At 37.8% G+C, this 288,358-nt stretch overlaps 1 protein-coding gene across 2 annotated transcripts; it reads left to right on the top strand.

Annotated features, from left to right (window-relative positions):
* Positions 1-81,728: 81,728 nt before the first annotated feature.
* CDH12 (cadherin 12) lies at positions 81,729-252,212 on the top strand. Of its 2 annotated transcripts, XM_074146585.1 has the most exons (11): positions 81,729-81,959; positions 121,172-121,466; positions 178,499-178,618; positions 182,668-182,835; positions 201,080-201,267; positions 209,486-209,739; positions 232,563-232,699; positions 240,106-240,227; positions 241,778-241,895; positions 246,836-247,087; positions 251,713-252,212. In XM_074146585.1, the coding sequence occupies exons 1-11, from the start codon at positions 81,729-81,731 to the stop codon at positions 252,210-252,212; spliced, it is 2,385 nt and encodes a 794-aa protein (XP_074002686.1). The 2 variants fall into 2 exon arrangements, with proteins under 2 accessions (XP_074002686.1, XP_074002687.1); XM_074146586.1 differs by lacking the exon at positions 178,499-178,618.
* Positions 252,213-288,358: the final 36,146 nt, after the last annotated feature.

The raw sequence follows: 288,358 nt of genomic DNA, 5'->3' as shown, positions 1-288,358 counted from the left end.
CAATGTTAATATTACCCAATTTCACATCAATCACGAATCACAAGTTGCAACCATGAGAGAAAATATAACTCTCTGAAGTTCAGAAGCAAGGCCTGTACCTTCCAGCTTCAAAATTCTTCTACTCTCATTCCATACACGTGAGTGTCTTTTAAACATGTTACTTATTACAGATGCAAAGAAAACTGAGACAGTAACTGAGAATAAATATTTTAAGGTAATGTCCTGCAGTCTCAACTTTGTATTGTGATTATACAACCATCTTCTCCACCCCTCCTCCAAAAGTGACTTAACTTCCTAGTGCTATAATTAAGCCATCTTTCATTCCTCCATATTCATAAAAAGGGGAAAGAGAGGCTAATGGCCCAAAATGAGTATGATCACATAATGATACTTCCTGTCCAGAAAAGATACAATTATTAACCTGAACACTTATTTTTTTTTAAGGTAACATGATTCATCTGTCTTCTGTGGCTAGAGAATTCTATTCAGTTTAACCACTGGAGGCCAAATTGTATTACTTAGCCAACTGCCTCAAACCATGTCATCTTAAAAAGAGATAAAAGGTGTCTGTGCTTTGTGGAAGCATATTCTCTTCCAACATGTTCCAACAGAAAGACTTTACTAAGGAAACTCTATTCCAGAATGCTCCAAACTGGTTTTTGGCAGGAAGCTGCAGAGTAGTGGAGTTTGAGATGCTACTTCTTTATTCCCTCTGTGGGATGTGATGCCCAAATTTATGTGGCTGGACCATTGCCTCTGCTTCCCTGAGTGAAGGGGCTGCAGCAGAGACATGGCTTTTGCTTAGGCTGCCTGAGCTAAGGAGGCTGGTTTTTTTCTTGATTCTCCTCCTGCCCCCCCCCCCCAGTTTCCTGCTGGCTAGAACTGAGTGTTGCATTTCATATCATGATCTGATTCTACATCTTCTGAGCTTTTAAAATCTTGGCATTGATAGATCCCATTGGAAGTAATGACTACAGGATGGAACGATTAAGAAGATAGTTTTGTATATTATCGGTTTTTCATTCTTCTATCTCTGCTGAGCATCTAAGGGAAATCTTAGAAAATCTGATAATCACAAAGGCCCATGAGACTGATGTTTTTGAAATGTAGCATAGAATCAAAAACTGGCAGATGAGCAGAGACATGCAGCTCTGCAGAGGGAAACAATAGTTTTGTACAGAATTTTGTTACAGACTATAGAAAAGCAAACTAATGGGGTAGTAACATGTAGCATGCTGCCTGTAATAGGAGGGCTGTGGAAGGGTTAATTATGTGAGTGATACAAACAAGAAGAAAACTCTACAGCGGTAGGCCCTGCTAATTAGTGTCAGCGTCTGTGTACTTTGTTGAAATCTTCATGTTCTTTGGTATCCAAAAATAAGATCTATATACATTATGCAGTTCAGCTTCTTTACGTCATGAAATCCACTTAACTTATTAGACACTTGGATGCAGTACAATGCTTTCGGGAGTAATGGTCCTGCCATTAGCCAGGAGTTTAGAAGCACCTAAATTCCTGAAAGGCTCTGAAAGTTCTACTTTGCTCAGAAGACAGGGATGAGGGACTGCCTTGCCCCCCTGTCTGCTGTCAGCTTGGCGTGGTGTAGCTGGAGCATTCGCACAGCAGAATCTAGCCTAAGAGCTAACCAGCGTGGTCACACATGGAGGGAGAGCGCTGACCCTGAATGAGAGCTTGTCTTACAGGCCACTGTTCCCATCAGCCTACTCTTTCAGAGCTTGGCATCAAAATAATGTTACAGGTACTCTCTATAGTATAGTCTAGCCTTCTTCCCTGTTTGCTGTACTGAAGGAAGTCATCCTTTATAGCTGAGGGGCTGGTGTCTGTTATCTTAGAAAAAACTTGCTTGAGAACATGAAAAATGAGAGAGAACTAGCAATTATAAACTTTCCAGTCACGATTGTTACAGCATTTCCAGCTCCTCCTGAACAGTATTTGAGAGAATGTGATGCTAAAAGCAATTTTATCAGCACTTCATTCCTTTTCCTAGGTATTTTTTATATATATATGGAAAAAATGCAGCTGGTTTTTCCCTCTGTTTTCACCTTCTATACCATATATCCTTTCTAACACTACCAGAAAAGGCAGAAGGATACCTTTCCTTCTAAGACTGCCAAAAAAAGACAGCAAGAGAACAAGGAAGGAAGAACATTAGGAGACATGGAGAAAATAATCCTTGGAGAAAAAAGATAGGAAGTGCTTGTGGTACTGGAAATGGGCAGGAAGAAACCTTAATAAGTAAGTGGAGAGAGAGCAGATTAAGGTAAGAAACAGGTTGTTTAACATGCCTTGAGAACAAGTCCATTACAATAACTTGAAGAGAACAAGCAGATTTTTTAAAGAATTTAAAGGTAACTCTGAAATGGGCAAACTGAAAAAGAGAAGGGCAACATCATGTAAGGAAAAATGGTCAAGGGTAAAATTAAAATAGAACAACAAAAAAAAAAACAAAACCAAATTCCCCAAAGTCAGAAGACTAAAAACTAGTCAGAGATGTGCAAGTTAAGATTGCTGGAAAGTTTGTTTTAATTGATGTTTATATATGTTACTATATTTTTCTGAGCTTTTCCAGAAACCAATAATGTCTGAACAATCTCAGGCAGAGATGTTGTCACCTCCTAAGATCTGATTTTCCCTAGGTATTATACAAGCCCCATGGTTCCCCTGAAAAATGGACAGATATGATGGTTTATGACGCTGAAAATGTGGCCCTTAAAGTGTGTTAGATTTATAGTATTAGTCTGAGTAAGTAGCAGAGCTGGCTTCAGCTATAAAAATGCCAGGGAGAATCCCAAGACTAAATTGCAGTTCAGTTTTGTCCCCTTCAAGGGGACAAGCAACACCTCCTTATTCAGACAGATGGGAACACAGTAGCTAATGGATAGGTATAAGATATTTATGTGATTACAAGCAGTATATTGCATCCCTGCGCACTACTTTCTGCCGTATCCTCTCTCCCCATCCCTGCATGCTAAAGTAAGTGCATGGCAAAAGGGAGTGAACAGACAGAGATTTTACCGGGAAGTTGTTGTAAATTGCTGCTGAGACAGGTCATACCACAAATCACACTGTTCCCTTCACCTGAACAAGAAGGATGTGAGGGAGGAATTGTACTCTGGAAAGGATGTCCCTGAGTCATTCTGTCTCCCACACTGCTTCTGCGGTCCAACTTGGAAGGCTCTCCTGGTTTTGCTGTTATGTCCAAAGGAGGTCTATAGCCCCCAGCAAAAAGGAGACCCAGACCAGAAATTAGATGTCACACTTCGCTACAAAACCATGCCCTTGGTCACAGCTGTGTAACTTGGTTTTAGTTGAACTGTATACATGTATTGCTGACAGAAATTTTCAGCAGACATAAACTAACTTCAGATATAAAATTTTCTCTGTAGAGTACATTCTAGTAGCCCTGAGGTTCCTAATTTATACAGAAGGACATACCAAACAGACTGAACTGAATTTTGATTCCATGTTTTAACACATCTGCCTTTATATTACATATCTGTAAATAAATAGTATTGCAAGCATGTATCATATTCAAATAATTTTTCATTCTGTTTCTTTCTTTGTGATTATGGACGGCCATAATTCATTTGATGCTTGAACATGAACTGTATTCCTCTGTGATATAAAGTATATTTTTCTAAGATGGTAGTAAAACTGAAGAGGCATAATCAAAACAGTGGTGGTCACTTCACATATTCTTTCTACCTTTATTTCCCTTTTCTGTTTACTAGACCTGAATACACTCTTAAAAACATTGTCCTTCCATGTTTCTTTTCACTCTCGGGGCTCTGTACCTTCTCTATCTGTAAGTTCCCTGCTCTTGGGAAGAGCAGTGTTCTTTAATACCTTCCAGAACTGAATTGTGGAGTACTTAGTCACCACTGGCCTTCCCACTGTCATTATGTTTTTGGAACAGTTCAACTGTGGTATTAGGATGCTCCAAAATGTTCGTTTCCTTATACATTTTTTGGACCTTTACTTAAATCCAGGGTTACCTCTGCCTCCTAAATATCTCCAACGTTTTGGGGATGCCTCCAAGGAAATAGAGAGCACCAACATTGAAATGTCTCAGTCTGCCACTTTAGCTTAATAAAAGTATACAACGAAGCTCAAACTGTACATTGCATAACTTAATCAGAAATGTCTTAAAGCAATATGCTGTACTACTTTCCTTATCTTTGGAAGTTTGGCCTAAGTAAAAAGAATGGTACTGAATGATAAGTAAATGGCCTAAGTAAAAAGAATGGTACTATTGCTAAACTGGGAGTGAGGATGGTGGTCACATAAGAGCAAGAGCACCTTGGATTTGTCTAAGCCCCTAGAGCTATCACAAGGAGAAGCCTGATGAAGTGAGCAGTTTTCCACTAGCATGGCTAGGATTCAGCTGTTTCCTTTCAGCCAGATCACATCTTTACCTTAACATCAAGAACAAGGCATTGAATTAAACCACTGAATGTTCAAGATTACACTTTTTGTTAGATGCAAACAAGTGTCCTGTGTTTTCTGTACTCACTGTGGCCAGAAAGTTTGGAAAAAAATGATCCATATATAAAAAAAAAAAAGCACGATGTTGTGGGAAGATTGATCTTTGAAATCTGCTATAATATTCATTGATGATAAATTGTATTGCTTCTACATGAGATCTCACTAATTTATAAATCTTCTGTACAGTTCCACTTAAATCAATGCAGCTATGCTGGTGTAAGCCAGATGAGAATTTGGAGTTGAATCTGCCCAGCTTGTGCTTTTGAAATTAATGGGGATGAGAATAAAATTTTCAGTGCTAAAATGAATGGCAATTGTTAGGTACTGTGGAGAGTTATCTAAGTCCCTGGCTGCCATGGGGATAAAATATTTGCCAAAATGCAGAAAATCTGATGCTTGTGAAACTTCAAGTGGTTCAAATGGTTTTCTTTTTCTTCAAAGCATTTTTAATGTGTTTGTTTTATTATTTATATATTTTTCTCCTGAGAGATGAGGGCTAAAGATGGTTTTACCCAATCTCTTCTATGAAGTCTTTTATTCAGCTGGTTTTGCTACTATCCTAGAATGTTCTCACACCTGATTTCTAGTTACTGCTTTTCCAGGCAATTGAAGCATACAATACCTCTTTTTGTTAATTATTTATAAAAAAAAAGAAGAAAAGACTCACCAAATTGACACTTTTAGTATGTCTTGTATAGTATATATTTTTCATAGCAAATAATCTTTTTAACTGTAGAAAAAACATAATTCTCTATGTTGAAGCTATGGGTATAGACACGATTCACTTCTAGTTGATCGAGTTCCTGAGCATCAGCAGAGCTGAGGCAAACAACTGTGTGTGTGAGTTGGGCCAGCAGAAAAGCTGTGAATATATTAGTATATAGGCAATTCTGTCCCTTTTCTTACTGTTCTTCTACGGTCTTTTATTCTGTATTGAATTTACACTGATGCATGGTGAAGTATTGTGCTACAGTAGTTCCTGTCTCTGAACTGAAGATCTTTACATGAAAATTAAAAAGCAGTAGTATAGTTTTCTTTATTTATTTTGGCATTCAGTCTATTCAAATGACTGATTTGGGAATTACAGCTCCTTTAAAAAATGCTTTTCGTCTGTTTAAATATACCCCAAACCAACTAAATTATTCTTTTAGTGAAGCATGAGTATCTAATGATCTTTGACAGTAAAAGTACAGTGGTTTATGCAATACTGTAAAGGTCTTCTAAATTTTACTATTAAATGGTATTAGTTGGTAGAGGGTATTTTCCCACAATTGGATTCTTGTCTTGCCCATGAGGTAATACTTCTGTTTCTCATTGAGGAACAGTCCTGAAACAAGGAAGTTTTTCTTGTGTATATATTTTAAATCCTGTTGTGATTTTAAAATTTTCTCACACGTATATTTTAATTCTTTGCTACATTCATGGCTTGTGGTAGTGAATTCCAAAGGTTAATTATGGTTTGCATAGAAAATTACTCCTTTTTTTTTCTAGTTTAATGTACTGTCCCCTTTGTGTAAGAATGATGAGCCGAGAAGGGGGTTTTTTTTTAGAATTTTAGAATTTTTTATCTAAGTGCTTCTCCTTTATCATATTGAAGACATATTACTTTTCTGATCTCCTTGCTCTTAACAACCTCACAACCTCTGTCCATTTTTTAGATGACTGACAGGAACTGAATTCAAAATTTTTAGTTATATTTAGGATTGGGAATAGGACCGAGGACAGCTGGCTTTGCTTCTGTTATTTAGACTACAGCAAGATTTATGAGTGATTCAAATTATTGTTTCCTTTTGTTAACACGGAATTTAAAATGCCAGTTTTATTGGAACAGTAATTTAAAAGAAATGTTGAAAATTCCAGGGCTGATGAGAATTAGGACTCAACCAAGCAAATTGTCAAGAAACCTGAAATTGGAAGCTTTCAGGAATGGCAAATAAATTGTCTTCATAAGGTCTTTTTTGTATTTAATTTCTTTCATGGTATTTGAAATCGTAAATAATCCAGTGTGTGTCTGTGGATTACCTGTTTCATGAGAGATGCCATGTCAGAAGAGATAAGTATTGGGATGACTTGCTGCCCATTCTGTGGTACAAATTTATGGGTAAGGAAAGCAACCTCTTCTTAAGTGACGATTGTAGCAACAAATCACTGGGGTCTTGACACATGAAACCCATTTAGTCAAGCTCAAGAATGTGTTTATGTTTCATATTAATGTGTATAAAAGCCTTCTGATTTGATTAATTGTTATTTTGTTACCATTAGTCCCAGGTGAAACAAGAATCCCTGGGTGACAGGCGTTCTGTAAATCATGTTAAAAGATAACCTTTGTTCTCAAAAATTTGCTGTCTGAATATGGAATGTTGCCAAAGACAATCTTATTATCCAGATTTTTCACATGGAGGAGTGACGTGGTTTAACCCCAGCTGACAGCTAGGACCATGCAGCCGCTTGTGCGATTCTCCCCCTTCCCCTGGAAGGGCAGGGAGAAGAGGGAGAAAAAGAGGGGAAAGGGAAAGGAAAAGAAAACCCTCATGGGTTGAGATAAAGACAGTTTTGTTTAATAGAAACAAAACAGAAAAGGAAAATAACAATAATAATAACAATAATAACATAGTCATAATGACAGAAGTCACTCTCACCACTCACTGAATTGGTATCCTCTGGAACAGTGACAGTGGATTCCTGCCCCCCGGCCAACCCCCATTTATATACTGAACATGACGTCTATGGTTCAAAATATTCCATTGTTCTGAAGCTGCTTCTCAGCTTCTATGGGAAGCTGAAAAGAGTCCTTGAAAAGTATAAACATTGCTTAGCAACAACTTAAACAATATGCTTTGTTGACATTCCTTTCATGGCGATCACTAGAAAGAAAATTAACTCTTTTCCAGCTGAAACCAGGACAAGGAGCTTTTGATTGGTGTGAAGAGAGAGGCACTTCCAGAGGAAGATAATGAAAATGATATATCTACCACTATTAGCGTAGAAAAGTTGGTCTCTTCCTACTGCCTTTGTAGTACTGCGTGTACTTCCAAGGGTAGTACATGCCCTGGGAACATGGGGCACTTAGATTTATTGCCTGTTTCTCAGGCATTACAGTTAGGATGACTGCAGTTACAGTAAGAAATTGTTGTCATCTGTGCCATGCTAAATAAATTGGAGATTCAAACTTTTTTTGGTTGCTTCTGAATGATCTGTCACACGATACTGTTTTCTCTGTGATAATGAGATATCTGATGTGAATGCCTTCAGAAAGTATGTATGAAATACATTTCCTCTGCCATTTGCCTAACAACTTAAAAATTGTTTTCTTGACTGCTTATCCTACTAAAATACAATTATACTAATTTACCTGAAAAAAGGATAAAACCAGACCCAATGTAAATAAATGTGACTAAGATTTTCAGTGTATGTTTATGATAATCTTTGTTTCAGCATTCATAGAGTAGCTTATGAACTATGAACCTGTGAACTAACATTGCTTTTATAGGTCCCAAATCTTCTTCTTTAGTTGCTATCAAAAAAAATTGTATCCATTTTATATTGATGCATCAGACCACCATTACTAAATATGTTATTCTGTGAACACCTCTCTTAGCCACAAACTGGTATTTCCATGGATAAGTCTTGGATGTAAAATTGAGTCAACTGGCTAGTGCCATTATTGTTCTCCAAGAACCAGGAAAATAGCAGATGAGGATAGTCATAAAAGTTGACATACTTTGCCTGAACTTATTTGACCACATAAGCCTGAATACTTGGTACACAAAAATCTAGTTTCCATAATACCCTAGAACCAAAAATGGGCAACAAACACAACTCATTCTTCTTTCACTCTGCTTTTTTTTTTCCATCTAAATTTAAACTGTCATCTTTAATAGATTTATTTGTCTCAGTATAAGTGAAAGACAAATTAGGTCTTTTAAATGCATTCCTTGTTGGTTTTTTTCCCTCTACTGCAAGCATAGAAGAGAACTTGCTTTGTTGTGCTTTGCTACTGATCTTATCTCTATGTTGAAGACTCTTTTCTGTAGCAATTTAACATTCTTTCTCTACATTTAATTTAAATTGCCACATACACTTGTTAAATAATTCTAGTCTGTTTGGGTTTTGTTGTTCTTTTTTTTTTTCTTTCCATGGTGATTGATTGCCATCTGGGGGCTAACATGAACCCACCATGCTAATTTCACTTATTCTGCCCATTAACTGCTGTTGTCTCCAGGGTCAGAGACAAATGTATGTATCCACTTTATCTCTCAGTTTACAGAACATCTCATACAGCGAGCCTTGTATTACGAAACGGCTACATCAGCCTCTAATTACTCAGCCCTACCCTGTATAGAACGCTGGTGCACCTTGAGAAACAGCATGCAAAGGCACATTTGTTTAAGTCCTCAGATGGTTAACGTTGTGCACAACCTCCTCACAAATTACAGCCTCAGCTGCAGCACATCCATTAGTCTGGAAGAATGAAGATTCCCAAGCGGCCCTGGTGCCTTTCCCAATTCCCTCGCGACCCACCAATCCTCTCAGTGCTTTCTCTGCATGTAGGGAGTGTTCAGAGCTAATCAGGTCAATGATCATCTCACGGCTCAGGGGACATGACAGGAGCCTATCACAGCAGTTACACGATCTTCCAGACCTGAGCACGCTTGCTGAGAATCTCATGTTAAGAAACATTGCTTTGGTGCCTCTTCTCTCACTCCCTGGGAGCCTCTGAGGATTTCAGCTCATCTTTCTCTCTCTCTCCTTTAGACAGTGAAGAGTTCAACATCAACGAAAGAAAGGCAGAGCAGTATGCAGCTACCCGGAGGGTGTTGATTGAAACTTAGATTACCCCCAAATCACTGTTGATTTGACTGATGCTCCAGCTTTACCAGAGAAAAGATTTCAATTAAGGTAAGTGCTGCTTTATCTGGCTGACTGCATCTCGCCGAATTTCTGCATTGAAAGTTCAAACGGAGCAAGCTGAGAGCCTGCACTGCAGCAAGGGAGCCGCGCCGGGGGTCAGGAGCGGGCTGGGGGCAGAGGCGAGTGTCCCAGCCTGGAACTCCTCTCCGAAGGGATTCAGGTTTTAAGCGGCTTCTTATGAATGGCTGCAGTTGTTGCCGATTCGGTGGTTCTCTGAAGCTTGGGAAAAAGAAACAAACAACGTCTTAGAAACGTGCAGGGGTGTGAGAAGGGAGGAGGAAAGGCAAGCGCACTCTTCCCCTTTGTGCTTAGTACATTTCCGTGAGGAAGCACAGCAGCCGGAGAGCAAAAGTACATGATGGTAAAACTTCATTCCGAATAAGGAGCGTCATTCCTTCACAAGCAGGAACTCGTAGACGCGAGGCTTCAAAGTCCCATGGCGTTTAAACGAGGCAGAAAGGGATTTTTTTGAAATGTGAGTCAAGAATCTGCATGCAGCTTTCCAGGCTACCCTCAGACTGAGGTCTGTGACTGGCATGTGTAATGTTAAACCCGGAGGCTGGTGGGGTTTGGATAGTTACTTTCGCGGGATTAGCAGTGCTGTGGAGGAATAAGGATGATTGGGGGTGCTGGTTCAGTACGAGTTACTAGAAAATCAAATTGGTAGTTGCTGGGGGGGGGAGGAAGGGAGGAAATGAGGAATGGTGAAGTAGTGTTTGATTGAAAGGGAAAGGACATATTTTTCACGAGGTGGCAGATCTTTATCTGGAAAGAAAAAAAAAAAGTAGATGAGGGAGGCTGTCTTGAAAGATTAAATGATTAATAAGAAATAGTCAGGGATGCTTATGCAGCCTGGAGTTATTTAGATGAGCTGGTGTGTCTATGGTGTATCCACTCTAAAATGTCTAAAGTGAACTGAATTTGACAGTCTCAGTCAAATCCACACTTAACAGCTGTGCTGTCAGGGGACAATTAAGGAGCGAGTAAACAGCCCAAACTTTTTCATACTGTAAGGGACCAAATTAAGATATGTTGTATTAAACATGTCCATGTTCTTTCTGTTGCCCACAAAAATTAACACATTGTGTTTAAAAATCTGTCATAATAGGGAGAAAAGATCAATGGATAGTTAAGTGATTTCAAATCTTGCTGTCTTAAACAGATGTATAACTCCTAGGCAGTTTATAAAAGTATGAATTAATTGTGTTGCTTTTTTCAGCCAATACTGTTTGCTATCATCCAATGTTGGTAATACAATTCATAGCACCTACATCTTACGTTAAAAGCTCATCTACTCAATATGGAGATACTTTTTTTTCATCCTAAAATACCTCCCAAGCCCCTGCCACACTCCATTCCTCGCCCCCCCCCAAAAAAGAACAGTTCGGGAGAATGTTGGTTACCTGCAGGTTTGTTACTTATTCCATTAGCTTTTTCAGTGATAAATGCCAAGTTCTCTTTCTTATAAAAACATAAGCATATGGGAAAATGACCTGAGGTTTTGGAGGAATGTACTAAGAATACTGACAGTTATAACCGTCTACCAGTTCTCCTTCTTGAAAACTATTTCTGAAAGTATTTTTTGGTAATGGTGACTCAATATATCCAATGTTTTCTTGGAAAGGAAGCAGGTTTCTTAGTTTTTGGAAGTAGTTACAGGCACTGATCCTCATTTTGGTGTAGCATATGGCTCACTTCTTTTTTCATGTTACATTAATATGCCTTTTACTAAGTTTTGCGCCTCTTCCACCGAAGATGGAAGTCTTAACCAGGGTAGAAATATTTGAATTCCATTATACCTTTTTTCACTTTTTTTTTTCATTAATAATCAATGGTTTATCAGCATAATTAGTATTCATTAAAAAAATCAAAAGACAATAACTTAATGCGCTGCATGGAAAAATTTCTAGTGTAAACAATTCCTATGCAGTCACAGACATCCAGGTTACACACAAATAGCAAAAACTTCTGTTCCAGTCTTTCAGAAGGACTGACTGCAAACATTGTTTGACATAATGGCTCTGTTCCCCTTTTGTCTCACGAAGCTGTTGCTGTAAGTAAAAAATAAATAAAACACGTTTTCATGGCAGCGTGTCTGTGGATTTCTAAACAAGTCTTACAAATGCACTTACATCTCTATTATTATTTTACAAGGTATGATGTTCTGTCTGCTTCTAAGTGAAGAGCACTTAACTTTCGGTATGCTAGTCTCAGAGATTGTATGAGATGACAGCTCACCAAACATGAGGAAATGCTGTTTTTCCTCATGTTTTGATAAAAATAGACAATAACACCATAATTATTTTCTGATCTCTTCCATTGGTGGATTGTGGGCTTCTTCATACGTAGTAACAGTCCAAAAGTGACCTCAGCAATATGGAAAATATCAGTCCTCATTAAACAAATAATTTGGGGCATCTGATTCACTGAAGCTTTTCGGACTTGGTAAACATAGGAACACAGGTTACACAGGAAGGCAGGGGAAGACATGTCAGTATAGCCTAGTTCCCTCTCTTGGACCTTTTTTTTTAATTTTTTTTTTTTTAACTCCAAGGCCACATCAAATATTATTAAATATATAGCTGTATGTGGAGTTCAGCTTTATTTCAGATATTTCAAGTTCTTTGAATGAGGCCAGTGTTAAATTTTTTTTGCCTCAAGCTACGTCTCCTTATTACTGACAGAGGAGTGCGATTGCTATCTGGCCGACTCCATTGAAAATTAGCATTTGATGCTAATTCTTTAATGTTTTAGGAGCTTTTTAAAGAAATTTATTAAAGTGAGCTTTGGAAAGGGATAAAGCAAAGGGAACTCTCTAAAAGCTGACATAAAACCAGACACAGAGCAGCAAGGAACAGTCCTGCTAAAACAGTGATAGTGATACATGAAAAAGAAAACAACTGTTAACGACTGTAGTTAATAATCCAGATAACGTCATGTAAAGAGATATATTCATTTCAAGAAGATAGGCTGAGAGTGAGATAGAATAAGCTTCAGGGGTTAATGAGTTTCCCTAGTTTCCTTTCTAAAAGTTATATGGGAATTTGCTTTACCAGAAAGGGAGGCTTTTCAACCTTATGTTGTTAACATGCATTGGAGAACTAACATCAGCTTTCCTAGCAAGACCATTGTGTCCCACTAGACTCTTGTTATCCCTGCTCCTTCTGTTATTTTCATAGTCTGTTTCCTGGGTGCTTATTCTTGCACCTCTTTGTAGCACCTTCCTCTTCATATAGCTTCTTTTTCCTCCTGATGCTTTGTGTTTCTTTTCATTCTGTTCCTCTTAGCATTCTCCTTCTTTCTTTCCTTTCATTTTCTTCACCTGCCACGATTTAACGCTTCATCACTTTCACATCCATTCTCTTCCTTCCTTTGATGCTGTGAGGACATTGCTTTTCTCACTTGATCCACCTGTGTAAATTTTTCTTTTTAATTGAAATGGAAAACCCCTCTGAAAACACTCCAGAATTCACATGAATGGGATATGTGCTCCAACACTCTACTTTATCCCCTTTTTCTGTATTTTTAATTGTTTTAGCTTGTGCGCTCTTTGCGTCAGGGGCTGTATCTCCGTGTACAGTAAGTTGCTGGCACAGTAAGAGACAGTTCTGTTTCCAGCTTTGGAGTCTCTGTGTGTGTCTGCACAGAAGTGGCGGGCTCTTAACTGGTTCATGGAAACAAAGCTCTACAAGGCTTAACTCGGATACCTCAGGTTGTCATTGCTCTTGCAAAAGCATACCTTACAGTTAAACAGAAATGTCTATTGCAGTGTGTACATTTATAGATATGTGTGCAAATATGTAAGCTTTCAGCATATTTTCAGGTGTTATTATTTTCAAGTCATTATGAAAGTCGCACTTTGAGTCACTTCTCAGACTCATAATTAGTTGATCTCGAGGCAAATGTAGTGTTTGCTACTACTTTTTCCTGTTTTCTCTTTATATTGCTTTTAGTCATAAATGTACCATAGTAAAGAATGAGTTTCAAACCTTATCTTCCTTTGTACTAATAGAAGCTTTCACTAAGTTTCTTGTTTTGCACGTTTTTTGCAGAGTTTTAACTCATTGAAGGCATTGAGTTTGGCATGTGTCACTGGATGAATATTTGTTGAGGCAATAATTTTGTAGCAAAGCTTTGAAGCTTCTGTGGTGATTTGAGAGGGAGGAAGCTTCAGTCCCCTTCCTTCAGTGGAACCTTCAAGCCTGGTAGTTTGAGGGGTGAGAAAAAAATCTTTCATGTAGATAATTTCTCTATCAAAGTAAAATACAAACCTACATTGCCATATTTATTCCTGGACTTAGTATTTAGCAGAAGTCAAAGACAAGTTTTACAATGCTAATTTTGCAATGGATCATTTTAAGAGGCTTCCTTTTCTCCCAACCAGATGGGAGCTAAAATATTGCATCATGAGACTTGGTTAGATTACTGTAGGAGCAGCTGTGGTTCAGTTTCTGTCAAATATATCACTTGGGAGAGTCTTCCTGTAAAGATCAGACTCGTTGATGTACACCAGACAGTTGTGGGGCTGGAGGGGCATCTTTCTCCTGCAGATGTCTCAACTGTCAATATTTTTTAAGGCAATGACTGCATTGGTTGACATATGTATAATGCAAGCTATGTTTACAGTCCTGTGTCCCAAGAGAGTGTGATTTGGGGTCTGTGGGTGCTGAAGTCCATCTCTGTGGTGGTGTGCTGAATGGCCCAAACCTGTAATCACAGCTCAGACTGGAAACCTTTATCGAGACATTCATAAGAAACATATAGGTCTGAGATTCAAAATAAGAAAGTATCTAAGCATCTAACTCATAATAAAGGGCTGTCTTTCACTTAAGTTTAAAAGTTGTATTTTTAGGTACCAGAATTTTGTTGTCCTTCAACTTCTAGAGTACGGTATATTCAGAACAGTCTCCAAAGCAGATGATAAATACTCAGTTAAATGACTTGGATGAGAAGGTTTGTTTCCAAATTTAGATTGGATTTATTATTGTTTTCATGCATGCATTTACTTACTGACCGCATTAATACCATGTCCAGCACACCAGATACACTTACGAAGTACAGTTGTGGCTAACTCGGTTGGAAAAACATTTGAAATTATTTTTCTTTTTCTGGTGAAGTTAAATAGGATGCAAACCCAGTCCTTTTCCAGAAACCAGACAAGACTTTTGACCTTTCTTGATCAACAATGTACTCCAGCGCTAATCCCAAAGTCCAGCTTTTTGACCTAGGTCATTCAGAGTCTATAAGCATTAGGTAGATTCTTAGCTGCTGTTTTCTGAAGGCTGCCAGCAAGTGCTAAATGTAATTGTAAATGCAGACACACATTTGCTAAAGAGTTGTCTGTGTCCATTTATTAATTTCACAAAGTTTTTGGTTTGTTTATGCAGTTCAGCCACTATCCGCAGGGCTTGGTTTGAACTGGTGACTTAGGTTCTGAGTTCCCTTATAGTCTCTTATGTTCTTCAGTCCCCTTGGACCCTTTATATATATACTTATATTACAATGTTTCTGTATATAGATTTGAGAAGGCAGTTAAAGCAACTCTCTTAAAAGCCTATATGAAGATCACAAAGTATATTTCTTAAGAATAACTTTCTTGGCATTCTGTCCTCAGGCATACTGACTCTGTGTGTGTGTTACACACTTTCATATATCTGTTTTATATTTAGCTCAATATAAAAGGAAAAAAAAAGGCTCCATCACATGGCTCATTTTTCCTATTTAAGAACAGACTGAAAATTAAGACAATATTATTAAACGGAACAAATATACTAGATAGTCTAATTTAATGACAGTTTTCTAAGAATACTTGTAGCATGAAGAAAAGCTAAAACCTATTATTTCCTGAACAGATTTCCATTGTCTTGAAGAGTCTGAGCAGGCTTTAACTCAATACTTTTGCTAGAGATTTGATGATGAAGCCATTCTGCCGAGTCTGAATTCACTAAAATTTAGTTGCAACAAGCTTTCTGTAAAAACTCTTCAAGTAATATTTCAGTCATTAAGATGGAGTATTAATTATACAACAAAATGAAAAGCCATTTCATTTTCATTTAGGGAACTTGTATCTTTGCTTGTTAACAGTCTTTCATTTATCCCTAAAATATTAATAATAATCTTGGTACTTGTTTACCCTAATTTTAAATATGTAACTAGATCTCTTGAAAATGGTAAATGGAATATAAATCCATTGCATTCCCTGTCACAAGTAACACTTCTTATCCCTTTTCTGGGTAAAATAGTATATCTACCTCACTGTAACTCTTAAACAGATGTTACAGAAGTCCTGATTTACACTGGTAAAAGAAGAAACAAAAATGCCCTGTGCCTTTCAATAAAGATGCCCTTTTCTTTATCACTATGTGATGAGCAATCCTCTCATAATACTGCTGTATCATCTTTGATAGTTTTTTTTTAATCTGACCACCTATACAGTGGGACAGACTTTCTGTGAAACAAATCTTTTGGTAATTTGGCCCTTCTACCTTGAAGGAGCACATATGTCAAAATAAATAAAGAGATAAAATGTGATATACCTGACTCCTCCTTGAAAGAGTGAGTATGTCAAAATAAATACAGAGATTAAGAGGTGATGTTGAGAAGGTTAGTGCTGATAAATAAAAAAACACTCAAATGAACTTGCTAATTAAAATGCTTTTTGAAAAGTATCACTTCTCTCGGATGGTTTGTGATTCAGTGTAAAGACTTCTATCCCATTTTTTGGTCCTTGCTGTATATAAATTGATTGACGTTTTCAGGCACCATCACTTCCTTCTGCATTTGTCCTCATGCTTCCTCATCTTCTTTTCCGCTTCCTCTCATTTATTATTATTTGGAATGGAAATGCCCATTTTTTGGTGCACAGAATATGTAAGCAACTAAATTCAGGTTCATCAATGGACTTTGTTCCCTCTCTGAAGTACCTGTCAGATGTAGCACATAGCAATTCCCGGCACTCTTTCTTGGGCCTGAGAGCCGAAATGTATCAGTTAAGGCCGTATTTGAACTCCAGCAGCCAAGAATGTGTATAATCCTAGGTTAAGTGTAGAGGAGATACTATGTATGGCAGAACGGAGCAGAGCCATCAGGGCAAGCATCTGAACATTTTTAATAGGTAAGGTTAAAAAAATAAAATCCTGTAGAATTATTTTTCTCTAAGCTTGTTATTTAAACTGTGTGGGTTTGTTTATTCATTTGGTTAGATTTTTTTTGACTTTTCGTGGAACTCCCTGGGGCATTATCTTCCAACAAACAATGGGCATTTTTGTGAGTGTTTTTTAAAGGTCATTCTTTTTTAATCAACTCGCTTTTTCTGTAATAACTGTGTGACTTTTTTTTGCCCTATTTGTGATCAATGAGCATGAATATTTTAAATAGAAAACTCACACACTTAACTATCTTTCTAAATGTTGCTGTTACAGTTTTGTGGAGGGATTGGAAGGGGGGATGCTGAACATCCAGAATTACCCTTCATTTCTCATTGCCTGGTAGCTATACAGCCCTTTCTGTGATTACATGCCTAGAGATGCTAGTTCAGGTATAAATGGCAGGATGCTATGTTTTAATTTTCTCTTGAATGGAAGTTCTCACAACTATTTCTAAATATATGCATGTCTTCTGCCTAGTCTAGGTAAGAACTGGTTTTATGTTGTTCAGATACCTGGTGATAGATGATGATTTTAACTAAGAGCTGAGATTTCATAAATCTGACTTGATATAATCATACTTATTTGATAGGTAACAGGTGGAGCTGGTTAGCATGCACTCTAACTCAGTTGCTTCTATCAGTACAGGCTGTACCAGGCAAAACACAAACTGATCTGCCTAAAAAATTTTGAATGCGACATTTAGGTACATCAGGTGTTTCTCTTTTTACCAGTTGTTCTTTAGGTTTTCTTTGGGCAGATACCATGGTAAAGAAATAGTTTCTTTTCCTTTCCAAGCATACTTCAACATATATAATTCTTTGACTCTCTGCCTCTGAATTTGTGTCTGTAACTTGTGCCAAAATTATTAATTAAGGAAACAGAACTAGAGGTCTTGTGCCATCTAAAACTATAAAACATACACGTGCTGAAGGTTATGTCTGTTGGTGTTGTATGGTTTTCCTGTCCTTGTTTTCAGATTTCACTTTTGAACAATAATAGTCTGATATTACTGATGTCCATAGTCAAACTAGCCATTTTACGAATCATTCTTCTAAATTTTCTGATAGGATATTTTCCCCGTCCCCAGTAAAAGTAACCATTTGTATTTGTACTGGAAAATGTCTACTTCATACCTCTTTAGCAATAATGTCCACAAATAGAAATTGCACTTCTTGCAAAGAAACGAACTTGGGTCAGATGGGTCTAGTTTTCATGGGATATATAGATATATTTTTTAAAGTGCAATTCATAAGGCATAAATGTGATGTTTTAAATAGCTTGTCAGGAAAAAGAAGTGATTTTTAATGCAGATCTACCAAATATAATGTTTTTTAGTAGCATCAGTACCCTGAAGGCAAACATTTGAAAAGGCAGAGTGCCATAATGCCAAGACAAATGTTGTGAGTAGGATATAAGGCAAAACACAATACAAGGAAATAGAGAAATATCTTCCATCAAAAGGAAAAGTGCTAGTAATCAAAATTATTGTTCTAGTTTTCAATTTCTTTGCAAATATCTAATGAGGTGTTTGGCTTTTCCAATATTAAGGTTTTTCCCAGTAATTACATTTAAAACATAGTTAAGTCTTTATTTTTATTCTGAAAATAATTGGGAATACAAAGGGAAATGTTAATACTTATTTATTATGAAAAAATGTATAGCTGAGATACTGAAGCAAAACACAGCCACAGGAAGGGAAACTAATTCTAAGTAATCATTTGAAGTATGGCTTCATATTTCTAAATGAGAATATAATAACATGTATGTTGGAATTTGATATTCTAAATTTATGAAAATTCTCAAGCTTTCTGTGAAACCAAATGTTATTTATAACTATTGACAAGAGACTTATAGTCAGGTAATCTTATTCATCCCTCTTTGAGACAATACACTGTTTTATGGAAGGTATAGTGAAAGCAGCCCTCCTGCAGTAAAGCTATAACCTACCTTTAATTTCATTAAAATAGATTTACCAACTACACAATAGAAGTTGTGGAGTCTGCTCAGTATATTGCCTCACAGTTAAAAAACCTACAGCAACAGAAGTAACTGACAAAATTGTTTTACAGAAAGAGTGAAAAAGGATTGAGATCAGTCAAACCTAGATGAAGAATCAATTTTTCCTTCTCTGACTTCAACAGGAGCTGGATCAGGGTATGGCTATGAGGTACACTGGATACATTTGATAGAATTAGAAAATCTAACTGAGCAAGTAGGTTTTATAAGATCTTTTAAGTTTTATGGATTGCCTAAACAAAGCCAAAGGCTCAGAGCTATTACATCTTGACTTCTGCTGTTCTGTTGTGCCTGGTGTTGAAGTGTCATTCAGTGGCCAGGATGTTGAGTAATGGACAATCTACTTTAAGCAGTCATTAAGTCACGTGCTGAACAGTAAAGCAGCTCTGACCATTTGAGACTAAGTGAGGATGTGATTACTTGTGTGATGCCATCAGCACTTGTTGAGCTTTTTCTCTCGGACAAACTGAAGTTTATCAGTATTGAAATTATTTTTGTTCTTTGCTGATATTCCTTTGCCATTTAATATTTAACTTGGTTTGTTCCCCCGCCCTTCCCCCCCCATCCCCATGTTGCCCACAGAGAGGCTTCTCATTCCCAACATTTGGGAAGTGCTCCATCTGCCCAACATGAAGGTTAAGAGGATGTTTCCTTCTTTCGTTTTGTCCCCACTTAGCAGACCAAAGGTATTGTGCTAGTATAACTGCTTTCTGGGAGTCATGTTTCCTTCCACAGCTTCTTATCATCATGTTCCCTTTTCTGTGCCCAAGGAAATAATGAGTCACTGCCTCGACAACACCTAATTCAAACTTTTACAAGAGACTGGCTTGTGATCACAAATTGCCCTAATGTCAGATATTAACTCCGGGGACTATCCTAGCCATAAACAGAAGCATTTGTAGTTTGGATTAAGGAATTGGTGAAGGAAGAGGGATTAAGGCTGAGTTTCTTCTTGAATACGGAAGCAGTATATTTATTTTTACTAACAATGGCAGCCAGTAATTACAGCCTTTTCTCATTCTCCTGCCTCAGGGGAACTGAACTGCTGCTGTCTCAGGGGAGGCTGAGCTGCTACTGGCTGCTGCCATTTAACATTTACTATTCTCCTTTGAACCTGTTTGTGAACAACTTCACCTTCCCTGTTCCTATTTCTTTGCTTTCTCTGATAAATATGTTCCTGAAATGCCCTTTAAAGCAAGTTTAGATATCTGTGCAAATAATATGGTTTAAACACCTAGAGGCCTAACAAACATAAATCTTTGGTTCAAGAATCTGTCTGCAGCAACTTCTCCCGCCTCTTCATAGTTTGATGCACTTTATTACAATTGCAGATAATACGTACTTAATTTTTTTCCTTTTTTTTTTCTAACGCACAATTGAGATTACAGCTGTCTAATTGTTAAGTATATCATATGAAGCAATATTCTTACTTCTAAGAGTGATCTCTTTAACTCAAAAATACCAGGCTTCCTTCACTGTGCCAAGAACTGGGTAGATTATCTAGAATGCCAAAAAAAAAAAGATTTAGCTTTTACTTTCTATAAACAGAATATACATTTTCTAAATTATGCTTCTTATTAATATTCCTGTACAGCTGTAATATTTCTTCTCTATTGTTCTCAGTCTCTCTAATGCCAAATAATGAAAATTTAACTAGTGGTAATTTTTACTGGCAGATAAGAGAGTTCCTATTGTGTGTATATGTTAGTAAATGCATCTGGGAAAAAAAACAAGTGACGTTTCTGTGAGCATACACATACACGAACCCCTTAATTTTGCATGTTACTGGCAGGTAAATCTCGATTATTGTTTAAAATTAGTTTAATACCCAAAGCATGAGTTGTTTACATATTCATCCAATCCTTTTATGCTTTGGATAATGAAAGCAATACATTCCTCATGCCACAAATGGACATTTTCTAATCACATTCAATTTTTAATTGTTTATTTCTTACTATTTCTTAATTATGTCCTCTCTAAAATCAGCCTGTCTGTTATTCTTTGCAAGTACTACAGTTGCCATTTCCCCAGGACAGACTTCCCACTTAAAAGAGACTTTTCCTTTCCCCTCAGTTATATTCCTTTCTTAAAAGTTACTCCCCAGCACCTACCATTTTAACACAGATGCCAAGTAAAAGGAATAAAACAGCATGTGTCATATCAGCTCATCTTAAAGATCTTTTGTATTACATTGGATCCACGTGTATTCACGTACTGCTTTTAAAAATCTTTGTTCATTCTTATGTACTGTTTTTCTTCCTCTGTGGTTATTGTAAAGGGATCCATATAATGGGCAAATGGAATGAAAGGAAATATCAATCCAATCATACATTGTAAGTCTTTAAAATCAGAGTGAAACAAGCCCTTTAAAATGTCATTAATATTATCTGCAAAATATTTTTTTATTCCACTGTTTAGAAGGCTGGTGTATTTACAGGACCCAAAGAAATTAGAGCTACGCAAAATACTCCAAAAGAGAATGTAATGATACAATATAAGGATTAATGGTGAAAGTAATCATGTTAGTTTTCTAATTATTCAAATCTTAATTACAACTGTGTTGGCCCAATTAGTTCAAAACACAAGGCTAATGTTAGGGTTGGTCGGATACTCGGCATCTGTGCATAAGTAAGAGGCATCTGTTGCCAAGTGGTGGAGTGATGGAAAGTGTCAACGCACCAGCTGTGAAGTCAACAAAGCTCTTAAAAAACAAATTTGAGCCAACACAATGATTTAGAACACTTGGGGGAGTGTAAAGCTTATTGCACATGTATACTTTAGCTAGCTGTTGTCACCTAGTGGGACTGAAATCTAGAGCAACTGTGCACATTTAAGTCTTTGCCTGCTTTTTTTAACAATGCCCTGCCTGACAGGGATCTGCAGTAGGGAATCTGGCAGTGACATTTCTGCCTGTCAGTGCTGCAGAGGGTTGATTTAGGTGGTTTTTTTCTTGAGCAAGCAAGAGAACAAAATATTATCAAGCTGTTCAGAGTATGCAATGTCTTAAGGTGGTTACAGCACTTTGTAAGTATATACAAACAGTGTGTATATATATATATATATATACACACAGACAAAAGGATAGAAAATAGTGAAATCTAAAGAAGGGATAGAAAATAGTGAAATCTTAAGAGAAATGTCTTATTTAAAAGGTGTCGGCTTATCTTTTCTAACACCAGTTTCCCCATTCTCTACAGTTCTGTAAGGAGAGATGGTTGTATTAAATATCAGTGGTACCTTGTCCATCGTTTATTGCTATCAATTCTAGAAAGACAGGATTTTTATGATTCTGACTGATCTCAGTAATTTCTAGTATCGCCTACAGAAACTGAGGATATTAATAGTGTTGCTAACTTTACAATGGTGTGTTTAATATTTATGCATTATTAACATTTAATGGTAACGTGTAAACTTTAGTGAAAGATAATCAATTGGCAGAAAGAACAAAAGAAGGTGGTGAACATTAAAACCTAAGATGGAATTATATTGAACACTAATGCATTCACTTTTGACCTAGTTCTGAATTTTATGGATCTTTTGTCAGTGACTTCATTTGCATTACTTTCAAGTTTTTATTTATTCACATTTCACAAAGTACTGATGGAGGAGTGCTTAGATTCATTGTAGTCTGATAATGTTGTTAATTTACATGAAATACATAGAGTTTTGTACTGTACCGCAGTGTAATAGAAAATGAGCTCAATTTTCAAGATTGCCTTCACAAGATTTTGCAATTACATTAAAATAAAATTAAACGTAGTTACAAGGCATTTCTAGCATTCTGGATCCAGGTTTCCTTATTTGTAAATTGCAAGAGAAAAACCTTTGATTTCCTTGCTGTTTGAGCAAATAGCCCTTTTTAGGTATGGTTTGCACTTTAATATAGAGCTTTTTGCTTTAAAAAATATGTCTATGCCTGTACGACAATACTTGATCTATCCTATTAAAGCAGCACCCTGACTGGGCAGAAGAAGCTAAGGAACTCAATCTGCCTCTATAAAAATATCTATAAATAAACACAACTACTCCTGAGCAGGTATAATGAAGTGTAAACCTTAATGGTTGTAAACTGAGGACTTTGGTGACTTTGAAAGCACTTTTTTATAGCCACAATTTATTTAGGTGTTTCAACATCTGCACATTTCATACTTGCAAGGCACATTCAGTGTTTCTCCACATTACATTGCAGTTTGTGTATAAATGTGTGTGTAATGATACAGACAGTAGTAGTACATTAAGTTTAGCTAAGATTACCTGACCAGTTATGTTTACTGGTGTGAGAATTCAGCAGAAGCTCCTGGAGATCTAAAGCTGTCACCTCCACGGATGTCATATAGCATGTCTGTAAATGGGAAAGAGAGGGAGCATAGTGGAACACACAGCAATTAGTTATATGTGCTTTAGTGTTTTGGATTTCAACTTCCTGTCACAGTTGCAGCTGTATTTCACCTGTAAAACGTTCTTTCCTTTTAAATCGTACTGACAATGTGAATAGTATGTGTATACTTTAACTAAACAACTTACCATTTCAAGTGGGCTGCCTCAGCTGTAAGACATGAACTCAGAAGTGATAAAGCATGGCACTGCTTCAGTAAAATGGAATAAGAAATCATTTTGACAGAGCTTAGATCTTGGTCTGGGCTGTTGAATGGGTTTGGTTGCGGGATTTATTATTCCCCCCCCCTTCCTTTCAAGGTCGATGTTCCTTATTTTATATAGAGTACATCTTACATGACAGTACAGGAAGAAATGCAAGCTGGCTGGGTTAATGCTTTTGGGGTCAAAATGGACTCCTGAATGCAGGGAAACAGCACCTGAGAAATAGTGTTCACTATCACCCTGTAAAGGCAAACAGTGACTGAACGTCAGAGGATCAGACTACAGATCTTTACTAGGGGCTTGTTATGAATGGTTTTGAAAGTAAATATTTCAGTCTATCAGTAAGTAAAAGAAATACTTCCCCTTTCTTTTGTTTAACTCTTAGCTGCTTGGAATTAAGGGAGAGTGGAAGCTGTTGCTGTGATGTTAAAATCATAATTATAACTTTTGTCTGAGAACTGATTCTTATATATTGGATCTGCAGATACCTTTAAAATACCAGAAGTATTCAGGCAATTAGCACTAGAAATAATACCATTTTTTGTTCATTTCCCATCCTGTCCTTTGGTAATGCAGGAAGCTCGATTAAGGTGAGTAGCAATAATTTTTTTTTTTTTGAAGATAACTTGACATTTGCCTATGATAAGAACAAATTTTTTAAATGCCTAATCCATAATCATGCAGATGACTGGCTATAGAGTGTCTGTAAGACCAGTTCATCTTTTTTGAAGATCTCTCACAGCCTGAAAGAAGCAAATCTGTGCTCCTCAGATCACAAAGGGATGTGTTTCATTTGCTGCTCTTCCATTCTACAAGCTAGAACAATGGTAAAGGCTCAATCACATGTAAACCAGGCTAGATTAATTCTTTATCTAACCCCCTGCCTTGTACAACTTCCTGTGACATATATGTGTACATAAATAACACTACCACATTTGTGGGTAAAAATTGTGCCAAGATAGAGCTTGTCTCAAAATCAAACATCTTATGATCAATATGTATCAGCTATTTGACATTTTTCTTTGCAATAAAAGCCTGATGTTCACCTAAAACTAATGAAGTAAAACAGAGTAAACAGAACATTGACTGCCTCATGTATGTAAGATGAATTTATTTTAAATAATTTGTTTCAAAAAAAAATGATTGCTCTCTCATCATTTTACTCTCTTATGTTTAAGTTGTAATTTCTTCCAAGACTTTCTCTATGAAGACCACCTAGGTCACATTAGCAGTTACAGTTTGAAAATGCAACTTGAAACTGCATGCAGCCTGAAACTCTTCTCTCAAATAAATACAGTATATCAAGCCTCAAACATACCAACTAAATCAAGTGACTTCAGTGAGGTTATTCCAGAATGTTATTAGTTTCCATAAGAACAGGTACTGGTGGTATCTATCTGATAGAATCACACTGGCATTTTCTGCTACTTCAGGTTGAATTGCTACTGTCTTTTAAATGAACGAAATTATAAAAGGTCATATGCTAGGTATCTAGACATGTTGTTGTTTATCTCATCACTAAAAGCTATTCACACTGAGGTCAATTACGCATTTGCTGGGACAATTCCTTAAATAAGTTTAATCAACTCTACTGACTTTAAAGTATCTATTCAATTTTACGGTATACCAAAAAAAAAAGAATATCAGTTCTTGACCCAGTGAAACATCTGTTATATTGATTTCAGTGGTACTGGATCAAGATCCGATACTCTGTTTTTCAAAAGGGAAAGAAAACAACTGATTCTTAAGAACACAGGAAGAGCTGTCTGCAGTATACCTTGACAGCATCTCACTCAATATTGTGTTCATCAATGTCGCAATCCCTCCTTTGAAGCAAAAGCAATCATAACAAAACAGCTATGGATTCTTGAAAACATAAAGGTATCAGGAGGCTGTGTGCTCTTTGTTTATGACAATTGTCTTCTTGTATTGCTCTGTAGTTGAATCTTTCCATTAATAACCTTGAGTCATCAGCACGCTGATGCAGAAAGCATAGGGTGTTACAGCGTGAAACTTTTAATGTAAAATACCGTTTTCCAGGGGAAAAAAAAATATGCTAACCATGGCAGAGAATATGCTGCTATGTTTATCAGTGTAGACTCTTTTATGTCAATTAACTACAACTTCTACAATGTGTGATCACAAAGAAGGAACTGATTCTATAGTGTCCTGCTCTAAAGTTCAGTCGCCATATAATTTTTATGTAACTTGTATTAAAATATAGAAGGTGAACAGAAAACTGAGAGTAGAGGTCGGGTAGTGATTTACCCAGTAGGGTAGGACCAGTCACCCTGTATGCCATTTCCCAGCAAAGATTCTCTTTCGAGTTCTGCTTTGGTGAGTTGATTTTTTTTCTTCAGTCTCCTTTAGGACAGGAACAAGTCAGACATGAGATAGCATCAGTTCAGTTTTGCAGAGGAAGAAAATTACGATGCTTATTTTCTCTGAGGCACGTTATATTCCAGAAGACACGAGGAAGCGGGTAATATTCTTGCTGGTACAAAAGTCAAGGAAATCATTGTTCTGAACATAGTATGAAGGATGGTTCTTTTTATAATCCTATAACTTTCTATACATGAAGTCAGGACTTTCCATCCTACCTGCACTACTATAGCTGCACTAAGTTTAATAGCTTTATTTGATTTCATTATTTGAGACCTTCTTTCAAGGAGTCTTATTAAAATAACATACTGGACATAAATCTGTTTATCCCACAGTTCCTATAAACACTCATTTTTGTAACTTAATTTAAAGAAATAATTTACTGATGTTGCAAATCAAATGGTGTATATAATGCTTGTGGTAATAGCTAGCCATAACTTTCTCTGTGTTATTATTAATAAAAGTCCTCATTATTCATAGTATCTCTTCAGTTTCTAGCTTCTCCTCCTACATGCTTAGAGGAACTTTAAAATAAATAACAGAGAATTTCTATTGCTAGTTCTGACTTGCTGCTGCTCATAAGGATTATTTGAATTGTAAACTAATAAGAACTATACAACTTCTGTGTATTTAGAACTAATTCAAGTCCCAGTGGTGTGAATCAGTTTTCTTTGTGAATTACCTGTGATGTGGATTGAGCTTTTAGACAGTCCTTCTAACTTTGGTTCTCTAACTGCTAATTCAGCAACTAGGAAGAACTAAAGTATATCTCAGCTATTAACCACTTTAACAACATGGAGTGGGAGTAACTGCAAATGTATCATTGAAAAGGGAGGAGATAGTAATTACAACTCATGGTTCCCCCTTTCATAATGAAAAAGAAACAAATTCTGTATGTATAAAACTGGAAAATAATCTAACATTATTCCTCCACAAATTTTATATGAAATTCTATAAATGAATTAGCAGACATCATAATAGATAAATAGGAGTAATCAAGATAAAAAGCCATACTTTTTTATAGTACCCACCTTAAGTCTTTTTCTAAATTTTAGACCTGCTAAACTTGAAATCCTACACTGTTCCCTTATTTTGATATAACAGAAAATTTCTGTCATTCTAATAATTCCTGTAAGTACTAATTTTCTTTCCTCCTTATGGTACTGAGAAAGAGAGAAAGAGATAAGTAAGGTTCTTAATGAAATGATTGTGTATGTCACTTACATACATGCTGCTCAGACTCTGTCTTGCAGATGGCCACAAAATTATTTCCACTTAACCACAAGAGCAGAATACCGTGAGAAATACATAGTTGAAAAAAAAAAGGGGGAAGAGTAGGATAATATGCTTATTGTCATTTTTAGCAGCAGATTCATGGAATCATAGAACAGTTTGGGTTGGAAGGGACCTTTAAAAGTCATCTAGTCCAACCCCCCTGCAAAGAGCAGAGACATCTTCAACTAGATCAGGTGGCTCAAAGCGCTGTCCAACCTGACCTTGACTGTTTCCAGGAATAGGGCATCTACTGTCTCTCTGGGCAACTTGTTCCAGTGTTTCACTACCTTCAGTGTAAAAAATTTCTTCCTTATATATAGTCTAAATATACTGTCTTTTAGTTTAAAACCATTACCCCTTGTTCTGTCACAACAGGTCCTGCTAAAAAGTTTGTCCCCTCTATCTCATAAGCCCTCTTTAAGTACTGAAAGTCTGCTTTAAGGTCTCCCTGGAGCCTTTTCTTCTCCAGGCTGAACTACCCCAGCTCTCTCAGCCTGTCCTCATAGGAGACTTTTTCAATTCCTGTGATCATCTTTGTGGCCCTCCTCCGGACGTGTTCCAACAAGTCCATGTCCTTATGTTGGGTGCCCCAGAGCTGGATGCAGTACTCCAGGTGGGGTCTCACCAGAGCAGAATAGAGGGGCATAATCACCTCCCTTGACCTGCTGGCCACACTTCTGTTGATGCAGCCCAGGATGCAGTTGGCTTTCTGGGCTGCAAGCACACATTGTTGGCTCATGTCCAGCTTTTCATCCACCAGTACTCCTAAGTCCTTCTTGGCAGGGTTGCTCTTGATTCCTTTGTTCCCCAGCCTGTATTGATACAGGGTGTTTCCCCAACACAGGTATAGGACCCTGTGCTTGGCCTCGTTGAACCTCATGAGATTCACATGGGCCCACTTCTTGAGCTGGTCCAGGTCCCTCTGGATGGCATCCCATCCCTCAGGTGTGTCAACTGCACCACTCAGCTTGGTGTAATCTGCAAACTTGCTGATGGTGCACTTGATCCCACTGTCTATGTCATTGATGAAGATAGTGAACAGTACTGGTCCTTGTACAGACCCCTGACGGGCACCACTTGTCACCAACCTCCATCTGGACGTTGAGCTGTTGACCACTAACCTCTGGATGTCACTATCCAACCAATTCCTCATCCACTGAACAGTCCACCCATCAAATCTGTACCTCTCCAGTTTAGAGAGGAGGATGCTGTGGAAGACCATGTCAAAGGCCTTACGGAAGTCCAGAGAGACGACATCTGTAGCTCTTCCCTTGTCCACTGACGTAGTCACTCCATGCACTTGCATCCAGTAAGCAAACATGGATTTCCTTAGTGCATTTTAACTAAGTCACCACCTTGGATCACCCATCCTTAAGGAATATAAAATAAAAAACTGTGTGAAGCAACAATAGCAATGCAGTTTATGTGATCTTTGAAGAGGTGTATTTGAAGTGTAGTATGACAGTATTTTGGGGGGAGGCCTGACTCTCTTACTCTGATAATAGAATTCACTGCTTGCATTGCACTTATATTTGCAAAGCCGTCACCAAAATTCAGAATACTGAAAAAAGAAGCTTACCCTATGAAAGCGGTGATAATTCCATTCAGATTTAAAAAGGCAAACAAAAAAGTTGTATGAATAGAACTTGTGATACTTCTGTGACTTTATTCAGCACATCTACTGTATTCTGATATCTTCCTTCTTCAAGGAATATGCAAAGGAAAACAAAAATCCTTGTGGTTTTTTTTATTCACCAGTTAGGTGTTATGATAAGCTTGATGCCTTAATCAGTTTCCCACATGATCTTAAAGGAGTAGAAGAAGGATCAAACCTGCATCCCAACATTTGTTTGGAGAATTATAGGTTTCATAAGCAAAAAGTTGAGAGGAAAAAATTAAGACTCCATTTCTGAAATAGGTTGTACCAATTGCCCATACAGTTTTGGAACATGATCTGAAATAGAGACTAGAAATGAAAGAAAAAGTTTGTCCTGCATGAGAAATGTCATATCATTTCTTCCAAGTGCCTTTAAGATTGATATTTCAGAAACTTGGAGAGTTAACAGGGGGTTACTGTTAGAGGTATCTCAAAATGGGAAAGACAGGACTGTTACTTGGAAGAAGAGACTGACACCTACCTCCCTACAACCTCCTTTCAGATAGTTGTAAGAGAGCAATAAGGTCTCCCCTCAGTTTCCTTTTCTCTGTTGTTGGTGTGAGATAGTTAAGATCTTTAACCCCCCAAAATTTCCAAACATATTTAAGCGGGTGAGTAATGTTGATGCGTACACTAAGGCTACTGAAATGCTTGACTTAAAGCTACACAGAAGTAATTTGGTAGTAAGAAGCCACCAGAGAGTATGGAACTAGGTAGTTTTCCAGTTCACTATTTTGAATTGAAGCAGCTCTCAAAAAAGCATGTCCTCTATGCAAGAGAAAGAAAAGGTCTAAATGGATTTCCTTTTTTTGTCTTGTGCCATCATGATGTGACTACAATAGGTGGTGAGCAGCTGCACCTTTCTCTAAAGGCTGTTTCATAACTCTGGGAACTAAGTACCTCTTCGCAACAGCGGTTTTATATTTGCTAGTTTTGTCGTCTTTTTTTTCCCCCACAAAGTTATAAAGAAATTATCCTGTAAAATTCGAACAAAAATGACCGAAGTTGATATTTTACATTATTTGCTATCTAAAGGAGCAAATGGAAAAGACAACGAATATACAGAATATCAAGGCGAAATTTTTGGCTAAGAATTCAGTCAGTCATTGTTCACCAGTCTGACTGAATTTAACTCAATTTTCTTAAGACCACTGTAAATTTATGTACCCAATTTCATTTCGAAGCTGTGTGAACAACTGCGATTTTCCCTATACACTGGGGGCATGAATTCATGTGTCTGTAGTTTTTGAGGGGCCCATTACTTACTCAGTAATAGTTTTCTGGAGAGAGTGGAAAACGATCCAGAACTCAGAAGGTTTTCACCTCTTTTTTTTTTTTTTTTTTTTTTTTTTTTTCCCATTAGCATTGGCAGATGCTATTGTGGCTTTGTGTCACGTGTTAGCATCTCTGTGACCCCGAAGTCTTTCCCAGGCCCTCATGCCCTGCTTCAAACTGAACTAGACATTGATTTTGTAGAGGTTCTTCCAGCTTCCTGAAGGCAAAGTCCTTAATTTTAACTTAGTTTACAAGTGCATATAAAGTTTTTCAAATGGTGATAGATAGGCAGGCAGGCACGCAGATAGAAAGGTAGGTAGGTAGACAGATAAATAGATAGATAGATAGTTGTTAGTTGTGTGGGACATGTTTCCTTTGCGTCAAGTATGAGAGCTGCTCAGTGGATTCTTTCTGTGTGAGAATATTTAATTGATCTACTTAAGCCATGGTGATTAAGGCATTTATAGAAACTGGTGGGAAAGGAGTAAATCTCTTCACAGAATTTACAAAAATATAATCATTAGTTTTTCTCTGATGTGAATTCTCTGTGGAGAGTTTGCAATGTTTATGAACTTTTTTGTTGTTGAGTGTTTTCCTCTCAGTAAATGCTTTTTTCTCTTAAAGTGTCTGCCGTTGGTTTGTTTGTTAATTTTAAGATATATCTGTATATATGGATTGTGACCAAACTAACTTTTTCACTTTTTTGATTGAATTTTCTAAGTATTATTTTTATTTTCACCAGGCAACCATTCTACTTCTATTGTCTTAATAATTTTTATGCATGTATGGCTAGATTAAAGTTCAGAGGGATGGTCACAAACCTAAATCATTTACAGAGTAGTGTAAGTAAAACAGATGGAAACAATCTGTAAATTGTTTACTTATTGTGTACATTAATTAAAATTCCATGTATTATTATCCATGTGTATTTTTGTAAAAATATTTTTAAAGTCTTTGCTACAATACAAATTCACAAAAAAGTGAATGCACCCTGGAAAAGTTCTTAAAGATTTAGAAAAAATAATTTTCTGACCAGATGAAGACCTTCTTGACAGTAGCTTTCTAAAGGTGTAAAAAGGAAAAATACTTTGTACTCTTTGATGCAATAGAGCACAATCCAAACCAGCTTGTTCAGAAAGGAAAAACAATTTTTCTTTTTGTTGGTAGCAATTGATTCAATTCCATGCAAATTTCCCCCTCTACAATACAGCACGATCTTTTAGATTTATTCTTTACCAAATATACAGTGCTGGGGAAGGGATTTTTAGTGACATCTCTCTCTCTTAACAGTTCTACCTAACACAGGAGCACACTGGAAAGAAAACACACAGTTCTGTGTGTAAAATTTTCTGCTTAACAGGTCTGTGATTACATACCTGGTCAGTAAACATTGAAAGTTCTTTTGGTTGTTTTTCTCTGCCTCTATTTCTGCAGAACAGAAGAGGAACTTATTTTTTACCTTTCAGTAGTGCGAAATGGCCCAATAACTCAACCAGAAGATGATAAAGTCCATCCCTGTGAATTACTGAGGCACTAGAAAGATTAGGTTACTTAATTTAGGAGTTGTTGCTGGCAGTGAGCTTTTCACCCCAAAAAAGTTTAATCTTGATGTGTTTTATTAGAGCTCTGTTTTAATTGTCTAGAGAACTAAACATGATGAGATTCCTCTCTTTGAGTCCGGAGGTACTTTGTAAAGAAATACAATTTTAAGATACAGCTTGGATACAACAGTGTGTATCTTGGGTACTGCACTTCTAGCTTGGGAAGGTTGCTGGGATGTTTTGCAAATATGCTGATTTAGACGTGGAACACAGATTGGCCTTGGAAAGGGACTAAGATCTTATTAGAAATTACTTTGAGGTCATGAGATTAATTTATTTATGCATAGATTTTATTTGGGGATTATCAGAGACAGTTTATTTAAATTCCCAAATATATAGCATGATATTCAACAGGGATCAGTTTGTTAGGATTTGACAATTTGAGTTCTTTTTCCCCAGTTCAGATAAGCTTTGGAGTCAATTTAGTAACTACACACTACAGCTTGTTTGTCCCTCAGACTCATGCAAATATGTTCTTATCTTATAAATATTACATTAATTTAGGTAGCAGTAAAATACGATTTCCCTAGAAAACTCCTTTAACAATCTTTTATTGTAACACTTTTACAAATTGTGGAAAATATCTGTAATAATAAGAATGTGCCAATAATTCACTAAGTGTAATCTCTGATGTAAATACTTAACTCCACTATCCAGTTGTTCTTTTCTTTATCCACACTCTGCACACTTTTAAACAAGTTAGTCCAAACAGATATCTCAGAGGAATTTCTCTTATTACTTGTATTTAAGCTTTAATGTGAATCCTATATTGGCTTTACATAAAATATTTTCACATGAAGAAATCAGTGGTACAATAAGATCTGCCTTAAAAAACATTCAGATTTTGCAAGGATGAAAAAGACATCTCAGTACTGTACTTCTCTTTCTCATCTCACTTATTATGATTTTGGTGGAATAGTATATTTGGAATGAATAAATAAATAAATACGTACATACATAAATAAAACTGCATATATATGAGGGAGATGCACCCTCCTGTGAAATTGGTGTGATAAATTGCCTTTGTGATGTGGCTTTTGTCACATGCTCGTGATTTCTTTCATAAATTCTCCTAAGAATGCATCTTAAACTGCAAATCTCCAAGTGTGTGGCATTTAATATGTACATAGCATAGACCATATACCTACATGTGTGTTTATACCATTTATTTCTCTCCCCTTTCCCACTGACACATTAAGAGTGATGCAACGTAATGCAGTGGAAGAATCCAGATTTCCGGGCGGACCACTCACTTTTCCATCACTTGATGGGCTAAAAATATCATGTCTTGAAACTGAAGCATTGTGTGTCTGTGTCAGCTACTGCTTAGATCCTGCTGGCCTCGTGTAGAATTCAGTAGGAAAAGCTTTTTGTACTTTGTGGGAATAAGGCAGAAAAACTGTAACACGAGGATATTTTTAGAACTCTTTTTAAAATTTTTATACAGTTTTAGTTGCCTGTGTAGGTTTCAGGCTGGATAATTGTGGGGCGTAATACAAGGTAATATAGACCTTTATTTAAGATAATCTGGACAAGTTACTCATGGCTTCACATAGAACCTTGGGAAGCACAAGAGAATAGCTGAAAGCTGTTTTAAAAACTAAAAGTTACATTTGTCAAATAGATGGTTTGAGTATCCAATGATGTGAAACTTTGAAGGAAGGATTAAGAAAAAGGCCTGATCGCAGCTATGGATCATCATCTTCCAAATGGGTTTGTACTACTGGTCTCTTTTATGGATATATTTTTGCAAGTGCAAATTCTTGTCCTTTACCCACAGATATGTGTCTTCACTTTTGGCAGATGTCTTGAGTATTTCCAGTAGAAAAAAAAGTTTCTACATCTGTCTGCCTGTATGTTCTTTTTATTTGTGGAAACAGGCAATGTATCTCGTGTACTGAACAGCTGGCTGAATATGAGCCAGCAGTGTGCCCAGGTGGCCAAGAGGACCAATAGCATCCTGGTTTGTATCAGAAATAGTGTGGCCAGTAGGATTAGGGAAGTGATCATCCCCTTGTACTTGGCACTGGTGAGAGCACACCTTGAGTACAGTGTTCAATTTTTGGCCCTTCATTACAAGAAAGATACTGAGGTGCTGGAGCAGGTCCAAAGAAGAGCACCGAAGCTGGTGAAGGATCTACAGAACAAGCCTTATGAGCAGCGGCTGAGGGAACTGGGGTTGTTTAGCCTGGGGAAAAGGAGGCTGAGGGGAGATCTTATTGCTCTCTACAACTACCTGAAAGGAGGTGTCGTGGTTTTGGCTGAATTTACCAAAACCGGACCGGCAGATGGCCCTTCCCCCCCCTTCCCCCCCCCTAAAAGAGGAGAGAGGAGGAGAAAGAGATAAGGAGATTCAGAAGTTTAGAATGAACTAAACTACTTTAATGAAAAATTAATATTAAAATAAAAATAAAGAAGAAAATAATGAAATAGATACAATATATACAAAACCGTATCAAGCTCCCAGGATGACAGTCACATCACCGGCAGGCACTGGGGAAGTCCCAGACTGGACTCAGTGACGAATGGGAACTGGATTCCAGCTCTGGAGTCAGGAACACACGGATCGGGATCAAAGGCAGATGAACAGACAGAGTCCTCTCTGGACGTCGGCCATCGCAGGAAGGGGGCTGACCCTTTGATCCCTCAGCCTTTATACTGAGCATGGGGCAGATGGGATGGAATACCCCAGTTGGTCAGGTTTGGGTCACCTGTCCTGTTCACTCCTCCCCACCGATGTGACCCCTCTACGTTTTTTCCGTTTCCGACCCTCTAAGGGGGCAAATAACGAAATTGGCTGACCTTGGTTGTTATAGCAATAAGTATAAGCAAGGGCCTCCCTGCATACCATTCCTTGGCATGGAGCACAAACATTGGTCTTATCACTCTGAGAACGAGCAGTTTTCTCCACAATATGCCGTTAATTTCAGAGAGTTAGAGGAGGCCTAGCTAGGATGTAGAGTTACAGAACAGAAAATTGGTTCGGTTTTACTTCAAACCGGGACAGGAGGTTGTAGTGAGGTGGGGGTTGGTCTCTTTTCACAAGTAACAAGTGATAGGACGAGGAAATGGCCTTAAGTTGCACCAGGGCAGGTTTAGATTAGATATTCAGAAAAATGTATTTAGTGAAAGGGTTGTCAAGCTTTGGAACAAGCTGCCTGGGCCAGTAGTTGAGTCTCCATCTCTGAAGGTATTTAAAAGATGTGTAGACATGGTGCTTAGGGACATGGTTTAGTGGTGGAATTTGGAGTGTTAGGTATATGGTTGGACTTCATGATCTTAAAGGTCTTTTCCAACCTAAATGATTCTACAGTTTTGTGATTCTATGTTTTCACAGTTAGGCATCTCAAAAGAACTCTGATCTCTCTGGAGAGGGACTGATGGAAGTGAGTGAGGAAAGTGATTACCAGGAAAAGATGGAGCAGTGGAAGGTAGTGTATCTGACATAAAAGTGGGGTTTTGTTTTTGAGACTGAAACTCATTTTCAAATAGAGGTCAGAGTAGTATAAGTTTTTTCTTCAGCAGGTCTTTGGTCTCACCTTGTATGGTGTGTTTTTGTGTTATTTGTGTAATGCATTTAAATAATTTTTCTTGATGATTGTTTTGTTTGAGTAAACATGTTTACTGATTTTAGTATGAGGTTGCTGTGAGGTTAGGAGGTAATGCAAATTTTGAAGCTTCACTAGGAATATAAGTTTACTGACCTGTGTTTAACAAACAAGAGCAATGATTTATTACAACAGACCTCAGTGACGGCTGTAGGACTTTTTTTTAATGATAGGGATTCAATGCAAAATCATGCTTCTGGCATTCAGTAGTCACTCTCTGTCCTGGTTTGCTTTTGCGAGGTCAGTCAATGTCAGTATGGCTCGTCTTCTCCTCACCAGCAGACAAGTACCCTGAGAATAATATTCCTGACTAATATTTTGACATTCTTCTGTTTCAAAATTCTCAGCCTACACAGGCACTCCTCAAACATGTTGATGTACCAACCACACCACTGTGCAACAAAATTATGCATTAGCTCATACTGATTACAATTGGTCTCATCTAAACAAATTAAGGGGTCTGATCTCTCATCCATATGCGTGGATAATTCTCATTAATGCTAATAGAAGGTATGTGCATACATGGATGGGAGAACAGACGTCTGAGGCTGACTGTTCAGTTTCATTTTCTACAACAACAGCAAAACATTCAGTGTTAAGTGTTTCAGTAATTTAGAGAAAGATCAAAGGGGAGAAAGGTCAATAATTTACCTTTTCTTGTGTCTTACCGTGGTAAATAGATAAAGCAATATATCCTATCTCTTGTAAGCTGGGAGGCAAGTAGTATTTTTTACCTGCTGCTGACTTTTTATAGTATCTAATAACAAATTCAGATTTATATGCCTGTGTTTTCAGAAAGAAGTAAGGAAAACACCAAAAGCAATAATGCTACGAAGTTTCATCCTCCCAAAACAGTGAAACATTGTTTTCTATTGAATATCTTAATGCGATCTTCATAATTTTACAAACTATAAATACCTTTTACTGTATTTGAGCATGTGACTGTGCTACATGCAGCATATCAGCTGTAATGTCATCTAAAGAACTCCTGTGATTTAGTCATTTGATATTCAGTTACATGTTCACAGAACGCAGCCTGTCAAAACATTTTAAATATTTCTATAATACTGTAAAAATAGTGTCGTGCATATGCTATCAGACAGTAGGAGCTTAATAAGCATTCTTAACAGCCTGAGCTACACTGGGATAGGGAAAGAGGTGCACAGTACAAGGGCTGATGCCTCAAGGGAGTTTGTTCTTCAGGTACAAGGTCTTTAAACCAAGCCCCACTGGGAGAAGCTTGTCTGGATTGTTTGAACTGTAGGAATTCCTAAGTACAAATTGATTCATTCATGAGTACTGAAACACACCAATCACAGATTTTTGGCAATTCTGGTACCTAGGTGACTGCTCTAGGTACAGTGGAAACCTTGAAAAGCTCAGGATCTGTTCTGGACTAGATGTTCCTTGGTGGAAGGCTGCAAAACATGACCATGTGCATCTCTGTTCTCCTAGGTGCAACGTGGAAGGTCTTTGGGTAATCTCCTGGCCACCTAAGCCTAGGGTCCTAATGGAAAACTAAACCACAGCTTATGACGGGGGCTTCCAGAGATGAATATTTTAGATTAGTTATCAAGGGTGAGGTAGACACATGAACAGAATCACACCTGTCCATGGCATATAATGTAAAACGTATTTATAAGTCGAATGGGATCTCTGTGCAAGGATGTTCTCCATGAAGGGCTATTGGTTTTGCTCTTTATTGCTTTATAACAGAGCTGTTTGGTATAAGCCACCAATGGCTTCATTGGTGTCTTATAACCTTACCCCAGGCCAGTCTCTGCTACTTTCTCCATAGCTATGCCATCTGGCTATTATTGCCTGGGTTACTCTTGCCTGCTGGCTCCTGCTCCAAATGTGTTACCTGGGCACAATGTTTGAGTTCATCTGTGCTTCTCTGTTTCTTTTCTGTGCATACCTCATCATTAGACCAGTTCAGGTATAGGCCAGAGCTTTTGCGTAAGGCCCTACAGAACAATTATCTGTGCTTGGTTTGTTTTCATATCACATACTACAGTGATGTAAAAGTTCAGGCTGGGCATTGGGCAAATGCAGTCAAGGTCTCAAGCATGTCAGTGGTGCTTTCAGGTAGGCTTTATCCTTTGGCAGTTTCCATACTTTGGGAACATACTGTGAACTTGCCAACGAGAGAGTGAGGCCTTTCACGTGTTTCTGGTTAGAAAGATGTATGGTGCAGTGATTCTTCTTCACATCCCTGCTTCCTTTAACTTCTCCTTGTAACTTGAAAAGGTATAATTTGTTACACAGCATCACCAGAGTCATCTAGATAATTTTTGAAAGGCTTGGGATCTTGAGTTCTTCTTTAGAGTTAAGGTTAAAGACAGAGTTTGTCTTTTTGTCTTGCATTATTATTCAAAAGGCACCAACTCCCACAAATAAAAAAATAATAACAAAAGTATTAGTATAATAACTATAATAATAATCGTAATAATAAAATGAATAAAGAAGCCAATTTCTTCTGGTAGTGTATTAGAAGACAGCTCTGGAGGTACATACATAAGAAAAGTGGAGCTCCTTAAAAAACTCAGTATTTTGAAAAGTGCTCATGTGATGGGATGTGAATACCATCTTGGGGGAATTTATCTTTAGTTAGAAAAAAACACTGATTAAAATTGCAGGTTTTGTAGTGTGTATTTCCTGGAAATGTGTCAGACCTGGATGTGGGTTAGAGCATAGATCTTTAAAGTAATCCAAGCTTACCAAGAACCAGAATGACCATGTGAAAGAGGGGTGACAGAGTTTTGTTGTATGAATATGAGGTCAGCTGCCCCCTGGCTTTTGGGGCAAAGGAAGGAGGTTGCCAATGTAATTAAGACATAAAAGTCAAAAAAGCAGAGGAATTATGTAAGATGAAAAAGAGATATGAGGTACTTCCATTTGCTTTGTGAATGAGACATGTTCTGTGCCGCTGAACCCACAGGCATGGCACACGACACCTCCTGCCCCAGGGACATCTCAGGAGCATTTCCTCTGATTAAACATACATGCTGGACTGGTGGGCTGTCACCATCTTCCCACACTTCCTTCTTTAGGACTGCTTTTAAGTAGTTCCAGCTCTGTGCTATTGTATTCCTGAAGGCTGCCTGTAGCCAGCTTCTGCAAATTTCCATTTATGATTACAGAAAGGCTATGATCAAGCTGGTTTTGTCTGGGAATTATACAGGGCAGAGGAGAGTTAAAGCTAAATTAGACTGTAAAGACACATATGAGTCATTTTTCTGCTGCCTTGCTGAAAAATAAAAAAGCCCAAAACCAAAACTTCTCTCCATGCATTTAGAGTATAGCATTTTATTTTTCCTTTTGATTGTATAGTCTCTTTCTCATGTTCTAATTCTCTTCTCAAACAATTGTCTTTATACTGTGGAAACCTGTTTTCTTCTATGACTTTAAGTCAGGCAAAACTGTGACTGTGCTGTAGATTCTGGAGAACTACAATTCCTATCCAACTAGTCATATGATTTATTAAAACTACATCCCTTAATCTTATCTCTTAAAAAAAATATGCATGCTTCATTAATTGACCGAAATAAATCAGTGGCAAAAATGTAACTTTTGCAATTTTCCTTTAATGAGGAGAAAACAAGGACAAACACAAACAGAATCAGAGAGTTTTATGTGGAAGATTGTAAATTGATTTTTTTTTTGAGATAGGATGAGGGTTGCATTTCTGTTCACTGGCTCATTTGAGACTTTGTGCTGGTACAAGAAGAACAAGCTGCTAACAAGATGAGTTTCAGAATGTTTTGTAGTCATTCTTATGCATCCTTAGTAATATGAGATGTCATTGAAGATTATGAAAAATTCAAGAATACAACATTTATGGTTGATTGTGTTAAAATGAAGATGGGTATTTAGATCAATATGAAGAATTGTGACGGGCTTAATAATTGCTTATACTTCTAAATGAGAGTAAGCCCTTAGAAAGACAGGAGAGAGGGGTTTTAGAATTTATATTTTTCTGGAGTATATAGTATATACTGTTTCAGATTAAATGAAAATTTTATCACTTACAGTAGTGCTTTAATTACCATTCTGTAATTAGATCCATGAATCCCTTCACATAGAAGCAGATAAGCTTTAGTCTCCTTATAGGTACTACAAAAAATATGTTCATACAAACTTCTTTTGTGAAATTAGATCATTTGGTTATAATATTTTTGAAGATGTCACTTATACTGTAAGCCTTCTTTTTCCTCTCGGTTATATTTAGTGAGGCAAAGCAAATTTTTCATGGATGTAGTTAAGGTTAGAGGTGTTCATTAGCAGCTGAATTTCCTACTGCTTCAGTGCTGGCAGTAGGATGATCTTTTAAAATGGGTTTTTTTCCATTCAGCATTATTCTTTTAGTTCTTTATATATAAAAATAATCCCACAAAAATAGCACTGAAAAGGATAATTCAGCTTGTCATTGGCACACAGTCTAGGACCCAATATATCTTTTTCTCAGTCTAAAAGGTAATTCATTGTAAGGATGCCATTTTTAATACCCAGTTCTCTTTAAGTGATATAATATGGACTGCATACATTTACGTACTTAAGTATTTAAAAATGAGATTCTTAATAATTTTATTCTTTGGTATGCCATTTTAAAAAAGTGGACAAGACAACTTTTGTATACCAAAATGTTATTTAAAGTTTGAAAGGAAATGTGAAGTCTTTGGACAAAGTTCGAGGCTATATTGGGATATAATGAACATGAATTCATGGAAGAGATAATACAAAACCTTCACAATAATATTATGGGTGATTTCTTATCTTGAAACTAGGTTTATAATTGACTCTGTGGTTCAAATGGCTAAATTCTTGCACTGATTTCACTTGCTTGGATGGGTGATGAGAAAAATAGAGCAATTGTTGCCAGTGTCTGGAAATTTCCACTTACAGGGGAATTTTCTTGAGTGTTTTTCCTAGTTTTAGAAAGACAGAGAAAGTAAGAAAACTGCTTTTACTTCCTACCAACTATTCTGTTGAATTGCTTTGGTTTCTGAGAAAAAAAACCATGGAACTAGATGATCTGTAAGGTTCCTTCCAATCCAAACCATTCTATGATTCCATAAGCAAAAAGTTGGACTTTAGCTTTTTTAATTTGTTGGTGTTGTTTTGATTTAATAGATTTTGTGATTTATTTGAAGTACTGTGATGCTTGAAGGACTTTTTTTTTAATGATTCTTCATGGGCTAAGCTAAATTGTTTTGCTGTATGAGAATTCAGGAGTGTCCCGGTGGTATAGTGAGTTATAGTCTTACATATATCAGGCAGGGATGGAGACCAGATATATGAAAAGTAAATTAAAGGAGGCTGCTTTATTCTAAAATAATATTGTGTTGGAAACAGTGGAAGTCTAGTAATTTTAGCAAAGACTTCATGGGGCTTTTTTAAAGGACTAGGAGTACATAAAATTATCTCAAAAGTCTTGCTGCAGGCATTAGTTGAGGGCCATGAGACAAAATGTCATTTCCTGTTCTGCTGGGAGCTTCAAACTCCATTGCTTTGGGATGCGGTGGGGGACCTTCCTGCCTGCCTGCCTTCCTCCCTGCCTTTCCTTCCTCTCTTCTTTCTCTTCCTTTCACTCTCCTTCTCTTTCTCCCCCTCTTTCTCCCACTTTTTTTCCATTTTTGTAATATAATTCCCTGTACCCCACTCCCTTATTCATATGCTGAGAGTTAATTTTGATTCCTTATTTAGCTGCATCTTTCCTTATTTGTGTATATCTAAAATACAGGAGCCTTGCATTCAATGCCCCAGAACTGGATATCACCACATAAAACTTTGTTTCTTTGTTTTCTCTTTTATAACTCCAGCTACCCCATTGATTTGCTTCATAGTCTTTGTAGAATTTAATACATGAACAACTATGAGCTGAGCAACAGATCCAATAGCTATGCATGTGATGAACTCATCAACGTACCTGCACGTTTCTAAAGTTGCCTTTTATGGGCACAGCAAAAACAACAAAAAAAGCACCAAACAAACAAAACCCTGTGAGATTTGAATAGAGAAGAGTGGTGAGGGAGGGTGGCCATTTAAGTCCACAGGATATACACAAGGGCAAGGTCTCTGTGGGTTTGAAAGCATCATCCTGGTCATCACCCCCTGCAAGCCCCTGCTCTCCAGGCCAGCCGCACCCTGGTCATCTGCTGCTGCTACTGCTACCACATAGATCTAACTTGTCCCTCATGGGAACAAAGGAACAAAGCTGTGGCAGGTGCCTGTTTTTGGAGCAGTGCTCTGCTCCCCGCAGTGCACCCCGCTATGCCAGGTCGGAGGATGGCTCAGATCAACAGGACTTCTCACATGCTTGAAGTTAGGGTTGGGACAGAAGCACTTTGCTGAATTGGAGGCTTAGCACACTGATTGATGTCTGTTCATCATATCTGCATTCTTCAAAGCATTCTCTGTCACTTTCAGTTTATTAATTCATTATTGTAGTCCTGTACCAGTGATCCAAATGCCCCTTATACCTTATATTTCAGTGATGGAAGCATGTGTCTGAAGCGTGATAACATTAAGAAAGGCCAGTTTGTTGGGACATAGATGTCATAGATCAAAGCTGAGCTTTCACTGTAAATCTAGGGGAAATTAAATTTTGAATGACTTATGGCTTTGTTTTCAAGTCCAAATACTCCAGCAGGATTTCAAGTTAGACTGTGCCAACATTCATGCAGTCAAATGGTTACATAATACAAGGGCACAAATCTAATCCCTGGAAAAATGGTGTGTGTGTGGTGTTTTTTATTTTTAATTCATTTAGATTTTGGAAGTTTAAGACAGAAGACTTTTATTTGTTTTTTTATAATGAAGCAATAGAAAAAGGCACGCAAACGTTTGGTTAAAAGCAAGGTATGTTTTGCCAGCAAAGCTTAGTAAAAAGGGGAGGTAGAGTATTTGAATGGTATTCTGACACAGAAAAAATAAATTGTCATTTCCTTTTAAAATGAGCACTGGTAATTAATTAGAGTTGAACTAATCCAATAATAATAAATGTAATAAAATTTTTAAAATTGATCTTGAAAGTTAATATATTGTGAAAATATCAAGTTAATAATAGTTATGAAACATATAATTACAGAAGGGACTGAATTTGTTTGACACAACAATGTACAAAGAAAATCAGATGCGAAGGAAAAAAATGTCAGAAAACTATGCAACTGCTTTTGCGCTTAACTTTCTGGGAGAGACTATTATAGTATGTGGGATATGAAGGTGAATAGGCAGTCTCATGACTGTAAACCAGTTTTTATTGATGCTAAGGTGATAAGTTTGAAATCTGAAGTCCATATTGTCTCCTTTGGTTAGTGTTGGATGAATTGTTTTGCGTGGTGAGTCTTTTTCTGTCTCTGATAATGAAGTCTTTTCTCTTTCTCAGAAGGTTCTTTTATGATATGCTGAAGAGTGGGTGTTCCATCAGGGCAACATTTTCTTATGAAATAAAAAGTGATCAGCACTTTTCTTATCAATAATGACAGCCTCGACACAGAACTATGTGTCAGGTAAAATCCAGAAATCCATGGCTCTGGGAAGAATGAATGACAGTTGACTTTAGGTTTTAAGACTGGCTAGACAGTTCTCTGTAGTTCATCTGAGAGAGCTGTATACAGCCAGAAAGAGCAGCAGTGATGACATGAACTGACATGAAGCCTAATTAAAGCCACTGCTGTCAACAATTCCACTCCACCAGGACATTTTCTCTTTTCTTCTCTTGAACTTAGAGGTCTCACTTGAGTGAAGCTAACCATTAGGCTACATAAAGAAAAAAAGACAGGTCATTGTCATAAGAGTCTCTCTTCTGAGGGGAACACAAGGTCCCGTATGCAGACCAGACCCACTTCTTAGGGAAGTCTGCTGCCTCCCGGGGGCTTGGTTTAAAGATGGGAGGAGAAAGCTTCTTACCCTGGTATAGCCCTCAGATTACTATCCATTATTGATTTTTCAGGTAGACACCGGTGAAGTTGCAACAAGAAGTCCGAGGGCAATCAAGAGACACCTCAGGGCCTTGGGATGACTGGTTGAGGGATCAGGAGCACAAGTTCTCTTTTATCCTTACAGTTGCAGGGACTGATGAGGGAAAAAACAGGAAGAGCAAGAAGATCAATACCTGGCTCTCAGACTGGTGTCACCAACAGAATTTTAGGTTTTCTGATCATGGGTCATTTTACACGACACCAGGCCTGCTGGTGACAGACAGGGTACACCTGCTTCGAAGGGGAAAAAGGATCTTTGCACAGGAGTTAGCAGGGCTCATAGCTTTAAACTAGATTTGAAGGGGGAAAGGGATAAAACCAGGCTTGCTGCAGATAAGCATGGGGGCAGCACACCTATGTTTGAGGGGCAGTGTGCTAGTGAGATCCTACAGTCTGCTCCACAATGTGCTGAGTACACTGGAGCACATGAAATGTCCCTCTACTAATGCAAGCAGCACCCTAGCCTTCTCAGTGGAGGTAGGGGATGGAGATCCATGTGGTAGCAAGGATGCAACAGGTTGTTAGAAATCACAGAAGTGCCTGAGAACAGTCACATAGGAATTAGGGCTTCTCCCCACAAAAAGGTGGCAGGATCAATAGTCCAACTACAGTGCATTTACACCAATGCACGCAGCATGGGCAACAAACAGGAGGAGCTGGAAGCCATGGTGCAGCAGGAAAACTATGATATAGTTGCCATCACATAAACATAGCGGGATAACTTACACAACTGGAGCAATGCAGTGAATGGCTATGAACTTTTGAGAAGGGATAGGCAAAGAAAGATGTGGTGGGGTAGCCCTGTATGTTAGGGAGTGTTTTGACTGGCTAGAGCTGGTGATGATAGGGTCAAGTGTTTATGGGTAAGAATCAGGGAGAAGGCCAACAAGGTAGACATCATGGTGGGAATCTGTTACAGCCCACCCAACCAGGAGGAAGAGGCAGACAAAACGTTCTATAAGCAGCTGGGAGAAGTTTCACAATCGCTAGCCCTTGTTCTAGTGGTGGAATTCAACTTGCCAGATGTCTGCTGGACAATACAGCAGACAGGAAAAAGCCCAGGAGCTTCCTGGATTGTGTCAAAGATACCTTGGTTGGTGAGTGAGTCAACTGGGGAAGGCGCCCCACTGGACCTGTTGTTTGTGAACAGAGAAGGACTTGTGGGTGATGTGACGGTTGGAGGTCGTCTTGGGCACAGTGATCAAAAATGATAGATTTTTCAATGCTCAGTAAAGGAGGGGGGTCCGCAGAACCCCAGTCTTTGAAGTCTTTTTCCCATTGGGAAGTTGAACCCAGTCAACTTCCAGTCTTTGGCTTGTTGAGCCCGGTTGACAGAGTCCCTTGGAAGGCAGTCCTGAAGGGTGAAGAAGTCCAGGAAGGCTGGACATTCTTCAAAAAGAAAGTCTTAAAGGTGCAGGAGCAGGCTGTCCCCATGTGCAGAAAGTTGAGCCAGCAGGGAGGAAAGGTCTGACTGAACTGAGAGCTTTGGTGAGAATTCAGAAAACAAAAAGAGTTTATGAACTTTGGAAGAAGGGGCAGGAAGCTCAGGAGGACTACAAAGATGTCGTGGTGTTATGCATGGAGAAAATTAGAAGGGCCAAAGCGCAACTAGAACTTAATTTGGCTACTGCAGTAAAAGACAATAAAAAATGTTTTTGAAGATACATGCACAACAAAAGGAGGACTAAGGAGAATCTCCGTCCTTTATTGGATGTGGAGGAAAACATAGTGACAAAGGATGAGGAAAAGGCTGAGGTACTTAATGCCTTTTTTGCCTCAGTCTTTAACAGCAAGACCAGCTGTTCTCTGGGTACACAGCCCCCTGAGCTGGATGACAGGGATGGGGAGCAGAATGAAGCCCTCATAATCCAAGGGGAAATGGTTAATGACCCCCTACACCACCTAGACACACACGATTCTATGGGGCCAGATGGGATCCACCCAAGGGTACTGAGGGAGCTGGCAGAAGTAATCACCAAGCTGTTTTCCATCATTTATCAGCAGTCCTGGCTAACTGGGAAGGTCTCAGTTGACTGGAGGATAGCAAATGTGATGCCCATCTACAAGAAGTGCCCTAATGAGGATCTGGGGAACTACAGGCCTGTCAGTCAGACCTTGGTGCCAGGGAATGTTATGGAGCAGATCATCCTGAGTGTTATCACACAACAGGTACAGGACAAGCAGGCAATCAGACCCAGTCAGCATGGGTTTATGAAAGGCAAGTCCTGCTTGACAAACCTGATCTCCTTCTATGACGAGGTGACCCGCTTGGTGGATGAGGGAAAGGCTGTGCATGTTGCTTACCTGGACTTCAGTAAAGATTTTGACAATGTTTCCTATAGCACTCTCCTGGAGAAACTGGCTGCTCTTGGCTTGGATGGGAGTACTGTTGCCTGGGTTAGAAACTGTCTGGATGGCCAGACCCAAAGAGTTGTGGTGAATGGAGTTAAATCCGGTTGGTGGCTGGTCACAAGTGGTGATCACCACAAGTGGTTTTCCCCAGGGCTCAGTATTGGGGACAGTTCTCTTTAATATCTTTATGAGTGATCTGGATGAGGGGATTGAGTGCACCCTCAGTAAGTTTGCAGACAACACCAAGTTGGATGGGAGTGATGATCTGCTGGAGGGTAGGATGGCTCTACAGAGGGATCTGGACAGGCTGAATCAATGGGCTGAGGCCAGTGGTATGATGTTCAACAAAGCCAACTGTCGGGTCCTGCATTTGCGTCACAACAACCCCATGCAGCGCTACAGGCTTAGGGAGGAGTGGCTGGAGAGCTGCCCAGCAGAAAAGGACTTGGGGGTCTTGGTTGACAGCTGGCTGAATATGAGCCATCAGTGTGCCCAGGTGGCCAAGAAGGCCAATCCAGTAGCACCCTGGCTTGTATCAGAGATAGTGTGGCCAGAAGAACTAAGGAAGTATTTGGCAGTGGTGAGGGTGTACCTGAAGTACTGTGTTCAGTTTTGAGCCCTTCACTACAAGAAAGACATTGAGATGCTGGAGTGTGTCTAAAGAAGAGCACCAAAGCTGGTGAGTGGTCTAGAGGGCAAGTCTTATGAGAAGTGGCTGAGGGAACTGGTGTTGTTTAGCCTGGAGAAAAGAAGGCTGAGGGGAGACCTCATCGCTCTCTTAAAACTGCCTGAAAGGAGGTTGTAGTGAGGTGGGGGTTGGTCTCTTTTCCTAAGTAACAAGTGATAGAAGGAGGAAAATGGTCTCAAGTTGTGCCAGGGGCGGTTTAGATTGGATATTAGGAAAAATTCCTTCACCAAAAGGGTTGTGAAGCATTGGAACAGGGTGCCCAGGGAAGTGTTGGAATCACCATCCCTGGAGTATATAAAAGACATGTAGATGTGGCGCTTAAGGACACGGTTTAGTGGTATACTTGGCAGTGCTAGGTTTACTGTTGGACTTGATGATTTTAAAGCTCCTTTCCAACCTAAATGATTCTATGGTTCTATGATTCTATATGTTAGGTATAACATTAAATACATACTCAGTCTCTCAAAATGAGGTTTAGATTGTGGTTTTCCTCAACTTCAAAACATTACAAAATAAGTTACCCCATATATGTGAATCAGAGCAGTTACAGAGCAGCAGATCCAGGCTTCTTCGAATCCTCCAAGTGTGCTCCCACCCCCTGCCTTTCCAAAATGCAACAAGGTTGATGGAAACTTACTTTATTTCAAGAGCTGTATGTACGTATTTGAAGCTTCTGGTAGAAGAGGTGAATCAAATTGTGTGTAAACTGATTCCCTTCTCAGTCACTAAAACATTAAATCTCATATTTTGGTTTTTTTCTATTGTTTATTTCATCAGCAAGGGGAGTGTGTTGAGAGAATATCAGAATCTGCTAGTACTCCTTTTCAAAAAAATAAAAATTGAAGTGGCCATGATTCTGGCAATTACAACTAAGTAAGCAAAAAAATCTTCGAAGATTATTCTTTTCCTTTCAATGGTATTTTTATGGGGTCTTGTGATACAAGCACAGATTCACAAAAATTTTAAATAGATATTTAAATTGTTTGCGTATTCTTTCTGATCTGAGCTCACTGTCCATCACACAGCCAGGGTCCAAAGTGTAGAAGAAGGGAGATGCGTAGCACTGTGATTAAGAACACTGGAAATGTAATTCTGACTAAATTAAGTACTGCACATTTTTAGACTTAATTTAATAAGCTCTGTCTCTGAAGGTGAAAGGAATAAATGACCATGAATATATAAAAAAAATATATAGGTCCAGGATCAGATATTCAGTAGCTTTCTGTCCTTCTCATCCCTTTTCAGTGTTTCCTTTTTGTTGTATTTGCTTTGGAGGGAAATTCCAGGTCTTAAAGGAGGTGTGCAGCTCAAAGAGGATGAGTTTTATGTACTGAATTAGCTTTTTGCTGCATATCTAATTAACTAGAAATTAGCTACATACTGTGACTTGTTGATATCAGAAGTGGACTACTAGAGTTTTATCTTTAGTGTCTTAATAGTGCAACTGTGCCATACATGCATACATACATTCATTCAACATTGCTGTTAAAAGAGAATATTTGTTAGAACAGACCTTAAATCCTTTTGTGTGCATGAGAGGAAACAGTGAAAACTGAGCTGTTGATGTACACCAGTTATGTTGGCAAACAGTTATGTTTTTGTGTAATGCTGGGCATAGTTTACAATTTATAGACTACAGCCTATGAGCAGTGTTGATTTCATTGTCATTATGGTTTGCTCTTTATCGCCTTTTCTCCTATATCTTCTCTGGCCTGTTGCCTCACATATGACTAGCAGCAAGTCTGTCACATATCAGCTTCACACTGGTTGTGTGATGGCATCACATAGTTGTAATTACATCATGTCATATTCTGCAATTTCTGTGCATCCAGTCACATAAGTATATACATTATCTGTATGTCCATCATGGAGGGACAGGGCAACCTGATTTGTGGTCTTATGAAGTTGGTATTCTGGTCAAATAAAAGGTCAGGAAATAGTTCCTTGAATATTAGCATAAGAGGCTGTGTGGCTTCCTAAGCCATATGAAGGTCTGTTCATGAGGAATTTTGCAGATGTAATTCTCAGACAGATGCTGTGAAAAACATCAGAAGACATGAAAAAAAATGGCTGAAAGAATAATCCAACTTATGGCTGTATATTTCAGTAGTGTATATCAAAGAAATCATACTCCTTGAATTGAAATTTGAACCACCTTATTGTTTTAATGCCACCTTCCTATCAATGTGCATTCACAAACATTCTCAGGCATAGTCATATCAGAAATAGCTAGTCATAAATCATCTGATTTATGATCTGTAACTTTATGGACTGATACAAAACTAGGTCACTTTTCAATATGTATAGCATTGTGTGCAAAACTGAAAGAATAGAGTTTGAGAGAGATGCAGCATTATGATACTGACTGCTCAAAAACCCCAAAGTAGATCCTTACCACAGAGAAATGGCACAAAAAAGGAACATATGGAAATCTGTCCACTCTGTCTGCATCTGGCTTTGGGCTGGTAGCTTTAACTAGAAATTTAAAACAGAATGAAAAGTAGAAACTACTTATAGCAGTTCTTTGAATTAGTGTCATTGCTGCATCTCAATACAGAAAAGGTAGCTAGAAGCATTAATGGCCTGAGCTTTTCTGAGGCAGAAAAGCACTCTTACCGGAAGTTGCTTTTAAGTGTCCTTGTGTCAGTGTGACGTGACCAGATCTACTGCAGAACTCGAAAATTGCTATGTTTAGTTCTGTCCTCAAATACATGACTTCAAGGCACAAGGGGTTGGAAAGGATTAATGCCAATTTAAATTAATCCATAAATGTATGGAAGAGATACAAATGAATAAGTAAGACACTTTGAGACACAATCTAGACTTCTTAAATACATGTGCCAGAGTGCTCATTTCAAAAACATTCCTATCACTGGTTCCTTGCTTGTTCCTACAGGCTATTTTGCATGTAATCATATTATATGCACCTGGACATGACATTTGTTATATTTTTCTCAAAAGGTGAAAATGCTGGCTAGGAAATCAGCAAACAGAACCAGAACACTACCAACAACCCCAGACAAAATACTTGAGGCAGAAGTGCGCACTCGGTTCAGAACTGGAAACCATAAACCCCTAGCATTTAGTCTACAAACATGAATAAATACAAGCCTATCTGGAAAAAGATGGAAGCACTGTAATAGGCAAGTGGTAGTGATGTTTAGAGGCTGGAAAAAAAGGATACTCTTTGACAAGAGAAAAATTCTGCTGAGCTGCAACTCAGATAATATTACAGACAAAAAGGAATAGATTATCTGCATAGGAAAAATACGAATTTCAGATTAAGCATTTCTATATCAGAAAGCGTGAAGTAGTTACCAAACAGGCAACAAGGGAGTAAGAAGGTAAAATTCATCATATAAGGTGATAATTTTACCCATATTATTAAAGTTTCTGAACTACATGTGTAAGTTAATAAACTGGAGAAAGAGTGACAGCTTGTAATAATGTCTTGGTAAAAGACCTGGAATTGGCAGGAGATTGATTTTATTATGTTTTAGGAAATGTGAAGTACTTCAGAGTTCAGAGTCAAAGCAAGACTCCAGCCCTACCAACAATTCATGTAACTAGGGCATTCCCTTTTCCCTGGAGAAAAGTGAAATTCCATTATTAAGATTTTTTAAGAATGAGCAGATGACATGTAGTAAGTCTATATTTTTAAACTGTTCTAAAAAAATTCCCAACAAACAAAATCAACCACCAAATCAGCTGTACCTCCAAAACAAGATTATGATGGAATTCTTTCCACCTATATAGACCCAAATAATTAAAGAAACAGGAAAAAGGAAGACTTTTTTTTTCTACAAAAAAAAAAAAAAGGAAGAAATTCTACGAGAAATGCTTTTTCAATGCTTTTATTATAAAAAAAAAAAGCTTAGATCACTTTTTGGGTTGTCTTTGGCATCTAGGATATCTTCAGGGAAAATATACTTTTTTGAGATAATAGAGAACAGAACAGACATTTAATCTGAGGGGAAGAAACAAATGGAGCAAGATGACCAGACATTCTGAACAGCACTGGGAAAAGCTAAAAATTCCATGAAACACAAACCAGGAAAATATGGAAAACAGTAAATAGGGAAATAATAAGTAGGAAAAGTAGAGAAAAAAGTAATAAGGAAAATAGTAAATAAACAAAAATGTACAAATACATCTCAAGATACTTAAGTCCATTTCTGGAATTCCTATTTTAGCAATATATGGGTACATGACATCCATGGATTGGTAAATGCAGGAGAATAAACATTTTTTTTTTTATTTATTCTGGAAGATACATGGGACATAAAATGTAACTTTTAGTAAGGATTTTGATAAACCGAAGGAGTTTCTATTAGAGACATGAAGTCTATTTTTATAGGAAGCAAACGTTCAGGTTGTCTGCCGTTTCTTCCAAGTAGGATATCAGCACAGATATTGGGTCTGGTATTTTGCACTAATAACATCAAAGAGAAGCCTCTGCTTTGGAAATTAAAATATCAACAAAAGCTGAAGAGAAACATTTTCAAAATGAGAAAGGAATTTCAGCTACAATCCATGAGAATGTATAAATATATATATATTATAAAAGGATATTAAAGATTGCTGAAGCTGACTGATACTGATCTTTCCACTAGTAGCTTGCTGAAAAGATCTTTAGGATTGTGAGATTTTGCACAAATTGTACAGACCACTCTTTACAACATCTTAGGTGTTGGACCAAAGACGAGAGCTTGCTTATAGACCTGTCATTCAGTATAGTGCAGTCCAGCAGCAACTGAGCATGAGGCACTGCAGGCTGTAGTTCAGTCATTAGAGCCTGAGACTTTATATATATTCCCTTTCAAAGTTACCCCATATGTTGCTGTTACTACAAACTAGGATTTTAAACAAAGACAGCCAACTTGTAACTGTGTCACTGCGGAAAAACATATGTTCATAACGGTGCATGAATTACAGGAAAAAGAATACCTATTTTATGAACCTGGGGTGCACAAGGAAATAGAATAAGCTGTGAAAGCCCAGTGCATAGGCCAACAGTGCGAGCTATAGATTGCAGAGAGCCTAAACTGGTTGTTAGTAAACCAAATAATACCTCTGACTCAGCAATTGTAATACTCCTCACTTTCAAAGGAACAGTGACCATCTTAAATTTGTGAAAAATCACTTTCATTCAGAGTACAAAAGAATCACTCTGAAATGAGATCTCATAAAAGACAAGATACAGTTTTTTGCTTTATCCCATTCAGGAGCAGAGAATCACAGACGTGTAAAAAGAAATCCAGCAACCTGCAAGGAAGGAGAGTCATGTGTAGTTTTAAGCTGCTGTCCTGTGCTGTCATATACTGAATTTGCAAAATTACAGATTGCCAATAAAACTGAAATAATCACATTCTAGGACAGCATGAGCAATATGAGAAAAGATGTAATCCATTTGTTGGGCTGTGTCTTCTGCTGGTAATGGAGTGTAGCTAGCTGACTCCTAATTAAAAAAAAAAAAAGCTAGCTAGCTACATTTTATGATAATATGACCTTATTTTAGCATCTGTGCTGGGCATGCCCAGTTAGCTAAGAATATATTATACAAACCTGAGTCCTTTGAAAGGCTGATGGAAAGCAAACAAGAAAAGTCATGCTCAAAACGTACGATTTTAATCACCACCTTCTTCATCTGAAAAAAAAAATTACTCTCACACTCATATATTGCTATGATCTTTTCCAGTTAGTAATATGGGAATGAAAAAATTGTTTTGACGCTTATGTTTGAAAGTGAAAGATCCAGGTCTGTTTATCATTGCAGAAGTAAACCCAGGTTGAGTCATGGGAAGAAGTGGACACTGGCTTAGAAAAAGACATTGAAAATCAGTCACCTAAGAATGACTAATTACTACCACATTTGATCTTAATAATAATTAAAATGAGCTGCATATCTGTGTAACAATGAAATATTTTTCAGGTGTTTCTGTTAATATATAAGAAAGAAGATATAAAATCAGCAGTGTTGTATATCACAATGAAATATATCAATAGTTCACCAAGGGAAGAGAGAGGATGAAATTTCTCTCCGACTGAGCGAAAAGTTGTTAACTGGTCAGTCAAGCACAGGATATAAACCACACATATCTAAGGAAGCAGAAAAGTACTTATTTTATTCAAAAAGCACAGTCAGCTTATTTCCTGTGCAGGTAGCAAGATAGTAATTTTCCAGGAGAAAGGCTGAATCTGCCCGTGTGCTTTGGAAGACTTGATGGAGAAGCATGGCTACAGGAATGTAACATTTCACCAAAATGTCATGATTTTTGATGGAGGTGGTAAAGCAGAGGTTCTCTCCAAGATTGTTGTCTGGGGTATAAAGTAAGGAAAAGATTGTGAATGCCTTACTGCCATCTTTCCTGCAAGAGCATAGCAGATACAGCTGGTTTTGAGAGGGGGAAAAGAACATTCTGGTTTAACCTTAGTTGAATAGACCAAAAGTCTCCCTTTTGAACACATTTATAAGTAGTAGAGATTAAGAGAGGGGAAAATAAAAAGGGTTATTTTGAAAGCTGGGGGGAAGTATGCATTTTACTTTGACTTCGATTCTGTTAAAGTGATTTTTAAATGTTTTGGTAAGTGCTTACCACTAAGACATTATGAACATAAGGGTAGGATGAACCTAAACCTTATCTCTCCATCACAGCATCTGGGACATCTAGAAGATAATAGAGCAAGTCCCCGTTTCATCTGCATAGATCAGGCACCATAAAGACCAGAAGAGCCAGAAAGGTTTCCAATTACTACTCATGATAGCCTGCAACACACTGTAGGTAACACACTACTGTGATGCATATGTGAATTCTGAGGATTTTCAGGGAGCATGTAATTTTTACAAAGTGAATAGGATTTGTGTCTATTCTCCTATGAACTAAATCATGATTTATCCACACACCAGTCACATATAATATTATGGGTTTGGTTTTGGTTTTTTTGTTCTAGAAAACTAAAGCAGGGATAGTGAAAATAAAAGTACTTAAGCAGAAGTAATTTTTAGACACTTGGCATCACCTGAGTAAGAAGAGGCTGAATGATCTGGTAGTATTAGACAGTCCCTCTGGTAAGCAGTGAGGTTTTAGAGTAAGTATATGAACTGCAGTGGTCCCCATGGAGTGTGATGCAACTACGTATAAGTGAGTGAGTGGTAGGGTATATAAATTTCCATAGTCAGTCATAGGTCCTTATCTGAATTGTGAAAATTGCATATATTTAAAAAATCATCCTTATTTTAATAACAGTGTAGATATTACAAGGTAACAGTTCCTTACATTGGTACAACACTACTTCTGTTTGCCAAAACCAATCAGTGAGTTGATTTAATCAGTGTGTCAGTAATGTTTATAGCAATAACTATCTTAAGGGGAAGAGAAATATGCTGTATAAGACATTGCTTGAGTACACTGTTTTATGACAGTTTCAATTTTTTAGTCCCTTAACATGTGCCATAAAGAGAGTTTCATTAACTCATTTTTGTTTCTTCTTGATCGGCTGTCAAAAGCAGACATTTGTATCTCATTGAAGGCCACTTATGGTTCTTCTAGGGTGAAATGGGCTTTAAATACACTAGTTGTGAGATGAATTGTGAAGTATAATGTAGCATTTTACATATTTCTATTTTATAAATCCAACAACACCATCATGCCAAGATACTTGGGAGCAGAAACCTTGACAAACATTTATCATCTCACATGAAATCATTAACACCCAATTTGAGAGGTTGGTTTGGATAAGTAGACATATCTTTCTATGAATATGTGGAAGTTTTCTCATCTTCTGCAAGCCCAGTGCAGGTTTTGAGAATGAGAAATACCTAAAGAGCTGGTTTTCTCTTTGAGAGTTCCAGGAGGTAGTTTGTGCAACAGCATCTTGAGCTAAGGGTCAGGAGAGTTGAAATCAAATTCTGCCCCTTTGTTCTTGATCCCATCTAAGCCTTTGAGCTCTGACATGAGCACAACAGTTACTCTCTGTGAAGATTAAGACAATCGCCTCTTTGGTTACATACACAATTTAAAACTGAAAGGGTAGACAAAGATGTAGATTGACTAAATTTTAAAAAATATTTTTGTTTCTGATCACTAAATACTCTTTGATTGCTTAAAGAGAGAAACTGGATTTGCAGTACAGAAAGAAAAATAGAAATATCACAGGGTTTGGAGTGCGAATGACATAATACGTTCCTGCTCACCAGTGGACTTTAGTTCCTATGTGATTTTATTGTCAATTTACTTTACCCGCTTCAGGGACATTGAGATTCCCTGAATCCATTTCATTTTCTTCAAGGGTGTTTGATGAAGAAAGATGTAAAATAATGGATGAGATATTTGCTACTTTGAAAATTTAGTGGAATTTTAGGCTTGCAAAAACTAAAAAATCCCATGTAAATTGTTCAGAGTCCTACTAAGGTCTTTTGTGATGCATGTTACCACCTCTATGAGAAAATGAATCCATATTGTCTATAAATGAACCAGGTTAATAAATCACTTACATTTTAGGTAAAATGTTTCCATTTTTCTGCTGCTGATGTGATACAAGCAGATTTCACTGTTGGGACTATAAAAACATTTTTGTTTCTGTATTTTACTAAAGGAGAATGAAATCTTTTTGCTCCATGGATTGAGGTAAGGGAGGAAATGATGAAGAATGATAGGTTCCTAAGCAGGAATGAAATCTTTTTGCTCCATGGTTTGGGGTAAAGGAGCGTATGATGAAGGATGGTAGTTTCCTAAGCAGGAAGCTGGAGTGGGAACAAACAGAAAGTGGAAGGGAAACAGCCACTTTCACTCATTAGGGTAAAAAGGTCAAATAAGGCCTTCAATAAGGAGAGCTTATTGGGTAACAGAAGCATGGAACAAACTAGATAAGGTTTCATCTGAAGTTTTTTTTGGTCTTTCTGAGATCTTCTTCAGGTATGAACTTATGTGAGAGATTTACTTTAACGCCGACCAACCATTTGTTTGTTCTTTGAGCTGTATATACTTCCTAGTGATTATCATGTTATCAGTAGTTAAAATATGCAGAGATTAAGATCAGCTTAAGCATCTTAAATGTGTAGATAGTTTGTGAATTGAATAAGAAAACCAATTTTTGATCAATGTGTAGAAATCAAATTCAAGACAATGCTGTATTATCATGAATAAGTAGTATTAAAAAATATAACCAATTCACTGTGCAAATAACTGCATTTCAGCAAGCTTCTGTGAGATACAAGAGAGTAGCATATATTAAACAAAAGCAGCAAATTACACACAGTGCTATTAAAATGCAGTTGTTATAAACAGAGGCTTTATAGAGGATAGTCATCCACTCTCTGCAGGGGGGAGAAGAGTTCAATAGTATTCATTACATAATGCACCTGAATAATAAAATTTCTTATTCTTTTCTATGCAGAATAACTTCCCTTTGAACACAATACACAATTTAGAATAGCCACAAATTATAACTCAACAAATAAATCACTGTGCATTTTCTATAGATTGCAATCAGCCTAGAAAATTGAAAGGAAGTATAGCTTTCTCTTTCTCTTTCTCTTTCTCTTTCTCTTTCTCTTTCTCTTTCTCTTTTCTCTTTTCTCTTTCTCTTTTTCTCCCCTGGATGGCTTTCCTTCACCAAAAAACTCACTAGTTGTGCTCTCATGGAGCTTCTAAGCTATTAAAGAAACTGGTGGTGTTTAGGGTGCTTTTTCTTTTTTTTTTCTTTTTTTTTTCTTTTTTTTTTTTTTAATTAAGTATGAGTATTTCAAGGTTACATGCATGATAGATCATAAAACCAAATGCCTGTTCCATGCTCTGTGCATGTGACTTCCTGCAACATGAAGACATCAACAAGACAATCTTAGAAGTGAAATCTTAGAAGCTGGGGAAAGCACTTTCTGTGCCATGTAGTTTTTAAGTAGCACTGTCAACTGTTAATCCAATTTTGTATTCTCAGGATGCAGTTTTTAAAAATGACATAACCTTTTAGATATGAACCTTTTGGTTTTTTAATCTATCATTTAAAGTCAAGAAGGACCAAGTAAATGTTAAAGATACAGGGTTGGATTTAGTTCAGTTCTTCACTCTGGTATATTCTGTTGCTTGCCCCGATGGATTTTTTCAGATCACTTCTCTCTACCTTCAATTCTCTCTTTATGAAACATAGTTGCTGTTATTCATATTCTGTGAGGATCTGTCCAGATGTTTTATTCATTAATGCTTAGAAATTCACGTGCTACACTCTGAAGCATTTATTAATATGGTCTATATGGGGATATATATGAACTGTCCTACTATATACACTGCTTAGTATTATTTGTATCACTGTTTAGTTTTTTGGTCTTTGAAAGATTATGAAAGCTACTTTTTCTGTAGCAAATATATTTTTTCTTTTCTCTTTAAAAAGTTTGATTGCTTCATGTTCACCACCATCAAATTATGCTGTAAATAACTGTACTGCTATATTACAAATCTCTTTCATTTGTGTTTTCTTTACATTAGTTATTAATTCCACAAAACTGTTTGTCGTTGTTTGTGGAATTGTATGTTTGTTGGTTTGGTTGTTTTTTTTCCTTCCTAAGCAGGACATAAAACATTGAAAACCAATTTTTGTTTTGTTTTAATGTGTATTTTCTTTCTTTGCCTGCATTAGTGTTACCATGCTGTGTTGGATTTTTTTGTCCTAAGAAGTTCAGGAATAGAATACAGGATAACAGTGGTAAGGTATCTATTAACATCATAGCTGTAAAGCTTAGAGTAGAATTTCACTCATGTCAGTATTTTCAGAAGGTGCAAAAATTCTCCTTTAGTGTATTATTATTTGTGGTGGATGCAAAAGACAATAGTATGAAGGACAAAGAATGAAGTTTTACTTGCCTTGTGATTTACAAATTTTTTTATAAGAAGAATATTTTTTACTTTTTTTTCTCTCTTCCCATTTTTACTTGTCTTTCTCCTGGTTGACTCTGAAAAAAAGCTGTTTCCAGTGTTTCAGCTTCTGAGCTGAGAAATGGCTTTGTTTAAACCCATTAAGCCCTGTTTAAAAGTGAGCACACACTTTCAAACAGAGAAATGAGCAGAGCCAAAAGCACCATCAGGAAAAATGGTCCATAGTGACCAAAGGAACATCATGCTGTCTACCCAGGGTACTGCATACTCACATCCCTAGCTGTTCTGAATAGAAATAGTGGGTGTCCTAGAACGTGTTATCTGCAGTGCATGTGCAGAGTAAGGAGCCATAGGAAATTTATAGGACTTATAAGAAGCATTCGCAGAATCGCAATTGCACTACATCCTTGAAGTAGATTTGTCCCAAATCCTTGATTAAATTACTGAAATTTGCAGCACCGAGTGTGTATAATGTTTTTCAATCTTTTTAGGATAAGAATGAGAAAACTCAAGTATCAGTTTTTCAGGATATTAGGGACTTGAGGAGTTCATTTCAGGTGAAACTGATGTATACTGATTCTTTTTTTTTTTTTTTCCTGCAAGCTACTTTTTCTTCTTCTGAAATGCCATTTAAAATGTCTCCAAATCCTGTGATCACAAAGGCTTGTTTTGTCATTCATGTCATTGCTCTAAAATGCATTCAAGAAAAGTGGAAAGAAAAGTGGTAAATTATTTGTTGGGCTTTTTTCAGCATCATTTTCACAAATGTTTCCTCTCTCTTCTCCTTTTCCTTTTTCTGGATCAACTTGAGCAAAACAAAAGGGAACCAATAAACTCACAGAGATGAATTATAAATGACCGACATGCTCTTGACTTCATGATTTATGTGAATGCAAAAGAAATTAAGATTTTTCACTAGCACACAGTCCTCCCTGTGCTTCTTTTTCCTGATGTCTGTGTATCCTCTTTCTTTGTTATTCATAAGAAAAAATGGGGGTAGGAGCTAAGGTTACAGTTTAGCCTGTGATTCTTCTTCTTCTTCTTTCGTTTCCCCCCCTTTTTTTTGGTGGTTGTTTCAGGCCATGTGAATGCTATTCTTTTCAGCTGTATGTTTCTAGAATCTTTAATGAGCCTAAGCAGATTTTTGTGTCAGTTACATTGATAAAAATCTGTAACAATACTTTGCTTGTCCTCGGTGCTTGTCTAGATGTCTATCCGGTACCTGAAATCCAGAAAATCTTTTATCTTTTATTTTTAAGCTCAGGAGAAAATCACTTGTTGACTCCTGCAGGCAAGTTTGCTAGATCTTAAATTCAGTTTGCTTAGTGTCTGCGTAACAATGAGTGTCAGATCTGTTGCTGTTTATTGAGTTAAATGGTGTTACAAAAGAAAAAAAAAAAAAGGAAGAAGAAAAAAGCAGCAAAACAGAAAAAAAAAGGCATCATTGACTTTTAAGTGGCTAAAAATTTAGTAACAAAATAAATGCACAAATTAGTAGTTTACTGAAATATATTTCCTGGAGAAGGCGGGACTATAAGAAAATTATCTGAGATCAGAAACATTTTCTATCAGTTTGTCCCATTCCCCACATTAATTTTCCTCTGAGGTCCAAAGTGCCTGTGAACAGGCAAAAAGCACATTTGTTTTCTTGAGAGGATTCTGCTTCAAGCAATGTCATAACCCACCAAGGCTCTCAAAGTGACATGCAAGACTTTCCTTACCCTTCTTCCTCCTCTATGAAATATTTCACGATGGAAGAGAAGTGTTAGGCTCCTCTGAGTGATTTCTGCTCAGCTAACCTAATTCCATTATCCGTTAGTCATGTTTACATCAGGCTAACAACTAATAACTCATGTGGAACTCTGTAACCATCTTTAATCTTGTTCTTCATCCAAGCCAGTGCTCCATGGGCCCAGCTTTCTCTGATTATTAATGGTGATGGGTAAGTGTCCTGTCAGGCTTCTGCTCACAGAATCGGAAAGGGTGCACAAGGTCTGCCCTTTCAGACCAGCTCTCTGGAGTGACATATGATAATCATAGGTACCTGTCCTCCTAAGGGAAGGAGCTGGCTATCTCATATGGAGTCCCAAAATAGTAATGTAGAGCTTGTTCGCACACAACCCATTAAATAGTGGAATTTTCACTTCTGAAAATGTTGGAGATAGAGGTAGACAGAATTGTGACTGATGAAAAGTCTGCTGTCAGCTCGATGGCAGGCTGTTTATATCCAAGTGAGTCTTTTTTGTAGTAAAATGATCCTACAGAAGATTTCTGAATCCCAGTAGGCATACAGATGCCAAAGAAGGCTCTCAGAATGAAGTAAAGCATGGATGACACATTGTGAAAAAATTACTTTTTAATACTTTTCTGGCTGATTCAGAGTACCAGCAGTATTACAGAGCAATACTTATTTTCTATTAAATTGGTAAAATGTTTATGTATGAGTACTTGAAGGCATGAAGGCATAAACATGAATGCATGTTTATGTAGACAGCAAAAAATTATTAGTCTCAATACAGCAATGTCAAGTCACAGCTTTAACTTTAAACAATATTGAATAAGAGAGACTGAAGTAGGGGGAAGAACTTACTTAAGCAGTTTCTTTTCAATGAGGTAAATCTGCTCTATTGTTACAATCAGAATGAATGGAGTGTAAGCAACTGCAGGGTAACTGATCATGCTTTTTATCCTAGGCAGTGCTCAAGAAGCCTGTCTTTTTCTACTGAATAGAGATGATGTGCAGGTATCCTGCCAAGCTTCAGTTTGTGGAATCTGAATGAGGCCAAGAGCAGACCTTGCTAAGGAATCTGTAATTTATGCAGCCCCGAAATGCTGAACCTACTTGTAGGGATGTTACTACTTTTGTGATTTATGCATTTTTTGTATAAAAAAACAACAACAACAAACTATGAAACACACCCCCCACACCCCCCAATTATTTGGTCATGTAAATCTGTCAGGAAGAAAAGAGAAAAAGTTTAGGATCGAAATCATCCTTATACTCCGTACATGGACTGTGTTCTGCAACAGTCTCTTTTATCCATTCCCATGTAAAATCTTTAAGCCTGAAACAGGAAACCAGATCCTTGTTTTAAGATATATCCTATTTGCAAACAGATAATGGTTGCCTGAATAAAAAGGAAAACTAAGGGACATAATGGGATCTGTGAACTTGTGGTTTGTCTCTTGGTGGAAGTGGAAAGCAATCTGCTATCTCAGTTAATGTTTAAAACTTGACTGCATCACCATATTGTAAAGATAAATTACAAAAGTACATAAATAGGCATAATGGACTTTAAAATCTTTTCAGCCATTTGAGTTGATAATTTAAATACAAAATCTCTTTTTTCCCGTTTTCTTTCAAAATTATTAATAGTTTATTCACAAGAATATAGTTCATTATAAAATTGATAGCTGGTAAATAGACATTTGGGGGAAAATTAAGAATTTATTTAACATTTTAAGAAGCCAAAGTAATTTTGTACAACTCTACAAGTACTTGAACTAAATATTTTTGATATATGAAATTCAAAATGTATTCATTATTCTTCGAAGTTGTTGGTTAGTAGTTGTGGGACTGTGGAGGCATTATTTAAGCGCCTAAAGTTTTGTGAATGTCTACAGAATATAATTAAAATACAGAATAAGGATGTAGAGCCAGATTAAGATCTCCACTAAGGCTATATTAAATAACATGACTGACTTTCCTTGCATCACAAAACTGACATTGGAAACTGACACTTTTCAGCTCTTTAAAATTTTTAATTAATGTAAGCAGTTCTTACCTTAGTGGATAAAGAATGAAATATGGAGTGATGTTCCTAATTCAGACAATGGAAAAAAAATAAATCATATGGGTAAAATATTTATTTTTCAAACAACCAAGGTCAAATGCAATAAAGATTAAAATCTATTAAGCATTTTTCACTATTTTTTTGGTATGGAATGAAGTGTAATCTGTTTAACTCAATTATCTTTATTGTTTCTCTTTCTTAAATCAGAATCACCAGGTTTTGGGTGGCAGTGATTCTGTAAGACGGAAATCTTAAGTGGCTTATTGGCCTTTGACTCAAAGCAAGGGCTTTCTGATAGTGTATGTAACTGTATGTAATTGGAAAAGATGAGAGAACACAAGTGACAAAAGTGGATGAAGAAAGCAAAGCCAAGCTTATGGGCCCCATGAAGGTTGGTTTGCTAACCTCGATAGCTAGAGCAGGTGCAGATACAGGTCTCCCAAGAAACTTTGTGTTGACAGCATGATGGAAATTCATGCAAATAAGTGTTTCATTGCACAACTCAGCATTTGGTACATGAAAATTATGCTGATTTTATAAAATTAAACTGTCATCTTATGGAGAGAAATATTTAGAGCTGTTGTGTTATAGTATTCAATCATGTGAACATAAGTACAGGCTGACTTCAAAATCTTTCCCTCATAAGTCCTTGCTCTTCCTGCTGGGCTCCAGGAATGCTGTAGCCTCCTTTGCGTAACTCTTTCTGCAGCTGAGGCTTTTGTGCATGAAGATGCTGAATTTCTGGAGTCTCCAACTCGTAAGGCCACTGCCCATCATGGGGACATAGATTTTACCTCTTTGCTAATATGACGTGTTAAACCATCTGGACAGGCTTCCGGATTGTGTTCTATATTGAAAATTGCTTTTATGGTTTTCTGCCTTTGCTTTGTTGGAAGGCATCTTGTAATCTTCTCTCTTCCTCATTTTCTTTTACCTCCCACAACTGATAACTCCAATTAACTGTACTCCATTTAATTTATGATAGCAGTGACTCCAGGATACAGGGCTACTGCTGTGCTTGGTTTTATTTCAATTTTTTTGCTGGTATTTTTGTTCATAAAGGTTTGCAGAGTTTCTGCTATTAAAAAAGAATGGAAAACATTTTTTGTTTTTTGTGGTTTTTTAATTTTTTTTTTCAGGAATAAAGCATGCTTTACAAAGAAAAGATGAAATTTCAAACTACTAGATGAAATGAGAACGTAGAAATTTTTGTAGGTTTTGAGTTTTGAGGTCAATAGACATATTTTTTCAATGTTGACTATTGTAATTTCATTTTTTTTATTTAAAAGGTATTTTATGTCTGAAAAAATCTATGTTGAAAAATTCTGAAAGGGAACAGCATTTTAAAAAATACTTCTTCATTTTGTTTCTAAAATATTTTTTCTTTAGTTTTATGTGGTTTAACTTAGTTTAACCAACAATACTATTTCTGATAGGAAGCTTTTCATGTAAATTGTCAGTCATATTTGGTTTTCAACAAACAGTTGAAGGACAGTTCAGATCTCAAAGGCCAAAAAGAGAGAGCTTTCCACCTTAAGAAGTTTCTAATCCTAGTAGAGTATATTTTACATTAAATCTAATTTTAGTATTTTTGCTAGTGTATGAATGCCTCTTTTCTTTCTTTGCCTCTATTTTCTACAAACTAAAAAGGAAGAACTTTAAGTTACATTTGGGGATTTTCCTGTGAAGACTTGTCAGATTAACTCTTCCAGTGAGTCTCAGAATCCCACAGTACGGACATAGACTCTCCACTCTACACTATCAATATGATGCAGTGTTGCATGGGAGGCATATTCCCCCCGACTCCCCCCAAAATCCTGATGCTAGTGATTACGTGGAAGAGGACTTCCATTGAGTTAACTGAGAGTCCACCACTGTCGTTAGTCTGAGCTTATCTGCTGTGACAGAAATCAAAGCAGTAATTCTACTGCTAAAATTTCCCTGGGAATAACCGTCGTCTGTAATCCATGCTGACATGACCATAGCTCCTGATGAGTACTTGTTCAGGGCTGAGATTTTTTTATGGGTAAAAAGTTTCTGACTCCAGGAGGCACGTCAGCTTGTTACAGCTTTTTGGCTTTCTGGCCAGCTCCTGTTTGCAGAAACAGCAGATGTGCATCTCCTGGCGTGCAGCAGCAGCAGCTACCGAACACATCTGTATTGCTAACAAAACTAATATTTTCTACTGCCGCACCACTGAATGATACATCACCACTTGGGTATTTAAAGACAAATTTCATCTTGTTCTTGTACAATGAAGGAGATATGCCAAGCTTGCCTTTAAAAGGTAGACTTCTTATTTTATTTTTCATTGAAGTATTATAATAGCCTTCCTAAAGCAGTACCAGAAGAAAAGAGAAAAATATCACAGAAGAGTGTATGAGAAGATTGGCCATTTAAAATTATAACTCTTCTACTTCTGTCATGTTTTCTTTTGAAATTTCTCTTCTTTAAATCTCAGTAAGCATCCAATTCTACTCTTCACAGATTTAAATTTTTCTGGCCTTATTTTTGCTGTACTTTTTTAGTACCACAGTAAGAATTTGATAAGCAAGGACTATTTCTTCCACTAATAACTTACTTTGTAATAATGCAAAATGTGTATTAGCATCACATTATTCTTCCTGGACTGCCCTCTATAACCTCAAGAATCTTCTGGGCCGCATTAGGATTCATTTTATTTCTTTTCTGTGTCAAAATTAAATCTATAGTTCCAGTTTTGACAAGAAAAAAATTAAAAATGAAGAATGGAATGTGAAAGTGCTACAGTAAGTGCTTTAAATTTCAAAATAAATGTTACTGGCACACAGTCAAAAGACTAGGAAGTGCATGTAGGTTTTGGACAATGATTATATTCTTTGGGATAAAGCATTATTTTCAGGGTTTTTTTTTCAGCGGAACAATACACTTCATATACTTCAAATACTTCATTTTCTTATTTTCACATCTAGGTGCTGGACCACTGCACTATATGGGAAGTGGAAGATCATAGAATCATAGAATGTGTTGGGTTGGAAGGGACCTTTGAAGGTCATTTATTCTAACCCCCTGGCAGTAAGCAGAGACATCTTTAACTAGATGAGATTGCTCAGGGCCTCATCAAGCCTGCTCTTGAATGTCTCCAGGGATGGGGCCTCCACGCCCTCTCTGGGCAACCTCTCCCAGTGTCTCACCACCCTCATTATAAAGAACTTCTTCCTAATGTCTAATCTAAACCTACCCTGCTCTAGTTTAAAACCATTGCCCCTCGTCCTATCGCTGCATGCCCTTGCAAACAGTCCCTCCCCAGCTTTCTTGTAGGCCCCCTTCAGGTTCTGGAAGACCGCCATAAGGTCTCCCCAGAGCTTTTTCTTCTCCAGGCTGAACAACCCCAACTCTCTCAGCCTGTCTTTGTAGGAGAGGTGCTCCAGCCTTCTGATCATCCTCATGGCCCTCCTGTGGACCCACACCAACAGGTCGCTGTCCTTCTTAGAATCACAGAATCATAGAATGGTTAGAGTTGGAAGGGACTTTAAAGATCATCTAGTTCCAACCCTCCCTGCCATGGACAGGGACACCTCCCACTAGAGCAGGTTGCTTAAAACCCCATCCAGCCTGGCCCTGAACACTTCCAGGGATGGGGCATCCACAACTTCCCTGAGCAACCTGTTCCAGTGTTTCACCACCTTCGCAGAATGTCTTCCTAGTATCTAATCTAAATCTCCCCTCTTTCAGTTTAAAACCCTTACTTCATCCAATCGCTACACTGCCTGATAAAGAGTCCCTCCCCATCTCTCGTGTAGGCCCCCCTTGTGCTGAGGGCTCCAGAGCTGGACACAGTACTCCAGGTGGGATCTCACAAGAGCAGAGTAGAAGGGGAGAATCATCTCTCTCAATCTGTTGGCCACGCTTCTGTTGATGCAACCCAGGATACAATTGGCTTTCTGGTCTACAAGTGTGCATTGTTCGCTCATGTCCAGCTTAAGTACTAGATGTACTACAGTGGCTACTTTGGGGTTCTGGAGAATCCCACTGGAGAACAGCAACTCTATTGTTAAACTTTTTAGGAGTCTGTATGGTATGGGAAGGGAAAGTTGCACCTTAAAGTCTGAGGAAGTCGTATCACTGGTGATGTCTTTCAGAAATGCTTGCTCTTTATATAAATTTGGAAGTGGAAAGGATTTTTACACTCCATTGGGTAAGTTAATTTATGTTAGTCTGCAGTCAAGATATCTGGTGGTTTTTGTGACGATTTACCACTCCTAGGCATGCCTGTAAGGAATGCACTTTTGTTTTTCTTGAGAGGCATATACACAAGTATTTGTGTGTGTGTGTATAGATATATGTATTGTGTTATTATTTATGTATAAATATACAGACAGAAACAACACAAAATCAAGGAAAATTTGTTGTCCGGATATTTACGGCCTAAAGACCAAAGCAAATGTAGTTGTCATGAAATCTTTGTCCCACTTAATGAGGAGATTGTATCACATGAATGATTGAGAATTATTTGATTTTTGAAATAATGAAGAAAATGAGATGAAGAAAATTAGGGACCTGAGGGTTTTGCCTTGATTTCCTAGGAGAATATATAATATATATATATATATATATATATATCTATCTCAGTAAGAGCTGGTAGAGGAATTTGTAATACTTGGCTTTGGATTTATTTGGAAAATAAACATTTTCTTTTTTTTTTCTTTGGGAGATGGAATACCTAATCTTTGCAGAACTAAAGGGACATTTAAGAGGTGAAATTTTTCTACCTCCCTTAGGCTGAAAGGGACGTCAACTCTGAAAGTCAGTTAAAAAAAGAAGTCTTAGTTTTGCTGCAAATACTTGAAAAAACTCTAGTGTTCTTCAGAATCAGATTGGTCATGGTTTTGTCTCTGTTTCGAAGACCATTCAGAGAGCAAGAGTGTCAACTAAAGCATTATTGAAGATGCTGCAATTTTTTCCAGTTCTTTCACAAGTAAACAAACCCTAAATTTTAACATGGCATATAGTCCAGCCTCCTATACAAACTGATCATTATCAGTCATTAAATATATTATGAAATATATAATGAAAAAGATATATTATACCCTATGGTAATACGTATCTAAAAACTTGTCCTGTCCAAAGTACTCTGCACAAGCAACCTCTGAGTGAGAGCATCTTTAAGAAACAGACCTCTTTAATGCAGGTGTCTAACTATAAACTTAATGTCTTGTGTTAGCTGTTGCATTTTAATAAACAAGACAGTCCCTTTTCCTCTCTCTTGCCTTTCTCCTCCTCCGAGTTCTAAAATTTGCTATGGCAGATAAGAGAGAGAGATAGGGAAGGCAATTAATAAGTGAGCAGTAAAGGGATGAGTTGATCAATGTGCTGACAATCTGGCACTCTGGTGGTGTATTTTGTTCTTAATTTATGTAACTTGAGCCAGTTAGACAACTGCGATGCTGCACGGTTGCTGTCACTCATCTGTGTGTTTATGGGGCAAATAGCAATTCCCTGCACCTTGTCTGCAGGTTCACTTGTATAATTGTGATGTGGTTATTTCTCAGTAGTAGTAAAATATGGAAGTCTCTGTAATCTGGCTGAGAGTCTTATTTGCGTAACTATTATTGTTGTTTCTGAACAAGGGAATGACTAGGTAAGTCTTTTTCATTGATTAGCTGAGAGTCATTTTAGCCACCTCATTAAGAAAAAATCACAATAATTATTTCTGCTCTGATTGTCTGCTGCTCACAGGAGCTACTGCCCAGTCAGGCTACCAGCTATTGCCCCAGATGCTAACTAGTTAAATATTTAATTATCATTAGTGATACTTGAATACCATAATTATGGCTAACACAGGTAGCAGAGAAGTAGAGCCTTTTTTACTGAGCTGGGAAGGGCCTTCAGAAGGCATCATACTTTCTGTATTTGGAGGGACAGCAACCTGGAGGATGAATCGCTTATTCCATGCTAATGACAGACCTGAATCTTGGAACCTTGTTTTTCCTTTTTGTTTCCTTTGGTGACAGTAGATTTATTTCTGAGCTTTCCGTCATTACACAAACAAGTATTGCAGAAACATCATGATAAATACTCTCATACGTGAAAATACGAGATTTCAGTCATTCTAAGGTGGAAAATGGGACTTTCCAAACATTTAGCAAAACAGAGGGTAAAAATACAGGAAAGCCCCCTTCTCCAGTCTTATCAAAGCATAAGGCTCTTAAGTTAGGGCTCTCAAGTGGGTGACCTTAGTGCCAGTCCAGGTTTTGAACTGCTTACAGGGATTCTGTTTCATATATGTTTGGTGAGAGATGTGTCTGCTGGGCTCCTGTCTCTGGTTTCTTTCTTGCTTTGGTCCTCAACAGAAATTCCTTTCTGTCTCTGTGTCTGAATGAAGCTACCAGGTAAATAGGTGGAAACACATCTGAGAGTTTAGCGGATGCCAAGGTATACAGGGTTGCAGGTGGTGAATCAATGAAAAATTCTCGTTGATCACATGAGTTTGTTTCATTTTGTTTTATCTGCAAAACCAAAGGAGTAGTAAAGCCAATAATGGTCGACATTGTCTCAAAAGTAAAACTTTATTCAATTTCTAAGTTGTAAGGTTTGGGTTTTAATGCTTTTTAATGCCACAAACCATATAAAAATATGTATGTGTATCAAAAGGAGTAAAAACAAAGAATTGTTTTAGTTCTTTTTTAAATGGAAAATAAGATTCTTCCTGGGGATAAAGCCTCCCAGGAATTTCAAAAGCTCTAACATCAGAGAAAATTTTAGCTAAAGTGAGGCAAAGTCATAAAAGCAGTTCAGCTGGAATTTCTCTAAGCAATAAGCTTCTACTGTCTTTCATATCAATTGCTTTTAACACCTTACTAACGCACAGCAAAGCAAATACTTGATTTTATATTGAATTTAGTGTCCACTTTTTTTTTTGTGAATAATCTGTCATAAAATGATAGGAAATAATTTTACTGTCTCTGTTAGTGAAAGCTAAGAAGCTGAGTACATTTTTAAAGAATATTAGAGAGAGAAATTAATTAATTTACAGATATATTTTATAAATTTCACTGTGCAAACTGAGCTTTCTTTACTTACATATGAAGATTATCCAGATAAAAATTGTGTCACCAAAGTTTGATTATTATGTTTATCATAAAGTATGTCCCAAAAGCATTAACATTTGGAGCTTTATATGAAAAACAAAAAATCTTTTCATATAAATATTTTAGGTGTCATAGGTGAGCTAATCTTTTTGTTCACTATCTTCCAAATAGCATTTATTTGGTGCATTTAGTATCTGTTAAGTATCTGCATGTTTATTCCTGTTAATTTGTAAGTCTTTAGAGTACAGAGCTTATCTTGTTCCCTGAAAGCATTCTCAGAATTTCACCAGGAACTTGAAGTCTATAGTGGCTCTGAAAAATCAAACTGCTTTTAATTAGAAGCAGAGAACATAAACCTATATTTTGGGCTCCCATATTAACTAATGCAATTACTAGTAATAATAAACAGAGGCTAATGCATTTATAAAGAAGAAATTGGGAAATTAATTGAAAAGTGAACTGTAACTGTCTCTAAAATTCCTTGGCACTTTCAAAGACTCCTTTCCTAGGAGGAAGAGAAGAGAGTTTGACAAATGAGAGAGTTTGTTTTGGCTCATCTACTGGCTTGGCATGAACAACAGAAGCCACCTTCATGAAGAGCATAGTGCTTGTGAGTGAGGCTTTGAAACTCCAGAAAATCAGGAAGCTGCTAATGAACAGAGCAAGGAAGATTTACCCTCGGTGGAGGAGGACCAGGTTGGGAGCACTTTAACAATCTGGACATACAGGTCCATGGGGCCTGATGGGTTGCATCTATGAATGCTGTGGGAGCTGGCTGATGTCATTGCAAGGCCACTCTCAGTTATCTATGAAAGGTCACGACATCAGGAGAGGTTCCCAAGGGCTGGAAGACAGCAAATGTCACCCGTATTTTCAAGAAGGGCAAGAAGGAAGATTTGGGGAACTACAGGCGGTTCAGCCTCACCTAAGTTCCTGGGAAAGTAATGGAGGCCTGAAAACCTGGTAGCCATTTCCAAACACACGAAGGATAAGAAAGTGGCTGAGAGTAGTCATTATAGATTTACAAAGGAGAAATCATGCTTAACCAACCTGGTAGCCGCCTATAATAAGATGACTAGCTTGGTGGATGAGGGGAGAGTAGAAGATATTGTTTATCTTGACTTTAAATTGGCTTTTCACACTGTCTGGCAAACGTCCTCATAGAGAAGCTGATGAAGTACTGATTGCATAAGCGTACACTGAAGTGGATCAAAAACTTGCAGAATGGCCAGGCCACTGGAATAGATTGCCCAGAGAGGTTGTGGAGTCTCCCTCTGTGGAGAAATTCAAAACCTGACTTGTTCTGGGCAACCTGCAGTAGCTGACCCCGATTAAGCTGGGAGGTTGTACTAGATGGACTTGAGAAGTCCCTTCTGTTCCTCAAGAAGTCCCTCAAAAAGTCAACCATTCTATGTTTCTGTGATGAGCAGAACTACAGAGCAGGTCACACTTGACCACACATCAGAAATTATGTCAGGGAAAATTTTTATTTCCACCAAAGCAATAGCTCCCTCTGCGGTTTTTCAGTGCATTAGCCTTCCTTCTAGCCTAGTCTTTGGCCTAGTACTCCATTTCTACCTGGACAAAATGTGTGTGACTCTTTGGGCTGTGTCCTCTAGGAAGGTTAATTCACTCATTTTAGGGAAGTATTTGATTTAGGTTGCTCCAGACTAAATGTGTCAATCTTTCTACCTTGAGGCCTGAAGGTATTTTTTTAGTACAATAAGACCGTGCTTTTAGAAATTACAATATATCTGATTGATTGGCTTCAATCTATAATACTGCAGGTATGACATTATCCTCTCTCCATAATGCTGTTCTTCGTGAGTTCAAGCTGAGGTGCAATTTCATCAGGGACTGTTTCAGCACTTTGTTTCACTGAGCCTAACCTTAAAAAGGCATTATTGATTTCCTATCTAAACCACAGTTTTGCAAACTGCAGTAACTAGACAAATTTATGCTTATTATAAAAAATAAAAGAAATATATGCAATAAACAAGCTGCTCATGACATGTCTTGAACTAAGTTATATAAATCATAAACCACCTATCCACAATACAGTTGCATTTTTACTGTAGCATGGAGGGAGCTCAGACAAAAGTAAGGGAAAAACTTTGCTTAGATTGCAAACACAAAAGAAAAAGAAACCACTGCCTTTTATGAAGACTGAGGATATTGGGTGTATTAGTTTTTGAAAATCTGTGCTTTGTTTTAATTAATACTGATTTATCTGAGTATTAGAATAATTCAAATCAGGATGTTAGAGGAAAAGCATAATAAGATGATATGGTTTCTATTCTAAGTTAAAGCAGTGCTAAATGAAAATAGCTTATGACTCTTTATGGACGTTCTCATTTCCAAATTTTTTTTTGAAGTTGTAAATAAGCTTTCAAAGAATGATGAGATTTTTCATTTCCCATTTAAAGTTGTCTATTTCCTGTACTTTTGTAATGCTGGGAGGTGGGGCATGTATATATGAAAAACAAAATGGAGACAAAAGAATATATGCCTTTAGTTTGTTAAATTAAAACCGGCACTTGCGTGATGGAAATTATGAAAACATGCTCACACCAGTTAGTGGAGGCCCACTTGTGTACCATATGGGGAAAAGAGGGGTCATTGAGAGGAAGCCTCCAATAATTTATGTTACTGGGTGTAAGTGTTATGCAGATGACATACCTGCCTCTCTTAATATATTATTTTCTTGTCCTTTTAACTTAGATTTTGAAGGGTAGGAAAGAATCTGAAAGGAAAATTATTTTCACAAATAAGATTTGCATTTATTTCTCTGGACAAGACAGATATGCTGCAGTAGTAAGTGGCACCGAAATGAGCCCTCAATTTGCTGCTGCACCACCTCATCTGTTGTCTGCCTTGGGCCTTAATTGCCAAAATTCACAGCAAGCATCTGTTATAAAATTACTCAATTCATTAGACTTGAATTTGGGAAATGAACAGTTGCACACAAAAGACATAAGGTTTTATAAAGATGAAAGTCAGGCAAGAATATTGTTTTGTCTTTTCTAGAGACTGTACACAAAATGCCTCGTGGTTGCTTTTAACATCTCCGAGTTTACTTGCTTAGGTAAGTAAGGAACACTTCCACATTGACTTGAGGCTGGAAGGTTTTACTTAAGTGAAAGGTTTCTTGAGGAGAGGCTAGCTATTCACAGACACCTCCGATAGTTGGTCAGCGTTCATGAAACACATCTGATTCTGAGCAACAAAAAACAAATTAGGATTACTTTGGCCGAAGTTATTTATACATAGTTGTACTCTAGCTAGAATAGGTGCTGTCAGCCTAACTAGAGCATGCCTGAATTGCTGTGATGACCTTATATTGCCTTGCAGTAATGGTGGGCAAAACAAAGAAAACTGTTTTAAAGATCAGAAATAGAAGCCCTAGAGTTACTAGTTCTGATGTTTTAAAACCCATGAAGGTTTTTTGGGTTTTTTTTTTATTTCATCAGTGATCAGAAAAGAGTCATAGGCTCATTACAACTGCCGGTCCGAACACAGCATACGTAGGTAGGTTGAGAACAAGTCAAAACAAGTTGTGAAAAAAAAAAAAAAATTACTAAGCATAAGAGTTATTTATTATTGAGCATTGGAGTAAGCCCATTGTAAACTAGGTGATTCCAGAATACTGAGACCTTAGCTGAATGTTCTCACAGTTAAGAAAATTGATAGGTTATCTCTCAGTCCTGTTGTTTCTGGCACTACCTGTTAATATTCAGAAGATTAATGGCTTGAAACTTGTTGGGCAAAACTGCTGTCTGTCATTTTTTTCTGAGGAGGGTACCATCCTCTGAAATTACATAATTCACTACTGTTAGCACAAATTTATTAACCTTTCAGAAGACTGAAAATGTAAGAGTTGGGCTGAAAGTACAAGTCAAGCAATGGATTTCCATAATCTGCTATGTAAAGCAATAGTAAGGATTAAGTACTTCTTAATACTATGGTGAGAGTGACAGAGACATTTAAATATATTTTATCCAAATCACAATAATTGGCAACAGGAGACCCATATTTTCAATTTTAAGTGTCTAAGCTTATACACCAGTTTGTATTAAGCAATAATTGTGCCATTATATACACAATGCACAAACAAATGCCTGCATGGACTCATTTTAGAATATCCATCCTTGAATTAGTTATGTATTTTAGTATATTTATGTAGTCCTTCTAACACAATGCATTGCATCAAATTTATTATAATCAGAGCCTGACCAATAGCAGAAAGCCTTTTAATAATGAGTTCTTAACTAAAGTATGTTTGCGATCCAATGTAATTGATAGAATACTTGACAAGTTGGGAAAAAAAGAAATACCCTAAGGAATAACAAAATGGTACCTTACAGAGCACATTAAAATGTGTTCACATTCATTTCAGTATCCCATGTTACCCAAAAAATTATAAATAAGTTTGATTTGCAGCCTGAGATTTGTCAGTTCTTCTCTTATGTGTATTGCATATGTGTTGGAAGGTTTTGATTTGTTTGCCTTTTTCTCCTTTCTCTCATCTTATGTATTCATTCAAAAAAACATAGGACAGTAGAATGAAGGATGGTTTCCTGATTGTCCATTCTTTGACATTGACAAATTTCTACCAGAAATGAAAATGTTTGCAATTTATCAAAAATAAAGATTCTAGAACATTGACAAAGTAGGCATAGATTCACATAGTACTTTTCTGAGACAAGACCAACATAACATGATACAAGACAATAAAAATAAAATTGATGATGTTACTTCATCATCTGACTATCTTCCTAAAGTAAAGGAAACTTTGTGCTATTTTGAGGCATTTTGTTTCTTAATTTTAACTGATGATTAAACTGTAGAACTGTGTTACATATTTACAGAGTAGTACTGGCCTGGATTTGAAACTCACTGAAATAAACATTCCTTTTTAACCTGTAGTGAAAATTTCATTTTACCTGAATAAAATCCCAAGAGTTCAATGAATTGTGGAGCCTTGTGCATTGACTGAAGTATTTTAAGTATTTACATTTTTATAATGAAAGTTTCGGTCTTTTTTTTTTTTTAAACAATTATCTCCCTGCTATTCTTACTCATGTTTTGAGTTAGATGTGATAATTTCCCATGTAGAGCATGATGTCTTATATTTAAATCATAAATGATCTCCTGTAAGTATTGCTAATGATGACAAAGCTGATACAACATGTATAAATAGTTGTATATAGAACCAGTTTATTGTTTTCCACTCACACACAATATTTTTATATTGCTTTTTTTCATTACATTTTCTATAACCCTCATTGTACAGCTACACTTTTTTGGAAGTATGTATCATTTGATTTTGTTATGTTAACAAATTCTCGTAAGTAATCACTTTTTTTATATGCTAGAAAGCCAATTATTAAAGACTGTCTGTGGAACTATAATACTTTTATTATTGTAGTGCTTAGAAATGCCAAACCTAATTAGACCCCTCTTCAACATTAGGCACTTCATAAATATGTTTACTGGATGCTGGTATAGTATATCACAGGTTTTTCTTGCTGTAATATATCTTTGTGGTAACCTTCCTATGAATGTGCTACAAGGACACTCATACAAGGGTATCAGGTACATCATTCTTATCTCACTTTGGTTTTATGCCAGTAAAAACTCAATAGAGTGTTCCAGATTCATATTAGTATCACTTCTGATACCTATAGGCATAACCAACATTAGAATTGAACTCTTAACTCAGTGTAGAAAGTACAGCTCTGCAAATAACCATTGAATAGAGAGAGGGGGTGGCGTTGGCAGTCAAATCCAAAAATCATAGCATTAGTAACTTTACATCAAGCAAAAAAAATTGCTATAAAATATTAGGATGTGGGGGGATTTTGTAATAGAATTTAGCAAAAGGAGAGCTAAAGTCACCACCTTATTGCAGGAGAAAAGCCATGATCTGCTTGCTGTCCAGTAGTTCAGTCAGTACAGTTCTCCTCCAGATGATGTCTTATATCTTCCAGAAATACCAAGATTTATCTTACATTTGTGCATTTTCTGTCCATATTTCTCACATTTTGTCAGAGTGCTCTCATTACTAAGCTACAGAATATTTGGTCTTGGCATAAGTTATTGGGTTTCTGTTCCTCCTGTTCATCATCAGCTTCATATAAACAATCACTGAAGTAGGGACTGAGATTAAGGTGTTCAGCTTCATGAGGGGTCAGTCTATATAGCTAGAGAGCCATTGTAGGTTTCTACAGTTTATTGTGTCCCACACAAAGGGAGATAAAGGCGTAACTGTTTGGATCATGTTAAGTTGGATGTTTTCTTAGCAGTAGAAACACTGATCGTTTTTTTCCATTCCATGAGAGTTACCTGGCATAGATTCCAGATGTTACACTTGCCAAATGGGGTTTGTGGGTGCAGAGGTGGGACTTGCTCAATCATTCTGTTGAATCTCTTCTAACTTGTAGGATGGAGATATTGAGAATTACTCTCCTTGGTAGTTTGAGGTTTCTAATCTGTTCACTTGTTATGTCCCTCCTAACCCCCTAATATGTTGATGTTATCAAGCAGTTCCTACCCTAACTAAAAAAAAGGCAACGTGGAAAAAAGGTGGAAGAAAAGAAAAATTACCATTGTTACCAAGATGTCTAGATAGGTTGTGAAGCTCAAGAAAGATAAACTGACAAAGTTATATGGACACCTAGAATCTAATTAAGCAGGAATTCTTTAACTAAATACCCTTGACAATATCAGCCTAACCGATTTGCCTAAGGTCAGGGATGGAAAACATCAAGGTGAGAGATGAAATGAGGTTTTCCATATCATTTTACCATTCCTTTAACTGCAAGATAGATCATCTCAAATGCTCTAGCAGTTAATTTTAATAGCTACTGAGAGCATAGACTTTTTTTTCTGTTGTATTTTCTTATTTCAAGATGTTGCAGAGAAGCAAGGTTAGATGGTCAGCTATTACAGTATATCCTCAGTTATAGATCTTAGCTGGCTTTCCATCTGGCATGGATCAACAATTTTGCAGTACTGCCAAGTTTTTTTCAAACCTCTCTATGGGTAGGAAGATGGTTGCTTTACATTAGCTTTGTTTCACATAGGTGAAAACATTCTCTATACTGATAGGTTATGATTAAGGTGGCTGCAGAAATGTTCCCACTATCAGTGCGTAATGGATACTTTGTCAGTAAGCAATTTGCCTCCATTCACAGAGGTGCAATTATCAGTTTTGCCGGACTGAAGACGGGTTTGAGTGCTTCATGGAGTTTTAGTGTTTCTTTCTTGTCTGCATGTGACAGTAGCGCATCTGCAGCCAAGTAGATCCAAGTAGATACTTCATACATATCTGCGCTGGTTTTGGCTGGGATAGAGTTAATTTTCTTCTTGTATGGTGCTGTGTTTTGGATTTGTGATTGAAACAGTGTTGATAACAGAGGTATATTTTAGGTATTGCTGAGCAGTGCTTACACAGAGTCAAGGCCTTTTCTGCTCCTCGCACCGCCCTGCCAACAAGCAGGCTGGGGGTGCACAAGAAGCTGGGAGGAGACACAGCCAGGACAGCTGACCCCAACCAACCAAAGGTATATCACATACCATATGACATCGTGCTCAGCAATAGAAGTGGGGAGAGGGAGAACGAGGAAAGGGGAAACCTTTGGAGTTATGGCATTTGTCTTCCCAAGTAACTGTTAACGCATGATGGAGCCCTGCTTCCCTGGGGATGGCTGAACACCTGCCTGCCAATAGGAAGTAGTGAATGAACTTCTTATTTTGCTTTGCTTGCACATGCAGCTTTTGCTTTCCCTATTAAACTGTCTTTATCTCAACCGATGAGTTTTCTCACTTCTACCCTTCTGATCCTCTTCCCCATTCCACTGCAGAGGGAGTGAGTGAGCAGCTGGTGGGGCTGAGCTGCCTGGTGGGATTAAACCATGACAAGGTCAAAGATCATTTAGAGTTTCCTTTCCACAGCTTCTCTCAATCAGGCCTTATGTGCATACTAGTGACTGCAGAAGATGTATGGCTGTCCACTCTAGAAGGGATAACCTTAGCCAAGTTTGGTGAGGTGATTTGTGTCTGCAGTGCCATGGCTTTCTTTGATTAAGGGTTATTGCAGCAGTAATGGCATGCATCAGTTTTGCTATTCTGAAAACATTCCTTTGCTCAGGCTGTTTAGACTAATGGCAGCATAATCCATGTCAGTATCAAAATTCCTGCAGGAGCACCATTTATACTGTATTTTGTTATTCTCAATAAATAATCTTAGTAGTGATATTTAATTCATCATTTGCATTTCATGAGTTTCTAAGCCTGCAGTTTTGGGGACACAGTAAATAGGATCAAGATTTCTTAATTATCATGTTTTAACAGATTTTCCATGCTTGCTGCTGGGTCACTTCATTTTTCAAACTGGGGAAACGAATAAATGTAATTTCAGTGTGTAAAAGCATATGTGGGGGTAAGTTCATACAGGCACTCCCTCTGTAGCTCTCTTTAACGGTTAATTAAGTCATGCATAATAACTTAAATCCATATAAGATAGTTTGAAGAAATGACTAACAACAATCTTGGAAAAAAACCAAGATCTAAGAAAAGTCTGCCCTTCTGTACTTTCATGTTGTATGAGGAAGAGATGCATTGAGAGTGCATGTCTGTGCACAACTCTTTTACTAGATAAATGTCTCTATGAGCATCAGGTGAAATAATTCCTTAAAAAAATTAGGAAATATATAACCTTCCTTACGGCTAAATGTTCTGATTTGATTTCTAAATCCTTATCTCCTAGTCCTCATAGCAGCTTTCTGGGCAGAGGCAAATGAGGGTGCTAGATTTAAATGTCTGAAGAGCATATGATAACATAAAAGCACCAAGACAGTTTAAGGCATCCTGGCTGAAAGACTAACACATAGCTTTAAAAGAAAATGAATCACAGAATTGTAGAATCATATAATCATAGAACACCAGGTTGGAAGGGACCTCGAGGGTCATCTGGTCCAACCTTTCTTAGCAAAAGCATGGTTCAGACAAGATGGCCCAGCATCCTGTCCAGATGAATCTTAAAAGTGTCCAGTGATGGGGAATCCACCATTTCCCTGGGGAGATTATTCCAATGGCCATTTGTTCTCGTGAAAAATTTTCCTCTTTTGTCTAGTTGGAATCTCCCCAGGAGTAACTTGTACCCATTACCCCTCCTCTTTTCCACATGTCTCCTTGTAAAAAGGGAGTCTCCGTCTTCTTTGTAGCCACCCTTTAAATACTGGAACATGGTGATAAGGTCTCCTTCAAGCCTTCTTTTCTCAAGGCTGAGCAAACCCAGTTCTCTCAGCCTTTCCTCATACTGCAGGCTTCCCAGTCCTTTGATTATCTTTGTGGCCTTTCTCTGGACCCTCTCCAGCCTGTCCACTTCTTTCTTGTATAGCAGGAACCAAAACTGAACACAGTATTCCAGGTGTGGCCTGACTGAGTAGAGTGGGATAATGACTTCTTTATCTCTGCTGGTGATGCCCTTGTTGATGCAGCCCAGCATCCTGTTGGCTTTCTTTGCTGCAGCAGCACACTGTTCACTCATATTGGCTTGTTGTTCTCCAGGACCCCTGGGTCCCTTTCCACAGAGCTGCACCCTAGGCAGGTAGATCCCAGCCTGCACTGCACTCACGAATTATGTTTTCCCAGGTGCAAGACCTTACACTTGTCCTTCATAAGGTTCTTGTTAGCCTGCTCTTCCAGCCTGTCCAGCTCTTCCTGCAGGGTGGCTCTCCCTTCCAATCAGTCCACTTCCCCATTCAGTTTGGTGTCATCAGCAAACTTCATCAGGGTGCACTTGATCTCATCATCCAGATCACTTATGAAGATACTAAACAGCACTGGACCCAATATCAATCCCTGGGGGACCCCACTTGTGACAGGTTGTCAGTTTGAAAAAGAGCTATTTACGACCAGGTTCTTGGTGCAGCCATCAGCCAGTTCCCTACCCACCACACAGAAAACTTGTCTAGACTGAAATTCATCAGTTTCTCTAGCAGGAGGCTGTGGGGGACCATGTGGAAAGCCTTGGAGAAATACAGGTAGCAAATGCAAATCAATAAACACAGACTAAAAGAAATATCTGTCTTAGCCTTTGAATTGCTGTACAAGTTCCAGCGGTGTTATTAAATATATTTTATCAGGCCACTTCCACCAGACTTCCTCCAAAGACAGCAATGAAGAGGGGAAGAAGCGGTGGCAGGGAGAGACCCTCTACCTCAGTTTTGTACTGCTCGAGGTTTACCTAGCAGCAAGGTAGAGTGGTTCTCTTGAGTGCTGAAGCACTGGATTCTCAATTATTTGCCTTCTAACTGCTGAGTTTTAAATTAAAAACCCAAATTCTCCATGGTGAACTCTTTTGCAGCTGATAGGAGTATCTGTGCTGCAACCCTGTACTGCAACACCTATTAGCCACCCATTTTTCTCTGACACTCCCATTCATCACCTTTTTGAAGCTGTAGGGAATGAAGCAAGTGCTGGCATTGCTCTTTCCTGACTCTGCAGCACGCGTTCTGGAAGGCAGTCCGGGAGACCGACAGAGAAGGGGTTGAAGTGCTCTGCGTTTTGCACTTGGTTACTAACCTTCCAGCCAAGGGGGAATTGTTCTCCTTTCATTGAAGTCCTTCAATCTCTTTGCATTACTTTTGGTGCTGTATAACATTTTAAAAGCTCCCTGGCTGACAGACATGGCTGGAGGCAGAACTCTGCTGGGAGAACTGTAACGTACAGAGCTTCCTCGGCAAAAAGCAGTGGTATAGAGTTAAATTGAATACAGCCTGATTTGGGGGTTTGTGAAGCAGTGCAGACTATCCCACCACTTTTTTCTGGTTTTGGTTTTTGGTTTTTGTTTTCTTTTTTTTTTTTTTCCCCAGCTTCCATCTATGTCTGGGCAATTCAAAAGGATACTTTCAGTTCTTTGGGGTTTTTTTTGCTGTGTTTCATGGTTATTATGATTTTGCCATAAAAACTAGGCATGCAGCCTGCAACCGTGGATCAAGAGAAGCAAAGGAGTTTGGAAACCTTGGAACTGAATTATGGATGAATACAGTCTGAACCTGATGTTATATACCGTTGAATGCACTGAAGAGAGAAGCACAAAAAGTCATGTGAACTGTTAAATAAAAAAGCTGCTAACAGAAATACGCACCAAATATATAAATATTGACTACAGTTCTCTAGTGGTGGGGTCCTGTCTTAACGTTTCTTTGCTGGAATAAAATCCACAGAATACAAATGATAATGCAAGTGGGAAGTTTGTACCCGATATACCCAAGAAAATTTTGCTCTAGATGAAAAAAATTGAAATGTCTTGAGCACAACTTAGAAAAAAATTTTATTTTTAAAAAGGATTGTGAGTAGATTTCTTCATTCATTTTTAATCCTTTCTGAAGGTGGAATTAAAACATTCACTTGCACTAGACAACTTTTCACCATATTTTTTTTGCTTTCTTTTTTATTAAGACCTAAAACATAGCCTTTCTAATCAGAACAGAAAATCTTGCCCTAAATTTAGAATAGGAAGTGCAGTTATTGTTGTAGGGTGAGTTTTTTTGTTCTTCAAAACTTGTTATGTTTTCCAGGTTCCCAACTATAAATCCTTTCTATTTAGGTACTTCAGCATGTACCTAACAAATAAGAATTTCTATGTTATTTATTTTTATGGATAGTAATATTATTATTCATAAGGAAAATATAACCTTTGGCAGTGTTTGAAAATGAAAAATATATATGGTTAGATATTTCACTGTTTCTTCTTTTCTGAGGTCCGTATTGTGACATTGATTTTTAAGCAGAACTCTTTATTGATTTGGTAGAAACTTCTGCTTAAAAATCAATGGCAGAATATGGCCCTAACAAAGTGGTGAATTTCATAGTGATATAAATTGTATTTTTGTTTTTAAAATGCAAAAGGCATCCATCTTAAATCCTATAAGCAGTATTTCATGTACCTGACAACCAGCAGAGCGTAGAGTAGGTTGGCACTTCATTCATAGGTTGTACATCTTAATGAGAAAAGATTATTAATTTATTCTTAAGTCTTCAATCCATGGTGGGATTTAAAATTTGTTAGCATAGAACTGTGGTTTACGGAAATGTTAGTTGTCAGAAAACAACTTCAATCCCCTTCTATTCAAGTTAGTGCAACACGCAGCTGACAGTCATCCACCCCTAATGAAGAAGAGCCATGGAAGGAAAAGTGTATTCGTTAAACAGATGTCCTGGGTCTTATGAAAGTGTGAAGGTTCGGTTTTAACACCTACATCAGGGCCAGCATAGGCAAGGATAGCTTCAAGAAAGCCATTCAACCATTCTTTCTATTAAAAGGAAGATCAATAGCTTGGAAGAGTGGGGAAAAAAACCCACTAAAATCTTCATGTTGCCTCAGTACTTACTGCTGCCCACCTGAAAATGAATGTAGATATTGTGTTACTGTTTATTGTCTAATTCTAAATTCTAGAATAGATACATTTGTTTCAGCATAGATTCCATAGGTTTAGCAGTCTTCAGGGTGTCTTTACTGGGGCCTGGGTCACAGTATTTTTAGATGGTGTGAGTGTTCATTTTCACCAGTTTTTATTGCTGCTGAATTTGGCGCAAAGTTGCAAATGACAGAGCTATATTTTATTGAACTTGTTTCATACTCCATAATATTTAAATATTTACATTCCTAGTATTTAAATATTTACATCCTTTAGCACTGTCATTTTATTAATTGCAGACAATGAATCAGGACATTTCATAAATACAAAAAGAAAGCACCTCTGTTAATTATACTGTGGCTAGAATACACAGTATATTTTCCTATCTGTCTTTCTGTTAAAATGGTCTGTGCTGGTATAAACAGAGCAATGTGAGAGCATAACAGTTCCTTTAGATTTTGTGGTGTTTGGTTTTTTTTTTTTACCTTCTTTGCTGATAGCATTTGGCTTCTACAAGGATCACCACAGTTTTAATTGTCACTTTGATGTGATAGTTCTGTCTCAGCCCTGTAGTTAGTTAGCACTGATTTATTTTTAATCTGTGTACCTGGCATTTGTCAGTATAAATGAGTATCACTGTCTTATCTTACTGGCTTCTGTGTGTTTTATTTTCTACGCTGACTGCAGTTCTATCATTTTCTCCATTTATCAGGACTGCATTTTTAATATACTTTACAGTAGTCCTGAAGAACAACACAGCTGTCATTTTGATATAGGGCTTGTCGTGAGAAGAGAATGTCAGTCATCGACTTCATATTGTGTGTTGGCAGCTTTGTGGTATTTAGCTGTATGGGCACTATTTCCCACTTTTTTTATTTCCCATGGAATTCATACAGATCTATCCTCCAGAGTCCAAAGTTCAGTATAAACTTTGTCCAAGTCCACCCACAGATGGAAGGCAATGCTTCCAAGATGCTTTTCTGGCAGAGACAACAAGCAAAGCATTCCTGCTCTGGACAGCAGGATGGAAGAGTGGGTTCCCTCTTCCCCAGTATTTTCTATGTAAATCCAGAGTAAATATTTTTGACATCACTGATGCATAACAGTTTTGTCTGATAACTGGGTCATAAGCAAAGGCTAGGGGCCTGTCCTCAGACAGACGCAACGGTAATGCTAAACAGAGCAAGAATGAGATATTCCTGTAATAACTGTACAATGTTCTAGAGCAGCTCAGTTCTACAATCAAAATAGCAATCTCTTTTAAAACTGTGATTCCTAATCTTTTTCTCTGTCTCTAGAAACTAACTAGGTGTGAGAATTTTGATGAACGCTTCAATGTAATTTTATGTAATTTGATGTTGCCATGTAAATCTCTTTTATAGGTCCCTTTAGATGGAATTTAATGCAGCAAAAGCCTTGTCATCAGAAGGATTAATGCCTGCATTAGCATTTCCGCAATAAAATCAGAAGCTAAGTGGTGGAGGCCACAGACACCTCAAACCTGGATTCCTCTGCTTTGCATTAAGTGCTGGAGTTTTTATTACTTGCTGCGGGGAAGCCATTGCCAATGCTTACACGGAACTGCTTATCCCTGCTTCTCTGGGTCCTGTTTGATGGAGGTCTCCTAACGCCACTGCATCCAGAACCACAAGAAACTGTAGAAGCAGAGCCAAGAGAAAATGTTGCCCCAGTGCCAGGGAGGAGGTCATCTGCCCAGAGAGTCAAACGAGGCTGGGTGTGGAATCAATTTTTTGTGCTGGAGGAATACATGGGCTCCGAACCTCAATATGTGGGAAAGGTAATTTTTTACTCTTTCTTTAAAAATTGAAATGACACAGACAAATAGTAAAATGTGCTAAAATGTGTACCTGTTTCTGCTGTGGCAAATCTTCTTCAACTGACAGTAGATCCCTCTATTCATCCCCTTCACCATTCAGGCTCCACAGACATTGTTATTACTTTTAGTGCACAGGTTTATAACATTTACTTTATATATTTGTACCTTTGTCTTATTTCCTTGTCCTTGATTTTGGAATTAAACAAAAGAACGAGTGTTCTGAAATATGTTTGTGGTGCACAACTAACTTTAGTTGAATCTACTGTAATAGCATACTTGATTTTTAGCAACGAATATCAGACTGATAGCAGAGAAGATTTAAAACAGAAATCTTCAGCCCAGAATGCGGTTGTTTCTGTGATCGGTATGGTTATTCCAAGTTAGTTTTCAGCTAATGAAGATACCTGCTTTTTGCTCTGTTATCTTATGCCTCAGTATCATTTGCTTTTATTTTTGATTGTTCAGATTGTTTTCAAGTATTCCTAATATGTTTTATTGCGTCATAATTCAGACTCTTGCATTATAGTTTTTATATTCTGTGTGCAGACGTGCACATTCAGATATGCAGAGAATTTATGCAATTCTCTCTCTCTCTTTATATGAGCACTGTTTCTGTAATAGGGCATAAGTAATTTGATAGCCAACCGTTCAAGGGGTGTGGGGAGTGAATTTAGATAATAGAGTTTTCAGAAATGAAAGCTGAAAACAAGACCTGGAAAAAAATAGTAGCACAGTATATAATTGCATGCTATGTATAATGTTCAGTTTAACTAAAAGCTCTTACTCAATGAAAATAAGAGGTCAAGAATTCCTTTCCTGGGTTCCCAAATGCCACTTCCCTTGATAGTGAGGTTCAAATTCACCTACCATAAAAATGAGGCATCATTTTTTCAGTGTAAAACCTGGGCATGTGGGTTTTTTTTCTAAATATAAATAAATTTCAGAGAAAATTAATTTTCCCTTCTACCCTTCCAGAAAACTATTCTCAGGATGTATAAATAAAAGACAAAAAATCTACATGGGATTCACTAGATTATTTGACGAACCAACCAAAAATGTACTTGGATATTACACATGTAGGCATTAGTGTTAAGCAGTAAAACATGTTAGTCGAAACAATTTACCAAGCAGTGTGTTTATATCACAAAGATAATATAATAAGTTTGGTTTACAGTCTGAAGAGAGGAGGAAAACATAATGAAAAGTTACATCTTTGTGACTTCTGGTTGATACAAATTACACTTTCGCTAACACATATTTTTGTTCTGGCCACTCACTAAAGATGCAAAGGAGGACTCTAATTACATTTGATGCTGTAGCACGGGCAATGTGATTGTTGTGCTTTGCTTTTTACCTCAGAAGACAGGGATGTTATTGCTGCACCACTGTAGTTCATTAGTCTTTACTCCTTTGTGAAAGAGAATCTGAGTAGTCATTTAGGGGCAGTTCTAAACTGCCAAAATAACATTAATTTTGCACAAAATTAACTATTATCAATAGATTTGAATTTGAGCTTGTAAGCAACTTAAGAACTAGTGGAATATTTTCATTAAGAGTAACATTTATCACATCACAGATTTACCTGGCATGATTTTAACTCTTAAGACTTTTTTGAACTGTTACAAGTTGCTGAAAACACACTTTTCAAATACGGGGAAAGATCTAATTGCAGAGTGGCACACACGATATTGATATTCCTTGGCAGGTTAACATATACCACTGTTACGCAATAAATAAAATAAAATATGAAAGGATCTTGGTGGTGAAACACAAAATAAATTAGGATGTTTAATAAATACATCAGTAACATTACTTAAAAAAAATATGCTTCCAGAATAATGCAATTCATTTCAGATTATAACTATTTTCAACAATGTTTATTACCTGTTAAGCATCCTTTGGATATTATTATTATATTATAACTTATTTTCTCTATATGAATTATTTTCTTCAATATACCTGAAAAAAGAACCTGCCAGTTTTTGAATGTCTTCTTTGCCTAATGTCTTTTTAAAAAAAACAACCACAAACAAATAAACAAACAACAACAAAAAAAAAAACCAAAAAAAAACCCAAAAACCCCAATAATCAAAAAACAAGATGGAGAAGTTAGTGTTTTCTCCTTATTTTCCACAAAGCTCTCAAAGAAGGTAGTGCACTGAATGGGAGAAGTTCTTTAGAGAAATTGTGCTTTTAAATCCACATAGTGAAAGCCATGCTTAATATAAATTCAAACCATTGCCAAGATACTGAAATACACTCAACAGTGGCTAATCGATATCTTTAGATCTTATGTAATTTTTTTTAAATCACAGAAATTTTTTAAAGTATGAAATGCAATCAAGTTCTTGATTGATCACAGAAATAAATTTGGTTTATATTTACCATAATTCAGCTTTATTACAAAAACATATATCTTCAAAGTAATTATTTTAATAATACTACTGTGCAATTTATTTAAAGTGATATTAAGTATATGATTAAGTGCAGGATATTTCATGTGACCTGAAGTCACAGGGTTTTCATCTTCTTCCTCCAGCCATCACAGTCAGACACAATATAGTGACAAGTGCATTGGCGTTTATATTACATATTATAGAACTGCTGCACTAATAATGTCAAAGTAATTTACAAATTACAGTTTAATGTGTCTATTAAATCAGCTGACAATTTCACTAAACAGTTAAGGGTGACTAGGTAATTTTGGAAGGCACCTGTAGGAGAACACAGATTTACAGCAATAATGTCAGCTGCTATCGGCCAACGGACTTAATTCCATTTATGTCTGTTTTTAGAAGACTATCTCAAGAAGTGTCCAGTTACAAATCAAAATACAGTGTAGAAACTGATGGGGATTAGTCTAGTTCACAGTTAGAGATCTTGAAATAGTGCTTCATGTTGACACATTAAAAGCTATTTAACCTGAATATGGTATCAAAGTTTGGAAATCCTCTGCTTATGTAATATGGAAGGGCTGTAAAAATCAATCAGATTACCAAAGAAAAGATAGCCCCCTTTAGCAGAGATCCATGTCAACAGACCCAGGCTAAAAAGCAAAATTGGAATACGGTGTTGCCACGTGACCCGTGAAAATTGAAGGGATGCTGAAAGACTTGCTGTAAAACAGGGCTTGCTCATGTACGTACTTTGCTGTGCTTTGTGTGCTTTCCTGGTACTGTGAAGCTGCAGAGGGCTATGCATGTGTGGATTAAGATGCAAAAGTTCTTGATTCTTTTTTTGTGCCAAAACTCATTTCTCACTGAATGGTGATAGAAGTCGTCAGAGTATCAGATCCTCAAGCAAGGCCATGTCCCAACAAGTTTATAACCACTAACAAGGTAGCAGTTTTAATTGCCCTTATCCAAGGGTAGCTCAAGGGGGTGGAACCCCACCAGAACATCATAAAACTTTGTTGTTCTGTTTCAATAGTGACGTACAGAAGCAGCATAATGAAATGAAAGTTCAAGAGAACAAAATAGATGAGAACACTATAGATTCATCAAGATAATAACAACATTTTTTAGTTGTTTATATGTGTAACATGCTTCTGTTTATATGTCTTTGCATTCCTAGTGTGTAAAAGCGTTACATCTTTCTTATGTTGTACGCCTGCATAGTTGCTCTTAGCAAGGTTTTTTGCTGGCTGCCCTAAAGCTTGCAGAGACAGGCTTATGACAACTTGTACTGAACACAGACTGGGTGCACAGGAAAAGATTGCAAAGTCCTCTTCGATGTTATGGCCATTTTTCTTCTGTTTTCCAGTGTGCAACTACTAAATATTCTCAGCTTGCCAGATATTATCTTGCTAATGAATAGCCTATATGTTTTGCAACATTTTGTTCTTTAAACCTCCATTACATTATACATGCTCACGTACAAACTACTACAGATTTTTTTGCTCTTGTTATGATCCCCACCATCTGAAAAATGTATTAATCCCGACTGGCCTATGGAACTACAAGGTGCACGTAACAATATGGTATTTTTCATCTGACTCAGTCCTGAGAAAGCCTCATCATCTTCAGACGTTTCACCATATATCAAAGTAGAAACAGTGCTGATTTGGAGAAAGCAGAGATCTATATCTGTGACCAGAAGAGAGTCCTTTTCTGAAACCTAATAATTTATCCTCTTCATCTGAAGTACAAGCATAGAACTTATTTATGCATTTTATTGTGGATAGATTTTAATATAATGAAATTAATGTTGACCACCTTCCATCAAGCTTAAATCAACACCTCTTTCTGAATGCCCACTCAGATTTAACAATTATTTTCCCTCTTGGGTGAGTGTCTGGATGACAAGGCAGTCTGTAAAGGAAATTTTGCAGTGCTTGTGCAGAATCTGTTCTCAGAAAAACAAATTTACAGTGCGGTGGCTATCATTCTGGTGTTATTCACAAACACTGAGTTAGCTTGAAAGAAAAAATAAAATTAAAGGCAAATAAATACATGCAGTGAATTTGAAAGCTACTGTCCTTTGAAGAAAAAAAAAGCTTAAATCTCTGTTCATAAGTATACCCTGATTAACCTGATTTTTTTAAAATTGTATCTCTACTAGATTTCTGCTAAGAGGGTCATAATAATATTTCATTTAAAGCTGTCATAATGGGTTTTCCTAGCTTATCAGATTCTATGCTTGCAACTGAAGTAACAATACTAGAGAGACCTGTATATCATTTCCATTAGACATTTGCACAGTGTCATCTTCAAGGAGATGAGAGTTGTTTCAGGGACTGCTGCTGGTAATTGACTCCCATGATGGAGGACATCACAGTTACTAATTTCTAGATAATTTTAATATGAAAGATTTTCCAAATAGTATTTATAAGAATGATCTTATTCAGTACATCTTTAACCCACAGGAATTCATATACCCACCTCTCTCTGCAGACATCACAGTGAAATTCTTGTTGGGCCTTAGTGGTCCTTAGATAATCATTTAAAGCATGATCAGGCACAATTGCGTTATCCTGGCTTACTAAACTGACTGACTGAGTTTATACCATGAACATTTTCAAGTAAAAGCATTGTCAGAATTTATTACAGATAAGAAAATTGATGAGGTGAAATGAAACAGTAAAAAAAGTGTAAGAGGAATCAGAACAGGGGGCAGAACTCGACTTCTCATCTTGCTGTGTTGAGCTGAGACCTTTGTCTCTCACTTATGTCTGGGTGGTGAAAAAAGTGATGACTTTAAAAGCTTTGCATCCTGTATATTGCATAAAGTATGTTGAAACACAAAGCAATTTTGACAGCTGCACGTGAAAGTGTAAGAAGGGGGTAGAACCACGGAAATTCAAAACTCCCATGAGCAAGTTGGATTTGCTTACTTTTGCAAGCTTATCTTTTTACAAGATGTATAAAGACCTAGTTTTATTGTCATATGTAGTAGGGATGGGCAACTTAAAACAAATTTCTCATTGACCTAGTGGCTTCACTTATTTATTGATTTTCTTAGGTAGTACATGTTAGGAAAATTAGAAGTAAAAAACTGATCGTAGCAACATCTTTAGCCTGTGGTCCTTGCATTCATGAAAATTCTATGAGGTATTTGGAGATGAAATGAAGATGAGAACTATGATTTCATTAATTCCATGAGAGAGGAGAAAGAGTGAGTTTAGAACGAAAAGAGATCAAAATAAAAAGGAGAGATCAACTTCTTGAGCTGTAACCCACATTTTAGGGGATGTAAAAGGTTGTGGCCATTGTTCTGAACTGCTAAGGAGGTCACAAACAGAAATAGTTAAAACTCTAAAACTCAGCAGGCTGCATTGGCCGAGAATTCAGAGATCAGCGTAGGAGACTGAAAGCCTGCCGAGATGGCTGTGTTAGTATGAAGTCACCAGCTCTCACAAGTCCTCTGAACACAGCTGAGTGGATGGTTCTGTTCTATTATTCTATGAAGGAGAAATTAGCTGACATTGCAAGATCTCCTTTCTGGAAAAGCATTAGAACTCCAGGTAGGAAATGAAATAGAATTAGCCGAACAGCAAAATACGGAAAATTACTAAATACCAATAGACATTCCTGTATCTGGATAATGGTGTGTAAACCAAAGTAACGAGGAGGTTCAGAAATGTAATAAAATTTATGATCGCTGCAACATGTAAGGTGTTAAAAATGAAGGGGATAGCATAATATCACACTCATACTACAAAAATACAAATTCTCAAGAAGTCAAATTATAGAAATATTAATGAAATAATTGCTAGATAATAGGAGACTAGTTTAAAGCTTTGGATTTCATATCTATGAGACTTTTTTTTCCAAATGTGGACTTTTTTGTTTCTTTTTCTCATTTTAAGGGATGCTAATTTGGTATAAAATACCATTTGCAAAAAAGAAATTAGGACAGAAATCTTCAGAAATTTAGATTTAGGAAGTTTATTCATAATTCCACTTAAGTTTAAAAAAAAAAGTCAAAATGTGAATATTTATATCATTTTAATTAATTGGGTTTTTTTCAGCCACCGCAGCTAATATCCTTGTATGTAAGTTATAAACAGAAATGAAGATAATTAGAGTTGGCAGACTTGTCAGGTGCTGCAGTTACATCTAGCACAGTTTGTGAGTCAGGGCTCTGAGAGTCTTTTCACAGTAGATGTCCTGGGGTGTGAAAATCCCTGTACTTCTGAAGTATGTCTCTTAAACCACACTCTATCTGATACAGCAAGCAATGAACTCAGAGCAGGTATTGGTTTTATGGCACGTACCGTTTCCCTCTCCCTCACCCACCTCTGTGTCCCACAGGCTGTAAATGACCTGTCTCTCTTCTCCCTCTAGAGATAACCATCCTCTAATCCTTCTGTCTCCCTGTACCTGACATCCACTCTGCTGCAACAGCTACAATTGCTTTACTCCTTACAGAGGGTCTGTTATATATCCAATTAAATTCTGAACAATGAATCCAACTTATAATTATTTGGACTCTGCAGTTTCTGTTGATTTGAAGTACGCCTTGTCTACCCAAAAGCTTGATTACATTTTCCACATATGATGGTGGAAGTCTAATGAAGGGATCATAAATGATCCTTGTATTCGCTAAAAATATTTTATATGTGAAAGAGATTAGGTTACATTTTATCCACCTGGAAAAAAACCTGCAAAAAACCCAACATGAATGAAACATCAAAAAAGGTCTTAACAAAGAAGGAAAGTAGAAGGTGACAAGACTAAAACTGAGGAAAGAATACATAAAAATAAACAAATATTATCCTGGGGTCCCAGTAGTAGAAAATATTTTTGTTATAGGAACACTCTTGTGTAGTTTTGTATCTATTGCCACTTGTTGCTGAACATTTACTCAATCTAAATATAGATTATAAAATTCCAAGTAATCCAATAATGTTGCAGAGTCATTTACAAACCAGAGATTATGCTGCTTCTAAGGGTAGAAGATAACTCAACCATAAGAACAATCTGGTTGAAAATTGCCCTTGTCTTTCAAGGATTATTTTACAACTCTGATAAATTCCTTGGTGTCATTCACTGTGTGGTACCAGAAGCACGTGTGCTTCAACCACTGCACTGCAGGGATATATATGTTATAGTGCTACATAGGTAAGAGAGGATCACTAAGGAGAAAGGTGCTTAAGTTACCACAGCTGGATGGCATTTCCCTCCCCCACCCAGCCTGGGGGCTGAATCTCACAGAAGGTGAAAAAGGGAGGAGAAAACCTGGAAGACATAATAATGAATGAAGAAAATGTCCACCAGCATTGACGCAGGCTTCAAGTAAACCTGATATAGTTTTATTTACTAATTAATAGCTTAAATTTAATTTTCTTCTGTTGAAGGTTTTGTTTCATAAATACACGTAAGAAAAAAAAACCCACTCTTCTGAGTCTTGCTGCATGACAAACTAAAAAAAGGGTAGGAAAAAAAAAGGTTAGAATAAAATACATCAAATAAGATTTAAAGAAATACTCAAGAAATAAGGTGGCAAGAGAGAGCAGTTTTATACAAATTCAGAAATTGTAGCAATACAGGTATAGATTGACAGTAATGGAGGCAGTCAAGATCCTGGTCCTTTAAAGTTGGTGGGACACCTGCCACTGCAGCAGGAAAGCGGGATTGCAAAGGATGCCCCATACATGACACCGCAGTATGCAAGCTCTTCTCTCACTGCACTAACATTTTCTATCAGCTAGTTAAACAATGACATTTTTCATCCTCCAGGTTCACATACCTGTACTTCATTGTATTCTGAAATGATTGGTTCCAGTGATGGTAGCCAAAATGTTACGGATTGAGCCAAGGCATTCTTAGCTTAAATAGTAAAAAATGCTTCAGAAGTACAATGGGTTTTGTCTAAACAGCTGTGTGCAGAAGTTCTTGTATTTACAAGAGAAAAAGGTGTGTGTAGAGGACAAAGTCAAGCTTGGAAAAAAACTCCTGTGTTCTCACACCAGCTTTAATTACAGAGATTATTTTCTTGTATACGTTGTATTTATTTTAACTGTCAGTCCTTGAACATGTAAGCTAGAGTTATTACCGATACTGTTGAACTAGTGCCATTATGACCTTGCTGTTGCTGACTAAAAATAGATTTTCACTAAAAGATGGATTATTCACTCCTACTGTCATGAAAATACTAAATTGATCACTGAAAAAAAATTTACTGTGTTTCATCCTGGACACTCTTGTGCTATCTTAGTATAAGTAAGGATTTAGGCTGGGGCTTGTGTTGTTTAACATGATCATAAACGATCTGGGAAAGGGTGTGAGTATCCAGGTGACAGCATTTGCTGCACATATGAAGCTATTTGCATTAGTAAAAGCAAAGGCTGAATGGCAAGAATGGGAAGAGGATCTTGCGAAACAGGATTAAAATACTAGATGAGATTTTAGATAAAGTGGTAGATACTGGAGGGAGGGGAGGATAATTCTAACTTCATTAATAAAATGCTGTGCTCTGAGTCAACTATAATCTCTCTGAAATGAGATATTGTTTTATATAGTAGTTGTATGCACATTTGCTTAGCATGCAGTGAGTGCCAAAAAAACAAAAGGGGTGTTAAAAATTCTCAGTAGCAGCAGAAGAAAATAAATGTCATTAATACAGCTTTGTATCTAAATTTCTGGTGATCCTTATCTTCAAGACTATATGAATTATTTATCCCTGGTCTCAAATGAGGGCATGTGTCCCACAGAACTGGGAAAAGTACAGAGAAGGGTACAAAGGGAATCAGTACCTTTGGACTGACTCCTCAGTAAGGAATGTCTGAGTAAGATGGGATTCCTTAGCCTAGAAAAGAGAATAAAAGGAGGAGATATGATAGGTCTCCATAACATCTGGAACAGAGTGGTGAGGCTAACGGAGGAGGAATCTCTCCTTTACCAATGCAAGCTGGGGAGCATGAAATGAAGCTAACAGGTAGCACATTCAGAGCAAAGAAAAGAAAGTAATTCTTCCCAAAACGTATAAATGCAAAATAGGTAGTTCCCTGCCACAGGGTGCTGGGGATATTAGAATTTTTCATGTGTGTGAGAAGAGCTCGAAGAAGTACATGAAAAATCAATCTATTGAGGGCTTATAACTACAGAGTCACCACTAATATCTCTACAAATTACTGAAGGCTTGGAAATTATGTACTGAACTGTGCTTTCTCTAACCTTGTGCTTTTCTCCTGGTATCTGTGTTTGGCCTTTGCCAGAGACAGAGTTCTGGGTTGGAGGCCACTTGCACGCAGTGCAGCACACCATTCTTCTGTGGGGATCACTGGTATAGACATTCTCCTTCAGCTAGGACAAAGTATAAATGAGAGATCTTAAGCGTGAGGTGTTTATTTTGGTCTTGTCCCCAAAAGTGACTCATTTAACTGTTGAAAGTCATTTCAACAGTTTGATGGGCAGGAATATGATCAAAGAACACTTCAGTTCTAAATAGAAAAATATATTTACTTAAATATTATTTTTCGTAGTGGAAATATAAACATTACTCCGTATATGGAAAATGTAAATATCTGCAGTACTTCATGTGGCAATGTACTAATTTAGTGAATGTGGCTATATTAGTAATAATATGAATTTAGAAAGCTTTAAGACAGTAGTGCAGATCAGCATCTTAATATGATGTTGAGAAAAATGTTAGCAAAAGTTTTGTGATACTGTTGCAAATATTCATGCATTACAAACTCTCTCACTACTTAGCATTTCACACTTTCATTAGTTTTCTAGTCCACGTAGCTGGCAGAGGATCTTCCTTTAAAACATTCTTAAAAAGAGTTAAGCCCGTTCAGGCCCCCTGCAAGCACCTCAGAAGATCCCTTCACTTCAAAGTTGGTCTAAGGGCTGAACACCTACTCCATGCACAGCTGTACTTACTGTCCTGATAGCTGAGGGACTGAGCTTGTGCTTCAGCCCGCACACCCAGTTGTCCATGCTGCCTGTGGGTTTCTCTGTCTGCCTTCAGGCAAGACGGAACCAGCTCAATCTGTGCTCAGACCAACTTGAGCATCGGAGGGGACTTGACCAGGTGCAATGAAGTGTCCCAAGCAAGCTCACCATCTACATGTAACACAAATGTGAAAACACGTGATCTGCAGTGGTATCTGCAGATCCAGAGAGGTGATTCTGCCACTTTACTCTGCTCTGGTGAGACCTCACCTGGAGTACTGTGTGCAGGTCTGGAGCCCTCAATATAGAAAGGACATGGACCTGATGGAGCGGGTCCAGAGGAGGGCCACCAAAATGATCAGGGGGCTGGAGCACCTCTCCTATGAGGACAGACTGAGGGAGCTGGGGTTGTTTAGCTTGGAGAAAAGGAGGCTCCGGGGAGACCTCATAGCGGCCTTCCAGTACCTGAGGGGGGCCTACAGGAAGGCTGGGGAGAGTCTGTTTACAAAGGCCTGCAGTGACAGGACGAGGGGCAATGGTTTTAAGTTGGAGAAGGGGAGATTTAGATTGGATATTAGGAAAAAATTCTTTACCATGAGGGTGGTGGAACACTGGAACAGGTTGCCCATGGAGGTGGTTGAGGCCCCTTCCCTTGAGATATTCAAGGTGAAGCTCGATGAGGCCCTGGACAACCTGGTCTAGTTGGGGGTGTCCCTGCTGACTGCGGGGAGGTCGGACTAGATGACCTTTGGAGGTCCCTTCCGGCCTGGACCAATCTATGAATCTATGAATCTGCACTCAAGCCCAAACTCAAATATGTCCGCAAAACACAGTTATGAAGCAGAAATCTTCCCATATGTCTTCTTGCTGTGTTTTTATCTTTTTATACAAATCTTACACCATTCTTAGAAAATGCAATAGGTCATTCAAATCATACTTTGCAATCTGCTTAATGAAACTAAAATGACCTGTTAAAGCGGATAAGAGTCGAAATCATGTCATGCTAGTCTGGCTGCCTGATAAGCTGAGAAGCAAAAAAGTAAATGAAAGGAAGCTTTTGTTACACTTTCTGCTTTATTTCTGTGGAAGAAGTCCATGTTTATCTTGCAAATTCAAAAAACCTTCAGAGTTCTTTATATGTTTGCATACAGTCTTTATATACAAAATTAATACCACATAAATTGAAGGAGAGTAGATGTTTTATGTGCAGGTTGAATAAGAAGTTAGGCCTGTCAGGAGTGTGTACACCAGCCTTTTGATTTTTCTTTACTTCTCAGGATCTTTGAAAGTGTTTTTCTGGTTTTCAGTTCCACTTGCCCTTTAAAGAAGCTTAAGGTGAAGCAAGATGAGAGAGAATTTTCTGTTCCAATATCTTAGAGGATAATGTCAGTAAAAGTGTTTTAATTGGTAAAAACTTTTCTTCCTGTGACTATGGCAGTGAGTAAACCATAGTCCCTGGCGATGGCACTTTGTCATTCAGCAGAGATTGTTCTATTCAGTTTTTTTTCTGGTATTGCTGCTTTTCAGCAGTAATGCCTGAGTAAGATGTTGATCACAGCTGATTATGAGTATTGTTTTTCTTATATCTTGGTGTTGGTGTAGAATTACTCTGTTGAAGAGAGTACAGTTTTTTAGTATTTCATAACAGAGAAACCAAAGACATTTTCTGTTGTGTGTCAAAATACAGATTTGGTTCGTTAACAAGAGTCATTGTGTCAAAAAACATTAGCCTGTAGGTATTTATTTATTGTATCTTACATGAATTAAGGATTGCAATTTATAAAGTGGTGAAGAGTAGTCTAGTTCTAACAATATGTTTTTCTTATTGAGAGAAGTTAAGCACAAACTGTCAAAGAGCAAGGTAAGAAAAAAAATCTCATTGAAGTTATTTGTGCAATTTATGTCTTCTAGAATTTCTGAGCACTTTTTCAGCACTATCATATAACCCAGTTAATAGCTCCTGCTTGTCAAATCCAGCTGTATGAGCCCAACAGAGGGTAACTGCTTCTAGTTTAACCCTAATGGATGCCAGTAGTAGAGTCCAAGAAAAAAATTGATGAATGTTTGTGGAATCATGAGATTCCCGCATAAGTCTAATTAATTTGGGCAGACAACATTTGTGCAGTTTAAGAACTGTAATAAAAATGCTGGAAACTTGAAGCACTGACCGGTTTTAGTAAGAATTTCCTTTCAGTAAAGGTATGTGTTACTGTGGCGTTTTAAAAAAGTACAGAATTTACTCCTTTTGAGTAATTTCTATGCTGATAGACTAATTTGGTATTATCAAAAAGTTAAAGGGAAACAACACACTTGTTATCCATGTTAGGAACAATAATTCTGGCTTTTTTGTATAGAAAAACATAGAACCAAATTGAAGTTATTCTGTCATGTGGGATACAAACAAGATTGGCTTACTTTATTTACCATTTTGATGTATTCATTGCAATGCTTCATTTGCTATGTCTGAAAGCTATTGTAAGGCCTGCTTCTGAATTGCTCTTACTACATCATTCCTTTTTCAGCAACCTGAGTGTAATATTCCGCCAGATGAGTCTGGTAGCAACTGTAGAATAATTTTATTACCTGGGGTAGTAAAGTTTGATATATTGTCAATTAAAAAATAAATTAATGTGTAACCTATTATTTTGTTTTGGAGGAACTTTTTGTTGTTGATAAGATATCTTAATTGATCCTACACAAAATGAACTGTTCTGTCCTCTACACTTATTACCATCTCTATAAAGTACTGTGATTCAGAGAGGTGCTTTTATGGCCCTCGTCACTATGGCATCTGAGCATTGCAATGATTATCCTTGCAAAGCAAGCATTAGCTGTCTTCCATAAGTAAGGAGTTGCAGCACAGGAAAGACTGAATTACTTGTCAGAGTAATTATCAAAATTATATTGAAACCCTAGAGACTAGGAAGTCCAACCTTCTGATTTTTTTTATTATTTTTACATGTAGGTGTTTTTTTGTATAAATAATGGCCTACAGATTGGTATTGTCTGAATTGATAAGTAGAGAATTCTGTCTACACTGAACAACACGGTAACTGAGAGCTAGGCAGATCTGCCTACCGGGAAATGAAACAAAGGATTACTGATTAAATTTCTCTACATCCACCCACTGCAATGCTCTTTGGATTAAATAGTTGGCTTCTAAGTCCATTCCTAGTCTTGACATTAATAATGTCAAATTTGTAACTGCAAGGTGAAGTAAGCTCAAGGGAAAGAGGGAAGGGGAGAAAAGGGCAATGTTGTCAATTCCTCGATAGCCTGCTGTATTCATAGATCATCAGACTAGATGATAAAATTATTAAAATAACAGAGAAAACAGGCAATCAAAAGTATTGTGCTGTTAAACTCAGAAAAATCTTTCTGCATTATGCTTTATGCTTCTTCACTTGTGTTCCTTGGAATAGATTGTTAACTTGTTTCTTTGGGGAGCCCAGCCCCAGAGACTGATTCTGAAGTAATGGCTTCCTCCGTGTATTAAATAATTCTGACAGGCTGCTCACTTTCTTTAATTATCTCGAAGTATCAGTAGTTAAAAACTTGTAAAAAATAATGGTATAAGTAATTAGCCTATTGGCATTACTTTTCCTACAGACTATACAAGATCATAAGAAATGTGTACTCAATTTGATCACATTTTATGCATTATACAGATAATTTTGCATTATTGAGGAAGATACCAAATCTTATTACTTGGGGGAAAAAAAGCCTGCAGCCACTCCACCCAATATTCACAAGATAGGAACCAAAGATTCTTTCATTCTGTGTTTGTGTGGGCTCTGTTGCACTGTTTGTTAATGATGGCCAGTTGGTATGCTGTGAGTTAGATAAATATGCAGAAGTTATTTGCTTCCATAGTTTATCTCCAGTAAAGTAGCTCAAACTGCAAGAAAAAAGTTAGTTACAAAGATAAATATAGGTAAAATTATGCAAGGACTTTGCAAAGCCTTGCATTGACATCCTATCATGATCGTGTATTTAAATAGTTGAAAGTCATATATAGTTTTAATATTCATGGCTCTAATAAAACAAAGGACAAGAACAACAAGGGCCTAAAACAATACCTACAAAGAAAGATAATTCTGACATTTATCTAAATGCTGCCAATACCCCACACATTTTGATGGACTTTATTACAACCCTTTTCAGAAAATTGATCTTCAGATTCAGGGATTTTAAAGTAAATTATCATTTTTTTCCTGTCAAATACCAGTGCGTGTTATGCCACCATTAATTTTTAAGCAGCTGGTGAGAGCTGTATATCTTTGCTTCAAGAGAAATTCCCTTTCTTTGCAATAAAAACATAAACTAAATCCCACTTGCATTTTGAGCTATGTCCAAAACATAAATTGGGCCTTTTCTAACGAATTCTTGTTGATTCTTTCAAAATAAAGAAGTGGATGTTATCCTTCTTAAATAATGAAATCTTGACTGTGTTTCAGAATCGTGGCATTTGTGCGTTACCTGATAGCTGGCTCCATGAGCGTTTTCGTTCTGATCTAAAGTGCACTTTTGAGGCAAATCTTTTGATCATTCAGGCTTACTGTACTTTTCTTTGCATCAAGAAGTCTTGAAGGGTACAAACTAGATCACTTCTGGATAAAAGTAAGCCAAGAGGACGCATTACATAAATTGGCACTTAGTCCGTTGAACCAGATGAGATCTTGTCCGCAGCAAAAAAAACCCTGAGGTGCATTTGTTGTGGGCATCGCTCCTCAGCTGCTCTGTTCTACAGATCCACTCTTACTGGTTCATGTTACTTGCTAACATAGGTACAGCTCGTGTCTAATAAAAAATAGATACGGAGAAACTACCCAAGGCTAGTTGAGTGCTGGCATGTTTAATCAGCCCTCTTTCCCTAAATTCTGGTTAAATTTTCTAATCTTTCTCAGAAGAGCTACTGAACAGAAGTGCTTTATACAGTCAAGTGTCTGCTGGGGAGGAAGAAATTATGCAGAATAGTAGAATAAAGTAGGAGAGTATGATCTCAGTTTTGGAGTAGCTCTTTGTGATACTTATATTAAGATTTATATTTATACAATTTACGTGCACAAATATATCATATTTTCATGCTTGTAATGTCCACCTTTCATAGTCTACAATTCCTGAAAAGTCTAGGTACTAGAAAATAAGTCTTTACATGCTTTGCATGAAATCAGAGCAGAGACAGGCTATTGAGCTAGAAGAAATGAGCTTCCGAGGTACAGAAGCAAGAGGGGTGTCTGAGCAAAAATTTCCATTGCTTACTCATGTCTATATCCTGCTGTGCTGTTGAATCACTTTTTAAACAAATACCCCCCCAAATTATATTCATGGATTCTAGTATATATATAAATGTTTGTGTATACATGTGTACATGTATATGTTCACAAAAATGGCTGTGACCTGCATGTGAGGACTACAGGTGGAATACAAGTACAAAGTAAAGCCTCAGTAAAAGTCGCATCTACCCATACACCTTCTTTTCTAGTTAATTCTGTCTTATTTGTGTTATAACATGTTCAGCTATTACTTTTTGCAATGTGAAAAAAAAAAAAACATACAAAGAACAGTATAAATAATGAGACAGATCAAATATATGTTGACTTCACCAAGAGATTTCCATTTTAATAAATTTTGACTTATAGAATCATAGATTCATAGAATGGTTAGAGTTGGAAGGGACCTTAAAGATCATCGAGTTCCAACCACCCTGCCATGGACAGGGACACCTCCCACTAGAGCAGGTTGCTCAAAGCCTCATCTAGCCTGGCCTTAAACACTTCCAGGGATGGGGCATCCACAACTTCCCTGGGCAACCTGTTCCAGTGCCTCACCACCCTCACAGTAAAGAATTTCTTCCTAATATCTAATCTAAATCTCCCCTCTTCCAATTTAAAACCATTACCCCTTGTCCTGTCACTACATCTCCTGACAAAGAGTCCCTCTCCGGCTCTCCTGTAGGCTCCCTTCAGATATTGGAAGGCTGCTATGAGGTCTCCCCGGAGCCTTCTCTTCTCCAGGCTGAACAACCCCAGCTCTCTCAGCCTGTCTTCATAGGGGAGGTGCTCCATCCCTCTGATCATCTTCGTGGCCCTCCGCTGGACCCGTTCCAACAGGTCCATGTCCTTCCTGTGTTGAGGACTCCAAAGCTGGACACAGTATTCCAGGTGGGGTCTCATGAGCGCAGAGTAGAGGGGCAGAATCACCTCCCGCGACCTGCTGGCCACACTTCTCTTGATGCAGCCCGGGATGCGGTTGGCTTTCTGGGCTGCCAGTGCACATTGCCGGCTCATGTTGAGCTTGTCATCCACCAACACCCCCAAGTCCTTCTCTTCAGGGCTGCTCTCCAGCCATTCTCCGCCCAACCTGTATTTGTGCCTGGGATTGCCACGCCCCAGGTGCAGGACCCTGCACTTGGCCTGATTGAACTTCATGAGATTTGCACGAGCCCACCTCTCAAGCCTGTCCAGGTCCCTCTGGACGGCATCCCTTCCCTCCAGCGTGTCGACCGTGCCACCGAGCTTGGTGTTGTCAGCAAACTTGCTGAGGGTGCACTCTATCCCACTGTCCGTGTCTCCGACAAAGATGCTGAACAGCACTGGTCCCAGTACCAACCCCTGAGGAACTCCACTCATCACTGGCCGCCAATTGGACATTGAACCATTGACCACAACCCTTTGAGTGCGGCCATTCAGCCAGTTCCTTATCCACCGAGTGGTCCATCCATCGAACCTATGACTTTCCAATTTTGAGACCAGAATGTCGTGCGGGACAGTGTCAAACGCTTTGCATAAGTCCAGGCAGATGACGTCTGTTGCTCTGCCCTTGTCCACCAAGCCTGTGGCAGTATTGTAAAAGGCCACCAAATTTGTCAGGCACGATTTGCCCTTGGTGAAGCCATGTTGGCTGTCTCAAATCACCTCTTTATTTTCCATGTGCCTTAGCAGAGATTCCAGGAGGATCTGCTCCATGATCTTGCCAGGCACAGAGGTGAGGCTGACTGGCCTATAGTTCCCTGGGTCTTCCTTTTTTCCTTTTTTGAAATCCTGGGAAAAATAATTTACAAGAGTAAAATCTCTTCAAGCTCCAGGGAAGCCTAATTGTGTCCATAAAGCTTAAATCCTGGCATCAACAATGTCAATGGCAAAACTCCCATAGTCTCCAATTTTATTCACTAATAATTAGGGCCTTATGCAGAGTGTTAGTAGTGTACTCTCCTTCAGAGTGAGAGTAAACATTTTTTTTTTTTTCAATTCAGACACTAAGGTAAATTTTCTATCCACTTTTAAGTTTTAACAAACTGAAGATCTCAAAACGGAAACAACAAGAGTCTTGCCTTGTGTGGAAATCATTCACCATCTCTCTCTTTCTCTGATATTCCAGAACCTCAAATAATACTGTTTGATTGCCTCAAGATTCAAGAGATGGTATAAACTTGATCAAATAATGCTTTTTCCAGTTTTAACAATAGCCTTCAGTTAGATAGAAATTACTGTGAAATCCTTCCCCTGGTGCAGGACTTTTATTATGTGGCAAGGGTTTTATTCATTTATTAATGTTCACAGAAGGAAGGCTTCTTTCACTGACAAATATTGCAGCTATTGATAGCTAAAGTCACCTGGATTTGCAGTGGCTGCTAATTATGATCATACTCACAAAGCAAAGCATTTTTTATCAATTTTCCTAAAAAATATTTCTTTGGTGTGATAGATGATTTGCATGTGCCCTATTTGAATGTAAGGACAGACTTAGCTATTAAATAATAATAAATTAATTGGCTTCATCCTTCTAAGCATCAAACATCATCTATTTCCTTTGCTGTCTGCCTTTAAGTTTTCATGGATTTGCAACACAGTTCTCAAGTTCATCATCTTGTGATACTTGCCCTAAATACAGAAACCAGGATTGAGAAACGTATTTGTGCCTCTCTACATAGACAATGTAAACATGACTTATGATAAAGAAAAAATTTCTACTTTGTTCTGACATAATTTTACTCAATCATAGAGAATCTCTACTCTGAATAAGGCATTTTAAGAAAATGTACAATCTAGAGAGAAATTAATTTTAACTATACTGGAAAGACATGTATAGAAACTACATATTTGTTAATGCAATCACAGAATACTGGTACCTATTTACAATTTGATGAGATAATCCTAAACTAATTAGCATCTGTTAATGAAACTCTAACAATATTTGCACCATAAATTGAACTGAATTTAACAATAAAGAATAATGTAGTCTAATTTACATAGGACAAGTCAATTACTGCAAGAATCCAATTCATGCAGGACAGTAATATATAAACCAAATGCTTTTTGCTTAAACCAAACCAAAGAATAAACAAGCAACTACACTTATTGACTAATGAATTTGCCAAAAATTAGTAATCCAGAAAATAGTAGTTATTTCCCCCTTTTTTTGAGGGGAAAATACTGAATCTGTGGAAAGCGAGTGTTTCTAGTTCCATTAACAAACTGATTATTAAAATATTTCTTTTCAGTGCAAAGTTATTTCTTAGAAAATCTCATTTCTTTCAAGGATATCTGATGGTGATTTATCTTCTGCAGAATTGTACTGAGTAGATTCAGAGCAGTGAAAACTGCTGTACAAGAGTATTCTCTTGTAAGTATTGCTAACAGTAATCACAGTATTAGCATTGTATTGTCACTGTATATCACTGTATAGCATTGAGGCAAGCTACATTTTCCTATCTCGTTCAGAAGGCAAGTTCTGCCTCCTGGACAATGATCATAATGTGTGACTACATGAACATAGCAGGTGCAGCTTCTGAAAACACAGTGTGCAAGCCACCCATGGAAAGACATGCAAGGCTGTACTCTGCGGTATTGCACTTTATTTACTTATAGGGGATAACATGGAACTGCCAAAACCCATATCCACAGCAGGGCACAAGTCTATTTGGACCAGCCATGTGCCACATAGAGCTTGTTCTATTAAAGGAACAATGGGGAGTTTGACTCAATAAGAACAGAAAAAGAAAAAGGCTTTATGCACAGAGCTTCCCACTCCTACCCTCACCTTCCACACCTGCACGGGGAAATAGCCATTCTTGTTGAGCTGCTATGAGATCCAATTTAGAGCTACATCCTTTAATCTAAAACTAAGTCTTTTGAGAGGCTGGCTTAAGGGTATAAAAAGAATACAGCATTCACTTGTAGTGGGCCTTTTTAAGCTTTCAGAATAGATTCATCCCTTGCTGCCATCCAGCTGGCCTTGTTTTGAGTGCTGCAAAATATGCTTTGAAAAATCATCTAGCACAGGCAAAAGAAAATATTTAAGCAAAAAACAAGCTTTTGATTTATTATATGTGTGCCTTAAAAGTGCGTATTTTTCAATTTAATGATACATTTACAGGAAGCAAGAACTGGTGTTGTGGGATGCCAAACACCTGTCACAATAAAATTTCATGCTATGAAATCATGAATAAACTATGTCCCAGCACACTTACAGCCTTATCAGGATGATGTTCCTCTCTAAGAAGTCGACTGCATAGCAAATTTTGTATAAATATTCTTTTAAAATGGATAAAATTTGTGACACACCCCTGTTAAAGATTTTGACATTCATAAATATATTAAGATTTCTTTGGTAATTTGTTCATTACCTTAATGGCCTAGTTAGACTCGCCTTAGCCAACCTGATTAACAAGCCATTAGAACACTGATGTCCCATAAGATAAAAATAATCTTAAAATTGGTTTGTTTTAAACAGTACTTCAGAGTAGTGGAGTTTTCATTACCGGAACAGCTGTTACCTGGAGCAACACTAATTTACTTTCTTCCTAATTTGATATACCAGCTGCAGCTAGTAGCAGTGTAGGATTTCTGACTTCCTGAAGCATCTATTTTTTTGTCAACTGTGTTAGTACTGTGGACCCCTGGCGACAATTTTGGAGCTTGCGTGACTCCTTTATTATCAGCACCATCAAACTTACCATGGAACACAGGATTCCTTAGATTTTTCATTAAAACTCTAATATTTACCCTTTTAAAGATAAACCTACACAAATTCATTCTTAAGCATGAGATGAATGTGAAATGGAAACTGTATTTTAGAAGAGAAAACAATAGGAGAAGAGAATGGGGGAAGAGAGGGAAGACCTCTCTTCATTCCACAAACAAAAAATTGTTTTGTTCATACACGGGAAAAAACCTCAGAAATGCTGATTAACCTCCCCCTCAAAAAAGTCCTGATACATGCCCTCTCTACTGAAGCAAGTTTGCCCTCGAAAGGCACTGTTTTCATTTTTAAGAAAGGGCAGCAAGAAACATTTTTGGAAGACAGAAAAAAATGATATAGGGCGGCTCTCCAGCTTTCCCATGATCTGTGAATGTCATGACTTTGATCGGCAGATGAATAGGTGTTTCAGCCAGGCTGGGCTGTACAAAGCACAGCCAAGAAGAGATACATGCCTATCTATAAAGAGGTTATAAAGGAGCAGTTACATATCTCAGCTGGAGGATATTTCTCCCTGTGGCTGTAGTGCAGCATTCTAACATACATCCCTCCTCAGCACAGTAGCACGGAAGCACCAGAACCACTGAGGGACAGTTGTAAGATGCTTCCAGATGACTTTGCAAGACTGCAAATAACCTTTGTTCTCCCAGTATTACTGACTATGTTTTGTGGGCTGATCCTGCTGCTACAGCTACCTCTTTCCCATGGGAGAAATATCTGTGTCATGCTACACCAGGTCAGCAGATACCAGCTGTCTACTTTGTCCACAAGAACTCCTACATTTCCTTGCTAAGCAGTACTGCCTGCTGTGAAAGGGATGGAAAAGCACTTTTCCCTGTGGACAGGCAAAGTAATAAACTAGTCATGACAACAGCAAATTAGCAGCACATATCAACACTGTGGGGTGTATATAGGATTTGAGTAGCAACACACTGTCAGAAGTCCTGGAGTTATTATGGACTTTGACACAGGAAAGTTAATGATCTTCAGGTTCTACAAACCCACAGTCATGTAAGAGCTATAGATGATAACTGTACATCAATTTACAGAGGCCATTATCAACCCTACTTAGAGGAAGGGAAACAGACAATGAAATAAAATGGTACAAAGTGACCCAATGGTACAATTTGTAAACAGAATTCAGTGAAAATATAGTGACTCTAATGGCAGTACTCTACCTTTTAGCTGCCTTTCAGCACAATAGCAGCTATAGATGAGCATTAAGTTTGCTTTTCATTCAAGCCACAGAACCCCAAATAAAGATCAGAGAAGTGAAGCAGAATAATCTAACTTTATACAACTTCAGCTGGGAACACCTAAGAAATGATCAATCCTAGTAACTCCAGCTGATTCTGAAGAAGAGCAGAGATTATCACCTTGACAGAGAACACCAACTAAAGCAAACTTGTCCTCCTTCCATATGAAACTGCGCCAGTTCAATGTAGGTTTAAGGATGAAAACACTAAAGGTCAACTCAGTGAAACTGGAGGGCCTATGAAAAGAAAGTTTGGATCATTTATCAGCACAAAAGCAAATAAGCAAATGAAGTTTCCCCAGCTGCTGGTTTTACACACACAAACATATACCCACATGTTTTCCATATGCTTATTTTAGTGCACTTCTTTTCCTGGTGAGACATAGAAGAGAAAAAAGAAAAAAAGAGAAAAGAAGAAAAAAAAATATGATCAAACATGTGTAAATGATATGCATTACTAATGGATGTTGCAAAACAGCTAGCAAATGTTTCCAAAAGAAAGGGCAAATGAATTTTACATACCCAAGTATTTTAAAAATACGCATTTTATGAGAATCTTAAAGGAAAAAACAGATGGCATTTTAGACTGAGTTCTACATACAAGATTTCTCTATCACAGATTGTGAATAATGTATGCATCCTTTCTCATCTCTTTCATATATAAAAAGTTTTGAAATATTAATTTTTGTAGTTTAGAAAAAATTACAGTGAATATTTTCATGAGCAAATATTCAGGAGAAAGTACTGGCCTTCACAGCAATAAATATACTGTTATATATACTAAACAATATTTAGAAAGTTACTTCTGTTCTTCATAACTCCTTTTACCCTTTTTTACCACAAAATCTTTCTCTTTAAAAACTTTTTTGAGTTGGACAATTCTAACTTTCCATTAAAAAAAAAATAACTAGACTTCATGTCGTCTTTTGTTATTGCAGTGAAATAATCTATTTAAAGAGAACATACTTCTTAAACCAAATACATCAACAAATAATTTTCCATTTCTCTGTCACGATTCTTATAACTTTGCATTGTGTGTTTCCTGCTTTGTCTTATCAATCAATTAGCCAGCAGGCCTGTGTGGATGAACAAGGAACTGCTGGACAAGCTCAGGACCAAAAAGGAGGCCTATAGAGGGTGGAAGCAGGGACGGGTAGAATGGGCAGAATATAGAGAAACTGTCCGAGTGGCCAGGAACCAGATCAGGCAAGCGAAAGCCCAGGCAGAACTAAATCTAGCCAGGGACATCAAAAACAGTAAGAAAAAAGTCTATAGATATGTCCGGGATAAAGGCAAGACTAGGGAAGTTGTGGGCCCTCTCCAGAAGGAAACGGGAGACCTGGCCTCCCAGGATATGGATAAGGCTGAGCTACTGAACAACTTTTTTGCCTCAGTCTTCACCGGCAAGGGCTCTAACCACACCGCCCAAGTCACGGAAGGCAAAAACAGGGGCTCTGCGAATGAAGAACTGCCCACAGCAGGAGAAGATCAGGTTTGAGACCTCTTAAGGAACATGAAGGTGCATAAGTCCATGGGATCTGATGAAATCCACCCACGGGTCTTGAGGGAGCTGGCGGATGAAGTTGCTAAGCTGCTTTCCATCATATTTGAGAAATCGTGGCAATCTGGCGAAGTTCCTGCTGACTGGAAAAAGGGGAACATAACCCTGATATTCAAAAAAGGAAAAAAGGAAGACCCAGGGAACTATAGGCCAGTCAGCCTCACCTCTGTGCCTGGCAAGATCATGGAGCAGATCCTCCTGGAATCTCTGCTAAGGCACATGGAAAATAAAGAGGTGATTTGAGACAGCCAACATGGCTTCACCAAGGGCAAATCGTGCCTGACAAATTTGGTGGCCTTTTACAATACTGCCACAGGCTTGGTGGACAAGGGCAGAGCAACAGACGTCATCTGCCTGGACTTATGCAAAGCGTTTGACACTGTCCCGCACGACATTCTGGTCTCAAAATTGGAAAGTCATAGGTTCGATGGATGGACCACTCAGTGGATAAGGAACTGGCTGAATGGCCGCACTCAAAGGGTTGTGGTCAATGGTTCAATGTCCAATTGGCGGCCAGTGATGAGTGGAGTTCCTCAGGGGTTGGTACTGGGACCAGTGCTGTTCAGCATCTTTGTCGGAGACACGGACAGTGGGATAGAGTGCACCCTCAGCAAGTTTGCTGACAACACCAAGCTCGGTGGCACGGTCGACACGCTGGAGGGAAGGGATGCCGTCCAGAGGGACCTGGACAGGCTTGAGAGGTGGGCTCGTGCAAATCTCATGAAGTTCAACCAGGCCAAGTGCAGGGTCCTGCACCTGGGGCGTGGCAATCCCAGGCACAAATACAGGTTGGGCGGAGAATGGCTGGAGAGCAGCCCTGAAGAGAAGGACTTGGGGGTGTTGGTGGATGACAAGCTCAACATGAGCCGGCAATGTGCACTGGCAGCCCAGAAAGCCAACCGCATCCCGGGCTGCATCAAGAGAAGTGTGGCCAGCAGGTCGCGGGAGGTGATTCTGCCCCTCTACTCTGCGCTCATGAGACCCCACCTGGAATACTGTGTCCAGCTTTGGAGTCCTCAACACAGGAAGGACATGGACCTGTTGGAACGGGTCCAGCGGAGGGCCACGAAGATGATCAGAGGGATGGAGCACCTCCCCTATGAAGACAGGCTGAGAGAGCTGGGGTTGTTCAGCCTGGAGAAGAGAAGGCTCCGGGGAGACCTCATAGCAGCCTTCCAATATCTGAAGGGAGCCTACAGGAGAGCCGGAGAGGGACTCTTTGTCAGGAGATGTAGTGACAGGACAAGGGGTAATGGTTTTAAATTGGAAGAGGGGAGATTTAGATTAGATATTAGGAAGAAATTCTTTACTGTGAGGGTGGTGAGGCACTGGAACAGGTTGCCCAGGGAAGTTGTGGATGCCCCATCCCTGGAAGTGTTTAAGGCCAGGCTAGATGAGGCTTTGAGCAACCTGCTCTAGTGGGAGGTGTCCCTGTCCATGGCAGGGTGGTTGGAACTCGATGATCTTTAAGGTCCCTTCCAACTCTAACCATTCTATGAATCTATGATTCTATAAGTCAAAATTTATTAAAATGGAAATCTCTTGGTGAAGTCAACATATATTTGATCTGTCTCATTATTTATACTGTTCTTTGTATGTTTTTTTTTTTTTCACATTGCAAAAAGTAATAGCTGAACATGTTATAACACAAATAAGACAGAATTAACTAGAAAAGAAGGTGTATGGGTAGATGCGACTTTTACTGAGGCTTTACTTTGTACTTGTATTCCACCTGTAGTCCTCACATGCAGGTCACAGCCATTTTTGTGAACATATACATGTACACATGTATACACAAACATTTATATATATACTAGAATCCATGAATATAATTTGGGGGGGTATTTGTTTAAAAAGTGATTCAACAGCACAGCAGGATATAGACATGAGTAAGCAATGGAAATTTTTGCTCAGACACCCCTCTTGCTTCTAACCATTCTGTGATTCTGTGATTCTATGATTCTGGAAGAACCATATGCATAAGGATTTAGGAAGAAATTAACACCTCTATTATTTCATTGAGCAGCTCTATCCGAAAAAAGATGGAATATAAACTCACCCAGACACAGCTCTTATACCTCTCTTCCTGCTTATTCCCTCTTCCAAGGTCTCTGTAGCAATAACCTTGTCACCCTCTGTCTCTGGGGTAAAATGACTCTATGCTCTTCACTTCCTTCTCCATTCCCAATAGCAGCAGCAGAGGTGGCTGTTCTTTCATCTCATCAAAGTAGAACCCAAGTACACCCACAGCTACAGAAAACAGAGATCTTACCATAGCCATATAATAATTTCTGTTCCAAATTATGAAACTCTTTAATTTCCTTGTCTATTATACTGTATTCTCTGCTGATTCTTAAGAGTATTTTTTTTATCCATTAAAGAAAATAAGTAAATCTTGCAAGTAAATGCTATAGCTAGAATATAACTTCATGTAAACTCAACACATTTTTTAGAAAATTGCATTGGGACAATCCAGCAGAGACAATTGCCATTCAGATTTATAACTAAACTGCTCCATTAGAACAGAAATTATTTGGGCTTGAGCTGTGGAAGATATTATATTTTTGCTGGTTAGTACATAGGTGTGACGTTTTTATTAAAAAGGAGGCATACCAGTATTCTTACACAGTGCAACTTAATGAGAAGTGAAATATGAGTGTATCCTTAACTCACAATAAATATAGGATTTCTATGATTTGATTCAGTTCTGCATAGTGCCATACAAACACTTCTTGTTTTAAATAATCCAAGCCTGAAGAACAAAGTCTATCTGACACTTTACCTGTATCCTAAGAACCTACTTTTATCCCATCCACAGGTCAATTAATTTAAAGACCCCACTGAAAGAGAAATTTTCTTGTTTTTGCAGAACTGCCAAAATTTTTTATGTAAGTCAAGCTAAAGAAAATGCAAACTATGCAGCATGTCACTTATCTGTTGTACCAATTTACTTGTTTTATTTATTGTATTCATAGAATCATAGAATCATAGAATGGCTAGAGTTGGAAAGGACCTTAAAGATCATCTAGTTCCAACCCCCCTGCCATGGGCAGGGACACCTCCCACTAGAGCAGGTTGCTTAAAGCCCCATCCAGCCTGGCCTTGAACACTTCCAGGGATGGGGCATCCACAACATCCCTGGGCAACCTGTTCCAGTGCCTCACCACCCTCACTGTAAAGAATTTCTTCCTTATATCTAATCTAAATCTCTTCTCTTCCAATTTAAAACCATTGCCCCTTGTCCTGTCACCACTCTTCCTGACAAAGAGTCCCTCTTCAGCTCTTCTGTAGGCTCCCTTCAGGTATTGATAGGCTGTTATAAGGTCTCCCCGGAGCCTTCTCTTCTCCAGGCTGAACAACCCCAGCTCTCTCAGTCTGTCTTCATAGGAGAGGTGCTCCATCCCTCTGATCATCCTCGTGGCCCTCCGCTGGACCCGTTCCAACAGGTCCATGTCCTTTCTGTGTTGAGGACTCCAAAGCTGGACACAGTACTCCAGGAGGGGTCTCACGAGCGCAGAGTAGAGGGGCAGAATCACCTCGCGAGACCTGCTGGCCACACTTCTCCTGATGCAGCCCAGGACACGGTTGGCTTTCTGGGCTGCCAGTGCACACTGCCTGCTCATGTTGAGCTTCTCATCCATAAGCACTCCCAAGTCCTTCTCCTCGGGGCTGCTCTCCAGCCATTCTCCACCCAACTTGTATTTGTGCCTGGGGTTGCCACGTCCCAGGTGCAGGACCCTGCACTTGGCTTGGTTGAACTTCATGCAATTTGCATGAGCCCACCTCTCCAGCCTGTCTAGGTCCCTCTGGATGGCATCCCTTCCCTCCAGCGTGTCAACTGCGCCACCGAGCTTGGTGTCATCAGCAAACTTGCTGAGGGTGCACTCTATCCCACTGTCCATGTCACCGACAAAGATGTTAAACAGTACTGGTCCCAGTACCGACCCCTGCGGAACACCACTCGTTACTGGCCGCCACCTGGACATTGAGCCATTGATTGTAACCCTTTGGATGCGGCCATCCAGCCAGTTCCCTATCCACCGAGTGGTCCATCCATCGAATCCATGAGTTTCCAACTCATGGATTACCTAACTTATTGTCATGGTTTCAGCTGGGATGGAGTTGACTTTCTTCCTGGCAGCTGTTTTAGTGCTATGCTTTGGGTTTGGGATGGGAATACCGTTGATAGCGCACTGATGGTTTTGGTTATTGCTGAGCAGTCAAGGCCTTTTCTGCTCCTCACACCGTCCCGACAGCAAGCAGGCTGGGAGCGCGCAAAAAATTGGGAGGAGACACAGCCAGGACAGCTGACCATAAGTGACCAAAGGGATATTCCATGCCATGTGACATGCTCAGCATATGAAGCTGATGGAAGAAGTCAGGGGGGACATTTGGAGTTATGGCAATTGTCTTCCCAAGTAACCATACACATGATGGAGCCCTTCTTTCCTGGAGACGGCTGAACACCTGCCTGCCTATGGGAATGGGTGAATGAATTCCTTGTTTTGCTTTGCTTGCATGCACAGCTTTTGCTTTACTTATAAACTGTCTTTATCTCAACCTGCAAGTTTTCTCACTTTTACTGTTTTGATTCTCTCCCCCATCCCACCAGCAGGAAAGTGAGCGAGCAGCTGCATAGTCTCAGCTGCTGGGTGGGGTTAAACCACGACACTTATTAATATCGTGAATACCACCTTATATACATTCTATTGAAATGACTGGCACTATTCCTGAAGACACTAATTATATTCGATTGAGTAAAAAATTGTAGATTGAGTAAAAAATTGTAGATATGACCACTTTGTTTTTATTTCTAAAACTCTGAAATTTGAAATAAAGTTAATATCCCTGCCAGCTATATTGGTAAAGTTTTTCTATTTCTAAGAGAGCTTTAAAGTAATACAACCTTTTTCTCAAGTAGGCCTTCTCCCTCTGCAGAGGCTTCCACCACTGATGTTTAGTTGTCCTTCTGAATATGATATGTGTCATGTTGCAGTACGGACATCATGATGCAGGTGACGGGCAAGCAGGTCTGCTAGGTGCACCCTCCTTAAGCACTTTCATTCCTCTTCCTCCAGAGCGATCACATTAACTCAGCCACCTCAAAAACATGTTTCTGCTCCTTTTTCTGTAGTAGCTCCTCAATAAGCTCGTTCTTTTTTTAATTTGTTGAACCTCCTTACGTTGAGGCCACAAAATTTCCTAAGTTGCTACTCTGCTATTAAGTAATCACTGCTTGTATTTTACCAATTTCTTGTTGGCCCTTGAGACAAAGAATGTAAGTTGATCAGACCAGAAACCAGCTTCAGCAAGTAGCTTTAAAAAGTGGAGGGACTGCTGTTTATTGCATTATTGCTTGAATTATACCTAGACCTCAATCAGTGTTGCAGGAAGTTTACCTCAACGCTGTACCAAATGCACAGCAAGCTACAATTTCATGGCCAAAGAATATTTATCCTGAAACCATTTTCAGTGTTTCAGCAAAATGAAATAAATACGTACAACAAAACCATTTCCTATGCTTCTTCTGAAACCTGAGGAAAATAAACAATTGCTGTGTGAAAAGGCAATTTCATTAATACAGCCTTTAAAAATATGGTTCTGAGGAAATCTTGCAACTGGGACATGATTCATGTGATTGCACTTTCTTGAGGTTTAAGGCATCTGGGCACAGAAGAAGTCTTTCACTTTCTCTGCTGTACCTTCCATTGCTATATCTCATACACATTAAGTATTATTGATTCATGACTGCTGGATTATTTTGTATTTATTGTGGTGTGGTGTGCTGGTTTGCATATGTTTTGGGGGCCTACTTAAGACAAGGAGATTAAAAATTCAGAAGATACTCTGTTTTGCTCATAAAATTCTGTGCATCTAAATGCTTTAAAGTTACCCCTCTACTGTATGTCTTAAAATTAATATTTTTCACCTCTGTGATGAAAACTAAGACTTTTTTAAAATTTATTTTCCTATTTAGAAAATAGAAGAGGTCAAATAGTTTATAATAGTATGCCTTGTCACAGTGATAGACAGGTTGAGGCAGAATCTTTCTACTCTGTCATTCCCTATCTGTTTTAGTGTGTCATTATCAAACAAAAAGAGACACTTTAACTGACAGTGCTTTACAGCAAGTGTGATTTACAGAGCGAGTTTTTTGTATTTAACATAACATTAAATTTAAATACATGAGGAAGAGAGTTTTATATTCATTTGCAATACAGTCAGTGAAGAAAAATATTTGAAATAATGAAAAAAATGTATTAAGGGAGAGATCAAAAAGAAGAAAGTTTAATAAGCACCAACAGAATTTAATAGGCCTTTTCTCTAAAATCCCCCAAGATCAGACTTGAATTGCAGAGCATACTGGTATAAATAAAAAATGAAACAGTGGAAGATTTATTGGCTACTTAAAGTTCCAATCTGTCAAATTAAGCATAAGGTTTTCTAATCGGTTTAGAATCTTTGACCTCTCCAAATGCAATGGACTTAAACTGATATTCTTTCAGAATATGTTTCCAACAATGCTTTCACTCAAAAACGAGGAGACCCTACAGTCCCAGTCTTTCTGTTTGTGTTCTAACTACAGGAACCTCTTCTTTTTAGTTTATGACAGAGATCCTACTAAAAGTACTTAAAAGTTATGTATTTATCAGTGACTTTTAAAAATTATTATTATCGTCATCTTTGGGATATACAAACAGAAAAGATTTCAGCATAGGTATACAACTGGGTATACACACTGTGTATACAACAGGAGTCTGTGTGGTGATCTGTGTCCTTTCATGTCTCTGTGTGTCAGAGAATTGTGGCTTCCTAAAGCAGGTTAAATCTAGTTTAGGGAATCTTACGGAGGGTATGCTTCTAGGAACTATACTGAGCCTTTGACTTTCCGGAGGAGCTCTCTCTGGATATTTTGCAGAGCTAAGTCAGGGAGCCAGAGTCAGGCTTGGGATTCACTTTGGTGTGTTCAGCTGCACCATTACTAAGACTATGGAAGTCAGCTAACCCCTAACCACAGTTTTCTGTGTTAGAGACTGATTAACAGTAGGAGAGAACTGGGTTCATGACTATGTTTATGACTATATAGTTGGAGATATTTCTTCTCCTAGTTGTAGTTGTGGTGTGGAAATGCATGCTGCCCCACAGCTACTGTCCCTCATACAAGTTGCTGCCTTCTACTCAGAACAACACCAGCAGCAATTTTGAGTTTTCCATGATTAATTTCAGAAGAGTCAGGCCTACAAAGGTCAGCTATTCGACTGCTTTAACTAGATGGAATATAAATGATATAATGAAGTTCAAGGGAATTCAACTAACTCCAGAAATTTGGGGTGGAGAAGTGAATGCCACCAAGGGAAGGAGTGGGAGGCTGCTCAGAGCTATGACCTCTTCTAGCAGTGGATGTCATTCTATAGCCCCTCTTTTCTGTGGCAGTCGTCAGCAGGCAACTGTCTTTTTGTCTGTCACTTCAGAAGCAGAATGACATATAGTACGCTGTCTTCCCTATGACATATTTATAGCTAATCCTACAGCCTGCACAAAGGTATTCCCACTGGCATCAATAGGGCAACTCCTGTGAGAGAAAAAAAAGGTCGTACAACAGAGCAGCTGTAGCTACAGCTTCCATAGGAAACTGAATCTCAAGAAAAAAAAAAAAGTCCATAATCTCATGGTCCATTATTAGATGAGATGATGAATCTCATATATTCATCATGTTGGATTTGGTAGTCAAGCATGTATCCTCTGACGCTAACAGTATTTTCCCTGTAAAGCCAAAGTAGTTAGGGTATAAGGAATAAGGAAAATAAACCATGATTTTATACCTTGTAGTTTAAGACATCTGTAGAGTATAATTCCACAGAAAACGGATCACATTCACACACCCTTGAAAGCAAATAATTTTGTCACTTCACAAGCATAAACACCTCATTTTAGACTGAAAATATCTAACCTTGCCAACAGCTTAATTTCAGTGACATTATGCAATATGAAGTCCTGCTTCTCAGCTTTTCGAACAGTGGTTATCTGGTGATCTTCAGAGAGACTATCTTCATAAATATAATTAGGCAGTTATTAGAAGTTATGAACTCTATTAGGTGTCTTACAAATTTTGTTATAGTATATTTCATGTAAAGTCTTCCTATGTCTCTAGTATCTATGTTTATTATATTTATTCATACAGCATAATTCATATTTTCATTCATTGCTCTTTTATATATGTTGTAGAAGGGATAGAGCAGGGAACATAATGCAAAATAATATGTTACTGTCCATATGTGGCATCCAGAGAGATGCAGGTCTTTTTGATATTCTTACAGTAGTTCCTATTTCAAAAAGGAAATACTACAATCCTATATACTACCTAAGAAGAGCACCACCTCTTTACAGTTAGCATTTTCATTAATTACAGCAATGCCATTGGGTGTTTTGCAGATCTTGTGCAATTAATTAGCAACGATGTAGAATTTCATTGTAATGTTGTGTTTTCTTAATTTAGTTTTCGAAATTAAAAAATAAGTATTGCTTTGAAAAGGAATACAAGTATCTGCTGCTGAAAGAGGTGATGGTTTTTCCCCAGACCCCTGCTTGTGGCAAATTCCCTTCCCTCATTTCTCAGTTTCAGTTTCATTATGCTCCCACTCAGCCACTGGGATTCCAGCCAGGCACTGGTACAGAGGGAGCACCAGTGCTTTCACAGGTGTAAATCAAACCAGCTCCACTGATGCCAACAGAAATGCATTCGTTTGTAACAGGTGATGTCTTGCACAGACTGCTTTGAACCAGAAGACAGTTTATCATAGATTTCAAGTGGACAATAGTAAAAAGAAAGGAAAAGGCCACATCTGTTTATGAGGATACATGGCACAACCTCACCTTTCCCATCTGATGGATTAAGGCATTTGGGCTGCAAGGGTTTTAGATTCAATCCTCTGCTCTGTTCCGGTTAAATACTTTGAAAAAATTCTGGAATTGTAAACATTTAATGAGATGGTGAAATCATTTTCCACTGAGCTGTCATCATTGTAGCTAATATTACTTCAGCAAGATTTATAAAATTATGTTGGAGAAATAAGTTGAAAGTTGATAAATTTCCTCACATTTTGTCTTCTGTTGTTGTCTAATGGCCGATACTGGAATTTGTTGTTGGAACCTGTGATTATGTTGTTACTTTACAATGGTAATACCTAGAGACTTCAACAGATTCATGGTCCCATCAGCTGTTACCACTTTGCAGAACATTTCTCTCAAATGGATTCAACTTAACTGTGGACTTAGGCCTATCAACACGCATACAGAGAGCACATTGTAACGTGTAGTTATATAAGTTCAGTACAAATAATTTACTAAAAAATTACTTCTGACATTAATGTTTAAGAGAGGACACAGTGTTTCTGTATGCATCAACTCCAGATGAAATGGTGATGTAGAAGTCAGTCAGAAATATATGCAACTTGTAACTTACATATATAATTATTTGTATAAGTAATTTATAATGAGATATTATTGATAGATTTTTATTCTTTCAATATTTTACTAGTGGTTGGCTTTTGTTTTTTTTCATTTGGCAATATTTTTTTCTATCTATGGGCAATTGCATGTCATGAAAGAAAAAGAATATTTGCTTTGGAATGTGCTTTTGCAAGTGTTATTATTGAATTACACATAACGAAACAAAAATATTCTTGTACAGTGGAATTAGAAAAATAGCAATCCCTGACCCCTCAAGTCAGTGATGTTGATAGGGATGAGGATTCCTGACCAGGTCAGGTACTGTTTTTATTCCTTGCTAATGACTTTTTTGCCATCATATTACTAACTGGCAACCACACTCATTATTGGAAAAGACTGGTCGGTCTTAGTATGCTTAAACTACGTCCCCATGACAAAAGGAGATAATGTTTTATTTAATTGGATAATCGTTTTTTTAATTTAAATAAAGCTCAGCTTTATTTGCCAAACAGGACTAATCAGAAAAAGAGCAGAAAACCTTTTTATTTAATTCCTCTTGAATAATATATTCTAATCTAATTTGGACAGCATACAAAAGATACTTCAAAATGCAGAACTGTGTGGTATATTACCATTTTTATAAAAATTAGGCAGAAGAATGCCAATTCTTGGAAGCAGGTATTTTACTAAACATAGGAAAAGAAGCCGTAGCAATACATCCCTAAGAAAATTAGTCATGGTGATATGATATACACAGCTTGCTAGTTCAAATAATTATTTATCCTTGGTACATTTTTATATCTATATTTATATTTTTTTATATATACACATTCTTTTATTAATTTTTTTTATTATTATTTAAATTCTCATAGCACTAAGAAACCCTAGTCATGGATGTGGGTCTCTTGTAAAAGCCCTTTACAAAGCTAGTACAAAGACACCCCTTCCTATTGCAAATAATATTCAGTCTTAATAGGAAACAAAACCATCTTTTCCAAATGACCTTTAGAAAACTGCACTTTTCTTTTTTTGTTCATCTTTCTTTTACATCATCGTTTTGTGCTTGGACTCAATGATCTTAAAGGTCTTTTCCAAGTTAGATGATTCTATTTTAGTTGCTACTTCTTTCCATACACCTATTTTGCAGATTGTTGTTCATCTGGCCCGTTTTCTAGTAGTGTCCTGCGTCCTCCCAACACAAGCTTTAGTCTGCAGTCTTGCCTTATTAATGTATGTTAACTGAGTATTCAGAAGATGTTTTAGCTAATCCTAATTTTTAGGGTCAAGAAACTTTTGCACTGAGTGTATTGTGAGCGGATTTTACCTTGTCCCTAAATGTCCTCTGGTGGGGAGTGTTTGTGTCTCTCTTTGTGATGGAGAGGGGAGGAAAGAAAAAAATTGATTTGATTTGGTTAGCACCAATTGCACTGTTGATTTCCTGAATTAAAGTATGTGATACCACCACCCTCTTTTATCTCAGGAAAATGTTCGACTTCTATGCATTTTTAGAGGGAAAAAAATATGTATTTGTGTAAAAGCAGTATATTAAAATCTAATTATCAGTTTTCAAAAGGAACTATGCAATCTGTGTAGACCACAGAGTTCTTGCCAGTAGAAAATATGTGTAGAATAAGTATCTTTTAAAAGGGCAATGTTCCAACTAGAAAGTCATCTTACATGGTTAGTATCAAAAGTTTCTCTAGGCTCATTTACACCCTTCTTTCCTGTAGTGGGCATCCCTGTTCCAACACACAGACTTTGCAGTAGAGGATTGCCAAAATAGCTCTGCTAGCATCTGTTTTCCATACAACAATCACTTTTTTTTGCATTTCCTCAGTTTAGGAAGTCATTCCGTGTTTACAGACTTAGGTAACAGTCGAGTTAATTGTCTATTTTGACTTCTCAAACAATTTTCATTGTGTATCTTACCCAGGAAAGGGCATGGAGAGGAGCTGGTGGCTACAGAGCAAATGGTGATGCTTGGACGTAGATACAAGCAGAGGAAATAATGCAATAAAGTCCTAAAGTACATTGCATAATGAAAAATGTTGTAAAGATACAGATATGGGATGGATAACTAGTACTGTTGTGCATGCAAGGAAGGGTTAATATCTTGGAACATTTAACAATTTTTTCAGTCCAGATATGCACTGCAATATAGCATTTAAATTGATCTACTAGCAATAAATAAATTGAACAGCAAATTTTTCTTCAGCCTGTGAAGCTGGCAATGGAATGAAACTTAGAGTCATAAAATATATCACAGGGTGAATATATCAATTTAGGGATGTTAAACATTACTTGACATTTAAAACTTTTTTATTTCCTCCTCTTTTTTTTCCCTACCTTTTTTTTTCTTCGTAATTGTGGATGGATGGGAAATCCAGAACGGGAACCAGTCTATTCAGAAAACAACTTTTCGGTGTCTTTATTGCTGTGATACTAAGATCACAGCAATCCTAGTGGATGTCATAGCCCTTGTTTTTGCATATTCTGTGAGGGTATAGCAATTGCTTCATTTTGAGGCCAGACTGTCTTGCAATTTGTTAAACTTTTTCTGTTTCTAATTTATTTACCTATGGCTGTGAATTTACAAATTCAACTTTCCAAATCATTGTAAGTTCATTAATGCAAACATTGAAGTGTTTATAAAAGAGAAGATGTATAGTTGAGGATCAGATGCATAGGTTACTGAGGAGCAAATCAGCACCAAGGAACAAACACTTCTGATCCATACTACTGCCTTGTTGAATTTAGCTAGGAGTATACAGCAGTTCTTGAAGTACGTTACCTAATGCATTTCTTGATCTTTCAGGTGGTTTCATATGTAATATCAAATAGTTTGTGCAGGTGTATGAATTCTTGGAGCGACACGGAGTTAATAACACTGAGTTATTGAAGCAGTAAGGTCTTGATTTATTGCTAAAATGCGAATAATCATACCATTTGTTAGGAATTGGACTTAACTACCTGAAGAACTGAATAAATAATTTCTCCCAGATGTTTTTGTAATGAGTTGTTACAAACTTTTTCATCGTCTCTGAAGCAAACTAGCTTTCAGCTAGTTACAGGCTGAAGCAGATTGCTAGATCACATGGACTTGCAGACTGACTCAGTCTGGCATCTGGTCTTGGATACAACTCAAGAACAGTGTCATAGTTTCTGCATAGATTTACACAATTTATTTTACAATAGTATCCATCTTGTTATTCATACTTGATTTTTTTTTATCAGTCATTTTCTTTGCCATATGTGTAATTGTTTGCACACATTAGCAAGAATCATGGGATGATGTGTCTTTATCTGCCATAACAAAAAAATATTCATAATTTTCTGCACTAACAGAATTTGCTGCAAGAAATCATTAATTTTACACTTGGGGCAGATTTGCCCAAAGATCTGACACTAAACTGTGTGTTACTTAGGTAGTCAGAATAACAGTGCAGATTTGAGCAAAAGTAAAAATGAATCCCTCACATTTCCAAACCTTTGTGTCACTTTTAATATTCAGGATTTACACATAAAACATAACAGTAAGAAAAATCCATGTGAATACAATCATTTGTACCACCCTGTTGTGGTAAATTCAAGTAATTCTAAAATGTAAACACATTGAGGGGGTTTTGGTAAGATTTAAGCACTTGTTCTTTTGCCCTGGAGTTTTGCTCAAATAGCAGAAGAGCAAGAATTAAAAAATAAGTAAAAGCAAGAAGGAGAAATGGGATACAAAACCAAAACTACTGCTGGACACAGTGTCAGAAAAACTAGTCTTTCATAAATCTTCTGTAAGTTTTTCAGCACAAAAAAATAAATGTCTTTTCTTCCAGTGCAATACAACTTGTAACACATAAATCAGAGACACACTAGCAAGCACTTATTCTTTAGCCTAAACTGCTTTCTGAAAAATTTCAGGCATTGAAAGTCAGGATTATTTTCTAGTGCTGTGCAAGTCTCTCTGTCCTTGCATCTGAACCTCAGCATTTCATGCCTTTTATTGTTGGAGAATTTAGTTCATTTTAAATTAAATCAAACAGCTATTCCTCTACAGTAATTAGACACTTCGTAATGTTGAATTGCCCCAGAAATTGCTAGCTCAATGTGGGTTACAAATAAGCATGCATTTGCACATTGTCCAGCAATGACATCTAAGAAGCCTATATCAAAATCAGCAGATTAGCATGATTTGATGAACAAATACAATGTGACAATGTCCCAGCTAATGCAAAGCAATACAAGTCTGCTTAAATCAGTGGAATAGTTCCTAGGTTATACTAGCTGAGTGATATTTGTGAAGCACAGTAAACACATCTATAACTGTATAATTGCTAATGCTGCCAGTTATAAAGCTTTTTTTGCTCTGATACAGTTGAAAGAAAGCTATGTTTATGCTTGTCTTTGTATTTCACTCTTTCTTTCTCTTAAGAGCCCTTGTTTTGCTTTTTCCTTGTTATATATTTTAACTTCTTCCCCTGATAAGGAAAGCAACAATAATTATTTCTCTCTGGTATAATCCAGGCACTTGGATAATGCTTGCAATTCAGCCTGATTTGTTACTAGTTGAACATAAACCCTTCAGCTGGCAATCAGAAAGACACTCAACCATCTAAGCTTTAGTGCCAAACCTGATGACAGGAGATGGGAATAGAGACAATATTCTTGGCATGCTTCCCTGTTTACAAATCCCTGCTTGAAACCACATTCTTTTGCCCTGTGATATTCTTGCTTCCAGGACTATGGGATAAGGTAGACTTCACAATAAAGCCCAGACATATTTTATTTAATACAGGGACACAAGTAAGAAAACGGTGTGATTCCCTCTGTAAAGTTCTAACATTTTTTTCTTTGAGATTTGTCATCATCATTTTGATATTTTTTTCACTCCATGTGTGTCTGTAAGCCTCTATATGATAATGGAAGGAACATACCAAGTTTTAACTGAGCAAAGTATAATGGAACAGCAGGAAGCTTGTGAGCCACTTAAATTAAAATGATGAGGAAGAAATAGTCATTAATTACCTCAGGCTGCATTATCTTTTCATTTTGCAAGCAAGGAAATATTTAACACCCCAGGAGGAAAAGAATTAACTTCCTTTGAATCTTTCAACGGTGAACCAGTGCTCAAGAAGCAAAATGCTTTACTTCGGACTGTAGAGATAATTTTAAATCACAGGCAGGGGGCAGCTAGATGAAAGATCAGAATCTAGTATATTCACTGAGCAGGAATGATGAGATGAAAAAGCAGACAAAGAAGAGAGAATGTTCATGTTCTCTCTATCCCACAAACCATGACCTCTTCCACAGTCACAAGGACCTATTTTCAATTTCAAGGCAATAGCTATAAATGTTAATAATTGCCTTTACCTCTTTCTTTGTAGCTTAGCTTCTTGCCCCATTACCAAAACCATTTAGTTTCTCAGTAATTCATTTTCTACATAATCTCCTTTCATGTCCCGTGTTTCCTCTATTGTGTTTCACCTTGGGCAGTACATCATGTAAATAAAGCCTATATCCATAATCACTTTACTGTACTGCTTAAGGGAATTCACTCTTGAAAACTCCATTCCAAACCATGTCCATTATAGCAGATCTCTTTAGTCCTCATTAGATGGGACAAGCAGGTGAATATTTTAAAAGCTATTTCAGCATCAGTGATGTAACCTTGAGTATCTATTCAGAACTTTTAGATGTATTTAAAGGATGAGTATGAAACAGATAAAGGCATCTGAGAAAGAAGTTCATCATACTGTATTTCGATTTCAAAAATTCTTGCATTTGAAATCGTGTTTAATGCCACATCATAATAGTATAGACACAGATCAAATGGACAAAAACTTGTATTCAAGTATTTTTTCAAATTAGAAGTAGAGATTTAACATGCTAACAGCCTAGAAAATGTGTGCATTGGTATTTAAGGCAGAATCAATTGAGTTAAGGCAGAAATGACCGAATTTCATATTCTTCCAATGAGCAAGAGAACTCCTAGCTTCACACTGTCTGCAATGTGACTGTCTCAGAAAGGACAGAAACAAACGATCAAATATTTGTGTAGAAGAGGTAGTATTTTTAGTTCTGTTTAGCATTTACTGTAATTAAGAGGTATATATTGTGGTTTTTTAACCATGTTTGTCGGAGTTTGAGTTTAGGATTCTGTAAAGCTTTTGTGTGTGAAATGAAAATTAGATAGTTCCCTTCTACTTCTCTGAAATCCAAATGCCTGTGAAAGCTTTTGTCACTCTCTCATGTCATCTCACGTTTGTTTGATGTGGTTATTGCTGGTTTTCCATCCTTCGTCTTAATTTATAACAAATCCAAAGCCCTGCTTTATTGCATTTTTAGTAGTGAATATATTAATGGGAAAAAGCAGGTAGATTTTTAAATGCTGTTTGTGCTGGGTACTAGATGGGGGTAAAAATACTCTATAACAATGCTACCCACATTTTTTGCGTGCATTTAGAGACAGTTACAGACTTATGAAATTGGCTCCTCTAACACCCTAAGAGAAAAAAATAAAAATAATTGCCTTCAAGCTTAGAAAAAGCCATTAATGTTCTTTTCCTCCTTTTTTTTTTCCGTTTTTATTCTCAAGCTCCATTCTGACTTGGACAAGGGAGTGGGCACTGTTAAATATACACTTTCAGGAGATGGCGCTGGCACAGTTTTTACCATTGATGAAACCACAGGAGACATTCATGCCATAAGGAGCCTAGATCGAGAAGAAAAGCCTTTCTACACGCTCCGGGCTCAGGCTGTGGATGTTGACACCAAGAAACCACTAGAACCTGAATCAGAGTTCATCATCAAAGTGCAGGACATTAATGATAATGAGCCAAAGTTCTTGGATGGGCCTTATGTTGCCAGTGTCCCAGAAATGTCTCCAGTGGGTGAGTAAGAAGCTTTAAACACTTGTTAACTAATTGTATATTGCTTAATTGTCTCAATGTGCATTTCCTGCTGAGGAAAGAAAGAGAAGGCTGAAATGAAAACATAACTTCTAAAACTTATTATTAGAAATGTCTTGCTCTGTGTTTAGAAATATACAGATTACAGTTTTGGTTTAGCTTTATTTGCTTATTTAGAAACCCATTCTCCTGCAAAATCAATGCTTGTGACTTTAAGACTCTGAGGACAGGAGGAGAAAAAAAAAAATATTCAAGGCAGGTATACTGAGGTCCAGGGGTTCTGTGGATCCCCAAAGCTGTTACTTCACATGATGAAGTGTGTTCCCCTTGCTTCATAGTTAACGTTGGCTGTTCACTGTATAGAATTAGGTGGTACAACAGCGTCTTGCCAATTACTGTTCTTGTCTTTGGGTCTGTTAAACAGCACTTGTGTGATCCCCTAATTATGAATTAGGGGACAATTCTTTATCCAAGTCCTTCTACACTGTGGTGCTGAAAGTAGGAATTGATCTCACCTGGCTCTCCACAATGCAAGAATGGGAGGCTCAGCAAGATTGGCTTAAGATCTGAAAAACCTAATGCCCAAGAAAATACTGAGTGCATTGGATTCTTAAGTCAAAAAAAAAAAAAAAAAAAAAAAAAAAAAAAAAAAAGAGAAGACTGACTGGAAACACTATAAGTTTTCAAAGAGCTAGTGTACAAGGGAGAGAATAGTTTTCTCTCCAAAGAAGGTGGACTGTAGCAATATACTGAAGAACTGGAAGAGGTTTTTGTTTGAAGAATTTTCACAACACAATAGACATTTGCCAGGAAAGGCATAAAGAGCATTGATCCTGCTTTGCAGCAGGAGAATAGACTAAATGGGCCCTTCGGGTCTCTGCCTGATGGCTGATTCTGCAGTGGTTCTAAGCAGTGTGTTTGCAACACAAGTACTCTGCTTGTGTCCTGCTGCCAGATGGTGCTTCGGGCTTCCCTGCAGGCACCAGAAATTAATTTGTACTGGGCTGGGAGGCCTTTAACTTCCCAGTGCTAGTTTCAGCTTATTGCCATTTTCTCTCCTAAGTTGTCATTTCCCAGTACTTCACAGGCCAGTACTAGTAATTTAATATTCCCTATAGTTGCTAACAGTTTGGGAAGTTTTCTGACTCTGAAATGTGCAGAGGGATCCTGTTGCCCCTTCAGCTGTGCCAGTCAGATGGCGATGTTTTGAAAGACAATCCAGGAGGCAACTCGGTATTTACACAAATTGCTATATGGAATTAATGAGGTAGTACTTTAAATTTTGTGATAAAGAGTGATAGAATGTAGTAAAATGTGATATGAGTAGACAGGTAGAGATGATCACACTAATCTCATACATGTGTAGAGATGAGTTTACTGTAGTCACCTATAGAGGCACAGTTATAGATTCACTATATAGGTGCACTATTGTTGTTGAGATGTAACTGAGTATGCTGTGTCATTGAATTTCACTGATGTGAAAATTTCACATCATTTCACTGATTTCAAATTTCACTGATTTCACTGTATGCAATTTCATGCATACAGCATTTTAAAATAAATGCTTTTCAATTCATTCTCCTTTGGAAAAACAGCAGTAGATTCCATGGCAAAAATGCACTCTCCTGGTCGTCACTTTATTCAGTCACATTCACTACCTCTAGAAGATTTATTCCTAACAGTTTTTATTTTCCTCTATAAGAAAAAAAAAAAAATGAGGGATTAAAATTGATCACAAAAGGCAAGGAAATAGTGCCCTAAATGGAGGCCTAAACTCCAATTAGTGGTTACTAAACCAGATAACAATTTTTGCTGTTGGGTTGTCTTGCAGCAAAAATATCCAAAAATACCTTCTGTTGCCTTTAATGTGCCAGGAGATTGTGCCTTCTCCGGTGTAGATCTCTCCACTCTCTTGCTCTCTCTTATCCATGCTTTTGCTACCTTATGCAAGCATAGATTTCTCAGACGATCTAAAATTACTGCTCCCTATCATCACTACCATTTAGTTGCACATACAGAGATGCCTAGACCTTCTACTGCCTGAACCTGACACTGAAAATCACTTTGAATTTTTAGCTGGTGTGGCATATGGTTGTCTTGGCTTAGGCAAAAACCCTGATAAACTCTCCTCTTACCTACTTTTTTACACTTTCATTTCCTAGTTGCCAGTTTTCAATTCCCAAATGTCCTAAACTTCACTTACTATATTTTTGCAACAGCATTTATTATGAACTGCACTCATGCATACTGTGTCCATTGTGGGAAATGTGCTACAACATGACTTTTATTCTCCCTTACTAGTCATTTCTATGAGCCTGACAAGGCTGTTGCATGACACTCGCATCCAAAGGTTCACTCAGTTTGGTAGTTTATCCTAAGGTTATTGGTAATAAGGAGCAAAATATGGATGTCAGAGTTCATGTTGAAAGGGGAATAGAGGGGTAGAGAAGTAGCTAATAAAATCCTCAAAACTTTAAATTCAATATAAACACAGAGTATATATTCCATTCTGAGAGTGAAATAAAGTGAATTGTGTAAGACTCCCTTGAGGTACCACAGTCTGCAGCCGTTGGAGAGGATTGCATGGGGCTGGGAAGTCTCGGGAAGAAAAGTGTCCTTCAGATCGCTTGCACACATTTTAGAAATTTTCATGGCTGCACTGTTCTGTTTTGTAACATCTCTGACCTTTGTATTAACTGCTGTCACTGAAGCTTTGTTGGCTGAAAAAATGCAGTAACATTCATCCCCAGATTCAGAGTTCCAGTGACAGAGCTATAATAAAATTCCATGTCAACTTGATCATGGACCTTGGTAATTTTTTACTGGAAAAGGTAAAAAAAGATGGAAATTCATAGGATCCTCACTATCTGGTTTTATAAGCATACATGTGATTTAGACATATCTGTCATATCCAAGTTTTTCATGGTAGATTTTCTAGGAACTTCGTTATTTGCCATGCATGTTTTAGGTGGAAATTTATTTTTTTTCCCTTCAAATTCACTTTCAGGTTATATTAAAGTTTCTTCTACATTTTCTGTACACTGGGGTTTGTTTGGTTTTCCCTCTAATCAATACTACTCCTTAAAAAGATTATGGTAATGCATATCTTTTAACTTTTTCTGAAGAAGAGATAATTTTAGGTTTGTCATTTTTACTTAGTAGTGCATTCTTTACTGGGAGCCAAATTCTTTCATATGCTTTTTGCTAAGAAAAAAAATTTAGCAGGATGTTTACTGTGTTCTAAAGCTCTAATTTAAGTCCACTATAAACTAGGATGCCTACCTGTTTTATGCCAAAGTCTTGAATGGCCAGCTAGCCTCTCTCCTTTTATGCATGCACTATATTCTGCTCATGTATGCTGAAGAGGACAGTCAATCACAAAAAAGATCCTCTCTTGAAAAGCCCCTTGGTTATTGACAGGTGTTACATGCAGGCTACAGTACCCATCTATGACTTCCATTATTTCTGATACTTTCTAAGTGTGCATAGTTTCTGTATTGCTGTGGAAGGATATTGATAACTCCAAAGTTGACAGTGTATTGCTCACATAATAAACAGGGTGCAGAAAACTTTATAGTGAAGAATTTATTTTGGAAAGGACAATGATGTGAAATTCCCTGCAGAGAAACTCAGGAGATGGAGTCAGACTACAACACAGAACTAGGATTTTAAGAACAGAGATTGCTATGCTGTTATCCTAATAAGAGATTTATTAAAGCTTAAGGGCTGGACTCCTAACATATTTTTTCTGATATTGCATTGGTTTTATCAATATTTTTATTTGAAAATACTGTCTTCATTTAATAAGAGGTCCAAAACGTAGAACAAACCAGAAATGGAAATTTATGTATGAGGACTGAAAATGGGGCTGTAATTTTGCCATTTGTAAATTAGGATTAGCAAAATATGTTGTCCTTAAGTATAGTTTAATCAACTGTGTTGTTGCTTCTGGCAGCTATGCCAGCTTTTGTTGCAATATAGCTCACGTAAACATGCAAATATACGGTGAGTTTAAACGAAGGTTATCCCCTTATTAAAGATACTAGTCCGAATGACTAAGTAGGGGGATACCAGAATTAAGCACACATTCAAGGAAAGATCTTATTATGTATTTTTATATATTTATACATAAAAATGTGCACAGAACTGCATCTGCATTTCTCATACATTTCTTTCACTGTCTATGCTGATTTTAACTGATCATATTTATTACATGTGACAAATTTGTAACTTGTACTGTCATACTTTCCAAATTGTTTTCTAAGGTCTTTCTATTATTCCTCTATGCTTCTACACAGACCAGCTAGGGCTGTACTAAACCCATCAATTCCATAACATATAGATTCCATATGTTCTTTCCCAGGCAATTTCCTTTCATACCTTTCCACTAAATTAACTCTTTATTGCTTAGGGGGGCTCTACAAACTCCAGGTCACTGTGGCAATTATTCTGCCTTTTTGGTTATTAATTAGCAAGTAATGGAATACGCTCACATTAAATAGCTGCATTACTGATTAGGTTTGAATATTCTATTTGAAACTGCCTCAATTGTAACACTATGTTGTAACACTAAAATGCTCAATGATACTGGAAAGTTGATATCAGGTTATTTTTACTGCGTATCCTCCATGGTGCAAAGCAGCTACTTGAAGAGTGTTACGTATTTGCTTCCTATGGTACCGACAACCTAAAATAGTCTCTACAAATTTTCTGGCAGTTTTCCTTCTGAAGTGAATACTTAATTGGCTTATATTTATCATTGGCTTGTATTTAAACATTGACAAAGGTTTATATATATACATTCATAAATGGAACATGTGCTTAATATATCCATATATGTAGTTTCGTGTGAAAGGATTACAATGTGTAGAAAGCTAACGTGATGAACTGCTGGGTAGGAACCTGCACTCTGATTGGGCATAATTTAGTATCATGTGCCAGAGTTTAGCCTGAAGTTTACACCGAGCAGAGGCTGGGAAGGAAGGACTATAAAGCATTGGAGCAAATATTGAGCAATCCTTCCGTTGATATAGATTTCTAACTTCTGGCAATATATTTTTAACGACTTCCAAAAGTGTACGCAGGCTGTTGCAGAAGATATTACTTTGGGAATCTGTAGAGGCCAGAGAGATTTTTGAATGGGATTACACATGGTCATGGAGAGATAACTGGCAATATAATCTCTCAGCCCCTGTCTGCAGCCCCTCCATCTCTGCGCTGGTCTCCGTACTTTTTTCTGGTGTTATCAAGTCCTTAGAGACAATGATGGGAATTGGATGTCATATTTAAGATGCAAATATCTTGAATATTCTTGTTTATTCTCTTTTTCTTATCTAATAATTCCTATCAGTCATTTTCCCTTTTTTGTCAACTGTTGATCATTGAGATTAAAACTTCGGAGGATTTTCCACAGTGATCCCAAGGTCAAGAGTTAATAGGTAACTGAGCTACAACTTGCCTGTGTGAAAATACTGATAGGGTATTTTTTCACATGCCTCTTACTTTGTATTTCTTGGTGTGAAATCCCCTATCCCTGGTTACTTGTTAAGATTCTCCTGTAACACTTTGCAGTCAAGCTTTCATTTTGTCAAGCTGTCACTTGCTTAGATATTCTCTTTTACTGGCAACATACGAGTTCAGATCCAAGTGAGATGCCAGTGGAAACCCACTTCTTATATAAAGACTAGCAATTTATTCCTACCATTTGATTTCTATTTTTATTTGGATGTTACCTTAGAAAAGGCTGTTCTCTCTTAATCTATCTTTGTTGAGGTTTTTTTAAGAACCTTTGCTTAGGAACCTTGATGAAAGCTCTTTTGAAATTTAGATACTGCTTATCCATGCAAGTAGTCTAGAGCTATATACTCACTGATTCACCCAATGTTTTTAACAGTTTTTTGAAGGGTGTCTTCCCTTCACAAAGCTGTACTGACCCCCCCTTACAGGGTCATAGCCAAATGTCCTCTAATTTGGTACTTTATTACAGAGTGTACAAATTCATCCATAGCCTGGGTCAGACCTAGTGCCCTAGGTCATACTGACCACTTTTCAGAAAAATTCACGTCCCATCACTGCTTTTCAGTTCTCTATCCTGGTGCTACGTCAAATGGCAGTTTAACCATCATAGTTGATGTTTCAGCAGTTTCTCACTTAGAAATGCTTTGTTAATTATGAATCTTTGGGTTTGATTCATATTTTTAATTTTGAAAAGAAATAGGAACCGCACTGATCATCAGAATAAGGTTTATAGCCACTGGAGAGAAAAGTGAGTTTTAGGTAAGGAGACAAGGGAAAGGCAGGTCATGTCTGCTTAGCATTTTGTCAGAGTTTTTTCCCATGTATAAGGAGCACTGCACAAAATGCCACCACAACCCCCAGTAATTTTAAACGACCACTTAACGTGCCAAATGGTCATTGCCACGGAGACCGGCTTCAGGGCAGGTAAGACTGCGCTGGGGAGGGATCTGCAGCAAAAAAGGCTGACGAGAAGCTCTTTTTGGGGCTTTTTGAAGCCGGGACAAGCCCCTGCTTGTGCTGGGGCTGACAGCTGGTGGGAGGTGCTGCTGAGGGAGCCTGGGCGGAGCCACCACCACCCCCGGTTCACCGAGCCTCCAGGTTATAAGAAGCCTCGGGGAGGGCAGGGACTAGTCCCCGGCCACAGGGCACAGAGCGAGCGCCCGGTGCTTGTCTGCGTGCCCCGGCGGGTGCCTCAGCCGGCTGCAGTCTGTACGGCAGGGTGCTGAGCCTCTGCCAGCGTACGAGGTGAGTTCAGTCCCTCTAAGTGGCCAGGGGACTAGGGGGCTCATCCCAACTGACCCTCGAGTCGCAAGGTGTCGGTTGCTTGTAGAGATCCAGCCATGGTTGCTACCCGGTCAAAGACTGTTGTTAGAAAAGCTGTGGGCACCCAGACAGAGGCCCCACACAAACATGTGGGCGTCCAGGCCTCTGGCTGCAGAGAGTGCCAGGGCCTGGCACGTGTGATGGAGGGTAGGGGAGACAACACCTGTATCAGATATGAACAGGTGAATGATCTGCTCAGCCTGGTGGCTGAGCTGAAGGATGAAGTGGAGAGGCTGAGGAGTATCGGGGAGTGTGAGAGAGAGATTGACTGGTGGGCCCGCTCCCTGAGAGTGAGGGAACAGGTTGAGACCCCACATAAATCAGAGGACCCCCTCCCCTCTTGTCACCAAGCAGTAGGAGGAGATCTCAGAGAAGAGGGGGAATGGAAACAGGTCCCTGCTCGGGGAAGCAGGCGAGCCCCCTCCCGGCCCCTCCCACCTCTCCAGTTACCCTTGTGGAACAGGTATGGAGTCCTGCAGGGGGAACTGGCTGTTGGAGAGGAGGACGGTACACCCAGGCTGGAGAAGTCAGATAGAACAAGTCACCATAGACCCGGCATCACTACTAGCTCCCAAAGGAAAAGCAGATGGGTCATTATTGTGGGTGACTCTCTACGGAGGGGGGCAGAGGGACCAATATGCCGCCCTGACCCACTTCACAGGGAAGTCTGCTGCCTCCCTGGGGCACGGGTTAGGGACATGTTGGAAAAACTTCCTGCCCTGGTAAACCACTGTGATTATTACCCCCTGTTAGTATTTCAGGTGGGTAGTGAGGAAGTGGGTAGAAGGAGGCCAAAATCAATTAAAAGAGATTTTAAAGCCTTGGGACGGCTGCTTAAGGGACCAGGAACGCAAGTTGTGTTCTCCTCTATCCCTTCAGTGGCAACCATGAATGAGGAAATTAATAGGGAGAGGCAACAGGTCAACTCGTGGCTCCAGGACTGGTGTTATCAGCAGGGTTTTGGGCTTTTTGAGCATAGGCAGCTATACGAGACACCTGGCCTGCTGGTGGCAGGTGGGATGCACCTGTCCCAGAGGGGGAAAAGAATTTTGGGGCAGGAGTTAGCAGGGCTCATTGGTAGGGCTTTAAACTAGATATGAGGGGGGATGGGGAACTAACTGGGCCTGTCAGGATTAAACCCAAGGGAAGCGTGCCAAGGCTTGAAGGTTGCTGGGTTAGTGAGGACTCTCGCTCTGTCATTTCATTTAAGAAAAGCGACAGACATTTAGAAATTTCTGATTACGAACAATGGGAAAACCCTATCCCGAAAGGGGAAAAGGGTAGTAGGCCAGGAGTTAACAAAACTCATGGACAGAGCTTTAAACTAGAGGTGGAGGGGGAAGGGGATAAAACCAGGCCTACTGATAATGAGCCTGGGGGTAAAGAGCCAAGGATGGGGGTGAAATCAGGAGCCCAGCTCAAGTGCATCTATGCTAATGCACGTAGTATGGGTAACAAACAGGATGAGCTGGAAGCCATGGTGCAGCAGGACAGCTATGACATAGTCGCCATCATGGAAACGTGGTGGGATGACGGTCACGACTGGAATACTGCAATGAGTGGCTATAAGCTCTTCAGAAGGAATAGGCAAGGAAGGAGAGGCGGGGGTGTGGCTCTGTACATTTGGGAGTGTTTTGACTGTATAGAGCTAGATTCCAGTGACAGTGAAGTTGAGTGTTTATGGGTAAGGATGAAGGGGAAGGCTAACAAGGGGGATTTTGTGCTGGAAGTCTGCTATAGACCACCCAACCAGGATGAGCAGGTTGATGAAGTATTCTGTAAGCGGCTGGCTGAAGTCTCGCAATTGCCAGCCCTTGTTCTTGTTGGGGACTTCAACTTACCGGATATCTGCTGGAAATATAACACAGCAGAGAGCAGGCAGTCTAGGAGGTTCCTTGAGTGTCTGGAAGATAACTTCCTGACACAACTGGTAGGAGAGCCTACCAGGGGAGGTGCCTCGCTAGACCTACTTTTCACAAACAAAGAAGGACTAGTGGGAGATGTGGAGGTCGGAGGTCTTGGCGATCATGAAATGGTCAAGTTTTCAATTCTTAGTGAGGTAAGGAAGGGGGTTAGCAAAACCTCCACCTTGAACTTCCGGAGGGCGGACTTTAGCCTGGTCAGAACCCTGGTTGGGAGGCTCCCTTGGGAGATGATCCTGCAGGGCAAGGGGGTCCAGGAAGGCTGAACGCTCTTCAAGAAGGAAATCCTAAAGGCCCAGGAGCAGGTTGTCCCCATGAGGTGCAAAATTAAAGGGAGGGGAAAATGGCCAGCCTGGTTGAACAGAGAGCTTTTGATGGGACTTAAGGAAAAAAGGAAGGTTTACCACCTTTGGAAGAAGGGACAAGCAACTCAGGAAGAGTACAGAGATCTTGTTAGGTTATACAGAGAAAAATTAGGAAGGCAAAAGCCCATCTGGAACTCAACCTGGCCATTAATATAAGGGACAACAAAAAAAGTTTTTATAAATAAGTCAACAAAAAGAGAGTCAGGGAGAATCTCCATCCCTTAATGGATGCGGGGGGGAAACATTGCGACCAAGGATGAGAAGAAGGCTGAGATACTTAATGCCTTCTTTGCCTCTGTCTTCAATAGTCAGACAAGCTACCCTCAGGGTGTACAGCCTCCTGGGCTTGAAGATAAGGATGAAGAGCAGAACAACCCCCCTGTAATCTAGGAGGAAGTAGTTAATGATTTGCTTATGCACCTGGACATGCATAAGTCCATGGGATGGGATTCACCCAAGGGTACTCAGGGAGCTGGCAAGAGAGCTCACCAAGCCTCTCTCCATTATCTATCAACAATCCTGGTCAACAGGAGAGGTACCAGATGACTGGAGGGTGGCCAATGTGACGCCCATCTACAAGAAGGGCCGGAAGGAGGATCCGGGAAACTATAGGCCTGTCAGTCTGACCTCGGTACCAGGAAAGATCATGGAGAGGATCGTCTTGAGTGAGCTCTCATGGCAAGTGCAGGGCAGCTGGGGGATCAGGGCCAGCCAGCATGGGTTTATGAAAGGGAGGTCCTGCTTAACCAACTTGATCTCTTTCTATGACCATGTGACCCACATTCTCAATGCGGGGAAGGCTGTGGATGTTGTCTGCCTGGACTTTGGTAAGGCCTTTGACACCGTCCCCCACAGCGTTCTCCTGGAGAAGCTGGCAAATCATGGCATAGACAAGTGTACTCTTCACTGGGTAAAAAACTGGCTGGATGGCCGTGCCCAGAGAGTTGTAATTAATGGGCTGAAATCCAGTTGGCGGCCGGTCACCAGTGGTGTCCCTCAGGGCTCAGTTTTGGGGCCAGTCTTGTTTAATATCTTTATTGATGATCGGATAAGGGGATTGAGTGCACCCTCAGTAAGTTTGCAGATGACACCAACCTAGGTGGGAGTGTTGATCTCCTTGGGGGTCAGAAGGCTCTACAGAGGGACCTGGACAGGTTGGATCAATGGGCCAAGGCCAATGGGATGAGGTTTAATAAGGCCAAGTGCCGGGTCCTGCATTTCGGTCACAACAACCCCAGGCAATGCTACAGGCTTGGGGAAGAGTGGCTGGAAAGCTGCCCAGCAGAAAAGGACCTGGGGGTGTTGGTGGACAGCCGGCTTAACACGAGCCAGCAGTGTGCCCAGGTGGCCAAGAAGGCCAACGGCATCCTGGATTGTATCAGGAATAGCGTGGCCAGCAGGAGTAGGGCAGTGATGGTGCCTCTGTACTTGGCCCTGGTGAGGCCTCACCTCGAGTACTGTGTTCAGTTCTGGGCCCCTCACTACAGGAAGGACATTGAAGTGCTGGAGCGTGTCCAGAGGAGAGCCACCAAGCTGGTGAGGGGTCTAGAGAACAAGTTATATGAGGAGAGGCTGAGGGAACTGGGCATGTTTCGTTTGGAGGAGAGGAGGCTGAGGGGAGACCTCATTGCCCTCTACAACTACCTGAAAGGAGGTTGTAGAGAGGTGGGTGTTGGACTCTTCTCCCAAGGGAATAATGGCAGGACCAGAGGAAATGGTGTGAAGTTGCGGCAGGGGAGGTTTAGATTAGATATTAGGAAGAATGACTTTACTGAGAGAGTGGTCAGGCACTGGAACAGCCTGCCCAGGGAGGTGGTGGAGTCACCATCCCTGGAGGTATTTAAGAAACGTGTAGACATGGCACTTCAGGGCATGCTCTAGTGCCCGAGATTGTTGGTTTGTGTCTGTTTGTGGGTGGGTGTGGTTGTGGGTGTTTGTTTTGGTTTGGTTTTGGTGTTTGGTGTTGGGTTTTTTTTCTTGGGTTGTGGTTTTTTTGGGTTGTTTTTTTTTTTTGTTGGTTGGACTCGACTATCTCAAAGGTCCCTTCCAACCAAGAAGATTCTGTGATTCTCTGAAAAATACTAAACAAAATTAAAAAAACCAACAGCAACACTGAGCTGTTGAGAGAAAATTACAAGTAGGCATTAAATGCTTTTGAAACAAAAGTGTTTCTTGATATTATGATAGATCACTAGGCAACTTAGGCAGCTTCAGCTACTGTGAAAAACTGTGCAGGCAAAACTCTTTTAGATCAAACGGGAGAAAGAAAACAATTCAGAGAATCAAGGCTTGTGTGATTTAAGGATTGTGGCTATTGTCATACTCACCGTGAGTTTCATTTCATATACCCTGGCTGTTGGAAATTGTCAGCAAAACAAGAAAATTTGGCAAATACTGTTAGCTGGGAGAATCTGTGGGATGAAAGCTGTGACAGACAGCTAAAACCTAAAAACATGCACACAGCAAAATATCTGAGAAGCTTTTGCTGTTAAAAAGGTGAGACACTGGATGAATGTTTTCTGCTAGCTGGTTTCACAGTCCCAAAATGCCAGTACCTGTGCCGAATTCATGCAAAGCATTTGAGTCTTACTTCATGTATATCCGGGCCTACTTTATTATGTTTAGCTGGAAGTGGGCAAAGTTAAAAACTCACATCACAGCAGATAAAGTCATTATGTTCCTCTCCACATGCTGACTTTACTCCAGTTCAGTAGTGTAAATCAAATAATATTTTATATTTCATCACACCGAAGTCTTTTGATGCAGACCCCTCTGTTAGGTTAACCAACCAATACTTTCGTTATTATAATTAATCTGTTTGGGTTTGCTCTAAATGCATATATTGGTCATTTAAATGGTGATGAATATCAATTTGAGTATTAATTCTTTGAGTATATAAGGAGAAGCTTTGTAATTATTGGTACTGTCTTGTGGTTTGCATAATCATCTTTAGGTTCAAGATATATTGCATCAGAGTTGTTGGGATTATGTGTTATTTTTTGTCAATGATACTATTGCTGAGGGAAGGGTATTGGCATGTTTTATTGTAGTATTGAGAGATGTAGGAATTGTTTTTATACAGGCACATAGCATCTCTAAGCATAAAACATGTTGTATTGATAGTTGTTTTAGTAGCCACTGATCAGCTGTAAATGTTAAAAATTAACAAGAAGTTGCTTTTTCCTTACCACAAAACGACTCTAAACATTAAAAATCTTTTCAGCAAGAGTTGTTCTTTTGGCCACTGAGTGGCTTTAAACATTAAACGTATTTTAAAAGTATTACTGCTCTCAGCCACTGAGTGACTGTAAACATTAAATATGTTTTATAAAAGCTGCTTTTCAAGCTACTGCCTGCATGGCTATGAACATCATTTTTCTTTAAAGTTGCTTTCCAGCCACTGAGATATTTTTTTCTTAAAAGCTTACTTCTATTTGTAATTTTTCACAGACGAAACAAGTGCAAGTTTTCACGGGCACAAAGCAGCTCTTAATTTATGACAAGTAATTCTGTCCTAGCCATCTTCTCATAAAGACACTGCAGGTAATGAGACTAGGCCAAAATTAAAATGGGTTTTTATGGATATTTTGCATGGACAGTGTGCGCATATCTAGTGTTCTCCCCCATTTTTGTGTATAATTCTGAAGTAAACCAAAATAATAAAAGCAGACATGAGTGATATTTTGTACTAAGATAACTAAGTAATCAGTCACTGAGGGATTCTGTGAATCAATCAAGTCATCATCAGCCCTAGAGGAGGACAAAACAGAAGGCAAAATAGTCTCAAGATTGCTAAGCAAGTGGGAGTCACTAAACCAAATATGACTAAGTGCTTTAATTCTGCGTGCAGAAATAACTCCATGTGGCAAATTAGATGTAATCCTAGGAAGGCCTGGAGTGATAAGAAAAGTGTTCGTGGGAACGTGGCTTAACAAGAGCTAAGAGAAAAAAATCACTGGTCACAAAATTTGTTAAGGACAAATTATTCTGTTTAGAGAATCCCATAAGGCTTCAAGTCTACAGCAAAGACACTGCAGGTAAAAATAATACTTTAGGGAAAAAATCTACATACAACAGATGTCTAAAAATATCTACAGAATAAGGAACAGCACATACTGGAGTATTTTAAATGGCATATCAGTCAATTAGTAAGTGTATCAGTCTGCCAACCTTGGATTTAATGAATCCTAGATACCACGTTTCTCCTTATTTGTAGTAAGGAACGGCATAGATGGGCAATCCAGCCCAGTGTCTATCCAGTACATCGTATGTTCTTCCTAGCTAAGGAACCATTAAAGATCTTGTGGGAACATGAGCCTGATGTCCCTCCAGCCTTTGGTCAACACGAGTCCAAACAGAGGTGGTTGAAACCTTTCCTTAAAAGCCATTTTTGCTAAGTTTCTGTAGAACTGAAAGGTGCAAACACGTAATTCTGTCAAAACTCTTTATGAAAAACCAGATGGCTGCCTGGTGAGTCATCCCCCAGGTTAGCTGGTGACTGACAAATTAAACAGGTGGTTCCCAAATTAGTAGAGAGGCATTCTTTATATCAACCTGACAAGCCAAGCACTGCCTGGCTGGGAACCCATAGGCCAGGCAGTCTTCTCTGGAGCTGCGAACCTGGCGGGTTTGTCTGTTCCCAGATCTCTCTGCCACACGGTTGATTACAAGGCAGGTTGCCACGCTTCCCGGATGAGCTAGTCAGCCTGCAAACTAAACAGGTCATAACTACATAGGAAGAAGATCAACAGAAATGAAAAAAACTGTCCTCTTTGCTAAAAACTCAGCAGTGCTGATACTGCTTTCTGGAGTTTTTCTGGAGTGAAGCAGGATGAAGTGAAAGGCCAGAACTATCTGAAATATCCCAGTAAAGCAATATTACACTGTCCAGACATCCTTACTTGCCACTTATGCCTGGGGACCTTTTGTGCAGAAGCCAGCAGTAAAAGTGAAATCATTAAGGGCAAGAGAGGAGAAGACTGGGAATAGAGATGGATGTTGATTTCATGCAGATGTCAGTGTACGGAATGATAGCAGAGGAAGAGGAAAAGGTTTACAAACTGTACGGATTTCATTTCAGGAGCTGCTGGAGAGAAATGTAAAACTTTTAATACTGCCTTGAACTTGATTCAGACTGACACTCCCAAAGACACTGCTATGATTTCTGTGGACCAAACCTCAGGACCATCCTTAATTTTCATAAGAAGCTTAAAGGATATTCATACATAAATAAGTGACACTCAAGGTATGAGTAAGACTATGAAGCAGTTTTGAGGGAGCAGGGAAACGGCATGAAGCAGGCAAGGGTCCTTCAGCAAGGACTGCCTGACACACCAGCCTGCACCAGTCATCGGCAGAGGATGTTGCAGAGGCCCACAGAGGTATAACTTCAACTAACCATTTGCATCTTGGTACACAATTGTTTGCAACTGATGATCTTCACTGGAAATAATTGGTTGACTAGTCATCACATTGAGGCTAGCGTCATGTTTTGGGGATAGAGATTCTATCTGGTGAAGGATAATATGAATCCAACAGTCAATCCAGTAATAACCAGGTTAGGATATCTATAGCTGGAGAGTAGCTCCTTGGTCATATCCTTCATCTTCCATCTGTGTTTCTTGCTGTTAGTATGGCAAGCATCAATTCAATCATTTGTTCTGATCTAAATGAGTATCCCAAGTTATTTGAAACATAAGATAATTATGTAGCTAGGTTTCCCATATTGTAGGAACATCACCTTAGAATCTGTCTACCCTCCTGTCTGTGTAAATGGCCAGAAGTAGAGGCTAGGAGAAATTTAAACATACATTTAGGTACATTATCATGTAACAGTCTATCTGGAGGTAGGTTTTATTCAAGCAGACCTTACTTATTTATTTTTTAACTCTGTTAAAAAGGGTTGTTGTCAGAGTTCACAAGTGTGTCAAATACTTCTCTAATCCCTGTTTTGTCAGGTCTAGTGACTGTACATTCTCTAAATCGATCATGTCATTCTACAAAGCATTTCCTTTTCCTATTTTTCTCATTTTTTGACTTTAAGTCTGAAAGATAAAAGGTGAATAGGAAGAGATAATTTAGTTTTGGTATTGTCCTAACTACTGTATACGTCTCTATCATGCCCTGTATATTTGTCTCATTTCTACATTAAACAGATGAAATCTTTAAAGTCCTATGTGGAAAATTTTAATGTTTCAATCACTTTCACTGCTTGCCTCTAAGCCCCCTTTATTTCTGCTGTCCTTTTAACGATAGGGCAACAGTAATCAATATTTTCAACAGTCTTGAGATAATTCAGATGAGAAAGATGCCTGAAGGGCAGGTTCAAGTGCTCAAGCCTGCGTTTTATGGTCTTGCAAGAAATGATACAGACACAGATGCTCAAATTATCAGCCCCGCTTGCTACTTATTTGGTTCAGTAGCTCCAAACTCATCCACTTTTTCTTGCTGCTTTCACTCCATATCACCTCATGCCTGAACACAAACCAAACCCTGTCAGACAGTTTTCAGCAGATGTTTGATAGTCCTGGGATTCTTTCATGGCTCTTGCATGTGATTCTGAATGAATCCTCTGTTCACAGATTTTAAGTCCTAAACCAATATTAATCACTGAGAATAATCCAGTGAGACACAGCACCTCGCTGTTCAAACAGCAGATGATCCCATGTGCCTTCAAAAGATCATCCAGTTGCTAATATAGTAGAGGGAAAAAAAAATAGTTTTCACCTCACTGAGTAGAAAAAATAGCTTTACTACGATATACTGAAGAACTGCATTTGATAGTTTTATTTGCAATACTGGTGGGGGAATAAGGAAAGGAACCGTTAACATTTGTGGAGGGGAGGCAGTGGCTGAACATATGTAAATTGCTGCTTTTATTTGCCACAACCTAGATTCAAACACTGATATACCAGGCATTGCTCCAACATAAAATAAGGGATAATCAGTTCCTACATCAGCTTTTCTTTATATCAAATAAACAAAATCAAATTCTAGCCTTTTCTTCTGAAGAAAATCTTTCATAAATGACCTGAAAGGTGCCAAGATGTCAGACTGCCTGCCTGAATCAAAAATGACAATTGTATGATTCTATGACAGCAAGGCTCCTTAAATTCCAAAATCCATATGAAGCTGAAAATTGAACTGGCAAGTTGTAAAGAAGGAATCCTTTCTTTGGGCCACTGCACAGCAATAAGAGATCTCTGAACTGCTGATTTAAAGGAAAGATATGGGATAAGAACTGCACCAGCACATCCTACTGATTTACTGTAGAGCTGAAGTTGTGGCAGTTCAGTAATACCGATGCTGCAATCTGGATGATTTATATTTTAACCACCTTTATCAATTTGCTTTGGGTAGCACAAGCGGACAGTAACAGTGATGACAAGATAGGTTTTATGGCAGCATAGTACGAGGGACTTCAGGATACTAACTCACCAGCTACCTTGCAGGGATGTCCTAATGGTTCATTTCCAGTGCTGCTGTTACCCAGACTGCCTACATTAAAGTCCATGTGAGCCTCTCTGCCCACAGTGCAAATGTGTTTTATGATTTGAGTGTTGACTTACTGTGGACATAGTGTGTGTCATGGTGGTACTGCTCTCATCAACAGTAGAGGTTTTAGACTTGTTAGTAAGATCTCGTTATTGAATGTCATCAGCATATTCTCAGGCCAGATTTGTAAAAGTAACTTGGTACTGAAAGAGTTTTAGAGGCATCTTGTGAGTTTGGTTTTTTTTTTTCTTGATATCACTAACTGCAGGGCTTGTAAATAGTTTTGAAAACCCTAGGCAGTCTTTAGCCTCCGAAATAGCTTTTAATAGCCTGAGCTGTACCACGAAGTTCCTCAAGCAATGCTGAGCATCCCTAATTTAAAGGCACCTAAATTTTGCCAGCATACATTATAAATATGAACCAAAATGTCCTGGAAATTTGGCCAGGTAGTCCGATCAATATCTCTGGAGCCAAACCAGATTAGACACAGATCAAATTTAGCACTACTACAATATGTGATTTGGGGTATGCCATGCAGGGTTAGATCTCCACATGGATTCACTTGTCTAGTTCCAAATGAAATATCTTAGTATCTGCCTGAACCTGGAAAAAAGTAAATTTTTATAACATTGTTTCATGGGTGCCTAAAATGTCACCTAAGCCTGTCCCCAATCTGCTTACACGCAGAACCATCTGAACTTTACACTGCTGAGCATCTAGATGCCAATTAATGCCTAAGCGCTGTCAGAAATCATAAAGTAGATATACTTAATTCTATGTTGGAAGCCAGTCAGTGACATTTTCAGAGTTCAGAGTTACATCCCATGCAAGATGTGGCTGGAAGAGAGGTTACATGGATTTGCTTTTGCAGTGAGGATGATAGAAAACTCACACAAGAAGCTGCAGATGCAGCTTTAATTCTTTTATTTTTTTAAAACCCCCCTCGTCATGTTTTAACCACCAGGCCAGAGAGCCTTTCTTAGTCTTTCTCCCCTCTCCCTTTTTTTGAGTTGATGAATATTTAATGATCCTACATAAAACAGACCATCTTCCTCCTTCTTCAAGAGAGTGATGGTCTGAGCATTCACTTAAGAGGTGGGAGATAAGCATTCAACCACCATATAACAGAAGAATGTCTTAAAATAATCTGTATCTCATGCATCTACTGAGCATTCAGGAGGGACCAAAATCTGATTCTGCATTTTGTCAGACTAAGGTTAGTTTAAGCTGTTAACACAGAAAAGGGTTTGAAATAGTTTTTGTCCAGTAAATAATTTTCAAGACAGAAGGTATCTATGATGCAACTTTTTTCATTGGTATTTCTTACAGGCTACAGCACCATTTCACTAATAAGCTTGTTTATTGTTAGGCATCTAGAGAACACCAGGTAGGAAAAAAACTGCATCTGGGCTTATTGCATTTTGCAGTAGCTCTTTTGGTGATTCATGCCCTCAGTATCTCTGTGTTGTAGTTGTTGTGTATAAAAGAACTGTGTAATGTTACTTCTCTGTTTTATAGGTATAGTCTTGAAGATGGTAAAAACTGAGAAGGAATAGTCATTGCAGAGCTTGTTTTTTAATGCATATATGGTGCCAGAACTGACAAACCACAGATGAGAGTGTATGTCCAAGGAAACTGGGGGAAATTCACCTTAAAAAATATGTCTTTTTTAATATGTTTGTCAGGAAAAAAAACTTAAGTTGAGGGATAGAAAAAAATGGGGAATAAAAAGCTAGGAAGTATCTCATAGGTGAATAACAGGATAAGAGTTTAATACTCATTAAAAAATCTGAGCGTGATTAATTTAGTGGGTTAAAATTATAACCATGTTCTCTGTCTTCATGTATGTGGGAAGGACTGTGTGTGGATTATTAAAATCCACTTGATAGTTTTTTTTTAACAAACTTTCATAGTTCTGTGGCTGTTTGCTGTCTTACTCTCATGTCTAAATTACCATGGCTGAAAAGTGCCTCATTGTCATCCTGTAAACAGTGATCTGTATCCAGCCTCCAGCTGGCATAGTACTGAAAGACTGATGGGCTGTGATAGCTGGAAAATCTCCTCCTACTGACAAGTACATGTATATGTGTCTAAAAAGTGCCATTTAGGGTCTGGGGTTTTAATATGATCATATTTTTTATTATTATTATTTTCTTATTGACATTTTGCAGGAAGAATGACATACTTGTTTCCTGTAGCTTTGCTCTGAGCAACCAGTCAGGAAATAATCAAGTTATAATATCTTCCAGTATTTTGTTTTATTTTAATTTTGAAACAGGATTGAAAATGGAATAGCTTGAGCAACTATAGGTAGAATTCTAGTGGTGTGATTTAAATGCCAGCTATAAAAATACTCCAGTTCATTTCAGTGATTAAAATAAAAGTCCAGCTGTCTGAGAATGAATTTATAGCTGTCCTGGTCTGAGGTAAAACAGAACAATTTTTTGTTCAGTAGTTTTACTTTTCAACTAAGCCTCTTCTAATTAACTGAACTCTCTGAAATGAACAGCGTATTTTTAAGACAGTAGTCTGCTTCCAAAGTGATAAGATCTGATTGTTTATAATTTATACCAAGGAATGGTATTGCAGAGAGGCTCTTGATTATACTTATTACTATAACAACCGAGGTCAGCTAACGTTGTTATATGCCCCATCGGAGAGTAGGAAGCGGAAGAGCGTAGATGGGTTGCACCTGTGGGGAGGAGTGGACAGGACAGGTGACCCAAAACTGACCAACAGGGTCCATCCCATCTGCCCCATACTCAGTATAAAAGCTGAGGTATCAAAGGGTCACCCCTCTTTCTTCAATGACCAGTGTTCGAGGAGGACCCTGTCTGTTCATCTGCCTGTGATCCCAATCTGTGCATTCCTGAATCCAGATCCAGAATCCAGGTTCCGTCCACCACTAAGTCCAGTTTGGGACTTTCCCAGTGCCTGCTGGTGATGTGATCCTCATCCTGGGAGCTCGTTATGGTTTTGTATATATTGTATAAACGTCATTATTTTATTTTTATTATTTTATTAATATTTTCCTTAAAGTAGTTTAATTTCTTTTTAAACTCATAAGTCTCTTTTATCTCTTATTCGTCTCTCCCAGAAGGGAGATGCTCTCCCTTCTCTGAAGCGGAGAGAAGTAAAAAAGAGCATCTGTCATTCATTTTAGTGACCAGCCCAGCCCAAACCACAACAATAGCCCACACATTTCTTTTATTAATGTATTTAATTAATTTGGGGTTAGGATAGAATCTTGTTTTGCAGATCTTACCACTTTTGATCTTTGGACAAAATCAATACCTTGGATTGTAAATTATTTAGACATTTCAGGGGTAAGACGAGTCCCTGAATACTGAGTACATTCAAATTTTAGATAGTTGATATGTAGGCATGACTTTGGATTTTAACAGATGTAGATTCATCTGTAAACAATAACACAACAAATTTAAAGTAAATATTTTCCTAAGAAACATAAACCTCCTTTTTTTAGGAGCTAAGCAATACGTTGTAGGATATCTAGGTCATATTCAGGTGTGTTTAGTTTTAGGTTTGATATTTCATGAGTTCAGAATTTTATATATATCAAGGCTTGCCTATCTCATAGATTTTAGAATTTATGAATAAACATAAGTTGGTGGGAGGGGGCTGGCATAGGAAGGCAATTGTCTAGAACAGAATCCTTACTACAGTCAAAGAAGGGTGAAACTGCACTTCAGCCTGGACAACAGACAATACGGTCTGTCTTTACCATTTGAGTTTTATCTTTCCTTAGTCTGGGGATGGGGTTTTTGGGGTTGGGTTGGGTTTTGTTGGGGTTTTTTTGTTGCCCAGTGGTACCAACTTAAGCATTGCTTTTTATCTGGTCTCCGGAGACAGGTGATTTTGATCATCAAAATAGAGAGAGAAATGCAAATCAGAGGAAAAAAATCCCAGAGCAGGCTAAAAATAATTCTAACGAGTAAATGATTCAAACTCTTATCTGGTAAGAATTGTAGAGGTGCTACCTTGATCATTTCAACAGCATGAAGGACAGAGGTAGGCATTTCATAGCATCCTTAACTAGAATTTTCTGTATCATAGCTGTGACATACAAATATTGAAATACCTGTATTTATGTATGTCTGTATGGTCACAATTCATTTGCGTGTTGTACTGGTCTTTTTTTTGTCTTCTGCCTTGTTTAAAGAACATAATGCATTGCACAAAATTGAGGTATTAAAGAAGCCTTTGGATAAGCTACAAAAGCTTAGAATTAAAATTAAAAAAAGAATCCTGTGGCCTTGCTAAAGACAGAGAAAGAGCACACTGAGGCAGCAGCGACTTATTCCTTCCAATTTTGATAACAACTGAATTTGGCATCAATTTCTGATTTTACTGCTTTTTTTCAAAGTTCAGGTATTTTAATTAAGGAAATAATAATTTTTCAATGTGTTTCTTTTTAAAATCCTGATTACAAGCGAAATGTTTGGAAAGTATAGATAGATATATATATATATAGCCATGACTGACATCAGGAGGCGGCTATATGGTAATCACTGGTGTTCACAAGGTGTTAACTTACTAAGTGGCATGATGACACAGAATTCTCAAATAAGAAAAATTCTTCTCAAATAAGATTTTTTTAAAAATCTTCTAATAAAGATTTGTCTGTCCATAGTGCATTGATAGCAGGGGAAGGCAAATTTCTGCTTAGATTTTACAGCTGGGAAAATGAGCAGGTAAAGAAAGCTACTGTGTTTCAGCTTAGATTTTTCCTCAGAGCTTTCTGGCTACCAGTTATGCCCTAAATTTTTGGCTACAGATAAAGAACAGAAGAACACGATGAAGGAATGACCATGCATTAAGGGAATGAAACTACCTCTTCTATTACTATATACCCTTCAGTCATTCCAATAATAAATCCCAATTACCTTTTTTTGTGTATAATTATTTAGTCTCATTGGCTTCATTACTTTTAAAGGGGTTTTTTAAAATTAACCATATGCCTAAGTGATTTGCTGAATAGTTATGTTATTAAAGGTTTTTCTTGAAGCCAGACATTCATTCATATTTTAGATGGCTCCAAGGCGTTGCTTACTTAAAATATTTCGGCCATGGATTGATGTAATAGGGTCCATGAGTGGATATGCTGACCTGTCCTACTGTTCAGCATTTTACAAAGGGACAACTCTCCATGAAGACAGAATAACTCCTACTGCCACTGTTTGATCAGTGTAAGCTTTTGACAGCCCTTGAATGGCAGGGAAGGGAGGAGGCAGAGCCACACTGGGTGGCAGGAGGAACTCGGGACAGGGAGGAATAAGCTGGAAGGAAGTCCCAGAAAACGACACCCTGAAGTCCTCATGCAGGTGATGTTCAGTGCAGAGCTCCTGCTGAAACTGCTCAGAAGTCATCTGAGAAAATGTCTAGTGAAATGAGTTGTTTTGGATATATAACATTTCTGTATCGGAATGGCTGGGACACTGCACTTGTGAGAACTAGATGCGAAGTGAGAATATCACGTAGGCTTCTGAGAGGTGTTTTTCAACAGTAGCTTTTAAATACTCATATAACAGGCAAAAATTCACAAATCTGGGTATATTCTTTGGCATAACCTAGAGCTGAGGTGCCCCTATGTTTCTGATATTGTGAACACATCTGTCTCAGCACATTTGAGCTCTCTTAAGTGGTAGCAGGCAGATGTAGATATAAGAGCGTGGCAGCTCTCCTTGGTGACTGGTATAAGTTTCACAGGTCATGCACACTTGTTTTTCCCCTTCACACATCATGGTAGCAAATACTTAATCCTTGTCATAAAACTTTGTCTGATAGAGAATAACAAATACTCTTTTCACTGTTAGAAATACCTTCATTTTTATCATCAGGAAGATAAACTACAAGCATGCCTTTAAAATCCAAGCTGTACTATATGCTCATCTGTACTCTGCTTTGTCTCATACAAACTAGACAGATAAAATGCCATATGGAATTATTTCTCTTGGTACCAATATTTAATCTTAACTGTTTGATACCTGGATATGTGTTTGCTTTCTAACATCTGGGGGAAAAAATAGGAATCCTGGTTGCTCAATTTTTTTTACTTTTTCATAGGTACCTTAGTTATGCTGTATTTTTACATCTTAGCAGATTATTCCAATTTGCAGAACACCAAATATTATCTGCTGAAAGTCTACCGTGATGAACTAGTACATTCCATGGCAATTTCCAAATTTTTCATTCAAAACAGAATCTGACAGGATTTCAGTTTTATGATAAAACAATATCAGAGTTACAGAACTGCAGCTGTATTCCCACATGCAGAAATGGATAAACTCAAACTCTTGGATAGATTTATGAATCTGGGCAACTCAGAATCTCATTCTTCTGCTTGGCTGTTTTTCTCCCTAATCTCCCATCCGCATTTAGGGACTCCCGTCTGACAGTGAAGTAGAACTGCAGTATGAGAAATGGAATCAAGGCAGAACTCCCAGGCCCATATTAATTTTGTTTATTTATTTTGTTTGCGGTTCCATATTTTGTTTCTCCAGTTCCAAGAGAATATGATCTTATCTGTGTAAATATACTTTTTTGTTGTTGTTTACCTATAGGAAACAAAAAATTATCTCATTTTCTGCAAAAGCTCACCATATTTTTAGAAGGAACAGGATTCTTCTGGAGAATTTTGTGAGATTAGCTGTTGTAAAACCAAGAGGTCAATACTGTACAATATGTACTGCTACAATACTGTAGCAGTGTATTCTGAAAGTGCAATTGGAAAAGTTGCCAAGATCATCTCTTTATTAGTCTGATGAATTCACATGAACTTTTTGAGACATTCACATCCATTCTGAACATTTTTCCAGTGTCTTTGTAAATTAGTTTTACATTTCAGCAAATTCCCAATTTTTCCTAAGATCTTACGCCCCAATTCTGCAAAGCAATGTATCGTTTAACCTTAGCATTAATTTCAAGCATATTGAAATATTTCTTTAAAACAGATTTAAGGCATGCAGCTTTTAATTTTAAACTATTGCTTGTCTAAATATCTGTAGTATATGTAGAATAGCAGATGACCCATACTGATTACATGCTTATTAAACTAAGAATACTGAGGAAAATTCTGCTATATTTAAGATAAAAGGGAAATAATATAAGCATGTCAGACATTTGCTGTCAGAGCTCTCTGTCTTAAGGGGTATTTTCTTACCTGTACAATGCAACTTTAAATTATGCATTATGGTGACATACAACATTCAGTGTTTTTCTTTTTTTTTGGCCACAGGCCATGTGAAAGGCAAATGACCTTTTAAGATGGGGGTTTGTCATACACTTGGGTTTTTTGGAGAACTTGCTTACTGTGCCTTTCTTTTACATTTGTACAATAAGAAATGGCATGTCGCACTTCGATAACATACAATATACTTGCTTTTGCCACTAGTCCCTTTCCTAAACTAGATCTTTAACTTGTGAGCAGAAATTAAATTTTCCTTTCTTGTCTGTTTTTCATATGGGGACCATGCTCTGACATTGTATTTTCTTGTTTCACAAATCTCATGTTTTGAAAAATCTATGCTAATGTCCTGAAGAGTCATCAGGACCTAATCTTGATGGTGAGTCAGAGATATATGTAAAAACTATTCACAATTTTTTAAATATTTCTTTTTGTACCATACAAATAAAAAGAGTTATGACATACAAATATGTCTGTACAAGCAACCGTTTTTTCTTAGTTCACTGACCCAGAAGATTAGGGTGACATAAAAACTTATTCATTTTGGAATCAAAACATGAAAGTTTCAAAACAAAATGCTTTCACCATTGTAAGTATTGTTTCAGAGAATTTTGTGGTGAAGCTGTTCAGCACAGATATTGAAATATCTTTGATTTAACTGAACCTGTTTTTCAGTGACTTGTCTGCCCTCCAAAATTCAAATAATGTTTCATAATGTGTTCCCAAGGTCAAAACCCATTGCAAAACCTTTTAAAGACTTTTTAACATTTGTAATGTTCATAATGACAATCTTAGCTGAAGATCGATTGTCTTTTGCAACATGGTTATTGCAAACTTCTGTGCAGACTCAGCCGTGCGCTGAGAACTAGATCCGAGATTGGCTTGGAGGCTGCATGGTGTGTGTTGTGTGTATCAAGATCTTTTTAACAGTAGAATTCCCAGCAGAAGTGTAAACAGCCTTTTATCCCAGATGTCGTTATGCAAGAGGTATGTAATTGTAGATCTGTAACCGTAGCTAAAATGTTTGTAAATATTAAATGTTTCTAGAATTTGGTGGGGTTTTCTCATAGGCGTTTCCCAGTATTTTTAGCCTTTCTCACATGACAAATACCAGCAAATGAAACAGGGTTTCTTTTCCTCTAGAAAAGGCATAGAATTACACCCTTTTTTCTATGCGCCTTGAGTATTTTAAAAATACAGCTAAGTGGTTTGCAGGCCACTCACAATTTCATCTATATGCCTCCAGTCTCAACCAGCTTAATGCGTTCCTGTGCTTGTCATTAAACTGCTGAGCTCTGATCACCCTCATGACACTGGGTGGATGCACTGCACGGTCAAAGCTGAGGCTACTGATCTCCAACCGTCTTCAAATTTACTCACTACAGTGGTTTTCACTAGTTCACAGTTTTATTGAGCTACCAGTAAGAACCTGACAAATCACCTTTCTGTGCCTGAAAACCCCACTGAGCCTGTAATGCTGAGAAGCTGCATTGAATTCTAATTGAAATTAGCCTCACCTGAAGGATTAATGTATTTTTCTTCTGAAGAATATATTTAATATTGCCATTGCTCTAGGTAAAAACATCATTCATATTTACAATTTTGTTATGGATTATATTAGACTGTATTCAGATCACCCCTTACACAGGGAAATTATAGTGCTCAGTTGTAAATGATTCAAGTAAAATTAAGTGAGCAATTCTCTAGCCAAGGGGACTGCAACTGGGCACAGCTCCTCCAGATCTTTACAGAGGACCTGTTCAGCTGTCCACATCTGGTGTGAGCCCAAAAGGAGAGTATCTGGAAGTATCTGTTCATAGCTGGCACCAGGCACTAAACAGGCTGTTGTGGTGGCCAAAGAGCAGAAGTGTTTGGGAAGCAGGCTGCAAAGCACATCTCTGTCAGCTCCCTTTCCAGGTGTTTCCTCTGCTGTGCAAAGTGGAGGCAAGCCAGAGCGAGGAACCCAAGACACACAACACAGCCTGAAAGACCCCGGCAATGGCAGGTGTTTTGAAAGCAAAACATAACTGAAATAGGTCAGAGAGCAGGTACGAACGTTGTGACAATACGTGATACCCGTTGTGGTTTGTGTTTTTAAAGTCATGGCTGTCTTTTAGCAAAATGGCAGGGCTGATGGTGGCTCTACTGAGGACAGCAGCGAAGGTGATGAAACAGCTCTGTGGCTGGGGCTGTGCCATGAGCCAACCCATGCCGTGAACATGGCTGGCCCAAATAGGGCTCCACCAGACCACAGCTCTTCTTTCTTGCAACGTGAAGAAGTTTTACGATAATATTAATAGGTAAAAAAGGAATTGAGCTCTCTGACATACAGCGGTTTTAGATCACTTCATCTCCAATAAAACGGAAGTTTTCACCAGTATAAGTTATCTAAAGATACCAGGGGGTGTCTTTCAGTCTGTGGAAAGCACTGTGCTATGCTAGGCAAGCGTGGTACTTTTGTGGGAAAGAAAAGCTAGAAAAAGAGAAAAATAACTTTTTTTTTCCCCTGATGCTGTACTGTAATTTGCTTAACCTCTGAAAATAATCTTTAAGAGGATTTTTTTGCCAGTCTGTGGGAAGCTAAACAGATAAGTTCTGTTTTAAATTTCAGCTGAACATGATTTGAAATGGAGGTGATATTAAAACCTGAAAATAATAGTTTAAAAATGAAAAAAACCCCAAACCCTGCAGAAAAAGAAAAACAAAAAAAAAAAAAACAGAAAAGAAAAGAAATCTATACCACATCAGTCTAAACTGTGATGCATCAGAAGTATCAGTATGGGACTGCATGTGTTTATTACATCTCAGTGTGTTGTTTCACTGTCTTTGTACTTGCTGGTCTGTGTAATCATCGCTCCCTGTTGGATTTCATGTAAATTCCAAGTGCAAGCAATACTTAGCTCTTCTGGAAGCATTTTGCTCTACAGAACTACCACACAAGGCAATACGATATTCCCATTGCTCAGTGGTCCTCTTGTTCTTGCAGCCTTATGTGTCAGCCCGTAGGGACTGAAGCTGCATCTGCTGTGGAGCTGTTTCTGTAATAGCTCTCTGAGAGCCTATTCCAGGTAGTCTCTAATTAGACACACCCAGATGGTGGGCACTGAGCAGATGTACTGCCAGCTTGGGGTGGATATGGAAGAAAGTTTTCTTTTGACTCCCCATAGTTTGTCTTTCTAATGTGTCTTCTCAACTCTTCTTTACAATGATCATTTGAAATGGTTTTTTTTCACAATTTCTGAAATATGAAGCAAATTCAAGCACTCTAATTTTTATTGCAGCTCTAATCTAAGGTACTAAACATTCACAGTGCTTGGTGTAGTTTGAAGCCTAGACATATCGAACTCATGTTACCCAAGTGCTGTCATGAACAAGCCTGCTCACTTGTGCTTTGATACAGAATCTTTATCAGCAATTAAGATTTTGTTCTTGGAAACTAATTAACAATTATGTTCATGCTGCCAGAGACATAAGTAAGCACACTCAATCATGTCTATGTAGCCAGCCTTGCAGATCAAATGGATGTAACTAGCTGGAATAGAGTCTGATGTTTTCAGTCACATGAATAAACACAAGAAGCAGATCTCCAGAGTGAGAAACACTTACTTTCTGACAGATTCTTTTCACAGCAGAACCATACTTTAAGTGTTTACCCACATCTGCCATTGAAAAGGTTTTGAGGCAGAATACTTACCCAGCAATCTGACCATCATGTTCACAGTGCAGTGTTCCATGCTTCATTTGCCATAAATGTTGACGTATTTTTCACAGCATTCGAGAAATGGAGAAAATTATAATTTTAGTTAAAAAGTTCCTGTATTATTCCTCCACCTTTCTAAGCCTGATCACACACAGAATAAAAAAAATATATAATCACAGCTCATATGAAACCTCTTGGATTTGCAGTACAATGTCCTGTAATCACCTATGTTTCAACAGTTTTAAAGTCAATCTTCAGGTATCATCTTTCTAATGATCTAATTTATTTGAAAGTGATGTTCACAAAATGCCTGAGTGCCGAACTTAGTCGTGTATGATGTAAGAATTTGTAAAGTGTATAACTTGGGAAATGAACATAAACTTGAAATCCTGAAGGCAGCCTTTGTAAATCACAAGGCTTTTTTTGAGGAGGTTTTGAATACATCTTTACAACCTTAACTGTCAAGAAACATAACTGGAACATGATTAAGTCATTATTTGTGTAGTGCTTGAATAATAATAGATTTTCACAGTGCATGTGAGACTTACTGTGTTCCTTCTTGAACATTACTCTCTGTTTTGGCATTCCTTGGAAGGAAGTCTTTCAGACTGTGTTATCTTTGAGTATCTTGTATGAGAGATAATTACACTGATTGTTAATTGGTGGGTATGTAGGATGCCTACTAAGCCGCTGCTTAGTCATGCCACAGCCAGCAGAAAAGCAAGGAAATAAGGCAGGGAAATGCTATTTGTATCTCACATTTTAAAGAAGAAAGAGGAAAAAATTACAAAAGAAAAAAAGACCACAAAAATTGTTTGCAAGTATTAGATTTTAGAAGCTAAACTAGGAGAACCTTTTCCATTTTCTCATCATTTGACCATTATGGAGTTGTTGAGAGTATCTGACAAGATACATGCAGTCACTTCAAAACCAATTTTATTAGTAACTGTGTTTTATTTAGATATACCTTAAAATTAGGTATAGACAGACCTAATCATGGATGAATAAGCATTCTTCTAAAACATTTCTAGAATCAATCCAACTTTGAAAATTCAAAGATGTTCTGTAATTAATCTTTATTTCCCATTCTTTGATCATTTTCATATGTATCTTCACCTTATTTTCTAATGGAGAGTGGCATCAAAAACTCTGAGAAATCATAAGCAAAAGTGTTTTGTAGTTTTTCCTGGCCAGTTTCATGCAGAGTATTAGAAATCTACTTGAAAGAGTCTCCTCTTATGGGTTTTCAAATTCAATTTTATAGACTCAACAGATCTAGAAAAAAGTTTTGATTAGCTTTCAGATTCTCAAGTCTTTATCTGATTGAAATCAGAACTGTAAAATACTTGAAATACACCCATGACTAGCGAAAATGTATTATTACACAGTTACTGTATGTACAGCAAAAAACTTTCGAAGTTTTTAATCTTAATGTCCACTGAAGGCAGATGCATGATGCTAACCACTGAAAATATGGCTTAGAAAACTTCATGTAAAATGTCAGTATTTTAATATAGTCTGGTCAGCCAATGCAGTTGTGCTTCTGATAGCATTTTTTGAGTGTTTGTTTTAAGGGTATAATCAGGCAATTGCTGCAAAAATAAATGTGGTGATTTAAAATGTCACTGTGCCTCAGAAGTACCACATTTGAGCAGGCAGAAAGAATCACATGAACGTTCCTCATCTGTTTTAGGGGCAAAGCATCTGTCCTGGCTTGAGCTGCTGCTGCTGAATGCTGTTCAAGCTATGCTGGAGAACATTGCACTGGGTTCAGGTGCAGAGAGCTCCCAGCCAATGTTCTGGAAACTAGCTGTGCAAGATCTGACATAGAGAAGGTGATAAATACAGATGTGGAAGTATATGGGTGGGAGCAGCTCAAGGCTCCTGATTACAAGGTGCAAGAGTAGATACACAGCTGTGCAGCCCCTGCTGTTCATGTTGTACCTACTGTTAACCCTGCTAGCAAACAGCTGCAGGGTGGTGCGGTGGTTGTTAGGCTGTGGTATAAGACAATGCTAAGAAACTAGTATGGACATTAAAAATAGTTTAACCAAAGCAGTGTGGTCTCTGCCTGAGGTAGTTTGTGTTGGCATTGTGGCTTTTCTGCTATTACAACCTAACCAAGCTCTTGTTCATCAACGCAGCATGACATTAAGCTGTACAGACCTAACTAGGTAATTTTAGATAGCTTAGTTCAGAGATAGAGAAGGTTGTGGTAGCAATGCATGTAGTCTGTTTGCATCACTGTTTCCATTGTTACTTCTACTGTTGGTGGGGATTATACTCGTAGGGTTTGGGTTTTGGCTGTGTAGTGTTTAGAGTATTTAGTACCTTCCACAAATAACAATAGTGAAATCTTAAAATCCAGCATGGTCTTTAGAAATGTAATCATAACAAAACACATTTTCCCCTTTGTCTTTTAAATGAAAGGGACAAAACATGTACATGTCACTGATCTTAAATTAATGTTAACTCACAAAATCAGAGGAAGGAGAGGAGAATATTCACATTCAGCCTCAGTCATGTCTATATTATTAAGTTATCTCTGCTAGTCTGCCTATTATTTTGTGCTCTGAGTCCTTTCTTTTCCTGCCCTTGTTCTCATTCTTATCTTCTTTCCTTAAGAATAAGTTATTTATCTGATTAAATGGTAATTAATGACTTCAGTGGAGCTGCATATATGTAACTGAGAACAGAATTTTGCTAAAGAATTTTTAAAATCAAATGAGTAATAATAAAAAGAAATTGAAATGATGTATGGTTTTTAATATAATTACCTAAAAATTCAAGGAATTGAAAGCAAGCTTTCTAGAACAAAATTCTTTCTCAGCATGTGAAGTAAGCAGAGGAAAGGGGCACAGCACATGTCACATTTGGTAGATTGTTCTTTCATACTTACTTTTAATTTGATAAAGTTCAGATATACAAAAATGAAAGGGAAAATAAAGTCAAGTGCAGGAGTGAAGTATCTTTAAATTTACTATAAAATTAGCCTCAGACTCATATAAATGCTTTGTTCTTTTTAAGTTAAACATTAAAATACATTCATCATATAACTCTTTTTAATGTTTAAGTTGTACAGTACTTATTTTATTGGTTAATGACTGCACAGGGCTGAGAAGAAAGGGAAGACCTGCCCATTTAGTTCCTGGACAGTATCTGAGGAGGCTTTAGTTAGATGTTCTGCAGGTAGCCAGCTGCTTTATACATCCTGCAAGTTGAATTCCTGGATTGCTTGGGAAGACGCTGCAAGTGTCACCCGATAAAGCACACACAGAAGCAGCAGTGGACACAAATTGCAGACCAAATGGGCAGCAGGTTGCAGGCCATACTATTTGTCACTCCTTGTGCTCTCTTGTCCTGAGCAGCTGCCTACTTTTCTGTCCCCAGAGTGGCTCTGTAATAAGGTGCTAATAGCTAGCTGTCAGCAGTTCCAAAGCTTTATCCCTGGGAAGTGAATGGGAGTAATTGGGAATTAGATCTAGGTACCTACTGAAAAGGAGGGACAAAAGGCTTCTCAGCCTTTCTGGGGTCCTGCTATCTCTTACTGAGGCTTTTCTTTTTTTCTGTAGTAAAGAGAGATGGAAGGGTGTTGTTAGATGTACTTAGATGAAGATGTGATTTGGTAAGTCTCATGTGCCATATGGTGTCGTACCTGTAGCTTGTCAAAGATAAATCAATAGCTTTCTCTTCTCTGCACCAAGCAAAACAAAGCACATGTGCCAACAATCAGTTGTGGGGAAAATTGCATGAGCTTTGTCTTTACCAAACTCTGAGCCCAGAGAAACCACAAAAAATTACCTAGAACAGAATGTCTGACTTCGTATTTGGTGAAGAGGGATTGCTTTCATAGAAAAAAACTTTATTGTATCAAAAGGCAGAAATCTTTGAGTTGTTTGTTTTACTAACATACAATCAAATTAGCTTTGTGCAAAAATGGTTGAAGTGCACTGCATTTACAAAGGTGATAGGGTGCTTTACAGGATTTATGCCAGAATGAGAACTTGTTTTCTTAGTGCTGCTGCCTCTGAGCAGTGGTATTTGTAATTTTTTTATATTGCAAAAAGCTAATGGTGAACAGCCCTATGTGATTTAATAAATAGCATGACAGTGTGTTCAGTTACTTTGTTTCATATATAAGGGACCAAGGATTTTGAGAGCTCATCATCTCATGCTTTTGTTTTCAAACTAAGAATCAGTTCTGATTAGAAGTGTTTTTCCAGCTAGTATATGATTTACACAGTAATAATGAGGACACACCTGTAATTTTCAGTTCTTTCCTTTCATGAGCTTGCACGTCTCCTACTGTGACATAGCTTTCTTGCTTGCTATACCAAAAAAGGGATAATTTAATCTATTCCATAGCTTTTTATACAGAAGGGTACAAAGTTCTTATTACAAGGGGATGAGAGAAGAACAAGGAGAAATTATCCCATACTTGTTTCAGTATTTCCTTGTAATGATAGGAATACAAATGCTTTTTTTAATGCACTATAATCAGGAAGTGAAAGGGATGAAAAATGAGACATCATTACAATGATGTTGTGCTAATGGCCACACATTGTCGATGCCAAGTAAGAACATAAAGTGTACAAATACTGTAAAAACGAGTTTAAATAAACATGTCATTTCAGGTATCTACTTGCAATGCTGTTGAAAGATGTATCTGTTTACATACATACTCACATACAGTGAGTCCTGTCCCAGATCGTCAGTAATGTCCTTATGGAGTCCTTAGTGTGTATGGCTTGCTGTCAGAAAAATTCCTTGGTGGTTCATGCCACAATCCCTGTAAACGTCACTCATTAATCATAGCCAATAACAATCATTAAGTAAAAAAAAAAGACAAATAGGTAATTTTAATGGCTTTATTTTGGTCTAAACCTCATAATATTATTCTGTTTATTTAAGAAACTCTGAATAAAAGAGCCAGTTATCTTGATGCAAGGGCATCGGTATACATAAAACGAAGGATTTCCCAAATTTAGAGTCCAGTTCAGAATATCATATGACCATAGTGTTTTAAGTCAAGCTATCTGACATCTTTAATTCCTTTGGTGTTGACAAAGGACTTACTTCAAGGGTGCTCTTGCTTAACCTTTCTTGCACTGCTACTATTCTTTGATTAAACGCATTCCACCAGTGAAAAGGAGCAATAATGAATGCCCAAGTCAGGCCTTGCATCACAGTCTAGGGGCAGCAATTAATTTCATTGAAGGCAAATTTAAAACAATAAATAATACTCTCTGAATGTATTCATACTTCGCACAATCTGAGATATGGAAAAGAACCACAGTCAATAAAAACAAACATGCTGGAGGGAGAAGTCAGATTCTGTCAAATTTTGGATTAGTGACATAATACCTCTATCAATTTTTCAACACTGCTTTGGCTTGTCATTTTAGTTTGATTTCAGAAGACAAGAGTTGTTCTAAAAGTGTACTTATACAATCCATTGTAGAAACTAGCACTGGGCTGAAAAAAAATTAGTCAGGTTCAGCAGATTTGGTTTGATCCCCATGTACCTGGGAACTAGCATGACTCATCTTTCTTACTAGTTTTACTTTTTAGAATTTAAAATTTGAAGTGATTATCAATCTTCCTTTTTCTGACTAGAGAATCATCAGCCTAAATAAGCTGAGAAACTGTTACAGAATGCTTTTCTAGCAATTGTGTAATTCATCATTTACAGTCTTGACACCTTGCAGTTTGCGTATGAAAGCCTGTTATTACCCACAACAGTTTAAAAAAAACCAAAAACCACGAAACCCAAAGCCCCAAGAAACTTGATACTGTGTAAAATACTACAAATTATAAATGTGAAAAAATGTAACTTCCTCGGGTCAGTAACAGAAGACATATATACATATGCACACACACTTATATACTATATTTGTGCCAGAAACCCAATTTGTATGCATTTATATCTGCAAAAAAGATCTGTAGAGCAACAAATAGACTGAAAACCAGTTGTGAGAAAGTAAAAGCTAAGGTGTTCTGAGAATACATCAGGAAGAGAGCACACAAAGATGAGAGCCCTGCCAAAATCCATTAGTGTTGTCCTGAGTGAAGCGTGAGAGACTCAAAGTTTAAATGGGAAAGTCTTTTTAAGAAAGGAGGCACTTCGGTTCATCAGAGGATTCTGCTTATAGGGCATTCTGGAGTTGTGAAGAAACTGAAACTAGGCATTATATAAAGATGCTTTTTTTTTTTGTCTCAGTGTATAAATTTATTGCATTAGGTAGAGAAACATTTGGTTTGGATCCACTCAGGAGTTTGTGTGCACATTGTAGAGGTAGAAAGTCACCACCTCTCCCTGCACACGCAGCGTGAGAAGCAGCTTTGCTCCAAGGCTGGTTGTGCTCAGTAGCACACGTTTGTGCAGGGGCTGACATGTCCTGTATCTCAGGTGGATAGATGAGCACTTTTATGCCTGTGTAGCTTTCAGCCCTGTGGTGGCTCATAGCCATATAGGAGAGTGTCCAGAATTAGCACCAAACCATTTAGTCTGTGTTTTCTGTTTAATCTGTTTTGCCTGGACTTTCTCAATAAGTGCAGTGTTTATCCCTACATATGTGCCTTATTCCTCAGGCACCTCAAACTCTTGCTGTCAGCTCCAGGTATGTTTGGTCTACTGACAGTCCTGGGCGGGGAACGGTAAGGAGAGGTGCCTGTGGTAGGTGGGTTGTGGGAGTCTCTTTTGGGGAATGGAGGCAGATGAAGATCTCCTCTCTGACAAATGCCACATTAAAGCTGAGGAAAGAAATCATGTGCTTTCCTTACGACAAGAGCAGGTACAGGTGTAGGACCCTGTGCAATGACCTTCTGGTGTATTCAAAAGAAAGATCAGGCAATCCTGAGTAGTGGATACTACTTGAAGTCAAAATAAGATATTGTATGAAGATAAATAAAGGGTAAAGTTCTTGCTAAAATGAGAATCTGGACTTGTATTTGCTATTTCATTCCTATGGGACTGATAATGGAACAGTAGATGTAAATGGGTTCTTCTCTGATGAGAAGTATAACTAATTTGAAGTGATCATTTAAAGTAAATCAGAATATGCCTGTGATTTTTTTTTTTATTCATTTAGTGGATAGATCCAGCTCAAGCTTATGTCAAATCTAAGATCAAAATTTAAAAATAAAAAAAAAAGAAATATATTAGCCAACGATAAGACATTCTGAGCAATTATGTAAGACAAACTTAAGTAATGATAACGATGGAAAAAGTAGGGGGCTAAGGTATAAGGTTTTCCTTTTTTTTTTACCATTTTTTTTCCTTGATTGCATGCAGATTTTACATCAGAACATGAGGGTTTTTTTCCTCGGCAAATAAAAGGTAGGAAGTTATGAGCAAATGATGACAGCAGACAACTCTACTACTGAGCAACATACTGGGTCATCTCTGCCCATCTACCCTTCCTTGAGAAATAAATGTTCTGACAAGTTTAGGTCTTTAAACAAAAGTCAGCATAGCATTCATAAATGCATAGGACGTAGCTAAAATGGTGAACAAGCAGATATCAATTATTAAACAGTTTCTATGACTAAGAATTTCAGACCTTTCATGGACCAAATTCTGTATCCTGCTAGGAGAATGGCACCATCTGGTGGATCTTCTCTTTGGAAAATTTCTAATGGAAATTGCAATCATAATTTAGAGGCTGTTCTTCTACCATAAAACTGAATATTTTGTGATAATATTATTTATATTTTGTAAGAAATTAAATAAGAATAGAAAAAAGATAATAGTGACTAACAGTGTAATTGTGACAACTGTCCATTGTGGAAGCTTACAGTTATTTCTTGCACAATAAATGCCATGTGAATATTTAAGAAAACAAAGAGAATTACTCAGAAACTAAAACAACTTATTAAGTGTTTACTTTAACTATATGTTCAGAGCTATGAGCAGCTAGCAAAGAAATGATTCTATAATTCTATGAAATAAAGTTTTCTGAACACAATAACAGAGCACAGGAAATCAAAGTAATATAGAATTATTATTATTTTTTTAATATTACTCTTTTGGAAATTTGGAAATCTACTCTTCCAATACAGCACAACTCATTTTTTGGGACTCGTGTAGTAGTAATTTTTGATTTTCAAATATGATGACAGTCATTGCTAAATGCTTTCTGTAGGTTACCAGTGGTGTGGAAGTCTCAGATAATCAGTCAGTAGCTCCCTTGCAGATAACACAGGTGACCGTATCCACAGGAGTCTTTGAAGACAGCATATTCTGGGACCTTCTGCCCATCATACTTGCCCTGCTACCTGTAACTTATCATGTAACTGGATGAAGTGGATATAGTCCCAGAGCTCAGTTCTGTCTAAACAACCTGCAGTCTATGTAATACCTTGCTACTGCATGATGGTCCATGAGAAGATAGTTTGAGAACCAGTACTTTATGAAAATTAACATCTATATCATCTGCATTATACTGTAGAGGGAAATATTCCAGAAGACTTTTCAAAAAATTTCTGTTTATCCTAAATAAACAAATGGTATTCTAGACAATGTAGAGGAATAAGTATAGCCAAGCAGGATTTTAATTTGTGTGACCACAACCAGAAACTGGTATGTGTTTATGTGTTTTCAGTGAGAAAATACTTAGAATTACTTAAGGACAGTAATTTGCAGCTTCGAAATTCAGTCACTGTTGGGAATTTCAGTAGTCCCAAGCATGTAATAGAAACATATTGAAAGCGACAAAGGAAAATTAATTAGACATTTTTACATAATGGTCAAAGAGTGCATTCCCTCATTCAGTGCAGCCTTCACATGCATACTGAATTGAAAGAAAACCAGACTGTATTCTGCATCATATTTAGTTGCAATAACAAAGAAATGAATAAGCCTGTTTTCTTCACTGTCTTCCTATAAATTTGTCCTCAACTAGCCCCCATTCACACGAATTATTATTAATTTCCCTTTTTTTACTTTCTATGATACAAAACCACATAGAGGCCCATAGAGAAAGTGGAATGAATAAATTAAAAATCAGGCAATTAGAAGTGGTGTGACACTGCTTAGATTTCTCATTAAAATACCATATTGTTTACCTAGTTCTGACTTCATACACTCATTTTTTCCAGCCTCTTGACATGAAGCCTGTTGTTGGCACTAGATGCAATGGGACCAGGAAAAAAACTAGTTGTGGAGCAGTGTCAATCATTTAATATGCAGTGCATTTCCAGAAAACACAATCTCACTTTTATTCATCCCTTAATTGATTAACAAGACTGAAATGTGTTAAAAAGAGTTATTTTAAAAATCACTATAAAATAAAATTTAAAAGAAGATGAGAACAAGTGAAGTAGACTGATTAGAGTCAAAGGATGAAAAGTGGCTGAGCAGCTGAATGTCTGCTGCATCCAGAAGCATTGCTTTCTGGGAAGGAGACAGACTACAAAAGAGATTTGTTTTCTGTAGAGAGAAATCTAGAGAAAGCAGGAGCTGCTTCAGGGACATTTTATCAAGCAGGGCTTGGGCAAGGTTTGAGAGTGGGAGGCCCAGAGGAGAAAGGCAGGTGGGAAAAGGGAGATGGTTGCAGGTGAACAGGCACATTAGGGCACATAGCAGGAGAAATGAGGAGGATAAGCAAATATAGTAAGTAGGCATGGGAGAGTGCAAATTAAATTGGCTGGATTTGGAGCAGAAACCCACTTTGCTCTGTGTGACTTCCCAGCTGGAGTCTATGGGAATGGGAATATGGCAATTGAAGATTTAGGCATCTGGAACTTGCAAAAGGTATGAGTCTTCTTAGCAGCCAAAGAGAAGATGTGCAATCAGTCTAGATATGGTATCACTGTTCTCTAAAGGGGACAGAATACTTTTAGCAGCTGGATGGAAGACTTGGCATTTTTATTGTTTTGGGTATGGTTTTGATACTGCACAGTAACCTGTCCCATGACCAGAAGCCTTAATAAATTTGAGATTGAAATTGAGAATTTACTGCATTCAGATGCTGGAAGCTTTAGCACCTCTTCCTGCAGCTGCAACGTGTGCTTGCAAATGCACGTGCTCCACTTCATCTAAAGGGTTCCCGAGTTGGGGCGGGGGGAGGGGACGACACCAAAAAAAAAGAACAAAGTTATTCTGCTGCAGGAATAAGGCACTGTTCAGCTGAAATACAGTATGATCCTATGCAATATACAAAATGATCTCATTTGCCATAGGTCTTTAGTAGCTAGTAAAACAAAAATAAATGCTAAAAACAACTGCTCTCTTATGCCTGCGGCTTGTTACTAATTTTATCGCACTGTTGAATAATTTGGATCTCATTTCAGGGATCAGTTAAGTTGACAAATGTGATTGTGGCTCTTGGGGAAGAAAATGATGTTAAAAACATTTAGATTTAGGCCATAAATAGTAATTTATTAAAGGGATCATTTTTTGTCTTCTCTGGCATTTGTGATACTCTTACAGGTTGGGATACATTTCTAAAAACCTTTAACAGTGGTCTGAGTCAGTTTCAACTGAATTTAGTAAAAGAACCCTGACTACCGTGTTTTTGGAAGCACTAAAAATCTACAAGCTGATCTAGTAAGTTAGAAAAAATTATTCCTTTAAAAAGAAAACACAAATAAATTCTTCCTAAATGCTTCAGAATATAAACATATTCTTTTAAAATGTTACTTCTCAAAGGCATACCACTTTGCAAAAGGGACAAAAATATATTGAAATTGGATTTCTTGTATACATTAATAATGAGATGTATCTGTCACTGGTAGAAGGAGGTTTTATATTTTAAGAGTTCCCAAAGAGTTCAGTCACATACTTTAGATGCAGAATGCATTGTTTGTATAGTTAATGCTTTGAAGAAAAGAATGGTTGCAGAATCATGCAAGCAATATTTCGAGCCAATATTTCCACGAGAAAGGCTGCTCAAAATCAGGCAATAGCTCACAAAATCAAGTTTGAAAATTTTAATTTTAATACCATTTCTCTGGATATTAGCATGACAGGAAACATCCGGTTTTATCTGGAGGGATAAAGCTAGTTGGATTTAAAATTTTCAAACAACAGGGATATCTAAATGTACGGTCCATTATCCAAGGTAACGAGAGCTTTGTTGATAATTTTAGGATAATCAAGGTCTCACCCTTCCCAAACAAGGTTTTACAATGGGAAGTGCAGAATAACATGAGCTGAAATATCCTGAATTAGGAATTAAGGAAATTAGAAATTAGGGATTAAGGGATTAGGAAAAAGATAAGGAGTATAATTATATTTTGCAAGAAAATACACTTTTTGACTAGTGATGAGAACATTTTTGTTTGCCAGCCATGGATGAAAGAAGGAGTTTTGAAAGTGGAGGTCTGGGCTTTTAATTTACGTCTGACAGATGGGAAGAGTGGCATATAGGTGAATACAGTCTTTAATATGATCCAGGACCCTAGGACCTCTGGCTAACTCGTCACCAGATCTGGCATAATTCCAGATTCAAATTTAGCAGCCACAATCCACTCAGTCAGTAACACAGACTATCCCATGAGGATTCGTGCATTTATTTTTAGATACAGGATGAATGAAGATTTGCTTGATACACAGACACTGTCTGCATTTTGGGGTGGGCAGGTACATTAAATTTGAGAGTGTTGAGATTGAAATCTCAAGTGCCTGAAGTTAAATCGTAAAACTTCAGCACCTACAATTAAAACACACTGATGAAAACAATACTAATTTTAAAACAGAGTAATCTTAGTTTCTTCTTCATCATGCTTCTTACTTGCCCCAGTAGTAGTTTTTGCTGGAATCACAGCACTGCCTTGAATCATTTTTAAGAGATTAAAACTGAGTCACAAAGGACAAGAGTGTTCCTAAAGGCTTTTTTGTGTTAGTGAAGAGTTCATTCACATAAAACCTCAATCCCAGATATCTTGAAACTGTTTTCCAGGAGTGGTCGACATGCTGGTGGGAAGGGATGCCATCCAAAGGGACCTTGACAGGCTCAAGAAGTGGGCCTGTGCAAAGCTCATGAAGTTCAACCAGGTGCAAGTCCAAGGTCCTGCACATGGGGTTGAGACAACCCCAAACACAAATACAGGCTGGGCAGAGAATGGATTGAGGGTAGCCCTGAGGAGAAGGGCTTGGGAGTGTTGGTGGATGAGGAGCTCAACATGAGCCAGCAATGTATGCTGTCCACCCAGAAAGCCAACTGCATTCTGGGCTGCATCAAAAGTGTGACAAGCAGATTGAGCGAAGTGATTCTGCCCCTCTACTCTGCTCTCTTGAGACCCCAGCTGGAGTACTGCGTCCAGCTCTGGAGCCCCCAACGTAAGAAACACATGGACCTGTTGGAGTGAGTCCAGAGGAGGGCCATGAAGATTATCAGAGGGCTGGAATACCTCTCCTATGAATACAGGCTGAGAGAGTTGGGAATTTTCAGCATGGAGAAGAGAAAGCTCTGGGGAGACCTTATTGCAGTCTTTCAGTACTTAAATGGGTCCTACAGGAAAGGTGGAGAGGCACTCTTTATGAAGGAGTGTAGCAATAGGACAAGGGGTAATGGTTTTAAACTGATAGAAGGTAGATTTAGATTAGATATTAGGAAGAAATTCTTTACTGTGAGGGTCATGAAACACTGGCACAGGTTGCCCAGAAAAGCTGTGGATGCCCCATCCCTGGAGGTGTTCAAGACCAGGTTTGATGGGCCGTTGAGCAACCTGGTCTAGTGGAAGGTGTCCCTGCCCAGAGCAGGGGGATTGGAACACCGAAAATCACTGGGCGTTGAACTGTCTTAGGACAGCATCTACCACTGTAAGCGTGAAGGCTCGTGTTTCCATTTTATCCTGGAGAATCTAAGAAACAGTGAAGTACTTTGTTGATGAACAGTCTGGTATTGAAGTAAGAACAGGACAAGATCTCCCTGTTCCAGTCTTCTGCTTCAGTCATGGTCTTTCCTGATGTTGAGAAAAACTCTGCCGGCTACATCTTGAAACAGGGACATGCTTAGTAAGGCAGAAAAGAGTGAAAAGCGTGTTTCTGTGACCTTTTGACAAATAATGTCCTCCTAGCTATGCCTGGGAAGTACATTCCTCCAGTAAAACATTGACATTTTCTTTGGCTCACTGGGCTTTTCTTAAGAAAACTGGTTATACATCCCTAGTCTGGCAGCACACAGTCCAGAAATTTGCCTGCTGTGAAGGACGCTTGAGGGTTTTTTTTTTAAAAATACAGTTTTGTCAAAACATTGTAGCGATCCAAATTATGAAGTAAATACAAAATTGGATTTACTTTTCGGATCAATAACAAACCAGACTGGAACACTACAGGGTTGTAATATGATTTTAGAAAAAAAATAATGCCAGAATGCAGACACATGAAAAGAAGGGAGTTGTCACAGTTATATAAGATATTTGAGACAGGAGAGTCATGCTCACAGCTAATTTTAAGTGGGTATATTTAAAACTTCCATATGTTTAATATGACCTTGTGGTTTGAATTTCTTCTCTCTCTAGTCAGTAAAATGCTCTGTTTTCAGTGCTATGAAATTGGCTAAGTATATATAGTAGTATTACCATAAAATTTTCTGTCTTCAGTTGAAACTTTAAAGATTTTTGCTAATTAAGTTGCAATTGTTCCTTATGTGAAAGAATCATGATACCTTTGTATTGTTATGATATTACCTAAAGGCTCTGAAAAGGATTGGAGAAGTATTACTCCTCATGCTGTACAAAGAAAGAGTGCTACCTCTGTCATACTAGACAGTCGGATGATGCAATAGAAACAGATCTGTGTGATGAAACAGTGGGTGCTGAGAACTTAGCATCTAGAGTATATCTGCTCTCATGGTTTCAAATAAACTCTCATCTGGTCCCTTGGATTGAACACCTACCTATTAACCTCTGTGTTGCATCAAGTGCACACCTACAGCATGCCTTCCCGCTTAACTTCACCCCAAAATAATCCAGTTTGCACACTTAAAGAGTGCCTGGCATATTAGCCAAAACATAGTAAGTGGGATTGATTAAAAGATTTTCTTCAAAAGTGCACTCCTGAACTAAATTAAAGCGCTAACACAGAGGTACTTCTGTCATAGCCACAAGCGCAAGAATATAGTGATACTCCAAGGGGAGGGTTATCTGTTTACACAGTCCATGGAATCACAAAGCTCGGGTTAGAAGGGATCTCAAATTCACTTACTGCATTTCCATGAGGATCAACCACATATATGTCATTCCTAATGAATGTCTAATCTGTTCTCAAGAACTTCCAAAGATAGTGACGCTACAATCCCTCTAGTAAAATAATAAAATAAAATTAATTTTATGCTTACCATTAGCCTTAGATCTTTGTTTGAAGTCTGACCTCTCTTAACCTGAAAGGCTGCTCTGTTTTCTATTGCCACCTGTTTGTTCCAACTCTCAGGAGTTTCTGCTGCAAAAATGATTCAGCTACTTTTACAAAGTCCACTAAACTGCTATGAATTATTAAGGAAATCTGAAGTTGACCTTCGTTTGTACCTTTATAAGTAGCTGGGTCATTCCTACAACAGGAATGGGATTTCTGAGAGGGAACAGAAAGCCCAGCTGAGAAGAGTCACCACAGTCAGCCCTGTGCAAGTTGTCTCTGTTCATTCATCAAAAACCTCTATCTCCCTTGCTGTATGCTCGTTCATTACTCCTTACCTTGTTCCTGTACAAAGGAAATTAGTTCAATAGCTTTGTTTTAGGAAGGCCCAACTGCTGTGGTAAAAGGTAAGAGATGTTTGGAAAGGATACGATGGCCTGTGTTTCAGGGTTTAAATGAATCACTGCTAGGAATCAGACCAGGAGTTACATAGGGCCACGTTATCCTGAGTGTTTTCAAATGATGGATTTCTTCTGCCCTTTTTTATGAAATGCCATTTGTGATAGAGGCTGAGCCTGATGTCACTTGGAGTAAAAATGCCTCTTTTACCATTTTTCTTATTCTTGAAAATGAGTTTGCATGAGAGGAACCTTTTGTGGGACTAGAGGACATCCATGCTGTTCCAAGTTCTGAAGTGCATATAGTCAGACCTCTATCATGGGTATGTCGGGTTACTGTCCCCTATCACTGCTGAAGATTTGTATAGTTGGATGATGATGTAGAAAGCTGTGTAGAATTAGGATGGAAATTATGAATTAAATCACTGAATGGATCAGACAATATTTTAAATTTTAATGCAAATGTATAAAGTAAAATTCTATAGATTCTGCAGTGCTTTGATCTTGAAGTAGCAGGAAAGTCTTCAAAGCAATATTCTGATAAATTATTAAAGAAAAATCAGCACGTTTCACAGAATGTCACATTTCATACTAGATTGTGTAGAAGTCACTGTTGTGTTTTGAGGTTATTTTTGAATGTTATTGTGTCTCTGCCTAATCCAAGTTTGCACTTAGGAGATTTGTAGGTTTTAAGTAGAAGAAAAGATCTAAAGTTAAATACAAAAAACCATGAAGGAAAAAAATGTTCATGAAGACCGCTCTGCGAACTACTTGAAATTTCGATTTATCCACAACACTTTAAGTAGTTAGGAAGAGATGTGATGCACGCGAAACAAACTTTAAAAGTGCTCAGTCATCAGCCTCTCCAAATGTCTTTTCCTTGAAATGTCACCAGATTAATATGAAATTTAGTTACCAAAATTTGATCCTAACTGCATGACTCTGTTAAAATACAACTGGACAAAAGATCCTGATAGATTTCCTTCTGTCATTCAAAACTGAAAAGATTTTTTCACCAAATTCTCGTATAGAAATGAACTTTATTCAGATAAAGATGCTTAGATAAACATAAAATTAAAATATATCTAACCAGGTCTAACATCTGGTAAAAATAAATGAAAACAAACTAGCCTCCATATACCATCTGAACATCTACTGAGAATCAAAACAAAGTCCCTTTAACTGACATTCAGTATGAATGACATTTATTTCACACTAATTTTTTCTTACATCCTATGTAAAGCTCAAGTTTTCTTATTACTACATTCTGAATAAATCATTTGACATTTGAAGAATTGATGTGTGAAACTCCAGCTCATGAAAACTTCAAACAGTAAAGTAATAGAAATACACTATGGCATGCTTTATCCTGAATCCTTTGTGTGATGTACACCATTTTTGGCTTTTTTTTTTTTTTGGGGGGGGGGGGGGGGGAGTGGGGGAGGGAATGCGGGGGGGAATGTCACAATTTCAAGACTTTTGCCACACCTTAAAAATCTCCAGGAGTCCTTCCATAAGAAATGTGAATGCCATTTCCTGAATTGCTTAAAAATGTTTCTTTTCCTGGTACTCTTTCATCTGGCACTAGAAGGATGGAATGTTGTTGAAAGGGATGCAGCTGATACTAACAAATGCCATAGAGCTAAACATCATGACAACCATCAAGTTGCAAAAGCTAGGAATCAATTCCAGTATATCACTTAGCTCAGTCAAACTGAGCTTAATACTTAGCCTTTTCTTACCTTTTCTTTGAACATGTGCATCTTAAAAATATTTTAATCACACCAAAACCACTTTACACATTAATAATTGAAAACAACTCTGTGCTATTATTCTGGTGTTCATTCTTTTTTCCTCAAAAGTTTTCAGTGCATCAGGTACGGCTAACATCTATTATTTCACAATTCCATTGAAGAAAATATTTACTTCCCAGGGCACATCTATTTTCATACAAAGTGTTTTTGGCAAAGTCCTCTTGTTCGAATACAGCATTTGATATCAGAAAGGGGTTTTCTTGTAATATAGCTTACACCACCTCTCTGCCAAACATAAACTAAACCGACAAAAGCATGCTTTTATCAGCAGAGACATCTGCAGTAGGAATTTTTGCCTAGGTATTGGGATTAGAGGGAGTACTGGTTATTTTTATCTCCCACATCCTAGCCATGATGGGTATACTGGCAAAATTAAGTCCCTATTGAGTCATGGCCTGAAGAGTTATCAAGTTGTCAAGATGATAAAAGCAAAAGTCAGAGCTAAGTTTTTCTATTTGCTAAATTTCATATATGTGAGAGGGCCTTCTGTCGTATTGGTAAGAGGAAAACAATCCACAGACTTGAAAACAGAAAGGAAAAATCACTCTCAAGAGATGTGTTTTTCAAACCAATGGATACTAATTTTACTGTTTGCTAATTGGTTCTTGTGCTGCTCTCCTTGTGCATTATTTCCAGCAGTTACTTTACTGGGCTACTGCTTTATGTGCATATTGGGTATAGACTATTAGCTGCTATTTCAGGCTCCTCGTTTTCTTCAGAAGTGCAACCTCTGTAAACATTATTACAGCCTTGGGACTGTGTAAGCAGCTGGATGTCTTTATAAATAAATAAATAGCCTAAATTAATAAAAATAAATACATTAAATAAATATTCAGTGCTAACAGTCATTATTATCTTAGTCAGATTGTGTGCCCTTAGTGGCTTAACTCTGGCCGACCCCAACAGATGAGGGCAGAAAAAAAAAAGGAAAAGAAAATAATTGCTGTTGTGATTTCCAAGCTAAATAATTATCTAAAAAACCCACGGCTGTAGGTTTCCCCTGTTTACCCTCATCATCCATGAGGGAGACAGGGATGGCCAGGATAAAGGGACCTATAAATTAATTTGCAATAAAGACTTTGAGAGATAAAAACATTGTGGGTAATAAAATGCACTGACTCTTTCTAAAACTTTAGTTTTGCTTTATAAAGCATTTACAGCATAAGGAAGAAGAAACAATAAAATCTTTCTCCTTCATAATGTCATGTCTTCCAATTTGCCAGGAAAAAACCCTCAACACTTAAAGCACTGTTTTCCAGATGAAGTCAGAGTATATATCTGTTCAGCTTAAGAAAGACATCTTCCATACTCCCTGGATTGTTGCCACTGTAAATCAAATGTTATTCTAGAGATACTAGAAATATGTTTGATTATGCACTAAATGCTGAGACTTACAACAGCTGCTTTTACTACCAGCACAGCAAAAGTATTAGCAAACAGCAGCCATTCTTCATCAATTACAACAGGGAAGGGCAGTATTGCTTTTGTGGATATAGCTGCTTCTGACAGCTGAGAGAAAAATATATATGTTCTGTGTGATGTCTGGAATGCAAAACAGGAGAAAAATGTGCTTCCCTGATTGTGTCTAATATTCAAGATATTGATGGGGCCGGCAAGCTTGTGTTATTATCAGGGCTGCACAGCCATGAATACATAAACTGGAAACTGGCTTTTCCAAGTAAAATATGCCTTCCTTGCATTACTTTAGTGGGAGCCAGCTTCAGGAGTATATCTTCAAAACATATTATTTGTAATTTATTCTATAAAAGATAAGCCCCAAAAGGGCAATGTCAGCATCTCTCTTTACAGATGCACATGTTCTCCCAGTACTGGAGCTTTGCTAAAACTGCCAGTGGCAGGTCAGGGGAATATTTATTGAGACAGGGGATCTCCTGATCTGAATTGCAATGTAGTGCTGCAGTGAGTCATAAATTCACTTTTCCTCCCTGCCGTGCCCCCCCGCCTCCAGAAAAAAAGAAAAAAAAAAAAGCACAAAAAAAACCCACAAGAAAGGTAGATGTTGATTAGGTTTTTACTTGAATTCTAAAAAGAGGATGGACTTTGTTCAGGTTGCCAAGGTGCTATTCTGGGAATTGTTTAGGAAGAAAATTGTGGAAAGTAATGAGTTTCTATGCTAGCAGGTATGCTTGTCCTTCCTCCCACCCATATAAAAAATGTTTGCACAATTGTCGTGCATCTGATTTCTTTCAAAAGTACCAGGCACCAACAACTCCCAGCAGAGTGACAAAAATGCAGAATCGTACATGTGGTAGGGAAGAGGTTGTACAGCAAGATGATGACAGCTCTTATAGCTCTACAAGAAAAGCATGCAGGGGAAAAAGAAAAAGAAAAGAAAAAGAAGGCTTATGGCAGAAGATCTGGTATTTGATCTTTACTCACCATGAGTAGATGCAACTACCTTGATAGTCCGTTACAAAAAGTCAATTCTGTGAAAATTCATATACGATGTCTCTTATTCATTTCCTACTAACAAAAGACAGGAAAAAAAGTAAACAAGATAAATGGTAAAATCACAGCCCTGGACTTTGAAAGAGGAGACATGAGCTTGTTCAGGAATTTTCTTGGCAGGATCCCATAGGAGCATCTAAAGAGGCTGTGGGATCTCCGACATTGGAGATAATAAAAATTTGGTTGGGCAAGGGTCTGAGTGGCCTCATCTGACTGAACCTCTGGTCTATGTGCAGTGGACAGGGGCTTCAGCCGTAGCCTGTGGAACACTTAAAACATGCTTAAGTCCTGCTTTCACTTGCAACATCTCTTCCCTTCTCAATTATCCTCAAATCTTACTGCTCCCATCCAGCCCCCTCTTGCCTCTTCAAAGCCTGAAAGCAGGTCCTCCTCACTTGCTGTGGAAAATAATGCACTGCCACTAATTAACTGAATTTTGGTATTTATTATGAGACTTAATGGGATTTGAAGGCCTAGTGAAAGCTGATGTTAAAAACAAAAGACTTGACATATTGGCACCTCCTTTTTTATTCATCTTTGCAATTCTGTTGACCATACATTATTTTTGCAGGAATAATGTCTAAATAAGTCTGATGACATATTCTCCTAGCCTTGAATCCTCTCATTTTCCTCTACAGTAAATTAACCAATTTATCCAGTCTCAGTTGAGTTTTGTGAATTCTTGGTCATGCCATTTAGTTCAACAAACTAAATATAAGGATTCCCTGTTTGATTTTTTTGGAAGCAAACAATAGCTCCACAAACAGCAAGATGCACCACCTGCACTTTGGTGGTGGCAAAACTTGTTTCCAAGCTGAAAGAGTACAAAAGGTCACTTTTTTAGTCTTGTAATAAAAAAATTGGGGGGGACAGGGAGAAATCAATAAATTAAATGTTCTGTTGTGAAATGGGGGTGGTCTGAACTTTGGAGTAAGTTTTTAACAAATTTTGACTGTTCATTCATAAGGAATTTAAAAATATCGAACTGGGTGTATTAGAAAATTGTAACATTTCTTTCTAATACTTTTTGGATAGGAAGAGATTTAATCAATACTGCTTTTCTTTCAGAGATTTTTTTGTTTTTGTCAAAGTAACATTTTTACTAATGAAAGACTGAAAAAATGTGAATAATTCTAGAAGTCAAATCCTTATTTCATAAGCATTTTCACTACGGTATAAACTCATGCTTTCTATAGTTCCCTCCAGTCATTCTAATATAAACTATGAGGCTTTTTTAGTGCTATTTTAGTCAGTTTGACCAATGAGTTAGAAATCTTGGGCCCCATTCTATTTGCAGTTATTGCTGGATTGACTTTGGACTTCAGCCAGAGTAAAATTCAAGCCAGTATGCTTGCTGTGATTAAAGTGACTATTTACAATATGTTAGTCCTCAATATTGTCTGTATTATTTTAAAGAAAATATAATCTTCATTAAAATTCCATACCATTTCCTTGAGCCTTGTGAATGGTTTAGCATTATTTTTCTTTTCTTTCTAAAACATAAATAGCTACTTAAACACATCATTCCGTTCTTCTGCATTTTATAATGCCTTATATCAAATATTTGTTGATTACACATGAAAAATTAAAAATATAAGTCTTCTAAAATGCTGACTATTATATAAGGTATTTCCAAACAACAAAATATATTGTATTTTTTGGTTCATTTGATTAGTCCATGTAGTAGTGTAAAAACATATTTTAATTAAAATGTCATGAGCTATAGTAAATGTGATCCTCCATCACTACCTTTGTGCATTAAAGATTTACAGCAGTATTATTGCCTGGAAAAATTTAATTAGATTTTAGAGTCTACTTTTAAAAGTATATTGGTTTTATGCTTTGTAATAAACTAAAAAGCTTGTTAGATGCAATGGTCAATGCTTGATAATACTGAAAGGATGAGAAACCAATTTCAGAAAACCTGTTTAGAACATTAGGTATGTATTTAAGTTAGTAAATGACTGGAGGCACATTAAAATAACATGCCTGACCTCTCATAAAAATATAAACTTTACCTATTACCTGTTTGTTGTAAAAGATCTGACAGATGAATTAACACAGTTGATACTGCCATGATGGTGAAATGGATTATTTTTGATATTCCTGCTATTTATCAGGCTAAAATATGACTTTGAATGTCTGCTTTAGAAAAAGTTAGTTTATAAATCAGCATTTCTTCTTTCTTTTGTGTAATAAGGTTGAATTACCTGGAGCATGTACTAAGAATGTCTAAGAATTTGTCTGTGCAGGGATTGTCAGGCACCTAGGTCAATGGCAGAATTTTCAGGCAGGCTGACGGACACCATCTGCTTCATTCACCTTGCAACATCACATTTTTGCATGAGAACTTAGACATTGATATGGGTTCAGCTGTTATGTTTCACATGCCTAACTGTGCATCACTGGTACCTGCAAACCAGTGCTACCAGGCTCTCTATACCCAGCCCCTGGCTACAAAGGGATCTACAGAGGGATCTGGACAGGCTGGATCAATGGGCCAAGGCTAATGGTATGAGGTGCAACAAGGCCAAGTGGCGGGTCCTGCACTTGGGTTATAACAACCCCATGGAGCGATACAGGCTTGGGGAAGAGTGGCTGGAACGCTGCCTGGTGGAAAAGGATCTGGGGATATTGGTCAACAGCCAACTGAATATGAGCCAGCAGTGTGCTCAGGTGGCCAAGAAGGCCAATAGCATCTTGGCGTGTATCAGAAACAGTGTGGGCAGCAGGACTAGGGAAGTGATCGTCCCTCGCACTGGTGAAGCTCCACCTCGAGTACTGTGTTCACTTTTGGGCCCCTCAATACAAGAAAGACACTGAGGTCCCAGAGCATGTTCAGAGAAGCACAATGAAGCCGGTGAAGGGTCTAGAGCACAACTCTTATGAGGAGCAGCTGAGGGACCAGGGGTTGTTTAGCCTAGAGAAAAGGAGAGAAAGCTTATCACTCTCTCCAGCTACCTGAAAGAAGCTTGTAGCAAGGTGGGGGTCAGTCTCTTTTCCCATGTAATAGGTGATAGGACAAGAGGAAATGGGCTCAGGTTGCACCAGGGGAGGTTCAAATTGGATATTAGGAAAAAATTTCTTCACTGAAAGGATTGTCAAACATTGGAACAGGCTGCCCAGGGAAGTGGTTGAGTCCCCATCCCTGGAGGTATTTAAAAGACAGAATCACAGAATCTTCTTGGTTGGAAGGGACCTTTGAGATCATCGAGTCCAAGCAACAAAAAAAAACCCCCCAAAAAACCCAACCACAACACCAAAACAAATCAAACACCCACAACCACACACCACACCCACCCACAAACAGATGCAAATCAACAATCTCAAGCGCTAGAGCATGCCCTGAAGTGCCGTGTCTACACGTTTCTTAAATACCTCCAGGGATGGTGACTCCACCACCTCCCTGGGCAGGCTGTTCCAGTGCCTGACCACTCTCAGTAACGTAATTCTTCCTAATATCTAATCTAAACCTCCCCTGCCGCAACTTTACACCATTTCCTCTGGTCCTGTCATTATTCCCTTGGGAGAAGAGTCTAACACCCACCTCTCTACAACCTCCTTTCAGGTAGTTGTAGAGGGCAATGAGGTCTCCCCTCAGCCTCCTCTTCTCCAAACGAAACATGCCCAGTTCCCTCAGCCTCTCCTAATATAACTTGTTCTCTAGACCCCTCACCAGCTTGGTGGCTCTCCTCTGGACACGCTCCAGCACTTCAATGTCCTTCCTGTAGTGAGGGGCCCAGAACTGAACACAGTACTCGAGGTGAGGCCTCACCAGGGCCAAGTACAGAGGCACCATCACTGCCCTACTCCTGCTGGCCACGCTATTCCTGATAGAGGCCAGGATGCCATTGGCCTTCTTGGCCACCTGGGCACACTGCTGGCTCATGTTAAGCCGGCTGTCCACCAATACCCCCAGCTCCTTTTCTGCTGGGCAGCTTTCCAGCCACTCTTCCCCAAGCCTGTAGCATTGCCTGGGGTTGTTGTGACCGAAATGCAGGACCCGGCACTTGGCCTTATTAAACCTCATCCCATTGGCCTTGGCCCATTGATCCAACCTGTCCAGGTCCCTCTGTAGAGCCTTCTGACCCTCAAGGAGATCAACACTCCCACCTAGGTTGGTGTCATCTGCAAACTTACTGAGGGTGCATTCAATCCCCTTATCCAGATCATCAATAAAGATATTAAACAAGACCGGCCCCAAAACTGAGCCCTGAGGGACACCACTGGTGACCGTCCGCCAACTGGATTTCAGCCCGTTAATTACAACTCTCTGGGCATGGCCATCCAGCCAGTTTTTTACCCAGTGAAGAGTACACTTGTCTATGCCATGATTTGCCAGCTTCTCCAGGAGAACACTGTGGGGGACGGTGTCAAAGGCCTTACCAAAGTCCAGGTAGACAATGTCCACAGCCTTCCCCGCATTGAGAATGTGGGTCACATGGTCATAGAAAGAGATCAAGTTGGTTAAGCAGGACCTCCCTTTCATAAACCCATGCTGGCTGGCCCTGATCCCTCGGCTGCCCTGCACTTGCCGTGAGAGCTCACTCAAGATGATCCTCTCCATGATCTTTCCTGGTACCGAGGTCAGACTGACAGGCCTATAGTTTCCCGGATCCTCCTTCCGGCCCTTCTTGTAGATGGGCGTCACATTGGCCACCCTCCAGTCATCTGGTACCTCTCCTGTTGACCAGGACGTATAGATATAGTGATGAGGGACATAGTTTTGTAGTAACTTGGCAGTGCTAGGTTAACAGTTGGGCTTGATGATCTAAAAGGTCTCTTCCAACCATAATGATTCTATGATTCTATGATTCTAAAGCGAGCTGAAGGTGCCTATCCTAAGTGTAGATGCCTACATGGTAGAAGTCTAATAACAGGTGACATGAACTCCACTGTAAGTATTGCCATGAAAGCCCACCTTCTGGCTCACACTCTTAGCAAATCTTTGTTTTGATAAATAATTTCTGGTTTGGAGGAAGCTACTGCTGGTGTAGTAGCGGGAGCTGCTCGCTGGTCATAGTGGTTTTGGAAAGAAGGGAAGATGGTCACTGCTCTGTGAAAAGGATATTGATTGGTTTTAAGTTGATGTTGCAAGGTGTTAGGAAACAAATGATGGAATGGGAAAGAGCTCTAAAATCCATTCTCAGCCACCGTAGCTTTGCTTTGAATATGCAAAAACAGATAAACACATTTACTGGTGTATCTGTTGTTTCAGTCTCCTGAGACACTGTATGGATTAAATTTATGAAAAATTTTGTTGTTAAAAATCCCCCTACTAACGCATTCAATACCTCACATGCCAACGTCTTAAATATATGTGAATACTTACACAATAACAAGAAAAATTGAAGTTGCTTGAATATCTTAATTGACCATTTCTTACCTAATTCTGTTGGAACTTAAGAGAAGTTGATGAATATACTGAGTCAATAGTTCTTGATTTGTGTTGATTCAGTATACTTTGTAAAGTTTCTCATATTCTGAAGTATTACCAATCTATGCATTGAGTCATAAATCATAGAATCATAGAACAGGTTGAGTTGGAAGGGACCAAGGTTGGAAGGATCATCTAGTTCCAACCCCCAGGCCATGAAAAGGGACACCTCCTACTAGACCAGGTTGCTCAAAGCCCCATCCAACCTGGCCTTGAATACTTCCAAGGATGAGCCATCCACAACTTCCCTAGGCAACCTGTTCCAGTGTCTCACCACCCTCACAGTAAAGAATTTCTTACTTACATCTAATCTAAATCTACCCTCTGTCAGTTTAAAACTATTATCCCTTGTCCTATCACTACAGTCCGTCATAAAGAGTCCCTCCCTGTCTCTCCTGTAGGTCCCCTTCAGGTACTGGAAGGCCATTGTAAGGTCTCCCCAGAGCCTTCTCTTCTCCAGGCTGAACAACCCCAAGTTTCTCAGCCTGTCTTCATAGGAAAGATGCTCCATCCCTCTGATCATCTTTGTGGCCATCCCCTGGACCCGCCTAAGCAGGTCCATGTGTTTCTGATGCTGGAGGCCCCAGAGCTGAACACAGTACTCCAGATGGGGTCCCACAAGAGTGGGGTAGAGGGGCAGAATCACTTCCCTCAATCTGCTTGTCACACTTGTTTTGATGCAGCCCAGAATATGATTTGCTTTCTGGGCTGCGAGCACACGTTGATGGGTCATACTCAGTTGTTCATCCACCAACACCCCCAAGTCCATCTCCACAGGGCTGCTCTCAATTGACATCACCCAGTCTGTACTGACAGTGGTAACTGACCCAGCCCATGTGCAGAACCTCAAACTTGGCCTTGTTGAACTTCATGAGGTTCACATGGACCTGCCAAGGTCCCTTTAGATGGCATCCCTTCCCTTCAGCATGTGTTGACCGTACCACACAGCTTGGTGTCATTAGCAAACTTGTTGAGGGTGTACTCAATTCCATTGTCCACATCCCCGACAAAGATGTTAAATAATACTGGTCCCAGTAGGGACCCCTAAGAGCACTACTCATCACTGGTCTCCACATGAACATTGAGCCATTGACTGTAACACTTTGAGTGTGACCATCCAGCCAATTCCTTATCCACCAAGTGGTCCACCTGTCAAATCCATGTGTCTGCATTTTGGAGACAAGGATGTTCTGTGGGACATTATCAAAATCATAGGCATAGTGAGATAAAATATAAATAATACAGATCATCCTTCCTTATTGGTCTCTTAAACAACAATAATTAAATTTCATTTAACCATAAGGAGTCAAAATAAAATTTAATCTAGGTACTGATTTGATAGAGTAAAATTGTAAACAAATGAGTTGGTGTTTCATCTTTAATTCTACAAATAAATGAATAAATCACACTGTTCATACGAAGGTAAAAAGTTCTTAAAGTGTATGTAAGTTTTCCATAAAAAAGACTGCAGCATTTTTTGCACACACTTTACCAGAGCTAAATCTGCCTTCTGAATATGACCTAACGTAGCAAACTATCATATCTTGGTCCTCTTCAAAGCAAACTGTAATTATTTTTTCCTGAACCGAGCTTCTAAGGATTAAAAGAAAAGCTCTGATAGTAATAAATGCAGGTGCAGAATTGTAACTGAAATGGCTAGAATATAAGCACTACTATTAAGTACTTAAGAGGCACAATGCTTTCTTCTTAAAAAATTTCCTTAAAATTGAATCACATATAGGATTTATTTTGTTTCATTGCAGCTTCAGTTTAGCAGCTAATATTAATTTCAAATCTCAAGGTTAGTACAATATTAGATTTAAAGATTCTTCTTTTTTGAAAAAGATGGCATATAGAGTTATGTGTTGTTTTCAATTTGCAAGCAAGGTGCAGTGAAGCAAAGTTCATAAAGATGATATATCATAAAGTCCAAAAGTACTGCAAAAGTATTGATTAGGTAACATGAAATTTTCCTCAATGCCTGACTTTAGGAGCCTTTTAACTGTCCACATTTGTTGTCCAAAGTTAGTCAACGTGAACAGTCAGTAGTAAATATGTGATTCACCCTCTTGTGGTGATGGCCAGTGCGCTCTGTGACAGGTCTGCTGTTTCGATCAGATACTCTTAAGTGCTAGAGAGATCTTTGTTAGGGTGTTTGCAAGTTCTCTGTTGATAACCTGTGAGAAGGCAGGTGCTGTGGATAGCCTTCCAGAAGCATTGGATTTTTAAATACTGACCTTTGATAGGTCTTCTCAGTGCTCAGCACTTCAGAAAATAAGTGCATATACAAAGAACCTTAACTTCCACAAAGAACCTTAACTTCCTCAAAGAACCTTAACTTTCTGCACTTGTGTTTGTAAATCTTAATCTACCTGTCCTGTTCTTTTATGGAGAATGTTGCTCCTTTCTAGGTGCAAAGCAAAGGTCTTGGTAACATGATGACAAAATTTTGTCAATTTTCACTCAGAAGACAAACTAAAATCAGCTCCCTGAAGTAGAAACCACTGTGGCATCAGAAACATAAGCCCTGGCACAAGGGGAGACTTGGAAATGTGTAACAGCACTGCCTTTTTGGGGGGAAAAGTGCAGGCTATTGTCTTAAACCAGTCCCAAAGCAGCACACTTGTCAGCCAAAGCGCTCAATCACCCAGTTCCAGCTCAGACTTCAGTCTCCGGGAACCACCACTTCAGAGGGGAGCAAAACTCACCAGCCCAGGGTCAGAACACAGTGAAAGACTGAAGAATTTGGTAGGGAGGAAAGAAGGAGGGACCTGTGTGAAAAGGTAACATTTCTTTTCAGTGGAAAAAGTAGACTGAATTTTTTACGTTGGAAAGATTGTGAGATACTGTAGCAATGAAGGAAGACATATGTGTGTATATGAGGAAGGGAAGTTGTACTGTACGGTGAGTGAACATGACATATTTTGTCAATGTAATTGCTCCAGAAGGAACAGGTCTCTCTTTTCCTTCCACAACAGTAAATGTCCGAAGGTGGTACGTACAGTGAACTTTTGGGTTTTGAGAGAAGAGGGGAAAAATTTGAAAGCCACCGTTTTCTTCTCCATCTTGGTCACAGAAGTAGAACTAAGTTATTGCTGTGGCTCCCTGAGTTTCTGGAGCAGAAGACAGGGCTGAAAGCGGGAGATCCTATTACGAAGATATTCCTTATGGGTAGGAACAGATGAAAGCCATCAAATGCCCTACAGGTATTAGAAAGCTTCTGTCTGTCATTCTAGTAGGAAAATATATTCCCCCAGCTAGGCTTGTCTAAGCTATTTAATGTACAGTCAGTTATGGTTATGTATTATGTAAAGAAAGGCATGAATGTTTTAGTAGGCACTGCTTCCACAATTGTTATATGAACCTGGACTTTGGTATTCTCTAACATGTATCATTCCTTACCTTTCACATCCAGAAAATCAAGACACTAGTCTCAGGCTTTTAGTTAACTGAATCCATCTCAATGGCTTATTTTCATTAATTTATTCATTGATAATATTTTATTTTTTTAGAAGTTGATTTTAATGAAACTTGCCCAAAGCTTAAAAACATGATCAGCCTATTGACTTTAAAAAGCAATTGTTAGTCAAATTGCACTCATATTTTTGTGTCTTCTTCAGTAGACAAAAAGAATATCTCTTGGAATACCTTTTTGTTCTCTATTGTTCAATAAACAACTGTAAAAGGAGCAGTCTTGTATCACCAGCGAGTATTTTTACATTGTTAATTCCAAACCCTTCAGCACCACTGTCAATCCTTATATGGGGAGGGAGGAAGGGGAAGGGAGGAGGGGAGGGGTGGCAGGGACTGAAAAAAAAAATTCTCCCAACAGCTACCTTTGCTATGAGTTACTTTCCTGTCTAAGTCATACGGCCTTTCACATGGAGCATCTCTCAGTGAGGCACTCTCAGAAATAAACTTCGACAAGTCCACTAAGGTTAATTCTAGATTGTGAACATCCTTTGAAACATGCCGGTTTTCATTACAGAAAAGAAGCAGTCTTGAAGTGCTTGCAGTACTCCACAGATATTCTTCATAAAATGTTAGATGGCCTTCAAATGCAGAACATTCCTTAAAACAAAAACGGTGGGGATAACCCTCCTCCCTCTGCTGGTTCTCGTATAGGTTGTCTTAGCCCTCACTCACTCCAAATCAGCACCACAGATCCCAACATTCAAATGCACAGAAGATTGTAGGAAACTATTAATTCTTCAAAACTGATAGGAGAGCCTAAATATGTGGCTGTTTGTTTTGCTGAAGACTATAGTTTGAGCACTATTTTAAGTATGGGGCAGTGGGGAAATGCAGATAAATTGCTTAGAAACCATCAGGAGGGACAAGACATTTCTTAAGACTATTGCCATTTACAGTGAGTATTCTGTCTTCGTGTGCATTTCTTTTGCTCCATGGTATGGATCCCCTTTAAGTTGGAATATAAAGTAAACTGCACATGGCTGAAAACAGAATGTCAAGGGGAGGTTCTTTCTCCATGGTGCTTTTGTTTCCTAATGAGCTGTATTGAAAAGAGATGAAGACTGAAGTCTGGATTTTGAAGACAACTGGCTCAACCGAACAACCTAATTTCATTTTACAATGGGAATGTGAATTCCGTCTTTAGGAGACTGCAGTATGGTTTTGTTAAGGTACTTAGAGATTGGTTCACTGGCAGATTCAGGAGTTGCTTGACCAAAGACTTGTTTTAAAGGCAACTCACACAGTTGTCAGCCTTTTCACAAGACTGCATACTGCTTTCTCAAAATCCAGTATTGTGCTTCTCTAGGCCTGTATCCTATATGTGTTGGGCAAAAAGGTTTTGTAAATAATGCATGTATCATAAACTGTTTATAAATATCTTCTGATGTTGGGCTGCTTTTCCTTTCCTTCCCATTATGCCTCAGATGTTACATAGATGGTTGCTAGCATGGAGCTGAAGAAATGACTGTTTTATTCCTGCCTTGTTTCCAGAAGAACAAGAATTACAACAGAATCCACTAGCAGCAGAACTAATGTGTCTGAAATATCCCTGATCACTGCTCTGTACTGAAAACGTGATTACCTGTGTTCCTTTGCAGGTGCATATGTGCTTCAAGTAAAGGCGACAGATGCTGATGATCCCACTTATGGAAACAGTGCCAGAGTGGTATACAGCATTCTTCAGGGGCAACCATATTTCTCCATTGATCCGAAGACAGGTAAATAGTTTATCAGCAATAATGGACAAATTTAACTTTGGATTTTGATTCATGTGGGTAGTGTCAATGAATAAATATGCACTGGGCTGATATGTCTAAAAGCCAGTAGAGTAACTTTGCACGTGATTTAGTTTTGAGTATTGACTATTTTTTTGAATTAATTACAATCTATTGTAGAAAAAAAAAGAAACATGCTCCTCCAATCAGTCCTGGAATATCTGAAGTATGTATACATTGAATGATTATTTTTTTATGCTTTACCATTTCTCTATAGATAAAGCTGTATCTGCTACATGCATTCTATTTTGGGGTTTTTTTCCTGATGATTCAGTTTCGTATTTTGGGTCTACATTTTTTTTTTTCTCAGGATTTTCTCTTGCTGAACTTACAGTCAGAAATTCTCTAGCAATGATTGTTTTGCTATATAGATCTAATCTGAGGCTGTGGAACAGCTAATCATCTCCTGCCCTCCTCTTTTCTTGGGGCATAGGATGTTTGTCTGGGGTTATTGGATGTGTGAGCAGAAAAGGATAATACATTTAGAGACAAGTATTTGGGAGATTGGTAGACATGTTAATTAGATATCTTGTCCTATATTTTTAAATGTCATTCTTGTTTTTATATTTAGTAATTCAGTTAAGGGGCCAATAACCTGCATGGTGAATGCCATACTTTGTGTCATCCTGAATGTGTTACAGGGGTAGTTGTCCATATGCTCCTTTCAGCAAATAGTTTCTCCTTCCAGTGAAGCTGTACTTGAATGTCAGACTGTGTGTTAAAGAGCCTTTGTCCCTGATAATCAATAGTTTGGTGGTGAGATCCTCATAAGGCTGTTAGTGCACTATCACCAATGGGCACATTCCTTTGTCACATGCTCCGTTTAGCAGGAGATGATACTGCAATTTGCAGTGAGAAACTTTACTTTTCAAACTAAAATGGGACTTCTTCAAGTGTCTGGGGGAAAAAAAATAGTATTTACCTTTATGCTAAATTTTTTATTTCAGTCTTGAATAAGGAGTAACTCAATGACAAGAAAAATTGTCATGTGGCTTCTTCACTGAAGCCACAATTAGCATTCTAGCACAAGTTTTGCAAGAAAAAAAATAAATTTGTTAGTACTTGAAGAACTACTTTTCCTGTGGCACTTTGGGTTGGTGTATCGTGCACTCTCTTCTGTTACTCCGTAGTGAGTAATGAGTGGACCATAGGTGATGGCCTGCACGCTATTAGCCCTGGAACATCATACAAACCCAGTGTTTCCCCATCTGTCTATTAATATCTTAATATTGAGTTATAATAATATTATATAATACTGTGTTATATATATATAAAACAATATTATATAATAATAAGTTACTCTGATGGACCTTGGTGGTAAAAGAGTGGACATGGCTATAAAGGAAGATTCATGAAACAGCTAGCCCAGCATAGGTTTAAATACTATACCAGAAAAACATATATAGATTCATGCTTCTATGAGCAACAGTAATGTGCTGTAACCTGTCTTACATTAGAAAAGTCACAATATGTGAATTACCTGTGGGCCTAACCAACAATGGCTGTATAGATAAACAGTATATGAATAATAATGCACAGGATGCTGCTTAAAGATTTGCTCTAAAATCCATAAGTCTTGGGCAGCACTGCAGCTCTTCTGGAATTTCCAATTCTTTATTTTATAACCAAGGAGATGATACAGTATTTTTTCAATACAGAGTTTTACTGCCAGACACCTGTCTTGAGTGTTTTTGACAGGAAAAGGGGAAGAAAGCCATTTGAGTACAAAATGACATAAACTCAGAACTGCTGGTAGATGAATAAGCACTTTTTGGCTTGCTGTCATTGGCTTTATTTTTTGCCATCTCTTGCATTCTAGTGTCAAATTTGACACATTCCCTTGTAGTTATTTAAAGAACTTAAGAACGTTCATACTAGGCCAGACCACAAGTCCATGCTCTGTATCATCTTTCCAAAAGTGGTGGCCTGCTCAGCTCTAGTGAAGGGTTAAAGAGGAAGTGTTTAGTGATGCACCCCCTGAATACTCTTCTGGTCTTCAACAACTTGTTCTTATGAAGTTCCTGGGTGATTAGCAGTGTCCTTGTAACTAAAACTCTGAAAAGATTTCTCCTCCATAACTTATCTACTTCCCAGTAGAGTTGACATCTGGGAACACAGTATCTGCACATGCACTGACTGGAAATTCCACGGCAAAAGTTTTTTTTAGGTGAAGAACCAGCTCTTCTTGCTTCTTTGAAACGTGACACATCTTTACTTTCATACCTTACAATTACACTGCACAGTGAACAGCTAAATCCTATTTATTAGTTCCTTATTACCTTATAGACCCATATTCTCCCCTAGTTGCTTTTTTTCTAGATTGAAGACTTCTTTAAACAGAAGCTGTTCTGTAACACTGATCATCCTTCTCTTCCTTGTTAGGACAAGAAAGTGCACACAGTATTCAGCTGATATGGATGTATAAAATGTTTTAATCGTAATGCCTTTGTTCTTTATTCCTTTCCAAACAGTCCCAAACATTCTGTTTACTTTTTAGCTTCTATCACACAAAGGCTGATACGTTTGTGGAAATTTCTATTACTACCTCAAGATCTCATCGCAAAGCGGTAATGGTGAAACCACTGACCATAACTTTATATGTGAAATAAGGATTATGTTTGGCATGCACATGACTACACATACTTCTTTCTCAAATCATTCCTGATAGATGATAAATATTTACTCTGATATGAACCTTTTACACTTAAATAGTTTTTAACCTTTATGGGTCTGAATGTCACAGCTGCCCCTTTACTCCTCTTTTTTACTGACCTAATTGTTTGCAGTGCTTTTCTGGAGGTAAGCAAACTATGTGGAAGTGGGAGAGTTAGTTTTTATTGCTCTTGCAGGAAGGTTAAATGTATTACAGTCCCTGCCATGTCCACTCTTTTACCACCAAGGTCCATCAGAGTAACTGACCCTTAAAGTTTGTTTCTTATCCTTCCAGACCCATTATAACAGGGGACAAAGTCTACTTTTAAACCCAAACGGTTTAATACTAGAAAAGAATATTTTCTAAACAAATAATAACTTAGAGAAGCATGCTTCCAGTTGGTTTAGGTTTCAATTGTGTATGCTATCTGCACCAATCTGCACTTAATCATTTTCTGAAAACTATTGCAGAATATATAGCATTTTGCAGTGTACTATGCCCTTGTAAAATTTTAACAAAGAAATGCATTTTCTCCTATACATTTGGTTTCAAGAGAAAGGCTTGAGTTCCCCAAACCTTACAGCTTCTTACAACCTCATCAGCTAATTCTATGATCAGTAGTACCTCTCTCTCTCTCCAAGTCCTCCTTTTATCATATACATTCTTAACGTATCAGAAGGGAGTTTATGGCATACCTATTTAGATATCAGCTATCCAAAATAACTGATGATTAAGAGTCATTTGGGTAGTGCCTTGCCATGATATTTTTATTACATTTCGTTACGGAAAGTCCTAAAGTTTTCACTGCATCTATGTGCTGTATCAAGAAAACTTTCTCAAGTGAAAGAGAGTCTTCTAATAAAGACCTCCTTTTGTACAGAAGGAATATTGTCTTGGCCTACAGTAGTTTAACAGTGATGGCAAGTGACTGGCTGGAAACAATTGAAGATGCAGTCTCTGAAATACACTGTCACCTCTTCCTGCATTACCCTACTCTGCACAATACAGCATTCTTTGGTCCCAATGCAGCAAACATAGGCTCACGCCATTCACATCCCTAGTGAAAATGCAAGATTCTGTTTCAGCAGTTCATGTCCTGATTGAAAAGACACAGCAGTCATTTTGAATGGTTGAATAGCTGATGAGCACACTTTAGAAAAGCCTGAGAATACTTTAGAAAAGCCCAAGTGATTTGCATATTTCTGTGTGAACTCCTCTCTTATCAGCCCTCTAGGAAGAGTTCCATTTCTGGTCCAAGAGATCCAGTATTAAAATGTAATAGTAGACAATCACAGCCCTTTGTTTACTTGTTCTTTCTCTTTCCCATTTCTTCTCATAGGTGTAATACGAACAGCTTTGCCAAATATGGATAGAGAAGTGAAAGAACAATATCAAGTTCTAATCCAAGCCAAGGACATGGGAGGACAGCTGGGAGGACTAGCTGGTACTACAACTGTAAACATTACTCTCACGGATGTCAATGACAACCCACCCAGATTTCCTAAGAGTATGTTGTATTCCAAATGCACTAATTTTCAAATAAGCATGACTGAAAGTATTAATATAGAAAATCCTTTATATAAGGAATTGAGATCCAGGAAGAAAATCAGTATATGAGTGGAATATACTTAGAATATACTTAGAATATACTGTTGTGTTTTTAAATAATATAAAGCTCAATTTGAAAGTATTGAGTTTTGAGTGTTTAAGAGGATGTATATCGTCATTCCAGAGGGCCAGCCTGAGCCTGAGTGTTCATTTCATTTACACTTTATAAATTCTTTGGGAAATACTATTTTTTCAAGGAAAACTGGATGATCCCCCTCAAGTGACAAAAGGTTATAATCTAGGACTTCCAGGTACCAAAGACAGAACTGGTTCACGCTAAGCATTGTTGTTAGGATAATCAGGAACAGATTTTTCACACGTCTTGGCCAAGAAGATCATCTCTGTCCTTGAAAACACAGCCTCAAAGTAGTGATCATCCACTGCCAATTTATAACATTTCATATCAATTAGTTTAAATGAGGCTTTTCAGAAGTATGCTAATTTAAGGAGTTTCATAGTCTGTGTATGATTAGCAGGATTGTCACTTACTGCTCCCCTTAAATTTACTGAAGTTTTGTATATTCCATACCTTTGAATTGCAGACACTAATCAAGCATAAACCTTGATAACTATGCCAAAACAATTAGCTGCTAAAAGTTGTTAATAAGGCAAATTCATATTAGAACATTCGTGTGAATTTGCAGTAAGATCATGGCAGATTTTTCCTTTGTATCTCTTTTCTTGCACATGAATTGTAACCCCACTTCATGTATTATAAATGCTCCTTAGATACCAAACCACACCTGAAACTTCACATTTTTCTCTCATATAAAAATTATTCTTCTTCTTTTCCTCAGTATGAAAATATATTGCATTTCTGCAGGCATGTAAGAGTGACCATGTTAAGACAAAGATCCGTCTGGCTGTGCCTTCTGTTTCTTACGCTGACATTTAGAGGGTGTCGCGACAGAGGGAAGACAGGGCCACTCAATATGAGTGATCAGCAAGCTTCGTTTATTGATTCACACAGTTGCCTTTTATGTCCTAACATAATTAGCTCATACATATTACAAAAGTTAAGCTCATGATTGGTTAGTTCTTAGAAAGATCAACTCCGCCCTTGGTTCCTTCTTTACAGTTACTTTCATCCTCTTTTCCCATGCCTGAGCAGCTGCAACCTCCCTGTTATCATACAACAATTACAGTCAAGGACAAGGTGTCCTTGCCAGCCCAGCAGTTACAGGGGCTGAATCCGATGTTTCTCAAGCTTTTGCTCGGCCAGCTGGATCATGTCTACGTGACCCTTCTCAGCTAGCCATTCTCCCACAAGAGGGTACACATAAGAACAGGCCAAAAAGCACTTTCTCAGTTTCTAACAATTTTTAGCCCAAATGGTGTCTTTGTGTTTAACAACCCTCAATGTTTTTCCCTTACAGCAAGTTGCCCATTGCCTTGAAACTTAAGTAAAATTTCAGAGTCCACAACATCCAATGTTAGTGAGGTGCACAGACTAATCATATATTCATAGCTTCCCTCATTTGTTTTGAATTCATCCCTACATATCTACCTGCATGTTTACATCAGTAAAGAATTCAGAAAGTGTTGCAAAATATGACCTTTATTTAGAAAAGCTGTGGGTTTTTTTCAGTATGGGATATTCTCCATGAGTCCATTAATCCTACTCCTATTGTTTTGCCCTGTGCATGTCAGTCATACCCATCCTTAGCTCCCTCGAACTCCCTGGAAATCTTTGGGGAAAAAACATCAGTATTATATTAGCACCTCCAAGCTTTCATGTGCCAGAGTGGTTTGAAGCAAAATATTACACATCATAATAATTCACTTATTTCATCCTTCAGGCTCTTGGGCATTAACAGCTAATCCCAATGATTTGTTACTGTCGTGTCTGTTCGTTCCACAACTGCTTCTATAGCTAATTTAAATTTCTCATGAGTCCCCATAAAGAAGAGTTCCAGGACAGAAAAATTCCCCAGCTATTCTACACCAAAGATGAAGAAAAAAATGTGTTAAGTTTTTAATTTGTGATTTTATCTTCTCTGATATCTTCTCTGAGCACTTCTTCTATATCTCAATTTTGTGTTGGTTTTACACAGTCCCCTTTCAGGCTTTTGTCTCCAGTTGTCTTTAAAAGACAATTATTATTAACTTGTTTGCCAGAGATTTATTCAAACCTGGTTTTTGTCTTCTTTATTGTGGTCTCATAGATAAAGCAGATTTTATGGTTCCTTCTATTGTTCTCCCTGAGACACAACTTCATTTTTTTGAAAGATGTGTTCTAGTTTTATTAGCTATGTTGTTTACCCTTACTGACTTGCTTTTTAATGGGCACTGTGCATTTGCTGTGGATCTTCAAAATGGTGTCCCTAGATAGCACCCACACCACCCACAGGAATTTAACTGTCTCAATTCAGATTTTTTATAGCAATATCCCTCAGTTTTATTTATTTCCACTTTTAAACTCATTACAGTTGCTGTAAAATTTAGAAGAACTAAAGAACTTTTCCTGACTAGCTAGTGTTAATACTATTCTCTTCTAAGTCTTACTTGACTTAGAGCTTCCTTTAACAACCATCGCCATTCCTCCACTGATAAGGTATCCTTTGTCTTTCCTCTGTGTTTTGCTTCTTGGTACTCTGCTGCCTGACTGTTCTTCTTTCCCACAGATTTCAAACATGCCTATTATGCTGATATTCTTGTTAGGTATTTAAAGCTACTCATACTAGTTCTCATTTTAACCCTTGACTTTATATTGTGGCTTTCTTTGTCCTCTTTACTGGACCTGAGTTTGATTCTGTGTCATCTACTGTTTCTACATTTCCTACTGGACTATCATCACCTTTTGTAGGATTCTTTGATGAAGAATGCAGAGTTCTGATGACTTCAGCCTTTATCTGAACTCTGCATTTTTGCATTTTTTTTTAAATTGTGTGCTTTTCAACACCTGCAAATTTTCCTGAACTTTTCAGCTGGAATCATGAGGGTCATAAGAAAGTTTTTAAACTTTCTGAAGCCTGTTTTTCTGATGGCCAAAATGAATTTTACATCCTCTCTATGGGCACCCATTCTTTAGCAAGTGCTCCTAATTTCCAATAACGTGAATCCCTTCTCCTTACACCTTTTTCTCAGACAGACATTTAAAGCTTTGTCTTTCCATCTTTCTCTCCCTGTTTGTACTAAGTGTGACAATGTCCGAGTACACTACCACAAGTGTCCTTAAGTTCAGCTTTTGGTTGCCACTGTAAATTTCACTCCTAAGACCTCTGTCCAGTCTTATCTTATTTTGTCAGAGCTCACATGTTCTACAGCCACTGATGCCTCCTTGTGTTTCCTGACATCGCATCAAAACACTTGTGAAATGCTCCAAATGTGGTCAACAAGCAAATCATCCAAGAGAGGTTTTTTGAACTACCATTCTCACTGTCCTTGTCCTCAATGCTTGTTAAACCACCACTGCCGTCTGCTCCTTCCTTTCATCTGGAACCCCTGTTGCTGGAAGGGTATCGCACATACAAGAGGAAATAACACCTGGAAATTGAAAAACTCAGAGCTTTGGCAAGGTCCTTGGGTCCAATGCTCTTTCCTGTGTCTGATTTTCAGTTGTATATTTTACTTTCTTTGCTGTTAGGAGCCTAAGTCATTTTCTATTTTATTGGATGACTGCATCTGCTATGGTGTTGCAAGAATACGTAAGTCTTATATAATGTCAGACAGTTTTCATGAAACAGATAAATCATGAAATATATCATCTTCTTTGAAGAAGATAGCCTTGAGATCTCATTTAATGCATGCACTGTAGTTATGATATCTTTGCCCAATTGTTGCTATGAAGGAGCAAAAAAAATCACGAGAGATCAAGCTTGTCCTGTGCTTTGCATGTTAAGATGGTTGAAAACCTTTCCTTCTATTATATCAAATACACAGAAGCTGAATTATAGCAGTGACTCTCAACAAAATAGAAGAGAATAATATTGGAGGTTTGTGTTCATATTGAAAATAATGAACATTTAGCATGGCTTACAAGCTAAAATGTCAGTATAGAGATTCCAGTGTATTGGAACAAGCTTGATCAGGGCAGACAGTTAACTGAAATGTTCTTCGGTTTTTTTGGATGTGTTACAGGCAACATATTTATATTCTTGTAAACTAAGGACTTCTGCTTAATCAAAATAGTAAAAGAAAAAATCCTGATCAGTGGGGATTTACTTAGCCAGTCCCATTTGGTTAAGCAGTTTGTAAGATGGTATCTAGTGTGCCTGAAGTTCACAGAGACACAAGACTAATTATAGCTAAACAAAAATAATTTATAAAAAAAAGCTGAGTATGACTTTTATTTTTAATACAGTAACTGAATTTTTCAGTTTTGCTCTTTGAAAATGTTGCAATGATTCACAGTAACTGCCTGCCAGGAAATGGAATTTGTCATTTGCTTGACTACCATAGCTGAAAAGATACTTGTGCAGCATTTCAGTTTATGTGAAAAATAAGCCTTTAAAATCAGGTTCAGGCAGGTACCAAGTTCAGGCCTGGCAAGACTTAAAGAGCCTTTACTGTTGCTCGGAGTTGAGACCTCCAGCATCCCATTACTCATCACTGGTCAACAAAGCCAGGAAGTCCAAGTGCAGGCTGAAAAAGGGGACTTAAGGTCCTTCAATACTAACTGCTGCAGAGTAAATTATTTTGCATCACATAATCAGGATGACAGTTTCCCAAAGGGTTTACATCAATGATGCTATGCTATAGATTACCTTATCAAGTAAGAAGGCATCAGTTATCACAGAATGAAGTTTAAATTTATTTTCTGAACTCAGTTAAACTAAAAAAAAAAAATAGAAAAAAAAAGGTTTCACAGTAGAAGTAGGAGAATATACATTATTAATACTTGGAGGAAGCTACATTGATAAATATTACATTACAAGCTTGCCAAAAAAATGTATCATGGAACACCTTCATCTCATCGAGGGTCCTTTAAGAAGACAGGCAGGTTCGGATGGGATATCGGCATCCAGTGATGAAAAACCACTGACTATCCTGCTGAACATGGAATTTTTTATTTAGAACCTTTGCTTTTGAACATATTCAGTGGGGAACTCCCACCTTGCATGTCTCACGGTAATGAGGAGTGTAACAAAGGGGAAACCTCTAAACATTATATATTTCTGTCAGAGTTGTTTGACCTGCAGGTATCTGTTGGCCCACATTTCAGGAAAATGAGACACTTCAGAAAACTGATACTTTCTTTATAACTAGAAGAAAAATGAATCTGAATGATTTTATTAGTAGAAATTTATTTCCAAAAGTGTTTTATATGCCTTGCCAGACTCTTCTTTAGTACACTGACTTTCTGCATTACTATGCATTTTTCATTATTAAAGATACAGCTTTTTTTGTAAATATTAAGATAAATGTTTCATACCAAAGTTTGATTCTTACCAAAACCAGGAAAAATAAGGCAAAGACTGAAAGGGAAAGTACTTTTCCTATCATAGCAACCATGTTCAAGCAATTAAGTGAAAATGTGGTATAACATAACATTGCCTTTGAACAGAGAAGAGTGAATAAAAGCTGTTTCTGTAGGCATACATCCTGGTCCAGAAGGGAGTTGATGGCCTTTCTCTCTCAGCTACTCACGTAAATGGTAGCTGGTTCAGTAAAAAGACAGTTCAGTACAAACTTCCTAGAAGCTAATAGGCTAACCCTCAACGCGTCAAGCATTAGACCGGTCTGAGCTAGCTGCAAGGACAGCTGTGGCTTGTTTCCAACTCTTAAAATAGGCTTCAAGAAAGAATAGATGGATTATATTTACTTCAACATTTAAATGACAAAAACTGTATAATTAGTTGGTATAAATTATACTTTATGGAATCAAACCAATTAAGTGATGTGGCTGATTCATATTTTGTAAGGTTATTGTGCTTCAGTTTTCCTGTCTCTTTCTTTTGTTCACTGATGACAGAGTGACTGTGAAAGAAATTTAGAGAAATAAACCCTTATATTCTGAGCAATAAAAGCACATGCGAATCATTTTAGTCAAAGGAATAGTATGTCCTTTTATTTTAATATGACATAAATATACTTTTAGAGGATAAGACCCTGAGATAGAAGAAATGCAATTGAATTTTTAAATTTATACAGTTTTTATTCTGATATTAGCAAATAAAAGACCATTCTCAAGTATCTTATGAAGTCAGCAATAAGTTGGGTTTATTTTTAAGGTATGTATTTTTAAGGTGACACCCCCTTAATTTACTTTTTTTATTCAATAGAACTGTTTGGCTAAAGCTATGTTTAATCATCTCTTTTCCAACTCACAGAAGTCAATATTGTAGGGGAATGATTGAAAACTGTTTTTAATAGAAGAAAAATTAATTAAGGTTTGGACTCAGTACTTGAATTTTATCTACTTGTGCACATCTTGGCTTTAAAAAAAGAGTCTCTGATGGTTAGAAACCATTACCTCAGGGCTATTTTGCAACCACATTTAAAATGTTCAAATGGCTGCAGAGCAATGCCTCGACATCACAAGGGCCAGTTTTTTGCCGTCATTGGTCTTTTCAGAAGCATACCAGTGAAATCCATCAAGTTAGTTTGCATAAAGGAGTGTGGTAAATTTCCAGAAATGCTAATATTCTTGGAAACAGAAATGCCACTATTCATCTCTCTGGTAATGACACCTTAAATAAGCAAGGTTGAAGGATTGTTCCTGGGACCTTGCACGTCATCTGCCTGTCCATACTGTAGGATTTTGCAGCTAATTGGATCTGAATTTCAAGAGTGGCCAGTACAATGCATTTAACAGAATAAATTAAATTCTCTATTGGAGACAGCAGAGGAAACAACAATGTTAACTAGAAAAGTCAACAAAATGAAATAGAACAATTCAGAAACTGAAATAAAATATCTTTCATAGATGCAGTTTCAGGAATTTCAGAAATTTCAGTGCGAAAAAAGACCTTTATAAAAGATATCTAGCCTTTTTTTAGTTATATAAACTTTGCATGCTACTTGAATGATCTATTATCTATTTCACAATTATGATATTAGGAATAGAGTTTGCGTATTATTACCCTCTAGGTAGCATCTGTTTTCAATGACTATTGGTGATAGAATGTTTTAATAGATTTACTTTCAATTACTAAAATCTGCAGAAACATTTGGAAAGAAACGACAACCAAATTCTAAACTTTATAGCCTGCCTATACATACTTATGCATACACACTCTATGGATTGAAAACTCTTATCATAGTTATTAATTTATATATTCTGGGAAGCTTAGTGCATCACAGAAATTGCACACACACTATTTAGCATATTTTACTGCATAAAAGTAGGTCAATTTTGTTCACTCAGTAAACTCAGTGTGACTGATTCCATTCATGTGGCTTTGAACCAGCCTTGCTCAGATTTTATTGCAAAATTGGATTCAGATACAGAGTGCAAGTAAAAGGTCTTCTGGTCCACGTGAGCTACAAAGAAAAATCTTTTATTCTGCTGCTTTGGATGAGTGGCCTATGAGAGAGAAGTTCCTCATATATTCATATCTTCTTTTAAAGATTTTAGAACACAACACATATCCCACCTAGTAGCAAATTAAACATTTACACAAAAGGGCTGCGTGATTAAGAAATTATTCTGTTCACTAACCAAAAAAATTAAAATAATGAAAGCAGATGTTTTGATTAAAAAGAAAACGAGGAAGATTTATTCTGTCCCCATTTGGCCAATTTGCTAGAAAATTTACTTGGGATTAAGGTTCAGAGCTCCGATCTGCCTAATTAAATATTTTAACCAGTCTGCCCAACTTTCTGGGAAGTTACTCTACCTACTGCAATTTAGATAGGGAAGTATGGCTTTCTGTTGGTACTCCTGTTAAAAGTTGTTGTGCTTTGTATACAGCACTTGTATCTCCATTGGCTCTCAGAATGAAAACAAGTCTATCTTTCATTGATTAAAGAATTTGCCTGGCAGACAAGATGCCCTAATTCATTTCCAGCAACTAATTACTTATTTGGTACCAAATGGGAGGTAGTTACACAGGACAGGTGGTCAGATTCATTGCAGACTAGCCTGAAGGCAATGATTAGGTGGGAGACCGAGTCAGAGCTTGATTTGAATCAGAAAGGGAGGGAAGGTTGAATCCTAGTATACTCCATCTTTGTTAATTGTCTAACCACTATGACATAAGACATAAAGGGAAAAGAGCATCAGCTTGATTTTGTAAACCAAGCTTAAATATTTTAATGTCAGAAAATCTCAAGCAAATCTGATTTCCATTTACCTGTGAGTTTGGGGTAAACGAAAACTGTATTTTTGAGTTGAACATCTATTTTAACCAGCCATTTCAAGGGGTGATGGAAGACAGAAATGCAAAGACTCCAGAAATGGGCCCATGCAGCTGTAAGCCAATCATGAAACAGCAGGAAGAGTGTTGGGGAAAGTTCCTGGACATTTAAATCATCCGTACTATTAGCCTTAGCACAGTCACTGGGCACAGTTTTGACCAACACCAAGTAAAGCTTTCTCAGACAAATTCAGGGCATATGGGGAAATTAGTACAGATCGGGAACTATTCTCTGCAGTCACTTGCCATGAAGCTGACCTATTTTGGTGTGGGTAAAAGAATTTAATAACATGGAAATAGGCCATTCTATACTGGCTAGCTTCTGGGCTGCAGAGTACAGCCGGTACATGAAATTTCTTTGTACAGTTTTAGCTTTTTTGAGCCTATGCTTTGCAATCCAGGCCATGCAGCCCACCTTGGGTTATGGCACCCGACAGTTAAGTAGGCTTCTGTTACTATTTGTGTGTGCACGCAGTATAAAGGGGTTAACATAAAATTCAACATCTATACGGATTTTGATTTACACTTATGCCAACTTTCTCTTACATTTTTCTTATTCCTTTCCACATCAGAATTCTTCAAGCACTTCCAGTAACAGGTGATTTGCCCCAAAAGTGGATAAAGTCTTAGTAAAAGCTCCCTAGAAATTTCTTTGCTTTGGTAGCTGTCACTGTTGCATGATCTTGATCTTACAGCATCTTGAAGAGTGAAGCATTTGATTCAGACTGAACAATGACACAAAACCCAATAAAAAAAAAAAGTGAGGTAAAGGTAGAAGGTAGAAATATTCAGTTACTCTAGATTCTCAAAACACTAAATGTTTACTAAATTTTATGTCTGCTACACATTTTTTTTTAATCTTTCTCAAGAGTGCATAACTAGCACAGGCTATTCTTAGAGGACTGTTTCGAGTACTGACTGAAGAAACAAAAACCTCTTTAAAGCTCTAAACTGAGAGAGCCTGAACCCTCAGCTGCAAAGCAGAACATGAAAACAAGTATAGCTATTTCTTGGTACTATTCCATAACCAATGAAAAGTGTAGGTAATTTGTCACAAGGTAAAATGTAATGTTCTGATTGCACAATAAGAAATAGTCCAAGAAATGCAAATGAGCACAGTAATGTTTGAAGTTAAATATTATCTATTGGTCATAAAATTCTGTTGTTAGTCTGCACTTATCCAATTCATTTTCCCCCATCATCAGGTTTAAGTGGTAATTGATCATTAACAGCAAGATTTATAAGTCAATTATTTTTAAACACATCATTATCATCATAGTATATTATTATAATTAATAATTGTATTTTACATCTGCTGCCTTCTGTATAGAAGGTGTAAGCAAATACAGTTCATAGAAATTCAACAGCCTTTGGCAGGAATCATGACATTCATTCCACCCCAATGTGTTTTCTGTGGGGAGCAGTGAAGACATTATTCATTCAAAACAAGGAGAGTAATTAGACTGGATGCATGAAATTATCCGTGGTAACCTTGAGATGGCTTAGAAGCACCATGCATTTCTACCCACTCTCTGATACTGAAGAGTAGCTAGGACTACAGATTTAACAGCAAGGGGTTGCCTTGCAATGCCTTGAGAATTGGTTGCAAAGTGACTCTCAGACTACAGTCTAAATTGCTGCATCACCATAATTTCTGGCAGCATCTGCCTTTTTCCCCAACTCCTTCTGCCCAAGGAAGAAATTAACACTGCTTCTGACTGTGGTGGGTTGGCTTTCTGAAAATTTAGAGGCTGCAGTGCAACATGAAGTGAAACATGAAGTGAGCATAATATGTATTCATCTCAGTATAATCACAGTAGTTTATGCTCATGATTTTCAGAAATACCTAACAACCACAATTATAGTCAGATTTTCAGGAGTGCTCCAGTCCTTGGAAAAGCATTAAATGAGATGCCCAAAAGGTGTCTTGCAACAATCCAGAGGTTCCTGCTGACAGCAAGCAGTTTTGAAACTGTCTTCTCTGAATCCAAAATACATTTTTAGTTGAATTTTTGCATAAAGCAAGCTATACAAATAAAAAAGAAAATAACAGAAATATTCTAGATTAATTCTTTCAAGTTTTCTCTTGAATTCATGACAATTGTTTTTTTCTCAGTGGTAAATCACAGTAAATTTCTTGATCTTGTTAATGTAATCACCAGTGTATCATTTTTTGGTCTATATGACACACTAAGTTGCAAGTATTTTAAGGAAAATTCACGCAGTAAACCAAAATTTGAAACAAAGAGCAGTAAATTATTGTGCACTTGATGATTTCACATTTTTATCTTTAAAAATAATAATTTTCTGCTTCAGACTGTGCCAACATGGTGAAGAAAAGTATTATATATTTTAGGGAAGACCATTTACATAAAATTTACCCAATGAGCAAGAGAAGATCAAAGCTTCACAGATTGTCCTTGGAGTAATACAGATGTTGAGCATGTTTTGTTTAGGTGATTTTAGGCATGCAACTTAGGTGTGATTCAGAGGACTAAAGATTGGGACCTAATTTCCTCAGTCGATGGAGAGAAAAATGATTTTTCTAATACAGATGATTTAGAGCACTTGGCTTAGATCCTCAAGTAAATGGTTTGACCACATTCTTAAGAGTGAATGAACTGTAGTAAATTTGTGTTATATTTTGTGCCAGAGTAATAAAGAAAATATGAAAAAGCTCCCGCAAGATATTTAAGAAGCAGAGATGTTAAGCAGAGCATTACAAACACTGTGTCCCATCCTTGGCAATATACTTTTTATCATGTTAACATTTCACATATATCATGCAATTTAAATTTTATAGAGAGAATAAGTGTATTGATTTATTTCATGGTGACAGCGTGATCACCAGAATATTACCAATAGACCTACCTGCTAAGTGGCAATTACATGCTGCCTGAGATTCTGAAAAACGAAAGACATTTTCTCCTGAAAACTATCCTTTTTCTATCCATAAGGCACACTGCAACTCGATAATTCTTTATAACCATCTTATAATTTACATAAAACCATCTGACTCAACTTTTAGATTATATCCCAACAAAACTATTTTTCTCATTGTATTTTGGACTTTTTTTACTGACTTTTTTTGTTTCGTAATAATTTCTTAATCAGTAGACTGGATCTTAGCAGAACAGTTCTTTACTGGTCATGATACATAATGAAGCTGATCATCTACAACTGGTTTTCCACATAAGCCCTCAGAGATGCAGGAAGCACGTTGTCTAACACATGAATGCATCGACAAAGTCAGACTTTGCACAGATGACCATTTAGCCACTGCTTTTCTGTATAGCAAGACCAATGGAAGGGGATGTAATAATGGTGGGATCTTTCCTACACAGTAATAACAGCATGATTAAAGCAGTTACTCAGGAACTTAATTTGGTCTCCTCAGCTTGTCAGAGTTCAACTCCATATCATCTAGGAGAAACCCTTAATTATAAACATGATCAAGTTCTAGAAATGTGCATTTTCTTCGCCTCCTAGTAAAATTATGCCAACATACAAAAGAAAAATTAAGATTCTTTAAAGAAGATTATTATTCTTGCTTAGTTATGAGGACACACACATCTGAGTGTCTGTGGCTCCAAACAACTGCTTCTAGAATTATTTCTGCATTCTGCAGTTAAACAGAGTATTCTCTGTTCTCTTTGCTACACCCAACACTCTTTGGAGATAGAAGCTGTGGGTCTGAATATCTTTAGCTGAGAAAATGAACTGGCATTTCCCATTTCCTGAACCCTTGCTCCAACAAGGGGGACATTATGCTCTGTGATATAATAACCTCTGTGGCATAATAACCTCTGACATGCAATGGGGAGATTTATTTTTAGAAAGCTTTCTGACAACAGTTTATCAGTCAAAAAAACAGCAAATGGTTAAACTGAAATTTTTCAGTATACAAAAATTGTACCAGGTATGATGAACTTTTTTTTCCCTTTAGGGAAGGAAGAAAGAGGACGGGCTCAAAAACTCATTCTGATAGCTCACCTGAGGGGCTGATAGAGTCCTTGCTCAGCAGCTGCTAGCCCTGGGGAAGCTTTGTCATGTGGATTACCCTAAGTTTGGGCAAGACCAAACTCAAAGGGGGTTTTATTTCTGCTCATTTTCCCTTGAACTGGAGATCCTTAGACATCCGGGATCTCTTGAACATAAGAAGTTCCATCTGAACATGAGAAGGAACTTCTTTACTTTGAGGGTGGCAGAGCCTGGAACAGGCTGCCCAGAGAGGTGGTGGAATCTCTGTCTCTGGAGACATTCAAAACGCACCTGGACATGTTCCTGTGCAACCTGCTCTAGGTGAACCTGCTTTGTCAGGGGGGTTGGACTAGAGGATCTCCAGAGGTCCCTTCCAACCCCGTATCATTCTGTGATTCTGTGATTTTGTGATTCTGCAGTTTGGGGAGAAATAGCTCTTGCTAAGTGTAGACTTTGCAATCCATAGCAGAGAACCAGGAATTTTTAAGAATGTTTTTGCTTTATCTAATGAGGCTATAATGAGGTCTAGAGCACAAGTCTTATGAGGAGCAGCTGAGGGAACTGGGGTTGTTTAGCCTGGAGAAAAGGAGGCTGAGGGGAGACCTTATCGCTTTCTACAACTACCTGGAAGGATGTTGTAGCAAGGTGGGTGTTGGTCTCTTCTCTCAAGTAATCGGTGATAGGACGAGAGGAAATGGGCTCAAGTTGCACAGGGGAAGTTTAGATTGGATGTTAGGAAAAATTTCTTCACTGAAAGGGTTGTCAACTGTTGGAACAGGCTACCCAGGGAAGTGGTTGAGTCCCCATCGCTGGAGGTGTTTAAAAGATGTGTAGATGTAGAGATGTAGTGCTGAGGGACGTGGTTTAGTAGGAACTTGGCAGTGCTAGGTTAACCATTGGACTATGATCATCTTAAAGGTCTCTTCCAACCATAATGATTTTATGATTCTCTAAACCCTGACTCAGAGCAGTGGGTTTGAGGATGGAAGAAGTCTTGCCATAACTGAAGTTTTACCAGCCTATGCCAGGTTGCGCATGACCTACACCAGAGCTCATGGTGACAAAACCCATCCTTTCTCTTCCCTATGCAAGGTCCCAACCCCCTGCAGTACACAGAGGCACAGCTAGGAGAGTCATGAATATATCTCACTGCTGTGCTAAGTAACATATTCCCAGCATGTACATCAGATGCTGCTGATTAGGCTGATTAGCGGTAGCTGAGGTAACAGGTTTAGTATCTGCTTGTATTTGTAGTAACCTTTCTTTTGCCTGTTACACTACTGTTAAAACACCAGCAAGTAAAAATTAACTGTTGTCTTTGGCTTTTTCCTAAAAAGACAAAAATCAGTGCCCTCATAACCTGGCAAGGATAAAAACTGAAATGCCTTAGTAATTTAAGCTAACAAGAATATAATAATATATATAATCTGTTGTGGTTTTTTTTTTTTTTTTCCTGAGAAAACATTAAAGATTTAGATCAAAGACAAAGGAATTATTTTATTTCAATGTTGTTGCCTATAAGAATCATGCTATCATGATTAACTGCGATGTAATACTTTGGCAGCTGCCAAAGCGAACTGAAAAAAATACGGACAAAGAAAAAACAGGAGAGGATAATCCTGCATAAACACAGTACATGTGTGGTGACAGTGTAAAAAAAAAGCTCAAATAGCATTTACAGCTGCTTGGTTGAGGGCTGTTACGCATTTAGCTTAAGTCCTTAGATGGTAACCTGGGTTATTAATGGTTGTTTTGCTGGTGAGATGTAATGATGGTATTCATTTCTTATTCTCATCAGAATTGAAAATCTTTTTGGTAAATGATGGTGTACCCATAAACTGCAGGTGTGGAGAAACAAAACAAAACAAAACCTTTCATAAGTAAAAATCAAACCCCAGAACATCTTTTGAGCCTTAAAAACTAAAACTAATCTAATCATGTCAAAAGAACTGTAAATGTGTGCTGAATTTCAGTCAATATGACTGATTACCTGTCACTTACTCAGCTCTGATTTCTTCCCGCTATGTGCTTTGGAACCATCTTTGATTTAGAAACTCAGAGGCAGCGTGTATTAGTTGTTAGCTCACCTCCACCTTGGTTTCCTGAATGCTTCTGGGGCTGAGTTATAAGCCCTATCAGTCATTTCAGCCTAAAAGCTGAAAAAAACTCAGAATCATCGCTCATTTATTTTTATGATCCTTATTGATGCTGCTCAACCTGAAACTCTGAGGAAGTTTCACTCCTTGAGTCACATAGACACTACACAGGCTTTACAAGGGAATGTCTGAATGGATACGTTAAGCTACATAATCACTGGACTTTCTCTAGTTTCAGATTTGGGGTTGAATTTTAAGTATAATTTAAGTGTGAAGTGTTGCATAAGTTAAGCATGCCAACTGGAACATGACTTTTGGACTTAAAAATATCCTTTTTTTTTTTCTTAAAATTCCATTTACAGCAGAGCAAAAAGTCTTGACCAGGCGATATGCATTGCTACTAGCTTTCTTATATGTGAGAATATTCCAACATGCATGCAATGTACATGACTGAAATCAGCAGAGGCATAACTAGTCACAGAGTCCAGTTTCATAGTGCAGTCTGAGGGAAGCAAGGCCTTGCTCCTTTGGTACATGCCGTATCACTCATCCTTTACAAAACCCAGCAGCACGCTTAGAAAATAACTTTAGAAGAGAATTATGCAAGTAGAAGGAAAGATTTTTGTAGGCAGAGAAGTCACATGAGACAATGTACAAAATTTGACAGAACCATTTGAGCAGCATAACAATCTGCTGCATAAGTCTATCTGAGCAGTATGTTCCATCTTTCTTAGAAGCTGAAGAGAGCAAGGTTTTCCAGACCTTTGGGACTAAAAGGCTATTACTCAGGCCTGTTTCAATATACCTCTACAGCAAATGGAGGTAGTAGTGTGTGCAGGTAAAATGGATATAGAAACTGAATAATGCTAAACTGTCGTAGCAAGTCCACAACAAGAAGTAATGTCTTATAGAAATAGAAAAATAAAAATGTACAAAACTGTCTTTCTGTTACATTTCATGTGTAACATGTATTGATCATTTCAAATGTCCTCTGTACAAAGACTATTTTCTGGGGAAAAAAAAAAAAAAGGGTTTTCATGCTATACATTATATTCTCTTGAAATTTTTCCCTGAGCTGGCAACAATATACATTATTCGTTTTCATTTATTGTATTTGGAAAGTATGTTGTCACAGTAGCACCACTAACAGCTTCCATATGCTGTGAAGATACTATTGCAGGAGGACGATGACAGTGTAATTACATACTACATCTTCACAGATCTGACTCTGGCAGAGTTGAAGATTACTTCAGAGTTTCAAATTAATCTGAATGACCCGATCTTTATTGCTGTTGAATTTCTGGAAGTGATGAAATGCCAAGTCATTGAAAATAACCGATAAAAGCCTAAACAACCTGAAATGAGTAATGTAGTGTTTCTTTGACTTCATCTAAGTCCCATAAGCTTTATAGCCAGGTACAGTATTTTATAGAGAAATGTTTGTTTTAATGAATCTGAGTGCTCTTCAGTTCACTAAGAATAGATCAACTAGGCAAAGAAGGAAAAATCCATTATCATATGCTCTTACCTTTTATGTGCACCAAAATTGTGGCTGTAAAGGGCAAACACTGCAGCAATGATTTCTGTTATACAGTGTAAGTGTCTGTAAAAGACCTGGACATCAGAGATAGAACTATGTTGTGGAAGTGTAATATAAGATTCAGGTGTGGGCAGAACCCTTTTGGATCCCTTTTCTTCAACCTCTCCTGAATAACTTGCATAGCAGAGACCCAGTAATACACATATTTGTAAGTGACATTAGATAATAGGAGAATTTGTAATTGTCTCCTGCGTACCATGGTAAAATTTTATTCTTTACTCAGAGTCATTGAAGTACAACTAAGAAATAGCTGAGGCTCCTCTGTCTTGATGATATTTTGCATCTTAGTGCTCCTCTTCAGCTGTTAAAAAGAAATAAGAAGTAGTAAAGCTTCCTTTAGTCCATTCCCTTGGAAAAAGAGGAAGGAAAGGTTCCTTTAGTATGTTCCCATGGAAAAAAAGAGTGCAATGATAATTGCACAACCTTGAGTAGCTCAGTCAATGAGCGCCACACGGTAATGTCCAAATGTGGCTGCTGACAAAAGCGGACTTTACTTACAAGGATTTTATCAAAGAAATAAAGCAAGTTTTGCCTTCAGATATACTTTGCATAGTGATAGACAGAGGGAGGAAGCACGCAAAACATTTTTTTGGAGGCAATCAAGTAGACAATTATATAGGTACCATAACCCAAATCACTAGCTGACAAAAGAGTAGGTTTGCTCCTAATCCAACAGTGCTAATGTCATTGTTTTTCCTCACCTGGAACTATTGTAAAGCTGAAAAAGCTGACACAGCATGCATTGTAAGGAGATAACAACAGGGAGCAGCGTCTGCTGTGTAATTCAGCAGCTGGATGTGAAAGTCATCTATCCTGCTGTTGCATGGTATCCAACTTCTCAGAGCCTTATTTTGTGAAGTGTGACTGAATGACTACCAGGAGGAAATCTCTGAGACATCCCCCTAATATGCCTCCCACTAGCCACAGATGTCTGCCCTGATATACTATTGAAAAAGAGGTGTAAATTTCCTCCTACGTATTCACACGTAGAGGAACAGAGAAGGCCATTGCCAATGTTTTCCTGCACTGAAGCGACTGCTCTGTGAGAGCTGATGGAGAATGACGCAGGAAAACAAAATGCGCAGCTGATGGGGCAAGCAAATGCCAGCTTTGTTCAGAGACAGGATGAAGTGAAACAAACATCCCGGGCCCACTGAAATCAGCTCCAAAAGCTGCTGGTGGGTTTGATTGCAAAGGCAGCTGCATGAAGAAAGGTGAGCACTACCTGCCCACTGGAAAAACTCGCCATGGTGGTGTTCACTACCAGCTGTGCAAAATAACAACTCCAGCGAGATGTGCAGCGAAACAACGAAGGCAGGTGCCTCAGCAGTGGTGTAAGAAACCAGGGCACAGTGGTATATACTAAAGCCTGCTGCTATGGATGTCATTAAAGTCAAGGGTGACTCATAGTGCTTTGGACCTTTTTGCTATTTTAACTATTATGTCTAGTATTTCTTCAACATAACAGTTTCCCTGAATGAAACCCTTTTGTCCTCAAATATTAGTAGTAGTTTTAAGTGTGTAATTTTCTTGTGATTTTTTTTAATCTTTTATTGACATTAATAGTAAATAAACTGAAAATAAAAATGTGCAGAGCTAAAAATTTATGTTTAGCACTGACATTTTAGTAAGAGCACCCTCTGGTGGCTAATGTATAAACAATGTATAAACAATGCGCTTTATCTCTTCCCCCCCCCAAGGTCTTGTACATGTAATTATAATACTGAATATTATGGAAATGGGTGAAAATCCTTTTTTCTGTTGAATTTTGCCTTTCAACCACTGTGAAATGCATAGATATATTTTGTAAAAATGAAAATTCAGATACTGAAAACTGTTAAATGTAGAGGGAGGAAAATGCTTATAAACATATACTGTCTACAAGTAGAATTTAATTAAAGATATAAATGTAGATAGATATCTCAAGAGATAGAGTTGCTAAGGCCCTTACAGTTGTACTGGACCAAATCTAGAAAATAGGGGAAATTAGCATGTTCAGTGAGTAAAACATGCATATGTTTTTCTAATCCTTTGTTGTTTTGATCTCATCATTTTAATTGGATGATTTAAGTTTGTTTATTTTGGACAGAGTCCATGGTTTTAATGAGATATACTATGTTAATTATCAAGAAATCCCAAGAATGACTGTCTACTTCTTTGTCACAGGTATCTTCCATTTAAAAGTACCTGAGTCCTCTCATGTTGGTTCTGCCATTGGAAGGATCAGAGCTGTGGACCCTGATTTTGGGAAAAATGCAGAAATTGAGTACAACATAGTTCCAGGAGATGGAGGAAACTTGTTTGACATCACAACAGATGAGAATACCCAGGAAGGAGTCATCAAACTGAAAAAGGTATGTGGCACCAATGGGGCGTATGTACCTATGGCTCAAGTGATGAACTAGGTAAGCGAATTAAATGTTGTGCAATTACATCTCATAAGTAACACACACTAGTTTGTATCTTTATTAGAATCTGTGTTTGCGATCTTAGTCTTAAAAGAGATTGGAGTTTAGCGTTTCATTTTGTATACAATCAGGTATGACTTTTCATAAATAATGTCAGTTTTAATGGCAGAGAAGTAATTCTTATTTCTGTCTAGAAAGTATAATTTCTCTTTTATGGAAGTTTCCCACCTAAAACCGCTATAATTCAGAGCATGGAATTGAAGAGCTATATTTTACATTTGAGATGATATATTTTATTTTTCAGCATTTTATTTTGAAAAAAATAATTTTATGTTTGTTATTTTAATAATGAAGCTGTTGTACAGTACTGTGGTGAGAAGAGTTTTTACTTAGGCTAGAAGAGTCCCAAGTGGTTGCAAATCGGCATGTCCTACTTCCAGTCTCCTATTAGTGTCCCAAATAGCTGGTTGTCAGATATTCCTGCAAGGTAGCACGCTGCATCTCAGCTGTTGATGTTGCTTTAGTGTAGTAGAATAAGTCCAAGATGACTGAATTTATGAATTTTGAAGATGGAAAGGATAAAAGTTATTTCGAATTTAGTGATTAAAGCACTCAGTAGGAGAGATCCAAAACAGGGACAGTCACATTTTAACGAATGGTTGTCTTCTGAGCCCAGGCATGTACATGTACACCAATGATCAATGTGCTTAGTAAGAAGAAACCTGAACCACCAGATCATTTTGAAAGGCCAGGTTATGTTTTATAGACAGCTCATGCTTGTAGGTGTAATTTTTGTAAAATAAACACATTTATGAGCTGAACGCTCCAGAAGGGTCTGGAAAGGAAAGAGTTCTGGACACATATAAGACAACCTTTAGGAAAAGAGAAGCTTAAGTTCCAAGAAAATTTAGAATTTAGCTACTTAAATTTCCCCTGGCTCTGACTATGTATCTATATTTGCATTATACGCATTCTAACACTGAAATTCCTGTCTTCAGTCTCTTGACCCGGGAAATAGTAAATTATCCATGGGTACATTAAAAGACCAGATGATGTCGAGCCACTTGTTCTTCTGCTACTTTTAGTGACATAAAACGGGAAGCACCATACATACAGGAAGTAATTTGTCAATGAAACATAAGCTCTTTGCACTCTTCACACACCCCCTTCTTTTCTGAGCAAAAGTTTGAATGTACTGCTTCCTCCTTATGTGAATTTGTAAACTTTGTTTCATTTTTAAAAATCATTCAGATCACCTTTTTTCCTCTATGCAGATGACTTAAAAATAACTCCACCTGGAACTGTCAGGCTGAGTGGCTTAAAACCCCTCTGTACGCACCCGGAAACAGCAATGAGTGGGAACCATTGAGAAATGAATGTTTGAGCATCAAGAGTGGGCTTTCAATAGGATTCAGATCTCCCTGGATTAGTCCTAAATCCCAGATGTGCTGCTTGCTTTTATATGCAGCAATGGAATTTTTCCATACTTATGGTTAAGTATTAGACTGTATGGACTAAACATTCAGATTGGCAATGCAAATTTAAAAAGCATGCATATAATATTTATTACCAATGAAGAGCATCCACATATGAATTTGCCTGATACAGTTATCTTAGGACCAGCATAGGCAAAATATCTGGCCACTTTTGAAATTGCTATATGGGGAATTATATAATATCTAACTGAACCACTAATTAAAAAAAAAAAAAAAATTACACAACTAATTCTATATCCAGATACTTTAGAGTTGATCATTGTATTTCGCTGTGTTTATTTAGTCTTTTCAGTAACAAGATAAGGCATATCTGAAAGCTTAGGGCACTTTTACAACAGCAGAACATCTGTTGATGTTGCCTAATGTAAACGATAGATCTCTGTGACTGAACAGAGGGTAAAAAAATATAATCCTAATCCCTTCTTAATCTTCTTCATCACCCCCAGTGAGCCTGAGGACTGTGACAGGCTGTGAAGGTCAGGGTATGCCAGCTTTGTTCTATTAAGGAGTATGGAAAGAAAATAAACCAAACACACAGCACAGAATGCCTTTATACAGACCCTACACATTGCCCTTCACAAAACTTTTCTCAGGGAAAAGGTCCCACTCGCTAAGATTTAAATGATCCAAGTGTTTTAAAACATTTTGGAATCATCCACTTAAGTTCCTTGCTGGATCCCACGTTAAACAAGAAAAATCCGGATTCTTAAAGGTGCTGTTAAGTGAGTTGACTTTTCATATGCTCTATGCTTGTAATAATATGAATGTGTTTCCATGGGTTGCAGTTTTCAGATTGTCAGAAATGCTGGACATTCACAATTCTGTAGACACGTATTAAAATGCACGCTACTCATACAGTACAAGCTTGCAACAGCACTATTCATTTGCCTACACAGAAGCAATTTCACATTGCATAATGTCTAAAACGCTTATTTGACCTTGTGGGATTATGTAAATATATAAGTTAGGTATGTATTTAAGTCCTTCTTTGAATCAAAACTGGTGAATGAATAGGACCAGCACTTTCAATGATGAATTCTCCATAATAAGCAAAGACACTAATAAAAAGTGCCACGTGCTTTAGAAACACGTTTGCACTTTTTTTCTGTATCATAGCATATTCTGATGCTGTAAGTGCTGCAGTAATTCAGTGCTGAACCATTTAAAAAACATTTTAAGGTTTGTTTTTATTTTTTCTGAAAACTTTCTTGCAGCCAGAAACTCAGTCACTGCGTAGATGTTTTTTTTCCCTGTTAAAAAAAAAAAAAAAAAGAGACATTTCTATATCAAAATTGAGAAAAATGAAGCCTTCCTGGACTACATTTATTTTTGGTGGAAAATACATTTGATGATAAAAAATTGCACAAGCCAAAGTTTTCCTTTCAGCACACTAATTGGCAGAGGCAAAAGGCCATTCTCTGTTTCTCAGACACTAAATGGGCACAAACACCTATAGCACCTATAGGTGCACATCTTAAATCGTCTGGTTTGGTTGCTAATTTATTTTCATGCTATGATCATGACAAGCTTGATTACTACTCCTCTTGTGCTATTTACATATATTAAAAATGGAATAGCTTTTCTTATATTCTGCTAAAGAAGTGATCCAAATGCCATTTAGCACTACTGTGTGGTTAATGCTGTGATTGCTTCCTCTCTCTCAAAAAAAGGGGGGAAATAGTATCAGTAAAAAGAGGGGGAAATGTCTGGCTTTAGGATAGTGCTGCATACAGTTCTCTGTAAGGGTATGAAATATTACTATATTAGGAATAGAGTGACCAATTTCTTCCCTTGCCTGGTGCTATTTCATACAGTGTTTATTGGGTTTTATATTTATATAGTATCTGTCATCCTACCTGAATGCTTCAGCAAACTACAGTGAGCATAAGCTACAAGAATCAGGGTGACAGAAGGGACCACCTCCTTCGTACCGGAGTGTAGTGGCCTCAGGTGGAGCATGGAGCAGTGCTTGTGGATATGAAGGGAAATTGCATTAGTCCCAGGCAAGCTCCTGATTTTATTGAAATTGATAAGACATCTTTAATGATCATACCTGACAGAAAAGGAAAACAGAAGGATCCAACCTTCACTGAACAGCTGGCACTAAATTTTAAACTAAGGATGAGTTTATATGATAAGCCCATTGTGTGCAGAAGCCTCTTAATTGGCTCAATGTGAGCTAATCCAAAAATTGAGCAGGGTTCAAGCACTGAGTCTGGCATTATTTTACTAATTTCAGTAGTGTCGTTAAAGCTCAGGAAAAAACTGTTTCTAGGCTTCATCTGGTATGATCCTACAATACTGCACTGTACTGGGTGAGCTTCTCCATGTGGGTCAGTGGAAGCTCAGGGAACATCTGCATCTTATTTTTTGTAAGCTGTGTACCACTACTAACTGGTCAGGCGACAAAGCTGTATCCTTGAAATCACAGCATATCAGAGAGTACATAGCACTACATGATGAGAAACAGTAACTTTACTGATGATAAAATAACAGAAACTGTGAGGAACACGAACAGACCCAGTAGCTGCAGGAGGGTATTTGGAGTGTATATGTCCTTGTAACCTCAGAGGCCACTTTTAAAAAGCCTTTAATTGGAGTCGGAAAGTAGAAGTTTGACTGTTGACTAAGCTGAGTTGTCTTGCTCATGGGACAGCCAATGTATGTAGTGCTGGGACATTGTTATAATGTAAGACCAATCTGATGGCATCTGTACACCATAATAGTGAGCATAAGGCAAGTCTGCTGGTGTCCCTCAGCCAGAATTTCATTACTGCTACTATTTGGTTTAAAAGCAAGACTGTACACTGCTCACCTCACTCCACCCCTTCATTCTCCAGAGGCAGGGAATCATAGAATCATAGAATGGTTGAGGTTGGAAGGGACCTTGAAGATCATCTAGTTCCAACCCCCCTGCCATGGGCAGGGACACCTCCCACTAAACCGGGTTGCTCAAAACCCCATCCAGCCTGGTCTTGAACATTTTCAGGGATGGAAGTATTCTGTGGGTGTGTGCATAGGCACTCTCTGCCTATAATCGTAACTCATGAACTTGTGTGAGTGGGTATTGTGGTTTTGCATTTTGAGGAGGAAGCAGGTGATATTAAGTCCTTCAGTACAGGCAGAAAGTGCTGACTCAGGTGCAGATGCAATCATAAAGACCATGGCAGCCACAGAGAAGAATGAGCTTCTTCCCTTCTTCAGATACAGAACATACATATATTTTGCCCACTTCCCATCAAATCTTGAAACACTCACTTCAGATTTGGTCAAATCCACAGCTCTTGCTGTAGATTTGGCCTACAGATCTCCTTTTTCACTGTGCATTCTCATGTCTGTAATTAATGAATGTTCTTGATTAACTAGAGCTTCCTTTAATAAATCAACCTGCTCTATAATCCGAATTATTTCCTTATGGTATTTAAAATCCAGTGCAGAAGTGCAGTTACTGAAACATGTTGATGCACAGCAAGTAGTCTGATGACAGTATTTCACAAACCATATAGATGGTCAACTCATCTTCAAGGGGAAAGTGTTACCAGGTTTTGAGATGGGCACACATGACACAGAATTGTTTTACAGTTGCACAACGCCAGTATGAAGATAAGCCTAAATTAATATGTGCTTCCTCTCAACCCAGTGCTACTGTCCATATGGCCTCGGGCTTAGAGTCTCATCCCAAAATATAGCTTTTCCATCATCGTAGGTGTGGATCATGAAAGCCTGTATCACAAACAATGCTGTTGTAGCTTTATTTGTGGATAAAAGCAGAAATTTCTGGAGTTTCTGGTCCTGCCTCTTTGTGAAGCAGAGTAAAATGACAGGAGAGTTCTTTTCCCACCCTTGCCATTCTTCTCATCAGTATTCATTATATCTTTCAGCCCATTCTTTTTTTTTAGTTCTTTAATTCCCTCTCTCTCTCCCCTATCTAACCATCTACCTATCTAATATATAAATTTAGATACAGATACATCTATATAGTAACACTTCTTAACTTCTTCCTTGAATATGGGAAACAGTAATATTTCAAAATGTATTTATTTCTAACACAGAGCTGTTTATGTGCTTTCCTAGTCATACTAAGTAAGCCCCTTCGTGGTACTTCCAGAGTTGCAAGATAAAGTGATTTGTCAGTATGTGGTATTTGATTTTGGGATTTGTAGAAAGCCTTTGCTGCACACAGCTGTGTATATGCTGATAGTGCTTTACTATGCAACTATATAGAGCAGCTTGTAACCGCGACACAGGAAAAGGCAGATAAGAACCAGTAAGGGGGCCAAATACATCTATTGTCACTGGTACTTGGAATATCAATTAGAAATACTCCTCTAATGGTTGAATAGTTCACAGTTAGTAAGACATTGCCTTAATATTAGCAAAAATGCTGTTTACTGTGGAAAACTCATATCTTTTGTAAAATAAAAACCTTATTCAAACAGCTTTCTGAATATAATTATTTTTATAGAAGGAATAAATATTTCTATTGGTTATTTAAAAAAAAACAAAAACAAACAAAACACCTCTGTGAAATCATCCCATTAAAATGTGATTAATTGAAAGATGTTTCAATAATCTTACAGGGTTTTTTTGTAAGATTTTTAACATTCTGCTATGTTTATACCCTTACTGAAAGACAGCCTGCAAGGACTGCATAGATTTTGGCTCTTTCCATTAGCACATCTATCCGCAAATATACTCATGCATCACAGGAGCCAGACTGAACAGTTTTATTGCAATTTTGGGGGTATAAAAGACACACACAAGGCTGCAGTTAGAATTACTACTTAATTGAGAGCTTAGATTTGTTGCTTTCTCTGTCCTAATCATTTATTTCTAGCTTAACCCCTCAGACTTCTTCCATTCCAGACTGGTTGTTTAAACACCAGGTTTTCTCCCCTTAATATATATTTTTTGAAAATGCATTAACAATTTATATAATAATACGGAGAATATTAGGGGGGTGGGGTCTGTTTGTTTGGAAGGAGATTTTTTTTGCATTGAATAAACGTATAGTAACTTGACTAGTATGGAAACTGAAAAGACAGTGTGGTAACAATGGATAATGAAGCAGCATGTACATTTGTAATGAAGGCAATAGCTTAGGGTTTCACCACCGTGGCACAAGATCTTCCACACTTAATTTTGTCTGTTTCTTCTCAGTCTTATTTTCTTCTCCTTTTTGTCAGTCCAGTCATGAACGTGCAACTCATACTGGGTGTTACTGTGAATTTTGTCTGTAGAAGGATAGTTGCATGTGGTAGTGGATTGCTTAGTAGTACTTGGCTTTTAAGCCTGATTATTTCTATGACATATAGACTTGGATGGCTAATTTTAAATCCCCAGCTCAGAAAAGACTGACCATGTAGTTTATTAAAATTATAAAATCTTTCATAAGGATTTGAAATCATTATGCTAGCTGTTCAGCTAATGTAAGTCAAGGTAACTCAATTGATTTTAATGAAGCTACTTCAATTTACACCAGCCAGTCACCTGGCCAATTATCTCCTGTTGTGATAAGAACAGAAAATGTCAGAATTTAAATCTATCCTAGCTGTGACAAATGACTGGAAACACTGCGGTAATAATGGCTGGGGAAAAAAAAAAAAAAGACACTGAAATATTCTTGCTTATACACTTGTGATCCTGCTCTCTTTTCCAGATAGCATAACCTTTCCCGTTAGAAAATTTCCAATTTGATAATTATAGGCAGAAACCACTAGGTGCCAGTGTTACCCAGACATCAGGAAAAGACTGTCAGTAACATTAAAAACAACATGAAAGCAAATGCAGCTAAACCCTTTAACTGAAAATAAAACTTCTGTGTCTTTTCAACCAAATAAGACTCCATTAGAGCTTTTATATTATTACTTTTCTAAAAGAAAAGGCACTAAATTGATCTACATTGACAGAAACCAATACCAAAACAATCTGATTGCAGGATGCGTTTCCATCAAAAACCCAGATAGGTACACAAAGGTTGCTCTGCTGCTTTCAGGACCTTATGGATTACACCTAGGATCATAAGACAGAGTCAAAGTCTGCATTTTTCAAGATACATTCAGTTCAAATAAACAACATGAATAGCAGTTGACTGCTAAGATGCACATTTTACAGGAAAAACTTGGTTCATATGAAGTTTGAATTCACATTCCAAGCCACACCTGAAGTTTGGTTTCACCCATTGGTACATATTGGAGTTTTCATTTGGGTTCGTTTCCATCATTGTCGTGGTCCTTTGAAAGCTTTTCCTGCTAAAAGAAATGGAAGTCTTCCATTTAAGGAACTGGATCAGCTAGAGACAGCTGATTGCCTGTGAGTTGTGAATGCAGATCTCTGGCTAACCTGCACACAGCTCATTTGCAAGAGATGAATCTCACTCATTTAACTTCAGACATCTACAGCGTAACTGTTTACATCTATTCCAGTCATCCTGATTTTTTTGATGCAAAGAAATCGTCATTTCCTGGGTATGATTCATCTGGCCTATTTCAGAAACCACCTTGCCATGAGATGAACTGCAAAACAAGTTTAGATTATTAGCTAAGGAGCTAATAATCTCAGTTTACACTGAAGGTGTCTTAAGCTATGTCAGATTTATTCTACCAAAGTGATTTTGCAATTTTTAATCTTTAGACAAATCTGATGTTTTGCTTTTTTTCTTTCTACAGCCGTTAGACTTTGAAACAAAAAAGGCATACACCTTTAAAGTCGAGGCCTCCAATCTCCATCTTGACCATCGATTTCACTCGGTGGGTCCATTCAAAGATACTGCCACTGTGAAGATAAATGTATTGGACATGGATGAACCTCCCGTTTTCAGCAAGCCAACGTACACAATGGAGGTTTATGAGGATACGCCTGTGGGCACCATTATAGGTGCAGTGACAGCACAAGACCTCGACGCTGGCAGCAGCTCAGTTAGGTAAGAAAGTTTTTCCTCCTTCAATAACTCTCAGACAATTCAAAGTGCTGCTGGCAGTGAGAATCTTAGTAAGAAGATACAGAACGTTCCAAGTATGTCACTGTAACAGATAACTGCTGCTCTGAAAAATATGGAAAAGATATGCTAGTTTGGGTGTGTTATCTGGAAAAATACATTAAGTGTTGACAGCTTCTTATCGTACAGATCATACAAGTTATCGTGCACTGATATGACTTCAGAGATGGTGTACTCAGGCTAAATAAAAACATTGTTTTGCCTGGTGTCTGGGGCTTCCACAAAAGCAGCTCTGAAGTACAAGAGTAAAAAAGGAGGTACATGCTATGTCTGTGTTATACCTCAATGGGTGACAGTGAGCATTGCCCCTTTCACAAGAATCACTAATGCTCTACACCTGGTAAAGAACAAATGCTTTGATAAATACTTGCTACACCTGTCTTGGCTAAGGCTGTGGGGATGTGATTGTTGACCAACATGGATGGCTGTGTTCAGCAGACTTCAGCACAAGAAACCCTTGTAAGCAAACCCTCTTATTTTCTGGTATAGCTTATTTTCCTGAAATGAAAGGGAGAGGGAAGCTGTTATACAAGTGTAATATATTGATTTTGCTGATGTATTTCCAGCCACATTAGAGACTATGAAGTGAACCAGACTCATGTAACAATAAAGAAGCTCCTGTGCAGATGTGGTCTAAGATGTAGGCAGTCATTGCATATACTTCCAATACCAATTAATGTTGGAACTACCTGACTTCAGGAAATATTTTTATTCCCAGACTTCCCTGAGCAGTATTGCAGACATAATGGAAGTCATCAATCTTTAAATATTAATGTTTATCAAGTGGGACTATGATGGAACAGGGAAATGCTGCTAGTGTCTACCAAGTGCGTATACATTCATGTATATTTGACTACCAATTTAATTTGGGCTTTTTAATCCATGTTTATTGGCTATGTGTATTTTGACTCAGTTCTTATATTCTTGAAATTTACAATAAACATGCTAGATGATACGTTGGAATCACATGCAAAAATTTAACATGCAACAGTGACTGTTTAGCTCCTGCTTTGTCAATTCATTATTAATTATTGCTTAAAACTATTACTAATGTTGTTTGTTTCACTACTTTTTTTAATACATACAGTTCTGTATTAGAAAAGAATGAAGAATGTGTTTGTGAATCTGTGACACATTCCTTCCCCGACAAAGGATCAAAATATTTACTAACAAAGACTGAAGTGTGAACCTTTTTTTCTGGTGGCAGGCTATGAAAATAACCCCACTGAAGTCAATATTCTGTTGAAAACCGTACTCTCTTCCAAACAGATAGAAAGCCTTTAATCATATTGTTGAACAGCTTTTCATATGACAACAGAATCATTTGAATGTATGATCACTCCTCAGTGAGAGTTTTTTATTTCACAAACCCTCCTAGGAGACTCAAGTGCTTTAGCTACTGATCCTACATTTGCCACTATACAGGAAAAATTCATCATTTCATGATAGTTTCTCCATACACTGTGCTCACTCTAATACTGAATCCTAAGACATTTTAAAGTGTCCATGTCTACCTTTTTAAAGCCTGAAATAATTTCTTGGTGTCCAAATGGCCATTTACCGTTAAAAGATTAGGGAAATTATAAAATACCCTTGCATTTTAGTCTCACTGCTCTACTTGCTGACCCCTTACACCAACAAACTGCAGAAGTGCAGTTACGTTTTATGAACAAATTCAGCTTGATCGTGTTCAGGGATAAACATGAACTATGTCCCAGTATTACCAATTTCTCAGAGGCACTCGTTTCTACCCAGAAGTAAGCCACACATTTAATTCAGTGGACTTTGGAGGGACATACTTTGCTTTAAGCAGAGGGATGTGTTCCAGTAAGCCAGTTGATATGCTGAGAAGTTTAAACTGGAAGCCTCTCCATGCAGCTCTCTTCCAGCTTTGTTAGATCACTTATTTCTACCCATTTTCATGTTTCAGTCCTGAAATCTCTTCCTTGGTTCTCATTTACATGAGGATATATTTGATTCTCTGTATTCAGCTTCATATCCAGCTCTTTGACTTTAATGATAAGATTCTTACTAATTTATTGGAGATCTAACTATGCTTTTATGCTCTGTAAGAACCTACCTCTATCCAAATGCTGACTAGTCCGAGCAGAAAAAGAAATTATATGCAATTGTTGGTTACTGATATACTAGTGTTCAACATCCCATGTTTTATAGCCTCTCGTTGAAAAAAAGTGCATGATGACCAGTTAGAAAAGCATAAATTAGTTTGTGTGATTACAACTTCTTAATGTATCTTAACCAATTATGCTCTTTCAGCTGTTGAAAATCTAGATCATCTCATAGACGTAAAGAATGGCTCCTTCAATTTCATCATATTTTTAAGAAGGAGCCCAAGCATCTTCTGAGTAAATATGGCCTCTAAACAAACATGGAAAAGCAGGTAATGTTCTTTGAGGCAACAGCCCATACAATTTGTTGATTGGCACAATTTCTCTACAAATTAATTCATTTTCTTTGAAAAGTTTTCCTAGAGCAGTTTGGCCATTAAGATGCCCATTACAACAACAACATTATCAACAATCTGCCAAACAATAGAGACTGGGATAAATGACCAATCTGCACTGTATGCAACAGAAGGCAAAACTCTGGACAACAAAGCAGGCTAGAACAGCTCACATGAAAGGAAGCGGCACTAGACACAGCAACTAAATCTATGTTATCAGACAAAAATTTTAGCTCTGTTATGCTCAACACATCAGGAAGCAAGAGATAATAGCTAAGAATGAAGACAGGATTCAGCTGGTAGAAAAAATAAAAATATGTTGCTGGAAGCCATTGAAAATATTGAGGTTTATATTCTTTTTCTCTTTTCTACTGTTACTGGAATCAAGTTTTTTGGACAAGTTAGGAAATTTGAAAGGTTTGTTTTGTGGGATGTTAGAGATGTTGAAATGAAGTGGCACAGAGTGCTCATTCAGTAAGAAACAGCAAATTAGATGCAAGGAGAAAAGGGGTTGCAGGTATTCAACACCTGCAAGGGTGACTGGCTTTGAAGCTGTTTTGGAACATTACTCCAGTGCACCTGATTTTCAGGCTCTGTTAATTCTGGAGTTTATGTGTCTCAGGAGGGCTATTTTGTCTATTTCCGTTTTATCCATACTGCTGCAAGAAATGCTCAGCATAAATGTTAAGATGAACATGTACTTTCCAGTCATTAAAAATCCCAAAGCACTTCTGAAAAGAACAATGATCTCATGTTCTTCTCAGACTCCTCTAGTTTACGGGGGTTACAAGCTGTCTGGGAGAGAAAAAAAAAAAACACCTGTGTTGTAGTGTATTACAAAGTATGTACTTTGTAAATATGCAAATGTTTGTAGTAAAGATCCTTGTACTTCTGGTACAAGGAATTTTAGGTCATCCTAAAAATCACTTTTATATGTGTCCATACAGCATGAATGTTATAGACAGAGCTGTCTAAATAACATGAAAGTGCAAATGGATGGCAAGACTGAGTTATCTGCCATACTTTCTAGAATAGTGAGGTTTATCTAACAGCGTGTGTGAAGTTCAACAACTTTGCACTGACACCTTTGAAGATGTCAGATTTCCTTGGAGATTATCTTCTGCCATAAACCATGAAAGGTTTTTTGCTCCTGATGTGAGCCCCAGATATGACTCCAATTACAATGAGTTTCATATTCTGTGCCACAACACTGTGCTTCAGATCTTCTCTGCTTGACTCGGGAGTTTTGCCTTATGAACCATGAGAACCACTCAAAGCAGGAAAGCTGTGGGGACTGTGCATTTTCTTGTCCAAGTCCGAAGTCATGAAACCGTGATATTAAAGAAAGAAAAAAGTCATGTGTACTAGTCACAGGTCAATCCTGCCCTCAGTATCTTAGGGACAAGACTGTATTCCATGTATGTGCTTCCAAAGGAAAAGCCTTATTTATTTTCTGAACTAGTTCACAGTTGTCCAGAAACTTTCATGGATAGGTTCTGTTTTCCCAGTGCAATACTTTATCATGTAAACATCAAGAAAATACAAATAGCAGGTTTCTTTCTGAATCCTTAAACACTTTATCTTAATGTACAAGCACCAACAAGATGAATTAGTTACATATGTAACACAAAAGTCTTGGCCTTCCAATCACATAATTCTTCTGACTCTTTTTTGTGCATACACTTTTTGAATTTGCTTTTTCTTCAAAAAGAAAAATCTCATCCCGTGACATTAAAATGTACCTTATAGAGACATAGAAAGAGTGGGACACCTAGTTCCAGCACCTCAAGCTGCTTCTTTTAATAACAGATTAAGTGATAGCTATTTTTCTGTGTATGGTATCACACTGGAGGGGAACAGGATGCTTTGCCAGTTGGTTTTGCGCAGATAAAAGATGGTGGGACTGAGGAATTTTGATTTTTTTTTTTTTTTTTTTTTTTTTAGCTCAACTCCATGTCTTGCCTTTTACAGAAGTCCCAGTCTCCTCAACCACCTTTGAGGCCTCTGTTCCGAGTTCTATTTTATCCAGACTAACCAATTCAAGTCCCTGCACCAGTCCCTCTTAGGTCCTGCTGCAGATCCCTTGCTATCTTTTGCTGTTCTTGTACTAGCCCATTGTTTTCTTATATCTCCTATAGTCTGGTAGTCTAATACCCGTCTCCTATTTTACAGTCCATCTTTCTTTCTCCCACAGCTGGTTTCTGCCTTTTTCCTCCTGAACCACATCCCATTAGATTCACTGGCATCCTGCTCTACTGCCTTCCTTTGTTCTGCTGATGACAGCTGTGTTTTTTGATCTCAATGGCACGATGTATTTTTTTTCTCTTTGATTCAGTTATTTTGATCTTTTTTCTAGAACTGTAGAAATTGGGTTTCTATCCCAACATTTTCTCTGAATCGTAAGGGATATATTTGGCCAACAGCTGCTCTTTCCTCACCAGCCTCCCTAATTTCCAGTCTCATTTGCCTTAGTGAGCACTCGGCTACCATATACACAACATCCCCACCTACCTACCTTCCAGAAATGCTGGAAATTATATAGGGCAACAAAATCCTACTTCCTCCTACTTCTCCCGAACTTACTGACTCTTCCTTTGTTTTCTTCTCTGGCTCCTAGACTTTGTCTTCATGATCTCAGCCAGTCACATCCTCCACTCCATCACCATCTTCCCCATATGATCCCAGGTACAGGTCTGCTGTTCTCTAGGTTTGAATGAGCTGGCTTCCTTGTAACCAACTGTGTGGTTTTAAGGGACTGAAGAGAAAGGTGACTTCTTTTCAAACACAAGGCAGAAAAATCTTTCCCTTCTGTGTATAAACTGTCTTTCAAAAGGAACTGTTTTCTTGCAGCTTAATGAATTCCTGCTCTTCAGCAGTCACAGCAGATGACTGTATTTCTCTGCTTTACATTTACCGCAAAGCAAGATGAGTATAACAAATTATTATGGTAATCCCCTTCATGGTAGTTTGAATTAATATGTTTTATTTCACATTTGCAATGGATTTGGTGCACACAAGCAGACAGTTACCACAGCTCAGTTGAGAAGCAACTCAGTTGTATTAATTCAAGGACTGTGGTACCTCAGTTCCAGTGATCAGCTTAGAGCTACTACAAGTAGCCACTACAAAAAAAGTGCAGATTTGTTTTAGCCTTAGTCTTAAATCTGTAGACTTAAGGCTGAAGGGATCACACACGGTTCTTTAGTGGGGAAGGTAAATGTACTGTCACTCTGATGCTGCAGCATGTTCACTGGAAATAGCCAGAGACTTGAGTTGAAAAACCCTTCTTTGTCATTTTGGAGCACACGCAGACTGACTTTTTGATCTGTGTGGGTTTTCACAGGACTGGCAAAAAGATGGACCAAAGGTGAGTACTTTCTGGCACAAGTTAGAAAGCCTGCACTAGAGGAAAGTCAGACCTTCCCGAATAAAATATTGCTAGGATTCATTTGACATGCATAAATTTTCCTAGGTCAACTCCTGGAAGCACTTGCAGCATGAAATGTTAATTCCTAAGTCCAGAAAGTCAAAAGCATCTGAAAGCAAAATTTCAAACTGAGAGAGGCCAGTAACCTTTATTCACAGTCAATAATTCATCAAATTACTGAAGCTTGTGAAAAACAGGAAGTGATCTTCAATTGGCGTACACAATCATATTAAGCTATAAAGTGTCAGTCAGGAGTTTAGAACTAAAACTGTGTGTAGATCTCAGAAGGTTATGGACTACTGCTTTCAGTGAATAACATGTTTGTGAGGGAAGTGGATGCTGAAAATCAAGAAGTGTGCATTCAGCTCCAAGGTAGAAAAGAGCAACTTGGCAGGCAAAGCTTTTAAATTAATTGAGAATAGCTAAGAAGCCAGAGTGAGGGGAAAGGAACAATGAGACCATAATAGTTCTGGTTTACTTCACAGCACTTGTACCACCCGGTGATGTGATTTTACAAAGCTAGTTCACATCCCAGTGGCACACACTGTAATTTTACTTTAGCTCAAATAATAGTCTTCCTGATTTTTGATCAAGGGCTCTTATTCCAAATTTCTCCAGCAATGGATTTCTCAAGCATTCCAGAAAGCAGTTGTGAGGTTAAAGCGGAGGTTTAATGGCTGCAGCCAGTTCACCTCAAGCTGTGAACCTCTCAGGGCTAGACACTAAGAGAATTACAAAGGGTCAGGACTTAAACCAACATCTAAGAAAAGCTTATGTGCTAAAGCAAAGCATGTTAGTTGGTTATTCTGTACAGTGGTATACAAAGTCAAACCTGAAACCATCTTCTTAGTATAAAATTAAGTTTCCCAACATTTTTAATTAAAGATCTTATGTCACTTTCCAGAAGAATAACTATTTTAACCATTGTAACCTAGTCAGATTCCAAGTAATTTCAATCTGAATTTCTCCTTTAGGTCTGTTTGTAAACAGTGGATTTACTTACCTGTCCTAAAATGCTCTAGTTTATTATTATGTTTCAATAATTATTGCAGATAGAGTTTCTTATATATTTGGTAATGTTTTATTTTGTTTACAGGCTTGTTAATGAAGTTTAAACAACAGAGGTTTTTAATGTTATACACTTTTTGGGATCTATGTTTCAGTTACATGCTGACTGTAGATACAGACAGATGTCAGGTACATCCACTTTTATTGTGTCCAGTTCTGGGCTCCTCGGTACAAGAGAGACATGGACATACTGGAGAGAGTCCAGCAAAGAGCCACACAGATGATGAAGGGACTGGAGTATCTCTTCTATGAGGAAAGGCTGAGAGAGCTGGGACTGTTCAGCCTCGAGAAGGGAAGGTTCAAGGAGGTCTTAGCAATACATATAAGTACCTGAAGGGAGGGTGAAAAGAGGACAGAGCCAGTCTCCTTTTAGCGGTGCCCAGGTGACCTCCAGAGGCCCCTTCCAATCTCAACCTTTCTGTGATTCTGTGACACAGGCACAGGGTCATTTAAGATGGCTGGATGTGAAAAAGGAGCAAAGATAATCTAAATACAGTGCTGAGGCTCACTATGTGCAAACATACATAAAGAAAATAATTAAAAAGACTGTTATCAGCATTGATGTAAATAGTAAGTCTACAGATTTATAACAACTTAATTTAGGCAGTAAATCTGAAAACAGTGTGGAGGAAACACAGTACAGAAATTCCAGCTCAGGTAGGAGGAGAGAAAAGAGTATTTTAGAGGCAAATGATGGGACCTGACTTGGCTCAAGTCAGACCATCAGCATGCAAGGGGGAGCAAGGAGGTGCTTATCCAGCAACTTTTGCATGGGATCTTCATGAAATTCATAAAACCTTTGAAAAGGTGACTTCATACTTATATTGATTTCTGCAGACTCTGGTTTCCTTTATACATGCAGACGAGTGCATGTGGATGAGGGAAAGGCTGTGGATGTTTTTTACCTGGACTTTAGTAAAGCCTTTGATACAGTCTCCCACAGTATCCTCCTGGAGAAACTGGCTGCCCATGGCTTGGATGGGAGTACCCTCCGCTGGGTTAAAAACTGGCTGGAGTGCCAGGCCCAGAGAGTGGTGGTGAGTGGAGTTAAATCCAGTTGGCGTCCGGTCATGAGTGGTGTCCCCCAGGGCTTGGTACTGGGACCCGTTCTCTTTAACATATTTATCAATGATCTGGACGAGGGGATTAAGCACACCCTCAGTAAGTTCACAGATGACACTAAGTTGGGTGGCAGTGTCAACCTGCTGGAGGGTAGAAAGGCATTGCAGAGGGATCTGGACAGGTTGGATCGATGGGCTGAGACCAACAGGATGAGGTTCAACAAGGCGAAGTGCTGGGTCCTCCACTTGGGTCACAACAACCCCAGGCAGCACTACAGGCTTGGGGAAGAGTGGCTGGAGAGCTGCCCAGGAGAAAAGGACCTGGGGGTGTTGGTGGACAGCCAGCTGAACATGAGCCAGCAGTGTGCCCAGGTGGCCAAGAAGGCCAACAGCATCCTGGCCTGTATCAGGAACAGTGTGGTGAGTAGGACTCGGGAGGTCATTGTCCCCCTGTACTCGGCACTGGTGAGGCCACACCTCGAGTACTGTGTCCAGTTTTGGGCCCCCTACCACAAAAAAGACATCGAGGTGCTGGAGCGGGTCCAGAGAAGAGCAACAAGGCTGGTGAGGGGTCTGGAGCACAAGTCTTATGAGGAGAGGCTGAGGGAACTAGGGTTATTCAGCCTGGAGAAAAGGAGGCTGAGGGGAGACCTTATTACTCTCTACAACTACCTGAAAGGAGGGTGTAGAGATGCGGGGGTCGGTCTCTTCTCCCAAGTCATGGGCGACAGGACTAGAGGAAATGGCCTCAAGTTGCGCCAGGGGAGGTTCAGTCTGGATATTAGGAAAAATTTTTTCACTGAAAGGGTTATCAGACATTGGAATGGGATGCCCAGGGAGGTGGTTGAGGCACCATCCCTGGAAGTGTTCAAAAGACAGGTTGACGTGGTGCTGGGAGACATGGTTTAGTGATGGTGTTGCATTTTGTTGTTTCGTGGGTGGTTATTTTTGTCAGTTAGGTTGATGGTTGGACAAGATGATCTTGAAGGTCCCTTCCAACCTAGAAGATTCTGTGATTGGGAAGGAGAAATGAAAAAGGAAGATGCAGCAGCTCCTGCAGTGTCAGAGCTGTTCTGAATAAGCTCTTACTTTATGGACGCTTCACCAAACCAGCTTCAAAGCAACAATGCAGCCTCCAATTCTTGACTTCACTGAGTGTTTCCTCTTGCAGATCCAGCTGACAATCCAAATGAGTCCCAGCTGAGGATCTAAGCAAGCCACAAATCCTCTACTATGTGCAACAGTTTTCTCTAGAGCCAGTATGATTGCTGTTATTTGCTTTTTCTTTGATTGTCTCAGCACCAGCATTTTACTTCAGTTTTTTTTTGGGGGGGGAAAAATATGAGACATTTGTTCAGATTTTATTATCCAAAAGATACAGAACAGAGCTAATATTTATATGATGCAAAAGCAAAGCAATCAAAGATTATTCCTGATGTGTTTATGCCACTACGCCTGCTCTCCTCTGTAGCCACTATGCTACTTACTGCCTTAGCACTTTGTCAGAAGACAAAGCATTTCTGTCTTCTAGGCCAGCAGAGGCATACGAAGCATCTCTATCTTATGCCCTGGTGTTTAGGTCACATACACCCAAGTACAAAATAAAGTTTCAACTTCTACTGAGGAGTCGTCACATCTGTTTTTCCCCTCTCAGGTTTCTTAAGGGTTGTGGGGTCCATTATTTGTTCCCTGTCTATCTATACACACTCTGTCCATTGATTGAGATACTGATGCACATCCTGATGCCCATCCCAGCATGCTCTTTCCCCACCTAAAACCAGCAAAGCAGGAGCTCTGCTCTCCTTTCCACTAAATGTGAGAGATGCTCTCCCAGTGCCTGTGTGCCTTGGTGAATGTGAGTGGCAGGTCCTTTTTTGCTATGGGCAGAACAGACCATGGGTAGCAGCGCAGAGGACAAATGTACACCTTTTAAAATCAGGGTGAGATGGTGTTCAGGGTCTATAATTTGTGGTGCTGGTAAAGAAAGTGCTCAACAGCTTTCCCACCGTAGCAATATTGACTGCTAAGCCTGGAGTGAGGGGGTTAAGTCCAACATGCCTTCTATGGCTGCTCACCATCCAAACAACTGAGACTTTAATTAAACTAAAGGACAAAGCATTCCCTCTGCTTGGCTGTCTTACAGTTCTGCCTGCTCAATGAGGCAGGAAAAATGATGTTAAAACTAAATAAAAACAATGTGTTTTCCACATACTGATGGCTTTTGATAAGATACTCAGCTGGTAATGAGAAATGCAGAGCAGAAAACAGAGCTGACTGAAGGGTTTGATAAGCAAATGAACAAGACCTTTAAAGGGAGAGAGGGGGGAGGAAGCACAGGAATCTGTAGACAGGCAGAACTGGCAGTTTGGAAGGGCTGATAACTGAACTGCAGCACATTTTATTTCCTGTATTGACTAGCATGTTTTACTAAAATTCTTATGTAAGATTTATAAGGCTTATGAAAAGTTTAACAGCTTCCCTCACTTGGCTCTGAACCCATCGTTAGAGGCTGTCTGTCTGCAGCCACTGCTTCCCTATCAATTAATTCTGCATAATGGTCTATTTTCTCCAAAGGAGCAAAGTATAATTTGTTTGCACTGATATTACTCATTCCAGATCAGGTAAGCTACTGACTGCTAAAATCACTAATTCTTCACCCTCCTGATTAAAAACACAGAAGTATGCAGCTTTGTGTGAAGGACTGTGAACCCAGGCATGTGGTATGCAGAAGACTCAAACTGTGTTATCTTTTCGTGTGGAAGATTGTGTGTTATATGAAAGACATGAAGATGATAGGCACGGGACATTCTGACCAGAATTGTTTGTTCCTTCTCCCAAAATGTAGCAATTCCATCTGTCCTTCTCTGAGGCACCACTACCTGATGTGCCGTATAGACAAGATTCATTCTGGGAAGGCTGGAGTACAGCTCACATTATATCAGTCTGAGAAATTACACTGCTGAACTCCTTTGGAAAGGGGGACAACAACTTATCTGGGGTCCTATAAAAATAATAAGATTCTCTGCTTTTTAAGCCAAAATATTCTAACAAATACAAAGCTATCCTTCCACTAAGGGGCTAGGTACATTACTTCAACGGGATGTTCAAAACCACTCTGCTTGGACTATTGAAATAGCTTTACATCAGTGCTAAGTACCTTTGAAAATCTCTACAAAATCAAAAAGATATATGGCATTTTGAATGGAATGATCAAAGAAAAGTCATGGTAAAACTTGGAAATATTTTAATGTATCAGTAAACTGGAGTGTGTGTTTATTTTTAAGTGTGGCAAGTGTGATGTGGTATAATCTGAAAGACAATTCTGCCACTTATATAACATTGCCCACACAGGCATCTCTAGTTTTTGCTACGTGTGAACAAATCAATGCCACTAAGACCTTTCTACCTATGATCACCTTGTTGTTTTTGTGTTATATAGCAGTAAAGGCACTTAGAACAAGTTACAAGCCAACTACATTGGCTGCTCATTTTTTGGTGGTATCTGAATACTCATTTCAAAGTATTTTCCATGAGAGTGTTATCGGCATCAATTCTGAAAGTGCAACTGCTCATTGACCCAATTTGTGAAACAGGTTAGGTTAGAAACCACCTGAAACTAAACAACTTCATTACAAAGTGGCCCATTTAATTTTAAAGGGAAATCACATTTGGAGAACTGTAGGACTAATACTAATTGGAAGCAGGGAGCGAGGTGAGGATAAGAGATAACCACTTAACCTGGAACAGCTGCAGAAGTCCTTCTGTGATTTTGTCTGACTTGGCAGTTAGGAGAGATGTTAAGATTCAACGGCAATAGATAGTACTGAATGGTGGCACTGGTTCCTTTTCGTATTTCAGCTAGGGTTTGAGTTTTTTTGTTGGGTTGGTTTGTTTGTTTGTTGGGCTTTTTTTCCCATCCTGGGAAAAAAAATAATTAAGCACTGAGATTATTATGTGTCTGCATGGGATCCAGCTGGTATCCACGGGATTACCCAAAGGATAAGATCTAACAGCAAACCAGTCAAGGTTTCCTTTGGTTTGACCTCTAACGCCTCAGCAGTGTTCTGAAGATATTCAGCAAAGGTACAGAAAGCTTCTGCTCCCATTAAGGGATATGGCTTAATAAATTATTTAAACATATAAACAAAAAAAAGGCAACCTAGCAGAATAGCATCTGTCATTTTGGAACATTACCATGTCCTTTACATTTTTTGGTTAATGACAGGAAAATTTTACAGCAGAACTTCAAATGTTATTTTGCTATTATGTTAGATTTTTCTAACAGCTCTTACTATGAGTATATCAGATCGTGTTTGTATGTGAGAGTAGATAAATTTGACTGGCTTTACTTCCTCTAAGCAGAATGTCACAATATTAAACCCAGGGTATTAAAAATAGAAGTTTTGCGTAAGAGAGGTCCTATTTCTTTTCATTATATTAAGAAAATTATTTTTTATATTAACAGAGTTTTATTAAAGAAAAAGTATTTTTATTTTATTACATATATCTAATCTTTTGTATATCTCATACTTTGTATGCATACAGCACAACAGTTGCTGGGTGTTACAGTGTAAAGGGCACTAAAAGAAAGATGAGAAGGAACTCTGTGGTTGTATTACCACAGGATAATGTGAATGATATGCAAGACTGTTGTCTGCTACTGTTAGGCAAGAAATGCATTACACCTTATTTTGTATTATCATGCTGCACAGAAGAAAAAAAAAATATATTTACCATTGCTGCTCTTTTAAAACCTTATGAGACAGCATTTTTAAGTTAATAGAAAACCACAAGACTCAGAATCTGAGTTTTCTGAAGGGGTAATCTTTAAATCAAATGACGGTATAAGAAAGAAACTAAAGTAACTTAATACTGATTCAAGTGCTGCAGCCCTGAGGAAGGCTTTGGAAATCTATCTATCTTATTTAGCCCTAAAAGCAGAAAACTCAGATGACTGTATTATTTAGTACAAGAAAACAAAATGTTATGTTAAATCTAATGATACTTCTTTGAACTTAATGGCTTCTCTAAGCATGGAAAGTCTAAAGAGGACTTGCTTTAAAAATTCTTGATTGCACATTTATCAAAATCACACCAATCACTCCTCAGACTTAACTGGAAAGGAAGATACTTTCAGTAATCAGAAGAGTTCAACACTTACATTTGAGACAAGCAATAAAGAACTGACCTAGTGTTTCAAATATGAATGTGTGTACATATGGTGATACAGTTTTTTTGAGTTTTACTACACAACGATAGCTCAGTGAATGATTCATCTTGGTAATTGCAGAAAGGAAATTCCAGTAACAGGATGGGATTTTGAATGACACAAAGTGTTTTGCATGCTTCAACACATGTCATGCTCTAACATTGTAATCTCTTTCAGGCTCACTTGATGTCCGAATTTCTTGTTTGTCATTTGACTAATTTGTAGTGGTTTTTCTGTTTCTCTACTTTTTGATAACTGCAAGCTTAAGAAAAACAACCAAAGACTTTTATGGTTATATTTTAAAATATTTGGAACTGCACCTTAAAGCAGTTTTTTAGGTATGATTAGCATGAAGATACTTTTTCCCATTATGTATCAGAGTTTAGCAGTACAGGGACTAATGATTATTCTGTCCATCTTTCTAGAAATTCTAGTAGGGCCTGTTGCAATAGGACAAGGACTAATGGTTTTAAACTAAAAGAGGGTAGCTTTAGACTAGATATAAAGAAGAATTTTTTTACAAGGGTGGTGAAACACAGGAACAGGTTGCTCAGAGAGGTGGCAGATGCCCCATCCCTGGAAACATTCAAGGTCAAGTTGGATGGGGCTCTAAGCAACCTTATCTAGTTGAAGATGTCCCTGCTCATTGCCGGGGGTTGGACTATATGACCTTTAAAGGTTCCTTCCAACCTAAAATATTCTATGATAAATTTCCCTTACTGCACGGTCTCTATTACTTTACCTAGCTTAGCTTTGCAATACCAAGTGACATTCCTCTTGTGTGCAGCATAATATATATCACTGCCAGAAAGATTTTGCTGCCTAACATAATTTTTCCCTTTCTTGATTTTGCCCCTTTTTTTCTCTGTGCTGAGCAAAATACCTTTCCTTTTTTGGTGTTCAAGCCCTTCAGCTATCTGTATACCATTGCAGTGTCTTCCTTTTGTTATCTCTTATACAAGCTAAACATATTTTAGTTCTTTTCATCTTTCCATATAACTCAAAATGCTTAGACCCAAGACAGTTTTTCGTGCTCTTCTATAAACTTCCTCCAATATGTTGATATCTATCCAGTAATGTGATGCCCAGGACAAAATCTGTTGTAGAGGTGTCGTTTTCTCAACATCTGGTTACATGCAGTAATCTATTAATTTCCAGCCACAGCATATGATTATTCTACTAATGAAAATTCCTTTGGACTTTCAGGTAGTCAAATCACACCTAAAGTCTCATTTGTATTCTTCTACTCCCTCATTCCTTTTGCCACTCCTGCTTTAAATATTTCTTTCACCTATTTAATTATATATGTATTGGAATTGCAAAAAAATCCTAACTGATCACAAGTCCCAAATGCATCTTACTATTTTTCATTTATGTTTCTAATTTTTTTAGGTTCCCATGTATTGTTTCTGATATGATGGGTGGTACTTAACTGTCTCAAGTTGGCATAAACGCTGAATTTCATTTACTTGCAGTTCAATATTTAAAGAAAACCTAAAGTGAACACAGTTTAAGCAATTTAAGGTCACGTACACAATTAGTGATCTACGTTACAGAAAACTGTTATTTCATCCCTCACCTTTCTTTGCAACATTTTTCTCCCAAAAATCAGTGTTCTATCTCACTGGATAGAATAAGGAATGTGCTTTACATCAGCAAAGTGTGAGTTGAGACATTTTCATAAATCATCTCTGTCAACCAGCTTCTATGTCCCTCTCAAACTAAAAAAATCAACAGGATTTTTTGAGGAAATGTCTGTTCTGCAAGAAGGCATAATGAACAGAAACCATTAACCTTCAAATGCCCAATTTCCAGTTGCGCTGAGCTCATATTGCCACTACCTTTTTTAGCTCAAGGATGCTCCTTTCAATGAGGCACCAAGTAATTTAATAATAAGAACCAATAATAACCAACTTGATCTCTTTCTATGACCATGTGACCCACATTCTCAATGCGGGGAAGGCTGTGGACGTTGTCTACCTGGACTTTGGTAAGGCCTTTGACACCGTCCCCCACAGCGTTCTCCTGGAGAAGCTGGCAAATCATGGCATAGACAAGTGTACTCTTCACTGGGTAAAAAACCGGCTGGATGGCCGTGCCCAGAGAGTTGTAATTAATGGGCTGAAATCCAGTTGGAGGCCGGTCACCAGTGGTGTCCCTCAGGGCTCAGTTTTGGGGCCGGTCTTGTTTAATATCTTTATTGATGATCTGGATAAGGGGATTGAGTGCACCCTCAGTAAGTTTGCAGATGACACCAAACTAGGTGGGAGTGTTGATCTCCTTGAGGGTCAGAAGGCTCTACAGAGGGATCTGGACAGGTTGGATCAATGGGATGAGGTTTAATAAGGCCAAGTGCCGGGTCCTGCATTTCGGTCACAACAACCCCAGGCAATGCTACAGGCTTGGGGAAGAGTGGCTGGAAAGCTGCCCAGCAGAAAAGGACCTGGGGGTGTTGGTGGACAGCTGGCTTAGCATGAGCCAGCAGTGTGCCCAGGTGGCCAAGAAGGCCAACGGCATCCTGGATTGTATCAGGAATAGCGTGGCCAGCAGGAGTAGGGAAGTGATGGTGCCTCTGTACTTGGCCCTGGTGAGGCCTCACCTCGAGTACTGTGTTCAGTTCTGGGCCCCTCACTACAGGAAGGACATTGAAGTGCTGGAGTGTGTCTAGAGGAGAGCCACCAAGCTGGTGAGGGGTCTAGTGAGCAAGTCATATGAGGAGAGGCTGAGGGAACTGGGCATGTTTAGTTTGGAGGAGAGGAGGCTGAGGGGAGACCTCATTGCCCTCTACAACTACCTGAAAGGAGGTTGTAGAGAGGTGGGTGTTGGCCTCTTCTCCCAAGGGAATAATGACAGGACCAGAGGAAATGGGCTGAAGTTGTGGCAGGGGAGGTTTAGATTAGATATTAGGAAGAATTACTTTACTGAGAGTGGTCAGGAACTGGAACAGCCTGCCCAGGGAGGTGGTGGAGTCTCCATCCCTGGAGGTATTTAAGAAACGTGTAGACATGGCACTTCAGGGCATGCTCTAGTGCCTGAGATTGTTGGTTTGTGTCTGTTGTGGGTGGGTGTGGTGTGTGGTTGTGGGTGTTTGTTTTGGTTTGGTTTTGGTGTTTGCGGTTCTGGGGTTTTTGGGGTTTTTTTTGTTTTGGTTTGGTTTTGGTGATTTTTTGGTTTTCTTTGTTGATTGGACTCGATGATCTCAAAGGTCCCATCCAACCAAAAATATTCTGTGATTCTGTGAAGAGGAATCACTTAAATCCATATCTTCTGAAATCAGTCACTTGGCTATCTTTGCGGATCTTGGCCTACAGATCTGATGTTTTACATGATTCAAAATGTAGCCTTCAGTTACAGGAGAAAAATTACCAGGACAGTTATCCATTCCCCCTTCGAATATCAGCATTAACTTTGTCTTATTGTTGCTGTTGTTCCCATTTCTTCCCATGATCTCTCCCCCTCAAAGAAGATAAAGTCTGTGTTTCTGTAAATTCTTTCATTCCCTTAATCATTTAAGATTCATAGTCTAGAGTATCTAATTTGCATATATTAACATTTCCTACATATTGCTTATTTGCTCCTTATCAGCAAAACTACTTTCGGTAACAATTCTCTCAAAATGGTCAAACTGAAACCTTGCAAGTGGGTAATACTAAACAAGCCAGTTTCGAGCACCGAAATACACCAATGATTCAGCCTCGACTGAGAAATTCACCTTTACCTCAGTTGACTGAGTTGCCTAAATTGAGACCTGCATCACAACCAGCTCCTCAGGTGTCTGCAGGGTGACACGCGCACTCTCAGAGGTGCCTTAGCCCACCTGAGAGCTGCAGGCATCTCCTAACACCACTGGCTTGCCACAGGGGCTTTCTAGAGTGGCTGAGCAAGGATGCAGTGCTTGGGGAAGATCAGAAAGGACTGGTGACCCAACAGAAGAGTGGCTTCAGTGAAATTAAACTTTAAAAGAGCCCAGCCAGTCAAGATACTACAGAAAGTGAAAGGAAGGATCTTTCCTCTTTCCAATATGGTTCAGTTACCGGGAAAGGCATTAAGCACATATTTGAAGTTGGAAAAAATTGTGGGTTGGAAAAGCATAGTCAAAAGCATAGTTTCTCTTAGAGATGATGCTTCTTTTTATGTCATCGTATCAGGAATTTTACTACATCTAAAATGTTTCATTCCAGTGCTTGGCTTTGACAAGCTGTAGTTGGAGTAATAAGATGCTTTCTAAACTTGGGTTGGCAGCCAAATTCCAAATTATTCAGAGCGTACACAGAAAATTTGTGGTTTGGATTTTCTTAGATTCACAATCTGGATTTGCTTAAGGTACAATTTCCCAATAGAAGGTGAAATACAGACAAGAATATTTATGCTGTTGAATGACACAGATGATGAAGGACAACTCTGCATCAAATATACAAATTAAAGGAATGCCCCCCCCCAATTTTTTTCTTTTTTTTTTTTTTTATTAGGAGGCTGTTTGCAATTACCGTAGCCTATTTATAGAACAGTAAAATAAAAAGGAAAGCCAGTAATTAAATGTTAAATGTGTTACTGCTCACTGAATTCGATGACTCCTTTCCATTTTCATGCTAATTTCGATTGAATAATGTGCTTTACTCCTTCACATAATTTTCTGTATGTATGGTGTTGCAGCAGGAGCAAATTTGGTCTGAGTGCCTTCAGTTTAACAGCACCTCTAGGAGAACGATCCATACTTCCCTTCCCTGCTTACTATACAAGCAGTTAAAAATGGTGTAGACAGCATCTTGTCTTCAGTGTTCCTTTCAGGAGATTGGGTAGGTCAGAGGCCTTCTCCTCATGGTCATTATCACTGCACCATACCGATTATCTGTGTTTTAGCATTCCTTAACTAAAGCTCATTCAGAGTTTTACTTCTGTGGCATTTGGCCTTAATCCTCCCAGCCCAGCTTTAAAGCAATCTTCTCTTCCTCTTAACCATACACACTTATATATGACTTACCTTGCTCATTTCCTGGCTTGAATTGCATGTGTGTAATATCATGAACAAGTTTCAATATTCATACTTATTTCAGATGGTCAGAGTTTAGCCATGTACCGAGTGTTCCATCTATTCATCTTTCAGGTTCAGTATCAGAAAGAAAACTTTGTGGAAACAAATATTTTTACTCCAGATTTTTAAGTCTCCTGATGAATCTCATAGGCAGTGGTATGGCAGAGCTACGAAAGACTGTTCCTGCTTGTGCTCTTACTTTTTAGGAGGTATGGGTGTATATGGACATGGTATTGCAACTCTGCTCCTTTAATTAGTCTCTGAGACCTTCCAGTCTAAAATTACATCAAAGCAGCTTGTCCTGAGACCTAGATGCTGCTTTTCAGTATGGATGGATGTAGCCATCAGCTACACGTGAGCACAAGCAAGGATAAATACACTGGGGTGCTTCTGGGCTAGGAATGCACAAGAATGCACTTAGACCTTTACATGACCCATCTTTCACTACACCAACACTTTGTATCTGTTAAATTTTTCTCGACTCTCTGTTACATTTACTTTAACTACGTTTATGACATCCTCTTCAAAAGAAGACCTGAGAGTGCTTCCATCACTAGAACAATCCCAGCAACCACAACCGCCCCGTAAGAAGGTGTCCCTACGTTCTTGAAAAGCATAGAACAAAATACCTAGGCCAGCAGTTTGCATCTGTCCTTCTTTGGAGGCAATAAAACTCTGTCAAAAGAGAGCTGAGAAGAGAAAAATGATACTGAGCACCTATGGTGACTCTAATATTTTTTAGCTGGTGGAATATTAACATGTTGCATATGGAATGCAAGGGAGATTTGAGTATGACATTGTTACAGATTATTCATTATCAAGGTAATGATAGAAAGACTAGAATACCTAGCTGAATTTTGGAAAACAGAAAAAAAAAAAGTGGCTATTACCTTGTAAAGGACCTTTTAACTTTCTCCTAAGCTCCCCTTTTTGAGCTTAGTCCAAGCCACAATATGCTTTCCTCTGCGAATTTGGGAACAGCTCGTGAAATTCCCACTAAGGGCCAATTTATGGGCACACAAATGCATACTGTTTATTGTGTTTAAGCACCAACTAAAAAAAAAAAAAAAAAAAGATAGTATCATGTTGTGGGTTGTTGCATGCTTTAACCTGTTATATGATTCCTCTGTTGCATTGTGTCACCACTGCTGTCACTATCAAGACAGAACAAGAAAGAAAGACTTTGGCAAGATTTACAAACTTTTGCTGAGGATTGAGCCCACTGTTCCCAAGGCCATCCCTCCTAGACAGGGGAATCCTTCACCTCCACATTTTTAAGACCAAAAAACACAACCGAAGTCCTGAGTTTCACAGCCTTCTTAAGCCTTCTGCAACCTCTCATCCCCTCTGAGCTTGTTGTCACGCATGTTTCCATAGCATCAGCAGGACAGCTGTCCAGTTCTTTTATTCATGGTATAACAGTCTGCAGCAACTACTGTTGTCTGCTTGACGGCTCAGAGTTCCTGTTATCTTCACAAGGGTGATGTGCTGTCACTCATGTATTCAACAGCGCCCCATCAAGCACTCTGTGCTATCTTCTGTACTGCAGCTAGTTGACACAGTCTTCCTCATTGTCCTCCACTCTTCAAAAGAAGATGACCCCTCTTTCAGGGGAGTGCTCCCTGAGACCCCATGAACTGCACATGGCCTCACCATTTAGCCAAGATGAATGCAAATTATTCTTGGAGCTCCTAAGAGGACAGTGTGTGCATAGGAGACTTTAGACTTGACTCTCATTATTTTATAAATCAAATATTTCCATTCTGTCTCTTCTATCGTACTTGATGTACAAATACAGCTATTCTTGAGAAGACCCAAACAATGTTAGCGAAGGTATATCCTTCCACACATATCTTGCCCCCACTTCAATAATATAATCTGGAATACAATTCTCTGCTGGGAAAGGGAGACTGATGGGGGGTTTCTTCCCTGTCAGTGAACATGAACAATATATCAGTGTCCCGGTACTCAGAGCTGCCAGGCAGGCCTGTTCAGGTGCTTCTGAAAAATAATACTTCTGTGTCCTATGTCAACAAGTAAGGCTGTGCCTGTTCTCTCTACCTGTTCAAGGAGAAAGCTGCCTCTTGGGATTAGTGCAGTTATCCATGATCTGTCTTGGAAGGAACTCTGAGCAGTCAAACGAACCAAATTCTGTTGCTTCAAAATGCTATACCATGACTAGAAGATCTAGACAGCTGTCCTAATACCAAGATTTCAACAGTGTTCCTCTTTGTGTCACAATCTAACAAGAAATGTCAGGCTTTATGTCCCAGATACTTGGGTTTATCTCTGGAAACTTGCTCAGTTCCCATAGGAATTCTGCCATTAGTTTCAGCAGGAGTAGTGCTAGTCTTGCAGTGCTTATTGTGGACTTTGGTCCTACTGATGCTTATGTTTAGCAGTAGGCATACTGGTCTTGTGCATGAAGTTAATCACCTATGTGAATGCTTCCAGATTCTGATCCTACAAATATTCATGCTTGAACTCCACTTCAAACATAACAGTGTTCAAACTGAATATGTTTTCTGTAGTTTCAAAGCCTCCTGGTGAAGGAGGCTATCACCTACACTGTGCTTTGAATTGGGTCCCGTACTTTCCTCATTGGCTTGTGCTGTGGTGTGAAGGGTGAAGGGTACTTCGACAAAGCATGTCTTCCTAAGGGGAAAGATAAGCAAAGTTACTTTCACATGCTTTGATCCCTTTTTTTTTTTTTTTTGTACACGGCTGCATATTTAATTTTGGAAGAAATTAAAATCTATTAAAAGATTATGCAAAGAGTAAAATGTTACTCTTTGCAAAGAGTAAATTTTACTGTTCCTGAAAGAGTATCTCAGTGTAATGGCGTTTCTGATACATGGCTTATGTATTTTGCATAATATTTATGTCAACCAAATTTTGAACAATGAGATTGAAATTACAAATGTGGGTAGACAATATTATCATATTCAAGAAAATGTGCCTGCTCAGCTGTGTAAAAGGATACATGCTCCCTTTAGCAAACCATTTCTTAGGTTTTCTAATAAATCAGTGAACTGGTAATGATGCCTGTCAATTGATGTAATAACCTATTTAATCTACAGATAGGATTTTCTTGTGATTTTGATTAAACAAAATGTCTCCGAAGGAGCATGGTACCTTATTTGTGATTTTTTTTTTTTATTAGTCAAGTCTTCCTGAGCTATTGGCATTCTTGAGTTCCAGTCTGAGATATTTTCTTCAGGAATATGCCATATGCCCCTTTCTACCATTGCTTCCTTCTACAGCAATAAACATAGTGTTTATCATTACATTCCATATATATTCTTTCCATAAGTCACACTAATCAGAGAAAGAAATACTAGCTTCTGTTCTTATTCCCACTGGTTTACATGCAAGGAGTTGTCATAGGCACAGTCCTCTGGCCTTTATGATCTTCTAAATGTACTTGTTGTTGAGTGCCGTTTTGTTCTTAATGCCTACTGCTCACAAATGGCTTCCTCAATTTCATCCTGCCTAGTTTTTGAGAAACATCATCAAGGTATGAAGAGACTAACAGTGAAAAGGAAATTAGTAGCCAGTGGCACTGCATCAGAAAAGATTATTATTCTGTTATGACTACAAACAGTAGCATCAAATGTGAAAATAGACTTTCAAATTAATTAGCATTTAAGGGAAATGAGTTTGCAATAATTATCAGATTGCTTTTAAGAAGCTATGTTTACAAGTGCATCTCTGCTTTCTATTAAGTTCTTGCTACAGAAAAATAACAAATAAGTACAGATTTTGAGTATTTAATCTGTTCTGTGTTCATATTTTTAACAAAAAAAGGTTCAGGAGAATAATAAAACAATGATATTGCTCTGTTCCTCACAACTCCAGTGAAAACGAAAGTTGCTTATTCTTCCCAAAGACAAAGAGCCTTTTATTGCTCCTATATATGTAAGGGAATAAGCATGCTCTTCTCCATCTTCCATACTATGACTCTTTGAACATCCCTTAGGTGAGGGACCTTTAAATAGACTGTGACAACAGCCTGTATACATCCACTAGGACCCTTCATTGCAAGCCCATTGAGGCTACTTCCAGCCTATTGCAGCTACAAATGGATGTAAAGAGACAAGATCTGATTCACTCTTCATTGATATTCATACTTTAAGAAGTATTTCAAATATCTTTTCTCCTCTAAGCCTATCTCGTGCCTTCCAAAGTGACTGGTGTAAGTGATCAGGGTCACAGAAGCTGTGCATCAACTTCTTGGGAGCTCAAAGTTTTCAAATAGTCTGAATACCAGAAGTACTAAAACTTTTATTATATCCCATTTTTCCTTGAGCAGTCCAACTCTGCAAAAAATAAATAAGCAAATCATTCTTTATTTTCTTCTTCCTGCAAGGATGGTAAGAGCTGGGAAGAGAAAAATAGCAAAATTTGAGCTAGCTAGACTGCTGTTATGATAAATGAGTTATCTTTGCACATTTGCATCTACTTTGTTTAATGTTTTTCACATACAGATATTTCATCGATTGGAAGAATGATGTGGACAGCTACTTTACAATAGATGCTACTGAAGGAACCATTGCTACTAATGAATTACTGGACAGAGAAAGCACAGCACAGTACAATTTCTCTATAATTGCAAGTAAAGTTAGTAAGTATGACACAAGCTGAATTAGTATGCTAATGTGGGGTTTTTTTTCGGAATGTAGTGCTTGGGCATAAATATGCTGTGAAGAGTGCATGTATTGCCAAGGGATTATTTAAGACGGCCCAATAAATATCATTTTGCCAGACTCACTGTGAGGCTAAGCATGATGTTCAAACAGCCCTGTACAGTGAGGCTTTTCTAGTAACCCTCATATAGGCACAGTTCCCTTAGAATCTGAAAAATGTTCTGTCATCACAAAGGGCATGAGGAGCTGTATGGAGACCTTCCAATTCTTATTTCTGATTTTGTAATTCTCTCCATGCGAAACTAGATTAGTCAAATAACAGGTCTGTCAATCTGCTTTTCAAAGGTAGAAAAATTTAAGGACGCATTCTATTCTCAGACAAAAAGTGCACTAAAATTGAGTCAAGATTTAAGGCCCTACATAAATTGATCTGTTTGACGTATCTCTGCACTTGTGTCTTCTCTCTGCCCAAGACTTTGTGCCTGACCACTTGTTTTCTTTTCCTGTATGATTTGTGGTGTGGGGTTTTTTTGTTTCTTGTCTTTGTGTTTTCTCCTACATAGCCTTTTTTTTTTTATAAGAACTCCCTTCTTCCTCTGCATTATGTTGCTGCAACTTCCTTCATTGCCATCCTTTTGTGTAGCATTCCACCTTCATGATCTTGTCAAACTGAAACTCTCGTAGGCATATACCACCCTTTGAATACAAACCTTCTGGTCGCTTAGTGATTGTGTAAAGGCCAAGAAGTCTTTCTATTGACATCAGTAGGCTGTAGAAGAGGAAACTTGCTATATTTCCTATTCATTCTGTATTGTTTATGTGTCCAGAAATGCAAGTTTCTAAAGCAAAGATCATGTTTTCCTCGATGTATTGCTTGGCATCGAGTCTTTAAAAAATAACACATGCTACTAACAGGAAGAGGGAGATTTTGGAAGCAGAGAAGATATACATTATTTTAAAAAAAAATAAAATTCTCAGTTGTAGTTATTTCCAAAAGAACCATACACTCACTTCCTGGAGCCTGAAAATAGAATGAGGACACCAATCAAATGAAAACTTGAATTTTATCTGTAGCTTGGAAAAGGAATACACTAACAGAGGAAACCAATCTATCACAAGTGGTGGAGTATACGGAGATACATGTGCATGTGTATATTGACAGAAAGTCCAGCAAGAACTGTAATTTGTTTCCAGGCAAACTGAAAGTCAGGTAGATGCAGAGGGAGGGTCTCATAATGGTCTCTCTTTTAGTAAAGCTTAACTATTTATATTTATTGGTGGACAAAGAACATTTGAGATTTGTAAATTTTTTTCTGCAGCAAGGCAGCAGCTTTAATAAACTTGGTATGAATCTGCTTATTATTACCAAGAGTAATTAAAGCTAGCTGAACCTTCAAGTCTACTTGTCTGTGCACCTTCCCAGCATGTATATAGTAATATCATGTTTATGTAGAGCTATTAGGTAGAGCAGGTAGGTTATATTATGAAATTCCCAATTTTAACAATTGCTTAGTTAAGAATCTACACCTAAGGCATATTTGTGATTCACTTCAGCATACCTCCAAATATTTATACGTTGACCATCATCCATATCATTAAAGCAATTGCCTTACTGGTACTACACCAGTAATTGGCAATATTTTGGAGAATTTGAGGTATATTAACTGTCAAAACTTTATATGCAGTTGTGTGACTAAGAGCTAGCACAGAAATAAAGGCTGAGGTTTGAGGGATGTCACACCGCACACAACCAAAAAAAGGCTAGAGAGAAGAAACATCTGAAGAAAAAGAGGGGGGGAGGGGGGAAATTGCTGTATTTGAAGAATTTCTGCTATTAAAAAAAATGCTGCTTGTTCAGTGCTGGCGTAGAAGCACTGAAACTGCTATCTCTTACTAGTGAAAAAGTGCACTGGACAGTGCCTTGTTGCAGACCTGATTACCTAAGGGAAGTGGCCCAGTATTGCAATCAGTTGCATAAACTTGCCTCAGGAACGGACACTATTGTTAACTAAGTATTTTCAGTTCCCCCAACCTTATCTCTTTAAAATAGACAGACTGCAAACTAGCAATGGGCATATTAAGTTCTGTTACTTAAAAAACTTTACGGCTAAAATAGGTATTTTGCCTTCTAACTACGAGGTAACAAAAACAGTCCCCCCCACCCACACATACCTTTTAGACACATCCTAATGGTCATTCTGAAAATTATGTTTTCCTGAACAGGCCAATTATAAACAAAGACCACCAGCTTTATCCTCATCAAGTTGGAGAGAAAAATAAATTAAACCAGCTTTGACATCATTCCCCTATAAGTGGAAAATGATGCCAAGGTCATGCAAGGCTTGCACAGACTCCCTGCCTGTGCCTTAGCCCTGGAACCTTTGAAGTGATTGCTCCCCTTTGTTCTTCTGTAGCTTCAAAATGAAACCCTGTATGGATCACAGATGATACTTGTGTTACATTTTTTCTCACAGACAGTAAAGTCGTGGAGCAATTTTATGACTTTTGAGCAATCAAGTTACCTTTCAAACAATGGCACAAATGGCATGCAGTTTAGATAGCTAAACATAGGAGCAGGCAATCAATAAATTTAAATGTAGATACAAATGTACTGTTTAGACTTTTCTTACAACCTGTTAAATTGGACTATTATTATGACTAAAGTATCAGAAGTTATAATTTGTAAAGGAATAGTTTTCAAAAATAAGGCAGAAGAGAATTACCTTGTGTTTATTAAAGTAACTTTGTTGACATTGCCTATGGTAGACAAATTGCAAAGAAAAAAAAAAAGAGACTTGTTCAAAAGCCTTGTTGTTTGGAAATTTGTAAATGTTCTCATGTCCAATGTCTGCATTTATTTGACATACATATACTGTGATTCCCTAAATTCCAGGTCCTGCCTCTTCATCCTTGCCTGCACCAGACGTGGTGTAGGTTGGCAGCTTAAAGAAGTAGAACTTGGACTCTTAGCAAACAGTTAATTATGAAATGGGCTTGTCCTATGCTTGCTTGCGTCACCTTGTACACTCACAGCCAGCAATAACACAGTAGTATATCTTGCATGTGGACAGTAGCTGCTGGTTCCACATAGGGAACTGGGGTAAGGGAAGTTATTCTATCCAATTTAAGTAATGACCAGCTCTGGCCATATAGCATCATTATGCTGTGATCTTTATTTCTAAGTCTGAAAAAAATTCATACAGCTGATCTAAACACTGTCTGGGAATCTGTCTCTAAATAGCAGCACAACTGATTCTTGAGAACATCTCCAAGGTGTACCCAGTGTGGAGTGATGGATAGCCTGCTGTCATGTCTAATGCAAACCACCATAACTTTATCCTCACCCTTCCCAAAGTAGCCATCTCTTTAAATGGGAGTGATTGTTCCACTGACTGAAGTGGGTGATTGTTCTTCTGACATGCAGATGATGACACAGACCTGAACACAGCTGAATGCAGAAGTTCCCTTGCCAATCAATAGAAATAAAAAATCAGCCTTTATATAGAACAAAGTGCATGAACAGGGAGAGTATGGTTGAGATCCACATTTTTTCCCCCATTTCACTTCCCGATTTCTGAGTACCTCTTTTTACTCCTTTACTATATTTCATTGTTGGTTTTTTTTTCTTCTTACAGTATATCAACACCCTGGTAGCCTTCATGGTTGTTGTTTCGGAACATATTTGATCCCACAGACTCCAAACTAATAAATTAAACATGGCTTGTATTTGTTTCAAGCACAAAGGCCAGCTGCCACTGAATAGCCTATTCCTATGCCATTTAATGCACTTACCTTCCAGACAGGGTGCCCACAGGTAAATAGATTCTTTGAGAGTGGTCCCTTGCCCATACTAACTCCCAGCACATGCACGTGAATTGTCTGCAAGATCACTAGTTGCCCCAGGCCAAAACTGTGCCAGTGGCTGCTGTAAGAACATAACAGTATAAAAAAATCATAGTCCAGTGCTCAAAAAGTTCCCTGATGTGCTTAATTACCTAGTATGGAAATGGTTTTTGCATTTTACAAAAGACGAAATAGGTAAGAAGTGCAAGAACTTTTTTCTACTTTCCTGTCCTCAAGGTGCTAGTTAAGGTTGAAAATAAATATAAAGTAACCATAATCCTTCTTGTCCAAACCATCTTCTCAACTCCTCTAACTCTAGGCCCAAATTTTGTGAACACTAAAGAAACCTCAGCTTAAATCTCAAAATGGGGTTTAAGTTCTCCTGCACACCATAACTGGGATTAAGGAGTCACAGTTCTCCTCAATGGTCAGTAGCTATTTTCTCAGATACCTTGGATTTTCACAAGCTCATTAGTCTAAGTATTTTACATATTTTCTACTACTTTAATATCCTTGAACCATAAAGATGTTAACAGATGATGGTACTCGAGCAAAAGAAGGAAGCAGGGTTGGCATAGTCTTACAGACAGGAAAACTGAGGAAGGAAGAAGCTACTTAATTTGACTGTAATTCCTAGGCTAATGATTATCTTCTCATCTGTGTAATCTGGGTTTAAAAGGCATAAGCAGATGTTTTCAGCGACTCACTGATACCAGCATGCACGTCATTGCTGTGCTACAGGGCTCAAAAGGATGTGATTTTGAGACAAACAGCAAACAAAACAAAAACAGAAAATGGAGGTCAAGTCTGCAAAGTGGTATTTGAGATTTAATTCTTCATCCTCGTTCACATCAAGTATTACAGGTCTTTGCGATTATATATGAATTCAAAGCTGAACACAATCTTCTTGCAGTTTTCGTTCATATGCATGAGTAGTTAAACCGATACTAGCACAAATCAGAAAGAAAATTAATTCCGTCACTGGAAGTGTTCAAGACCAGGCTGGATGGGGCTTTGAGCAACTTGGTCTAGTTGGAGGGGTAGAACTAGATGATCTTTAAGGTGCCTTCCAACTTAAACTATTCTATGATTCTATAGTTTTATGAAATAAAGTGAAACCCAGAATTAGGCCCATCTTATGCTGTAGTAATTCTGTTTAGTTTCATGTTTGATTTTTAATGACCATTTATGCAAGGTAAAATTCTATCTTGCTAAATTATTTAGCAAAAAACCCTCAGATTTTGGCCTCTAATATGTCTTTCAAAGAATCATAGAAAATAAATCACAGACCATCAGTGAGAAATAAATGTAAAAAGTATACTCATATTTCTGTATATTTCCAAGGCAGCTATCCTATTGTGATTTTGAGGGAAGGCAAAATGTCAAATCCCGTTGTTAATTTTAAAAATATACAGTCCCATAATATGTACACTGTTCCAAAAAGTTGAAAAAATAATTTATGTAAGATACTTCAAAAAATACAGCCCAAAAAGACTTCTTACAGAAACTGGTATATTTAATAGAAATTATCAAAATCAGCTAATATCTCCCATGTACATGATGCATAAATTTTGAATACATTCATTCTTTTACTGGAGAGGCATTGTTAACATATTTCTAAGAGGAAAAGAACTAACATTTATGCCCATACTTTCATGACAACACATTAATCACTAGTATGTTTGAAGAATGTATCCTGAACTCCTGTTGCTCAATGTTGTACCTTAAAATAAACATACAAAAACCCGAGTTCCTTCATGTGAGTCGCCGTGTTCTTTGCAGTGGGTATTGCTAGGAGGGAAGTTTTAAGTTAGGTTGACCTACTCAAGGCTTTTCTGATCTCTGTATATATTCAGAGTCCTGCCCTCTACTGACTAAAATAACTTCTTAGTACTTTTTTTTTTTTTTTTCTGTTATACAAAGGAACAAATTCAAGTATGATCTAGATTTCTTATGGTTCTTTGGTCATCTAAAGAGCCACTGCCTAATTCCCAGCTGCTAGACCAAACTTTTTCTTCATTCATACTGCACAATGCCTTTCTCCAAAGAGACATTCTGCAAGTAGAGATGATGCTGAATTGGAAATGAATAAGGATTAAAAGAGATATTACTAGATACAGTCGCTATGAGATATCTTCATAGGAAGGAACTACAAATATTGTGTGATTTGAGTAGTAGTTTTTTGTGATTTTGTTTTTTTTTTTTTTTTTCCAATTCCAAGCTCAGTTTGTAGGATGGTCAGTTTATCCAGTACTTATAAACAGGTAAATCACACTTCTACTTGAAGCTTGTCCTATTTAACTAGGAAATCCTTGGGGAATACCTTTTGGCTTTGACAGAGGTCTCTTGAAAACCCTAAGAACAAGAAAGAAATCATGTAAAATTTCCAGAGTGCCACCATGAAGAGACTTTGCCCCTTCCTATGTAAGTTATAAACAACAGAAATGCAAATATTTATACAAATTGTGAAGTTAGCAGCTAATGCAAATAATTTGAGGGGTCCATTTATACCTGAAGATTCAAGAAAACTGTTCTTGTACTTAGACATGACTCCATGCTGTCGCTCCTACACCACCTTGATTCATAGCATAAAGTTCTTGAATAGTTAACTGTGTCTGTATAGTGGCTGCCACTCTTCTTAAATGCAGAAGGATAAAATAAGTATCCTTTGGACTCCCCAGCTAAACTGTTTTTTATGTGTCTGCTATCTTGCAAGGGATCTCAGCATCAAGTAAAAGAGAAAATTGTCTGCTTTGTTTTGAATTTGTGTCTTTCTGTCAGACATTGCATTTGCAGGTAAACTTGCTTACAAAATGTATCTACTGACTGATGAAGATTGTCTGCATTGGTAGGACAATGGAAAGAAGCATAATGTAAACTGCTTTTTAGCATTTCTTTTGCACAAAAGTATTTGCTGCTTGCAAATACTTATGCAGTTAAAGAAATAAATGTTACAACATAGCCTAATGGTTTAACTGTAAGTTGAATGCTAGTTCTACATGTTTCACTGTTAAATTTACCACTGACTCTATCTGGTTTTCAGCAAGAATTTTCTTTATATCTTTCTCTTACTTTTCTCCATCTTCTAAATGGGTATGCTCTGCATACCTCCTTAATATCCTGAAGACGTAAACAGTGACTAAGAAATAAATACTGATTTTTCTGCATTCTATTGTGGAAAACAGAATTCGGTTTTAATCACTGGAAGCATTTTCCACAGTCCATGAAAAGTGATCTGAGAAAAGTTTGCATCTTTAATTACAGGTGTAACTTCAAATTCTTTAATTTATGCTCTGATAAACATAATCATGTTGATTGATTCTTTACTCCATGAAGAGTAATGGATCAAAGTCTGGTACAAAATGATAGAGAGTTTGCTTCTGATTTCTCCTTAGTACAAATCAGAAATGAACAGAAGTCAAGGGCTTTTAGAAGTTACAGTACTGGGATCTAAACAGTTTATGACAGCTCATGGGCACTGGTGATGACAACACGCCTAAATAGTATTCCTTAATGATTTTCTCCTAAAAATCATTTATAGGTAACCCACTATTAACCAGCAAAGTCAACATTATAATAAATGTCCTGGATGTCAACGAGTTTCCTCCTGAAATTTCAGTTCCATATGAGACATCTGTATGTGAAAATGCCAAAGCTGGACAGGTATTTCAAATTTGTAATGCTTGCTTTTTTGCTTTTTCTTTCCTTATTATTTATAGCAGTAGAAATTTCTGGGTTGAAAAATGATGTAACGGTTAGAATTCTTTTAAAAATAAAATGTTTGTGTTGGAAATACTCATCTCTTGAAATTCTGTTTTTGACTTTTATGGTCTATTTATTTTTATTATCCCTGATTATATGGGCCTGATCCACCCTTTACTGTGCATTTAATAGCTATGACAGGAGAAAGAATCCCTTCCTTAAAGATACTTAAATACGAAGGTAAAACTGCAGTGAATAAATGGAGTAGGATGGATTACACATATTTCTATGTCCTATTCTGAGAAAAAGAACCCACAACTCCAAAGACAATCCTCCTGAAAGCTTGTTTTTATAAGCAGTTTCAAATATATGCATAGCATGCAAAAGCTGTTTCAGATTTAGAATATCACCTTTTACCATGAGTGATGCCTTTATTAATAGAGCTGGCCCCAGAAGCTGTTGGCAGGTACTCCTTCTGCACAAAATGTGTGCAATTAAACACAGTTCTGCAAAGCACCAAGGCAAACCATCATATATATTAACAGCTAATACTATTTCCAAGTCAAGAATGGTAACTTCAGCCACTCAACTTTGAGAGTTACTGCCAGCCATAGAAAGAACATATTCAGCCTGCTGTGTAATCAGTGACTTCTCTTTATATGTATGTAATACATAATCAAGTTCATGTGATTTTTATTGCCTTTATTACAGATTTGTCTGTGATTTCATATGATATTCCTATCTCATCTTTTTTTTTTTTAATATATATATGTTTTAACTAACTACCATGAAACCTAATTTAACTTCTAGATTATCAGATACATTTAGTTAGTACCTTATCCAGGCACTAACAGTAGGAAGGGGAACCTTTTACAGGGAAGGCTGGTATAAGCACTGAGCTGTCAAAAATTATAAATATTTAGAACTTCGTTACATAAAAAAATGCCTTCCTTTTTAAAAGATCAGTGTCAATCCTACTGTGAAACATTTTAACTGCATTGTGCTTACCTGAAATCTAGTAGATAGGACTTTGGGACCCCAAAATTCCTTGACACCTAGATGCTGCAGACCTTTCAACCCTCTCTACTTCGTTTCAAGCTGTAAAATTAGGGTGCAGCTTTGTGAAGTATTGGTACAACACATACCAGTCATAACAGTGATAGTAGTAGTAGCAGATAAAAGCAGTCTTTAAGTAATCATTCACCTGAAAACAATCACTAGTATTTTGATACAAAAAAACAGATATTAAATACTTCTGCTATGAATATAGGGTAAATATTTTTGATTTCCTTCAGATATGTCGAAGTGAGACCTTCTAAATCATCATGAGTCCTCTGGAGGCTCTACTGTTCAGACTTCTTGCCTCCACTGTCCAATACATTAGGGAAATGAGAGTAATCCAGCAGGATTTCACTTCCGTTGTTTCATTTGCTGTTCACTTTGCACTTCTAAAAAACTGCTTCTTTTAGAAGAATGAACTGACTTCAGAATTAATCTTAATCTGGTTTCAGGTGATACAGACTGTCACTGCAGCAGACAAAGATTTGTCACCAGCTGGGCAAAGGTTTTCCTTCAGACTGTCATCGGAGGCTTCCAACAAACCAAATTTCACAGTCCATGACTACAGAAGTAAGTTGGTTACCCATATCTCTCTTTCAGAGCAGCAGGCTGAGATTATAATGACAAATACAATTACTTTGTATTTGAGTCATATCTACGGACTTTTTAATGTTATATTTCTAATTCTTAAACTATCTAGGACATATATTAATATAAATTCAGGTCTTGCACCTTTCCTCATTTTTAGGAGACAGAAATTGTCAGAACACCAAAGGGTGAGATTTCCCTACAGGCCTTCAAAAACACTGTTACCTGTTTTATTTTCTTCCTTTTATCATTCAGTATCTCAGAAAGAACCATGCAGGTATACCTTTAAACAAGGCACTATTGCTGCCTTGTTTAAATACTGTTACTTTGCTAACTGTTCTCCAGCTATTGTGCGTTCTGGAGGATGCATAGTCCTGCAGAAGAATCAGTTCTAAATATGGACAGTGCTGCTGCAGTATAACATCCCACAACAATCAATAATTTGTAGATCTATATAATATACCCCCCCCCCCCCAATTCTTATCATAGCTGATCATCTTTTTTTTTTTTTTCTTTTTCACTTTAATGTTTTTGATAAATGGCAAAGAACAACCCAAGTTGAAAAAATGATCTTTTTTTCTATCATAAACATCTTCAAACATGTAGTCTTGTGAACGGACACAGCTAAAACATCATAATAAACTGCAGTAAATTTTCACCATTAATTTCGTTAACCAAATATGGAAAAAAAATTAACAATGAGTTTACTGGATATTAGATGATCCTCAAAGAACTGTGATATGATAAGCTTTTCATAAAAAAGGGTTTATATTACTCTGCAAAGAAAAAACGCCTAAAGCCATCCAATAAAGTTCAGTAACATTTCTTTACCTATTTAACTATGAAGATTATAAGTATTACTTTTAAGGAAAATTATGTAATTCTAAATTTTTTTAAAAAAATTATTAATTATATTCATTATTATTTTTAATTTAAATTTGAGACAACACTGAGTAGGATGTAAAGGTTTCTTTCTTGAGAATTAAGTAACCCAAATACTAAAAAGGGCTAGAAATCGATAATGCACAAAATGAAAAAAATTGCAAAGGCTACTTATTTAGCCTTTTTAAAAACCATTTAAGTATGTGACTCACGTTATTCTTTAAAGCCATACACTTTTGTCAATCTTAGGTGATACAAAATTAAAGCCAACAAAATAAGCACAACTATTAATCATTAAGACCTTTACCATTAAGAAAGTTCAGGAAGAAATAAATTTGAAACAGCAGAAGAATAAACTGTGCTTATTTACCCTTTTTATATAGCTTCTCTGTGAAATGACAAGACAAAAATGGTTATTCCTAAACTTTAGTGACTTTTCTCTTAGTATGTCATAGATAGCTAAAAACATTTTACAGATGAGCAAAGAATTTCACTTAACAATTTGTAAATACAGTATATAATGAAACTGTAATAATTCACAGTATAGCAGACATGAATAATAGTAACTTGTGAAACCAGAAATAGGTAGATCAGCATTTTATCAGAGGCTAGTCAAATAGTTTTCTTAAGACGGACAGCTCAATGAATATGAAGGACAACCATACAATGGATTCAAGTCCCCTTACTTCTGTTCTTGGAAGATTAGGTCATTACTCTTCACCAGAAGTGCTTAGTCTAAATGGTTTGGTTTTAACTACTAGTATTTAAAAATGTTGTGGCGTTTCAATATCTAACTGTAATTATACCAAGCAAGATTGAAATGCTTTATATCTGTGTACCAATGGACTTAAAATTGTGGATAATGCTTAAATTTGCTTCCCCTTAATGCTGCACTGTAGTTTCTGTTATTTTCTGTTCTCTACTTAGCTGTTGGTAGTATTTCCTTGGAAAGCTCAGCATGATAAACTTTGCTAATGATAATAATTAAAAAGAAAAAAGAACATGTTCGCTGTATCTTAACAGAAGAAGGAAAATATACCTCTTTAGAGCTTCCTTGTGTTTTACATGAATTACTTTCATCTTTTCACATTTCAACACATTTGAAGAAACGTATGAGTAGTATCTTCATAATTATGAAGTCTCACAACACAAATACTGGGTGTTTCTAAATACCTTTGCTCTTTTGGTCAAGATTTCTCTAAGAACTTTAATTTATTTCTTTCTGTCCATTTACTAAAATATCCTTTAATGTCACCAAGATTTAATTTTTTCAAATAATTGCAAACTATTGTTTTAAATGTCTTCCAGTTCTTCTCAGGCTATTTTAACATACTTAATTCCTCAAAAGAATCTTTAACCTTAAAAAGGCTACACAGTGATTAAACTTAATAACCTTTCTCATTTTTTAGTGAAGTTTGCTTAGGTTAGCATATAAGCTAAGCTAAGTGATTTGGTGAGGAAATTGCTCAAATATTATTAGATAATTAAATTTCTCCATTTGAACCAGTAGTGTTAACACCAAGATGACTTTGGATCTCAGTAGTCTGCTAACAAACTTTCTCTACTGTATAAAAAAAAATGCAATATTTCCATAAATAATTGAATTATAAAACACCAGGACACACAATTTTTCATGCATAAATGTTTGTGCAGGTATATACATATATACACAATCTTAAAAGCATTTCTTAACACTTACTAAAAAAGAAGAAAGAAGTATATTATTTATCAAAACATAAGCTTTTGTGGAATATTTTCCAACCATAAAAGACTTTTTTATTTTGATGATTTTCCAGAGCTTTTAGAAAAAGCTGTCCAACCAGAAAGTCTGTATAATATTTTCAGTATCTTCTGCCTTTTGTTTGCCAAAAAGATGGAAAGTCTGCTCTGTGCACAATTTAGAGATATAATAACAAAACCTTATTTTCACTACAGAAGCCTTTTAAAAACATAAATACCATTGTCTTTTGAGTTAGCAATTGTGTTAGTACCAGGCAGGTACTTCGTGAAAGAAATTTTGAATTTTTTTGGAGGAAACGATCTTCACTGTGTTACAATTAACACTTTTATAAGTAAAGGTGGTTTAACATTTTTAAACACATCAAGGAGCCAAATAACCAGTGCTATTATATACATCTAAAAATTATGAGTGGTGTGATATTAGAGCAGGTGTAATATGTTCATAGTGCACCCAAGAGAATAAACTTTTCCAGATTCCATGCTTCCTCTGAATGTAACTTAATGAGGACAGAAGTAAGACAGAAGCTCAAGGTTGCCATTTGGAGTCTCTATAAATATAAATACAGGGAAATGTTGTGTTTCTAAACTATGCCTTCAGCAGTGCTGAGACCAATCCATCAGCTGTGAATAGAAGTGAGAGTCCCTGGCAGAGCTGGAGTGCTTCCAGCTGAACCGCCCACCTTCCTCTTTCCACTTTCCTGGCTTCACACTGCTCCCTGGAGGGCTGCTTCCCTGCTGAGCACACTTGGTTGCTCATGTAAGAGAGACAATTTTCCTTCTCTCCAGACTGTCACACACATCCTGAAAATGAATTTATTGCCAAGAGACTGAAAAACCAGAAATTGTCTCAGCTTCAGACTGCAACTCAACGCTGCTCTGTCTAGAGTTCAAACACATGCCTATGTCTCTGCTTTCAAAGGGACCTTGAACAATTGAAAGAGGTTGTAGAAGAGCAAAAAAACTGTTTGAAGTCAAAGACTTAAGAGCTTGATCTGTTTGATTCTTCTAAAAGGAGAATGGAAAGTCATTTGGGTGCATTGTAACGTGTTAAATTGATCTTCAACATTGCAATTAGAAGAAAAAAAAATAATAGAAATAATTCTATTAATTGAAATAGAAATAAGATTAGGCTGGATTACTCCAAATTAGATCTAAAACTCTTAATACAATGCAGATCATTAATCATAGAAAGAACAAGCTGAATATGGAAGTTGCTTTGATTCAAACTGTTTTGAGACATTTTTCTTTTTCAAAACTGAATGTCATTGAACTTGATGTGTCTGTGTGCCATGTTTGATTTTGATAAAAAGGGGACTTCTGAAACAAGCATTTTGTCAGTCAAGTGCTTTCTCAATGGTGTCTGATCATAGCATACCTGATTTCGGATATTTAGGGTTCCTTCTTATCGTCCTTAATCAGAACTGCACACAAGTATTTGAGTGTTTAATTCAGAGCCCTTAATCCTTCTACCCTGTGACAGAACTCCAAGAAGGGGTGAAAGTCATAACATAGACGGCAAGGGACCTCTTCCAAAGATACAGTGAAGCACATAGTTGAGATGGCAAAAAAGGTGACTGCTGCAGGCTACTTTGACTCAGATCTGTCAGCCAATTTATTCCCCCCTAATTTCATTTTGGTTTTTCTTCCAATGTAATTCCTTTAATCTGCACATCATTTCCTTGCTACTCTGATTCAAGAAAAGCAGTAATAACTGAATACCTACTGGGAAGAAACAACAAAACGTAGCTTCTAGGAGCTCTGGACACATTCGTGACTAATTGGTGGAAAATGTACTGATTATAAAGTATTCAGTTCATTTCTGTACTTATTTTTAATGGGGCAGGAAAGTTGAATGGGTTTTGCATTTTGCTTAGGTACATTAATTTCAGTGTTAAAGGAAAATTAATTAATAGAGATTTGATTCTAAATCCATGTGCAATCAAAGTCCTTTGGACCACAGACTTGGAATATAAGGAGATGAGGAGAAAAGAAAAACTGAAAAGCTTTCCTAATCTAATACCTGTAATGCTATTTCTAATTAATATTTTTGTCTTCTTTCTAGCTGTCAAGCTAACAAGTTTACAAGAAATTGAATATTATTTAATGCTCTGCAAAAAAATAGCTGTACCAGTCAGAATACAATACCTTCTGTAATGATAAAGCAAGGCAATTACATAAAGTGTGTTATTCACTGAGTTTCAAAAATGGGATAGCTGGCGGTTACTAAAGGTGATACAAACTACAATGGTGAGTTGAAATATGAAATAAAAATCCTGTAATGCCTGTGTCATGTTTTACAGACAACACAGCTGGGATTGAAACCAGGAGAAATGGTTACAGCAGAAGGCAGCAAGAGCTGTACTTTCTTCCAGTAGTAATAGAAGATAGCAGTTACCCTGTCCAGAGCAGCACAAACACAGTGACTATCCGTGTTTGCAGATGTGACTCTGATGGGACCATCCTGTCCTGCAACGTGGAAGCAATCTTCTTACCAGTAGGCCTCAGCACAGGAGCGCTGATTGCAATCTTGTTGTGTATTGTTATACTTCTAGGTTAGTTCTCATGAAACCATGTGAAGCGTGTTACTCTGATTATTCACCTGTGAATTACTTTTTGTTGTTATTAGCTTCATCTATAGTTTAACAAAAGCCACTGAAACTGTGTAGCAGTTTATGAGAACTCTTACGCTGCTTCTACGTTTCTAGAAAAGCATACCAAAGCACTGACCATGACTGTGAATCTGCTAACACCTACATATTTCTTATTGCATATAGAGAACCAGCTTTCAGTGGAATCCAAACCATATTTCTTTCTCTGAAATAGTTTCATTTAAATACTTTTCTTGAAGTATTTTTGGATTATTACTAAGGTGGATAAGTCCTACTGACAGTAACAAAAGTAAGGACTGAGTAAGGGCCTTTATTTAATTCTTCATGCCAATTTGAGCAAAAGAAAAATGAAGAAATGAGAGAGGTGAAAACAACGTAGACTGTGATTGGCTAGATCCATATGAAACTCTACAGGAACACTTTCATTTCAGGCAGGCATGGATTCCATAAGGTGGCATTGTCACTTGTCCAGATAGGACTAGGAGTAATGGTTTTAAACTGAAAGAGGGGAGATTTAGATTAGATACTAGGAAGAACTTCTTTACTGTGAGGGTGGTGAGGCACCGGAACAGGTTGCCCAGAGAAGTTGTGGATGCCCCAATCCCTGGAAGTGTTCAAGGCCAGGCTGGATGGGGCTTTGAGCAACCTGCTCGAGTGGGAGATGTCCCTGCCCATGCCACAGGGGCTGGAACTAGATGATCTTTAAGGTCCCTTCCAACTCTAACCATTCTATGATTCTATGTTATATTTATATATTGCCTTATTTACAGCATTGACCCAAAGCAGTCAATATTCATATGCACCCTAGTTATAATATAGCCTTAATGAACTGATAACAAAATAAAACCAACTTTGTAGTTTACACAGGCACAATATGGGATGCAGAAAGCAGACTAATTCTTACAGATTATAGTCTATGCCTCTTCTTGCTACAAGTGGGATTTCTAGATCTCACACTTCTCCTTATGTAGGTCTAATGCATAGGCAAAAATATCTGTAGACACAGAATATAATATGTGGATACCTCTTTACATTTGGATAATGCAGTAATTTATCAGTTAATTACTGCAGGCTCAGGGTTACGTAAATAGCTTCTGAGTAGCAGCAGGTAACAGTCAGAATTTCTGTCCTGTGTAAAAATTGTATGTGTGGTACAGAGATCATTTACAGCCGAAGAGTATCTGGGGGAAGCCAGAATACCTGAAGTTTGAATTTCCTCCAGATTTGCTAGGTGATCACAGAGGCCTCCAACAGAACTGTGTTTATGTTTCCCTGATGGTTTGTTGAAATAAATACAATTTTTATTTCAAAAACCTGGCATATTCAATGAAAAATAATTATGTCATAGAACTCCTTACCAGATCTGCTGCTGGTTGATGTTCTTGGCATATACAAAACTAATGAAGATATTTTAATTCCCACTTTGCATAGAACACCAGACTGAATTACTGAGATTATGTTTGGAAAAGAGGTTTTGGTCCTTTAACAGCTCCCTTCATCCCAATCAGCCTGGCAATATTACTCAGAAAAACTAATGTATAAATAATGAGATCTCCAGTGCTGTGTGTAACTTAAGAGAATGGCATTTATCTTATATCCAGACTTTCTCCTTACTATTCTATCGATCAGTTTAAAAACTGCTTTTGGATTTTCATTTCTTGCTGTGAACCTGGCCTGACACAGAGTCATTAAAATTGTAGTTGAAGTCATTCTCGTCGAACTCATTTCTACACAAAAGGCAGTCAGCATATTACCAGAACCAGGAGTTATTTTAGGCCACACAAACCTGGCCATGAATTTATAATCATTACAACTCCTGTATTCATTATTGTGTTACTTCAACAACAGCACTTAGAATACTGTCATTCCTACAAAATGCAGTCAGGGAATTTAAAGTAACAAAAGGCCAGTTTACTACAAGCAGGTTTTGCATTCAATTGAATATATCTCCAAAGACAAACTATTGAAAAAAACCCCACTTGCCACTTGGAATAAACCCAGTTTGTAACATTTTATGTTCTATAGAATCACAATATCACAGCTGGAAGGCACCTCTGAAGATCATCTAGTCTACCCTCCCTGCTTACAGCAGGGTCAGTTAGAGCAGATTGTTCAGTATCCAGTTGGGTTTTGAATATCTCTGAGGATGGATACACCAAAACCTCTCTGGGCAACATGATCCAATGCTTGACCATTCTGACAGTAAAGAAACTTTTTTCTCACATTTTAATGGAATTTCCAGCATTTAAATTTGTGTCCATTGCCTCTTGTCCTGTCACTGGTCACCACTCAGAAAAGTCTGGCTCCGTCTTTTACATCCATCCACCAGATATTTCTACACTTTAATAAGACCCCCCTGAGACTTTTCTTCTCCAGGCTGAACAGTCCCAGCTTTCTCAGTCTCTCCTCGTATAGCAGGTCTCCCAATCCCCTAATCATCTTTGTGGCTCTACGCTGGACTCATTCCAGGAAGTCATTGTGTGTCTTGTACTGTGGAGCCAAGAACTGGACCCACAACTCCTAGTGTGTCTGACCAGGGCTGAACAGAGGGGAATGATCAGCTCTCTAGTCCTGCTGACAGCACTCTTCCTAATGCAGTCTCAAATGCTGTTGGCCTTTTTTGCCACAAGGGCACATTGCTGGCTCATGCCACCAGTACCCTAGGTCCTTCTCTATCAAGCTGCTTTCTGACCAGTCAGCCAACAGCATCTACAATATGCATTATTCCTCTCCACGTCCTGGACTTTGCATTTCCCTTTGTTGAACTTCACGGGATTCCTACTGGCTCATTTCCCCAGCCTGGTGAGGTCCCTTTGAACAGTGGCACAATCCCGGTTTTGTATCACCTGCAAAGTTGCTGAGGGTGCACTCAATCCCATGATCCATTTATGAAGATGTCATATATGACATTTATGAATGTCATTTTTGAAGATGCTAAACAAAACTACTATCAACTCCTGGGGTACATCATTAGTGACTGGCCTCCATCTGGTCTTTGGGGCTGTTGATCACAACCCTTACAGCCTGGCAGTTTGCCCAGTTTTGCAATCCACCTCACCGTCTACTTGTCTAGTCCACACTTTCTCAGTTTTTCTGAGGATGTCGTTATGGGAGACAGCATCAAAAGCTTTGCTAAAGTTAGGATAAAAATAATGCACTTTTCTCCCTTTCATCCACCAGTCACCTCATTTTAGAAGGCTATCAGGTGAGTTAAGCACAATTTCACTTTGTTAATCCATGCTGACTATTCCTGATCTCTTTCCTATTCTTGATAGGTTTGAAAATGGTTTCCAGAATTATTTGCTCCATCACTTTCCTCAGGGTCAAGGTGAGGTTGACTGGCCTGTAGTTCACTAACTCATTCTTCTTGCCTTTCTTGAAGATAGGAGAGACACTTGCTCCAGTCCTCAGAAACTTTTCCCAGTCCCTATGACATTTCAGAAATTATCACAAGTAGCCTCACAATTACATCAGTTATCTCCTTCACCATTCATGTGTGCATCCTGTCAGGTCCCATGTCCTTATGTGTGTCCAGTTTGATAAAATGTTCCCTAATCTGACCCTCTTCCGCCAAGGATAAGTCTTTCTTTTTCCAAACTTTCCCTCTGGTCTCAGGGACCTGGGATTCCTGAACCTTACCAATAAAGTCAGAGGCAAAGAAGCCATTGAGGAGGTTGGCCTTTTCTGCGTCCTTTGTCAACAGGTCCGCTGCCCCATTCAGCAGGGGGCCCACGTTTTCCCTATTTTTTCTTTTGCTGCTGCTGTACTTGCACAAGCCCTTCTTGTTGCAATTCAATGCCAGACAGGCTTTGAGTTTCCTAACTGCATCCCTGCATGTTCAGTCACTGTATATTCCTCCTGGCTCACCTGTCTCTGTGTTCACCTCTTGTATGCCTCTTTTTTAATTGCTGAGTTTAGTCAGGAGCTCCTTATTCATCCATGAAGGCCTCCCGCTGCCTTTGCTTGATTTTCTGCTGGTCAGGATGGACCACTGTTGACCTTGGAAGAGGTGACACTTAAAATCAACCAGCTCTCCTGGACCCCTTTTCTCTCCAGAACCAGGATTTTTCAAAGGAAATCCCTGAAGAGGCCAAAGTGTGCTGTATAAAAAGCAGAAGTAGGATTATTTTTTCTCCATTTTAAAGATTCCTTTCTTTTCTTTCTTTAATAGTGTGTGGTTTTTTCTCTGCAATTTGGAAATTTGGGGATTTTTCTCTATTTTGCTATGGAAGACATTTTTAAAAAGAACCCCGTGTCTTTGTCTCTCTGAACTAAAAACTGAAATCTTGTCCAATTCTATTTGTTCACAATGCAGGCCGGTAGGAAAATTATTTGTTACTTCCTTCAGCAGCTCAGCAAGTACTAAGGAGTTAGACTCGTACATCAAACAGCAAATGGCTTTTCATTGGCTAGAGCACTGCTATTTTTAAAGAATAGTAGGAGCACGTCTTCTAAGGCAAAACGTCCCTTTGATTGCTTGCAGCTTTCAAAGGAAGATATAATGGTATATCATCAGTCTACCAAATTATTTCTGTGCATGTCTTAACTTCAGTTTTCTCTTATTACAGTCATTGTGGTACTGTATGTAGCACTACGGAGGCAGAAGAAAAAGGACACCCTGATGACCTCTAAAGAAGACATCAGAGATAATGTTATCCATTATGATGATGAAGGAGGTGGAGAAGAGGACACCCAGGCTTTCGACATAGGTGCCCTGAGGAATCCCAAAGTGATTGAAGATAACAAAATGCGCAGGGACATAAAACCAGACAGCTTGCGTTTTCCGCGTCAGAGACCACCAGTGGAAGATAATACAGACATAAGAGATTTCATTAATCAAAGGCTGCAGGAAAATGATGTAGATCCAACTGCACCCCCTTATGACTCCTTGGCAACCTATGCTTATGAAGGAAATGGATCTGTTGCAGAGTCTCTCAGCTCTATAGACTCCCTTACTACAGAGGCAGACGAGGATTATGACTATCTGAGTGACTGGGGACCTCGCTTTAAGACCTTGGCAGACATGTTTGGAGAAGAAGAAAGTTATAACCCTGACAAAGTCACTTAAGTACAACTATAACTGTGAAATAAAATGAAAAGTAAACCAACAACAAATTTAAAAGATAAACCTAAGCTTTATAATAGGACAGGTTCCTTTGATTATAAAAGACAGCATCTGTTTCCAGCAAGTTACTACATTTATCATACTGTCAGTTTTGGTTTGATCTATGAAGGAAAGATAAATCCTGTAATATACACAGGTTTTTGTTGTTGTTATTTTGTTACTCTGGAATTACACTGAGACAAGCTCAGGCCTACAAGGTACAGTTCACTGACCTGACTTAGAAAGAAGATAGCTTTCTGGCATCACGGTGGAAGAGTGGTAGCTTTTTCGTAATTCCACTAAAGTGCCTATTGAAACTTTTATCATTTAAGTGGTAAAGAGTCTGCTGTGATGGTGTTGCAAAACTGAATGGTAAATTGGACAAGAACTTTAAGACAAGAAGCAATAGCAACATGCTGACTTCTTTTGGAACAAAAAAGGAGATCATTTCCTGGAGTGTATCTAATGACTAAAACTAAAGGGGATGGGGTGGGGGTGGGTAGGTGTACATTGTGATTGGGGGTTATGTTTGTTTTTTTAAAAGAAGAAAATAACATGTCAAGATGTCATATTTCTTCTTCCAAAATTTCACTGAAAATTTAAATTTAGAAATCTGTTGCTCACTCTGAAGATATAAAGCCCATATTAAAAAGGAAAAGATTTTAGCAAACATCAATGAATATTTAAAATGCTCACTTTTCCAAAATAATAAAAAGATGAAAGAAGCTACTTCTTTATGTGAAGAAAATTTCCCTTGGCTCCCCCTCTTCTTTTAAAATGAGACTCTTATTAGAACATGGAAGGGAGAGGGTTTTTTAAGAGTTTTATTGTATTTTTAGTATCAAGACATTTTTTCCCTTGTACGTATCACTAAAGAAGTATATGTAAAGAACTCCACATCTCTTTTGTTTGTAATTAGATTGTTACTCTGTAGGTACTATAGGCATACATATTGTAGAGAGTTATTTTTCAACTGACCATCTGCTACAGTTCAGCATATCATTGTATTTCACTGTCAGACCCACATCAAGCATTTTAGAAAGCCTTTTGAGGATGGAAACCTTATTAATTTTGTTCTTGCCAAAATATTAACAGAGGCAGAATAAAAATATAAAACAGTATGTTTGTCCACACTTTGTGTACATATCCGTGCATAAATGTAGCTTTGCAAGTAACAGATATGCGCAAGGCATTATGTCATGGAAGATCTTTAGTAAAACTATTTCATCTGACTTTTTCTGATTATCTAAAGCATAGACATTTTGTAAGACACTGGTTTATGGCCCCCAAAGTGCATATATCCTTATATTCACTTTCTAAAATCTCTGCAGTGCTATACAATCTGCTTGAGCTCTACTCATGATTAATAGCACTGGCAAGGTCAGCCTAAGTCTCTCATGAATCAGAAGTCTTTATTCACCTCAGGTATACAGCTTACTTTTTGTAATTCACTGTAATTTTTAATTCAATAAAGAATTAATAACTATCAGATATAGGTAGCCCACAGGTCTGATATTAACATGCACAGTTCCTTTCACTCTGTTGGGAAAATGTAAAGGCATTCCAAAGTTGTATAAATTAATGTCCCAGTGAGACTTTAAAAGGTGTATAGTTTAAATAAGTTTTGGATCATTTGGTGCAATTGGACAAGGCTGCATTAAAACCATGGTTGGCATAGCTTCTACCAGCAGAGTGCTGAGGAAGAGACAGAGCATATGGTAACAAGAAAAGTTTGTGGTTGTTTTCATTATTAGCAAAGGTATCCTGTGTTCCTTGGAAGACAAACTAAGCCAACTAAAGGTCTATTCTCACAGGACAGGAGTGGCAGGACCCATTTGCCAGTATAACAATTATTGTGTGGAAGGTGATGTTTTTAATCTCTGCACATCTTGACAGCATAACAAAGGCAACTTGAAACTGCAGAGTGGGCCTAAAACAGAGTTCTGAAAATATATATATATATATATATTTGCTACTAGTTACAACACAGGTTTGATTCATACAAATTTCCCACTTGTGGAGGTACTTAGCAATGCTTCCTCATGTAACATATGCATAGCAATTCTTCCTACTCTGCTGCCACAGCTAAAATAAGCCTCTGACACTGCTCATTTACAGATGTGCAATCCTGTAGCCAAACTCTCCTCTTAATAACTGTGTTACTCCTTTATATGTATTTTGTAAAATCAACATAAATGAGAGCAGTGTTTGACTTTTTGACATCACATAGCATGCATGCTCCTACCTGGGAAAGTTGTATTTGTAGTGGATACTGGGTGAACATGAGGTCTCTTGAATAGATTGGCATTTGCTATAAGCAATACATTCTGTATCGGAGCTTGACTTCCAAAATGGATAGACAGAAAATGTGGTCTTAAACATGCTGCTACACACAGTCTATATTTGAGAGTGAGTTGTATGTTAAATTAATACCAAATTGAATATCAAATGCATATTTTTGACATTTAAGAGGTTTGTAACTGAGATGTTTCTATCACATAATTAATAAACCTCCAGGAAGATTTAAAATAAAAATGGTATGTAATTACTAATGCAATTGTCCTATAAAATCGTAATTAAAATCTTTTCAGATTTTTTTTTAAAAAGTGATCAAACAATTTTAACAGGGGTATTTTTTGTAAACAGCTGTATAGAACTAAGGAAAATAATTGCTTTTCATTTATGCATAACCTGGGATCCAGGAAATTTGTGTTTATTTCCATGTTCTCTCTCTATTTCTAAAAGATACTTGTCAGGTTTTTTTACACCTTATTTTTTAAAAGTTAAATATGAAATTTACCAGATTTAATATATGTATAGGCATCTCAGATGACATGAAGTCAATGGGATTAAGGAAGCTCAGTGCATTTGTAAATTGTATCAGATAACAACTTCAGTTTTCAAGCACTATATCTTAAAAAAAATCTCTACAAACCCTTGCACAATCAAGATGTTAAAGCGGATGTCTGTCTGTCTGTCAACTGTGGAAAGAGCCATAAACCTCCAGTTCTATCAGAGTGACAGGAAGCTAAGATAATTCTTAAAAGATACAGAAGGGATAGAATTGAGATAAATACTTCTGTTTAAATTTTGAAACGTAAATTTCAAAAATGTTTGGTGCACAAACATCTAGTATCATCTTAAATATTTCAGTAGTGCTCTCCCTTGCAAATCACAGGACATTCTGTAAAATGTCTACTGTATATGCAGGCATTGAGACACTTCACTGACACAAAAAAACCGAGGTTTTAAGTTAAATAGTTATGACATGGAGTAGTGGTGCCAAAATGAAAGTCTAAATGTCAAGTATTCAGCTAAGAATGGAAGTTTCTAAGGAAATCTAGCTGATAAGCTTACATTGTAGACATACAGAACGGAAGACAAATTTTAAAAAGAACATTTGAAAGGAATTTCAGGGGAGAAGGAAAAGTCTTTCTGCCCTCCCAAGAAAGCCGAAAATGCCATTATGTAGTAAAGTTCAGACAATTTCTCTGAGGGATCAGAACACCAAAGATTGCTAATATTTGAATTTAAGAATGCTACCACACAAATCTGAAAATGCTGTTTTTCTTGAAATGCAGATTTGCAATATTGTCAGTCAGATAGTAAGAATTTGGAAAGTACTGACAGTAGATGGTGTCTCTTGCACAAAGAGATGTTTGAAAATATTATACTTTCATGATTTTTACTTGTTTTATACATTTTCTCTAAATTTTGTTGTTCAAAATAAAATCACAGTTAGTAAGGATTTACTCTAGGTTATGGAAATAGAGTTCATCATGGAGCAAAGAGCAATAAATGACTCAACAGATTACTGACAATATTATCCTAGACAGTACCTTGAATATATTCTTGCCTTAAGAATAAGTTGTCCATATCCACATAAACACAACTGATCCTTCACACTAGTAAAATATGTGGTTCTGCAGATTTATTATTATTATTTCATTTCATATTTACCTCAGCTATTGTTGTGAAAGAGTTCTTAAGACTATGTTGCTATGAAATAACAAATCTCTATTAAATGAATACAGGAAGAAAATATAATAATCCACTGTGTTACAGGCATTTCATATGACATTAGTGACTGGATTTTACTTGCTGAGATTTGGGGTTGTAATTTCTTTGCAGGTTTTATTATTATTATTATTATTATTATTATTATTATTATTATTATTATTAACATAGACATTCAAATCCTGCGTGCATAGAAAGATTTTTGAGCTTCATGAAAACAAATAATGAAATGACCCTTAATAATAACCCTACTGAGGTGACATTTAAGTGTGAATGAAAATCAAAGTTTATATTACACCCCTTCACAACCTTCTCTTAACGGCAAAACTATAACAACATGATTCCTTTTCTCTTCTTACTTAAATGAATAACCAGACAAGTTTTCAGAATGCGGGCAACAGTTGCTATTTTGAGCAAAACTATGTTCCTGTTTGCTGGTGTTTTTTAACATTCTATTTATTTAATTGATAAACTTTATTCAACTTTAGTTTGCAACTAAAATCCTCAGATTTATTTTTTTTTCTAACTCACTTTCATTGCTCCAGTCCCAGTCAAAGTATTTCTCAGGACTTGGGAGGACCTTATCAATGTGTAGAAATACCTGATGGATGGATGCAAAGAAGATGGAGCCAGACTTTTCTGAGTGGTGACCAGTGACAGGACAAGAGGCAATGGACACAACTTTAAATGCAGGAAATTCCATTAAAATGTGAGAAAAAACACTTCTTTACTGTCAGAATGGTCAAGCATTGAATCATGTTGCCCAGAGAGGATTTGATGTATCCATCCTCGGAGATATTTAAAACCCAACTGGATACTGAACAACCTGCTCTAACTGACCCTGCTGTGAGCAGGGAGGGTAAACTAGGTGATCTTCAGAGGTGTCTTCCAATCTCAGCTATTCTGTGATTTATGGTACAAACCATCCTATGTACTTAGGCTCCTAACCTCTACTAAACTCAATGGCATTATGGAAGAATAGGATAAAAACCTATAAAATTACTAGCAATGTGGATAGACTAGAGAGTGATAAATTATTTATTGTCACTTCCAGTGCAAAAAGTAAGGGATGAAACTAGCAGGAGTCAGGATGAAAATAAAGAAAATAATTCTTCACACGATGAGTAGCTGAGATAGTCATCAAGGCTCAGAGTTTACATAGGTTGAAAAAGAGGCTGGACAAATTAATGAAATACTAATAATTTGTAGGTTGATTAATACAGAAGAATCACATCTGGCTCAGGGAGTCCCTGAATACTGCTTGATTAGCATCCGGGGGAGTCAGATAACCTGTCTGCTTCTACATGTTTTGGTGGGATATCAGCTTATGCCAGTGCTGGAAAAGGTTACTATTCCAGTTTGACCAATTTTATTTTCTTATTATGATTTTATTGTAAATTTATTTAATCCTTATATCACCCTTCCCTCAGTTCCAATTTTCCAAATTGCCTAGATAAAGCCAGTTATTTATTTTTTATTACATACCACATGCATATATGCATGCATATTTTATGACTTCCCTCAGATTTTAGCTATTGCAGTTGCCATATTTCCTTCTATTCCGCACATCTTTATATACTACTTACAGACTTTTGTCTTTAACAGGGCCACTAACTCTCATTGCTGTCAGTGATGATGACACAGTTTGGCTTAGTCTATATTTTTTTAAAAAATATTTCTTTACTGCATAAAGACGATAACCTCTACAATACATCACCTTTTCCATGCATTTCACTTCATTAGCTGTCCTGGTTACTTCCCTGTGTCCTGAAAACACATGAAGAAAGAGAAGGGGGAATGTAATGACTGTCTGGCAGGGCAAGTGGCCAGTGTTAATCCAGTTCTCAGGAGTGCAGCCTACTGCTCTCCCGTTATGTGTTGTAACATTAGACGTAATTTATTGTTAAATAATGTGTTGAATATGTGTATTTACTAGTCAAATGCGTGCTTTTCTACTATATGCCTCTGTCAGAAAGGATAATTCAAGAAGCATAAATTTATCCCATTCTTTCTCTGTAATTATCAAGGTGTATGGGGAAGAAATTGAATTATATTAGAAGAGATAAAAAAAAAAAAAAAAGCCTTAACAGAATGTTTTACAATATTTGGTTACGTACCTGCAGTAAATAGTTGCATTTTAAATTTTGTCCTTGGAGTTAATTTTCTCTCTGTAGTCAGTGAAGTCAGGGCAATACATTTAATTTTATTCAGAATGCTCCCGTTGCCTTCAACCCCTGCTGCTTTAGCCTCTTAGGGTTACTTTGAAGTTTGATCTTTATCCCCCTGTGCGTTCATTACCCTTCCAGTTTTGGGTCTTGCTGCATATCTGATTACAGCTGAACTTTCATGGTGGAAACATCTGACAAAAAAATACATGACACAGCAGTACAGCCACACAATTGTAGTTTGGGTTTATATAAGATGTTTCAGAATGAACAAACATCAAGTTAATGTTCTGCAAACTGACATCAGCAGAAATCAGACCACGAACCTAATGGAGAAAAAACTCATCGCAGTATCAAAACTTTCAGTATATTCTCTCCTATACTTCTACAGTATGTAACTCACACGTGCTTTCTGTGAAGGGAAGGCGATATAAAGAGGACTCTGGAGTTGTTATGTCTTCTTTTTTCTGCTATTTGTATCTAGCATTGTTTTGTATATATAAATAATAATCTGACATTTCTTAGCTCGATTTTATTTCATAGTCTTAAATTATGAAAAATATATTCTATGAAACTAAGGGAGAATTGGCAATTACAAATGAAATACATACAAATTTTTCAAATGCAGTACAGCAAGATACTTCAATTCTTAAAAGGAGAAATCTGAGGACAGATATTCAGTTTATCTTTTTCAGGTTTGCTGAATTTACCTCACCAATGAATGATTATTGCTCTTAGTAATGCTGTTCCACCACTGGTAAGTGCTTTATTTTACTTTCTAGGACTAATTTTTATAATTACAATTATAGTGACTAAAATTAAATTATTTCAGATCACATACTTTAGTTGTTGAGCTTGGTCCAGATGATGCAACTGGAAGTACCTAGTATCATATGTAATTAAGAAAGCATGGTAAGTAAACTCAAAAAGTGATTTAATTAAACTGTCTGCTGACCAGAAATATTTAATGACAGATAGTGAGCACAGGGATTTGTCTGAATTGTTGCCTATCTGGAAGATAGTACTCTGCAGCCCAAGCTGACTGAGGTGCTTGAGTTTTCTCTTGATGGTTACAGAGAGGTGAAAGCCCTGCCAAGGCTCATATTTTACGAAACAGCATATTGATTTGACAACTCATCTAGGTAATAGCTTTAGAAAACTGTTGTCATGAGCAGAGTGAAACCCCCATTTCAAACACGAAGCAGCAGAGGAAGCTTAAGTACATGGGAAATGCTATGTGGGACCATTCTTCCCATTGAAATGGTCTGTAAAGGACTGTAGGGCAGAATGGCCTCCCTAGAAGCAGCACACCACTTCTGATCTGTAATTCATAGACCACTTATGCATTTGCACTAAAACACTGCAGGATTAAAAGAAACAGCATAACATGAAACAGATGAAATATTGTAAAAGTCATGACTGATCTCTCCATTTTGTTTGAAATCTCTGAGCTGAACCAGGCTCCATCATGCTTATTATTTTCTCTGTATTCAGGAATTTGGAAATCTGCCTTCTTTTCTGCATGTGACAGAGCCTCTGTGGTGGGTTGACCCCAGCCAGCAGCTAACACTACACAGCCACTTGCTCACTCCCAATCCCCACAGGGATGGGGGACAGAATAGGAAGAGTGAAAGTCAGATAACTCATGGGTCAAGATAAAGACAGTTTAATAAGTGAAGGAAAAAGGAAGGGGGCGGGGGGGTGGGAAACGAAACCCAAACCAAAGTGATGGACTCACCACCTCCTACAAGTAGACTGATGCTCAGACAGTCTCCAAGCAATAACTAACTCCTAAGAAAAACTCTTTTTCTAGTTTTATTGCTGAGCATGACATCATATGGTGTGGGATATCCCTTCGGTCAACTGGAGTCAGCTGTCCTGGCTCTGTCCCCTCCCAATATCCTGTGCACCCCCAGTTAATTTACTGGAGTGGCAAAGTGGGAATAATAAAGCTTTGACTATTCAGCAATAGCCAAAGGATTGGTGTTACCAATGTTGTTTTAGTCACAGATGCAAAGGTTTGCTATGAAGAAAGCTAAGTCCACCCCAGCCAAACCCAGTATAGCCACCAAAGGTGTGAGGAAGAACAAGTAATCTGAAACCTTCTCACAGACACTTACATACCATGCATGGCCTCAGTTATGCATAATTGAAAACGTGCTTTGAACAGTACTTTTCCTCCCAAGACAATATGTCGAATTCTTGGAGGAGAAGTTGTACATAGGTTTTCTTTGCTAACCAAGATAATTTTTCTATGAAGAATTTTTGGTTAAGCTAGAAAGCCAGTAACAGAACAAATCAGAATTTAGTGTAATCCTGAAAATCCTCTCACTTCATGCCTCTTCCTGTTCATATTTGCCTAACTGCCTCAGCCTCGACAGTAACACACTGTCAAGGTTTAGGCTGGGCTGGCCACTAAATGAATGACAGGTGGTTTCTGTTAACCCTTCTCCCTTTCCAGAAAGGGAAGAAGGAGAGAGAATAAGGGAGAGAGACCTATGGGTTAAAAAAGAAAAACAACCAGCTTTAGTGAAATATTGACAATAAAAAGAAAAGATGATAATATTATTAAGAAAAAAAATTATAAATATATACAAGTATATACAAAACCAACATTGAGCTTGCAGTATGGTAATCATGTCACTGGCCAGCACTGGGACTGAACTTAGTGTCAAGCAGGAACTGGATTCAAGAACTGGCTTCAGGAACACACAGATCAGGATCAAAGGCAGATGAACAGACAATGTCTTCCTCAGATGCCAGCCATTGAAGAAGAACAGCTTGACCCCTTTGATCCCTCAGTTTTTTACTGAGCATGATGCAGATGGGATGGAATACCCCCCTGTTAGTCAGTTTTGGGTCACCTGTCCTGTCTGCTCCTCTCTGCAGGTGTGACCCCTTTACACTCTTCCACTTCCGACCCTCCAGCTTGGTACATAACAGAGTTAGCTGACCTTGGTTGGTATAGCAATAAGTATAACCAACAGCCTCTCTGCATTCCATTCCTTAGTAGGAACCATAAACATTAGATGTTATCACTGCTAGAGCAGACGTTGTCTGAAAAATACCCTTAATTTCAGAGAGTACAGTCAATTAGAAGAAACTTAACTGAAAAGTAAAATTATTGAAAAGGAAAATTGATTTTGTTGTATCTAAAACCAGGACACACATCTACATCCTTCTGAAATGCAGAAGGAAATCCTCCCTCCTCCAAATTGTCAATGGCAATCTCATCTACATCATATCACGCAGGCTGCAAAATTCACTTGAAGAAATTAATCAAAACAAAAGAAAAAGCAAACCTTGCCAAATGACAAGAAACCCACTCCCTCCTATGCAATAGCTCAGCATGCACACAAAATTTAAGAGCCCCAGTTTTTAGGCTCTCCAAAGGTTACAGCAAATAGCATATTGAGGCCACTATTGTGTTCCTCACGCCACCTGCTGAAGCTATGTAAAAATTAAGTATAAAAGAGTAGACGATTTATTAAGCCAAATCCAGAAAACATAGTCAACATGCTCCGTAGGAAATGTCAGGCTCACAAGCAAGGCACTCTGCTGTCTGCTTTCTTTTCCCACTACTAATCCTGCACCTTTTACAGGCTGTGAAAAGTCCCTGGCAAACTCCTCTTCCCTGCCTCAAGAAAGAATGAACCTCCATACATGTATTCCTTCCAGGAACTTCTTTTCCTTCATCAGGAAGACGGAAATACTTATTTTACAAGAAGATTGGGCTTGTTCAATCAAGAATAAATGCAGGCTGGCCTTTAAATGCTTCTTAGTACTGGGACTGAAGATGCTGCAACTAGATCTAGACAGGTACATGCTGATTCCCTCCTAGTGTTTGGCTAATAAATTGGCTGCTCTGACTCACCTTTCTGAAGCATACAGAAAACCTAGATACCTAGTCCAACAGGTAACCTTGAAGTATTGCTTAGACTTTTTTTTCTGGCCTAAAGTTGCTTTCTGTAATCATCCAATAGAAGAAAGTCAAAACGCTTTTCTCTAAGTGCTTAGTAGCTGCTAATTTTGTCTGTGCTTGCACATGCTGAACAGCAGTATTTAACATAACTGAATAATTTTGTTCTATTTCCCATTTATAGCATGAGAGGCACTTGTAAAAGAGCCTACTGCAGGTAATAATTTTTAATAATATGCAAAGCAAACTGTTTTCTGCATTCGTCCTGCAATGCTGAGACACCAAGAGCTCAAGGAGTAACATTTAGGAAAAAAATAATATTTTTATAATAATATTTTTATTTTCCATGAGAAAAAGCAAGCAATTTTTAATGAGATATCAGAACACTGTTTTACCTGTATGTGACAGGGCATCTAGATATGCTAATTAACTACTTAACAGATACAAATATTTTTGAACAATTTATTTTTACTTAAAAAATTTTGTCATATGATGTTTTTTTGAATGACTGACTTTGGATGTCATACATATTTCACGTTCATGTAACACCACGAACACTTTGGGAGACTCCTGAATTACACTGATACAAGCTTTGTATATACAAATAATAGTTATTTTGAGTTGCAGTTTGTTCTGGGATACAGAAAAAGTTTTCACTGAAAACTTGCATACTTTACTCCTTAATTATTATTTGTGAGATTTCAATCAAAAATGATACAAAATTACAGCAGTCTGGCATCTTCAGGCACTGGAACAGCAAATATACTTACATTAAAACCAAGTTTTTTTCACTTTGCAGTCAGTCTGGTACATGTAGGAATACACAGGAAATAACTTTAACCATCTGAATGTGGTGGTATCTCATTTCCTTTATCACATTCTATTTAAACAATTTTGTCAATTTTTCTTTCACCCAGTCACCAAAAAGTTATTTTTAAAATGCATTCAATCAAATTTAGTAGCATTTTCATTCTAAATTATTAAGTTTTAAAACCAAATGCTGAGCATTTTTAATAAATATTGAAAATTGGTTGAAGTGATTTTTTTGTGATCAGTACATTTCAATACATTGATTTCTAAGCATCTAAGGGAACTTAAGAAAATTATTTCATCATTTATCTGCCAATTTTATCAGGATGAATCATTCCAGTATAAAGACTCAGATTGTTTTGTTTTCTAAAATGATTCAAAATCAATGTTTCTGTGATGGACACAACTTCTGTCCAAAGCATAAACATGCTGCCTTGTGAGAATGAAGTGAAAGGGAATAAGAAAGAATTTGGAAAGGCTTCAAAGCCTTTACTGGTTTAAAGCCTCTGTTAGCACCACAAAGAAATCTATCATCATGTATTTTCACACAAGTCAGGCTTTTACCACCTAAAATGCATGACTGAGCATGCATGAGTCAGCATGACTAACTGAAAAATGTTATACTGCTAAGAAATTATAGTAATAGCATGCAAATGGATTGGGAAATAAACACAAATCCAGGACTAACATACATATAACTAGAGTTAGTTTCATCTTCCAGACCTAAGGTTCAGTCTATATCACTAACCTATTTGAAGTGTTGTCTCTAGAATAATTTCCATTTTTACAGCAAATCAGACAATGGGTAATTTAGACACCAAAATTTTGATCTATGGGCAGTGAGGTATCATCATTCCTTTAGAAGATGCCTGCTAATATCCTGAATTACTATTATATTGGTCTGTTCTGAAGCATAAGCAGGATTATTCATGTGTTGGTATGCTTGATCACTTAAAGGGGATCATGATATCATTCTGTCTCAGATACAGCTTCTACACTCCAAAGCATGCAATTAATTTCAACATCTGATCACCAACTCACATTTTTACAACAGTCTGCTGAAGGGCTCACAATAGACCTGCAGTCATTGCTAAAAATGCACAACCGATATGTCCCTTATCGTTATCTGTTTTGTGGCATAGTACACTCATGCTACTACTCATGGGCATGGAGATTCTCTTTTGCTCTAAATATATCAGGTATGATCTAGCCATTGCCTATCTCCTCTTTGTGGATATGCTCTATATTAGAGGGAGAAAGTTTGCAGCTATTTCATTTGTTCTGAGAAACACAAGATGACTTCGCTGGTGGGAAGAAAGGCGAGCAGAACACAAATATGCATATGGACTATACATCTCAAAAACACCAACTACTGGTAAGCAATCTATCTTTTGTCTTTGAGACAAGTCACATAAATGCTTATGCCTCAACTGAGGTATGATGGGCATGCAGGTCTTTCCCACACAAAAAAAATGTGGTATGCAATTTGGGAGATGGTATACATACCTTACATACCGTAAACACAAAAGGAGTTCTTTGCTACAAAGACTTGATTCCCTCAGCCAACAGAGCAGCTAAGGACTCTCCCAGCATGTGCAAGGCAACACTAGTGTAAGCAAAAACCCACATAGCTGTCTCCTTGAAAGACTGAGTTCTGATTATGATTAATGGGGGCTGGGAGTTAATGGGTAGGGCAAGGGTACTAAGGAAGAGATATTTCTACCATTCATCCCTACTTGCTCTATTTGAGCATCAGGATTACAGTCACTCAGTAAAAAGCTTATATTAGCATTAATAAGAATAAATAAATAAAAGAGTAATAATGTACAACTTCTCATCTCTACCAGGATAATAATGTGAGCCTAAGGTGGTCACCACCACAATCGTTTCTTGCTCTATGTGATACCTGACCAACTTTCATTCCTGCAAAAGCTCAGATTCTCCTACTACAAATACTTCATGGCTCAGGTAATGTTCATATTTGTCAGCAATAAGGCTTCAGAAAATGACATTGTACTGGTTGACAACTATTGAGTGAAGAAGCTGGAAGTATGAGAATTTCATCAACTTTCTAACAGCTGCATAGCACCAGTGACATAGAAACTATACAGCTCACAGGTTTTAGAATTTTAATTTACAACAAAAGCTTTGCATTTCAGAGGAACTTGTCTCAATTTTGGCATAAATTTTGACTCATTTCACTGTGTTTAGCTGTCAAATTTTCTGTTTAGTACAAGCCAAGATGGCTGCAAGTCTTTCATTCTTATTCATCTAAATTTTATGCACTTCTATTCTTTTTTAAATTTATTTTCTGACAAGCACAAACACTAGAAAGTAAATATATAGAAACCTGAAATTTATATGCTTGTCATTTAAGATAAGCTTGTACTGAAATGGGATTAGATAGTTGGGGGTTCCCTGGGCTTATATTACATAAAATTTCCATTTGTGGAATTTATAAAGAAACTTAATAATAAAGATAATGGTATTCAGATGCTTTGTAAAAGATGTGATAGAAAAAGCAGGTGTGAATGTGAACAGCAAAGTGTACTAAAAAGAAGAAATCCTACTAAAGCACTGCACCACAAGAAAACTTTCTGTGTTCTGCACCTTAGGAACAAAGGAGAACACTTTTGGTTTTTATGACATGATTCAGTTCCTCTCATCCATAGTGTGGAGAAAGCAAGCTTTCCCAATCTGTTTTGGAATTACAAATTAATGTTGGAAATGCGTGTTGAAAGCTATTTAACCTTCCTCATGGCAAGAGAGAACCATCAAGTATGTACCATCAGAGGCTTGTCCAGTTATTTCTGAAAGACTGCAGTGAGAGACTTTTCACCATCACTGACATGATCTTCCTAAAATTTAGCTGGGAAAAGAAAAAGGGAAGTGGAAGAATCAAAAAGCCACTCTGGCGTGTTTGGTTTTGTCAATGGCTCACGTAACCCTCTCTTAGAGTCTGGGTCTTTGCTGCCCTCCTGTGGCTAGTAGATTTTAAGAGTCCTCTCAAGGTAGAAAAGGGGTGTTGGTGTGTTCAGACACTGAATAAGATACTTTTGTTAAGTACATTCAAACTTTGCAGTATCTGATGGGGTTTAATTACACTTAGAAGCTGTAAGTAATCCCTAAGAAACAAATCACAGAAAGTAGTATTAGGGATTTCTATTTGACTTCTTATTTCCATTTTTTAAGATACATATTTCCTTGATGTAACAGGCACGCCTGCTTATTTTTTTCATGCGTATTCATCATAAAAATAATCTTGGATGTTGTCAATTAATCTTGAAGTATTAAAGTTAATTGCCACTACCAGTAACAAAAATGCCTTATGTATATTAAGAGATGAGATCTAAAAATGGCACTGCAACTAAAACCATATTTTTTTATTATTAAATTAATCCGTTAATAGAACACAGAAGCAAAGGCTGAAATTGAGATTACCTTAATGTCAACAGTGAAATATCCACGAAGTCCAGAAGAGTCAAGTTGTCCTTTAATTCAGACTGAAATTTAAAAAGAAGGAATAGAACCAATGCTAAATTCCATATAAGCACAATTTCTTCATCTGTTCATTCTGCAGCCCACTCATTTTTCATTAAGTACTTGCTATGCAGTCTGCAACAGCAATCCACTAACTCCCACCAGTTGTTCCCTCTCAACAAAGAAAAGGTTTGCCAGCATTAGTTCTTGTTGTAGGCAGTCATTTGCTTACTTGCCTTGAGCTTTTCAAATGCTGTTATGGAAAAGGATTATTACTCAGAAAAATCTGCAAATATTTTAAAAAGCATGATATCAGGGTGTATGGGGGTTAGCATAGTTGGATAATACATAGTGATATACTAGCATCAGAGATAATGGTTCTGTCTGTAATAAAGTCACTTCAGCCTTCCCAAACTTGACAGAAACAAGAATAAAATGGTTTGGCAATCAAATACTAGCTAATGAGAAATCAACGGGCTCTGAGCTCTTTTCAGCAGTAGCACTGACTGCAAAGAGAAGCTTGAATCCTACCAAAACAACACTGTGAAACACATATTAACACTGTGGAGGACTCTGTGCGCTTCACAAACATAAATTAATAGCAGGTACCCAACAATGGCTCTCCACAGTTCCTGTATTTAGCGTAATGCTTCTCCTGCTAAGTGCTCACAACTTTATTAATAGCAATGGACTAAATTCAGCTGTGACAAAAGTGCTGATCAAGTCAGCAAGAGTTGTGCCAGCTTACTTACAAACTGAATTTAACTGTATAATTATCAGAGAGTCCTCAAGAAGGAAGAAATTTCTTAATCATGGTAAAAGAGGAATCCTCTGTGCCACTGCAGGAGGCAGGGTACGGATCCTGCAAGCCTGTTTCACATCAGGCAACAGTTGCACATCATCTTATAGAAGTCTTGAGTTTTGAAACTTGCCTGTAGTACTGTTTTCTTGTTAGGGTTGTGAGAACCCAACAGGACCTGACAAGGGTGAAACTCAATGCCCACAGTGGGACTAGTCTCTTAGAATTCTGACTCAAATGCAACTGTGTGCATAAATGAAGCAGGCATCAACTTCTAACAGCAGCTCTTCTAACTTCCCACCTCTGGACCAGAACTTGCTGCACCTGGATCCCAATATGGTTGGAACTATGCAGCCCAAAGGATCCAGGAATTTACATGTTTCCGGAATCCTTGGGTAGATGTTCATTTTTGGAAGCAGAACACACCATGATATTTTCAGAGTAGTTGCGTAAATTTGTTTCATATAATGAAATCAGACATTCAAATAGAAACATAACTCAGAACAGAAATAGTAAGCTTTGACTAGCACTTCTTTATGCCAAACCTGCTTTTCAAAATGTTGAGACAGCCCTCAACAAACAACAGTTTGTTCCAGTAATAATGCACAGAAATATTTTTAGGTTTTTGAATTCTTAATTAAACATGATTCATTATTATTTAACAAATAATTGTTTATGTGTCTGATTTTTTTTGGCTTGTACTACTCATGACACAGGATCCAATTTATAGTGCCAATGACAAAAGCACTTTGAGGTAGAATAGATCTTCTATTCACACATAGAGAACACAGAATTTTAGGAATAAACTGTAATGCAATCGATGGACAGACCTCATAATATTTTACTCTGAGTAGAATAAGCTTTCCAGACTTATGTTAGGAGTCCCAAGGGAAACTTTTATTAATTTGGAAAAGGGCAAAATATTTGATTTTATAGGAAGGAAAAAAAAAGAGCAAGAGAATATTTTACAGAGATATCCTCTATAAAATAAATCCAAACACAGTCTTTCCTTCCCTCCTTCCCCCCTCTTTTTTTTTTTTTTTTTTTTAATTGAGGGGATTTTTTGGTGACAGTTTCCTCAAGAATATTTCATAATATTAATGACTCAATATATGAAGACATTTAAATGTCCTTGAGTTGTGTGGAATGGACAGAGATACTGTTATAACTCTGCGTTCTTTAGTGTGTTAACACAGAAAAATTGAATTGTATCATAACTTCTACTAAAGAAATATGAAGAAGTTTGAAGATTAGTAATGAAAATATTTACATTAGTAATATTTCCAGCACATGATCATTTTTTTTAATGAGCAACTTTATGTCATTTAGCTTGCATCTTAAAGCCTTGTGTTTTATAAAGGAATTTAAAACAGCAGAGTGCCACTGCAGAATAATTTTTCACTGTTGCTTTTCAAGCAACAAGGAAAAGCTGTCCATTGATTTTGAATATAAGCAGAAATTTCAATACAGAGAATGCTGACAACTACTTTTAAAATTCATGGCAAAGTCACTGAAACTATTTCATTTATCTTTTTCACAAACACATGGGAGCAGTGAGATGGGCTGAGGTTTTCGGTAGTTTCAGTGGATACAGAAGTTTTGCCAGGAACCTGGTGAACTGAAAAAATGGCCATAGGGCTCAGATACCATTGTCAGGAGGTTGTGTAGATAGATGGTTTTTGTTTCTATCTAGATCTCAGGAGTTACACAAATCTGGATTTTGAACTGATTTACTAGTGCTGGCAGGTGAATGTTCAATGAATTATGGCAAAAACTAAGCTCTTTTTCATACTGGTGAGCAATTACATGACAAGTACTAATGAAGCAGTGCAAATGTACTTTTTACCTTTAATTTAAGGCTGATTTTGTGGACCCAGCTTCATTGCATTTTAAATCATCTAAAAAAAAAACCCCAAGTTATTATCCAACAATTTCTGTAAATGTAAGAAATCACATCAACATGGCATCAGATGTACATATTTGATTTTGTAGATGTGCACAAGGTGAATTTGAGCGTTCTGTGCACTGGCCAAAAGCCATGAAAATGTACTTTGGCTCATAATGGATCTGAGCTTAAAAACGCTGTCTAAAAATTTATCTGGAAACCAATGAGAAGTCAGTGCAGGTATCTGCACGGGTTTTATGTACTTTCTAGAAGGAATTCAAGTTACTAAGTGGGTAAATCCTTCTCCAGCTCCGATTTCCAGCTGGCTGGTTTTATGTAGCTGCTAATAATATTTATCAATAGCCTGCAGTGACAAAGGCAGAGATGGCTGTTGCTGGTCCCTGCTACTGCAATAGTATCTGGAAATAATAATTTGTAAGAGCAAAGAAGAAGAAAAGCTTCTGTAAAAGTTTCATTTTAGCTTGATTTTGTAAAATGCTTTCACATGAACATTTCAGGCACATCTATAATCTGTTCAATTCTCCAGGCCAAAATCATGTTGTTAGAGGTAGGAATTTGTCCATACTGAACTGAGGCCATGAATGGATGGCAAACATCAGATGAAAATGAGCTTTCTCACATTCTCACAAAACATTAACTGTTTTCTATTTACCCTACTGATAAATTGAGACATGAAACTACTCCATTTTAGAAGTCTCTCTGATTACTGTGAGACTGTGCACAACAGACTGACAGACACTGGCTACATATGAGGAAGACAAGCTTTTGACACATTTCAGTATGTTAGAAAATCTCTCCTGCTGCCTGTTTTAACATGAAGAACAGGGAACTCCAAGGGTTAACAGCCTAAATTGAAATACAGATTTTTTTTTTTTTAAGTGCTCTAGGCAGAGAGAAACCAGTTAAAAACCAGCTAAACCAGCTAAAGTTATCATCATTGTACATGCAATTATAAATGAATCTGTATCTTCTGCATCAGAAATGGCTGTGTGTGAAGAAACAAGACTATTTTATTTGCTGCCCCACAGTAGAGACTTTAAAATTATAATAGAATTGTTATGGATATGCTATAAAACTATATTCATATAAGTATATATTCACTTCTATCTTTTTCTCCTTCTTTAACAACAACAGTTTCATTCCCCACCTCAGAAATTAATGAATCCCCGAGAAAGCTGTTTCTTAGTGGAAAACAAGCTCATCAATATGCCAGAACGAGTGTCTAAAAGAATAATGACCTATAGTCTTTAAAAGCATACAAGAAAAGTTGGGTTAGAAAAAAAAAAAGAAAAAAGGCGGGCATTTAATTACACATACTGCTTACCTCTTTGGTTCTAGTTTCTCAGGATGATTTAGTCTCCTTCTCTACTCCGAAATAAGACAGGAACCTCCAGTGAATAATGCAACCTTATCTTAGGCCAGCTGTCTTCATTGATTTTAGATGGGATGTAGAGCGAGTAGGCGGCTACCTTTGGTGTCACAGTTCAGTATTTAAAGAATAATAATTCTAGATTTCTAGGGGTATTTTCAAAGGTTCATTAGCAGCTACATTTAACACCATTCAAAAGAAACGCCCAACTGCCTCAGTCCCTCTTAAAGTTCTCTATCTGTTGCAACTCCCCTATGACTATAACAGAAACTACCTTGCCTCTCAGTTTTCTCTGTTGGTTTTTTCTTTATTATTTTATTTCCTACTATGAATATCCATAGTGTCCCCAACAATACATATCAATCTGCCAGCCTTGTCTCTACAGCAGTAACCATGAAATTCAGGCAATCCATTCCTTTGTTAGTTATTCAAGAACACAAATCTCTCTGAGACTGCTTCCCATTTCAAGTTGAGATAAATAATACCTTCGTACCTCAGAGGAAGGAAGAAGAATGTATTAATTTTTAGGACTCACTTAACTTCTGGAGGGAGTGAGAATATAAAAGAACACAAATGAAGTGAAACTGTGCTACTCATCAGTGGAAGCATACCTTACAAATCTATTTTTCTTTAGTTTTTTCTGATCCGCAAACCCTATTTTTTACTGTGAATTATAGATGCAATTCTGCAAGCATGGAAATTGGACTGAAAACAAGTCTTGTCCAGTTTCAGAGGAATACCACGGTTGTTCAAATTACTTCTTAGGAATTGATTAATTACAAATGCAATTACTCTCTGCCCTTCCCATGCACTCCTATGATTCATACACACACAAAAAAACCCCCCGTTTTCTTTTTTAAGAATTTTCAGATAAAACTTTTAAGACAACAAACATAAAATTCCATTTTAAAATGACTGAAATAGTAGCTATATTTTTAAACGTAGTTTTCCTACAACATACACAGACTATTTGTCTCTGTGCATGAAAGCAAAATGTACATTTGTACACACAGATGCAAAAACCATACAATACTTGTTTTGATGAACCCAGGAAAGATTCCCACAAGTGTTATGGGCTTAATCTAGGCTGGTATAAATTACATTGGTCTAGAACAACTTTCACAACCTCAGATTTCAGCCTACTGCAAAAAAAAAACCAACATTTTTGAAAGCAGTTTACAAAGTGATTTTAAATGTTCTCCTGAAGAAAGACACAAGGCCACAATTGCAAACTGTTCTTCTCACACTGCAGTTTCTCTAACAGCACTTCAGCTTTTATTATTTCTACAAGAATGAGAGAGAGGATATGTCTCTGCTTGCAGTTCACATTTCATTTCTCTAAACTCTTTAATTAGACAAACTTGTTTTCTCTTCAATGAGTGTTAATTCAATCATGTTTGTTTATACCATGCCTCACATAAATGTTTCCATCTTTAATAGGAAAATGTTAGCCATGAGAAATAGATAGCAAAATCTTGCATCTGCATTATTGTCAACTCCTTTAACGCGCTTTTTATGAGGTTTATGAATTTCAAGTGTAAAGCCAATAAAGAGCAAGGTGAAACTGTTTCAAATATCAGAAACTATTCAGCAGCAGGTCCTCACTGTAACAATATGTTTGATGAGAAATGTTTAAGGTATATGTGGAAGGTAAATAGTTCGTTTTACTGAGTTTAAGGATTATTTGTTAGTTTAAGCTGTATATGGAAATTCTCTGTATAGTTTAGATATAAAACCTTTTCTTCCAGGAAGTGGTGAAGACTGGGCTATGTACATTCTATAGTGCAGTTTCATTTAGGTACTTCTGCACAGCAAATACTGATGAGCCTTCCTTAGGGGACTTGAAGCCACATATACTGACATGAGTGGCAAGTTCCCATGCAATTTTAAGAATCATAGAATCAACCAGGTTGAAAGGGACTTCAAGGATCATCTGGTCCAACCTTTCTTGGCAAAAGCACAGTCCAGACAAGATGGCCCAGCAACCTGTCCAGCCGAATCTTAGAAGTGTCCAATGATGGGGAATCCACCACTTCCCTGGGGAGATTATTCCAATAGCTGATTGTTCCCATTGTGAAAAATTTTCTCCTGTGTCTAGTCAGAATCTCCCCAGGAGTGACTTGTACCCATTACCCCTCATCTTTTCCATGTGACACTGTAAAAAGGGAGTCTCCATCTTCTTTGTAGCCACCCTTTAAATACTGGAACATGGTGATAAGGTCTCCCCTAAGCCTTCTTTTCTGAAGGCTGAACAAATCCAGTTCTCTAAGCCTTTCTTCATATGACAGGCTTCCCAGTCCTTGGATCATCTTTGCAACCCTTCTCTGGACCACCTCCAGCCTGTCCACATCTTTTTTGTATAGCAGGGACCAAAACTGAACACAGTATTCGAGGTGCAGTCTGACAAGTCATGAGTAGAGTGGGATAATGACTTCTTTATCTCTGCTGGTGATGCCCTTGTTGATCCAACCTAGCATCCTGTTGGCTTTGTTTAGTGCAGCAGAAATGTAGGACCATGGTCTTAATCAAGCACATCAGTAACACTCAGAATAAATTAAACAATCTTTATGCATTATTCATAAGGACCATTCAGCTAGCTAACACAAGGATTGATAAACACAGTTATCTTTGATGACCTGAACACATATGCACTACTTAGGGAACATACTTTTCCAATTTGTTAGATAAAGCATAACAAAGTAATGGGTAAGTTACATTACACCAAACATAAGAGTCCAGAGTTTCTACATTGCCAGAATTATACTCCACAAATATAGCCTGCCTGAAAAAGGCTCTTCTTGCATTCTAACTTCTATGTCTGTCATTTTATCTTCAGATCTATCAGACTACTTAAGGCCCATGCCTCCCCTTTTTATTCATCCCTTTCCCCTTAAGGGTTTGCTTTTCATTTCAAGGTCTAGCATATTCTACTTTTTCTGTCTTCAATGCAGTCACATTTTATCCATTTTTTTCTCAAACTGCTATCTCATCTCTCCTACTCAACACTGATAGATTTATTCACCAAACTAGTTAAAGACAATACACTCATGCTCTTTTTCGCTTTAGTTCTGGCTCCCTGTAGCTATGTGAAAAGTAGTTCCAGTGAAAAATGTCCTTTTTTGTCCCTGTGTCAAATTATCTTCTAGGATCAGTAAGCATTTCTTCCATTTTGACAAAAACAACTCAATGGCTTTATAAAAAGTATATTAACCAGCAGCAGGGTTGGGGTTTTGGAGTCTCCTTCTCTGGAAATATTCAAAACCCACCTGGATGTGTTCCCGTCCAGCCTGCCCTACGTGAACCTCCTTTGGCAGGGGGATTGGACTAGATGATCTTTGAAGGTCCCTTCAACCCCTACAATTCTGTGATTCTGTGATTCATCTAGTTTTGTACTTGTAAACCTGCACACATGACAAACAGTATTTGTGGGTCCAGTTAGTGTAATCAAGGCCAATGGTGTAGCACAGTTTTAGATGTATCTGACCACAACTATGAATATTAAACTGAAATTCTGCTATTAAGTTCCTATAAAACGAAACAGACAGTTCAGTAAATACAGGGGTTTTTTTTGCTTGAACTGATTTCCCATTTAGCAAAACTAACTCCAACAGTCTTCAGAAGCTGCCATGTTCTGTGGAATCAGACCTAAATCATGAAAGGAACCATCAGACAGAAGTATTTATTAAAAATGCCTAGGGATGCATAAACATCCATTACAGCAATGACTATTTTTTTTTTTTTTAAGTTAGAGGAAGCTATCACATTCAAAATTATGGGTCATGTTCTGTTTTCAGACACGCATATGGAATGTCTTCATGTAAAGAATGGTTTATTTTATTTTAAATCCACACCTGTTAATGAACGTTCGGAACACTAGAATTTCATCAATTTTTCAAGTTATTTCTTTTTCAAAGGTTGCAGAGGATCATTTGCTTTTCTATTTTGCTAACTGAAAAAGAATGGATCTATTTCAGGTGCTGTTAATTGTAGTAGTTCTTACAAACTGGAGTAATAATGTCAAAGTTGCAATACTGCTTCCAAAAATCAACAATCATGCAGACCTCAGTAGAACCAAGTTTTCAGAAAATGTTAATATGGCCGCTTTAGGTCCCTAAACTCTTATATGGCGATTCTAAATCCCATCCTGTGTTTTAGTTTTTGATCTCTGTGAGAGGAGGTCTTAAATAAAGCATCATGTGTTGTAATTTTTTAACACTGTGTTTTCATAAGGTAGGATTGTAAATACTTATTTAATTCAAGAAATTTCATCAATGTACCTACCAGCTTATTAAATAGGTACATATTTATTAGCCCTCTTCTTCTCCAGTTAGCATTGCTGTTACATGCATATTATATATGCAATAACAGAGCTTTCAAAGTGCAAAACCTCTTGACACACAGTACAAATAGATTTTACTCCATCTGGGTTGTTTGTTTTTGTTTGGTTTGTGAGGGGTTTTTTTTTGGAGGAGTGGGGTTGTGGCATGTGTTTGGTTTGATATTTTGTGGTGCTTTCCTAAAAGGCAAACTGAAGAAGTCGTTTCAACAACATGCCCAGGAGGAGATTCTGTACACATCCCTGTATTAAAACCTTTGTAAATATCAGATCTCCATGAGGAGACTGATGTGGCTTATGGGCTCAACACAAATAATTGCCTATATGCAGATGCATGCATGAAGTAATTTTCTGGATGGTTTTGTTCTGTTTTAAATAGTTCCTCTTCCTTCTGGCATGTTAAGTCCTAAAAGCAACAGAGAGAAATACATCTATTTGCTTGTGGCCACTAATCACCATGAAATATTTGTTTGGAAATCACAATACTTAACGCTTGTGCTGGGAATGAACTTAGTATGTTTCTAACAAATAGCAGGTGGATAGTTATGGTTTAACAAGATGCTAGGAGGAAACTTGATCGCATCCTTACCTAACACACAGCTATGAAACATCAGAAGGTCTCAAATTAATTGCCTGGCATGTAGACAGCACTAGCAATATTAACTGTTTCCTGATGTCATGAAATAACTATCATAATCAAAATAATAGCAAAAATCAGCAAGCTTGGAATCTCTGGGTTTAGAAGAGCCATCTAGAGATTTGCTTAGTCTGTCCCTCAGCAGCTCGGAAAAATCTTTTAAGGATCTTAAAGTAGGTCTACTGCTAAACATTTTTTTTTTTTCTTTTCTCTTTTTTTTAAAGCTACTGAAGAAAGCACTATGCATTTGGAGTGTTCCTACCATGTTTAACAAATGCTTTATCATTTGCTTATTTGAGAATTATAGACAAACAAATGAAGCCAACACATTTTTAACTCTTTTATTTTCTAGCATCATTCTTCATGCCAGCTTTTCTTCTGAGCAAGCTGTCAGCTTAGACTCAGGACAATCTTTGAAGATCTCCCATTCTTAATGACATTCTTGGTGACTTTTACAAAGCAATGCCTTACCTTTCCCCAGTGTAAGTGTTTAAGGATTATAATGAAAGTAAAGAACACATAGGCAAGACTCCCCTACATTTCACCAATATGTTGGAAAAGCCTGTGGAGCTACCTGGCAGCTGATAACGTTTACCTCTGGGGATGTTCTAACTCACAAAAGGGACAATGCCTCTTGAAAGGCCTGAAAAATGACAGACATTTGTTTTCTTCCTTGTCTTCAGATTCCTATTACCATTTTTCACACATGCAATTGAGGGCAGCATGACATAATACAAGGGTAAAAGGTCCTAAGTGAATACAGTATACTGCTTCTAAAAAAGTACTATGGGAGGTGATAGTTCCATGTAAACTATCCTATTATTTCAAAGAATTTTCCTTTAAGCAAGAACTGTAGTTATTTGACAAAGCAGAAGAGAAAAATGTTGGTATTTGCCTTGCGTAGGTCAAGCTTATATCCACAAAGAAAGTATTCAGTTGGTTTGAGTCGACATTTAAACCAATTATTATTCATTTTACTATTAACACTTTAGAAGAAGATAATTGGATGTTTGCTTAACTAATATCACAGGGGCACATACTTATGCTGAAGAATGTAGCACTCAATTATTCTTGATAGGAGAAGGAGGACTCATTCACCTCTGCTGGAATGAATAGGATTTCTAAGGGAAGGACGCTGAGAAAACTAGCATCTTAGAGGTCTGTAGAACTACAGCCCCATAACAGACCTAATCCCATTTGCCAGCTAACCTTCAGTCTGCAGTTATTGATTTGACTGCTGGGATGCACTGTGTTGTTGCGTCAGGGATCAATCAGCCTTGTCCCAGCAATAACCTGGTCAACTCCACTTGAAAAGGTGCTGAATAATGAAGATCACAGCAAGACATTCAGCAAAACTAGAGAGAAAAATGTAAACTCAACATGACTTTTACAGCATATAAACCTAAACAAACAATTTAAAAAGAGAAGAATTTTGTTACAAGGTAGTTATTTTAGCATTTCCTATTTGGTTTAGTTTTCATCATTCATATGACTTATTCCAAAGATATAACTCGGCACTGATTTTTAATGGAGTGTAAAAAAAGAGGAAAGAAAATTTCCCTGTTCTGTGACAATTCTGAAAATTATTCTTATTTTAAATTGGTGGGAGAAGTTAAAAAATTTTCCCAGTGCTCCTTGACATCAACATTAATTAACTCAGGAAAGAAATCTGAAAACTTTCCTGTGCTTTGTTTAGATTACTGAAATTAGTTTCAACAAGATATTACAGATAAATTACATTTTCTAAACAAGAATTTGTTTTTAACAATTTTATTTAATCTCAAAAGGAAACTTTTGCAACCATATGAAAACACTGGTTTCCTATAAAAAACTGAATTGGCAAATTGGCTCGAAAATTTAACTTAAGCAAATATATGTCCAACAAAACCAAAACAACTACAGGAATACTGGTGGTGGAGGGCAGAGGGACCTTCTCCCACAATATTTCAAGTAGATCCAACTGGGAGTTAGTAAATGGATAAATGTGTTAAAATTACGTAAACTATTACAGAATAGGAACTCAGCTGCATAGAAAATTGCTTATTCAAGACTGTGGGAATTGTGGAGGAGAACAAGCATCCTGACAGGGGTCTCGTGGTGAGCAGTGGGTCTTGCACCAACTACTGTGGAAAAAGAAGCCCTGCATGCATTTCCTTTTATAAACCGGGGAACTTAAAAAGACTGTATAATCACTGGATGGAAGAGGACATTCTGTTTCCTACTCTCCTTTACAGGAATTATTCTTCTTCTCAACTAAAATATTAATGAGGCACCTCATGACAACTAATGACAGTACCGTTTTTAACGCCATTAAAAACCATCAAACAAAACCTCAGTTTTGACAATACTTCCGTGCAGCCTGTGTTACCTTAGGGCTTCTGTCATCATTTTGTTGTGAAGACAGATGGTGTCTCCAAAGAGATATTTAGAATTAGAAAAGTGCAAGAAGGAAACCTGGTTCTTCCCTATTCTTGCAGGACACAACAGCAAGTACAGGAGAAAGGGAAGGGCTGGGTCGCTGCCTCTTTCCCTTTGGGGCATTATTCTAATTGCTTGAGAGAGAGCACAGTGGGAGGCAGCAGTAGACAGACCACTTCTGGATACGTGGACAGGTCCAGAATCAGTCGTTTTGGGAAAACCAGCGCCACTTATTCTTGCTAATTCAGCTCTAGGCTGGACTCCTAGCAATGGTCTAACCAATGAAGTATGCAGTCACATCAACTACCAGCAGTATAAGCCACCTTCCAGATTCCCTCTGTGAAACTGATTTATTTTTTTATCCCTATCCAAAAACATTAAAGCAGTAGGAGCTAGCGTGATGAGGTGACTCTATGAAGAAATTGTCTTAAGGCAACAGTCTTCAATAGCATTTCTCATGTGGGTAAAACTGCCAGCTTGAAATGCCTAGGGTTTGTGTCCATATGAATTTCTGTAGTTTCATATAAAATTATAGTTTTAACAATTACAGTGATGAGAGCCTGAAGCCAAGCAAGGCTTTCCCTCAAGCCTCAGACTTAAAGCTGAATATTTCATAGAATTCTAAAATGGTTCGGGTTGGAAGGGACCTTAAAGATCATCTAGTTCCAACCCCCTTGCCACGGGCAGGGACACCTTCCACTAGACCAGGTAATAATACAAATATGTAAAATTACAAAGTAAATATATATATATACATACATAATACATATATGAAATACATAAATTCCATGTACATAGACATAACTTGCTATGGAAACTACTGTTCAGGCCCTAACAACAAAATCACCATTAATATTGTTTTATAGATAATTTAGCAGTAAAGAGTTTATGGCACACTCTCATTCTAAATTATTTTTGTTGCCAGAACAATGATAAATATAGCTAGCTGGCTAGCTTTGTGCTGTACTTCATAACCAAGCCAAAGGATACCTTGTATCCCTAATTATATAAGGGGCTTAATCAAGCTAAATTCCAGATGCCACCTTTTATTTTTAATGTTTCTACCCAGACTGGGTTTATGTTCTACAGTTTTATTAAGGATAACATAATAAAATGCTGCTTCTGACCAAAACCCAGAACCTTTGCACCTCACACTCTCTGCATCTCATCTGAAGGCCACAGTAGTCAAGACAGTTTCGCCAGATGATACCTTTAATTGCGATAAATTTCTGCAACACTAAGTAATGTAGCTACATTAATTTACATCTACAGTAAATTATACAATTTACTAAGAATAATTAAACTATGCTATTTAGGAAAGAAAGAGGTTTTTAGCATCAGGTTTACAAAATTAATTTTGCAGGCAGAGCTGTGCAAATAATTGATTGTGTTGATCTGTCTGCTGCACAAAAAAAAAAAAACAATGAAAAAATATTAGTAGTTAGGGCAGATACAAAAATAAAGAATTTCTGTTTACTTACAGAAATTGCATTCTCCCTACCCCCTCAAAACATAATTCTCAGTCAAAGTAAACATTTTCTACTGGAGCTAAAAATTTAAAGGGTTTTTTTGTTTTGTTTTCTTGTTGGCTGTAAGGTTTTTTGGTTTTGGGTGTTATTTTGTGAGGTTTTTTGTTGTGTGGTTTGTTTTTTGTTTGTTTTTTTTTTTTTCAATTCAACCAAATTTGGGCTTGAGAATTCATTTTGAAGCAGCAAGTTGAAATGTCAAAATGAAGCACTTCGGGCTCCCCACCCACCCCTGTTCTCTGCCTCCTTCCCACCTTTCTCCCACTTCTCACCACAGACTGTTCAATGAACCTGCCTGGAACTCGTGGAGTGAGTTTTGTCCCAGACCAAATTCTCAGGTTGTAAAGGCAAGTAAAACAAATCAAGTCCACAGTCTTCATCCTTTTTCAGGGTGAGCACTGGTATGTTACTCCACAATCGTTCCCATTAAAATTGTCACATAAATTTGAACCACAGATAGGCAGTCAGAGCAGCTCACCCTTCATTAACAATCCTCTTAAAGGAAGCTTTCTGAAAAGTTGTTGTTATATCAGTGTACAAAATCCACAGCCAGAAGGAGACTTTGTCTCTGTATACAGTATGTACATGACAATGCAAAGTCCAAAAGAAAAGGGATTCTGGAAGAAAAAGAAGAGGGAAAAAAACAAAGGAGAATTTGCTCATAAAATAAAACTAGGGAAGCAAAATTCTAGATGATCATTACTTTGTGAAATCATGCCATATATATTCTGTCTCAAATTAAGCCAGTTTACAACCTCCTCTGATTTCTTCCACCAGCTCTCAACCCTTCTTCTCTTTCCCCAAGCCACATTTGAGTGTCTAACAATTTAAATGCTCTGAGTACAAGAGTTTAATATAGCCATTAATGTTCATTGCAAACTAGCAATGCAAGATTAACAACTGTTCCATCATTAACGTTTTTCTATAAAGCATATAAAGCATATATAGAGCGAAAGGAGAACACAGCTCGGAAATACTTAAGGTATTCTTATCATTAGCCTAAACTGAGAACTGAAGGGGTGATAAGCATTATTTAGGATCTTTCCTATTAAGTTATTGAAAATTGTATTTTAAAAAGTCCCTAATATATTTGCACTCTACCTACTGGCTGGTGCTGAATCCTGAACCCTGTTCACATAATTGCCCGACACCAAGGTCAAACATAGATGGCTACTTTTGCCTGCGCTGCAATGAAACACTCATCTAACTGCGTGTATGTTTAAAGCATAACATAAAGGGCAGTGTAGAAATCCCACTCTAGCAAGAAACATTCTTGAGGTTTTGGCACTTGTCTTGTAAAACGTACACCAATATTTGCAGGGGTTTCATTTGCAGAGCTGAATAGTTCTGAAGTGTAACATAAGACTTGCTATCCAGTAAGTTAGAAAGCTCAGGCTCTTCTTGTTCTTTGCATATCATGTCCACTTCGCCCTTCCAGGAAGGAACAAAAAGTGCCACCTGTGGTTCCCTGCACATTTTGTTCTTCTCTCAAACTGTAGCAGGAAAGCGTGGGGGAAAGTTCATACCTCTGTCTGCACAAGAGGCAAGGCAGAAATTAACCCACAGCTCTAAGTCAGGTCAAACAATCAGAGGACAAAGCAAAAGAGGTTTTTTTTTTCCCCAACATGCCCATTTGGTTTTACCCTATTGTTTTACAGCTGTGACATTAAAGCCACTGCTGCTTTGAATCATTAAATGTTGTGGGGTTATTTTTAATTTCCTGTAAGTGTTCTCTGTCTCAAGCCTTCTGGGCATTCAACATACTTGTTTTCTCTATTTAGGTTAACCAAATACGTCTTTAGTTATCTTTCTTTGTCCTCATTACTGCACATTGTAATGAGAGCTTATTGCCTTGTGAATCTTTCCCATAAATCACTGAAAAGAGAATTTCTTGTCATGACACTTAAAAGTTCCTTGCAAATTTCATTTCTAAATTTTGAGCACACACAAAAGAATTTGTTTTGCTCTGCTATGAACTTTTCAAATTCCATTGGCTTTTCACAAAGTGCACCTAATAAGGATCAAACTACTTCAGAATGATAAACACTAAAATAAACCTACTTATTAAAACACTAGAACCTCACCCAGAGAGAAGTGAAGGAGTAATGTGAGTGGTAAAAGTGGAAAGTCTATCTGGGTGAACTTTGTTTAATATACTTTAACATTTCCTCTATGTTTAAAACAGTCACCAAGTTATTCAACACTGCATACTATCATCTCATGTTATTTATGTTTTCCATCCTATATCTCTGAGTAAAGATGTTTTAGCATTGTCCTATAGCACAGTGCTTGATTTGATACATCTGGTGAAAACTGCAGGCAGTATTTTTTCAGAAGATCTAGAGGATTTGCACATTTACATTTTTCTCCGTATCACAGTATGAAATTAATCCAAATAGGCCCCAAGATCCAAAACATTAATTTCCATGCATTTCTAGACATGCTGTTTTGAAAAACAATGATACACTCTGCTCTTGAGAATGGCTGCAATGAGTTTCATATGGAATCTTAGTTGAATACTTTTGTTATTAATTCAATGCATCTTTGAAAAACAATCAAGCCACAGGGGGACACCAAAAAACCACAGCTCTCCCTTTAACCTAAGGATATACTCAGTCCCCATGCAAGTGTTTCAAAGACATTCGATTGCTGATCTTTGCTTTAGCTTTCACTTCTATGCTGATAGTTGAGAAATCTAGTTTCAGCCTCTCCTGTCGTGTCAGGATTTGAACCTCTGATTTAAATGGATAGGCATCATCCGCAGTTTAGCCCTTCACACATGATGTGGGTGAAATACATGGCTAGCTAGGATCATAGAGAATACTTTAATACTGACCCGATCACCTGATCACAGCCAAATTCTCTGCTAAGATTCATTGTTTCTTTCTTCAGGTCATCAAAACCCCCTTCTTTAGACTAAACTGTGCTTATCCCCCAAATTGCCGTGAAACAAATCTCTCCCAGCCTTATTTTCAATAAATGACAGTGTTGCACAAATAATCTTTTCTCAGGTTGCTCAGTAATTCCAAAATTATGTGCCTGCAGGATACTGGGCCTGGACTCTACCTCCTCTTTGTGAATTGACTAATGACACTGGTGAGACACTAAACTAATCCCTACAGAGTAGTAGGAGCTTGCAGCCATAAAGTCTTTTCTGCTCCATAAGGGATGATGTGATTGCACACAGCCCTTAGTATATACTGTCCTGAAGTGACACTGCTGAGCCATTTGTGCACAGCAAGAAGTATGAATCTGTCTAAATGACTGTTATTAAAAGTACAATGTTGTTTCATGACAACAGTAGTTTCACTCCACATGAAACAGCTTTCAACAACAGAAATAAAAATAAAAGGAATGGGGACTACTAATCGTGTGAAAAACACTCAAATCCTTTTCCTCTTAGCTATGTAAAGCCAAATTATCCTATCACAATAAAAATATGGTGCTATTTACAATAAACATGCAACTTCAAAATTACATTACACCTGTAGACTAGTTTAACATCATAATTAAGACCACGCAGTTTCTCCCTTCTTTTTTCATGTTATGTTAACTTACATTAAAAAAACAAACCCTCTTGTATTTACAAATGAGAGTTATCAATCTTTACCTTTGCTTTCTCATACAAAATGCAATTTTTTATCATATTATAACACAAAATAAATGCTCTAGTTTAGCCTGCCAAAAGGACAATTGTTTTGCCTGGCACCATGCAGGATTTGTGTAGGCAGGAATTCACTTCTAGTCATCCTCCTCCCTCTGATCATTAGAAAGGCCCTATTAAATGTTTGCAACCTGCATACGTTTCTTGCCAGGAATTCAATTCCCATCTTTCTCTTGTCAGTCATCACATAAACATAATCCTGCCAGAAACCAGGCATCCAAAATTTGTTGTTCTAGAATGTTGTTTCCTTAAATTAACTTTAGAAAACTGCACCTGGAATTTACTCTTAGCCAGAAATGCATTGTCTGTATTTGCTCAGAAGTAAATACAAACTATACAAAGGAAGTGCTCTTAGCAGTGTTCTGGTCATGCAACTAGAAACTATCTTAATAAAAATGCATTTGTAATATGAAAAAAATCTTAACATTTCCAAAGTATAATACAATAAAACAAAAGTATAAAACATGTATGTTCTTGTTCTGCAGTGTACACTACAGCTTATTTCTGTGATTCAGCTTATTTTCTGTGGTAGTGGAGTCAGAAGACACTGAACAATATCTACAGCTTAATCTTTACCAGTATCCATTTCCGTTTATTTTTCCTAGCAGGAAAATCAGTACTGCAAAAGAAGAAGAAAAAAATAAGTGTGTGCCATTCCAAGGGTAGAGTTGTCAAGATAGTTTCTTACGAAATAATATGGATATTGTGTTCAAGCATGCCGCAGAAAGCAAGACTTCAGGAGGAAAAGATATTTTTTTTTTTTGTAGTGAAATGAGTTCATTTTTCTAGACAGTAGTAAATGCCCAACTCTACAATAAGCATCCAAGTATGCAACGATCAGGAGAAAAAAAGGTCAGTGTTATCAAAACTGAGTAATACCAAAGCATAAGACTCTGCAGGAAAAATATATAAGCAGAACTGATGATGGAAAATACCACAGTCTGCTCAATCATGTGTGACTCTGTCCAAAGACTGCTTGGTAACTGTTAGAAAGGCCTTGCTCCACAAAACAGACTGCAAGTAGACTATGAAATTTTGGTTACAAAAATGAAAGATTATGGTTCTAATAACAAAAATCTAATAGCACACTGTTAGACAGAGATGGAAAAAAATCTTTTTGGAATACTTTTGGTGCAGGTAGTTGTGTCAAATTATTTAATATTTTTCTCTCAATTATTCCTGGCAGGGATTTTTTTTTTTTTCTATTTATTTTTTAAAGGACTGCTTGCAGTTCTTACAGTACAAATCAATGCTGTACTCTATATAACAAATTTATAAAATTAATTAATGCATATATGTATACTGTACTTACACAAAATCACAGAACTGTTTAGGGTGGAAGGGACTTCTTGAGGTAATATAGTCAAACCCTTCTGCTGCAGAAGGGTCAGCTACAGCAGGTCATCCATGTCTGTGTCCAGTCAGGTTTTGAGTATCTCCACAGATGGAGACTGTACAACCACTCTGGCCAACATGATCCAGTGATATTTGCCACATTGACCTATTTCTGATACCCAGCTATGTATATTTTGTTTTCTTGCTGCATTTCAACAAGAAAACAGATTCAACATACCTAACAATCTTTATTTAATTTTGTTCCACTGTCAATATCCACAACAACACAATGCTTGTACCATCAATAAATATCACTACATTATTTTATATATGTTGCAAAAAATTCTCCCACAGTTTGAAAGAATCTAGCCACACCATGAGCAAATTGTAACCAAACTTATAGTTTTTACAGTACTTCCTACTGTGTTATTTGTAAAAATGCACAGAAAATGGGGGTGTGGACAACAGACCATTGCAGCTTTAATTGCACTCATGCCATTTTTATGTTTTTCTTGTAGGTTAGGATAAGCTCTATCCATCACTGAAATTCTCCACATACAAACTTCCTGAAGAGAAATTGCCCCTGAGGGCATGTATCTTGTAAAAGTTACCCTCGAGTAGGAAATTCCCTCTTTTTCTAATTCTCTATAAAAAATGTATTTTAAACTCTTCCAAACCTTTGTTTTTTCCGTTGAACAGAACATTATTTTGCTTACACTGACTTATTATTGTTCATTTTTATTATTGCTAGAGATTCTGTGGAAGAACAGAAGAATCAAATCAAAAGAGACTGATGCAGATGTATTCTGCAGTATAGGCAACTGTGTAATTGTTATCTTTAAAAAAGTGTAAGAATTTCAAGTGTCTAAGCCAGTCATTCTGAATGCTACAGCTGCTGTTCTATCACGTAACTGTTCCAGCATGGTATAAACGCACTCAGTGCTTTCTCATCAAGGTGTTATATATTATTTTGCATTTACTCTGTGCTTCCTTTTGTTTAAATTTGAATTCTTGCTTACTGAAAACAAAAGAATAAACAGAAACAATACTGCACAGCTTCACTAACCTTCCATAAGTAAGACAGAAAAAAGGAAAAGAGGCAGGAAGAAGACATGCAGTCTAAGTCTCATGATTCTCTTCTGCCTTCTGAAGAACACAGAACAAGATCAACAGGCAATACTTCCAGTATCAAGAAAAGCCATTACACACTTACTTACCCATTCTTTGTAAGGCACAGAAGGAGGAAACGATGGAAGGAAATTTTTCAGTAATTTACTATTAAAGGGGTGTCTTTCAATCCAACTGTGGCCAGCGACACACTTTTCACTAGCTAGTCTTTTTCAAGGCAAGAGAATGTGCAGTGTAGGGATATCAAACAAAGGTTTAAACTGGTGTAATGGCTATAGCCTTTGATGAGCTACTTTGAAAGAAAGTGCTGATGTTGCAGAGCCTGATATTAACAACTGAGCTCTCCAGGTCTTCCATCCAGCCATTTTTCACACCATTTTCTCATAGTTAATACAGCAAGAATCCTTTTTAACTACAGCACTAAACTTACACTTCTCCTCTCATCTGTATACCTTCATTTGTTTTTAGGTTTATGATTTCTCTCTCCTCTCCCTTGGTCTACAAAGGTGCCTGGTAAGAAGGATTCTGTGTCTCTGATTACTTACCGGTTACTTTTTTCTGAGGCCTCTGATTCTAGCCGGAATTTTTGTAAGAATATAGTCCTGTGGCTTAAAGTTGAAATGAAGACAGCTTTTACAGATTTTACTAGGTTGTTTATAGTTGCAACACAGGTTGCTAGCATTGTTAATATAATAAAACACATTTTAAAAAGAGCAAAATTTTTGAGGTTATAATGGATGAGTTGTGGATCACAACCAAGAGACATGACTCTCTAAGGGGATTCTAGAACACATTAGGAGATATTTCTGCTGGATCCTACTTGGAAATCTTCACAAACCATGAGTGGAAAGGATTCTAACTAGTTAATGCTCATTCCACTATTTAAGCACAAGGGTTATTAAAATGTTGACCATTTAAAAATAATTTACATTTATATATACTGTAAATGTTAATCCACTACAGCATTCAGTTCTCTTCAGTTATACTTCAACTGTGATTTCTTATTTTTCATTTTTGCAGAAAATTGCCAGGTGAAATTCACTGAAGAAACAAACATCATCATATTGAATTGCAAAGACTCCATTTTTAGAAATGTAATTATAGGTTCCTTAAAAATACACAGTACATGCTGAGCCAAAGGCTCTTATCAGAGTGTTTTAGAAAATCATCACCAAGGACACATAATAATGAAGGAACCCAGAGTCAGATCCAGCTGACAGTATTGACAGAGTAAATCTCAAATTTATCTGTTTAAATAGTTGAAGTTGTTCTGTATTTACACCTTCTTATTCCACAGCAGAATCTGGTACAGTAATATACCATAAAGTTCGGTTCTGTTTGTTTTAAACTTTATTTTACTTTTCCACCTGTGAAGAGCCACCTAATATTATTCATCCTTCATTTAAACCTGAGCTGCCTTACCTTCTCAAACTTAGGTAGAATATTTCCCTAACTTTGAAGAAGCCACCATTTTCTCACTGTGAAATTTCTCTCTGACATTTTTGAGTAGAAATAATTTTTGGTGTTGATTTCCTTAATGACTCAGATTGGAAGGTATCATTTAGAATTTTTTTTTTAAAAGGAATTCCTCTTTCATGCTCAATAACATGAAATAAAGTGTAAATAGTTGCAATAGAGAAGGAATATAAAATACAGGTACTCTTCTGTGGATAAGGAGGTCCTAGTTGGTCTCAGTCATTGTATATGCAAGCACACCATGCACTGATAATTAGTAATTTGAAACTTCAAAAGCAAATAAGAACAAGCTGGCTATAAAACTGAACTCGCTCCACCCTTTAATATATGGAGTCTACTGATGAAAGAAGCATGGTATTGTCAATAAAGCAGGGGGGTGTTATATTATACAGAGGAGTATAAATTCAATATATTTACAAATTCAAAGTTGAATTGACATTCTGTTGCAAAAACATTTTAAAGTCTCGTCAAAGTTCAGAAAAGGTTCTAGTAGAAATCCTTTGGACTTTCCAAAAACTACCTGCCCCTTTCCTCCTTTTTTTTTTTTTTTAATATTGGTATTTATAACAACTAGGCATAGCAAATTAAGAAAGACAAAATTTGTTTTTCAGCATAAGATTTTACTGTACAGTTACAAAAAATTATTTCTTTCCTTTTGTCTCAGAATTCAGGCACTAAGAGTGAAAGGAAAAATATCTTAGATGCGGTAGATTACTGTCCCTCTCTGGTACCACAAAGCTTCCCCCCATAAGCACACAGGGCACAGTACAGAATTGTCCCTGCAGATGCAGGTAGTAGAATTTTCCTAGCGATAATTCAGAATTAAAAGGAAAACTTTCCTCCTATACAGACACATGCACATACATGTAAACATGCAAACTCTTCTCCACCAAAAACTGGATAGCAAATTGAGTACATCACTGTTAATTACTCCATATAGCTATAAAGCTAAAATATTCCTCTGTAAATATTTTACCTTTGGTAATCTCAAATAAAGACTTTTAATTCTCTCCTCTGCACTAAACTCTACTAAAAATATTACTTGCTTAGATAATTAACCTGGTTCTGTTCATACCATATACATGATTTTTTTCTTCCATAGTTTCACAGCACCTGATAAAAAGA

The sequence above is a fragment of the Numenius arquata genome, chromosome 4 (assembly GCF_964106895.1).
Source record: "Numenius arquata chromosome 4, bNumArq3.hap1.1, whole genome shotgun sequence".
Taxonomy (NCBI): Eukaryota; Metazoa; Chordata; class Aves; order Charadriiformes; family Scolopacidae; genus Numenius; species Numenius arquata.
Note: the sequence above shows the minus strand (reverse complement) of the source record. Positions and strands in the feature narration are given on the sequence as shown.

Bases quoted from the DNA above. Each gene is read 5' to 3' on its own strand.
- CDH12 (XM_074146585.1), top strand. From the start codon at position 81,729: ATGCTTACACGGAACTGCTTATCCCTGCTTCTCTGGGTCCTGTTTGAT. The intron at 182,836-201,079 runs GTATGTTGTATT...TCTTTGTCACAG, and splicing joins CCCACCCAGATTTCCTAAGA to GTATCTTCCATTTAAAAGTA. The intron at 201,268-209,485 runs GTATGTGGCACC...TTCTTTCTACAG, and splicing joins GAGTCATCAAACTGAAAAAG to CCGTTAGACTTTGAAACAAA.